Source organism: Catharus ustulatus, chromosome 13 (genome assembly GCF_009819885.2).
Source record: "Catharus ustulatus isolate bCatUst1 chromosome 13, bCatUst1.pri.v2, whole genome shotgun sequence".
Taxonomy (NCBI): domain Eukaryota; kingdom Metazoa; phylum Chordata; class Aves; order Passeriformes; family Turdidae; genus Catharus; species Catharus ustulatus.
This window is the reverse complement of record NC_046233.1, coordinates 19,228,216-19,506,133: the sequence shown is the minus strand read 5'-3', so window position 1 is coordinate 19,506,133 and position 277,918 is coordinate 19,228,216. Positions and strand designations below refer to the sequence as shown.

General features: G+C 42.0%; 3 protein-coding genes and 1 long non-coding RNA gene across 5 annotated transcripts; 2 read left to right on the top strand and 2 right to left on the bottom strand.

Annotated features, from left to right (window-relative positions):
• Positions 1 to 27,675: 27,675 nt before the first annotated feature.
• Positions 27,676 to 77,968, bottom strand: PPARG (peroxisome proliferator activated receptor gamma). Of its 2 annotated transcripts, none has more exons than XM_033072010.2 (7): positions 77,892 to 77,968; positions 46,237 to 46,464; positions 44,399 to 44,568; positions 42,888 to 43,026; positions 38,150 to 38,349; positions 34,670 to 35,120; positions 27,676 to 28,265 (listed from the first exon to the last, which is right to left on the bottom strand). In XM_033072010.2, exons 2-7 carry the CDS (start codon positions 46,454 to 46,456, stop codon positions 28,018 to 28,020), a joined length of 1,428 nt encoding a protein of 475 aa, XP_032927901.1. In that variant the 5' UTR covers positions 46,457 to 46,464; positions 77,892 to 77,968; the 3' UTR covers positions 27,676 to 28,017. The 2 variants fall into 2 exon arrangements, with proteins under 2 accessions (XP_032927901.1, XP_032927900.1); XM_033072009.2 differs by having other exon boundaries at positions 77,862 to 77,927.
• Positions 77,969 to 108,873: 30,905 nt separating this feature from the next.
• Positions 108,874 to 262,204, bottom strand: SYN2 (synapsin II). Its single transcript, XM_033071277.1, has 13 exons — positions 261,730 to 262,204; positions 207,399 to 207,456; positions 204,852 to 204,943; positions 200,899 to 201,055; positions 185,993 to 186,082; positions 149,738 to 149,800; positions 147,304 to 147,446; positions 141,958 to 142,032; positions 138,248 to 138,350; positions 131,100 to 131,249; positions 116,333 to 116,393; positions 112,322 to 112,583; positions 108,874 to 109,909 (listed from the first exon to the last, which is right to left on the bottom strand). Exons 1-13 carry the CDS (start codon positions 262,098 to 262,100, stop codon positions 109,774 to 109,776), a joined length of 1,761 nt encoding a protein of 586 aa, XP_032927168.1. The 5' UTR covers positions 262,101 to 262,204; the 3' UTR covers positions 108,874 to 109,773.
• Positions 116,400 to 120,378, top strand: LOC117002321. Its single transcript, XR_004419264.2, has 2 exons — positions 116,400 to 119,408; positions 119,449 to 120,378. It is a non-coding gene; the product is annotated as an uncharacterized LOC117002321 (long non-coding RNA).
• TIMP4 (TIMP metallopeptidase inhibitor 4) lies at positions 158,060 to 182,287 on the top strand. Its single transcript, XM_033071278.2, has 5 exons — positions 158,060 to 158,772; positions 175,601 to 175,698; positions 180,104 to 180,218; positions 180,870 to 180,994; positions 181,587 to 182,287. The coding sequence occupies exons 1-5, from the start codon at positions 158,619 to 158,621 to the stop codon at positions 181,782 to 181,784; spliced, it is 690 nt and encodes a 229-aa protein (XP_032927169.1). The 5' UTR covers positions 158,060 to 158,618; the 3' UTR covers positions 181,785 to 182,287.
• Positions 262,205 to 277,918: the final 15,714 nt, after the last annotated feature.

The following is a 277,918-nucleotide window of genomic DNA, read 5'->3' as shown; positions in this document are numbered from 1 at the left end:
TATGCACCTGGGCCTGCATCTAAAAAGGCACAAAACACTCAAAAACCACCTTTGATTTGCACATCTTAGACACTCAAACCAGTCCTATAAGGGCTGGCAGATTTTTCAGATATTGATTCTTGCCTCTCTTGCTTTTTCTAATGTTTTTCAAATTATTACTACATGCTTTGTATCAACTTGTAGGAACAAATAGAAAAAACCTTCCAGATTTTTAGTGGGTTTTTAAAATCTTTTTTGTTTGACTCCTAGTTTTTCTCTCCACTTTTTTTGCATTCGGGCGAACGCAGAGCCCTAAAGCAGAGGCTCAGATTTTTAGAAACACCTGCCTAATTGTTAAATAACTGCTTTGCTCATTACATCTCTCTTCAAATATTGATGCCTAATATTTACCTACTTTTCCTGGGTATCTAATGGATGCTGGAAGGCAGAGTTTTGTGCACTAAGTGAGCACATGGACTTTTTCATGCTCTTGATCCTAAACAAACTGAAGGTAGCAGCCTTTGGGGCTCAGTGCTCATTTACTGAAGATGTTTTGCACTGCTTGTTTTTGTGATTTGGAGCCCAGTTCATTAATAAAAGGTCAGAGAGCAGTGATTTCATTCAGATACGAGGGATTTCCAGAGAGCTGAAAAGAAAGCCTTATTTAAGATTACTAAATTCCATTCTAGGAATAACCCAGCAGATTTTTATTTTTTTTTTCTGTTTTTTTTCTGGTTTCCCAGGCATTTTCCGTTTGTTAAATGTAAGGGATAGAATATTTTAGAATTTTAGGGAATGCTATGTGCCAGACCATTTTAAGGCAGCTTCCAGGACCACAGGCACATGAGGCTCCAGTGATTTATAATTCCCATAGCTGTGAGTGTAACATCTAAAACAGAGTCTGACTCCAAAACTTTTACCTCATTTACAATGCTAAGGAAGCAGAATAGGTTATTTTATTATATAACAAAATGAAAATCTGGTGTCACTGTATCTAGTTAGGACTGTGCCTGATCCAAGAATGTGCTTGAAGATTTCTGCACAGGAACAATCCTATGAAACTCAGATTTTACCTGAAATGTGTCTCAGAGCTCATCCCAAATGCTCTCTAGGTTCATGTGTCATGGCTGACAGGAGGACAAAACAACAAACAAATCAAGAAAAACCCCTAAATCATCACATTCTAAGAACTGAAATAAATAAACCAGCTTGTTGCCAAATGTATATATGTTTTGAAATACAAAATACCACCCCTAAACAATCAGACCCAGAACATCCTCTTACGGAATATATCCCAATCTGGAATATTTACTTTCCGTTTGTTTAATAACAGGAAAAGGCTTGTTGCTCTTTTGTTGAGTTTCACATGTCAGCATCTTAATATTCCTCTGGTATTCTTGAAATTTTACCAGGAAGAAAACAGTGCCATGGCCTATACTAGGAAATGTTCTGTTTATTTGAAATGCCTTTATGAGCACACAAAGGCAAACAATTACTGTTATAAACCGAGGCAGCAGCTCCTGGTGGCTTGCTTGTCTCATTTTGTGCAGTTCCTTGGCTCATTGGTCCCTGCCCTTCCTGTGTTTTGTTCCTCACCTCTCTCTGTACCTTCTGAATTCCAGTGCAGGTTAAATCCCTTTTTCCATGTCCCCATTACCTGCTGGGCTCTGCTGTTTTTGCTTTTCCATTCATGGGAATGTTGGGTTGAAGGTTTGTCCCCATCTGCTGCTGGAGCCACGTTTCATGATCCCTGTGGGCCCTTCCCAGCTCCGAATATTCTGAAATATTCTGAACACTGTCACAAACCTGGAACTGAAGGGCTCATCTTTAATTCCATCATCCTGGGACTGGACTCTGGAAGAAATAATGACAAAGAGCTTTCAAAGATCTTTAAAGCTTCTTACAGAAGTGTTTTAATTTATTTTGGCCTTGACTGTTTTATTGTGGTAAATGCACCAACTATGGCAAATTTGGGGCTAATCGTGTCAAAAAAAGACAGTTTTATTTCTGTAGGGTAGACTTACAGACTGTATAAACCAGGCCAGGTCTCTTCACACAGCTCTGCTGTGCTGTGGGTTTGTTTAAACAATGACTAAGCCACAACCAGCCACAGACTGGATTCCCCAGAAGCAGAACTGTGGGCACAGGAGTGTCTCCAACCCAGGCTCCAGATTAAAAAAAAAAAAAAAAAGTAAATAACTCATAAAAGGAAGTGCAAACAGCAGGGAAATCTTGTGTCCATCTGTCAAGCTGTGTAAAGGACAGGCAGGCTGGAAGGAATGGGCAGTGTCATGGGGCTGTTTATGGGTTTGGGGAGCATCTCTCATCCCTGGATGTGAGCTGGGGAGGATGTGTGAAGGATGTGTGATCTCCACCTGCTGCTTCTGCGTCTTCCCTGAGCCACACAGCAAATCTCTGGGCACCAACATTTCAGGGGTGAACATCAGGCTCAGAGAGCCAGGGCTTTGTTCTTGCCTCCCCTTTTTGCGGGGCAGGGGCTATTTTCAAATCTTTCAAATCTTTCTAAGTCAAATCTTGCTGCTGCCCGAGTCCCAGTGCTGCTGCAATGCAAATATTGTGGCAGTGCGTGTCATTTTGTAAAGTTGCTCAGTGGAAAGTCTCACAGGGCCCAAATTAGCAGGAGTTTTGTAAAGTTCCTATTACCAATCTATGGAATTTATACCAAAGGTGTTGAAATCACTTATGCTGCTGCTGACTCACTTCCCCCAGGGAGAGCTGCTGACCTCAGAGCTGCCCTCACACACGTCCAGGGCACAGAGCTGCCATCTGTGCCATGCAGAACATCCTGAACTCTCAACTCTGCTTCATCCTACAATTCTTTCCTAACGTGTCCTGCTGCCCTGCAAGCCCCAGTCATTTTGAAAGGCCACTTTCTTTTATAATCTGCTCTGACTCAGACGCTGAGTTGGAGTGGTATTTACAAAATATCTGTATCGCCCTGGATTTATCTTGCCAAGAAAAGTTAAATAGTTACAGATTAAAAAGATTTTATAAGCACGATATGCCACAGTAAACATTAGTAAAAGTTGTTCTAAAGCTATTTCTGTCTTTTGTTGGGAAAAGAAATAATTAGTGAAGCTTGAAGGGGAAGACTGCTTAGTAAAAGGAAGGAGAATTAAGCTTAGTGAGGTTTTAAAGGAACTCTGGTTTGCTGATTAAGTGCTTTTTTCAGAAATGCAACTAATGTTTCCTTCTTTTTTAATTCTTAAATCAGGCCCAAGTGCCAGCAAATGCCTTTCTTTACTGTGTCTGGAGGTTTATTTTTAGTCCCAAGGAGGGTATAGACAGCAGGCTGGAAACCAAGACATGTGCAGGCCAAATAAACTTCCCCACACTTGAACTCTGGGTGTCAGCTCATCCATCTCCCCGTGGCTCAGCTCGTTTTCTGTCAGAAAAGCCTTTGCAGTCCCATCTGCCAAGGCTCTGGGCTCCTCACACCCAGTGTGTTCATGTCTTTGAGAGCATCTCCCAGCTCTGCAGCCGCAGAATTTTACTAGGGCTGAATTTCAGAGTGTGAGACTCAGGGTGAGCAGGAATTTCATTTTCTTGCTGGTAAACATCTGACAGCAGAACTGCCTGGCATGGGAGTTATTTATTCCCTGTGCAAGTTGGGGGTGCTGGGCATGGCCCCCACTCTGCCCTTTCAGAACTGAAATATCAGTGTGTGCGTGACACAGGAAATAACTCACCAGTCTGTCACCAAAAGTTCACCTCCACCAGATGACAACATGGGAACCAGGTGGAAAATACAGATTTTTTAGGTGCCTGCTGGGCTGTTGGTGCAGTTTTTCTGAGCAGGCTGTTGCCTTATTTTAAATGGAGAGATCCAAGAGATCCAGCTTTTGAATGGATGGTTTTCCTCTCCTGGGGAGGGTATTTGTGCCCACCAGTGCTATTTGCCAACCTCCAGCTGGTGCTGAGCCACTGCTTTTCCCTCCTGCTCCCATCCTGGTGAATCAACACTCTGATGGTGCAGGCAGGGCTGGGGTGGTCAGCCTGGAGGGTTTGTCACACCATTAAGGGGCAGGACACCCTCTCTGTGTCACCTGGCAGGGCTGGAACAGGGAGTGGGTTCATGTCAGACTCAGATCCACTCACCAGCTGTTTGCTTTGGATGAAGTGCAGACCCCCTCAGAAAATGAGACAGCTCTCAGTGCTGCTGCTCCAGGAGAGCTCTGCCCTCTGTTCATCTCCGCTCAGCAGCTAAAAAATGGATTTATTTTCATTTTTTTTTCATACTGCAGAGTTAACACAGCTCCAAGGGAGTGATCTGCTGGTTACAGCTCATGCCCTGACCCCACAGACAGAATTGTTTGCTGAGTTTCAGCCAACCCCACCTGCACAAAGTCATTGTGGAGGGTGGTCACTGAGGGTTTGCTGGCATGGGGCACGGCACAGAGGAATTTGAGGGCCTAATCTGACCTCTGGAACCTTTTAATTTTGGGTACATGCAAGGAGCATGGAAAACTCTGATCCTGTGCTCCAGAGCCCAAGCTAAACCTGCCAGGCCTTGGCAAACAAAAAGTTTCTGCAATGTCTGTAGGAAGTGTAATTTCTTATACACATAAATATGTGATTATTGTCCTCCAAAACCCATCAAAGTGATGTGTCCAGCACTATAGGAACCATACAAAGTAAGTATCTTTGGATTCAGGCAAAAATCTTTGGATGTGTGAGTGCTGGATCCCATCTCCATTACCAGCAGGGTCACCCAGTGACAGCCTGATGGCAGAAATGGGAATTTAGGGAAACTCTTGCAAACTCTGACCACAAATCATTGCAAGACTGGAGCAGGATTGCATCAATTCCTGCAATGGGTGTCCGAGCCCCCCGAGAGAGCAGAGTCTGATTAAAAAATGACTCGTGGTTGCATTCCAATACTTGGAATAAATAAACCAGCAACTGGCTCTTGTGCAAGGTCTATACACTTTCCTCACAGACTTTCACAGAAATGCCACATTTCTGACACCTTTCCAGCAAGCTTTTAGAGGCACCAGGCTCCAGGCAGATTAAAAATCTGAATTCTGTTGCCCATTCTGACAGGCACTGGACAAGGAACATCTCAGTTACTCACTCCTCTGTTTGCAAAAAGGAATGAAGTCACTCCCATACCACTAACTTTGATATTAACAGAGAATAGTAGTGTTATTTAAGACCTATTATTTCTTATAATTCCTTTTAAGGATTCTTTAAAAGCAACTCGTTGACAAAAATTCATTTCAAAGTGATTGTGTATTCACAGCAATAGCAACATCCATCTAGATGCAAATTTACTCCTTCACCCTATTAAGTATTTATAATGCACTTTTAAAAAGGAATATTCTGCTCTCACAGGCAAGCAGCAGGAATTAAAACAGGCTCTCTAATGCACTCTTAATCAAAGTCTTCTCAGATTTTTGTGGATGGCAAATTGAAGTATCCAAATGTGCCAAAAAAGGAGAAGTCGGGAATTGCTAAACTGTACCAGATCCCAGGGAGGTCTAACCTGCAGTGTGAGCTTTCTCTTGCTTCACAGGAAGATGTGAAAAATGACTGTCAGAAGTTGTATTTGTGCAGAATCTTCTGTCTGGGAACTGTGACTGCAGGAGAAATGAGTGAAATTTGGCAAACAGACCTGCACTGCCGGGGTTGGAGCTCGTTCTCACCAAGTGACAGCCAAATGACACCAAATTCCAGAGGGAAGAATCCCTGCCCTCGATGCCAGCTCTGAAGCTGTGGATGCAGCAGGAGAACTTCTCCCCTTCCAGCTGTGCCCTACAAAACAAATTTTGGAACTCTGCTCTGAGCTCCCTGCTGCTCACTCCCAGGGGTGATCTGTCCAGAGGCGTGCAGAATAACCCCACCCAGCACTGAGGGGCTGCCTGGCACTCAGGTTAGCTCTGCCTCTCGTTTTTGAGCTAAGGCATTCAGAATTTGGGAACACCTGGAGCCCCTCACTGGAATTCAGACTGCTGCAGCTTAATCTCACCACTGGTTCTTCCACATATCAGAAACTCAAGGCAAACTCCACTGTTTAGTCTCTGTCACGTTGCTGCAATGTTAAATCATGCCAATGCACAGAAATAACGTAAATAAATGGAATTTGCTACTTAAGATACAACAACAACATCCATTTGCACCACAGGATGTCCAAATCCAGGCTGCTGAATTAGAGTTGGGGGAGGGGGGGCGGGGCTGTGCACGACATTCCATGAGGCAAAATTTTTCACAATTAGGTTCAATCATCAGTGAAGAAAGCGAGCAGTAAATTCTAAATTACCCCACAAGAAAAACAGGAGTGTGCTGGACCTTATCCTTGCACAGCCAGAACAAAAAGTGCCCAGTGCTGACCTGTGCAGACCTGGGACACCCAGGGACACTAAAATGTCCTGGTGGCTTTATCAGCACCTGGAACTCTGTGTGGTTGTGATTTCCCACCTGTTCGCAGTTTCCCACCTGAATTTCCAGTAGCTCACACTGGGGTAAATCCAGTCCTCAGGGAAGGAGGGAACTGTTGCTGCATCAGCTGCTCTGAAAAATCAAAGCAGACGCAGCAAATGAATGCTTTAAAACACAGGAACAATGTTAATACCATTAATTCTAGGAGAGGTCTTTTCAGACAAGGGTCCAGAATGTTCATTTTATGGAACTAGAGCTGCAATGTTTACAAGCATAAAAGAGGTGAAAAGGCATAAAAAGGATTTTTAGCCCATACTGAGCAGTTTTCTGCAGTAAAATTACCGTAGGTCTTTAGGTCTGTACTGATCATTAATATCAATATGTCCTCAGATTTTCTGAATATGCTGAAGTGAATTCCTCCCTTCTGCTAAAACTGAGAAAATCACAGAGGACTATGAAAGAATACCTGATCTGAATCATCTCCTGCTCTGCCTTTATGAAATGTTTTTAAGCTACTTTCAAGGCTCAAAAATCTGCCACTGTGTATTTCTTCCATGTGAATTGCTGAGCATAAATAGAACAATAAATCCTAGAAGAGCTCTTTGCCATAAAGAAAAAATTCAGTGTTCCTCCAGCTTCTAGAACTTCCCAGCAGCAGTGTGACACAGGCAGTGCCAGCCACAGTTCCAGCCCTTGGTCCCTTTACCCTTCCTGGCTCAGAAACACTCATTTGCTCTTCACATGGCTGCCAGGAGGGAGGGAATATTCTGAGGGAAGAGAAATGACTGGATCAAAAAGGAGAGAAAAAGCAGGAATTCCATGCAATTCACTGCAGGAGCACAGGACAAACCCTTCACTCCTCTGTATGGTCTTTAGTTGTGAGAAACTCTTGTAGTAAGAGACAAAGAGGCACCTCAGGAAGATTAAAGAGCTTTAAAGTTTACCCTAAAAGCCAGGGTACATTTGCTTTTAAGATCCCAAGAAACAGAACTTCATGGAAATTATGTTCTCTGATTTATGCTCTTTCAGTCTTCCTTGATTTTTTGACCCAAGTTTTTTGTCTTAATTGTGTTCCATCATTTCCAGTTGCATTTGCGAATGCAGTCCCTCATGTTCTTCCCCATGGGAATGTTCTCTGACCTCTCAACATGGAAAATGTGGTCATTGAGCTTCGTTCACAGGCTGGGAGAGCTGGGGGTGCTCACCTGGAGAGGAGAAGGCTCCAGGGAGAGCTCAGAGCCCATTCTAGGGCCTAAAGGGGCTCCAGGAGAGCTGGAGAGGGGCTGGGGACAAGGGATGGAGGGACAGGACACAGGGAGTGGCTTTCCACTGCCAGAGGGCAGGGATGGATGGGATCTTGGGCACGAATTGTCCCCTGTGAGGGTGGGCAGCCCTGGCACAGGGTGCCCAGAGCAGCTGTGGCTGCCCCTGGATCCCTGGCAGTGCCCAAGGCCAGGTTGGACATTGGGGCTGGAGCAGCCTGGGACAGTGGGAGGTGTCCCTGCCATGGCAGGGGTGGCACTTGGTGGGCTTTGAGGTCCCTCCAACCCAAACCAGTCTGGGATTCTGTGGTGCCCATCACTCTGAAGACCTGGGAAGGCCACCAAGGGCAAGTGTACTACAGGCAGCTCTTCCCAGTTTGGAGTTGCCCCAAACCCCTGCTGTTAACAATATTAATGAGATTTTGTCTGGTCCTGAGGCGAAACTTTCACTGGCCCTTTCAAACAGCCCTATTGCAAGGCTCTGTTGCATCAACGTGAGGTTTCAAAATAGAGTAAAAACCAACTTGGCTTTAGGTTATTTATTTATTTATTTGGGGCTAATGTCTAAAAGAGCAGCAGCATTCCTGACAGCCAGAGGATTCCAAGCGTCTGTCCTTAGCTTTCCAGTGACCCTGGGGAAGCAACCCATAATCCACATATTTGAATTGCCACAGGGCTTTGTGGGCTCTGCAGGGGTGGGAATGTGGGCAAGAATAGTTCTGGGTCTATAATTAATCCTATTTGTTGTACAAGTGTGATTTATGGGGCAGCCTGGGTGCTGTGGGAATAAAGGAGCTGTTCCACAGAGGTGTGGAGGGCTGGGATTTGAGGGAAGGAGAATCCAGAGCAATTTCTCTGTTTAATAAAGCAGGAGTATTGGAAAGGCTCTCATAAAGCACAGTAGCATCCTGCCAAGAATTATCCCTGCAGCCTCAGGATTATTCCAAGAGTGTCCTCAGAGTTGTTTTTTTTGGCCACAGAGTTCAGGATTCACCAAGAATTTCAGTTCAAGACTGAAGCAGAAGTCTAAGGCTGCTAAACTGAGGCTCCCAGGTCTCACAGTGGGTGGAGCAGAAGCAGGTGATGCCCTGCTCGCCTCTGCTCCTTCCACGAGGAAGTATTTGTCCCCTTTTCCCAAAGAAGCACCAAAAGCAGGGAACAAACCACTCTGCCACACATTATTTTCCCCTTTGGCACAAGCAGATAAAGTATAACCTGGTTATTATTTCATGCAAAGCCTCTTTTGGAACTTGACAATCTTTTAAAACAGGATTGGATAATTCAATATTTTTCCTGTGTGAACCCTTCTGCTTCTTCCATAATGATTCTTCATTAGCAAGGACTCTGTATCCAATTCCAGAATCAACCAGGCCACCAAAATTAGCACCCTGGGAGCCTCCTTTTGTCATGAATGTCGTGTGACCAGCACAAGTGGTCACCTGACAGCCCTCTCACTGCTGCTCCATCACTTCCCTTTGCCACCCTGCCCCTGTGTTGAGTCACCCGAGTGCTGACCAGACCCTGCACACTCTTGGCCAACAGGTTTCACTTCCAGAAGTGCCTGTAAAAGATTAATTTTGCTGTCCAGGCTTGGTGCTTGGCGTGGGGCAGTTGCAAAAGGCAATTCCCCTCCTCTACTGAATCAGGGCACAGCAACTGCTGTGCCTGTGTTGGTTGGAAGAGTAAGGGAACTTGAATTATCTATATTTAAACTGATGGGGCAAATGGAAAGGGGAGAGATTTGTCACTTGTCCCCTCAGCCAGCATCCTGACATCCCCACTGATTGCATCAGAGTTCTGGCCCTATTCCACTCACTAATTTAGATGCAAAGCTGTCCTTAACTCAGTTACATACAAATAGCTGTCATTTGCCAAGACAAGAAATTACAGCAATTTCACGACTATAAGGCACGTCCTTTTGACTAAAATTTTGATCAAAACCTGGAAGTGCGCCTTATACCCCAGAGCACCTTATATATGGACAAAGTTCGGAAATTTGCCAACACCGAAATGCGAGCCGTGAGGGGGAGCGGCACCGCGGCAGCCGGGGGTGGGCGGGAGTGCTGGGGCCTGCAGCAAGGGGAGGGCGCTTGGGGCTGCGTTTAAAGGCTACACCAATCTGCAAATTGAGCACCTACCAGTAAACCCCGTGATCTTGCGATTCCGTTACTAATTCGTTACTTTGTTGTGCGCGGATCCTCGCTGCAAAAAAAAAAGTGCGCCTTACAGTCGCGAAATCACTGTATTCCATCCCTCCTCTTGTGAAAGCTTAACAATTGCTCTAGAAATTAGCAGGTCAGTCTATAATAATCTCTAATCAGCAGCAGCTCAGCTCTGGGGTTATCTGCAGCTTCTGGTGCACAAAACTTCAGAGTCCAAATTAAATTCCAATGTCTGTGGCTGCCATGGGAGCCTGAGCTGGGAAATGCAACAAGGGTTGTGCTCATTGCAAAAAGATTTCAGAAATGGTACTGGGTTAAACTATAATTCCGGAACTTGGAAATAGGCTGATGCTGGCCTTGCTTCAGGAGGCAGCTGTTATTTCTGCTTCATACAAATGCTACCAAAAAAATTAAAAAAAATAAAAAAGGAAAAATTGCATGAAAGAAATTTACAAAAATAAAAAAGGAAAATTTGCATGAAAAAAATCATACAAATGTTCCTTGAAAAAAAACCGACTGTCTTGGACAAGAACCAAGAGATCTTCCATAACAGCAAAACTATTGATTATTGCCCAGGGGATGAAATATGGGCTGTATGCGTGGCATAGCCAAATTTACATGAAGCAGCCTGCAGCTGCCTGTAGCCCTGTTCTTATAGCAAAGGACCAGAATTTAGTGAGCACTGTTGTCAGTAGGCTCAGCAGGACCAGGAGAGAATGGTTACAAATTCTGGATTGACCTGAGTCCTAGAAGTGGCTTCCCAGGCTGGTGCCTGCAGAGAGGGGCTGCTCAGCCAGCCTTGCTGCTGAATCCCACTGTTCTGCAGGTGACCAGGCTTCATTCTCCAGAGATTTGATCCATCTCACCTGTATAAAAAGAGGAGGAAACAAATGGGTTAGACATAACCTGAGTAGGACTCCAGAAATCCAGCCATTCTTCTCAAATCCTTGGAGGAATATGAAGAAGCAGCTGAAACAGACTGCTGACCCCAGTAATTGCATTTCTTAGAGCTACTCCTTGGGAAAAAATTATAAAAATTCTTCCTATCAAGCTCCTGGGTGGTTGTGAGGTAGAGCCAGGGTATTAAATCTGGAGGATTGGGTATCTAGAATGCCTCTGTCAAAGCTGTTACAGAAAACCCCAGGAGAGCTCTGTGTACCTGCTGGGGTCGCACGTGTGCAACCACATCCAGGAGCAGGTTGAAAACATTCCTCATAACTCCTCTGCCATGCTGGAAAACCTGCTGGTCACACCATGGTCCCAAGGACAAATCCTTTATTGTGAGGGTCCCTGTGCTCTCCTACAGCAGAGCGCTGATTGCAGGAAAATGCCTCAGGAGCCATGTGGATGGTACAAGAAGTTTAAAATGGTTTGTCATTTTGTTGAATTAGGAAAGATAGCAAACAGTTCATGGAGTAAATGCTCCTGTTCTCATCTTCACGAGCAGAGCAGTGGCATCCAGCCATAAATGTGGTGTGCTCACTCTCCAGTGTCTGGAAAGGCTTTTCCTGTCCAGAGGCAGCCATAAAACAAAGTGACACTGAGCGATCAGCCACCCGAAGTTCACAGGCTTCCTTCAGCACCAGGAAGCAGGAGGAGAAACCCAGGGATCAGAACAGCTTAGGCCACTTCAGATGTTTAGATGTCACCCAGCTGCCTGCTGGAACAGCCAAGGGAAAATGCACAGTCAGAAGTCAAGGGAGGGAGCTGCAGAGAGCTGGTGGAAACACGAGCCCCAGCTCTCCTCTGATCAGCGTTTCCCAAGCTGTTTATCCAAATAGTGCTGAGATTTCAGCAGGATGGCAGTAATTCTTCCCAGGGTGACTCTGTTTACAGAGCAGCACCTCGGGAGCAGTGATTTCCCTCTCCCTGTCCCTGACAGCTGGCATGTCACTTCTGCTGTCCCCTCCTCTGGTGCCAGGACAGCTTTTTCTCCACTGTGAGCAGCCAGGCAAGGCCCCTGCCCCATCCATCTTCCCTGGCTGATGTGTGGCGCAGGATGTGCAAAATCACCTCTCTGCACACAGAGGGAATTCTCTGGAGCTGCCCTGCACAGAGTTTTGTCCCACTCTGACTTTGTGCAGAGCAGCCTCTCTCAGAACATGACTCACAGCCACTTCTGCCATCATCTGAGGATGTTCAGGCAGAACAAATAGCATGTGACCCCAGGCCAATCACAGCTGGGAATTTGGATTAAAAATAAAAGAGGAATGAGAACATTTGTCACAGAATACTCTGTCCTTCAAGGAGGAGGAAATTTTCTAGTGGGGAATAAAAACAGCATTTATTTTTATTAAAAGTGCTTCTGTTTCACTCCATTTTTTCTGACCCTAAGAGCAGTTTTCCCTCGTGGGTTTGGCTTAGTGAAACAACACAATGTATGTTCTTTCTCAGACTGGGAAGAGGGAATGTTGTGCCTGTGAGAAGCTGCCTGCACCTTGCACTTGTGAGCAGAGTGAAAAAGGAATTGGACTGAGATCCTGCTGCCAAACAGGGCCAGAACAAGGAGGAAAGTTTACACATTTGCTGTCTGGAGTTGAAGTTTGGGGAGTGTCCAGGCTGGGTTTGGTGGAGGGGATTATTTCCCTGGGGATGATTGCCAGGCAGGCAGGGATGGAGCTCCTGGTGGATACAAGGTCCAGGCAGGGCTCTGCTCTGAGGGCTCACCTTGTTCTACACAGAAACTCTGATGAGTCAGGGGGTGTGCCCTGCACACACAGGAGTGTGACAACCTTCTGGAAACAACCACCAGACTGAAGGTTTTTAGGTGGGTGGTTTTTTTTTTTTTTTCTTTTTTTTTGAGTTTTGGGGGTTTTTTTGAGTTTTTTTAAATTTTCTTTTGTTTTTAATAGTGCCCATTATCTGCACTGCTTCTCTCAAAGCAGAACCATGAGCTGAGCAAACTCAGAGCTGCTCACGAGCACCCTGGAAGGAGCCTGCTGCTCCTCAGTTAATCATCATCCACGGCAGGGCTGGGCTCTGCTCCTGCTGTGGTTACACATTCACCCACCCTGGGCTCCCCAGGCTCAGCAGCACCAGCACAGCCTGCGAGACACAAAGTTCCTGGCTGATCATTCTGTCACTCCCTTATCAGCTGCCAGGGAAGCTCTGCTATCAGTCTGGCACTGGCACTCTGCTCACAGATTGGCACTCCACTATTTTGTCTATAGGCCTGATCCTACACAATCCAGCCAAGGAATTTTGCTCACTCAGCTCCAGCACTTCAGGCTTTGCTAAGCTCTGTAAACACAAGCTCCCAGAGCAGAAATCCAAGAACACGCCGTGGCAGGGAAAAATATGCTTTAAATACATTTAGTGAGAATGACTTAAACACTTCATCCATCAAGTGACAAACAAAAAGCGAGATCTTATTTATAATCCCTCTTTGCTTTGGGTATAGCAAGAGGTGCGTGGATGGCAGGAAACTAAAATCATATTTTATTTTTCTACCTGCTTGCCTCCATTACACTGTGTTAGGCTCAGTGTATTCCAGAACAGAGCCCAAGCAGTGTGGGAGCAATAATGAAACATCATAATATTTTCTGGGAGCAACTGCAAAACCTGAGGGGGAGGGTTGGGGGTTCCCTTCAGCCACAGGTTATTGCACACATTTTTCAGGTAGCTGATAACAGGGAAAAGAACTGTGCTGAAAAATAGATAAACATTGATTTCCTTGGTTTACTTCAGGAACAGATTTCCAGGGGCAGAGTCAGAAGAATGATTTCTTTCTTACAGTTCTATTTTCTTTCTGTTGAAATAAATTATTAAATCAAAGGAAATCTGTGGTGATTATTGGGCTGAAATCCTCAGCCTCCACTGAACTAGTCCAGTGTGTATTTTTATTTTCTGTTTCTTGAAGACAGAAATAATGTGGAAAATAAATAAAATCAGTAAAATGCAGGATTTGAAGCAAGGCTGAATTGAACATGGTGCCCACTTTTACTCCAGGTCAAATGAAGAATCAAGCTGTTTTCAGCTCTGAAGGACAGGAGTTCAAAGGAGAATACTTGGGATATCAGGGATAGGTTGAAGAAAAGCAGGGTGGGGGGCTGGTGAACGACCTGAATACCACACCTAGAACAGAGAATTAGCAGAAAAGTGTTAGAAGGGCATCAGAGATTGAATCCATTCTCCCATTCCAAAGCAGGAGCTGAGAGTCTTGAGCTATTCCTGGTAGACTGAAAGGGAAAAACAGAACTTGAGGTAGAGAATCTGAAAGAGTGGCTGCTGGAAAGAGCATTCTGAGGAGTTTCCTCTTTTGTTGGAGGTTTATTTGGGGGCAGAGGCACAAAGCTTTGTGTGCCATCCCTCTGGACAATGACAGGCGTAGCCTGTCCTGCTGCACCATCTCCTGCTTTTTATGAGCAGATCTGTGACCTGCTCCTTCCCACACAGTTAAACAGAAATTCAGTCTCTTTGTTGGCTCAAAGGTGGGGTTTTCTTGGCAGCTCCAGGGCTGCTGGTACCAGGGAGATGGAAGAAACCCAAGACATTTAAGCTAAATTAAGAGCACACCTGGATCAAACCTCCTTGGCTTGCAGCTCCTGCTCTGGAGGGGCAGTGGGGAGGACATTTATTCATTTATACTGTTTGTTTCAGTGCTTGAACCTTTGCTAACGAGACCAGGATGGACATAAATACATGGAACAAACATTTCTCTCTTTGAAAGTGATGAAACTGCAGCTCATTCACAGGGCCCAGCAGAGCAGCCCTGGCTGCAGGAGCAGCAACAGCTGAAGGTGTGACATTCCCAATTCCATCTGCTCATGGCTCTCTGTGTTGCCTGCTAAAGGAGAAATTTCCCACATTGGAATATCCTACCACACTGGAATGAAAATTCTGCCTTGTAGACCCTTCCCCTTCTGCTCTTGGATGCACCCAGTGAGGATTTCCAGCTCAGCCACCCATGATTTGCAAACACTGCTGTTCCTTCCAGCCCTGATTGCATGGTATCCCCATGGCAGAGGCAATTGCCTAAGAGAAACAAACATTAAGAAAGCATTTAATGTATTGTTGTTTGTCCTCTGATAATAAATGCAACAGCTGGAAGCAAAGAGGGGAACTGTCACCTGGAACAGGCAGTTCCAAGCACCCAACATTTTGGGAGAGGGCCCACTAACGTGCACAGTGCAATCTGAAATAGGCCCCGAGGGAAGGCTGGAACAGGCTTTTGGGAGGGCAGATCTGAGCTGCTTTTTGTGAATATTGTGATAAATATTACCATCAGATCACACCTGTATCACAAACTCACTCTGCTCCTCTTTTAAGGGATGGATTCATGCTGAGCTCTGAATTCACTTACAGATCTTGCAGTTATTTTGTTTTCTGAAAAATTCTGGAAGCCCTTTTGCCATCTTCTTGTGAACAAAGAGCAAGGGGATGGCAAAGATCCCCCTCCAAGGATCTCCTGCTGAGTGGGACTGAGCAAATCTCAGCACTTCCAGTAAGGCTTTGGCCAGGTCTTAGGAAAAGCCAGTGACAAATGGCTGCAGTGACACAAAATCTTTGCAGCATCAAGACTTGGAAACAGCCTTGGCAACCCCATTTCCAATAGGGGGAGAAGCAAATACAACCACATCAAGTGGAGTTTTTGTACAGTAGAGTAAAATATTAGATTTTTTTTCTGCCAGACCCAAAATTTCTTGTGCCTCAGGGTTTTTTTTGCCCAATACAAGGTTATTTTACAAGTTTCAGTATGTGAAGGTGAGAAGTAAAGAAAGAGAGAAGAATGAATTAATGACATGAGCTTTGCTGGGTTCCACACATAAATGATATTATTTATTATTTATTATTTCTTTAAAATGTCATTCATTAAATGAGAGAAGGAAGCTTCTGTACATGACTGGAAAGAAGATTTGGGGTTTGTCTCGTTTTTATTCAGTTATCTAAAATTCCCATCCAGAGCCTGCAGAAGGAGCAACACTTCCAGAGAACAAGGCAAACCCCAGCCTGAAACATCAATCCCTGCAGGAGATTAATGCCAGGCTGAGCTCCCCCATCCTAGAGTGAGTTTAATTGGATGCTTGGCTTTTGGACAGACAAATTAAGGATTAGGAAATCAAGCCATGACATAAATGCACGTTTTTGTCTTGTAAATAGTCAAAGAGTTAAAGGAGAGGATCTAGAAGGAGCCTGGAAATTCATTCAGAACCAGATGATGGCAGAAAAAAAATAAAACTGAGTCTCTTTGGTGTAACTTAAACATCATTTTTTCCTACATAAATGAAGCCCTACTAATTAGCCAGGACACCTTTCCAGTGTCTTGTGCCATGCTTTTTTCTGCAGTGTTTAGATCATGGATGCCCATTAACTCCTGAAATATCAGGGAGAATGTTAGGGGAAAAAAAATATTACTTCTCTAAAAGGAAAAGAATGTTATGAAAACAAACTGCGGCTTTTTAGGACTTTTTGCAATTTCCTGAGGCTTTTTCTTGAACTGGGGAACATCAAGTCCTCCCTCTGCAGCAATTCGTGGGAACAGGGGGCTGTGCAGAGAGACTGGCTCAGCCCATGACAGGGAGAGGCAGATTTGTACCAGCATGGGCTCCAAAATGCCTCTGGAAGGAGCTGCTGCCTCCAAAGCACAGCCTGGCTTTGGGACAGGTCCTGGCACCAGGGGTTGGAAATGCCACCAGGAAAGGCCAGCCTGGATGTGGTGGGTGCAGCATTGGCATCCCTCAGCCAAGGAAAGGAATCCATGAATTTCTCTGTGGGAAATAGAAATGAGGGGCTTGGCTGTGGGGATTCCCCAGCTCTCCTTCAGGCATCTGTGGGCTGCCAGTGCCATGAGATCCCAGCAGAAACCAGTGAGGGACAGTGGTGCTGAGAGCCAAGCAGACGTTGGGGCCAAGGCACCAAGGCACCACCCCTTCTTAGCCACAGCAGCAGTGGGGACCTGCACACCCTCCTGCCACACTGCCTCTGATCCATGGCTTGGGATGCCATGGGGGAGTTGTGCCTTGTAGGGGTAAAACTTCACATTTCTGCTTGCTGAGCCTTGCTGTGTGGATTCCAGACATTTGTCCCAACAGCTCCAGAGAAAAATTCAAACTTTTGGATTAAAAACTTGGCTCCAGAACACTCAAGTCTCTGATGGGATTTAGAATTTCTAGGTGCACTGTGTATTTTGTTGTCTCAGTCATTAAGCAAATGGCACCCAGAAAACCCCTCGTGCACCCCAGCTGGGATGATCTCTCAGTTTGGCAGCCAACTACTCCATAAAAATGATTCCAAAAATAATTTTAGACCCATTTTTGCACCTGCAATAGTTTCAGCTTTCAATGCTTCCCCAGCTTGTTTGTAGGAATGTTACATTGCACAGCACATGCACTGCTTCCCCCTCACTCACAAGGTCAATTATTCTGTCAAAAAAGGAAATTAAATTAAATTAATGTGGCATGATTTCAGTCTTGACAAAAAAAAAAACCAACCCTTGTTATGTTGCTATTGGCTGGATACCCTAAGATGGTCAGTTAAACAAATCAGGGATTAATTAGCTGTTTGAAGCTGGACTACCCTGTAATTGTCTTGGTCCTTTCTTAAGAAAGAAAATAATAGAAGAAATTTTTCCTTCCTGGGTCCTCTGAGGCCTCACTTCCCATGATCCATGAGCTCTTAAAGATAATCATTTAATGGTTCAGGTTGTTTTTGCTATTTCCTTAAATACTCCAGGGTAAATTTCCTTGCAGCTCGCTCACTTGAATGTGTCTAACCCAGCTGAACATATTTAACCTATTCTCTTCCTCCTCTCTATACTCCAGCTTATTGCTAATTTTAATTGTTCTAAACATCTGGTGGGAGTTAACCTCTTGCTGTGAAGACTTAAGCAAAGAAACTATTGAACCATTAATCTTTATTCTTCTGTTATTTCCTCTCTTCCCTTGGCAGTACTGAGATTTTTATCTTTTTGTTTGTTTTAAAGCACAGAATCTTTTCTCATCTCCTTTAGTACCTCTTGCAAGCTGTCATTTTCTGCTTTAATATTGGAGCACCACTGGATATTTCCCACCCTGGGCCTGCACAAACAGAAGGGAAATGTTGGATTTGAGAGCCAGGGTGTAAAAAGCTGCCCATAAAGCTGCAGTAATGTGTCCCAGCCCAGAAATTTGGGGGCATGACATCGTTTACAGGACATACCACCAGAGAGATTAATTTTAATTTACTGATTATTAACAGCTACACTGAGGTGAATTAGGGTACCTGGATTCAGGCACCCTGGATAACACTCAGGACCTGAGAAAGTAACACTCAAAACCACCAGGTGGGAAAAAAAAGAGAAGAAAAAAAAAAAAAAAGCTAAAACCCCAAAGAGCTGCTCTCCTCCAAGTGAGCACAGAGGTGGGGAAATAGAATTTTAAAGAAAAAATCCCAGTTTAGCTTTCTTGTTTTTAAAGTAAATTATTTCTGGTGGTGATTTATAATGAATTTTTTCTTGGAAAAAAGGAAATTTTGTGGTGTCCTGGAGAAGATCCTGTAAGAGGGGAATTGAGGACGAGGTTTGGTGGGCAACTTTTGGATGATCTGGGGCTGATCCCTTACGTGCAGCCCCCTGCTCCAGCCTCCTCCACAGTAAAAGAATCGATGCTGGCACTGGCTGTTGTGAAGCACTTGGAGGGATTTGCTGGGAGAGCAATCCTGGGCTCCCTTCTCCTGGGGCTGGGTCATTCTGGTGCTTCACTCCCAGCATGGCCAGGAAGAACAAGGAGTTTCCTTGGTGGAGGTGCAGCTGGCAGGCTGAGATGTTATCTTTGCAAACCACATTTGAAAGACGCATTCAAACGCCCAATAAAACACACTGGCTTCTTAATCCATTGAGCAATTCCTCCTTTCCAACGGTGGCAGTGGCATTAAAATGCAGCTGGGGCAGTTTCTGAGGGCACCAGGAGATAGAATGATATGACAACATCCTTGTGCCCTGCAGTCCTCACCTGCAGAACAAGCTCTGAGCTCCAGGAGCTTTGTGGGTCTGAGCAGAGTGGCACAGGCTTGATTTTGAACTGAAATTCTTCTCCCTTCACCTATCAAAGTGAAATTTTGCTTCTCTGGCTGTCAGGCAGGATGTACCCACTGCCTGTGATTTAAAACCCACCAGGCATGCCAAGAATATATTAGCTTGCTCTTGGCAGCAGGAATTGTATTTGTGTAACAACAAGCTTTAAAACTCTGTTAAGAAACATTGTCTGATCTGCAGCATGGGACTCGTTTGTTTTGTTGTTGTCATTTTACTGAAAAGGGGAAAAAAAAGTGCACAAGACATTTCTCCGAAAATCTGGAGGGCACTTTGGAATGTCTTTTAAAAAAAATTTAAAAAACAGAAACAAGCAACAAACACCATGACAATTGGGTAACAGCTCCATCTCCTCTTTCTCATTTATTTAGATTGTAAAGGAGAATGTTTGTTGTGTCTCCTGGACACGCTGCTGTCCCTCACTGCCTCGCTGTGTGAATTGCACAAGCGTTTCAGCACCAGGGCTCTGAAATCCGGATTTCAGTGTGCACAGCCCAGCTGCTTTTTGCCCAGCACTTCTGGAACCCAGACCTGGGAATGCCAAGCTCGGAGAGGCCAAGGAGTGAAAGCTGCAGAGTGAGGGACAGGGATTTCGAGTCCCTGCACTGCCCTCCAGATGAGCACGGGGCCTTTCTGTGTCTGTTCATTTGTGCAAAAGTGAGAGAGGTCCATCAGGAAAACAATGGCAGAGGATCCTGCTGCACTGCCCACCATATCTGCTGCAGTGAGGGAGATTAAATTCCAGTGTTGTGGCTCCAATAAGAGCCTGACTGAGCTTCACAAGCGCTTTTCTTGATGCAGCCATGGAAATTTTGGACTGACTCATTTTTGCCCCAGCGCAGACTAAAGCCTCATTTTGTGGATTGCATTGGGATGTGCTTTTGCTGGGGGGTTCTGCTGTTCCCACACTCAGCAGGGAAAGTGCCTGTGAGCTCTCAGCTCCCTCCCACCCAGAGCTGCCAGGAGAAGGTTTTGCTCCTCCTGGAGCTGCCAAGATGCTCCTTGGCCAGGTGACCTCAGGATGGCTGGAGAGGGCAGGAGCAGCTGGGGCTGCACAGCTCCCTGCCCTGGCACAATGGGCTGGGGGAAGGAAATGCGGCTCTGGTTTGTATCCTAAGCTCCTTGGCTGCAAACCAAAGTGCCAGAACTCTGAGCAGGACAGGCACTCACAGCCAGCCAGGGACAGCAGGATGCAGGGGACAGGAACTGGTGACAATGGGAAGAATCTGGGGTGCAGCAGGAGCCACAGTCTGGCCCCTGCCTTGCACTGGCACTGCTCCTGGTGCTTTGTGGGGTGGCTTGAGCCAGGCAAAGCAGGCAGACACCTTGGGACAACTTCTCCTCTCTCCCTCTTGTTTTAATAATGCCCACAACTGGATGATAATGTTCCTGCAAGTGGAAGTTTGAGGATTCTGGCTGTACAGAAAGAAATTTCTCAGGCACCAAACGCAGTGAGGCTTGAGCCCAGCCCAGGATGGCAGTGCTGGCAGTGCAGGATTCACACCGTACTCATGGCAATCCCTTTTCACTATTTTTAATGCCTGATTTATTCTTCAAATCAAATTGCCTTTATTGCTCTTCAGACATCTCTTCTGCATATCTGGGGCAGGTATCTCCAGTGTCCCATCCAGGTCCAAATCCTGTTTACTTTGGGCACCCAAACCCCTCCTCCCTGGGATCCATGAAACTCAGCTGTACATCATTCCATGGAGGCCAGTTCTACAAGTCCTGGCTCAAAGACTTCTCCTGGAAACCTTGTCTGGCTGAGGGTGAACAGAACCCAGATCATGAACTCGTGAGTGGTGGCACTTGTAACACAAAATAGGATTTTTCTCAAAGCATGAGCAGCTTACCCATTCTAGGCCTGATCCCAGATTTGAGGCTCTTCCCTGGCACTGGGCAGTTCCCAGTGAAACTCTGGGTTCCTTGCGTGCCAGGCGTGCTGCTGGTTAAGCTCAGCTTTATTGTGTACCAAAGGAAGTGCAGAGCAAACAGGGAGGAGAGGTTATATATAAAATTCCTAGCTGGTTGTTTTACAGCCCACTGGTTCCTCCCTCACAATATATCCCTGCCCATGGCAGGGGAATTGGAGTTAGATGTTCCCAAAGGTCGCTTCCAACCCAACCTGTACTGTGATAATATTTGGGTTAAGTTGTATCACTTCCACTGCTGACCATTTCTTGTGGTTTCACTCATGTTGGACCTGGCAGGTGAACACCTCACTATTTCCTACACAGAACAAATGAAAAGTGCTGCCTTTGGGGAACCAAAAATAGCTGACATCAGAAAATAGCCTCTTTGTGACACAGAATTTTTACTGCTGGGTGCCAAAGGTGCCCTCTTCAGCGCTCGGACTCTCCACGTAACTCCTCCAAGCCACCTTTGCAACTCTGTAGTGTTTTCAAAATCCATTTCTGAGCACGACTTCATCCCCTGTAACTTCATTTTGGTGTGATGCCGTTTCCTCCAAGGCCACTTTAGCATTTGAATTACACTTGCAAGCAGACTGTGCACCTTGGAATTGCAGTGGGAAATGCAGAGTCCTTACTGCAGAGTCCACCCAGAAAAGAAGGTGAAGAACTCCCAATTAAATTTCCAGCACCTTCATTTATTTTTATTTTTTGTCAATACCAGCTGCAGAATAAAAAAGGCTACTAATTTCCTAAGAATTTAATATGTTTTATTTTTAATATTTAGGGCAAACGTTTCTCTGATAGTCATTTTTCATTGTCTTTTTCCACAGAGCTGAAAGTGCAAGCCTAATAGGAGGACTCAGGGAATTTTATTTCATAAATTGATCTTGCAAAGGCAAAGCACTGTGGAAGTCCCATCTTCTTTGAATCTGGCTTTAAATTTTATTGTAAAAATGCAGAGACTAAAAATATCACATATTTTAATCAGGCTGTTCAGGCAGAGTCCAGATGCAGTGGAACCTGCACATCACTGTCCTTTTCCTATCAGTCTAGAATTAATCACATTAATCCACATGAAAACTTAAAAACTGAAGAGAAAAGTATAAAAGAAGAAATATTCAGCTGGGGAAATATTTAGCTAAAGAGCTGTTGGATCTTTTGATTGAAGTTCAGCTAAGAGACATCAAATTTAACATAATCTGGAATCCAACACACAATTCCTTTGGATTGTGCACATCTTAATTTACTTCTGACTGCATGACTCTGATCATTCCTTTTCTTTCATTTATTCTGGTTTGAGGCTGAACTGGGAAAGAATTTTGTGTCTGCATTATGTCCAAAAGGACTTCCCTGTGCAAAAGGACCCCAGTTGGAATCATGGACGTGAACAGCTTTGAATTTGTGTCTCTGCACAAATGTTCAGGGTGCTGCTTGTGGCTCAGGGCTCATGGTTTGGGTTCTGGGCCATGAGCAGGATGAGAAGGAAACCCAGCAACCAAAGTTCACCAAGAGGAATCTCATTGATCAGTCCCTGCTGTCATCCTGCAATCAGTGTAGACCCAAATTCATTTTTTAAGGTCTAGAACCCAAAGCTTGCCCTTGTTACAGGAGCCACCTCCTTCTCTCTGGTGAGATTTTTTATTTATTACAGTGGGAAGAAGACAGATCTCCCTTGCCAGCAAGCAGATGTTCACCAAGGAGGTTTTACTAACTGATCAATTGCAAAATCCCTCTCTGCAATCATTTAGAAAATCAGATGCCCTCTGTCCTTCCTCCCACTCCAGCTTAGCTGCCAAAACTTACATACAAAATTATTACTGTAATGTTTTATAGTCACTGGGAAAAAAATATCCATTTGGTCTTACAGGATGATGTGAAATGAATCTGTGGCCTCAAAAGAAAAAAAAAAAGGTCTATTAAAAGTAGCTCTTTTTCCTCCCCCCTCCCTCTCCCAGGCCCCTTTTACTCCCCTCCCCCAACAATAAAGGATGTTTTGGAACAGCCTTTTCAGGAAACATTTCCACAGCAAAATGCAGCATCATTTATAATATTTAAAGCTACATTTTTGTTGAGATGGCTTGGCAGGCTTTGCTTGCAAATCTGGCAGGATATGGCCAGCTGAGAGTTAGCACTAACAAACCGAGGATATGCTGACACAACAGAATGCTTTAATCATCCTTGCAGCAAGCAGGACAAGATCTGCTTCTGCACTGCCAACCCTTCCCAGTGTGAGAACCAATGGTGCTGCGTGCTCCTCCTTCCCTCCCCTGCCTCTGGAGACTTCACTTCTCCCTTGCTGTCTCCACTGAACTAAAAAAACCTCGTTGAGTAACAGCATATAACATAATGAGCAATGGATATTCCTCTTGGCCAACGCTCTTATGAAAATGCTCCCCATTTCCAGCACAATAAGGAAGCTTAATAATTAAAAAGAAAACCCTTAACCAGTTTGTGTCTCAATAGAAGGGCTATTTTCACTAGCAGCTAAAGCTCTTCTTTGGCTTTACCCTTTCCTAAAGCAGGCCTGAGAGCCACGTTCAGTTAGAAAATCCCAATTAGGAACTCGTCCCATCTGAGAGCTGGAACTGATCTCAGCCATTCGCAGAAATCTATCGAAGCGAATTCATTTCACATTTAAAAGAAGTCCTGAAACGTTTGACCCCAAAAATCTGAGAGTTGCTGCCTTGACTAATGCTTGCCCAGAGCAAAACTTGCCCAGAGAATTCCTGCTACATGATCTAGCCAAGCTACAGACTTGTAATACTTCAATATTCACCGCATTAAGCAATAAAGAGATGTAGTGAAAGAGACTGTGAATTGAACAATCCTTTCCTATTTTGGGAACATGGAAATTTATAGGTGCTGTTAACTGGCTTTGGTACACTAAAATTTCTTGCAAACATCAAGTCCATGGGGTTCTTAAAAAGAAACAAAGGTAAAATCCTGTGAGACCCTGCACACACACACATCTAACACTGTTAAATTGCATCCAAAGCTGTGGAATCATTTCCTGCTTTCTTCCTTTCTTGGGTCAGTCGTTGCCTCCTGAGTGTTTACTTCAAGCCAGTGAAGATGTGCTGCCTAATTTCCTCTCCATACCCTGCCTATCCAAATGAAAATCCAGAAGTTCAGGAATTGTTTTTCCTACACCCATGGTTTCCAGGTCTGGGTAGTGCTGAGAAGAATGGAAGTACATTTCTTGTATCTGTGGAATTGGATACACCCCTGTGCAGCTGATTTTTGATCACTGCTTTCAGACAAGGCTCTTGGAATGGGATTTATGATGAGACCCACAATTTTTTCCAGTCCTTGAATGAGAACCTGAACTGTTAGATAGGTGATGACTGAGCTGCTGATCCAGGAGGTGTTTGCTGGGGTTGTTCCCCCTCAGTTTTGTTTTCCTCCTCCTATAAACCTCTAGCTGCAGCTTTGAATTGCTTGTGTTTACAAAGTCAATGCCACATCCATTTAAGGGATATTACCTCTTACTTGAAAGGAAAAAAGTCCCATTAAAACTCAACCTCACTCTAGAGTTTACAGCTACAAATCAAATATAAAATCCTGATCTCTCAGGGCTTATCTGTACCCCCAGTGTCTGGAGCCTGGGGTGTGTTAGCTGAGGGAAGGGGCTCAGTCACACAAGGTGGGACAGCAGCTCTTGGGAAGCCCATCTCCCATCTCCCATTTCCCATTTCCCATTTCCCATTTCCCATTTCCCATTTCCCAGTGTTTTGGGGTGCTGAGGCTGGCTGTGTTGGAGAAGGTTCTGCTAGGGATTGCTGGAGGCTGGTGAATTACCTGCACCGGGGGGACAAAAGGGTTTTCCTCACTGCTATGACTAAAATGGTCTGGGCTGCCTTTGCCACGACAGTGGGGATGCTGGAAATGCTTTTCTCTCCTCTCAGTTTTCATCCCAGGCCCTCACAGCAACATTTGCTGGAGACATGGCTACCCATGTTGTCTGAAGAAGGTAATTTTTCCTGTTGAACCTTTGAGCTCCTACAAAGACTGTTCTGATGCCTGGCAGGATGACGGGACTGGGCTGGATGTGAGCAGGGACATCAAATGACTTTCTCTGGACTCAATTGATCTCCAGTTTTTCCTCAGAAAAAGCAGATGAGTGTGAAATACAAGACAGAATAATTGCCCAGAAGTTGCAAAGCCTGTGGGGAATCTCCAGGATCCCATAGCATCCCTGAGGATATGATGATGTAGTGCACAGATGAGTAAAGGAACAGCATACCACCAGCAAAATGAAGCTCTTCAAAAGCAGGCATGTACCAGCTGATTGCTTCAATTCTTGAGCTGTTAAATGTTTTTAGTAGCACTGAAGATCAAAACCCAAATTGTTCATTTATGGCGTAGCACATTCTACCCAAAACTCTAGAGAGTCTGAAAGTATTACAACCTACTGATGAACTCCCATTAGCAAGTTTTTGTTTTTAATAAATAAAGTCCCATAGAAACAGAAAGTATTTACAATTAGATCAAAATTCTGAATATAATTCACAAGAGAAAATGCTATTTTTTGAGAAAATGTTTTCATATCCTCATAACAGTCATTTGTTCTAAATTAGTACATAGCAGTTGTCCATTAAATGAACATTTTTCCCTTAAGACCTATTCTCGTAGAAAAGTATTTTAGGCAAAACTTCTTAACCATGATGTAACCGCTTAGAATCAGAACATGTCAGTGATTAGTAACTCACAATAAAATTAACACTTTGCATGGCTTGAGGAAAACATGGTGAATAATACCAATATGTAAGAGAAGACAGGGTGCAGGGAGAACAATAGATTTTATTAGAACAGCTGATACAACTGAAAGAAAAGTAGAGGCTGTTGGGCATTCAGTGCCTTCATCCTCAAAAATGATAACACCCATTCCTGCAAAACTCCTCTGACTGTGATTACATTGCCACTCTCAAAATATAGCGATTTTTGGACTGAGTGGCTCAGACACTGTCACTGCTGAATGGACAGTTTCAAAAACATTGCCCCTTGCAGGAGTGGGATGAAGCTCTTTGGTTAATGCGCTGCTGGGTTACACAGATTTTTTTCAGTACTTTAACGAAGTACTGAACTCAATTTCCCTGTCAGAGCATCTCAGCCACTTATTTTCAAACAATTTTGAATATTACTCCTGTAAGGACATGCCCAAGAATTCCTTTTTATTTGAAACTCCTTCTGGATTTCCATTTCAAGGGAAGCCAGTGGGAAATTGGATTGTTTAAGAAATGCAGGCTCAGACTGATGGCTCTTGCTGGATGTTGCTGTTCAGGAATTCAGTGTTGGAGCTGGGGTCCATCCCAGTGCCAGCTCATCTCTGATCCACCCTCCATGGGAGGGGTGAGCTCTGCACAATTCTCCCACTAAGGGATGCAAGGCAACACTTCAAATGAACAGTGGGACACAACTTAAACCAGAGAGAGAATATTTTCTTTTGCATTGTAACAGCCATAGAAGTGTGAATGTAATTCCTGCCAGTGCCACACTCAGCTGGAGGCACCTGAAACTTGCAGCAATCCTGCAGTGCTGAGCATGAGCTGAAATGTTGTGTTTGCTCCAGGGCCATCCTTCCTGAGCTACCTGAAATGACCTCACTGCAAGCCTGGCAGGATCAAAGCTGTTCTCTGCAGCCTCACAGTGACTTCATCTCAGTGCAATTCCACCTGTGGACTCTACACCTGCAGGCTGAATGATCCAATTCCCCAAACTTCCTGGTGGGAATAACACTCACTACCGACCTCAGGCCCAGAGGTTACCTGAAATAAGCAGTAGGAAACATTTCCAGGTGTGCAAGGCATGAGCTGAAGGATTAATTTTAATATTTACCTCTCTCAACTTCTTTATTGCATAATTCACATCGACTTAAGAGTTTCAAGGTCTACATTAGGAGCAAAGCCAACTTCTACTCCCTGAAGATCATACACCTACATCACCTCCTGGTCCACTTAGGAATCACCACTCCCCTTGTCTCAGTTTAAGGCACATTTTTTGCTACATAAATAAAATACAGACATGGGGAGGAAACCAAGGGTATTGGGGACCTCTCCTTATTTTGATATGTAAGTTACAAATAGTGGCTTTCCCCCCCAATATTCCCTCTTCAGGTCCACCACTGTGGGTCCCCCCTCTTGGTTTTGTCAGGGGTCACATTCACAAACTATCAGATGTGGGCAGGTGAAATGTGAATCTCTCACCTCAGTACCAAGAATACCCCAAAATGACGCTGTTAGGAAATTTATCTTCTGTTAAATTTGCTCACTCTGCTGTGCTCTGCTCCCTGTGGAACTCTTAGGTGACATTACAGGGCAACACATGCAAGAAAACCAACGACCTCAACAGCAGGAACATCTCCCAGCATCCTTGGATGAACGTCTAGAGCTCAAGTCAAATTCAGGGTGCAGGGTTTCCATCACAGCTTTAGCTTTACATAAGAATTAACCCAAACCTTGCTTTTGTTTAGGAGTTAATTTGTCACAACCTTGCAAATTTCCATGATCTTTTGACTGTTGTTCAATGGCAATTTATCAAATAACTGGGGAAGGTCTTAGGCCAAGAGGTTTGTACCAACCCAACCCATCCCAGCTCAGCTCTGGCTGCTGTGGGCTGGGAATTAGAGTAGCTGCTGCCTCAAACCTGCACGAGCAGAGGAATCAAAAGGACTCTGTGCATATTCTTTCCTTAATTAGCTCTTGAAATGGCATCTCATTTTTCAGTTTGCCCACAAATGACTGTCCTGATTTTTCCTTACACCAAGCCCCCTTTACAGAGCTCTGTCAGTGTCAAATCTTATTATGGAAGGCACGAATATTTTCAGACCTGACACTTCTCCCTTTGGCCTTTGAAACTCTCCTGGGAAGTTACACTAATTTGTGACTGAATTTTATTTTGCTGCTGCGTCGGCAGCACAAAATCGAATGTTTATACTTCAAACATTTCCCTGGAAGTGTTCAAGGAGAAAGGTTTTTATTTAGTTGAAAATTTAACTGCATGCTTGAGTGAAGCATCGATCATACTTGGACAAGTAATTTTAAGAAATAATGTAGTTAAAAAATTAATTCTGAAAATACTGCCAACAATTTCATGATATAGATACTTTTAATATTAAAAGTAAATTGTAAATGTGTCTTTATAAACAATATGCATAAAATAGATCTACTATACTAAGCTCTCTCTTTTTAAATGCTGTTTCACAGTAATTTCTTAGGTACACAAAGTTTTTCCCTCCAAGAAATAGTGCAATCTGAAGAACATACATTATGTCAGGGGATGAAGAACTGCTCTGCTCATTAATACAAGTCCTTGTAGATCTCTTGTAGCAGGGGATGGAGGCTCATGTCTGTCTCGGTTTTCTTGATGACCTGCAGAAGCTGCACGTGCTCCGTGACGATCTGCCTGAGGTCCGTCATTTTCTGCAGCAGCTTTGCAAACAGCTGCGAGGACTCGGGGTGGTTCAGCTTCAGCTGCAGCTCCAGAGCTTGCAAAAGGTTGTCCTGGATGTCTTCAATGGGCTTCACATTTAACAACCCCGGGCGGTCTGGGGAAAAAAGGGGTTGTGAGTTTATCAGCATCGTCACGTCGGGTTTGTACATTAAAACCTTACATGTTCCTCAGCAAATTACAGCTGGCATTTCCTGGGAGCTGTCTGACCATCAGGTGGTTTGTAAGACTTCTCTGGGGTTTGCCCAAAGGGGTTCTAGCACTAGTCTTGGAAACATTTCTCCCGGGGAAAAAAAGGGTTGGGAGTTTACGAGCATCACAGCATCAGTCCTGTGCATTCATTTCTCACACATTTCTGGGCAAATGAAGCCTTTACAGATGGCACTGCCTGAGAGCTGTTTGACCATCAGGGACTGTGTAAGGTTTCACTGGGGTTTGCTAGGAGGGGTTTTAGAACTAGTTTTATAGTCTAGAACTAGGTTTATACTTCACTACAATGTAAAGTGTGTGTAGGAAAAAAAGAGATAGTTGGGGGATAAACAGTGTCTATCAGGTAATTAATTTCTGGAAAATCAACATATACTCTGATGAATTTGCATGTAGCTGCTGCCACTAAAAATGTTTCCCGCTAAGCTGGATGTGAACCCATCAGAATTAAAAAAAAAAAAAAGAAGAGGCATAAACTCAACTTCTACAGTTTATTTGATTCTCCAGCACTGAAAGTTAATGAAATGTTGAACGTCTAACTTTGTTAAATCCTCACACATGAAAGTGACCACCATGGATTTGTTACTGCTAAAATACTTAATACGGGATAATACATCCCAAATAGCATAATGCATCATGAAAAGAGTCAATAATTTAAATAAAATTTGCTGTGTAGCTATGAAATTAATTTCATAGGTTGATCAATAAAAAGCACTGCCTACTGCAAGTCTTAAATCACCTCCCTAAGGCAATAATTCCATTTCAGCAAGGACAGGAGGTTGATCTCTATTAAAAACGTGAAAAATAAGCTGTTATTTCCTGTGATCTTTGTAACCTTTCTAAGCACAGAGTTCTCCTAACTCAGCTCCACTCGTGCTGCACACTGGCAAAAAGGCAGAGAGAAAACAAAGCTCTTTATAAATACATCATGGCTTTACTTCATGGGGAGAAAAAAACTGCAGTGTAAACTAAAAGGCAAAGCTGGCAGGAAAACAAGTAAGTACACAGCCAGGAAAACGAAGGGCACTGATCAGGAAAGGATACTCAGTTCTCCAAGAGGTGAGGTTTAGGCAGAGTTTTTCAAAGAGGGGAATAAAAGTAATTTTGAATATGAACCTGGATATTTGTTTGTCAATGTGCTTATCTTGCAGACACCATTTATTTAGCCCATTCAACTGATAACCCCATAAAATCTGGTTCAGAAAGTCTGGGAGTAAATATAAGAAAAGGTTCTTTTTCATGAATTTCCTTTGGCAGTATTTTTGAGCAGTTTTTAAAAGATACCTAAAGAATTTTTGATAAATGTTAGATATTTATTTTTCGATTACCTGAATGCATTGCATGGGCTGCAGAATTGAGCTGACATTTTTCTGAAACTTGCCAAATTTCAGCCCTTCAAAGTTGGTAATAATTTGGGGTTGTGATAGCTTTAAATTTTCCTTGTGTGCTGCAGCTGAACTCTGAGCTAGCTGGGCATGACTCAGTGTGCAGGGACAGAAAAAATCAGAGAGCACAAAGACATGGCCTTGATTTCCTCTGAGATTCATCTCTGCTTCCCCCTGCTCCTTTGGGGTGGGAATTTTTTGGGGTGTGAGTTTTTCAGGAGCAAATCCCAATGCAAACATTGTGCTTCAGAGACCAGAAGGAAACTCCACTGGGTCTGGAATTTATCAGGAGCCCCCTAAATTGAAGTTCAGCAAGACTGCAGTGGCTAAAATCCTGAAATCCCTTGAAAAACCCCAATCTGATGATTTTCTAATGACCCAGTGGAACCAGAGGCAGAAAAGATGACTCTGACAAAAGCCTAGGAGATCATCAGACGTTATTTTTAAATAAGCCAATTCAAGTGGAAGGAAAATTCCCATTGAAGGCAAAAGAGATTTTTCATGAATGAGAACTGCAGGATACAGGCAATGGTTTTTGGGTGTTGACAGTTTGCTATACTTTCTCAGTTAAAACCTCTTACAGAGGAAAATGCTGTTTCTGTTCCAAGAAACTTATCTAAATCAGGAAAAAAAGGAAGTAAGAGGCAAAAGCTTAAACATCCAGCTATTATGGTATATTTCAAGCTGTTAAAATGCTCTTAAATATATATGCTCCAGCCCAATTTGGTTTTGTACCAAAGGTGAGTTTTGTGCAGTAAGGAGCTGCAGAGGGATGTGCCTTGCAGGAAAAAGGAAAATGCCAGTAGAGCACCACAGCTCCCTGTTATTTATTGTGTTTCTTTATCCACATTTTTTTAATGTTTTCATTCATTGTCCTATGGCTGCTTCAACTGGTTTGAAAACTCTGCAAGAAACTGTTCTAAGTCAGAAAATTTTCACAGTGACTGGGAAAGGCAAACAACCCCAAAGTTCTGAGTGCCAGCAGCACCACTCTGTGTAAATTGGTATTCTGTCCTGTCTCAGGGGAAAACACTTTATTTGTTTATTTACTTACTTATCTGCATGCCTCTATCATGTCCCTACCAATAATTGCAACCTTTTTAACCTGTTCCTCACATATGAAATTGCCACTTGCATGTCTTTACATTTCATTATCTTTGAATGAATGCATTTAAATGCACATTCTAAAATCTCAGTATAAAAAGCCAGGCAAAGATCTGGCTGAGTGAACACATGTGCTCCTTCTTTCTTTTGCTGAGGCAGATGTGACTCAGCAGTTTGGAGTTGTCTTCTGAGACTGTCACATGGATTGCAGTCACCAGGACTTCGGTTCAATGCTTCCAGTGATGACCTGCACTTCTTGCTCTGATTACAAAGCATTTCTTTGTTCTGACAAAGTGCAGGATTCATGTGTCAGTGAAATCGGAATTTCTTGGTAATAGTCAGTGTTAAAACTTCAAATTTTACTTATCTGAGGATGCAGCAAAATAATTGAATACAGTGCTTACACCAGGAGCAGGGACTTGTGGCTTAAAATTTAGGGTAAAAACCACAAGAAAACAGGGAAAGTGACTTTAGAAACACCTCTGGATTTAAATGCCAGTTTGACTGCACATGGACTGACAGAGTGTGGGTCTTTACAGGGATACTCTGCCCCAAACACTGCTGTATCCAAACATTCCTGTATGCAGAAATTTCTCTATCCAAATATTCCTGTATCCAAACACTGTTGTATCCAACCACTGCAGAATATAATTCTCAAAAAATTCGAGTCCATCCGTGCTACAAAATTCCCTTTTGAACTTTTTCTTTGTTTGACAACAGCTTGCTTGAATGAGTTTGCTCAGTTTGTGAATGCCCCAATAAGGCTTGGAGTGTTATCTTTCCTGCCCAAACAGAGCCACTCAACTTGTTCTCCTGAAGCCTTCTTATGACAGATTTCATTTTCAGCTCAGGGGGATGTGATATTTTTAAAGATGCTTCAGTTCTTTTTCATGTATAGCAGAGCACTCACTACTTGAGGATGAGTCTCAGTGGCACAGAGGAAGACTATCTCCTAGAAAAAGCTTTCCAAATCTCCTTTAACCAGAGTGTGTTTTTTAAGGTCACTACAACTGGAAGGATGCTGCAATGAGAGTTTGGTACTGCTGTTGATGGCCAAAAGCATTTTTGTCATACAAACAAGGTAAAATCCTATGCTCACACACAGCCTCTCTGTCTGATCAGCATGAAAATCAGAATACCAGACTTTGTTTGCCATTTGCTTTGTTTTACAGCACCAACAGTAAGAGCAGCTATCCAGAAATGAGTTCAGAGAAACATTTGGAATAGCTGAGGCAGAGAGAGGCTGCACTGAGCAGCTCAGGAACAGGAAAACCAACTGTGGGAGTATTTTCCATCTGTTGCTATTACAGTTAATTTGTCAACTCCCTATTGCTGTGATTTGGGCTTTTTGCCTTTTTAGATAACATGCAAAAGCAGCTGTTTGGTTATCAAAAGGCTGAAGAGTTTTATAGGATTTGTGGCAAATTCCAAACACTTCCCAATGAAAAGCTTTCTCCGTGTGATGTTCCAGCTGTAATTATCTTTCCCTTCCCCTTCTCCTCTTCTGTTGGAACTGCACAAGAGCCAGTCCCCCTGGAGCCAGCAGAATTAGCATAATTTCAGTAGGTAATAACAGGTTCACTGACATTTAGAGCCCCTGGCTGGGATCTTTTTGGGTTTCACCAGTTGGTTTTCTGTTAGAGATGTTTGTACACAGGATTTCGTGAAGGGATTTATGCATTGCAGGATTCCTGCAGCAGGGCAAGTCCTCAAGGTGCTCTGCTTTTGAAATCCTGTTCTCAGTGAAATCATCCTGCTATATTCAAATAATTCTTACAGAAATACAATTTTGCAAGGATGTAGCTCTTACAGAAACACCTGAGACAGCTGAGAAATAAGATTCAGTTTTATACACAAGATATTTTAGTCCCACAGAATGCATCCAGTTCAATAGATATCCCATGATAAAAGCTTTCTTTAATTGGCAACAAAGCTTAATTGTTTTCAAAACATAAACTCCTTTTTCCAAGCAGCTATCACTCTTTTTGCAAAAAAAAAAAAAAAAAAAAAAAAAAAAAAAAAAAGAACATCTGGAAAAAGATAGGGAGGTCTTTGTTATCAAGAAATTAAAAGATCTTCCTAGAAAGGACTGATTTGGGTTTATACAGATTTTTACGTCTCTACAGATTTGTTTGACAGTTTTGCTACAGTTACTTGATTCACATTCATTAGTTCTTTACAGGTCTCTGTTTACAAATTATTCTGGAAAAAAAAAGGCATGCTGAGAAATCTGGTTCAAGTTAATTATTGTATGTGAATAATTGTCCTCCTGCAATCTAAAATGTGAGATTGGCTACATGATTCCTATTTCCTGTGGTGGAAACCAAGCCCTGCTGAGGACAGGGCTTTGCAGAATACAAGTTCCCTTTTTGCAGTTAGAAGTGAATTTTGAGAGGCCTTTTTCTCATCTGTCATATTTCATTATACTAAAAACCACAAAATATTGGCATGTTTGGAGTAGTGCCCTGATAGGCTTGTACCATTTCTCCTCTCCCATCAAAACCAACCGAAAATACACCAGCAAGGTGTTTTCCTTCCTGAATTAATGCAGAGTCCTCAGGAATCATAGTGCCTGAGGTTTGCACAAGGAAATTTCTGGGAGGAATTCCTGGAAGCGGAATTAGCAGGAGGAATTATATGGTGACCCCTTATTTTTCCTGAATGAAACATGGTGCCAGGAGGAACTGGAGGTGATTTTAAATGCAGTTATATCTAAGAGTGCCCTCCCAGCAGCAGGGCAGCTTTTAGGACAATAGTACGAGGTTGTGTTTGATTGCTGCAATGTAATTGAAGAACAAAATCCTCACTGTTGCTCTGCGGAGGAGCTGAATCCAGAGCACTCAGCACATTCCTGCCATGGATATGTGCAGCTCCATGTTGGGCCAAAGTACACACACATCAGTAGGGCAAGATTTTATCTGTGCAACATCACTGCCTTGGGAGTGCTGGCCAAAGGAACAGAGCTTGGATGTGCCTGGGATATCTCTGAATATAAGTGAAATAAACTCTGTAGGCATCAGGAATTCACAAAGCAGAGAGGTGACATCACCTCAGGAGCAGAGAGCACACGGACTGGCTGCAGAACAGCTGAAATTCAGTGGGTTTTCAGTGAAGTGTTGGATGTGGGCAGTCTGACACCTGGGATTTCAGGTTTATGCTTTGCTCAAAGTGTGATGTATGAAGATAAAGCAGAGCAGCTGAGGAAAGCTGAAGAAACACACAATGCCTATTTTGTTTGTTGTTGTTTTTTGTTTTGTTTTGTCTTGTTTTGTTTTGTTTTTAGGACACCATCATTTTCCTGAGAAGAGCATTTCCCTCTCCTTTAAAAGGCAAACAAAACCTTGCAGGAATGGAAGAGCAATGAAAAGCACCACAGCCCCATAAGCCAAACATCACCTATCCTTTGGAATTGTTCTGGAGTCAAAGCTATTTGTGGTCAATTAGCAAGCCACACTATCTAATTGCAGGTTTAAAAAAAAAATCTCCTGCAGAATTTTAGCTCCTGCCAGTGAAATTCCACCCTTCCTGTTTTCCAAAAGATAGCCCTAATTTGGTTTTCTGCCTAAATGAACTGATGACTCAGCAGGCATTTCCAGCTCCATCACTAATATTGGGGCATTTCCATTTTCAGTTTCTGTCTGAAACTGAATAAAGGGCAGACAACAGAAAGAAATTTGAGAATGATTAAAAATGCTCTGTGTAAATGCACTCACTCCCAGCCTGCAGTACTGAGCACTTTGCTCAGGTAGGAGTTAAAATGTCAATTCTATCCTCTAAAATCTCATATAAATAAGAGAGCACTTACCTCCACTTAGGATAATGACAGCTATAAATATTGCCAGGTCACTGTCATCTAATTCCAGTGCATTGAACTTCACAGCAAACTCAAACTTGGGTTCCATAAAGTCACAAAAAGGTTTCCTCAGGCTCTTCAGGAACTCCCGTGTCATGAACCCCTGTCCATCGGATATGAGAACCCCATCTTTATTCATCAGAGAGGCCAGCAGGGTGTAAATGATCTCATGGACCCCGTACTTCAGGAGAGTTACTTGGTCGTTGAGGTCGAGGTTGACGAAGCCCGGGATGTTCTTGGCGAACTCGGTGATCTCCTGCACAGCCTCCACGGAGCGGAACTGGCAGCGCTGGAAGATGCGGATGGCCACCTCCTTGTTCTCCTCCTGCAGGGGGGACACGTGCTTGCACTTGATCTGGTCCTCTCCCATCATTAAAGAGTTCATGTCATAAATAACGAAGGGCTGAAAACAAAAGAAAATTCCATTTACTCCCAATGTCCTTTCCAAGAGTGTCTGACTCCTGAGAAACCCACAGAGAATTCAGCAGCAACCCCTCAGACATCTCTGGGGAACTATCAAGGGTTCGTCAAATAGTTCAATTGTCCTGAGCAACCTTACAAGGGTTCCCAAATAAATTGTCCTAAACCTGTCAGGGTTCCCCAAATAGTTCAATTGTCCTGAGCAACCTTACAAGGGTTCCCAAATAAATTGTCCTAAACCTATCAAGGGTTCCCCAAATAGTTAAATTATCCTAAACCTTACAAGGGTTCCCCAAATAGTTAAATTGTCCTAAACTTATCAAAGGTTCCCTAAATAGTTAAATTGTCCTAAACCTATTAAAAAAGTATCCTCACAATGTTAAAATTATTTACAAAAAGGCCAAGTAAAGTGGAGGAAGGGACACTATTTTAAAGTATGCAGGAGTTTTGCCTTTTTCTTTGTTTGTTTGATTTTTGTTTTATAAAGTGTTCTGAGATTACAGAATTCAAAGTTTTCAATGTTTAAAGAAAGGTTAAAATGATACTACTTTTGCCACAATTATAATGTAACATCTTCTATAAAAGAGAATCTAATGAGTGCAAAGGAACCTTTTTTTTTTTTTTTTACATATGTAAACCCACTCAACTTGTCTTTGGGAAAGAAAAAACAAATACCATGCTACAAACCACAATTCAGAACACAAGAATGAAATAAACTCAACTGGAACAAATCAATTTTGAAAGCAGCTCAGAAAAAGTAGTGCCAGAATACTTGCATTAGGGTCTGGAAACAATCTGTTCCAGAATATGCAAAAGAAGCTCCTGGGTTTAAAGAAGTGGTTATGTGAGGATTTCTCAAATTCATTTGAAGAATCTTTCCCTCAGAGGATTAATGACTGAATAGTTCATTGCTGCATTGAACAAATCCCACTGATATTAACAGGTTTGTTAACATACTTGATTAATTAATTTAAGTACAAGGGTTTATACTCCAACAATTGGACTAAAGAAATAATTTTAAAAATTGAAGGTCATTTATGATTGAAGATTCTAATGCCTTGTAGGGATGCTCATTCTCATGGTTTTATATTTATAGCTCCAGACCATGACATTCCAGTGTGAGGGATCAAATTATTTTCCCACTTGCACTGAGGATTTCAGTGTGAAACTGAAACAACAAACACACTGCACTGAGAAAAGCCAGGAGGAGAAGGAATTTTTCAGGTAATGACATTTTTGGCAGCAGCAAAACCATTAAATATGTATCTGCACATATGGATATGCACACATGTGGAATAGTGGAGTACCAAAACTGCAGAAGATGCTTTTAAAATGCCTATTTTGGTTCTAGGAGGTAATTTCTTTCTGTTCTTCCTAGTGGGAACACCAAGTAGAAGAAAAAGTCATTATTAGTCCAGGTCCACATGCTTTAGAAAGCCTGCATTACACCACTGGCCTATTCATGATAGATGAAAATCAAAAAAGAGTTCAAAATAACCAAAGATTTTTTTTTAATATAAAGATTCAGATGGACTTGAGAGTGGAATCTTCTGTCAAATGAGCTCTGTATATCCCAGGAGATGATGAATTACTAATTCTAGTTTTGATGCACTCACTTGCATATCCAAATGTTTTAAACTAATTCACATCATACAACAACTAAAAAAGAACACGAATTTAAATTATGCCCATTGTAAACGTGTAGCATAGTAAATACAGTAAACATTGATGCTTCAGAGCACCAAATCCATTGACAAAAACATGAAACTTGTAGCCATTAAATAGTGAGTGTCACTCTTTGATTGGTATTTTCAAAAAAAACTTGCAAATTGGCAGCACTGAAAAGCTGGATGCTGTCTACTGGTTTATTGCTGTTTCTAATGTGCCAAAGTTTAAAAAACTTCCAAGAGAAAAGGAGTATTGATTGATGTAATTATACATTTACTGGGTGAGAATTGCAGTGGTGGAACTTCCAGACGTGAGCAGGTTGTGCATCAGTTTCTGCAGAAATAATAAACTTAGGTCAAACTTCATGTATTTCATGCTGAAAAGTTACTCACATTTTAAGTGCCCACCACATCTAAAGTTTTTATGTGAGGGGTACACCCAATTTCTGGGTAACATTAAAATTATTATTTTAACTGCCTTTAAGGAAAGGAAGAAACACCTTTTTTGGAGCCTTTGAGTTCTTTGCTGTCTTTGAAATCATTAGGGAAAATAAAATACAGTCTCTGTTGTAATCCTGACAATAGAGTTTCTGCCAATGATTCTAGAAAATACATCAAGCTAAGAGTTATAAGTTTTGGAAAACTATTTTGTTCCTTAGGTGTTAAAATAGGGTTACCAAAATGGTCAGATATTATTTATTCTCCTCTCACTAACAGAGAAGATTTTTATGCATTGTGAATGAAGTTTCCAAGACAACTCACAAACCCACTTAAAAGTTCATTACTTTTCCAAGGTTTTCCTGTCCATTCTCCTAAAATTCCAACTGCACCAGCACAGGCCACTGATGTGACCTGAGCTAACCCAGAGAAAAGCAGGAATTCATCAGAGCATCGCCAGGATGAGCATCACCACTGTTCAGCCTCACGGCTGGAATGATTTGCCACTTAGGAAAAAGAATATTCCTCAGGGAACTGCAATTCCTGACAGATCGAGAGCCACCTTAAACAGATAGTGTGGGAGATAACCTCTGGGCAAGGAGAAGGAAAACGGGAAGAGAGGATCAGGGAATACACAAAGGTTAAGGTGACCTTCAAATTCTTGTCCTGGTTTCAAGTATTTTATTAGGTGAACTTGGAGTTTTTTCAAATAATGTTTACTTATTCTATCTAAAAACATTTCCTGTGTTTCAGACACAGCTTGAAATGTGCAACTGCCAACAGCAAAGTGGGGTTTTTTTTCAGGTTGGGTGTTCTGTATTTTGCTTTTTTAAGAGCTGCGTCGTCAACTTGGTGAATCGTTTACTCAGAAAAAAAAAGGAAGAAGCAAAAAGAAGAGGGAACTGACTGATTTGTCTGTAGTCTTTCCTGTCAGGATGGCCCTGGCCTTGGCCTTGGTCAGAGGGAAGGATTTGATGTAGGAGTCGTACAGGTGCTTGGCCAGCGCCCGCAGGTCGGCGGACTCGGGGTTCAGTTGGTCGATGTCGCTGGAGATCTCTGCCAGCAGCTTCTCCTTCTCTGCCTGGGGCATCCTCCCGAACCTGATGGCTGAGGGACATTGCAAGAGTTACAAAAAACACATTTCAGTGGCTGTCCTGCCACCTTTATGCACCTCAAAAAGCACTTTTGAATTTTCAGTCACCTTTCAGTGCCTGAAGCTTGTGTTAAACAGGGTTAGGCAAGCAAAGAAAGAGGTTCTCTGCAGTCATTCAGGCAAAACTCCTGAAGAGCTTCACAGAAATGTAAACAAACAAATCTCACAGAGGAAACCATCTCTGTGCCCATTATTACACCTTGCTTAGAAATGCAAACCTGCTGGTGAAAGCCCCTGGTTCAACCTCCAATCTACATAAAATGCAAAGAATATTTAAGATATTTAAGATATTCTGTTGGCCCAGGGTAGGAGCCACCATTGAGTCTTGTATTGTTTTGGGAAAATCACCACATGGAACTGAGATTCTTCCTTTGTTTAGAAAAAAAACCCTCACATGCCTTGCAGGAACAATTCCTAAATAGCTCAGCAGAATTTAAATAGAAAGTGCTATAAAATGTTAACACAAGAATTAAGGAATGGGAAAAAAGGTTGTACAGGGAATAAAAAGCTGGGAAATGCAGAGTTGTCCGTGGTACCTCCATGTATGTGCAGTACTGAAAAGCCAGGAAATGGTTCTACCTCATCCTAGGAGCTCCAAATTGCTCAAATCCCCTCTGCATCTCCTACTTTTCCATCCACTCACTTCTTATCCAAGACTATTTATTCATATGGGGACTGACTGGAGAATGTTTCCAATGAGCCATCAAAATCAAGACTGATTTATCACATGATATTTCAGTAAACAGAATTTATTTTGTTTTATGAAAACAAAATAGAACAAAAGAGCATCCAAACAAGAAACGGAAGGAAGAAATCAAGGTTTTTGCATTTTGGCCCTAGGGGGAAATAGAAATATTACGAATATTTTTTCAGTGATTAGTGTGTTCCTGGGATAAAGGGAAAGTGCTGCTAAGATTACATAGAGATGACTTTACTGCAGATGTTTATTTTGGAAACAAGCAGCCACTTTTCTGTGAGTTTGCTGAAATGTGCTGATGGGCAAACAGGACATTTTTTCCCCAAGAATAAATAGTTATGCCAGAACACATCCCCCCTCTCCACTTTTCCTATATGATATTTATTGATCAGTTGTCTTATTTCATGGCTGTAGAAACAAAGTTGTTTATTTTTATGACTGAACTCCTCTTTCAGCAACCTCAGGCTGTGAGTGACACGTGCTGGATATTTCAGAATTATCTGGGTGTCCTTTATATTAAATTATATTGGACACCAGCAGGAAATGATTCTGTTGTGGGCCTGAGCTGAGGTTTGCAAAAGCAGGTTCATAATCTGGAATTCCACTGGCAGAAGACTCCATTCCATCAAAAGAAAAGGTGATCAGGACTCAAATGTATTTTAAATATAACATTTCATTATAATGTATGCTTTAAATATAACAATTCATTAACAACAAGGAGAGTTGTGAATCAAGCATTCCTAATTTACAATTTCATAGACATAGGATTTTATTTTTCACAGAATAAATTATGCTAAATATATTTAGAATATATTTTTGGTGAGATATCAGATGCAACAGATTCTGTTCAATGTTTATTAGCATTGCAGGCAAAATCAATTTTGTGGGACTAGCCCAGCAGTTTCCTTTTGTAAAAATCCTTGTCACTGTCATTTTCAGGGGGATGAGACAAAAATCAGAGAGAGGCCAGGCAGTGAGAGGTTTATGGGAGGAATTGGGAAAGGGGGATTTTGGATGAGAGGAGAAGGAGGAGGGGCAGATGGTGATACCACTTCCAAAGGTTAGGCTGGGAAAAGGAGAGCCTGGGAGGGATCAGCAGGGGTGGGAAGGGCAGGGAAAAGCCTGGGAGAGCTCTGGAAAGCTGAGGGGGGTTCAGTGGCCGCTGCTCTCCCTGTAATCCCAGACTCTGCAAGTTTGGCAGTAGCCACAGCTGGAACGTGGGGTTCTCTCTCTGCTTCAGCAGTTCCTCCTTTCCCTTGCATTTACAAGATGCTCCAAATGTCAGGAGCAGAGAGCCAAAGGTGAGCACAGTCAGCCCCTCATGCTGTGGTCTATCCTTTGGCTTTCTGTGGAAGAACTGCAATATTTACCCTGAGCCCAGGTTTTGCTGCTTGGAGAAGTTAAATGTGAAAAAGATGATTCTTTACAGACTGTTGTGTAGGACGCTGCTCTTCCGATTGTGTGGATTATTTCTGGGCATAAGGGAGACCCCAAATAGCCCCTAAATACAGTTTGTTACATTGCAAACCACAAAGTAAAGCCAGGCTGGATACCTGTCTGATTTTAGTGGAGATGTGCCCAGAATGAGTTCCCAGAACTGATGACAGAGACATTGCCATGTGCTCTTTTTTTCCCATTCCAGTAGCTGGGTTAATACCAGCAGTACTTTCAGTAGAAGAGAACAAAATAAACGGCATTTAAAAACCAAAACTTCTGCTCAGTGGCACTTCAGAACATAATCTGCACAACTGAGGGTTAAGCCCATACAGCACTGTGGCTAGAGAAGGAAAGGAAAACAATATTCCAAGCATGAGAACACCACTGTCTTCTTTAACCTTTAGCCAAGTGGTATGGAGCATTTCTACATGAAAAAATGTGGCTGTATCTGCTGAGTGTCTCCTTGCAGTCCCCCTTTCGTCCTGATCATTTTGCAATAATACATCCACACAAGGACAGGCACAGACTGGAACCCTCAGGCACAAATAACCCACATTCTGCTTCAAAGCATTTAAAATTCTGTTAATTACCCAACTCGAGTGGCTGAAGTGTAATCTGGAGATGTAACATCAAAATGTGTCCCAGTGCCATTGGTGAAACCCCCTGGTTCCACCTCCAATCTACATAAAATGCAAAGAATATTTCAAATATTCAAATTCTGTTGGCTTGGGGAAGGAACCTGGGCAAGAACACATGTAGTGTTGCTTTTCTTTAGGCTTCTGGGTCCTCAAAGATGAAATTCAGCTCTTTTTTATAAATTTGTTTATAAATTATGAAGGAATGGAGGTGTTTTGTGCAAGGCAATGTAACCACAGCGGACAAAATAGAAAAGGCAAGTGTAGAAGGAAAAGTTTGAATAGAAACACTGAGTCCTTGTTGGGAGAACTCCTGGTTGGAGCAAAGGAAAATGTTCCTTGGAGCCCTGGGGCAAATGGCTTTGCCCTTTTCCTGCCTCCCCTGACTCCTAGAACCTTGTTGGTGCCACAGCTTCTGCTTGGGCAGCAGCTAAAGAGAGAACACAGGTGAAATGTGAACTTTAATTCTAGAATTTTTAAAATTCTAATTCTTTTAATGCTAGAAATGTGAATTTTTATTCTAGATGTTGTAAGCCAGAGAGAATGGTGTGGGCCATCCCTTCCTGATGGAACTGCCTGTGGGTCCCATGGACACAACTGGGAGCTGTGCTGCCAGGCCAGAGGAGAATTTGGCATGCACCTTGAAAATAAGAATAAAAAACCCTCCTGAACTACTATAAAAAATCCCACAGTGGCATTTCAAAATTAGATTTATTTTTAAGTGTTACTGTTGCATCCCAGGAATTTGAAAACTGTATTTTCTATTAACAAAACATTTCCCAGACCAATTTACATTCAGTGCATGTATTAACTGCAAACCACAGTCCAGCTTTCCTCTTGGGGACAGCACACTCATTTTTTATATTGAAAATAATGAAAGTTCTAAAAAACCGCAGAGAAATTATTTTCCCAGTCATGTTTGCAATTCTTTACCCTTAGAATTACATAAGTCTCTATGTTATGACATTTAATTCCTGTTTTTATTCAGCTTTGCCAAAGCAAGGCAACAAAGAATCTTCATTATGTCCTTCTGCCCAAACATTAATAACTATTTCCACATGAATTTCTCTGTTAATTTTCAAGTTCAGAAGGATTTTCTAGAGGAGTATAGTGATATTCTACATGCCATTACTTATGGTAAAGAAGGCAACCACAGATGTGGGTGTCCTAGTAAGGAGGAGGACAGGGACTTTTAAAACTGTACAATTCATGAAAATGAATATTTTCATTTCAAATATGTTGTATTTCAGTATGAGAAGTACTAACTAAGTGATGCCAACAGCCCTTGGTAAGTGACCTTAAATTCAGGTTACTGTTATTCACAAAGCTTCAGATCCTCTAATTCAGCTTTCATAATTAAGTTTTAGGCTTCCAGGAAAGGCATCTTGAGTTCCAGCAGCTAAATGGGTCCAGTCAGAAAATAAGACAGTGAAATAAGACAGCAAGTACACACGGAATATATTCAGAAGGAACTACCAATGAGCAGGAATGATGGAGAGTAAAACCAACTCAAGTTCCATTATGTATGAAAGCAAAAAAATAAAATCTCCACCTATCTGATTTTGATGTTAAAGCAATCTCAAATCATAGGTTACTAAACTCTCTGACACGTATTTCTAAACTGAGGACGTGGGCATCCCAGCAGCACACTCAGCAGTTGTGTTGATGCTCCATGTTATTTTTCAGATGAAGCACTGCTGGTGGAAGCTCCATGTGCACTCACCATTGTGTGACATTCCAACAGCCAGGCATTTCTGAAACCTGCAGTACTGACATTTGTTCCTGCTTTTCTTATGGATCCGGCAGTTCAGATCACACCTGTCGTAAATTAGCTTTAACCTGATTGTTCTTCTAAAAAAGCCCTGCAGAAAGCAGAAAAAAAAACATGGAAAAGAATGCAGGAAACTGCCAGTGCCATGCTGGTCCTTGTGTACCCACCCTGAACACCTGACAGGTGAATTTCCAAGGGAAACAAAGCTCCTGTTGCCATCACCTCTGCTCCTGCCCTGCTCCCACCTTGTTGTTTCCCACTCAGTTTGATAGAGGGATAAAATTCTCAAAAATTTAAAGGGGCTTAAAGGACATCAGGGATGGAATTTAAGAGCACAACTCCAAAGGAAGCAAAGCTCCGTTTGTCCCACTGCTCGTGGGACAATTATTGCGAACCAAACGCGACATTTTCAAAATGGAAAGTTCACTGCCAATGCAGAAAATCTGTTGTAAACCACGACAAACCAAAAATTCTGCCAACAGCAGTTCAATTTTTAGTAAATGAAAATGGTTCTGCGTTATTTCTCTTCTTACAGTTTAAAGATGCTTTTATGGATCAGTCATAATTAATTAATAAAGTTTATCCAGAGTTATCACACTTTTTTCCTTGTAAAATTTTTTTTTTTCCTTACAGGGAATAATACTAAAAGCATAATGCCAACTTTTATTTATGTAATTAACTGTAATTTAACTGCACTTTGTACTTATTGCTTTATGTGTGTTCCTAATTCACTGCTAAGAATTTTATTTAAGTTCTGGATTGGTTCTTTCCTTTTAGTTATTTTCCTCAAGGTACTGAAAATGAAAAAGATTGGAATTTCACATTAAACTCTAATGGTTTTCTTTCAATTAATTATTAATAATTTAATTCTCTGACTTCTCTCATTCTTGAGGACTGAGATTTTTACACCATTCATTTGTCCTTTACATGTTATAAACACTAAATATCACTGACATAAAAAAAAAAATATCAGTGGGGTTTTAAAGCAGAAAGCACATTCCTCAATGGCATCAGACTTTCCTGTAGTCACCTAAAACGTGTAAAATGGGTAAAGAAACTCGAATTAATCAGAATAGCAGAACCTGAATTTTAATTGCTCAAAGTTTTGGAGTTGGGCACGAATTTGCTCTTGCTGTGTTCTAAGAATTCAGATTTTCTGCACATGACGTCCAAATGGAAAGAAATATGCTTGCATCCAGCAGGAGTGAGATATGCTGGCATGATTGAAAGAAGAGGGAAAAATGCACAAAAAAATTGAACAGATCAATACCATCAACAAGAAAATAGCAAGTCAGGTTTTTAAAAACTCCTGCTTATTAAACCATAAATTATGCATGGGAAAATTGACATAAACACTTAAAACTTTTTTTTTCTTTTAAAGTACAAAGGTGTGATTTCACCCAGTGATGATTTAGAGGAAAAGAACGTGAGATGTTGAGAGCAGTGCTTTTTTGGCAGCTCACCTTGCAGCCCTCGCAGGCGTGCACGCCGTAGTGGAAACCGGAGGCTTTGTCCCCGCACACGCGGCACTCGATGGCCATCAGTGAGTTGGACGCCTCCTCGTGAGGTTTGTTGTACAGCTGGACTTTTTCTGAGAAATAGGGGGGGGAAGGGGGCTCCATCTTGATGGCACCTGTGCACAGAGAGGAGTTAAGTGATAAACTTCAGCCAAACTCATGGAGGGAGCAGTGAGGAACAACCACATCATCCCAGGGATGCTGGGATGCTCCCCAGTAAAGCCAGCAGCAGACAAAGGCTGCAAAAGGAGCTGGAGCTGCATTTCAAGCTGGAAAAGCTGGAAGGGGCATATTCTGGTGGATAAAGTGTATTCCAGATCCAGCTTTCAGCTCTGCAGTGTGGAATGTTTAAAGATCGATATTAACAATTATTGCATGGAGAGCTCAGGCTTTACTCAGTCTCTACTAAGTTAATTACTTTAGGGTGTTGAGAACTCCTACAGGGAGATGGGCTGGAGCATCTAATCTAGTTTAAAAACTATTCAAGGGTCTAATAGAGCTATATATTGAATGATAAATTATATTATATTATAATATATTATATTATATTTATATTTCAAGAAATGTAGCTCTCTTCTGGGGAGAACTGTTGAACTTTGGGTGCAGTTTAGAGATAAATATTCTGTTCTGAAAGTTTCTAATTAAGAGAGTAATTTACAATATTGAATGATCTCAAACAAGTAAATATGATGTATTTAAATCAATCATCACTGGCCATAGAAGACAGTTGTGACATTTGTAAGTTACATTATATCAGGAGTGATGTGACAGAATATTAAAGAAGGTGAATATTTTTATTTTTTCCAGATGGGTTATACTATACAAACTAGAAAGATTTATTCCTATATAAACAGGGAAGAAATTATCTAAGTAAACATAAAGAGGATTTATACCATCTGAACTCTGCTGCACTTTTTAAAACTACTTGGCATGTGCTATGAATATTTCTAATTAAACAAAAGAAAAATAAATTACTAACTGGAAAAATGTCCATTCATTTATTATAGTAGTAGTGCAGAGATACACAGCACTTGCCTCACTGTACCACCAAAATTAAATACCACAATTTCCCCAGCAAGGATTCCCTGAAAGAGTTCTTGTACAGATTACTACAAATAAAAGTGAGGTCAGATGTAAGCAGAAGTGGATTCTCAAAGGACTTCCAGGCACAGCAACCTCACATTCCTACTCTGAGCAGGAATGCAGTAAGAATTTATTTAGGAATAGGTCACTTCCTTTCTTGAAAGGAGGATTTAGTGTAATTTTGTCAGTGTAAATTGTTCAAGAGCAGCATGTTTCATGGCAAATAAATAATCCAGGAGCTGTGATGGAGTTGTAACAATGCTGTGGCTCAGGTGCAGTCAATATTTCTACTCCATCCATTTCTGAGACTGTTTGGAATTTAAAAACTGCACATATTAATAATTCAAATGATCTTTATGCTGGGCATTCCACAAGACTCAGGGTGTTTATTCTGCATTGCATGCACTGAGTTTTGAAGGAAAAGCTGCACACAAGGTACAGGAATAGAAGAAAACAGAGGGGTTCATGTGTCTAATAACATGTAATTCTGGACACTTTATGATACCTTTCCTAAACTCCAGCTGCTGCTCTGGCAGGCTGAAGGTCTGCTATGAGTATTCTCTCTTTTCTATCTGCCCTGCAAAAACATCTCTGCTGACACAGGAGATCTGAATTCTAAATCCAGTTCCTGCTAGCACGTGTTCCAGGGAATGAAGGAAAGATGGGCATGAGGGAAACACTTCCAAAAAGGCAAAGCTTACTTTGGCAATCCTGGAGCTTGATATCATATTTATAATCCAGGCCTGACTGGTCAGCTCTGGGAAGAGGAAGATCTTCATAGTGTGGGGAGGAAATGCTCGAGAAGTCAACGGTGGTGAAGGGCTTGATGTCAAAGGAATGTGTGTGATCATCCATGGCTGACAGGTCCACGGGGTTGATTCCAAAATTCAGGGGCCAAAACGGCATTTCTGTGTCAACCATTGTAACCCCTGCAAATAGCAATGAGAAAAAGACATTTTAGAAGTTGATGATCTCCAGTACATTCAGCCCCAAGCTGGGGTCCAAGTGTCCCATGTCCACAGGCTTGAGATGAAAGCTTTAACTGCATCTCTCCATAGCCTGCATATCAATAAAATTAGAAGTTTTCCACAAATGATTCTCAGTTTTGCAAATTCTAAGCATCCTTCTTCCAAAGTGCCTGAAAATCTCAAGGATTTTTATATTAAGAAAAGATCCCAAAGTAGCTGGCATTAAACAGTGGTGTTTTTCCTCCAAATTACCAGAAATATTTGAAAACTGTGCTCATTCAAGTTTGCCAGAAGTTCAATCCCAGTCCCGAAGGATCCCAAGGATCAAGGAAACATAAGTTATGACTTTTCATATTCCATATACATTTATGCAAACCTTGAAAGCAGTAAACAAAAAAGAAACTTCTGCACAAATCTTCTGCAAATTGAGTGAATTTAGATTGACATATGAAATATTTTTCCAAGTCCTCTTTTGACAGACAGCTGAAACAAAATCCTTGATTTAGACAGATTTCAACTATGAAAATGTTTGTAAGTTACAGCAAGTGCAAAGGTTATTTTATAATCAGTGTCTGTGTTTAATTTTCCACAATTTATAAAAAGAACATTCTACCCTAAAAATAGAAGAGATGTTTCAGTACTAAAATAGCTTGGTCACTTTGGCTGTTTAATTTGGACTTTAGACCCAATCAAGTGAGTGGCCTTTAACCTCTAGATAGCAGAAACTTTGATTTGATCTGCTTGGAATCAAAACTACTCTGTCACACAGCCAAAAGTGCTGTTGCAAAATGGAGATATTGGAACAGAGGCGTTCCAGAATTTGCAGCTCAGCCCGTTTTTGACAGGTAAGTGAAGCTGTGACTGCCCTCCCCATCAGCTCTGCTGAAATACCAGTGCCTAGAAACGGCTGCACTTTTCTTTGCCTTTCCTCAGCAATGTCACCAGCATTCTTCCCACTTTTAGGACTCCCAGGACAACCTTGCAATTCTTCTGCCTTGATGTTGACAACAAATGCTGCAAGGGATCTCTTTAATTCCTCAATTTGAGAGGAGAGATTCTCACTGCAGTAGGAACAAAGAGGTGCTGCTGGATCCCACTGGATCGGTTACTAAGGATGTTATCCTTAATGGAAAAAAGGGAACAACTGGATTTCTAATTGCCACAAGTGGAAAATCCCTTGGGAAAATACATGACAGCTTGTCAGAGTACCTTGGTGTTGTGTGTCATCGCCCAAATGATCAAGTTTCAAGTCCAGGGTCAAATCATGAGCTCTGCTCAGGCTCCCCAGAGAATGGTGACATTCCCGAGGCTGCCAGAGCTCCAGGAGCATTTGGACACCACTGCCAGGGATGCCCAGGGTAGGATTTTGGGGTGTCTGTGCAGGGCCAGGAGTTGGACTGGATGATCCTTGGGGGCCCCTTCCAACTGAGGAGATTCTCAGATTCTGTGACATTTTCTGTGAGCACAAAGTACACATCCCTGGCCACCAACACTGGGAAATGTCCTCCCGAAACAGATTCCCCAATGAAATAATAAACCAGAACAGACCAGACCTATTTTTAAAAATACAGAAATCAAGAGACATTTTAAATTGGTTTACATTCCTTTAGGCAAGTGACATCAAGGGTTATTACTTTCTCTGCCTCAGGGTGAAGGATGGCTCCAGGCACATTCCCAGTTACAGGCCAGGCTCATCCCAGGGATTCCCCGGTTGCTCTGTGGACAGGTCACTCACTGAGGAGAGATGAACTCAGTCATTGATCCCACTGAAAATATTAACAGTTTTCCTGCACTCCCCATCAAACTCTGAAAAATATTCTCACAACCTTGTCTTTTCAAGTTAAAAAGCTTCAGTTTGTGAATCCCTGAGAGCTGAACAGTGAGTTAGAGCTGAGTTGGATTTCCTTTCACTCAGGCCACGGCTGGGATGTTCTGGAGAAGTCCATGATGTATGACATGAGTAATTCTGTGAAACTCCTGCATCATTACAAGCCAGTTCAGTACGACCATGAACTGCCCGTGTACAGATATCTTACAGCTTAGAAAAACTCAGATAAGCAGGTGAGTCCAGAGGTCTGGCTTGGCATGCACAAGCTCCAAAATCTAAGAGCTTGTACTAATTCCTTATCAGAAATCTCGTTTCCCAGTCAGCACAGCCAAATCATTTCAGCTAAGTCTACCAAAAAATGCCAGAGTGGTTTTGTGGTAAAAGCATTTCTAGCCCAGAACCATGATGGTTTAGATTTTTATTACGTTTTAGAAGAAACAAACTAAAATTAAATAATTAACAAGTAACCTGTTGTTTTAAGCATCACTGAATATAAGGGGTTTGGTTTCATGCATGCTGTTTTTTCCCTACTAACTGTTCTTTTCTCTAAGTCTGCCCAAACCATACACATGCTCTATACGCTGAGAACAGAGAAAATACAAAAGCCAAGATCACCCCAAAGAGAAAAGCAGGGCATTCTGGCTACACCCATCAGCTACTGAGTACAGTAATTCCACAATTATAAGCCGCACCACTTTGACTAAAATTTTGGTCCATACCCGAAGTGCGGCTTATAATCAGGTGCAGCTTATATACAAAGAACAAAAAGTTGCTGTTTTAGTTTGGAGGACAGGTGTCTGCTGAGAAAGGCAGGAACTTCTCTTTGAAATGGAGAATGTAAACCCTCTCCCTCCAAATTATTATAATTTTGAAATCAAGAGGCTTTCAGGAAAAGATATGGGAATTAGGAATAGCAGTTATTTACTAGGGAAATTAAAATAGAAATACAAAGAAAATACAAAGGAACAAACTCCAAACCCTGACAGAGTACAACCTGACACCCTGTCAGGCAGGGTGTTGGTAGCAGTTTCATTAAATGATGGTTGCAGTCATCCTGCAGTGACAGATGTGATTCAGTTGGAGCAGTGCTCCTGAGGTCCAGTGGTGATGTGGAGAAATCCGGTTTTCCTCTGGAGTCCAGTGGAGAAAGGGGCTCCCTTAGTGTCCCAAAACCTCTGTTTTTATCTTGGTAAGAAATGTTGGGCTCTTCCCCCTGGCTGGAGCATCTTCCAATGGGATGCAGTAATTTTATCAGTCCCATAGTGGGACTCAATGGCCATGAGCAGAAAATGACTTGCTGGAGGAAGGATGGGTTGTGAAAAGATAAAGAACAATGCCCTGCCTGGTTTCAATGGATGGCCCATTAGCAGAATATCTCCCGTGGAGATAAGGATCACTGCCCCCACCCTCAACAGATGGTGCTAGAACAGATACCTTTTATCACACTCTGTATTGTAATGTGCGGCTTATAATCAGGTGCGGTTTATGTATGGACAAAGAATGGAAAGTTGCTGACACCAGGAAGTGCTGCTTATACTCAGTGCGGCTTATAATCGTGAAATTACTGTAATTCTGCTTTATCCCACTCCTGTTTCTGCTGTAAGGTAATAAAATCTGGAGCCAGCAACCATTTACAAATCTTTAGTCAAAAGCCTATAAACTCCACCCCTTCCAGAGGTTAACATCCCATGACTCTCAAAATCCCGGAGTAATATTGTTCACAAGCACTTCTGAATGATGAGAATTTCCAGGTTTGCTCAGGTTTTGGGTCTAAAACACAAAGCATCTTGTTACAGTTTTAAACTTCCAATCTTCATGTATGATTAAAGCAAATTATGGGTATCTTGTTCAAGTTAACAAAATTTTCTGTTGTAATAGAAACAATGAATTTCAATTTTCAGATGAATTTATATTAGAGATACTAAAATGAAGGAAACATTTTCCATGCTAGTTTTATTCTCACATTGTTGAAAACCAAAATATGAAGACTGTTCCTATCTTCAATGGTTGTTTCACAAATACTTCTATTTTGCCTGTAGCTTCAATTAATTTTTGCTGTATACTTTGTTTTTTATTCTCCCCAGGAAAAAGGAATGACAATATTTCCCTCTGGGGGAAAAAAAATCAACTAATGGCTTTAAAGAACCAAAAACAACAGCCAAGATTTTAAAATGCAATGGACAAGTCAAATAAATAGACTAGAGGATGCTTTTGTGCTTGTGTGACATCCAGGTAACAGATCTGTAAGTATTTATCTGATTGAGAAGATTTTCATGTGCCAAAATCCTTCTCAGCCAGCAAGAGGCTATGCAGAGCAGCAGCAGAGATGTTACTCAGGAAGTCAGATGGAGGAGCTTGGACATTTAATCCTCCAAACGAGCAGGAGTAAAAGAGATCATGCTGCTGAGATAATATTTAATTCTGGCATATGGAGCTTTCCAAGTGCCTTCACTGTATTTCACCTCCTGTGGAACTGCTCAAGGTTATGTGCAAGAAACCAGAGGCACTGAACTCACCTGGCACAGCCACCCTTGGTTATTCTGCTGCTGATAGGCAGAAATCTCACCTCATCAATCACCTCATGCCCTAATTGGTCTGCTCTCCAATTCCTCAGACAGTTATTCCTTGCATTTCTCCTACTAGGAAAACATCAAATCTCACAGAGGAGATTGCCATGGTATGAAAAACATCCTGGATCACGAGCTGCTCTTTACCATAAACACTACCTGTGCTCAGGTAACCTGAAGGGCCTGTTGTGCTACATTCTAGACACGCTCTTTCCAGACAAAACTACCAAAATATGACCCTACAGGTATTTAATGAAGCAACCAGAACATCCCAACTGACAGGGGCTACAGAAAATAGGAAGACAAAAATAAATAGGTAAAGCCTCTCAGGTCTGAAACATTATTAAAATCAAGGAAGGTATAATGACATGACATAAGCAGGTATAAATATGGACAAACTGATAATGTGAGCTAAATAATGCTGTGGGTTTTTTCTTAATGAAGACAAATTTCAGGGAATAGATTGGATTTCCTCTCATGTATAAATGCATCAGAGTTTGTCAAGTAAACTCATATGCAGGTTCTGAAGAATTTAATTAACGGCCAATTAATTTAATTAAGGTAGCTCAGACCCTCTGTGAAATAATGCCCTACATAAATTGGTTAATATCACACAGTCATTCTCAGCTTTTAGGAGACATTTAGAGATGGTGAAGGGGCAGCTTGATACCCCACAGATTCAATTTATTTTTCTGTTTGGAAGAACAACAACGTATTTTATGTGTGCCTTGCAAAAACGTCTCCCCCTCGGTGATGGCACCACATCCACTGAGTTAAAGACCTACACTGATGCTTTTTTGAGAAGGCTGCAGAAGGGCTATGAAAAGGGAGCAGACAGTCTTGTGATACCCCAAGCATTCCCCTCCCAATAACTCAGCTCTCTCATTGCCTCTGACACACAAATTCTGTGTGGCAATGCTCGAGCAGCTCAAGGCAACATTTTATCAGTGCTGCTCTCAGGTCCCAGATGTGAAGGATTATTGAACTTCAGGTTATTGAGAGAAAATAATATCTTACTGCATTTGCTTTTTTCCTGGCAAAAAACCCCCTCAGACTTTTGTCTCAGTTCTCTTTCTTTCCAGTGAAAGAACATCACCTTCCCTCCCTACCCTCCATTTTCTGTGCTATCCATAAAACATCACTCCTCCTCAGCAGGTGTGGGATTACTCCACAGATGTTTAATATTCCTGGCTATGCCAGCGTACAGTGGCGCTCTAAGCTTTAAATCTTTAGGAGATACCTTCCTCAATAATTAAAAATTATATATTTTTCTCTAAGAGAAACTACTACTATAATGGACTTTATCTAATAGACATCATTTATATCAAACAGAGATAATTTTGTTTTAGATTAACCAAGCTCTGTGAATTATTTTCGTGTCTCAGACAATGACTCAAAGCTGTTGCCCATTGTTGTTTCACACATTCCTGGCCTGCCGATTCCCGATTTTCCCCCGTTTCCTGGCACAGGACCCGAACCTCTCTGTGTCCTGTTGCTGCAGAGTCAGCAGAGGGAGCACAACGTAACTAAAAAAAAAAACCTCTTTCCAAGAACTCTGCTGGCACAGCCAGTGATGCTCCTAAACAAACAAACAAGCAAAAAAAAAAAAAAAAAAAAAAGGACAGAAAAGAGACTCAGTGGCTGATGCCCCCAATTCTGTGTTTGACAAAATCAGTACTCTGCCAACTGCAGCAGGAAAAGTCACAAAAAGTCACAGAAAAAAACCCCAAGCAACCTATAAAGCCTTGCTTTAAAAATATATTACAGAATTTTTGTTGTTTAAAAGGAGAGATACAAAGTTTTTTGGTTTTTTTTTTCTTCTGATCCATGTACATACTCAAAACATTGTTAGAATTCAGGGCGGAAAATGTTTCAATGATGTGATGAGGAACAAAAACGCTGAACAGCAATATTGGTAGGATTAAAATACTTATCCAAAGCAGTCATTTCTCCAAAGAATTACACATTAGGAACCACCATGGATGTGGGAAAAGGGTCCAGGCTACTGAGAGAATAAGTATTAAATTTTTGATTGTAAATTCAAAGGGTTTTTGAAGCCACAGTGTTGCCCCCCTGTACCCAGCCCAGAGCCAGGCACACTCCTGGGGGTACCACAGCCTCACCAGACCTTGGAATTTCATTTTCAAGCATGAATTTATCAAAAACACTTACAGGAATGAAAAGTGACCTCACTACAGGACAGAAGAAGCAAATTTTTATAGGTTTGTTTCAATTAAAGAACTGTAAACCAAAGCTCCCCGTGCCTTAATATAGATGTGAAAACAAAGAAAATACCCAGTGTCTCTAGAAAATGCTGAGTGTCAAAAGGCTCCATAATAAAAAGTAACTTAGAGAAAAAATGAGCTCACAAATGACTGACAATGACATTTTTTAACATGGATGACTTTAAAAGCAGAGCAAGACAAGAGATGAACTTTGCTCCTCTGTCCTCAGGTCCAGCTCTGAAGCCTCTAAAAATGGCCCCAAAAAAGGAACACGTGCACCTGAAAATCCCAGAAAGATGCCACATAGAGAGCAGCCTTTGGATAGAACGGAATAAACACTCAGTGTTTATAATAAATAACACAAGAGGAGGGTTCTGGACCACACCTCGAGGGTTAATCACTGAGTAGGAGGGGCAGGAGCTGAGGAAAGGCTCCTCTCCCACCCACTGTCCCAACCTGCAGAACCAGCACAGGGCCCAAATTCTGAGAGCAAGAGGAAAAGCAGCGAGCTGGGGCTGAGTGGCATGTCAAAGGTGTGTCAAAATCCTGGAACACCTTCAGACCCTGCTGGGGGATGCTCATTTCTGTCCTGTCTCCCAGTCTGAACAGCACTGGGATCAGAAGTCCCAGTGGTGCAAGGGCTGCAGAGCTCAGTGACAGCCACAGCCTTCAAAAAGCCAAATAAAAGGTAAAAGGGGAGGCAACCCATTCATCCTCCCAGCAAGGCTGCCTGGTAAAACACCAGGAGAAATTGGATAAATCCAAACACTTGGAAAAGCCAAAAGAAAGCAACTCGTAAATCAGTAGGAAATGTATTTTATTCCTATAGCTGAATTATAACTACAAGCTGTGCTCACTAAAAGCACAGTCCATAAAATTTACCACAATGTTTAAGAGGCAGTTGTTAATAGAAACAAGGAAGAAAAGCCCATTCAGGGAATAATAGAGGTGCTTAGTGTTAAATATATTTTCTATTCCATGGAATTCACACAGAATGGCCTGGGTTTCTTGGAATAGCAGAATTTTATACCCTTGCAGCAACATAAACCCTTGTAAATATAAGTGCAAATGAGAAACAAGTCAAAAAATGCCACAGGCTGCTCAGCTATCTCCCAAATTCTCTCATCCTAATTTTATTTGTCAATGTAGGGTTTGTTACATTCTGACACTGGATAAAGATCTATGAAACTTCAGATTATTTCAAAGTGTGAAAGAAAGGCTGTGCTCAAGTAGCTTAAATAGAAATTGAAAATATTGGACAAGGGAAATTTCTCTGTAAGAAATACTGATTTATACATCTGAAAAACTCATGGGCAGGTAGGTCAGATTTAAAAGGAACATTACTTCAAAATCATGGAGAACTTAACTACAGATTTCTGGAAGTGACAGAGTTGGGCTCCTGGTGGTAAAATCTGACTACAGGAGAAATAAAAGTGCTCTCCTGCAGTCCCAGCACTGGCAGAACAGCGAGATGAGGAGATCATTTCTGTTAAATCAGATTCAAAGTTTATGGGAAAGGATCATCAAACTGTTCTTAGAAATCCCTGAGCAGAGAAACGGAACTTTCCTCATTCCAGCCATGCTTTGTGAGGCACCATGTGTTGAAACTAAAAGTAATCCTGATGAGAAGCTTCTCTTCCAATGCTTTTTGTTCGAAAACGTCTTAAAAATCTCTCCCACTCTTCAAAATAGAAATTATTGTTATTTTGTTTCTTTGAACAAAAAAAAAAGCCCACAAAAAACCAAAACCAAGACCAAACCAAACCAAAATGAAACAAAAAAAACCCCAAAAAACCCCCAAAAATAGACCACCTCCAGAAGCATAAAGCATAAAAATCTGAAAGATAAGGTATAATCTGGTTGATGATATAAAATCAGGATAAACCTCTGCAGGATTCTGTGGGGCAAAGAGCATAAATTGGCATTTACAGGGTGCCTTGGTAGAACTGAGATGTGGCTCCTGCTGCTTCTGAGGGATTTGAGGAGAGCAGAAAACAACCAGCATGTCCCTGACTTGTGCTGGCAGTATTGTAAAAGTAGCTCATTATATAAAATGTAGGCGTTGCTCTCTATGAATCATTGTGATTTAAAATAGGATCCTGATAGACAGGCAATGAATCACTTTGGATTTTGTAATCAACAAGGGCTGACTTCTTGGGAGAGCACTTTGCCCCCTTTGGCTGTAGCTGAGGGGAAGGTCTGCTCCAGCCCTGGAGGTGCCTCCCGAGGCTGAAGGAAGTCATTGATTGTAAAATATCCCCCAAAATGCTGTGTGGGACACCAGATAGCAGAGCTCTGTCAGCTGGAACAGCACCACACAATTCAATTGATAAGAGTGTGAACATAGCTTGGCTCCAAGGCTCGACATATTTTCATAATTGGCATTTATTTGTACTGGGCAGGCTTTGTATTGCTGGGTCTAGCAAACGTTTTATCAACTACAGGAAATTAATGTAATTCCAAAATGCTGTATTTGCCATTAAAAGTATTTTAAGAGCAAATGACCCATTCAGAAGTTTCGTCTGCATGACTTGTGACTGGTGACAAACTTGCTCTGAAGTGAACCAAAGTTTTCGAGCTTGGACAGAAATTCAGTGTTCGGGGCAAAATTAACCAAAACATTCATTTTAAATCTTGCATTTGTGCTAATGGTGTCGAAACACCTGCCTAAAGTTAAGTACATTAAAAACTCCTTTTTTTTGGCTAAGAAAGCTAAGATATATTATTGAATTCCATTTCATACACACAGATAAATCAATGTGTGTTGTAATGCACATCCATAAGAAATCAAAGTCTCATAAAACACCCCATTTCCTGTGTAAAACCACTCTCTCAGTGGCAAGGCTGTGTCCAGAGTTCATAAAATAAACTCCCAGTGGCACTGTCAGCCAGGAGCCTTCAGTGGGGAACAGCTCTGTCGAAAGTCTTCAAATGCAGCACAAAACCATTTATTGAGTTTATCCTGCACTCACACATGACAAAGCCATGTAGTGAGTTTTTCATGTGCTCACACATGCTGTGTTATATGAAAGTTTGCCAGTTCCTCTGTGGCTCCCTAAGCCTGTGTGAGATTCTCCAGGATTCCAGGTAGTGTGGCAAAGCACAACTGTGTGAGCACCACAGTTATTTACAGGACAATCTCCTGCTCCACTGCTTATCTGGTTTCATTAGCTCATTATCAGCATGTCTCTTAATGCAGTTTAATATATTAATAATAGACTCCATTCTTTGGAAATAGTGCTTAGCCAATAATTAACAGCTGAGGTATCAATTTAGTACAGAATTTTAAACAGTTGTACTGCATTATGGAATTCAGAACATGAAGTTTGTATTTGCTTTTGAGATAGTAAATTTTATGTGCATGATATCCAGGTAATCTTCTTTTTTTTTTTTTTTTTTAACATTGTAGGTGCAATAAATATGATACTAGACGTGAAGAATTTTTGTAATATTAATCCTGAAATTACCACATCAATGAAATAACCACATTTTCTCAATGCATGTTGTAGTAGGGAATTTAGGGATGCAGAATACTGTTGGGAAGCAGCCTGGGATTTTTTTCTCTCCTCAGACTCAGTCATGCCAGTGCTTTTAAATGTTCACAAGACAGTAAACTTCAGAATTGTTTCCAAGAGATGAGCTAATAAGGCACACAACTGGACTGGGGTGAAATACACTCATTAATATCCTAAATGCAGTTCCCTGCCATGGCAGAATACTGAATACTCCCACAGGAAGAGGAGGAGGAGGGAAAAAATGCCATATGAATTTAAACTCATTCCTTGAATTAAATCCCACTTTTAAAGTTTTTCCTGGCAGTCAAACACACTGCAAATAATCCATAAAAATGCTTCTCTCCTATCGGGATGAGTCGTTTCCATCACAATTCTCATCTTCCCAGCACTAAAAGTGCAAAATATATTTGAATACAGCAAGACTGGATGGAGGGCCCACATGATTTGGCTGAGTGCTGAGTTTTGGCAAAATATTTGAATCTGTTGGACAATCACCAAGTTGTAAAAGTGAAAAAGCACCATGTTGCAAAACTCATTCATGAACGTAAACATGCTGAGCACTATTTCTGCATTAAATACAGAGAGCTCCCTGGAACAGTAAATGCACTTTGCTATATAGAATTATATAGAATTTCTGATACGTGCCAGTATAAAATAATTCTCTGTGTGCCTCTACACTCTGATGTCAAGATAACTCAAACACACCAAAGCCTGAGAAAGCAGATAAATAGCACCAAAGAAGGCTGAACATTCACCACTCTCCTCTTTCAGCTGCCCCCCAAATTCATCATCTCACACACAAACCACAAATCCCACCCTGCTATTTTGCCCATAGACTCCGGGATATTTGATAATTTGATTGGTTTATTTTGAATTTGTTGGGGATCATCAGATTTGTAGGGAATGCAGTTATTTACACACAGATACTGGAGGGTATTTTCACTGGGGGCTGAAAATCTTCTAGCAGACCGTCCTAAGCTTGGAGGGAAACCAGAGGTGACATCCCAACATTGCTCTGGCAAGATAAACATCAGGAAAATAAAATGGACTCCCAAAATTTATTATATCCAACAGCAGGCTTTCTACTCTACACTGAGTACGCAAGTAAGAAATGTAATAACAAAGGCACATGAACTTTTGTACACCTATCATCTGTTGCACAAATGGATCTCTTTCATCTTTTAAATTAGCAAAAAAACCCCTGTACAAACTGCAAAGCATCCAACCTGCTCAGCCACTTTCCAGCACCAGAGCAATCCCTTGTCACCTGACTCCTGTACTTTTGACCCTCCAAAAAATTCCCAGCTGAAACATGTTGACATGTTTTCACATGTGATTCAATAATGATTGCTCTCAATAGTGCTGGATACTTATCACAGCTTTAGATCAATGTTCTTTGCCTCTCATATGCTCCATCTTTCGAAGTATTAATTTCTCCCAGGAGCTTTCAAGCTATCCTGAAGTCAAGGTGACTCCAGGCTGGGAGTGTGGGCTCAGGGCACAGGGAGGGTGAGCTGTTGTAACTGCAATTGCAACATTCTCAGGAGTATTTAATGAACACAAGGAAATTAATGGGGAGTTCTGCTCGAAATTTAAGTTACCTTGAACAGTTTCACTTGTGAGTCTTGTGTTGCACTACAAGGTTCAAGAGAATCTTCCCCACTCTTCTTTTTTTGGGGGTCGGTATAAAATACAGTATTAAGTAACATTGTGCTCAGTGTTTTATTCCAGAATAAAAACATGGGGTGGGAACTTTCTGCAGGAAATTAAGCTTTGAGAATTTTTATTATAAATATTAATTTTAAAGCCTGTGTTTGACTAAATAATGGCAAACTGGGAGAAAGAATACTAAAGCATCCCCTATAAAATGGGAATTAAGTTAGCACCAACATACCTCCTTTTGTGCTACTGTATTTCTAACTTTCAGCATAAAAGAGAGGAATTTCATAAGGATTTTTCTGTTTTACATACTTCAAAAAGCTTTGTGCAAACTGGTACCTAAAACTATAGTAACTACTGAGCAGAGAAAAAAGCCCCCAACAGCCTCAGGTCCAGCACCCAGGATATGAGGTACTGTGAAATAAAGAAAGCTGAACATAACTACCTTATCTTGAGTCCTAAACTAAATAAAATGGGCTAATATTGTAAATTTATGGGCTCCAAGTAGTCATGGATGTCACTTTTTACATTGGGCAAATCAAATAATTTTCAGTGATGTCATTTTCCTTCCTGCCATCTGAAAGTGATAAATCCAACTCCCTCAGAAAGAAAATACCACAGTCCATGACTCAGAGAGGGGATTATCAGCTCAACTTCAGGTGAGAATTACAGCAGGGAACTGCAATCCTCCTGCTACCCAACCCTCACAGTTTTCTCAGAAATCCCCCCCCAACACAGCACAGAATTGATGGAAATATTGAATTATCTTCCAGATGTACTTTTCATGGGAAAAAAACCCCAAGATACAATTCTTTTCAGAACACAGAAATAACTTACTGAAAACACAATGGGGAAGTGCTGTCTGAACCTGAACTACAAGATGAATATTCCCCCTGCAGCCCTTTTATAACAATAAAAAAGACAAAATATTTGTGGGGAAAGAACACGATTTCATCTTTTATTTAATTTCAAAATCATTAATGCACTTCAAAAAGAACTTAAATATAACCTGCATAATGATACATTAATGTGAAATTCTACAAAGTCCTGACTTTGTTACAATTTCAAAAACCTACTGGATTTTCTAATAAGGTATCTGACATGGTTTTTGGTTTTTATAATGTATCTGAAAACTAAAAGGAAGAAATGTCTTTGATCCTATTTTCTGTTGGGTTATTCTTTCTCTGTGTTTATAATAACCTAAGAATTGACATGATTTGTTCCTACTTCTGTCAACTTGTCTATTTTGAAGTCAAATTTTTCCAATACCCCATGAAAATTGCCTTGCTTTGCCCATGAAGGAACAAACTTTTTCACCCGCCAAGGTGTGAAGAATGATTCCACACTTGTGAGCTGCCTGTCACTCCTGTAAGTGTCCCTCATCCCCAAAGCAGGAACTGTTTGTGTTTATATTCATTTAAATATGATCTTAAATATGTGTTTAAATACCTGTGTCTGCCAATAAAAGAATTGCATGACTTTTGCTACTGTTCTTTGCCTCTGCAATAATCCAAACATTAAAAAAACTGTCTGTGATGTTATTCTTCTTAATATTGGTGAGCTTCAGCCCACAGTGTGAGCACGTGGCAAGTGACACTCCCAGGGCCATTGTCACTGTCCCAGTCATTCTGTTCAAGGAAGATGGGAACTGGCCTTGCTATTTTTGACAAGAAATGTTCAAGAGTTAAAATGACATCATTTGAGGACACAAACGGAAAGCGGAGGATCCACGGCTCAGAACAGTTCAGGAGAAAGCTATTTATGTCTAATTTCACAATTCTGCTATTTTTAACAACTAATCCTAACTAGTCATTTTTGGAGATTTGTTTGCAGCTGGAAAGAATCTACCAGTGCTTGACTGACTCACTAAAGCCCCTGCACTCTGTATTTTGCACAGAAATGTTGTGGAGAGAGTGGAGTGTCAGAAAATTTCAGTGTGCCCCAACCACCTTTACTCCCACGGATTTGGAATCCTCTGAAACTCTGAGAGGACAACTGTCCATAGAGATCCCAGTCCATGGAAACACATCTGCTTTCATTAAAAACCTGAACTGCCATCCTGCCTTTGACAGCATTTGCTGGTTTCACTTGAGGAGAAAAGTGTATAATCAAGTTCTAACAGTGTTTCAAAAAGATTAATAATTATAGGGTTATGCAACATTAACAATAGTGGTACCAGCAAAGTAGCTGTGTTAAATTTTAACAGCATTAAAAAGAGGGGAAGAAAGAGATTGAGAAAATTTCAGTTCCCTTCTTTGTCATGTGTTCTTGTCATCGTCTTGGTTTTTGCTATATTTAAATTGCTGTAGGAATTTCTTCTGCAAGGAACCTAATAAGGCAGCTAACAGCAAATCCTGCAGTTTCATGTTGTGATCAATACAAGGATACACCACAATTCAAAAATGTAGAGTTAAATGCTATGATTGGTAACATTGATAGCTAATTTCTTGCCTTTTTTTCTACTGAAAAATATATTAATTAACTTCCTGAGAAGGGCCGTTTTGAACAATTATGTGCTACTAATTTTCTTTAATCGAAATACATGTGCCAATCTCACACACAGACCACAAATCACACACTGCAGTTTTGCCCACAGACTCTGGGATATTTGATAACTGGACTGGTTTCTTTTGAAACCAGCAATTTATCTTCAGTTGGGCTAGAATATCAACAGTTACCTTTGCAATAAATTATTACTGTCATACCCCCATTTTTCTTTTAAGAAGATTCCTTTTCTAGGCAAGTTTGGTGTGAGGAACCAAAATTCATTACTGTGACTTTTTGTAACCTCTCCAGCAGGCATGTGAACAGCTAAACATGTGGCTCTGATGCAGACTGAGGGTAAGCTCCTGGCACTTTTTACTGTCCTCAGGTTTTTTTAGTTGCCAAACAAATCTCAATAGGTACAGATCTCTCTATGCTGATGGCTGATCTGTTTAAAGATCCAGCTGTGTTTAAAAAGAATTGTATCGAAATATTACTGAGAATATCAGTAAAAAGCAAATTGTGAAGGGACATGTGGATTCCATCCAGTGAGGTGGAGTGTAACAGAGCACTGAGTATCAGGGTAGGAACTCCTAGTGCAAAACTCCCCCTGGAACCTTTGGGATCACCTCCAATCCACGAGATCAGAAGGGGTCTCCAGCAGCTGAGTGCTTCCCACACATTTCCCTTTCTGTCCTTTGCTAACAAAGGTGACAACATCTGCTTTAAACCTTATCTCTACACTCTGTACAAACTGTGGAATTACTCTGCAGCAGCTTTGGTGGCTCTTCACCAGCAATGATGTGCTTGGTGTAGAGGGACCTGAGCAGGATGGAAACCAGCACAACACTAATCTGATTCCATTCCATCCACCCAAACTGGCAGAGATTGTGAGTTTAGAGCCTGGTGCTGATCTCTCACCTTCACTTTCTGCTATCAATACAGCATCACAATTAGGCTAAACCCCAGAATATTTGTAAAGCAGACTGGTTTTCACTGGGCTCCAAGCAGTCAGTGTGAACCTTAGGGCACACCTTCCCCACACAAGGGATGGGCTGCTGGAACCTCTGTGGTGTGGTGTGCAGAACCAATACAATCAGAAATTGGCCCAATTCTGATTCCTGCACTGTTTCTGATGTAATCTGGCACTGGAATTGGCTCAGTTCAGAGCTACGGATTATTTTTTTACAGCTTTATATATGGCCACTGAGTCAGATAAGATAATTTGGAGACAAATATTGGCTCCTTTGAACTTGGCTGTAAAATTTCGACCAGTTCACTTCATTTACCTTTTGCAGGACAGCAATGGCAGCATCTGTTCTGAACAGGAATGCTGGGCCTCCTGGTTAATATCTGATCACAACAATCCAAAATCTGCACCTACACAGATACTCAGAGCATGCAGGCACTGCACTGAACTTCTCCTTCCTCAGACAATTGCAGGGAATTGCTGCTCTGTACTCTGAGATTGGGGAAAAACCGAAAACTATTGATCCTGACATCACAATAATACACGGAGTGAACAGTAAAGAGCTTCCTGCCGACATTTCCATCTCAATGAAAGCAGAGACAGTTGCCAATTCCATTGTGTTTGTCAGCTCCCCTGGATTATCAATGGGCCATGTGCTGTGAATCACAGTGCTCAGCTGGATCTTGGATCTTGCCAGTTGTATCTTGCTTTTCCTATTTGTTCTGGGATGTTAAAACCACTATTGTAAGCAGTTCAAAGATACATACTGGAAAATTGTTAATGCCCTAGTCATACAATGTCATTTGGAAGCTCCCTGGGAATTTAGATTTGCACAGCTTATTAGGATATGACCTTTCCCTTGATTTTTTTTATTTTAAGATCAAGTTAAGATGAAATTTCCCCAGTGGGAGTTGCTGTGTTTCCTTCACAGATAAGGAACAGAGCAATGGCAGCTCTGTATAGACAAATTCATGCATTTCTGCAGCATGGACAGCCCTGTGGGCTTGACAGACATCCAGTGCATTCCTACAGGCTGAGAGGGAATTAACCAAGAAAATCCCAGAATTTTAACAAAGGTATTTCCCTGAGTCTTTCTTTCTATTCCTATTCCTTTGTGAAAGATCTACCTCTACAGCACTGCTTTTTCATCTTCACAATATAGATTTTGTCCCAGAAATTCACACACTTCCCTGGGATTTATTTCCTCAACCTTATCTAAGAGCAGGAGGTTGTAAAATTAATTATCAAAATTAGTGCTATGGGCTGATTACCAGCTACCAAGTGGTTAAATACTTACTATACATTATGTATAATAAACATTTTTGGTACATTAAGAGAGGGGTACTCCAACACTTCTTAGTCTTTTTGCCTCTATGGCAATGAAACCAACAAAGAGAATTAGTTAAATAACTAGAAGTTGAATGATGTTGCTCATATTTTAAAATTTTCAAATGCTTGAGATGGTAAAAAACCAACCGCTGTTAATAAGTTCTTATTTAGGAGAGAATAATTTTCCCACTAAAAGAAAAATCCGTTGGTCAATAAAGAGACAACCAAAAAGAATGACACATTTTGCTTTTTGGGCATTTGGGGAGGAAGTTTTATGCATTGAACTTTTGCTAGGCAATGTTCTTGATCACCTATATGGAAGCCAAAAGAAGAAAAGGAAGTGATGATGAAATAAATTGAATTACTTTTTGTATAACTGGCTGCCTTAATGGTTTGGGGTGGGCACTGTACATAAAACATTCCTACAGGGATGCCCCAGTAAAAAGGGAGGGTTTGGAGGTCATGGCAATGACAAAGCCAACAAAACCCTAACAAAGATTGAAAGGAACCTGAAATGGGCCCCGCTGCCTTTACAAGCTTCCGTGTCTGCAGTAGCCCAGGAGCAATGCCCAGCCCTGGAACACTGGGAACGAGCCCTTGGCATTTCCCTGTCCCAGCTGGCAGAGGGGGATCTCCCCACCAGCTCAGTTTGCATTTCCAGCTCAGCCCTTCCTCCTTCCATGGCTGATAAGAGACACCACAGCAGGCAGCAGCCAGACTTCCCATGCTGTCAGGCTGTCAGGCTCTAGGCAGGGCTTAATCTGCAATTGATCCCAGCCTAATCTGTCTCTTCTGGGCAAGTCCAAAGTCATTATCTGCATCAGCAGCCCAAGACCTCTCTGACACTGATGTGTCCAACAGGAGGGCAAACAAATCCCCACCGATAGCATTGGCTGCCTATCGCAGGGGAGCCCTCTGATGTCACACAGGCTCAGCCTGCCTGCCAATAAACCCACCAGGAAAATGAAAATACAGCAGGAAGAACGGCCAGCTGAACTCTCTGTGCCTACAGGAAGGAATTGAATGGATAACATCATTTCTAATCCAGCAGTGTTTGAAGAGTGATTCAACAGACATTGAGTATCTTTTTTACTGTGGTGACACAGGGCCAGTGCAGATGCATAGTGTGAGCACTAAAAGTTTATTTACAGAGGGCAGGACTGAACATTTCATGTGAACACATTCAGGCCATGATAAAGAGCTTTGTCTCCCATTAGTAATTTAAAGGATTGTGATTTGCTACTCCCAACACACCTATAATTGAATTCCTCAGTCATAAAATCACTGGTGCCAAACAAGTCCTGATATCTTTTATCAAGCCTCTTTTTTCTTGTCATTTGTTAACATATTTCTTATGGAACTTTTCTTCTTTTTATAGATACATTTGCTTTAGTTATAAATTAACCCTGGAATTTACTCTCCCAGAGGCCACAAACTGCTTTTTTATTCTCTTGGGAAAGTTTCAGGCTCTATGAATTGATGATTTGAAACAATTTTTCAATAACAGCTCGTGGTTCAGATACAGAGGAAGGAAATTTGAAAGACTGACAAAGTAGTTGAGACTAAAGTGGAAATGTTTAGATGCCTTTCTGTGGCTTCTGGTCTGGAAGCCATGATTGATTTACCAAAAGGGAAATGTTTCCCTGTGGGATTTCTGGTGCTTCCAGTTCCCTGTAGTAAAATACTCTGATCCAGCCTCATTCTGAAATGAGGAACTTCTTAGAAGATCCGTATTTCAGTGGCTCCAGAAGCTGGCCAGCACATCCCAAAGGTATGCAGATTTTGGAACACATTCTAAAATACAATATTTATTTAACAGATTGATTCATATAATGCCCATTAAAAAATAATTTTTCAATTGATAACGCCATTGTAACGAAAAAAGCTCATAATATTCACCGTTTCCTATCGTGGTTTTGTTGGGGTCTTTCTCTTCATCCCAAGGGCTTTGGAAACTCTTGGTTTTTTGACTAAAAATGTAGAGGAGTTTGAGCACAAAGCAATAATTTGAGCTCAACTTGTGAAAACAAATATAAATAAATCCAAATGAAGAATTCCAAAAAGACATATCTGTAAGATGCAAAGGGATTTGGTTCTACTGCTCAAAGAACTATTTGGATAAGGGCAGAACGACACTTTTTAACAGCCATAATAATTCCCACATTATTTCCTTTCATTCTCCTTCTGTGTTACTCTTAGTCTTATTATAAACCATTGAAATTGGAAAATTTTGATTTTGGTTTGATATTAACATACTGGGTATCCATTTTGATGATTTAATTCCCATTTCAGCTCAAGTAAATACAAAAATTTTGATTTTATATTAACACACCAGATATCCATTTTGATGCTTTAATTCCCATTTTAGCCAAGGTTTTCCAAGGCAAAGAAAATTTGAAAAATATACCTTAAAAGTTGAGAAAACAGGAAAAGATCTTCCAGAACCCTGCATTTCTGGATTACTCTTCCACTTTGGAATGGCTGTGGTTGTGCTGCTGCCCCAGCACACGCAATGAGGTGATGACTTCACAGCACCCAGAATGGTTTGGGTTGGAAGTGACCTCAAAAATCGCCCAGTCCCACCCCAGCCATGGGCAGGGACACCTCCTACTATCCCAGGTGGATCCAATTCCTGTCCAACCCGGCCTCGAACACCTCCAGGGATGGAGCAGCCACTGTCACCACTCTCTTAATTATGAATTTCCCTCTAATATCCAACTTCAATCCACCCTCTTTCAGTTGAACCAGTTTGAGGTGGGTTAAAAATGACAAGTTTTGTTTTTAGAAAATTCCTTTAAAAGTTACTCTTTGATTAAGAATAACAAAAGGGCTTGAGGAGTGCTGGGGTGTTTTTCCTATATAAATAAATGCTTTCCCCATCTCTGGTTTCCCATATTCAAGACAATGCCCTTACAAAGATAAACAGAACTTCCTCCTCTCTGTACTGTTTCTGAGGTTGCCAGTCAATGATTTGATGTTAAAATATTAACCTTTTCATCTGAAATTGTGCTTTGAGTCTCTGAATTGCCCAATTTTTATTATGAAGTCAATGTCTCATTCTTTTGAAACACCTTATAGATTATTCTCTATTTCTTCTTGAATGCTTCACTGCTTTATTTGCCTATAAAATGTTCTTGAAGCTTCTTTTTTAAGTCTCAACAAAACACGATAATTTCAGCTTCTTTAATTGAATCAATGATCACAGAGCTGAAAGGATTCAACACTTAAAATATTTACCAACTTCTATGGCAGAAATGAAATTTGAAATAGTGCCAACACTGTCAAATATTTTAGCTCCCAAATTTTCAGGTGTTAAAACACACCTTCATCTTTTAGATTTTACACTTCTGTGTAAAATGCTTTCCATTTAATTACCACACAATTAAAATTCCATTTTTTTTGGTCTAATTTGGGGTAAATCAGTCCGTGTGGCCCTGCTGTCCTTTGCAATGCCACTCAAAGCAGATGGTGAGCAGAGCTCAGGCTGCCCTGAAGGACCATGAATTAAACCCAGGTCTAACTCCCTTCTCTCACACCTTGTGCACACTTTTCAGAACTTTGTTTGTCCTCTGCGTTTTTACTGGAGCCAGAAGGAATTTCCAGAGCAAACAGTTTGTGATATATCCTTACAGGTGAGTTATAATGTTGTCTCTAGATCTGGGAACAGACAGCAGGACAATAAAAAACTCAAATTATTTTTCAGAGCATTGACTCTATCATATACAAGTATTGTACTAACATCTGCTCAGGACAGATGTATAAATAAAGAATTTTGCCATCAAAAGCTCCTGGAACTTCTTGCTTCACCAACAAGTGAGAAAAATTTTGGAGTAATTGAAAAGATTTTGGGCTTTATTTCTTTTATTTATTTACATGGCAGCCAAACGAACAGACAACACAGACTAAAATGACCTCCAGAGATTCTTTTCATGAAATTCCAGTGAAGCAGTGACCTCTGTTACCAAATATACAATTTCTGTCTCACATGCCACAAGCTTTTTTAGAAAGATCTCCACATTACAAATCACTGATCTTTTTGAGCTAAAAATCCATGAGTAGAATATCAAGCACAGATCATCTTGCTCTGAGGGCAGGAAGAAACTTCCAAAGAAATGATAACAAATCTGAAAGGCATTTCAGCTGATTTCAGTTCAGCTCTTCCCAAAAACTTAAGGGCACCAGAGCTCCCACTCTGGCCATGCTTGTCCCACTCCCATTGCCAAAGTGGGTGGCAATTTGTAAATGGCCTCTTGCAAAAGGTCCAAGGCCCCTGCTGGTTCCTAGATTATTTCAGGGAAGTGATTGAATGGCTCTTAATTAGTTGAGCTAAAACTGGAGCAGGGATAGTTCTAAGAATTTATCCATTGAACCTTCCATTTCCTGCAACTGTGCCCGAATTCCAGCACACTCTGATTTACTGGTAGAGTTCAAGTCTTCGTGTTCAATGGGAAGGGGGAATATCATTGCTTTGGGCTTTTGTTTTGGTTTTCCTCAAATCCACTCAGTTGTATAATTGTGAACCAGCTTTTCTTCCTACCTGTGGTGCCAGTTTCTGCTGGGAATACCTGTAGTGGGTTCTCACAGTTCTGGAGGTGTTCAGCACCAGTGAGAACGTGAACAAAGATCTCTTAAATCTCACCAAAGATGCTTTTCTCTTGTACACCCTTTTACTGAGCACTAATAAAGGCATTGACCCCTTTTTCCCAAATTTGAAGTTCAGTACCATATTCCCCAATCCATTTCAGTGAAATATCTGTGCAGAAACCCCTGTAGAGATGGGAAACTCTAAAATACAAGTTCCATTCTCGATAAGGATCAAATTCCTGTAGTTGCCATCCAGCATTTACGCATTCATCTTCATGTCTCATAAAAACACAGGAAATATTTTGCTGCTTCAAGACTTCACTACCTAAGAATGGCAATACTGCAGCAAACTGGAAAGCAGTTATAAGTATTCGTATTTATAATTATTCATATTTATAATTATTCATATTTATAATTATTCATACTAATCTCATCTCCTGCTCTGGGTATAGTGAACACCATACTGGCCCCTCAAAATTACCTCCAGCTTTTAGGATAATCCACATTCTCCATGGATATAGAGGAAAACTTCCTTTTCATAAGATTTGCTGCTCAGCACCAAAGGAAATAAAGGAACCTGTTCAGAAGAATGGCTTTTAGAAGATGCAGGGAGGAGAATCCTACGGGCTCTGACAGTAACTCTTCCCCACTGCCACACTCCTCTCAACAGCAAATTTCACAATTTTTTTCTCTGATTTAATTTCAGGAATTCTTACTCAGAGGATGTTTTCTTCCAGGAGCTGTACAACAGTTTAAATGACACCCTGGGAGAAGACAACAGTGCTATTTAGTGTGTAGCCTCCATTGCCTTTATTTCATTTATTTCATATTCATAGCTAAATGAGTTCTCTATCACTCCAGAGAATTCCTTTCTTCCACAGAGTAATGCCAGGTGTAATTACTACATTCATCAGCCTTTCCTGGAGTAATTGTCAGGAAAGTGGCAACCATGCTTGCACCAATTTCTTCTTCCTCCTTGCTTTTTTCTGCTTTCCTTCCAGGACAATTAAAGGTTCTCTCTCCTTTCTCTTCCTTTGTTCACCTCAACCCTTTTCTTTCCTTTATTCCTCCCTTCAAAATTTTGGGGAGGAAAGGGAGAGATGGTCCCTCTGTTTTCACATCTAGCAATTTGTTGTGATTCTGGGGTTTTTTTCATTCCAATCCACCCCCTCTGCCGTTCTGTGGAGATCCCCAGCCCAGCTCTTCCACCAGTGCCAACAAAAGAGCCGCCCTCAGGGTCAAGCTGGAGCAGAAATTCAAAATTGCCACATGCTTTCTAACATTGTGCTGTGCCTTCCTGTTTCTGGGGAGGGGAGGAGACAGGAATCTGCTGCCCAGCCTGCGTCAGAGGACGTGGGCATGCTCCAGGACAGCAAATGGGGAGTATGGAGCAGTTATTGTTATTGTGAACTCACCTCGGGCTGCGGCAGCGCTCGCTGCCTGCTCTGCTGTCCCCAGAGACAGCAAAGCTGTCACTTGTTGTTAGCATATCAGACAGCTCCTGCTCTCAGAGGAGTCATGAGTGAGGCTAGATTTGAAAAACAGAGCAAACTTGGGCAGAAAAAGAACAATGAGCAGGGATGCCAAAATACAGTGAAAGACCACGTTATGGCATTGTCAGCATATCTTAAACCAAGAAAAGCTGAAAATCTCATAAGAGACCAGAGAGAATTCAAAATCAAGAAGGTTCCAACAATAAACTTTAAGCTTTGAGAATGAAATTCAAACATCTGTATTTTTTTAAAGAATTCCCCTGGATTTTAATACTTCCATTGGCAAAAATAAAAAGGTCTAAGTAAATAAAGAAGTCCAGCAGGCATAGCTAATCTGCCCACTGCCGTCCTCTGAAATTTCCTTTAATTAATTAATTAATTAATTAATTTCCTTTCCTGATATTCACTGTGGACAGCTTCTTCCCATTTTCCCAACTCCCTGCTCTGATGGGCCTCCAAAGTCCCACACTGGCCTTCGATCCCTGCCCTAATCCACCACTGCAATTAATCTAATCACACTGCACTCCAGTAGCTTCTATTAAGATTAAAGATAATCTTGCTATTTCACAAGATTAAAAAAGCCAGACCCAATCCTAAAATTGCACATTACTCCACCTATTCTGCATAAATTCTGTTTTATGAATATTAGAAAAGAGGAGGGGACTGATAATATTGTTATCTTTTAAAAGGACAACTGAGAAAATACACAGCAGTTTTCTGGATTTTTGTCTAATCTCTCACCTACTCGAAATTGGCACCAAAAACAGAATGGAAAGAAGTGCACATGACTTCCACATCCTCAGTGTTACATCATGAAGGATGAAACAGCAGATTATGTACAGCTCACAGTGCTGCTGTGCTGTGTGCAACTCTTCCCTTGCATAAAAAAATGCCCTTCTCAACAAAACTGTGACTCATGAAAAAATTGACAGATACCAATGAAAACAGTGATAGACTCATTTCATAATGGTTCCTGTTACTGTGGACTCTGACATTCGCCTATGTGGTTTTTCTTAATACAAATTATACAAATTTAGCGTGTAGGTCGTTAATATTCTATTTTTGGATTACGATTTTCATTGCCAAAATTTTTTTCAACATGACATCTACAAGAAAATATCTTTGCTGTAGAAAAAGTGGGTTCTTGCTGCTGAAGGGTTTCCCAGTACTTCAAGCACTGTCAAGAATTCCTGCCCACGCCAGCTGTGCTGTAATCATTATTTCTTAACAAATCAGTAATCCTGATCTAAGAAAATAATTCCTCAAATGTCATTACCTGTGTCAGAATGCAGCTTGCACAACCTGGTGTGTTACCCTGTCTAAAATCCTGAAACAGTGCAAGGATTTCAGGCGTGGGTTTTATCCAAGGGGCTAGATTTCCTGCAAAAAGCCCGACACTGAAGCAGATTTTGGGAACATAACAAATATCCTGGTAAAGTTGGCCACACGAGGAACAAAATTTGGGCAGTGCCCATAGGAAGCCGTGCAAGGAAGCCTCTTGAGTTTCCTGTTCATCACGGCTTAATGTTCTGCCCCGTGTCACACAAACAATTCAGCAGTTTGAGACAACTGGTGAGCTCACATCACCAAATAATGCTCCAAAAGCTGGCAAAGCAGGGGTGGAATTAGCTTCCAATAGCATCTATTATTATTACTATTATTAATTATAATAATAACAACAATAATAACCCAAAGAAACAAGGTAAGAACTACTAATTAAGCTTCCATCAGATTTTAAAAATTATTTTGCATTGCCTTACTAACGAGAAATACATTGACACCATTGGTAAAAACCCTGAGCCCTTCACTGGAATTCTTGAATATTTGCTTTTTTCCTCTTTAAGTTCAAGACCTGAAACTTTTGTAGCACTAATTTGGAAAGTTGTTCTGTAGTCAAATGAACAACTCCTATTTAGATGAGATCTTTAGTAAAGAATCCATTCCAGGCCAGTTCAGCAATTCTGGCAATAGCTGTAATGTAAATGTAAAAACACCCAGACCAAATGCAGGAAAAGAAACCTTTTAAATGGTGCTTATTTCAATCAGAGAACTGATTTAATGTGAAATTCTTTTGTTTTAGATAAGGCTTTAAGTTTCATCATGTTTATTATCTCAAACCATCTTCAGCAACAGCTGGAAATTGTGAAAGTGAAAGCACATCTGCAGAACTTTTGTTTCCATATTCTCTAATCCTGTTCTAGGCAAAACTCAGAAAGTCTGTACCTCTATATGAGTACCTTCAAATATTCACCCATTTGTAGAACTCAATTTATGTTGCCAATACTAGGGGATACTTAAAAGAAATAAAATACTTGCCTGTTTTTCTTAGTATTTCTACTAATTTCAATCCCCAAATACGTTATCATGCCTTATGCACAAACAAGGCATCTCAGATATGCAGTTCAAGTGCAAACATTGGAATCTGGGAGTAACAAAAGGGAAGAAAAACAGTGAAACCCTTGCAGAATTTTTGTGACTCCATGAAATAAATCCATCTACTATCACTGGTTACCTTTAGGGGGATTGGAGCATAATTAAGTCAGTGCAAGAACTTTGTTTTAGACATAATACCTGTTAGAAAGCACATAAATATTACATTTTTTCCTCGTCCTGAAGGGAATGAGACCCTCTGCTGCGGCCTCTTCAAAATTTCTCCCTGAATATAGTCCTGAATAAGTTTAGACAATACAGATAAACTCTGAGCAAATAAAGCAACCTTTTGCCCTCATGTACTTCTGTACTTGCTTATCTATAGATTTCTCTGGGTGTAACTGAGAATAAAATTTGGGTTTCTTGTTTTTTTACTTTCATAGGTAGGATTAAAAATCAATTTAGCAATGTACCACATAATAACATGCTTCCATGAAGCTTAAAAACTGAGATTCAGCATAAAATATTGTAGCTGAAATACCACTGTAGGGAACAGCAACTCCAAGGAAAACACATTCGAGATGAAAGGATAAACTCTCAGTTTTATTTACTGTAGACATAAAAAGTCAGGACCCAAACCTATCATGAGGAAATATGTACATTATGAAAGGCAGTAAATAGAAGTGGCTGCATTTTTCCACAAGCCCCCATATTAGATAGCACCACAAAGCATCAGGTCCAGGTAGTAAAACCTGTTTTTCTGACCACCCCTACTAGAAGATCTTGGTGTGAGTGTTAAAGCCTGTAATTAACATTTTTCTTTCCATAGTTCCTTTTTTTGGTGGAACAATCTGAGTCTTTTGGTAGCCTGACATCTGTCTCACAGCACTATGGTTGAGCACTTAGTTCACAGCAATATTCAAATATTCCCTCAGCACAGGGAGTGAAAATGTTCATCAGTCTGTTGGTATACAGCTGGCAACCTGGCTCAAAGCCTCTCAAACTTCCAAATTGCTGCTACACAGCCACAAATACTAACAGCAGTTACACAACCTCTCTGTTCAATAAATCTAAACAAACACACAAGTACTATGGACTTCTCATGCAATATCATAACATAAAAATCCCAATTTATGCAATGCAGCGTAATCATGTATTGTGTAAAAAGTTTAAGACGAGATCATAATTCTGGGCAGGACTGCCTTGTGCAAATATGAAATTCTCTGCAAAGTAAATGCTGAAACTCGGTGGAAAAACACAAGATGCAATAAGAAATCTTCCAGTGCTCTGCCTTATCCTATAAATATTCCATACAGCTGAAGCTGTTTGGATGCAAATCACATATTTAGAATTTTATGCACACAGGTGAGTTAGAGGAATTGGAGTGGAGGTCTATAAAAAGTCAGAGGGTTCTGGCAAAAGGGAATCTAAAATATGTCACAATCTGATCTGTGATAAAGAGGGAAGACATCAATCCCCATGGAGCCTATGAAATTCCAACAGCCCGTAAAGCAGCACGAAGCAGACTATTTTATAATGGCATAATAACAGCTTGTAGAAGACCAAAAGGAGAATTCATGCCTAATTTGAAGTCTGGAATAAACTAATAGCAACTGCAACATCTGCACCAAAATGTTGGCGTTCATTTGGAGTTGAAATACGTTCAGAAATTGATCCCATAAAAGGCAGATAAATAACTCCTCATGCTACATGGGCATTTCTCATAATTTTTAAAGAAGAATATCTAGCACTTGAGCTGTAACACATACTCATGGGTATTTTGTTTCAGGCGTTTAGTCTCACAGAGCAAGCAGCAATTCCTTTAGAGCCAGACCCTCAATTTTGAGCATGCTAAACCCACAGCCACGCAGGAATTCAGCAGTAATTGCATGGAAGCAAACTGTACAGAGGACTAGACTTTTATCACTGCAAACCTGATCCTACTGAAAGAGCACATCCACCACTGACCTCAAGGAAGCTGAGATTTATTTTATTTTTTTTCTAAGACCCTATGCATCTTCCACTAAACCAAGAAGTTTCTTTGCTAGCGTGGAGTGTTCTGTATATTTTCTGTTGGGATATTATCTAATATTTGTAATCCTGTGTTATCAGAAATTACACAGAGCCTTTCAGCACTGCTGAGATTAGTAAGAAGCCATTCCTAACACAGGGTTAATCCCTTCCCTACACACACACATCCCCTATAAGCATGTCCAGAAGCACACACCTGTGTTCACCCCAGCAGCCATGCAGTGCTGGACATAAACCCCCAGAGCTGCGGCAGCTTTTTGTTTTGTAAATTGCTAATTATCAACCAGCAGAGTAGACTTTGGGATTCAGAGACTTGAATTCATAGACTTTGTCCTGAATGTGCAGCCTGCATGGCATGGAGGAGATCTGCTTAGTCATGAGGAGAGGGGGTGGCTGATGCAAGTCCACAGAGCATCTCCTGCCAGTCCATTCCAGAAATTCACAACCCGGCTTTGGAGGTGGCTCCTTCTCTCCCCTGTCTAAGGGGGATAGTTTTCCTATTTCCAGGGAAAGCTTGAGAAACTGCCAAGTAAAGAGAAGAGATGTCGAGGTGTTTTTTGCTGCAAATTTGGGGATTTATTACACAAATCCCTAACTTCTTCTGTCATCATGCTGATTAGAATCTATTATCATTGTCAGCATCATTTACTCTTGTAAGCACAAATGGACACACTGACATTTCTAATTTCATTTTTTGCCTCCATCTCCCTCCTACATTTCTCCATTGCAAGTGGGGAACTCTTTGCATTCTCATGTCCTAGATCACACAGTATTGAGAACAGGGGCAATTATTTCATTTGAGTAAGAAGATGGCCCCAATCTTGACTAGGCTGCTCGGTACTACTGCAACACAGGTAATTAAAAATATCTATATAGTTCATGTATCATGAATTTTAATTGGAGAATGATGTAATTGTTTAGTTCAATTCTATAGAGTGGTTTATGAGAGGGCAAACAGTCCAAATAATATAATGGAAGGTGTGGGTGGAGTGGGAGAAAAATGAGAACATCATCAAACTGACTTAAGTTCTGCGAAAGTTTCCAGAATAGGCCTTGCTTCATTTATCCCCCCAACCTCTAAATTTAAAGAGCAAACCTCTAGGACAGATTTATTATAATTTGCCCTGCAGCATGAGAAGAGCTGACAAGTTTGTAGCGGGAGGAAGAGGAAAGTCCATGTTGCAGCAGAAGAGCTGATGCTGAAGTAGAAACTTAATGTTTCCTATGGTTGCCACATTTATTTTCCCCTTTTATTTCCTTATACCTGCAAGACCTGGGAGTATCCCAAGCCCACTCACCACAGGGCTGAGTACCAGGGTGATAATTTGTTTAGCACCAGCATTTTCTACATTGTCCCTGGAACCTGAAAGCAGCAGCACCACTGGGGAAAGGTGGACTACCCTACATTTAAAACAAAGCACAACTGAAAAAAACACTTCCTGGGCTCTTCCCTTTGTGGAAAATAAAAAGTGGAGGGGGGAAGAGACAAAAGAAATATAAAAGGTTTATCATTTAATGCAGAAATCAATTTATGTTTCATATTCCTGAGAATCCAAAGACAAATCTTACGGCTCTTTCATTTTTCCTTCTGCCTTGGAAAAGCCTCTTCAGGGAAAAAGACGGGGGTAAGGAGGAGATTTTTTCCCCAAATACTCTGTAAATGAAGCCCTTAAAATTGACCTGTTAATGAGAACGCCCAAATTCTGTTTGCGGCATGAGGAGCAGGATCTGAGGACAACAATTTTCTCTTGCTTTGGATTATTTCTAACTCTTTCTCTTGTTAGTCCACAAAAAGTGAACTGACACACAAAGAACATTTGGCATAAAGTACCTGAAAACCAGATCCTGCTGTTAAAAAACTACACACCGTTATGGAAACACAGACTGAAAAAATTAGCACTTATAAACCTATTAGTGACTAAAAAATGAAACCAGAAGCAATAACTAGTGGAAAATGTTGTATCCAAGACTTCAAAAGAACTTAGCATGGAGAATTTGTAACTGTGGGATGATTCCTCTTGAGAAACTGCACTGGAAACACTTTTACTGTGAGACAAAGAAGGACATGGGAATAATCCTCGTGAAAAAGTTTGTAAAAGAAACTCAGATTCTGAATATCAAACACGCACAATTAGTGATTCACAATTAGGCTACTAAAAAGGGCTAGGAAATATATTCAACTCCACTCTAAACAGATTATATTTTTAAAAAATCCTGAAGAGGGCCTCACCAATCAAGGTGAAAAAAAGTATTAAGTTTACTTTTCATTATTTAGTCCAGACAGAGTTTTCACTCTACTTTGAAATTTTTCTTCTTTTTGCAATAAAATCGTTTGCAACATTTCAAAATTCATTTTATTAGCCATTAATGTAAGTAGGAAATTGCACTAAAAATAATTGAAACAGTGCCTTTAAATTTAAAATGCCCATAAATTTATTTTATTGACTTAGAAATGGACTTATAGTTATTTAAAAAAGTCAGATTCAGAAGCACTGTTGATAAGGGGTGTATTTATCAGTCCAATAAGGAAGGGTAAAAGGTATAGCTTCAATATCCTTCAATTAAATTCTAATATTGCACCGCCTTCATATCAGAATTCATTAATGAAACACAAATTTATATCAGGAAAAAATATTATTTGTATATTCCACATTAGAATGGAAGTTTCACTGAATGCGGGTGTTAAATATATTGTATATTGTAGGAATTTGGCACGTCTAAGGAACGCAGACCATCTTAAGGCTGTTTAGAAGTATGGAATCTCTGAACCACTACAGTTAGTGAGATATTTTACAAAACTGATGTCTAAAAACATTCCAATTCAAAAGTTGTCTGTGTAAAAATACCTTTATTTTATATTTCCGATTGGTTATCATTCAAACTATTTTTTTCAGCTCTCTCTGCCCTTGACAAGCCCATGCTTATATTGTGCCACATGCTTTAACACACTGCTAGGAGTGATTTCTTGTAATCTCATAATTAAATCTTTGAGCAATTTTTGCAGCATTTTTTTTTTTTTTTGGTGACAGCCAAAGTGAATAATGATGTCAAACACATCACTTGGTGCACCAAATTCTGATATTAATGAGAGTACATCACATGCAACTTTTTTCAAAGGAGAGCACTAAGGATCCTATGTCACAGTCGCTTGGTGTGCAATGGGAATTGTTAGTTAACTAGTAACAAATCACAGTAACCTTTTAAAAGGTAAATCACTTATTAAATGATCGACTAATTGCTACCAGAAAATAGATATTTTTAAATGGAACATTATAATCGTGTTCTACACCAAAAGTCTATTCAAAGATGTGGCAGCAAGTCACAAATACAAATCCAACCCAAACCCCCGGTTATTTCAAAGAGAACTATAACTGATCCACCTGATTTAAAGGAACCTAAACTCCACGGGACATCCAGAAATTGATAATTCCCTGAGCTTTTAATCACAATAAATGCCAGCCTTACATCACTGATATTAATAAATGCATCCCTGTTAAGTCAGCATAGTATTGTCGTGTGTACGCAAGGCCACAAAGTTACAACACCACAGGAACTTGCACTCTCTAGCTGCAGAATACCCCGGGGAGAAATGACACCAGGAAGATTACAAAACGCTCCTGCGAACCTGAGGCATGCCATCAAGACACAATATATTTCAACATAGCATCTCAGTTGTTACAAGCTGTGAGAGGCTCCCCGACTTTCTGCGATTGGGAAATTGAAAAAAAAAAGAAGCTGTTCATTCATTACGAGAGCAGCCAGGTGAGCCCAGCACTGCCCTGACGCTGCTTTCCTCAGGGGAGGCAGGGATGGACGGCGTGCAGAGGATCCATCCATCCGTGGACAGATCCCCATCACCTCTGCAGGGCGGCCCCTCCAGCCCGAGCATCCTCCGCTGCCCGGCTGCTGCCGGACCCGGTGCAGCACCATGGACACAGTGCCCGGGTTGCCGCGGCCGGAGCGCCGGGACCGCACCGGGACCACACCGGGACCGCGCCGGGACCGCACCGGGACCGCACCTGGAAAGGGGCCGGGGCGCTCCGGCACCGCATCCCGCCCCCAGCGCCCGCGGCTCCGCTGCCGCCGGGGCCGCGCCGAGCGCTCCGCTCTCCCCGCTCCGCTCTCCGCGGAGCCGCCGGCCCGTCCCTCCCGGCACGCCGAGCATCTCCGGCGGGGCTGCCGGGGCTCTGCGGAGCGCCCTGCCCGCCCCGAGCCCCGGAGCCCCGGCGGCCCTGCCCTCACACCCTCACACCCCGCACAGCCCGGGATCCCCCAGCCCCGCGCTCCCCCGCCGCTCCCTCACCTCGGGCCGGTCCCCGCAGCCCGCACTGACCTGGCGCTGTCAGTTCTCAGCGGGAGAAACTGTTCCCTTCAGCGGGATAAACTCCTCCGCTCGGCCCGGCCTCCCGGGCAGGGCCCGCCTCCCCCGGCGCCGCCTCCCGCCGGCCCACGGCGGGGCTGGAGCGAGCGGGGCCGGGCCGGGAGCGGACGGGACACGGGGTACGGGGATACGGATGGCGATGGGGACGGGGTACAGGATCGGGATGACGAAGAGCGGGACGGGAGAGGCGGTGGGGCAGGAGGAGGCTGAGGAGGAGCCGCGGCTCCTTCCCCGCTGTCCCCTCGGGCCGTCCCTGCAGCTTGGCCGGTCCCCTCCGGGCCCGTCTGTACCTGAGGGCAGAGCGAGGGCCCCGCAGCGCAGCTGGAATTTGATCTCTGCTCTCTGTAATCTCCCGTAACTGAAAATTCACTTTTTCCGCCTGCCGGCTGCTTTCTCTTTTGCCTTGCCATTCTCCAGCCAGCTCCGCTCTGCGCTGGGTGGTTTGGCTGGGTCACCTCACGTCAGGCTGTGTCCTGCTGTGACAGGAGTAAAGGCTTTTCTGAAAAGGTTCTTAGCACTAACAGAGGTAAAGCAAATGCTTTTTCATTTTTTTTTCTTTCTTTTTTTCCTCGTCTGAGATTATCTGTGGGCGCTCTCCCCCCGCTCGCAGGAATGCAGAGCCGAGCGGCACAGGCTGCGCTCGGTGCCTCTCCAGAGCAGCAAGCCCCAACAAGCCTGTCACCTCCTCTATCTCAGCCTCTGAGGCTTTGAAAAAGAAGTTAGATGTGAAAAAAAAAGGCGTAAGATCAACAGGCTTTAGAGAGTCATCCTGGAACTCGAGATGCCCCGGGATACAGCAGTTTATCTGGAAAAACTCCTGATCCCTTGGACATCGCTGGAAGGTTGAGAGGATCCCAAATTTGCCTCATTATGGTTCTTAGTCATCAAGCGTTTTGAAAGAGAGCCCACATTTGCTTTATTATTTGTATACTGAAGGCAATTTATAGATTAGGGTTGAACACGTCAAAATACCTGGACTACCTACAGATACTAACTTTGCCTCCAGCCTTTTGTTTATGAGAACAATCTCTCTGTCTGCGGAGGCTTGAAACCTTGTGTTAATTTTAATGAGAATTATCTGTCTATTTGTATAGGCTTGAGGTGTTACCTCTGCCTTGACAGATCAAGGAATTTTTTTTTTTCAATTCCTGCTTTTTCCCTTTCATCTGAATTTTTTTTAGCCCTGAAAATGTGGAAATATATATTTTTAAGTGGTTATTTTTTATTGTTTGGATTGGGTATTTTAAAAATTATTTTAACGTACTGCAGTAATAACCTATTCCAGTAATACTCTGACTCAGAATTAGAAGCCGGATCCTGAAAACAAGTAAAACAAACCCTAAGAATTACGATGGATGAACAAAGAGGCAAATGTGGGTGAAACAATCTTAACAATAAGAAGTTTTAAATACCCTAGTTGTTAATATTTCTACCCTTTTACAGCAATTGCTGAGGTAGAGTTTCAATAGAAAGTTAAAAGGAGAAGGATCTGAGCTGGACACTCACAGAGCTCTGGTTTAGTCCTGGTGAGAACAGAACTGCTGCTCTCTGTGTGAGAGAATTCTCTGTGCTGGAGAATTCCCCAGTTAGTTTAAGTGTCTGAAAACAGAAGATCCCTCGCCAAAATCAAGGTTTTAACGTGCAAACTTTTTCAAGCTCCGTGCAACTGGGAGTATTCCAAATATTGGCAGGTATTGATAACATCCAGTTGTGACCATGCAGTCCTGCTTTGAGCCCAGGCTTTTAATAAAGGCAGAAATACAAAGCACAGTTTGGATTTTAATTAAATTGCGCGGCTGAGACAGATATATCTAAGTCAGTCCAGAGAAATCAGCCAAACACAGCTTGCACAGAAATATTACAAGTCTATCAGTCTATTTCGGTCCTAAGCATTATTTTCTTTAGCAAGTTCACCCTTTGAACAGAACTCATTAAATATAAAGCAAAAGCAGAACCATAACTTATGTAAAAATTACTTAGTTTTTGTAAATAAGCATTTTAGGAGATTGAGGCAGGAAAGGAAAAGATTACTTAGTCTGATTTCCTGCTTAGCACAGATTTTTAGGTAGGATTTGATATCTTATTGAATGTTTCTTTTAGACAGCTAATCTTAATTTGAAGAATCAAGAGATGAAGAACCCATACATTTTCTCTGGTAATGAAGAATAGGCCTTATTTATAATTTGAATTATTCTGTTGTTTTTTTCTTAACAAAGAGTGAGTTTTTTTTCAGAGAAAGCCAATAATTTTTATATTCGTAAAGAAACAAAATAGGCTACAAATATATTATCTATTCTGTAACCAAGATGCTTTATACAGAAATGAAATGGTCATAATAAAGACATTTATCAGTATCTCGTAAGTTTTTGTTTGCATTGTTTGACTGTGCAGATTTTGATGATCCAGACTTTCTCCCCTGCTTATCTGAGTGAATTGCTAAGTTTGGCTGGGACCTCTGAGAGTTATGAAACAAGAATGAAATGTCAGGCTCAGGCCTTCCTGAACCATGGGCAATTCTTCCCTAAGTTCAAAGAGAAGCAGAAAAGACTCTCTCAGCATCAGTTCTGGTTTTAAAATTAGAAGATAATTTGTCTTCACACAAGATCAATTATATTCTGTTTTTCTTATTGGGTATGAAAGCATTAGTTAATTCTTCTCATGTGAAAGAATTGCATTTTATATTAACTTTAATCAGTCTGTTTTTCATGGTGAGTCTTTTTGAAGCATTTATTGCATTTGAAAAAAATTATTTCTGCTTGCTGTTATTACTGACTGACTGTACATTATGTGTTTCAATTATTCAGAAAATTTGGAGTAGATTAAATTGAATCATATGGCAAAAATAGTTCTCACTGGTATGAGAAACTGAAATGAGTACTTTGTGGAATCTCCAGATGGATAAGGGTGTTAGCAATGACAAAATAACCTCCCTCGAGCAGTTTCATTTCTCTTTTCCATCTTGATGAAGGAATTTCTGTGCAACAATTCCCAAGGAATTCCAGGTAGGTGTTTATGGTTAGAAAAATTAATTTGTTGGAGGTGATGCTGTGATTTTTACAAGTGGCTTGAAAAGAGTGGCAACCTTAAATAGATTTCTACCCCTTCCCATCTCTGCAAAGACACAAATTCCATCTTTTCCTGACTTTTTATATTTCCCTCGAGTTTGTGCTCTCAGTCTCTGGGTACATTACTCAAAAATCACCACTCATGCAGTGTGTCCCATCTGGGCATTGTGGGATGGAATGAAGAAGTAGCCAAACTTTTAACATCTAGAGGGCAATCTCCTACTCTGAGAGTGCAGCCAGATATCTGACAGCAGCAAGTTCTGATTGTGCAAATTGCATTGCTTTAAAGGAATGGAGTTTAAATAAGTTTAAAATGTCCTGTACTCCAGCCCTTTTTAAAAGTTACCCTGTGTTCTTTCTCTTGAGTAATGTAATATTTGAGTTCATATATCTGGTGTCCTTTTATTGATAAAACACATATCTTACTTGCCTCAGCATATCTCATTCTGTCTTTATTGGCAGTTTTTGGTCTGGGAAGGCATGTTTTTAAAAAGTAAGTCATAATACCACACCACAGTCCTATCTACAGCTTGCACACTCTTTACTTGAAGGGAATTCAGAGTTTCAACTGCTATCAGTAGCATTTTACACAGATATATGGCAAAAGCTAGGCTGTAAACTGCGTTCCTGTAAGTGCTGGTAGAGCTCTGTGCCTGGGTGAGTTTCTCCTTGGATCCAGCAGGAGGGATAGAACCAGGCACAATGCAGATCTTCCACAGATAACTGCAGAGCGGGTCAAAACAAGAACCCCTTAAAAATGAGCCTCCTCTGCCTGAACTTCGAGGCTTGGATAAAAAGAGAACAAAATCCAAAGTATGCCTGCTTTAAATTCACCAAAGCCAAGATCACACCAGCCTGCCTACCTCTAATTGTAATGTCTCTTTTTTCCTGACCTTTAGTCTCTCCCCATCTCTTAACTTCTCTGATTTCATCTTCAAGGGAATAACCTCCTCTCTAGGGCTGCCTGGCTCTGCTGCAGTTGGATGTGATACTCTTGTTCCAGTCCCACTCTGATTAAATGGGCCCAAACTGCACATCACAGACAGTCGGCAGGCTAAAGGAAATACAGGAATAAGGAGCTCAAGCATGTACTGATATCTGTCAGATGTGTTAATCCATCCTAAATTTATTTCTGAAGGAATCCCTTTAAAACAACCAAAAGGTTGTTTTGAGCCTTGTTTAAAACCAGTTTATCTGAATTTCTCTGGTGATTGAGCTCAGACAGATTTATGAACATAACTTCAGAAATCCAGATTTCTACAATTGTACATGCTTAGACATCTGAAAGGAGCAGCTGATGCAACCAAGGCTCAGGGTTGTGCTAATCTGAGATGGGAAGGAGGTGGCTGGGTTGTGGTTAAAGCATGGGACTGGGCTGCTGAGAGGTCTTGCTTCTATTCCTGGTCGTGTCACTGACTTCCTGTGGGTCACTGAAGTCACCCAGCTCTGTCTCATTTTACTCATCTATAAAATAGAAATATTATTGCATTGCTAAAGCACTGCAAGAAAAGTCATTGCTGTCTGTTCAATTGTTTTATGCTCATAAAAAAAATTGTATCAGCAGATCACAGACATATTCCTAAAGCAACTCCTTTGGGATAACCTGCTGCCTTACACAGCAAGTAAGTGATTCCGGTAAAGACTAAAACATCAAAAGTACAAATTTTAACGTAAAATGTCTCAAGAACTTTGCTTCTGTGTTCCAAGTAAACATTTGTTCACTAAGAGAATCCTGTTTTCCTTGTAAGAGTATGAGAAAGGTACTCGCTCCCTCATAATTTAAAAATAATAATTAATTCCCCTTCCCATTGTTTCTTTTAAAGGACTGCTCATTTTACTCCTATACCAAATAGAAATAATATTACATTGCTAAAGCATTGCAAGACAAGTCATTGCTGTCTATACAATTGTTTTATGCTCATAATTTGTGTATCATTGTATCAGCAGATCCTAACTATATTCCTAAAGTTATAGGAATACATAGTTATAGAGCTGTATTCCTAAAGTAACTCCTTTGGGATCATTTACTGTCTTACACAGCAAGTCAATGATTCCAGTAAAGACTAAAACCTCAAAAGTGCAAACTTTAACTCAAAATACCTAGAGAACTTTGCCTCCAGATTCCAATTAAACATTTGCTCATGAAGGGGATTGTGTTTTCCTTGTAAGAGTATGAGAAAGGTACACACTCCCTCATAATTGTGAAAAAATAATTAATCCCCCCCTCCCATTGTTTCTTTTGGAGGACTGCTTGAAGATCTCTTGGTACTTCCATTTCCTATAACCTTTGTCCCGCTTTATAGTTTTTATACATTGTTGTGATGGAGTTAATTTGAAGCACTATTTTTAAAACCCCTGCTTTTTACATATTTTCCCCAAATCTCCAGGGTGCTCTGATGGACGTAGGAAATGCTGCCGGTCCATTACATGCTGATGATGCTGTAGAACAGCAGTTCTCACTGCAGCTCCTAAATCCCAGGGAAAGTCATGGAGTGGGGAGCATCTCCTTGTCCTAAGGATCAGTTCTCAGCATCCCACCACCACAATTTTTATTTCTACTGCAAAGAGGTTTTAAACCAAGGAAATCAGGGTCTCTTTCAAATGTGCGGCCAATCAGGTTTGTTTATTTAAATGCTTCAACACATTTTAAACATCTTGGAATTATTCAGGCTGGATATAGGTAATAAAGACTGAAAGAGAATTATATGACATTCAGATTATCCTATAGATTTAATTATGTTTGCTGAAATGCCTTCATTAGCATTTACAGTGAATGGGTTGCATGGCTTTTGATAAAGGACCAAAGATTGAATAAAGCATTTTCTTGATGGTCTTTGTAACTAATATATATTATTATAACACTAAACATCCTAAAATGGTGTCGTTTTGGCCATGGTAGTTCTGAGGGAATCACTAGGAGTGGCACAACAATAAAATGGGAGCAGCCTTTTCTTACATCTCACAAGTTGTGCTGCAGAGGTTTCTTCATCCACAGATGCTGCGACCTAACAAAATCAACACCACACTCCGCCTTGTGCCTTTTACCCAGGCAGGAGTGTGAGAGCCAGACAGAACTTAGTGAAAAATTACTCCAATGTTTGTCCTATTAGGGCACCCAATTTCCTGGGGTTGTTTTGTGTAAATGCACACAGATGCTGGACCCAAAGGCCTCAGATGAGATTTTGTAAGTGTAATAAATATCCCCTTACTCTATGATTAAACCTGCATCATAAAAACGTGCAGGGAATTCTGCTGGGCAGAGAAACAGTAACTTTAATCCTTACATGAATTATGTCTTGCAGAAGTACAAGAAAACAAAATATGGCCAGGCAAAGCAGCTTGAAATAGGTGTTACATTAAAGGCATCACGTTCCAGCCATGCAAATTGTTCTCTTGGTTTGTCTGCTCCCCTTCTGAACTGACTCTTGCTAGTCTTTCAAATAAGTCATTATTTTCATTTAAGATCTGAAGACTTCTAAAAAATAAAGTTAATAACTGGTTGTTAGTCTGTGCGGAGCATTAGAGGATGCCAGGTAACTTGAGCAGTGAATCAGGGGCTATTTTTGGGAGAAAAATATTACAATAATTTTCAGGAAATAACCTTTTTGTTCCAAAACAGCTGTCATTGAACACTATTATATCTACAACAATTAAAATTATCTTTGGTAACTTTTAGTGTTTGGCACTGCTCCATTATTGTTCAGTTAAATATTTTTCAAGTGTTTTAGGACTTCTGCCCACTGTGTGCCTGAAACCCTCCATCATCACTGGAGAAGCTCCTGGCTTTGTCATCCTCTCTTAGGATATTTGACAATTTTTGTGGAGGTTTTTGCCATTCTATAGCAGCAGCCCTTCTGCTGACTCAACTTGACCTCTATAGAATTTGCCTGTTCACGTCAAGGGTTGAATGCCAAAAAAAATTTTAAAATTAAAAAAAAAGTACCAGCTAACATATAAAGTGAATTAGGAAGCATGTGCAAACATCCTGGTGAATTTAAATAGCTAGTTGGATCAGAAATGGAGGAAAAATAACACTGGGTCAGGAACAACACATAAAGCAGCCAGAAACCTGGTATTTCTAATTTAGGATATAAATACTCCCTGCTAAAAATTTCTTTGTTACAAGATGTAATTGATTAAATAAAGGCAGGTTTAGAGTAGGGGGTGGTGTTGGTTGATGGCTTTAATATATTTAAAACCTCAATTTTAAATATTTCCGCAATGCTGTGATTTTTTTTTTATTCCCTCAGATTGTAACTAACTGATAATGCAAATAACATTTTTGTGTTTCTCAGAATGAAGTCTGAGTTATTTTAGTTGTGATAGCACTTGTGATTGCTCTATGTGACTCTGAGTCCTTGGTATTAGCAGAGGAGAACAGAAAAAGCTCTTCAAAAAGTCTTTCATACACATGTAAGCTTTGGTAATTTTTATTAGTAGCTCATTTGCACACTATGGAATGTTTACTTTTATTTTCATAAGTTAATATAGAAGCATCCCTTCAGAGGACATGGAGCAGATGTCATCAAACTCATTTTTTTCTGCAGAAGTTTTTCCTCTGTGAACTTCATTAGCAGTGTTTTCTTACCTTGTTGTTGTGTGAGCAAAACAATGCAATTCTGGGAATTTACAGAGGCCATTGTGCTGATTTCTGGTATTTGAGTTTCATATAAAGCAATAAATAACAAAATGTAGCAGCTTAACCTAGCAACACACTGTTGTTTCGGTGAACTAAAGAAAATTTCATATAAACTCCCAACTTTTATTTGAAAATTGTGGCGATTTGGGCCTGGTCGTTGTTCTGTGCACAGTTCTTTGCTCCAGCAGCTGAACCTGGAGCCAAACTCGTGGAAGCAAAGTGCAAAAATAGGGGTAGAATGGTAGGACAGAAAATCAGATTCAACTGGGAAATTCTCATGATATATTGCTCAAATATGCTTAGTAATAGACTTTCCACTTATAGAAGCTTTCTTTGTGTTGTGTGGAGTTTGGCCCTTTGCTGAATTTTTTTCTTTAAATAGACTTGATAGGTAATTCAATGTTTATCATCAATCACTGAAAAGCAAGTTTTTACAGGATAAAATACAGATTATGAAGTGTATCAGAAATCAAGATTATTTTATAATAGCCCCTCTCCTCAGAGTGTGACAGTTCACATTTGGCCACAACTGAAGTCACTTTCTGGGTGACAGCTGGTTTTCCCTATTTGGTTGGTTTTTTTCAGTAATAATTTACACCTGCTTCCAGAGAGCAAAACATCTCTCAGAATATGAGTGGAAGAAAATGTACAGCTTTTTCTTCCAGACAGACCACAGAAGTTTCAGCTCTCTGAGGGGTAGTTCTTACTTCCACTCCTAGAAATAGAAGGGTTACTACTGACAGGAGAGGGAAGTAGCAATAGGAAAGATTTTGGGGGGAAAATGGCTTTTTGTAGACTGGCCCTTGGGCAGCTTTGCTCTTGAAGGACATTTATGCAGGCAGGATAAAACAAGAATTCACAGTGCTTTATAATAGAGTGAAATGATAACAATAAATACCCAAGGAGTGAAAAGCAGAATTTCAGATTTAATATTCCACACAGTAATGCAGAGCAGGAGTACTGAAGGATTTTAACTTCCATTAAGATTAGGAGAACAAAAAAGATAACAAAACTGCCTTTGTCTGTAGATACAGGTTGAGAAAATTACTAGGAATTGGGAAAAAAGTTATTGGTTTTAAGAATTCAGCCCGTCCCTTGGAACTGAGTTATTACACCTGCTGATCTTAGCTCAGGAGAAAGAAAACACTTGGGGTAACTGCTCTCACCCATGGCAGCAGCCTCCTTCCATTCTGTGTTTTGTGGTTCCATTTTTCTGTTGACTCATCACACAGCTCCAGGCTGGTTTTGTCTGGCGTTTTATTCATAAATGTATCTTTTAAAATTTAATTGATTTTTTTTTTTTGCTGTTGTTTTTGTTTGGAAGTCTCAGCTCCATTGATATTTTACCTCAGCTTTTTTTTTTATTTTATAACATTCCTATTTTTTAACTATTTAATTTACTAGCTTGGGTTTTTTAATGGTCTCAAACTTTACTTTAAAATAATGTTTGTATTTTTGAGAAACAGTTCTTGTAAAAATATCTGGGTTTTTAATTTTTTTTTTTTCAAAGAAACAGCAGTAAAACTTATTTCTCAGAAACATTTATTTGGTTCTCTAATACTCTGAAACCACTTACATTAAGAAAATAAATAATGATTTCTAGTAGCCAGGTGAGAGTAGGAATGTGCACAAGCTGCTCTGAGATCTAGTTGATATGGCAGCAAATCCATGTGTTAAATTCACCTCTTTCTGTCTGTATTATCTTTCAATTTTTAAAAACTGATTATCTAAATATTCCATATTTGTGTTTCTCCAACATCTGGTAAGTTATTTATAAGACTATATTTGATAATTCCCTCACATGTCTAAACCCCATTTTATAGATATTTCTTCTTGAGTGTTGTTGGCTTCCAGCTATGCTTTTCCTTCCCACTTTCCCACAGCTCTGCTTTTCCAGAAGCCAATTATCTGTTCCCCTTAAGCTTAAATAATAGCCATTGAGCTGGTGCTGAAGCAATTCTGAATGACTATTTAAATAAATTATAAAACTTGCCCAGCACTCGTTTCAAATTAAAATATGAATTCTCTCAAAGGTAGAGAGCTGCCCTGGACCTAAGCCAGTCTTAAAATCCCTTTTAGGTGTGACAGGACTATAATTGTTTTAGGATCTGTGATTTGCATCACCTTTTACCTGCTGGGTTTCAGCTGCAAGAACATCAGCAATCCCCAAGATTAAAAAAAATTCTCTTTTTACTCTTTGTTTCTCTGGAGGGGCCACACCAATAGCACGAGACCAACACCAGGTAGAAACAAACAGACACAGAACAGAAACAGAAACAGAAACAACAGACCAAAAACGAGGTAGAAGAAATACTTCCTTAATCTAGAAATTTATGCTTATTATGTAGGGCACAACAATAACAATGAAAATCCCAAACACCAAAAAAACTCTAAAGTAGCAGCCAGAAAAATAGTCAAAAAGTTGTTCCAAAGTCTTTGGAGTGATTTGCACAATAAGAACATTAGGGAAAAACAAAATTAATTGAAGAAGGGTTGACTTCAGACCTCTTAAATTTGAAATCACCATTAGTAAAACCTGGACTTTCTGAGCCCTAGGGACACCTGTGCATGTGCTGCAGCTTGCCTGAGCTGAGAGAAATGAATCTTTATTCCCTACCTGAATGGTTCATCCTGTGACATGTGCCCTGAAATTCCATCTCCCCTGCTAAGGAACTGGCCAATCTAACAGTGGCAAATGAAATTCTCCTGTTAGGGGAATAATTCCCCTGAAAAATGAGGATACCAGAAGATTTGGTAATCACCTTCAGACCAGCCATGTCTCAGAAAAGCCAGGCTGATGGTGAGGAAAGCTGTATTTTGGAGAGGACCTTTCCAAAACATATTCCTAGATTTATTTCTTATTAAACCTACTGCATCTGAGACTATTCACATCAGGCCTTTCACATAAGAGTTTTCTCAGTTATTTAATATCCAGTTTGGTTTTTAATTTAATTTTCGATTTTTTTTTGTTTTTGTTGTTTATCTTGTGGTACTAAAATTTCTAAGTCTTCTTTAAGCTTTCTAAAAAGAACTGCACTTCTGTCATGGGTGATGTTACCTCTCCTGTGATTAGCAAAGCTGGAATTAGTGAGAAATGCTGAAGAGGAACACAGCCCTGAATTACCCTTTACATGCTCCCTTAGGTGAATGGCTCTTGGTGGTGGTTTATGGGCAGAAATGTTAAACATTAAAAATCTGCTCAATTGTGTACAAGATCCTTGGAGTAGATAAATGACCCTGTAATAACTTCAACTCCTAAAGCAGATGTTAATTAGGCTGGGGGTGATTTTTAAAGCATTGCCATAGTGAAAGTTTCCAGAATGTTTTCTGCTCAAAGCAGAATTTGAGAAATTCCAAAATTATTGGTTTTTATTGTTTTTTTTTTAGCTCCTTAAACCAGTGAGGTGATTTGACCTTTCCAGGGATTTCCTTAACGGACAGAGCTGAAGGATAAAGCTGCACTTTGGATGCTACAAATGTTTTCTGTCAGCAAAGATCTTCTGTATTTTCTGTCGGTTTTTAAGATGTCTTTGTAGTGTCAGTGCGTGTCCCACAGTGCCACACATGCTGACACATGTCTGCTGTCACTGCCATGGAACAATTTATATTCATGTGGTGATTTGTGTGTCAAGGACTGCAGCAATCAAGGCTTCAACTCATTCCTGATAGAAGGATGAGCAGAATTTAGGCTCTATCTCCTTTTCTCATGACTGTGGGCAGGCATTGAGGGGGTTCTTTTCCCTGGCTCTCTGTTTTGGGGAGTGTTCTGCAGCCCACTACAGAAAACAGACATTCCTGAACTGAAAACAAACAAAAACGTTGTTTTCTGCAACTTTGGTTTCCCAAGTCTGAAAAGCCATTTCAGACTGCTATGCAACTAAAGGTGACTGAACAGAATCTGGTGTGCAGACAGAAATACCCATTCCTGCTAAAACCCAAACCACTGCTTTTGTACAGACAAAAATGCTTCAAGAATGGGGTCTGTAAACAGCTTTATCTTGGATTCCAAGCACATGATTCCTTCCTGAGGGCAAGGAAGGTGCTAGCAAGTGACAAACCGGGGAGGTGAGAGAAGCAGCTTCCATAAAGGTGTGAAGTTCTAAAAGATGCTCTGTACGCACTTGTTTGGCTCATTTCTGCCTGACCCTCAACTTCTCCTCCTTGTGGGCATCTTCTCCCTCACTCTTATCTGTTCTCCCTGATAACTGTGCCAAAGATTTCTGCTTGGCTCCTTTGCTGGTGGCTCCTGATGAAGTGTTAAAACTGAGAAAAGGCCCTGGCATCTTTCTGCCAAAACCTTTGCATGATCAGAAAGATTTTGATTGATGCACTGTGATTGATGCAGGGTTCTGTTTTGTGCCAGAATGGCCTTACAGACGTGGCAAGCAGCTTCTTTAGGTTTGGTTTCGACACCCCGAAAGAATCCAATTAACAGTGATATGAGAAGTGATGAAATGTTAGTAAAAATCAGGAGATGTTTTCTGAATTAATTAGCAATTTAAATGGGCTTCTACATTGCAAAGGCCACTGAAGGACTGCTGGTACAACCCAAGGGTAATTGACAGTGTGTGGGAGCTGGGCTGGAAGACAGTAAAAGCAATTTACAGCTTTGTTAAACCTGTGGACACCAGGGACTTGGACTGACCCCGAGAAGGTAAAGGTCAATTGATTGGGATCAAATCAGATCAAACCTTCTCTAACACCCCTGATATCTTTATGTGCCCGAATGTGGAAGATTGGGAGTACCAAGAAATTATTTGCCTTCATCTGGAGTTGCTTTCATCCATTCTTTCCTCTACGCTGAACAATTTCATGATCAGTAAAATCCATGTAATCTTTCCCTAAACATTGAATTTATCATCATGTTTCCTTAATTCCTTCCTGAATCTACAAGAACATCACTATCTTCATAGTAAACTTAACACAGAACACTTACTTCACAGCTGTTCACAGTATTTTATCTATTAGTTTTATAATATTTATTATTTTTAATTTATTTATTATAAAATATTTTCTTTTATTCAGCATGCAATACAACTTCTGCATTATAGCTCAACTCTGTATTTAATCTCAGCTTCCTAAACACTCAGATTCACCACTCTCTGCTCCTTATCTGGTTTTCTGTAAATGTGAACCATTTGGCCCGTCTGACATCACACACTCTGCCAAACAGCAGAGAAAGTAATTGGAATTCTCTGAGCATTTCAGCTCCAGCCCCTGGGCCAAATCCTCAGTTGTCATCAGCTCCGTTGCCGTAATCATGGGGCTCCACAACAGTTCATGGAAATCTGCTGACACAAATGGAGCCTGCAGCCCCTGTCTGGAATTGAGATCCATTCTTCCCTTGCCTGATGGGAAGGAAATTTTTTGTACATCCTGGTGCTGTTTTGCGCAGCCTGGCTTGTCAGTGATTGCCACCTTTGTCCCCCTGGTTACGGAATGTGCTAAATGCAGCAGCTGGGATGAACTGTTGTACCATCCCCACGGAATGGGGCAGCGGTCACATCCACTCTTGGCAAATGCTTCCAGCCTTGGATCCTGTTCCTTGCATCCTGATGCTGAAAGTTCTGTTTACTACAGTTTTCACAATAGCCTTGGAGAACGAGGACTCCCAGAACACAATAGTGAACCTCCCCAGGAGTTGCCAAGAGGGAAAAAAAATCCATTTCCTTCTCTGGCAGTGGTGGGATGTAGGTAAGGCTGCACAGCAGCCCTGGCCAGCAAGAGGGGCAGAACAACACTTTGGGCTGCCATGAAGCTTCTTTTGAGAAACGTCCTTCTTCTTAGACAATGGGAGTCTAGAATGAATTTTCTTGTTCAAGGAGATTATGGAAAGAGAGGAAAGAAGGATGGAATGTGAAAATTCAAAGAGAAAGGAATCTGAAATCTCAATTCTCAACCTGCTCTGCATGTAGCAAGAAATACCATTTAAAATAGAGGATGCTCTGAGTGCTATGGAAAACATGAAGACATGTGCTTATAGGAAGAGTATGTCTGGAAAACAGACATTCCTGAACTGAAAATAGTAAATAAAAATGTTGTTTTCTGCAACTTTGGTTCCCAAGTTATAATATTGCTTATTAAATATCAGTAACAGAAATTCTAACATGAGGAATAGAGTGGGAATAGCCATGAGAAGTCTCTGGAAGTGTAAAACAGCCAAGACCATTAACCAGAATATACAGGACTGCTACTCCAAGGTTTGCTGGTTCTTCTGGCTCCCAAAAATCCTTTTCTTGCATGGGAGGACACAGGGGTTGAGGTGAGAAGCAAGGATGATATCCATGGTATTTTTTCCTCTTTTTCCCTGGAGAGTGGGCAAAGAATGGCACAGATCCCACTGAGGCTGGGCCTAGGGAGCAGCAGCCCCTTTGAGAAGTAGCACAAAAGAGATTAAAGTGCTAAAGGACTTGGTTTGTTCTGCAAGGGAGAGCAGAGCAGGAAAGGACTGGAAGGACACAATCTAAACAAGAACACTTCACTGGGAAAGGGAAACAGAGGAGCCAAACATACCAGAAAGAAATAGAAGGAGGAAAGTGATGAGTAGAGGAACTCCATCTGGATTGTGTCCTTCAGGGTTCCCTGTATCTGGTACAGATTTTAGCAGCATGGGTGCTGATTTTGAGTCAGTTAGCAAAACGAGAGCTGTGCTCTCACAGCTTGGGCAGTAGCCTGAGTGTGGCTGTTCTGCAGGCATGAGGCCTTTTTTGGTTGTTTTTTTCAATTATAGTGTTAGTTTTGTTCATCTTCAGCAGCATTTACAGCAGAATTAGTCAGACTTGCACTCGGCTCAGAAGACATGTTTTTTAAATTAAGCTTCAGTCGAAGAACAGATGAATTTAAATAACAGGAAAATGTGTTTCGTGAGACTTTGAGAAGTTCGCTAAAGCCCCAAACTTCAAAATTCGAGAGGTCCAGTGACACCCCCTATATAACCTCATTTTTTCCCTCATCTCAGTCACCCTGTGCAGGACTGCTGGAGATTCCCAGTGCCTTTGGAACAGAAGAGGGCTTGTGCCTTGCACACCTTGGAATCCTTCTGTAACTTCACCTTCTTGATCCAGAACTGCCAGTTTGGAGTTCCGAGCAGCCCAGCGGGGCAGCTGAGCCCAGGTGAGGGGCACAGGGCCAGCCTGGGGCAGGTGTGCCCTGCTGGGGCTCAGGGGCACTGTTCCAGGCTGGAGTGGCCAGATGCAGGATTGCTCTGGGGAAGGGGAGGATGAGAGCACGAGCGTGGGTGGAACACGGGAACTCTCTCTGGTTGGCTGGGGCTGTGCTCGCAGTGGAAATATGCTGACTTTTGTATGTATGTGATAAATGTGTTTTAAGAATAGCAGTGATTTCTTAATCCAGTTTTGCAAGTACAAACAATTACGATGCCTTGTAAAAGAGTTGTTTGGATCCCGTAGTCCCAATGTAACAAAGATCAAACTGCCTTTCAGCTCCTGCTGGTCCTGTTGGAGGGAGGAGGGCAAGCAATGCCAGAGCTCAAAATCAAATATTTGTATCTTAATTTTTTATATGAGCTTTTGGGGGGAAATACTCCAAATTGATCCTACTTTTTTATTCTTTTATTCTTTTTGGGTTGAAACACAGTCGCTGGTTAGTGCTGCAAATTCCATGTGAGTTTACTGACACCCCGGTGTGTATTGAAGGCTGTGAATATGTATGAAGGCATTTTTGCTCTTCAGGACAGAGCAAACCAATTTTCCCTTAACACTTCCCACAGTAGTGATGGGATTGGCTGGGTTATGCTCTTTTTAAGGCACGAGGAAGACAAAAATACTTGGTTGCGATATGTACACAGCTGTAGTTTTGTTTCAGAAAGCAAAGGAAAACACATGGTGACATTTAAGCTCTACATGGCCAGAAGACCCAAAATGTGGCTCTTCAGTAAAGACGCAAAACGTGTACTGCAGAGGTACTCGCAGTTTAAGGCAGCCCCTGACGAGCAGTGCTGCAGTGGCATTGAAAACACACAGAAAATATATCAGGACAACAAGTCACTGCTGGCAGGAATATTTCTGCGTGAAATATTTCTGTGTGAGTACAGGATCATCCCAGGCCTGCTTCTGCCACATGTGCTCGGAGCTGCCTTGCATCCCAAGGGTGAGTTATTCCCTTAACACAAGGCTCACTGCTGAGGGTGTTTATACTCTTAAAACAGGGATTACAGAATCTACGGACAAAACTGCAGGGGGAAAAGTTATAAAAATGGGGTTTGTTTCTCTTAGCTGGGATGCTCCAGAGTTCTGAGTTTAACTGCAGTTGTAACTTTCCTATAGGTAGCGTGGCCAAGATCTGTTTCAGAGCCCATGGGTGGAAAAAACCCCAGTCCCTGTTTCTCTTTTTCTGTTCCCTCGTTTTCCTTCCATCTCCCTGTGGTGAGCAAGGGGAATTGGCACTGAGGTGCACCTGGGACTGGGCCGGAGGAACAGCCCCAAAAATCTCCTTCCTGCAGCTGCAATAAAGAAAGTGAAATGTGGTGTGTGCCTGTACTCAGCCAAAGAACTGGAATTTTTAATTGGATTGATTTTTTTTTTTTTTTATTTAGAGTTCTACCTAAGGTTTCCCCTTTACAGCAGGCTTTTAAAATAATGCAATCATTTTCAAAAGGAATTTGTTATCAAAGGTAAGACACGGTGCATGATTTGGCAATATTTTTGTAGGTCACTCAGTTATTTGCAGCCTTCTCTCTCTCTGTTACTTCATTATTTCCTCTTCTTGCAAACCCCTTTCATACGATTTCTTATTGTGTGCACATGGAAGTTTCCAAGCTAAGGCTGCCTAATCTGATTCTAACAAAAGAGGAAAAATGAGGAAATGATTAATTGTGTTTGAATTCGCTCATTCTTTCAGTTTTAATAGCGCTGGGGCTCTCAGCGTTAAGTGAGTTCAGAACAAGCACTAACACGAGTTGGTTGCTGTGTGACACTGGGATAAACGGAGATGTCCCCGTGGCTCTGGGCACTGGGATTGGAGGGATGTGGGGGCGGGATGTGGGGCCGGGTGGGGGCGGGATGGGGTGGGATGGGGAGCTGGGTGTGGGGCCGGATGGGGTGGGATGGGGTGGGATGGGGAGCTGGGTGTCGGGTGGGATGGGGAGCTGGGTGTCGGGTGGGATGGGGAGCTGGCTGTGGGGTGGCATGGGGTGGGATAAGGAGCTGAGTGTGGGGTGGGATGGGGAGCTGGGTACCGGGTGGCATGTGGGGCCGGGTAGGGGCGGGATGGGGTGGGATGGGGTGGGATGGGGAGCTGGGTGTCGGGTGGGATAAGGAGCTGAGTGTGGGGTGGGATGGGGAGCTGGGTACCGGGTGGCATGTGGGGCCAGGTAGGGGCGGGATGGGGTGGGATGAGGAGCTGGGTGTGGGGTGGGATGGGGTGGGATGGGGAGCTGGGTGCAGGGGCGGATGAGGTGCATGCAGCGCAGGATGCGGTGTGGGATGAGCAGCTGGATGTGGGGTGGGATGGGAGTGGGATAAGGGGTGGGATGAGAAGCTGGATGCAGGTGCGCGATGCAGGACGGGATGCAGGGCTGGACGGGGGATGGGACACAAGGCTGGTTGGGGGGCGGGATCCGGAGCTGGATACGGGGAGGTGCGGGATGCGGTGACTCCCTGGGCGCTTCCAGGACCGGCCCTGGCAGCAGTTCTGCGGGTCGGGATGCGGGTCGGGATGAGGGATGCGGGATGCGGGTCGGGATTAAATTCGGGATGCAAGACGTGGTTCGGGCTGCGTTTCGGGATGCCAGATGAAGTTTGGGATGCAAGATTAGGTTCGGCACGCAGGATGCAATTTGGGATGCAGGGTGAAGTTCGGTTCGAGATGAAGTTCAGGATGCAGGATGAAATTCGGTTCGAGATGAGGTTCGGTTCGGGACGCAGGATGCAATTTGGGATGCGGGTCGGGATGAGGTTGGGGTCGGGATGAGGTTCAGTTCAGGATGCAGGATGCAGTTAAGGATGAAATTCGGTTCGGGATAAGGTTCGGTATGAGGTTCGGTTCGGGATGAGGTTGGGTTCGGGATGAGGTTCGGTTCGGGATGAGGTTGGGTTCGGGTTGAGATTCGGGATGAGGTTCGGTTCGGGATGAGGTTGGGTTCGGGATGCGGTTCGGTTCGGGATGAGGTTGGGTTCGGGATGCGGTTCGGTTCGGGATGAGGTTCGGGATGAGGTTGGGTTCGGGATGCGGTTCGGTTCGGGATGAGGTTCGGGATGAGGTTGGGTTCGGGATGAGGTTCGGTTCGGTTCGGGATGAGGTTCGGTTCGGGATGGGATTGGGTTCGGTTCGGGATGGGATTGGGTTCGGTTCGGGATGAGGTTCGGTTCGGTTCGGGTTCGGTTGGGTTCGGCCCGCGGGGTCTCCCGGCGGCTCCAGGAGCGGTCCCGGAGCGCCGCGCGGGGCGGGCGCCAGCGCCGCCTGCTGGGCACGGCCGGGAGCGCAGCCGAGCCTGCCCGCGCCGCGCGTCCCTCGGAGCGCCCGGGATGGGGGGACAGAGCCCTGCTCCAAACCGGGGAGTGCCTGGGATGGGGGGACAGAGCCCTGCTCCAAACCGGGGAGTGCCTGGGATGGGGGGACAGAGCCCTGCTCCAAACCGGGGAGTGCCCGGGATGGGGGGACAGAGCCCTGCTCCAAACCGGGGAGTGCCTGGGATGGGGGGACAGAGCCTGCTCCCAAACCGGGGAGTGCCCGGGATTTGTCCCCAAATCCCTCCTCCAAACCGGGGAGCCGCCGCATTTTTCAGCACTGAAACCGAGCTTAGGAAATGAATTTAACAACAGCGACTGCCGCGGTGTTAACTCAGAGGAGACTTTGTTTTAAAACGAAAGGAGAACTGAAAGTTGCATTGTCGAGATTTGCTCCATATATCCACAGCTTTGACCTCCTACAAAGTACTTACTTCACTTTTTCTGTCATATTTTACGCTTTGGCATAATAATAAGCAGTCACTCCAACAGATAACACAAGTTCAAATCGAAACCCTAGGCGGAAAACTGTTGCAAATAATTGCATATGAATTAGTGAGCAGCCATGTCAAAATCAATAAAATTGATCTCCCTGCTGCTTGCATCACACAGATTGTAAGAGATGTTTGCCTGACGTTGGTGGGGCTGGGTGTGGTGGCAGCTGTCGGACTGGTGTGATGCCTGGGAGTTCGGTGATTAATGCAAGTGCAGGAACTCGGAACAGGCGAGGGATGCATTCCCACAACCCAGGCAGCTGCAACAGCTGGGGAGTGACAAATCATTAATTCTACACAAGCAACACCACTTCCAGGAGCTCTGGGCATTGCAGGAGGGATAGGGCAGCAGGCAAGTTAATTAATATATCCTACTAATTTCCCTTCTCTTTGTTTCGTTTTTTTAAAATAGTATCCTGATCCAGTGTTTTTACAGAAATTTTCACTGTGAGTTTTCCTTTCCAAATCCGTGGTAATTAAATGAATGCCAGGAAGCCAAAGAAGAATTACAGAGTATCTTCAGTGAGAAACAGCAATAGGCTTGGCAATTCCATCCTGACCAAATCTGCTCTGGGGAAGGGACACGGTGAGCTGTCCCTTTTCTGCAGAGGTGAGGTTTTCGCACACATTTGCTGTACCCTGTTACAAAAGCTGGTGTGCTGGAGTAAGAAACAGGTCACCAAGTGCAGTGACAGATGGATTCCAAATATTGTGTGCACTGGGAGGCAAGAGGCTGATGTGAGCTGTCCATTCTCTTGGTGATCTAAAAGTAGTCTTAGACCAAGATGCACAGATCAGGCTGAAAAAGACTTCATTTCACAGACATCACCTCATACTGATTTTTAGTTGTTTTTTAATCTATTTTAGGAAAATCCTCTTCCTCTCCAGGAGCAGGAGGGGCTTGCTTAGACCTGGGGCTCTGTGCTGCTCCCTTGGATGAGGATGGCACAAAAGGATCCAGTTTAGGTGTCCCCACCTCCCCTCGGGGCTCACCTGCTGCACTCCAGGGCTTTTCTTGGAAAGGCTTCTTGATCTCTGCTGACCAACATTTGGTCCCTGAGGTTTGTGTCTTCCACAACAGAACAAATCCCTGAGGGTCCTGGTGTGCCGCTCACGTCAGCACCACTTTCGCTTTTGGCAAAAGATTTAGAGAGGAGAGCTGATCTCAAAGGAGGCTTCTGTCTTTTGGGTCCTCTATAGTCCTGAAATTGTCACTGGATCTTGAAAATTACAGAGCACAGTGTCTGCATTTGGGAAATGGGTATTCCCTGCATTATGAGTGTACTTTGTGAAATATTAATGTACAGAACAGCCCACACTCCCACTGTTGAAATTGTGAATTATCCCTGTGCTGGGCAGCAATCCATTCAGCAACAGGATGGCCTTTTCTGGCTCGAATCCTCCTCACAGCACACACAGGATTTTTAGCCTTCATTGATATTCAAGTGCAATTGGCTTGTGAATGCAATGGAGTCCTTTTGGTTTGGTTTTTATGAATAGAAAATGTTTACCATAGCAGCAGATTGGGTACCAGTATTTCACAGGGTAAACCACTGTCCTCAAAGCCCACTCTGCTCCAAAAAAGTGACCAACTCCTCCAAAATCGACATAAATTAGTTTAATTACTGCAAAACACTTTCAAGGCTGTTGCAGTGAAATCAGCTAAACAAATAGAAAATCACTTGTGAGCGTGTCAGGAGCTCGGTGAGAACTGAGGTTTTGATCAATTGTGCTGTTAAATCACTTTGGATGCTGATTCAAAAGGGCATCATGCTGAAAACCACAGCTGGCCCGAAGATATTTTCTAGATTAGGTGATGGATTGTATTTTGGAGCTGCGTTGTGCAAACTGGGCACAAAAATTGCTCTTGACTGCATCATCATTTCATCGCCTTTCCCAGACTTACTGATCTCAATGCAAAGGAAATGGGCAGACTTCAAAATTGGCTTTAAAGTCCCTCCTAAACTTCATTAATAGAACCTAGAAAATGCAATACCTGTTTCAGGAGAAGGAGCAGACTTTCTGGAACAAAAAGTTCCAGGAACACATAATAATATATAATAAGTGACAAAGACTGATTGGTTTAAATGAATATTTTTTTCCTTGTCCATGTCAGTTTTATTCCCATATGTTTGTAATGACTCAGGATTTTTCAGAGTCCTGTTCTAAGAATGAGGCTGACTGGAAATACAACTTTGAGATTTTTCCCCTTCTTGGAGGCCACGGTTTAAACATCACATAGCCCAAAGGAAATGTCTGCTCTGTCACAGTCTGATGATGAAATTCAAGTCTTGTGACATCTAAGGTATGCACAGACTGTTACTGCTTCCTGTCAGGGCTCAAGGAAGAGACTGAAATATTGGAAAGCAGGCACAGCATGGAAAGTAAGTCTCAGTTTTAGTCTGTAGGTTTGAGAGCAGAGGTGCCAGTCTGAGCTGCACTCAGAGGTGAGGCAGAAGTGTGGGCAAAGTCCAGGTTCAGGTAGGAACTGCCTGAAGTTTGGTCTTGACGGGAACTGCCTGAAGTTTGGTCTTGACGCCTGAGCTCAATGGCAGGTCAGGAACAGGCAGAAATTTTCCTGCATCTACTATTCCTAACACAAACTGACCAATTCTGTGAAGACCAAACCCAAATACCCACAAATACTCCCTTTGTACAAGTCTTTCTAGTGAGGAAAGGGACAGAAGAGTTCATTTTCCACTACTCACACAGCTACAGTCCTGTTTCAGAAGAAATTTTGGCAACCCAGCCACAGTAACTTCAACTTGGGCTGGCTTAAAGTCATGGGTGCAAACTTATTGCTTAGAGGGAAGAAATGAAAACCCCCCAGAATTCTCCTGCTGCGTCCATCCGATGGTCAATATAATTCAATATTCTGTCTCTAATGGCAGTAGGAGAGGATAATAAAAATAAAGGTATTTTACTATTTTAATTAAATATTTGACATGGTTAATTTTGTTAATCATGGTGCTTTGGTGTAGTACCCAAAACACAGACCCCTGATCCTCTGATCAATGAGAGTTTTATGAGGTGTTCTGCTTTTCTCTTCAGACTTCTACAGAATGGACAAAATTCTGGGGTTTTGAGAAAGCCAAAATCAAAGGGGGGAGGAAAAAAAAAAAAAAGGACTAAGAATTACCAGGGATATTTTCTCTCCCGATTCCATCTTGGTTCCAAACCGGAGTTTCCTGTACTCTGACCTGTAGCAGTGAGTCCATAAATCCTCAGGACAGCTGCTGAGCCCTGCACACACTTGTATTGGGATTTGGGATGGCATCATCTGAATTGGGATGGCAGCACCTGGATTGGGATTGGGATTTGAGTTGGCACTGCCTGGACTGGGATTTGGAATGGCACCACGTGGATTGGGATGGCACACCTGGATTGGGATTTGGGATGGCACTGCCTGGATTGGGACTGGCATTTGGGATGGCAGCACCTGGATTGGGATGGTAGCACATGGATTGGGATGGCACTGCCTGGATTGGGATTTGGGATGGCACACCTGGATTGGGATTTGGGATGGCACACCTGGATTGGGATGGCACTGCCTGGGTTGGGATTTGGGATGGCACACATGGATTGGGATTTGGGATGGCACACCTGGATTGGGATGGCACTGCCTGGGTTGGGATTTGGGATGGCACACCTGGGTTGGGATGGCACCAGCGGCTCGGAGCGATCCAGGCTGGAGAGCTGGCACAGCCCTGGCTCGTGCTCCGGGGAATTGGAGGAGAGCGCACGGGTGAAGGGCTCGCATGTCCCGAGCGGAAAGCAGATGGAAATGAATTCCTCGGGACTGCTGAGTCACCGCGGGAGCAGCCAGGAGCTGATGCAAGCTCCGTTATCAGCGGAAGATCTGCGGTAATCGCAGCCACACCTCTTGTTCCAATCGCTCGGCACGGCGCTGCCTCCCGCACCTCCAGGCTCGGGAATAGAGGATGGAGCAGCCCAGGGCTGCAGACACAGCTGCTCTGCGCTCACAATCCGCGCCACAAGCGCTCCCGACCGATGCTGGGACGTGCGATCTCGGCACTGCTGCTGCAAACGGCACAGAATGATCTGGGTTCCAATTGCAGCAGAAATTATTTAGGATTTAACTGAGTGTAAAGCAACAAATTCTCCGTTTTCAGTCACTTCTCTGATTTTGCCCACAGCATCAGATTATCATCATCATTTTAATGAAGTCATTTCTGTGTGTGACTAAGTCAGTGATGTTTTGTTACCTGTGGAATGAGGACCAGAAATGCTGCTTCATTGACTTTGTGATCAGCTTGATTACGGAGAGGAGAAACTGTCCTAAGAATGTTAAGCTTGACCTGGTGAGAATTGTGATAAAAATTGTTGTGATTTCTGCATAAAACCCCCCAAAACACTAAACTGAAGACTCAGTGCTAGCAAAATGTTAAACTGGATTTTAAATTGGCTGTTGCATTAATGCAAATGAAAAATTACATTTTCAAGAGAGCTGAGGGAAATGGGAGATCGATGTATTGCTTGTTTTACTTTAGAACCTCTCCAGTTAAAAAAAAAAATAATTGATATCCCTTCTTCCACCCCCTCCTGCCATAATTATGTAAAGAATCTGGATTATGGTTCCGACTCAATTTAACTGTTTTATAATAAGTCACAAGCATATCTTGCCTACTTGATGATATTTCTTTAAGGTTGTGCCAGTCTTTCCATTATTAAATCATGTTTAGTGTTATGTACTAGTGGCTTAAAAAAAAATTCACTTCAAGCTTGAACTTGCCACGCATTCTCAGTTAGCCATTTGTGTGAGGGAGCACAAAACCCATCACTGTTAACAGCTCAACACTCTATTTTTCAGCTCAATGGAAATTTTGGCCTTTTTAAAATGTTCATTAATGAGGTCTCTAGTGTGTTAATTGGGAGAATAAGCTTGAAAATAAGGAAGAGCTGTATTTTGTGAATATAAACTGTGTGCTGCCCCCATCAGAAACCGGAGCCACTCATAGAAAATCTGACTTTTGGGTCAATCTGTAAGTATTAAACATGAATTTTCAGATACAAATACAGGTACAGGAGCCCTCTCCTAGTATGGGCATGTTGGCTTGTCTGAACCTCAGAATTAGATGAGAATTGAAGATTTGGGTGTCTTTTCGTAACATTTTTGGGACAGATTTTCCATGCACATCACCCTCATCCCACAGGAACACACAGGGACTTTGCACCTCAGCATCACTGACCAGCCTACAGGAATTTTTTGGGGAAAAAAAAGCTTTGTTGAAAAAACTTTGAAAAAACTTTTCAATAGTGGAATTCATGTTCCAGGAGAGTTAAAAATGAAATGTTTAAGTCCTTTATGTGCCACTAGGTTGAGTTGAGTGCCCTTGCTGCTGAGTTTTTCGCATGATGTGCTGAGGGTCTGAAAAAAAAAAAGGTTTGAAATATCTCCAGCTCAAGAGGATGCAGCAAAATACCTCTAAAAGAGGAGAGCAAAAATCCTTTTCCTGGCTTTGGCCTGAGGAACAAGTGTCCAAGGACTTTAACCATTCCCCAGGGTGCTGCTGTGGCTCTACCAACACCCATTTTTGTGTCTTCAGTCTGAAAATTGAGCTGCTCTGTGTCACTGGACACCATTATATTTCAGTCTCCAATTGTCAGAACTGAATTCAAGTTGAATTCAGCTTTTATTCAGTCAGCCTTTATTATCTGCTATTTGTAAAGAGAACTGAGGCCAATTAAGCCTCCAGTTTGTTGGGTTTTCTTTTCATTTTAGGTTTGTTTGTTTGTTTGTTTGCTTATTTGTCTGTTTTGGTTAAGGCTTATTTTTTTGGCTGGGGGGAAGCCTTTTTTGGGGAGTTCATTTTTTTGTTTTGGGGTTTTTTTTTTGTTTGTTTGTTTGTTTGGGGTTTTTAAAAAACCAATTCTAGGCTTTTGCTGTAGTCAGAGAGGTGTAGGCTGAGAAATGCATCCTAAAGCCTCCTTGGTGGGGACATTTAGTGTAGCTGAGTGTTGTGAGCACCCCTGCCAGGGCAGCCAAGCTCTCAGCCCAGCTGCATCCTGTGCTCCCTGTTAATGCTGTGTGGGGTTGCCAAGTGGTCTCTTCTCCAAAGACTTCCTAGGCTGGGCTCTGCTATCTCCCAGATCAGGGAGACGGATTCTGATGTGGCTGGAGACTCTAGACAGTTAAACTCACACAAATCCACTGAAGGCAGCTTGCTTTTCAGAAGTTGCTGAGGGCAAAATTTGGCTTTTTGCAGTTTGAGGGTGGGCTGTTTAACCTGAACAAGTTTCAGCTTGTTTAATTGTAATTTAACAATGTATTTTCCCCCTGCTTGCTGTGTTCCTCCCAAGAGATGCTTGCACCTCCTTGCTGCATGAAAGGATGCCTGTATTTAATGTACATATTAAATAAGTCTGTAAATTCTCACATAATTTTACATTTAAAAGTCCCACTTGAGGTGTGTGTGTGTGTTTGTGTATATAATTTTGTTAGGTGCAGGTATAGAAATAAACCAGTCTTTGCTCTTCCCTTTTGTACCTCCTCAAGACATGTAATCTACAAAGCAGGAGAATTGCATGATCAAATGTGCCAGAGTGGAATGCATAATTATTCCAGAGGAGGGTAAGTCAGTTCAGAACTTGTACTGACATTCTTAAGGGCAGCAGGAGTCTTCTTGCCATGAAATTACATCAGCTCCTGTGGCCCAGAGTCAACACAAATGCTTTCCCTTTCTAGTAAAAAAGGTGTGAAAAATGCTAATGTCTTCAGAAATGTACCCTAGAACAAAGGTGAGGAAAGGAATATTTATTGGAGTGTGTGCTCACCTGGAAGTGAACCTGGCTGCGAGGGGAGCAGGGACTGGGACACCATGCTTTTGAAAGAACCATTTCTGCTTTTTTGATAGATTCAGTCATGACTTGCAAACAGACAAAAACCATCTAAATAAGAAAAAGAATGCTTCCTTGATCCTAGTTCAGAGGCATTCCCACAGCAGGTGGGGCAGAGCCCTTTCAATCACAGTTCTGCACACCCAAATCTGTTGCAGCTCCATCAGGGCCGAGCAAAGCCCGCTCCAGCGGGTGCAGACAGCAGCTCCCACTTCAGGGGCTCCAGGATCAGTGTTTGGTGGGAGTGTGTGGTAACAAGAGCAGAGGTGGAATCCATTCCACGTGGGAACACCCCCCTGTTCCCCAGGACCTGGGAGGTGAAGCCTCCAGCCCTCAGTGCCAGGCAATTTATTGAAATTGTCACCAGGACAAACACCAGCTCCAAATTACCACCATGGCTAGGCAGCAATTAGCCCTGGTTCAGCTGGTGGGTAGGGAGTGACTAATTTCCATTTCCCCACGAGGAGAGGGGAGGAAAGGAACATTTCCTTTCTCTTCAGCTAAAAATCTGGCCCTGGGAGCTGTTTGGTGGATCTGTTGTGTGAGGCAAATCTCCTGTGGAGCTGATGTGTCACCCTAGGCTTGTTTGCACACTGAATTCCAGTGGCAGGGCTTTTGTGGCACATCCTGCTTCTTCCTGCATCAGGTTTCTGGAGTTTGGGACTGAAGGGAAGAAATGATTGTGTGTGGGAAAAGCCTGCCTCAGGATTCCCTGTTCTCATGGCACTCGGGTGCAAAGCAAGGGAAAAAAGCAGGAGCTGGGCTTGAAGCAGCCCGATGTCTGAAGTGTTCAGGGATGAAGGAGTCAGGAGAGAGATCTCCTGTTGAAAGAGCCAGATGGAGGATTTCCATCATCCCTGGCTGCAGAGATCTGTGCAGCAGCTCTCCTGGCTCCCAGCTCCTGCACTCAGATGCTTTGCCCCCTCTGCTCTCTCTGTGTGCTAAACCCACTCCTGATTCCAGGGCAGGAGGCATTTCTGGAGAGAGGCTGAGATGTTCATCTTATTACAGCAGGTGTGAATTAAATAAATGTCTCCTGCACACTTTGATTACCTGAGAAAGTTTTGCCCAATATCTCCAGTCCCCAATTTCAGTGCCAGAAATTGATGAGAAGGAAGCATCAGCATCTTGCCTTTCCTCAAAACAGAACTGCTAGGCCACATGAATTCTCTGGAGGATCACCTTGACTGCTCAGAGTGACAGGAAAATGAAACCCCCTCGTTAGGAGGGCACACTAGTGAAGCCCAGCTCTTGTTAATTTTAATTTCAGCACCATCCAGAGTTTCTTCAGCACTGCAGACATTCTGGGAGTGATGGAGCACTGGGTAATTTTACCAGCTGGGTAATTTTGAGTCCTTTCACTACATCACCTCTGAAAAGTGCCTGTCACTCAAGCACTTGTGACAGACTTCTGAGAGGTAGCTCCCAAAAGAAAAAATCGTTAAATACCAGCTCCTATGCTCCCTTCCCCTTCCCCTTCCCCTTCCCCTTCCCATTTTTCTCATCTGGAGAGACAACAGATAGGTAGCACCTACTGCCAGTGTAGGTGCTATATAAATCTGCACGATTTTTTTAACCAAAAATTCTTTTCTAGTGAAAAAAGCAAGAGAAGAACATGAGCAGCTTTAATTTTTTCACTCCTTATTGTAACTATCTTCATGGTGCTGGGAAGGACAGGCCAGTGCAAGGCAATAATAACAACTCAAAATCCTGTCTTCGGGTAAAAAAAAATTGTTATTCCTCAGAGGTTATAAAACCTTGAAGGAGAATTTGTCCTGGGAAATTCAAGTGTCAGATAATGTGATGTGGATCAGTCTTTAAAGTCCACATCACCCTTGGAAGTGCTGAGCAATGCCACTACCGAAATAAATTAAAACTTCGGGACCAGTAAAAAATACAAATTCTGTTCATTTTACTTTTTAAAAAATTGACCCCCTTTCTAATTTTTTGTGTTGTAAATTGTGGTTAAAAAACTCCCAAAACTTCTTAATGTGAAATGAGAGATGTTGTTTCTGTTGTTCTTGGCTTATTTTAAATCTAAAGAACTGACTCGATACTTAAAATACTATTTGAATTCTTTCTCCTTTTTAAAGAAAGTTTAATTTTATTATCTTTCTTAATCATGAGTTAATTTTTGAGCTGGAGTAATTTAGCTATGGAGGAGGAAATCACTGTTTCATGAAAGCTGATGTGAAGTGTCATCTCAAGGTGGAATGCTCTTCCTAGAAAAAGAGAAGGAATTAGAGAAACTGATGGAATTTTGCAAATTTGACTGATAATTTGAATAACTGAATATGCATTTGGAAAACTAATCACTAATTTTAGGTACTTATTTTTAAACTTTTGATAGGAGATTAAAAAAACATCTTAAAAATTTTTGCTTGTTTAGGGGTGCCCATCTAAGAAAAAGCATTTCCTTGTTGGAGACAAGTTTTGTCATTCAGAACCTAAATCCATTTGTGGTTACACGTGTGACAGTTCAGATGATCTCTCTTAAATTGCTCTGAGTCCCAAATCACTTCCAGTTACTTTTGGTATGGAAAAATCACCTCTGCTAAGGACCAAAATTTGCAAATGGCTCTTTGTTTGGAGTGCTGCCTTGCTGAACAGCTTTGCTTTGCCAGGGGAGCAGAAAGGCAGAGCACAATGAAATTGCTTCTGGGTCCATGCTGGAATAGTGACCAGGGACAGGATCCAGGGGATGGCTGGAGAGGTTTGGGTTGGATTTTAGGAAAGAATTCTTCCCCCAGAGGGTGCTGAGCACTGCCCAGGCTCCCCAGGGAATGGGCATGGCCCCAGGGCTGAAGAGCTCCAGGAGTTTGGACAGTGCTCCAGGGATGCTCAGAGTGGGATTGTTGGGGTGTCTGTGCAGGGACAAGGGTTGGACTGGGTGATCCTGTGGGTCCCTTCCAGCTCAGGATGTTCTGGGATTCTGTGCACAAAGGATGAGACAGCTGAATGTCCAGAGAAAAGGAATCTCAGTCCCAGGCATTGGCAAGCTGTGTCCTTTTGGATGCCCCTGTCCATGCAGCCCAGGATGCCCCAGATCCCAGCTCAGGATCCTGCCTACTGACACACCCAGCCCTCCTCATCCCTGCTGGAAGCTGCTGCCGGTGGACAGGAAATTTGTTTGTGGTATTCAGCCAAAGAGTGGCAGGAGCCCTGTCAGTGCCCAGACAACTGCAGGGCCTTTCCCAATTTCGTAAACAGGAGCTTCCCTGTTCGTGATCCGCTCCTTGAGCCAGCGCTGGCTCTGAGCAGGGGCTTTGTTTTTGTGAGGTAGGAAGTATGCAAAGTGCACACAGTGTTTACAGAGTACCTCAGGACTATTTTGACTAATTTTTACTGGAGAGTTAGTGGTTGTTTCAAAGCTGGATTAGTCACTTTGACCATAATTACAATCTCTTGAAATCTGCTTCAGCATTTTGAATTGGCTTCAGGCCTAATGGTCAGAAAACGGCTCCATCTCCGTCTCAAGACTAAACTTGATTAGTAGCTCTTATAGCTTTTATTGCAGCTTTATTTATCTTGTAGCTTTCTTGCAGCTTTTCCCTGATTTTTAAGTGTAAGAGGAATGAAAATGGAGTGCTGTGCAGAGAAACCTGTGGCACCATGAGCTGTCTGTGCATGGAAAGGTGCAAGTGAAGAACAGAGATGAGTCCCCAGGGACACCCAGATTCCCACTGGAATTCCCTCTGCAGCATCCCATGGGATAACTGGGTGCTCAGACCTCACACACCAACGCCTTTGAGACAAAACAGACGATCCAAGCTTGAACAGCCCTCCATAAAAACTCCTTTCTCCCCTGGTTCTGTTCCGGGGGCGTGTGGCAGGTTGAGCTGCCTTAGCCACGAGCAGGGCCCGGGGAGAGGAGCGTGCAGCAGCTTGTGTGTGACACCCTGGGCACGCTGGCACCGGGGCAGGCAGCGCGTTCTGCGCTCTGCGTGGGAGGAAACACCAGGCACCTTGGATTGCATCATCCCCTGCCTTTTTTTTTTTTTTCTTTTTTTTTTTTTCCCCCCATTCTTTCTTTTTTGTCTTCCAGATGGTAAAACAAAGGCTGTAGTGAAACCCGTTTTCTCCCAGGAAGAGGTGGGAGGGAATTTTTATATGAGCAAGAAACTTTGCCTGGAGTCGAAATCTGGGGCCTGGACTAATGAAGTACCTGTAATTCATATTGTACTAAATATTGCTGAAACCAGGCATGTACTAATCATGAACTGTGCCAAACTATGCATAATTACCATGCTTTCTCTGTAGCAGTAATTAATTTGCGTTAGCAACTTTGATTAATCTTTCTAATCTAAAAGTAAAGTGCTTCTCAGACATGAAAGGCTCTCCAAGTGCTCAGGGTTGTTGTTGCAGCCTCGTGGAGGGTGTTTCAATCCAGTGGGGGGCAGGAAGGGGACGAAGCTTAAGAAAATCAAAGTCTAGCTGATATTTATGAACTAATAACTAACCAAGAGAGTTACAGCATTCTGTTTGGCCGTGGAACTCATCAGCTAAGCTACAGGCTTCTGTCCACAGTGCACTCCTGCTGAAAGAAAAGAGAATTGCCAGTCAGAGAGTTTCTCCAAGGGCTGTTCCAGAGATGAGGGGCTGAGATTCCATCTCACAGAGGGCACTGACTCAACGTTGCAGTGCAAACTCGCCCAGAAACTGATTCTGGCCTTAACCTAAGGCAGGGATGTCCAGCTCTCTTCCCAGGCCAGTCGTGGTGGTTGGTGCCACCAGGGCCAGCTGTGCTTCCTGGGGGACCTGGAGCTGCCCACTTTCCAGGAAAATGTTTTCTGGGATCATTGCCTGAGCCACCAGGTGTGAGCTCCTGAGCTCAGCTCTGACACCTCTCACATTAAAGTTTCCACACCTCCCTGCCAACTCCTGGGCTCTGCACCCCGAGGAATCCAGGGCTGCTGAAAGGATTTGTGTCATCAGAGGTGCTTGTGCTTTACCCAGGCTCCAGAAGCTACCACAGCTCCAAGAGCTAAAGTTTCTGAGGCCAGCAGAAGTGTCTCTACAAACTCACTACAAGTCCAAGTGGGTTTTTAAGTGACCACGGTGTTGCTCTTTCTCTCCCTCAGCCATGTTAATATTAGTAAATATAAGTTATTTTTTTCTTGTTTCCTCTGTTAGCTCTGCTTCCTGGCAAGGCTTGCATGCAATTCACGATAAGAAGTTCAGAATGACGTGAAAATCGTTTGGAAATGGGTAGTCTAGAGATTACTAACAAGCTTCATTTTGATTCAGATAACTTTTGTTAAAATCTACTGCTACTGTGTCACAGTCTGGGATCAATTCTGTTTGCACAAGTCAAAGAAATATTTTTAAAACACACAACTCAGTAGAAAATGTAAATGTGATTCCTGCAATTTATAGGAAGGGTTTTTTTATAATGCTGATTCAACAAAGGAATTCATTGTGATAGTTTATTTTCTTACAGCTGTAGTTTGTGTCCAAATATTTTATAATCATAAAGCTAATCTCTTGATATCAGTCAAAATAGACAATATATATTGATGTTGAAACAAGCTTTGTAGAAGACATCTTTTTAAATCAGGCATGGGACTTTACATTTATTAGAAGGTGTTCACAAAAATAAGGGTAACATCATGCATATTCTTTGCAACTAAACCCAGTTATGGTTACAGTTTGTAAATAAATTCTTTAAATAGACATATGGAGATACAGTAGTACATATACACTCTATTTATGACATTTAGTGTACTGATAACTCCCAGCAATACATCAGAAGTCCACAACCAGCTGATGGAAGGATTGGATAAGGAGGAAGAAACTGCTTCAATTTCTCACATTATTTACGTGGCTTGACAAGAATGTCAGTGTGAATGGCCTCCTGAATCTGGGAGGCAAGAACAAGTCAAGACTATACTTCTGCAGTACAAAACATTTACACACAAAATGCACATGCATTGCAATGCACTGGAAATGGGCAAAGTGAGGAGACACCTATTCCTCAATGCTTTATTAACACAATTCTACAAAGGGCTCTCAAATAGGATTATATACTTCAGTCACAGTAAGGCCACAAAATTACAATGGATAAGGACCTCAGAACCAGACATTCTGTGGGAGCAATGGAACCCTTCCTTCTTTGCAGATGTTTTCGGTGTTCCTGGATGGGATCTCCCTCACTAAAGTCCTCCTGCTATTTATTTTTGTTGGTTTTTGTAGGTTTAACATATTGCTTGGTACAACAGTGAGCACAGTAGAGAAGGGTACTGGCACAGGGAGAACAAAACCTATCGGACATTCAGGGCGGTGTCAGACTCTAGCAGGTGGGCACGAAGCTGGCTAATCAGAAAAGAGACTGGCAAAGGATTTCCTCAGGTTCCGGATGGTCTCGGCCTTGGCTTCGTCTTCGTTCACGGACGACCTGAAGAAGGAGGACTCTGTGAAGCTGAAGGCGTTGGTCAAGGACTGCGACTTGCTGCAAGACACAAACACAACGAGTTCTGCATGGTCACACTGTCCCACCCTTGGGAGCACTTGGGTCAGTGCTGAGAAGAGGGGAGATTGTCCCTGAGACTGAACAAAAACCAGCAATAGCCATGTGCCGCCAATCACGTACCCCTGACTTGAGAGCAAGACTTGAGGAAAAGGTTTCTTTCAAGGAACACACCAGTGTTTTGTTTTATTTCCACAGGTCTGAATTGGATTATGTCAATTAGAACTTTGAGGAAAATGTGGGCCTGGCTAGTAAATCCAAATCACAACCCAACAAGGATGATTAATAATTGTGTTTTTGCAAGGCTGAGAGTACAACAGGTATTTTCCAAGAGTTTGAATCCTAAATTGTAATGTGCTCTCCCTTTGTCTAGATGTATGGAACATGAGATCTCTAATGAGGCTTAAAGACATTTTATATATTTGAAAAAATACCTCAGATCAGATATATTTTTTCTTTTCTATAGGCAGTGCCTGGCAATGCTACTCCATTCCTAGTGCTATCATGTCACTCCTTATGTTCCCATGAGCATGAAAAACATTACAAGGAAAGCAAGAAGGAAAACAGCTAAAGTTTAGAACTTTAACTCATGACTTGTCAGATAAAATAACATCTTAAAAAATAGGCCTGAATTGAAATAGAACACATTAATGAGTTACCAGCTTTTTACAAAGACATCCCTACATCAGTAAAATGAGTTACCTGATTTCATTTTTATCTCAGCACAATAGATTTCAGTTTTGGCTCTAGTAAAACTGAAGCACTTTCCTTATTCAGATTGTCTCAGACTCCTCATGGTTTGCAGCTCCTCTCCTTCTAAACTAATAATGTACAGCAAACAGTGCTGCAGGCGTTTTAGGTTTTTCATAAATTATAGTTGTGCTAATGAGAATAGACTGATAAATGTTTGTTTGTACTCACTGAAAGAGGGAGGGTGGGAAGCAGCACTTGACTTGATTAGTAACACAATAAGTAGCCTAATTAAATATTTATTCACAGATTAATAACATGTACATACAGGTTAGGCAACAGCATGTGGGTGAATACAAAGCATACACATGCAAATAGAGTTAATCTTACAGGCAGGAGATCTGAGCCTTGGTGTGCACCTAAAACTGCTTCTGAAAGTTAGAAAGCTGCTCTTATTATGGCTTGCATCTCAAAAACTTTCATTTCTCCTTTGTTATTTTATTTTAAAGAGAGACTCTTCCATTTGAAGAAGAGAAAAATGAATCTAGATGTGAACAAAAAGCTTAAAGGAGAAAGCTGGGAAGCAGCATGTGGCAGAGTTCTCCTCTAACTGTTCATAGCTGCTTTTCTTCAGCATCAGAAGTTGAGTTTCAAACCATAAACTGATTTCCATCTTGCTTTAAAAAATCCACCTCTCTATTCTCTATCATCTTAAATGATGGATGAATCAATTTGAGGTTTATGATTATAAAACGGAATACAGAAATGCATTGTCCCAGGGAGGCAAGGGAAATACTGTCCTCTTTGCACAGTATTGTCATCCAGCGTATCTTTGGCACCGAGCTGGGCTCAGGGGAGGACCCAGGGTTGTTTCCCACCGGTGCTAGCACAGGAGTGGGTGGAAGAAGGGGATCTGTGTTCCTTGGAGGAAACAAAGACTGCGTGCAGGTCTTTGTACATACCAGACTAAGGAGATGTGTCTGAGATTCTCCTGGCAATGGTTGTATCAGGGCTGCTGTGCTGGAAAACTGCAAACCTCTGCTGATCCTTCCCTGAGGTTTCTGTTGGCTGGGTTTGAACTCTGAGGGGGATTTTTCCATGTTCCTTACTGGGTGCAGGTAAGCCAGTAAGGAATCTTCCAGAAGTGGGACAACTGCTTTTTTTTTTTTTTTTTTTTAGTTTAGTTTAGTTTTGTGCAGCCTTCTTGGGGCAGGGCTTGAGCGCTCAGGCAGTGCCAGTGCACAACCAAAGGCAGCACAAAGAACCAATCTGGCAGCCACTGTCCAACATTATCCAGCCTGGATTGTGCCTTTGGAAACGGAATCTGTTGTCTCAGTGACTGCAAGGTTAAAAGTTGAACGAGATAAGACTTCCTCTTGGAGAGCAGGCTGACAGCACACCCAGCCCGTGAGTCAGTGGCACCAAAAGGAGGAAACAAAGAGAAGAAAGATGATGCTTTTTCAGACCTGGCTGGGGCAGAAATTGCGCAAGGGACAGATGAAGTTTTGTGCGGCGCTTAGGATAGAACTAATGCTAGCGGCTCACTTCACTACCAGGCACTGAGCTTTTTGAACTATTTAACCTCATTTTTAACTTGGGAACAACATGTTCATCTCCCCCCTGACTGCCAGACCACCCCCAAACCCCAGTCATGCAAAACCTGTGGTGTGAGGAGAGAAGAAGAAGGGATAAAGTGACTCTTACTTAAGCTGCGGATGCGACTGAGGCTTCTGCTGGGGCGCAGGCTGTGGCTCTGGCTGGGGCTGTGGCTGTGGCTCTGCTTCCTTTGATAACCTGGAGCTGGGAGGACCTTGGGCCTGGGGCCGTGGCTGCTGGGTGGTGGGTCCGGGCGGGCGCTGGGGCTGCGAGGCTGTGGGCTTTGCTGCCTGCCCCGCGGGGAACACGCGCTGGGGCTGCAATGGCTCCTGGCTTTGGGATTGCATTCCTTGGGGTTGCACTGGGCCCCCTAGGTTCAGCACAAGAAAAACTTCATCATGTTATCGTTGCAAAGAGGCCTTATTTAGACTGCATATCCAACACTTTAAAATCAACCTCTCCAATGTGATTAACTCTACTTTCGAGGCAAAAGTCTATGCGCATGTGCTCGCATGGAGGCAATAGCACTGGTCACACTCGTTAGGAGGTTGCTTGGAGCCCCCATGAATCAGCCTTAAAATTGCTAAATAGCACCCAATTTATCCCAGGCACCGACTTCAAACCAAATCAACGGAGTTACACCAGAACAGTTTTGGCCCAAGTCAATAGGAGAGGCTGTGAGGTAACTGAACACAGCAGTAATATCTAATTCAGCAAGACATTCACCATTTTCTGTGTAGTTATTGCAGTTTTCTTCCTCCAAAGTCTTAAAACCATTCCTGTAATATTCCTCTTAGATTCACTCTTACAACAGTAAAACAATCTCATGCTGAAATTTTCTGCCTAGTTGGAAGTATTTTCATAACTTACTGAACCCCTTAGTGAGATATGTCAAGAACATTACAAGAAACACAAAGTCACTGCTAACTCTTTACCAGGAAGGCACTTTACTGGCAAGCTACTGCATGAAGTAAGGAACTACAACGTGCAGGAGAGACTCAGGCTGTGAAATCCACGGCTGGAAGATGCTACAGCATCATCCAGTGGGGTTTTTTTCTGCTTTCTGACTGAAATAATGTTGTGTCAGACATCAGGGCTTGCTGCTTCTACCTCAGCTCCCAGGCCTGACTGGGCTCTTCTGGACTGATGGTTGTTACAGCTGAATTTTAACCCTTGCATACGAAAATGCACTCAGGACATCTGACTTTAGGGGAGAAAGGATGGGATGCCATTCTGAGTATTTGTTTGTATAATGCTTCACTCAGGATAAGAGCTGCTGTAGATATCACAGAACACAACTGAGCTAGACCTTCTGGATATCTCAGAATTTTTAGTCTTGCATAGATATTTAGTGCAAGTAAAACACTTAATCTGCTCAGGTGTCTAAAAGTAAACCTTCACATTTAGATGTACTATTGCAATAGGCTACTTTTTGGTTTTATCTGCTTTTATAGTTAACTTTCCCCTTGTTACATGAATTCCAGTGTGTGTGTGTGAGGACAGCACGTGCTAATGCCTTCAGTGAGTTTTAACACAGTTGTAGCAGTGTGTTGTGGTGCAGAAAGATAAATAGCACGTACTGAATGTTAAGGAATGTGCCTTCATTGTTTATTAATTTGAACCACTTTTGTAGGAAATATTTGAAGGTGATAACATGGTCTTGCAACATCTTAACAAGGAACCTTTTCTTATTAGTCTCCTTTCACTCAATATTGAAAACCAGAAAGGTTTCTTTCCCCCACTTGTACGTACAGGCTTGAATGCCAGAAACTTTACACTGAAGACAGATATAACTTTCTTTTATTGCACATTAAGCTGTACAAGAGATTTCACATAAAAGATATACTGCTGTCACATTTCCAGCGTTTGCTCACTTTCTTGCAGCTGGGTTGTACAAAAGGCAACAATCATGAAAGAAACTTTTACCAAAAATAACTCAACAAAACTGAACATTAAGCCTACACTGTAAAACATCTGTTCCCTGTTACCCACAATATTGCACCTAAGCATGCTGACATGCAGAGAGACATCTTGGCTTGTTTCTTGGCTGTGGGATGTAGGAATTGTGTGTGCCCCTGCGAATCCTTCCCAGGGAACAGGCTGGAATCCTGTCTGAGACACTCAGGTCTTCCGCACACACACAATGCACAAATGTCGTGTGAAAAGCACTTGTGAATACTGGCACTACTCCATGCAAAAAATACCAACTGCTTGAAAGAAAAATCAGTCATCAGATTCAGTTCTCCACCCCAGGGCAGTGTGGTTTGTTCTCTTTTAGGGTGTCTGGAGGAAAGGATTTGTGAACCTGATTTCTAGGTGGAATTTCCTTGATATAGAACAAAATAGCCAATGCCATCGTTGGAATGATCACTGACCCAGACAAATGCCGATCACTAAAGCAAAATATTCATGTCATTTACTGATAGGTAGTAAACAGTAGCACTTACCACAAACATTTAAATAGCTAATAATGCATACCTTAATTCTCATCTCACCAGCCAGCTCGTACAAATAAAAGAAACACTAAGAATGATGAGACTTACTGATAACTTTTTCCAGTGTTTGTAGGGAAAACAGACGTAGAACATCGGGCTATTTTCCCTTTAAACATAATTGTTTGCACTAAACTAATGGCCACTACTCATCTTTGTACATATTCAAGATGAAAATTATAGTTTTGTGGCTCACTTGCAACTCAGCTTTCTGGTATGCCAGCAGTGTGCAGCTTGTGATTCTAGGCTAGATTTCTCCCAACAGATTAACTGCCTGCCTGTGGAGCTCCCATAGCATTGCATTAGAAATCGCTTATGTAAAATCACAAAGAGTTTCCCTACAGAAAATCTAGCTGTTGTCAGGCACCTCAAGTCCTTTTGCATGTTTGATGTCAAGCAGTTCTTAGAAACCCTATTTATGTGGATAACGTCAGGACTGGATTTTCTTTACAGCTCTCTGGATACTTGTAGGTGTAAAATAGGAGACCTGAGTTGGTAAAGAAAACCACTGACATTTTTTGTCTTGCATTTTCTAACCCAGGATCCTCAGCTGGTTAAAGGTACCTTGGTCTGCTATCCCCTCACTTCTCAGTATTTGCAATGAAATGAGCTCTTACAGGAAGTTTAACAGTCCTTGAGGTACTTCTCACCAAATTACCTGGGATTTAAATCTTAGGTAAGCATAAGATTTTTTTAAAGTATTTGCATTAGTTTTCATTAAAAATCTCCATAGATTACTAATTCAGAATGACAACAAAAGGTACTACTTAATTGAAATAGGATACATTAAATAATACTCACATTTTCACTGAGATATTGCACATAGGTGGCCCATTTACATAGCTTTGTAGCTAATAATTTAATGCAGAATTACTAAAAATATGAATACCAGTATGTAAAATAGAAGATATTTTAAATATTCCTTGGGAAGAACTGTATTTTATGGAGTCACCAAAATAGCAGACTTCCACTCGTGTATAAGTAAAACTCAAAAGGTTAATAAACTTTATAAAATTATAAATAAAAAGCCTCACTAGCAAATTCTAATCTAGACTTTTAAAAATATATCTGGATCACCTACCTATTGGTCATGCACACGCACAGAAAAATAAAGGCTATGAGTATACAGTGTGCACACACTCACAGAGTAAGCAAAGGGACGGGGGCTTGCACCTCAGGGGGGGTGTACTGAACGATATCAAATACTCCAAAAATACTGTCTAACCATCCAGGATGTACAGTGGCACTGGGCTCTAGAGAGGCACATTCTTTGTACACTGTTGACAGCAGCCCTGCAATCACAAGTTTTACAGAGGAAGGTTGGAAAGCATTACACGCACAGACAGGAACAAGGAAACAACCAGACGGGAGAGTTGACACTGCATAGAAAAAACACAGTCCAGGTCAGCACTGAAACAATGGCAAATTCAACAAAACTGGGATGCTTGCATTAAGATTGTTTGTTTCTTTGCTTTCAATTTGGTTGTTTGTTTTTTTGTGTTTTTGTTTTTTTTTCACTTTTCATCTTTGCTTTAACCCTTGCTTTTGGTCTCAATTATCTAAGTAGCCTGGACTTGTTTTGGTCCTACTGCAACGCCATTACAGTCGAGAATGTACTGTAAACAACCTTGAGGTGGTGGTCGCTGAGGTGGGATTTTGTTTGGCTCTGGCTCCTTTAGTGATCCACTCTGGAAAATACATTTGAAAACAGAAGAGAAAAAAAAAATAAAATTAGAGTAGCTCGGTTCCAATTTTCCACTAATTTGTCTTTATTTTCATTAGAAAACTCTTTACTGGTGGGGCTGAACATATACTTTAAATTTATTCCAGATACCATTTTTTAATTTAGTTGCTGCCTGACATGATATATGAATCCTGGGCTAGTCCAAGGCTGAGCTCTTATAAAAACTGTTTTCCCTATGCAGCATGTGATCAGGATGCAGGGAGTGCCTTCCCAGCCTTACCTCCATTTGGGGAAGGACTTTATCCTCAGTTCCCAGCACCAGGAACCATTTCTTTGTACCTCAATGCTTCTGCTTCTCTCTCTCTCCTTGTTTTTTTGTTTTTTTTTTTTAGTTTTAGTTTTAGGACAGACTGAATAGGAAACGGATTTCAACAGATACCTTTGTGTAATTTAAGAAATAATTTATTTTAAACTATGTTCACTTGTATCCAGAAGCATTTGCACAGCAGGAGTTTTGCCAGTGATAGTTTCGCTTTGATTTGCTGGCTGTAAGTGGGAAGGGAGGTGGGCTGCTCCAGCTTCACTGTTTTGCTAAGCAAAATGAAAGAAGAAAGCAAAAACCACAGACAAATAATAAAAGTAATTGAAATGACTTCATGCTTCTCCATCTGACATGTTATTAGAAACACATGTAATACTTCACTTTTCAAAACAGGAGGTTTATTTGGCAGCATCCTTTTCACATGGATACTTGTGAAAGGAGAAAGATGGGCCTGAACCAAAACCTTGGAGCAGAGCACCCTCTGGGAACAGGAGTATTTGAATCCAAACTTTGTCTTAGGCCCATCTCTAATATTTTGAAATGTGAAAGATGTTAAATCATTGGACGCAATAAGTTAGGCTTTTTTTTTAAGGATCCAGAAATCAAATTGCCATCTGTCAAGAGGAAAAAAACACAGAATTTATTAAAGAGCAAATGCAAAATCAATTAAACATGTTCCTTGCGGAGTTTACTGGGTTTTTTTTCTGATAGATTTGTATTTGATCTCACTCCTAGTGCTTTATTTACAGAATAAATCTTGCTCCTAGTGCTCTGAATTCCTGCCCAGCAATGCAGCTGTTGAGTTCCAAATGGTACAACAACCCTGCAGTGCATGCAGCTGCTGCAAGCTGTGTCTGCTTTAGCTGCATAAATAAAAGGACACAGGGCTGCTCTAAAACTCTCGTTATTCAGCATTACCAACCTGCAGGAGACCAAATGAGGAGCAAAACTGATCCACACAAACTCTGCTCCTTGATTTACCTTACCCAGTTACACAGTTCCTGGTGAGCATCACTAAAGGGGTGAGGATATGTAGAAAAGAAGAAAAATTTGTAAGGAAAGACAAAGCCACCAGAAAATGTCACAGTGCCTTAGTGTGGGTTGGAGCCTCTATTTTTGTTTCCTTTCTTGTTCTGATTTTCAGAGCCTCATGCAGGAGCTGCTGGGCTCCCCTGGGCAGGTGCAGCACCCGGAGTGTTTGTGGTACCCTCTGTGGATATCCTGCTCTCTGCAACATCTGCATTTGCATCAGGAGCTCCCTGCAGACTAGGGCAATTAGCCCAGAGGGGAAAATTGGACAGCAGCCCTAGAGGAGCAGCTCCTGCCCTGTCCCAGAGCTGGGATGCTCCTGGGATGCTCCTGGGACAGTGGGATGTGCACAGGGCTCTGGGAGAGAAACCACCAAGACTGAGGCTTCCAGAAGTCCAAGAGCTTCTTTCTGGAGGCCCAAACAGACCACATGACTTTATTAGAAAGCACACACTGTATTTTAGAATTGTCATTATCATGATTAGCATGTACTGAGCTCTCTATCCTTCCCAAAGGCCACAGCCTGACCTGGGGCTCTCTGCAGTGGCACAGGGTGGCCAGGGAGGATATGAGTGTTATCCTTTTTCCACTGAAACAAAAGACTATGTAGGTAAAACTCATGTTTTATTTAGAAACACAGGCTAGCAGTTTAAATTCACATCCACTTTAATGTTAGAATAACATCTGCAGGGCCTCTGTGTGCCCTGTGCCCCGAAGCTGGAGCAAATCTGCCACTGGTTCTTGCACTGCAATGTCTCAGCTTTTATCACACAACTGCACTGACTTGACATGACAACACCAGCCCTTACACAATCTGCATATCTCTCATCTCACCAAAAAATGATTTTATCCTAAATGAAGCTTTCAATAAACATTGTAGGAGCTCCCTAATCCTTCCCTCAGCTCTCCTTGTGCATTTTCTCTTGAAGGTGTATTTCCCTCTCTCCAGTCACTGACTGCAGCTGTCCTGATTTACCACCCACACATCCTTTTTTTTAATTTTTTTTTTTTTTCACCAGATATCACCTGGTGCTTCCAGGAACCTCACCCACACTCCAGGCCAACCACATGGGTATATTACTTTGGCTAATTAGCCAACCCACCCAGGCTGACCCAAAAAGTCTAATTAGCATTACATTCCTAATTGAGAAATCTTACTCATGGTTTTTCAATAGTAATCCAGCCCTTTTCAAGAGTCTTTCTTTCAGACAGTCAGAAACCTTGATACTCGATATTAAAGGCAGGCTTTGAACCAGCCTTGTTTGCTGCCCTGAGCCAAGACCTTTAATAAAATCCAGGCTCCTTCTAAAACACCAGTTGTTGGCAAATGAGCTGCAGACTTCTCACCTCTGCAAGGTGCTGCCAGAGCAGTTTTGTGGGAGCTCCTCTCTGAGCAGAGGTGCTGGACCAGACCTGTCCTGCAGATGGATTCATCCCTCTTGCTGATTTTCTGTTCTCCTTTGCTGCCCAGCCTAGAAGTTCACCCTCCTACCACCTTTCTGTAGCACAAACATGTTTTCCTGTGCTGCAGCTCTGATCTGCAAACATGCTGGTTTCAAACTCTGCAGGGATCAAGGGTTAAATGCAGGGTTTCATCATGGAAAATGGCCCTGCACAGGTCCTAGTGTGGATGCTCTGGGCTAAAGAGCAGAATCAGTGCTACAGGAGGTGCCTGGGATGGTTTAGGGCAGAATCAGTGCTACAGGAGGTGCTTGGGATGATTTGGGATCACCTGAATGAGATGTGGTGGCTGATGGCAGGAGGAGCCCCTTTGGTTTTCATTTTGAGGAACACAATTTTCACATCCCACCCAAATTCCCAAGGAGAAGGGGTTGCTGGTGTGGACAGGAACGTTCTGTAGGGCTGCCTAAAGGAGCTGTCCTGTGCAAAGGGGTTTGCTGTTTATATAACTGCCCCCAAAAATACAGCTTCACCTGGGGAAGTCTCCAAGCCACATGAATGCTGCAAATCCACTCCAGGGATTTCTCAGCTCTGGGTAGAACAAGTGAGGATTTTTCTGCATAATGACCTTTAGGAATATTGGCTAATTACAGCCAGAGCACAAACCCCACCACTTATCTAGAATATGTCTCTAGATGAACCTCTGGCACTTCCTTCTTTTCCATGCTTACCTGAAACTGTCTCCTTAGAGTTTTAGGGGTAGAACTGGCAGGAAAAGCTGTTTTTTCTTCAAATAAGTTGCATTAGAATTTGATCACGGCATTACTTCTTTTTCTACCTTTATATAAATGCAGATTGGATTCATAGACACTTGAATTTTGAACAGTCTGAAGAATGTTGAAATGGGTGGGAGCAAAAGCAGCAACTTGGCAGGGAAATAGCCCTTGGGCAAAAGAGATGCTAAACAGAGTCCTAGCAAAAATTGATTTTGATTTGGCTGAGGTTGAAGACTTTGTGAACTGTAGTTGGAGCACGTAGAGTTGTTTTTGGGTCTCGTTTGGTTTTCTTTGTAATTCAAGGACAGGAGTTTTTCATAGGTATTTCAATATTTGAGGGGAAAGCCATGTTTTTCAGGTCAAGGAGGAGAGGGATCAATTGAGAGTTGCCAAAATATGAGCTGAGTTAGGGATCATAAAGGAACAGGAATAAATAGTAAAATGCTTAAGTAACAAGAGAACTAAGAAAAAGTGTGATTGCTGAGGAGAGGGGGGTCATTGAGAGAGTTTAAAGGAGAGTAAATAGTAAATGAATGTTTGAAGTGTTATAGATTATGATAAGCACAGGAGCAAGGGCAAGATGGCAGGTGGGATAAAAGCGAAAAATGAGAGAGATGCAGGGAAAAATGAAACATTCTTCATCTCAGAAATGAAAACCAGCTGACTCATGAAATACAGAATTCTGTACCAGGTCTTTCTAAAAATTGGGAAGGGCCAAGGAGAAGGTAAAGCACTAATACTACATTGAGGGTAAGGAGGTGGCTGCTGAGGAAAAAAATAGTTATTGAACAAAAAATACTGGGAAGGATATGAGCGAGATGCAGAACTCAAGTAGATTATAAATTAATTCAGTTGGCACAGAAAAGTAGGTGTGTGCTACTAAAACCTGTAGATGGGACAGAGCTGGAAACTGTGGGGCCACAATATCCTAAAGAAAGAATGAAATTGATAAGTGGAATTAAAAAATAATAAAATAAGAAATTTTGGGCTAATGACATAAATCTGTCATAAAGGCAGAGCTCACTCACTAACTGAAATCTAATAGGAAAGATTTGTGCAGTGAAAACCCAAGAATCTCATCACAACTCAGTGCAGCCTTTGGAAGAACCTATCTGCTTCGTTCAGGAAAATAAAGGGGTTTTATAAACAGACACTGGGGGCAGAAACCAAGCCAAAGGACAATGAGGAAATGTGTATAAACTGAATAAAACTGGGCTGCAAATAGGCACATGCTGTGTAACTTAGCAAAGCAATGGAATCCTGAAGTGGAGCATCCAAAACCACAGAACTTTTCAGTGACTTGCTGCTTCCTGCTCATCCCTTCAGCGGGCAGTGAGTGTGGCTGGGGTTTTTCCTGGTTTTTCTCACACCTTCCCCTGTTCAGGTGACCATAACTCAGGTGATGCATCTGCCCCATTGTGTGGCACTGAACGGGACTATGAAGATTTTGTGTTTTGCTCTTTTTGTTATATTTATATTATGTTATTTATATTATTATGGACTGAGAGAAACAGTGGCAGCTACAATGGAGAGGTGAGTTTAAAAAATCCACCTCCTGTTGTCTGTGCAAGGGGCAGCAAGAGAGAGCTCTCTCCTGCTTTTTACACATTTTGGTGTGCCACTGTCAAGCCTTGCCCTTCTGCACTGAAGGAATCTGTGTGGAAAACATTGAGCAAAAATGGAACCAGCCTGGGATTCATTCATGTTGAAGTTGTGATAAAGAATTCGAAAACTTAGAGAACTTTTGTTGTTGCCCAACCAACTTTCCAAAGAACCTCTGCAAGTAGAGTCTGAATGGGTAGGAAATGACTGCTCAGAGCAGAAAACAAGCTGAATAGTGAGATTTTTACTTGGAATAGTATTTTTAAAATGCACTAAAAAGGACTTTTCTTTTTTTTAAACATTAAAGATCATTCTAACTTTGATTTTTCAGACTGTTTTCCATTGCTAGACAGTGATTTACTTCCCTGACAATAGCTTCCTTCTTGAATATTTTCACACATAGAATTATAAAAAAAACATAGAATGCTTTGGGTTGGAAGGGACTTTAAAGATAATGTTTTTCCAACTCCACTTGGGCAGGTGCAGAGCAGAGCAGGTGGAAGGTGAGCACTCAGGGAAGATGAACACCCCAGCAGGAACTCAGTGCTGCTGTCATGGACACTCTAGTGTTTTCCCTGAGATACTGGACCAGCTGAATTCCCACTGTCCATTCCAGCTCTATTTTCTGTTATTTTGCTGAACAAAAAATAACCTCACCTCTCAATTTGATGAGGTTTCTAGAGAAGTAGGATGTCAACTTATCAGGAGCAATGAATTTCTGAAATACCATCAGTTATTGGAACTTTCTGCTTCCTTCCACAGCCGGGCAATAATTGCAATGGACAAGGATGCTTGTCTAATTTCTTCTTCAGCTCTTTTATTGCTTGAAGAAATAAGATTTCCACTTGTGCTGTTGGAGCAGGGAACATTCAAAGCATGCAGAGGCACAGCAGCTTTCAGGCAGCTCTTCCCAGGGAAAAGATTTTTTTCCCTATAGACAGGGAGGAGATGCAGAGTCTGGGATAGCAGCGAGCTCCCCCGTGTGCTGACACTGAGAGTGAGGGGAGCTGGGAGCAGGGGGAGCGCTCAAAGACATGGAAAAGCAGAGAAAAGGGTTCAGGAGATCCAGGAGAACATCCTGTGCCTGGCAAGGTGAATTTCCTCTCACCTTCCACTGGAGCCTCCACATTCACAGGAGATAAGGTGGGGCTGGACAGTGCCAAAATCCTGGGCTGAGGGTTGAAGTGGTGGGGAAGGTTTTGACCCCTGAGCCCAGGGATTTTGGGTGATGCTGTGCTGTGTCTGCTCCTCCTGTTTTAACAAAAAGAAGGTTATTTTTTTATGACTATTTGGAAATATGGGATGGCAAGTGATCCTTGTGTGAACAGGAGGAGCTTAAAGTTTGCAGAATTTCCATAGTTACTGATCCATTCAGAGCTGCAGTTCATCCTTGGAAGCCAGAGAGTCTGGAAGACAGATGGTGGAGCAGCCTCAAGTCCAGCCTGAGCACCCCCATTCTGTGTTTTTAGGGTCACAGAGCTGTGGGGAGGGAGGGGACACAGAAAAGAGGCACTGGGAGTGACACCTGAGCCCTCCCCAAATAAAAGTCGTTTCAGGGCTCTGGTAAGAACCAAACACAAGAACCATTCCCAACTTCTCTTTTTCCTCCTTGTGCTGCTGCTGCCTCCCAGCCACCCACAGGAGCTTTGGGGGCTGCTCTGAGCTCTGAAAAACTCTCTCTTAGAAGCTGAGAGATCCTGGAGGGGAATTTTGAAGCAGCTGAAGAAAAGTTTGCTCTGCTGGCAGCTCCAGAAGTCCATGCCCACATTCCAGAGTTGAAAGTGTCTGTGTGTGAGGTTATTTATTTTTTTTTCTTCTATGGACAAACCAAGAATAGTTGAAAAGAGCTGCTCTGGGTTTGGATTCTTCCATAATTTCTCTTGGTGCTTCTCCTTGTTTAAAGATTTTGACACACGTTTAGCACATGGTCCTCATTGAAAATAAACCATGGCAGGGATTTCTGGGGAGAGGGGAAGAATTCCTGCAAGTTGAGCATGGAGAAAAGCCAGCCCCCTCTGCTTAACAGGGTATGATTTAAAGGTCAGAGAAATCAAACAGAAAAGTCAAGTGGAGACAGGGTATAATAACAAAAAAAAGAAAAAAAAAAAGAAAGAAAAAAAAAAAAGTAGAGAGCAAACACCCACCACAGTGGGGAAAGGAAGGCAGACCAAGGAAAAGCCTCCAAAAAAAAAGATATTTCTGTTCGGTTCAGCTTAAATGAACAAGATCAGAGAGTAAAAATAGATGAAAAATAAAATAAAATAATCAAAGGATGTTATATATGATATGAGACAAAACAGAGAAGTTCAGCCTATCCTGTCCTGTTTGTGTCTTTGTCAGCTTTTCCCTGGTCTGTAACCACGGGATCACTGCTTTTGCTCTGATTCAGGAAAGGATGGGGTTTGCTCTAGAATGGAATGAGGAGAATTTCTGCAGTTTCCAAAAAAATGCCTGTGGAACCAAAAAGCTGCTTCTCACAGAAGCCTACCAAGAACAGCCAGGCCACTCCATCGTGGTGGGCTCAGGATTACTTTAAACCCCAAATAATTTCTTTCTTCTTGAGGGCAGGGACCTTGGAGTGTCAGAATTCCCAATACCACCTGCAGATTGTGAGATGATCCGGAGATCATCTGGCAGGAGGCAATAAAAAGTTAGGAAAAGCATCATTTTGTTTTGTGAATGAAGACAAAAAGAGAATAGTAATGCTAATATGTTTAAGAGAAATGTGGAGGAGTGTCCATTAAGTATAATACTTGGGGTCTTTTTCAGTTTTACCAGCACTTTGTGGCTTTCTGAATTAAAAGATCAGCACTGAGGCTGAAGCACTGGATCCTACAGACAACAGGGATAATCCAAATCCTCCTGGGCCTGAAATCTGGCCCTGTCAGGGGCTTTTTCCTTTGGACTTCTCTTTTAACAAGTACTTTGTGAGAAAATTTTTATTTTACCAAGCTTTTGGTGGCTTTTTCACAGAAATAATTTCTTTTTCCAGGTACACTGCTGGTGATACGCATTTGGTATAGTGTACTCGAAAATTAAAAAAAAAAAATTAAAATCAGGGTTCACCCAGAAAACTTTATTTCATTTGGACACATTTCTGTTGATGTTAGTAGAAATTTTGACCAAATAACCCTAAACCTTTAATATACGACTTTTAGTGTATTCTTCTATAATCTAAAGGCCATCAGGAGGGCACCCTTGGCTATTCTGTGGCACATTGAACAAGCTGAGCAGGATAATTATCAATAATTAGTGTTTTGATTAAATCACCCTCCTTTTATGGATACACTCACAGCTAAAAGCTCAAAGTGTTCATACAGATTTATCCCCAGTTATTTACCTGGGACCTCTGCTCAGGGGGGACAAAACCAGTCTGAGCAGCTCCTATGCCTCCCTTGGCTCTCACTCCATCTGCTGGTGCAGGAGCTTAGAAAGGATTTTAAACCAATTATTTTCACTTTCACCATCACTTTGTCAGTAACATTCCTGCTCAGTTATTTATATGTTGTCTCCTTATAGATATTAAAGGTTTCAGGTTTATTTCAGGTTTATTTTCCGGTGTGAACTTTGTGGTTTTGATATATTGCAATACCTGCATGTGAAGTTTAAATGTTTGAAATAAATCAAACTTTGTTGATGAAATGGGGACTGTTTTAAATACATGAACATCTCTCATCCAGCAGTTCCAGCCTCTGTTGTGGCCTCTGTCCCTCACATGCAGAACCTGCCCTGAACAGGGGTCGTGTTCAAAGGTGGACAAAACCACCTCAGTGTAGGAAAAAAACCTCAACCCAATCATTTTATATTTGTGATAAATAAATTTTACTGCATGAACTGTGCCCCAAATGTAGCCTTTTACAAGGATGTGGTGAGCTCAGGCTCCTACTTGTTTATTTTCTGCTGCTTTTCTTAATTCCCTATGTTTATATTGGGATCTGAAAGAGAAACAGCTGTTCTTATATTTTCATTATCATAAAAACTAAGGGTTTAAAAACCCCTTTTGAATAAATAAGTGCACACAGATAAACATTGCGTATATATATACATATATATATAGTTATATATATACAGTTATATATGTGCAAATTAAGGTAGCCCATTAAAGCAGATTCCATATTAAAATAGTAATAATAAAAATAAAGAAATGCATTACAATAATATGATGAAAAATGTTCGAGTATGCAGCATTTCTGATTTGTAAAATATATAGACAAATAGATTTCGAATGTGATACAGTTTATGGAATAGGACACCATCCCTTGTAATAATAAATAACAGTTAAATTCCCAAGTCACTTATTCCAGAAGAGAAACCACAAGGTGTCGCTGGGATGCAAATAACCAAAATACTGCAGTAAAGGGGCAGCACCTCCAGCAAAAATGACACTTTCAGAATGGCTCTTGACTTAAACAACCTTTGGATTGTGTTGCATTTCGGCTTGTGTGATTTCCATGCCCCAGCAAGATTTTTCCTTGCTCTTTGTGAATTTTGATGCCAATGGTTTAGATTCTCTACCAATATATTTAGGAAGGCATTCCCAAGAACCCTGAAAGTGTTTTAATAAAAAATGTAATTTATCTTACCAAGGACCATGATTTAAAAGGATGTTTATGGACAGTGCACTAATGCTGAATTCTCCATTTCCAAATAACTCCTTGAGGAGATCCTTCCCAATTAAATGTGTTCCCTTCAGCTAAGATCAAACCAAACAACTGCATTTTCTGGTCATCATAAAAAACTTCAGTGATTGGAAGCAAATTGCTGCTCATCATAAGTAGTTTCCTTTAAAAAAACCCCCACTAAATCCAAGAGATGAGAGAGAACAGAGCTGTGGCTAATCCCGTGGAAACCCAGGAACAGGGAGTTTGCTGATGGTTTCTCTCTCCAGAATTCACACTTTTTGTTATTTACCCTACGTCCACACATGGTTCAATTTTCTCTCTGGACATGGAACGATAAAACTGGATAAATGATGTAATGGGTCAGGGAATGGAGAATATACTGGTTTTATAATTAGTTTGTTAGCATGTGCCACTCCTTTCTTTGACACCAACCAGAAGCAGGATGTAGGAGGGGATGCTCTGCTCTTTGTGATGTCATCATGTCATAGACATTGGAGCACAAACTCCTTCCTTCTTTCCTTGCATTAAGGAAATAAATCCCTTATTCTTTCCTGGATAATGCAACAGGACTGAATGAACATTTTCCTAACAGGATTTCCCTCAGCTTCAGCTGCTCACACGCCCATCAATATTTGCATTTTCTGGTGATTGCCATGGACAATGCTATTTTCTCTGCATAATTTCCTCCAGCACAATCCACCTCAGGACCTGACAGACATCTCTGAGTGGGTGTGTAACCGTTTTTATTGCTTTATTAACAAACATAATGGTCAAGAAATGAGCCAGCTCCAGCAGAGCTCTGCAAACCCGGATTCACGGGGTAGTTTACGTTATTTTCTTGGTTTTTAGGAAAATTTGAAAAAAGCTTCTCTAAAGATCTGACAAAATTAGTCAAAGAGGTTAGAAAATACAGAAATTTAGATTTCCACAGTTTTATTGCCTGCAACTAGAGCAGGTTTGTTTATGGAAACCTCTAAAATCGTATTCCTGGATTAAGTTCTATTTTCAGCATGGTTTGGGGTAAAACAAACTATCATGATTTAAATAATAGAAACAACTTCATTTTTGAAGGATTTTTTTTTACCATAACAGGTAGAATTTCTGTGAGTCCAAGTCTCCTTCTTCCCAGCTTCTCTGCCCTCTGTGCACCAGCAGAACTTGCTACAGAGTCTGGGCAAGAGTTTGCAGATAAATAAACAGGTAACGTAGAAAACATATATTTCAAAAATCTCTCCATTCAGCTATCTCAGCATTAATGGGTTTAACAATCCCAGGACCTGCCCCCGTGAGGTTTCCCTTTGGAATTTGCTCCCTTTGGCACTGGGACAGGGAGAGCTTTGCCAGCCTCCAGAGCACTGCAGGGCCAACCATCCCCACCAGGACTTGGCTGCCCAGTACTAAACAAAGGCTGATTTTCCCAATCATTGATTTGTTTCCTGATGGACGCTTAATTGGAGTGGGGCTGACCACTGTGGGCATTTATAAATTGAGGAATGTTTTTATGTACAATCCAACCCAGTGCTACAGTCTGGACTAAAATAGAAATACAGTAATTTCATGAATACAAGCCGCAACATTTTTGACTAAAATTTTGCTCCCACACCGGAAATGCGGCTAATACTCAGGAGCGGCTAATATGTGAATAATTTTCTGACATTTCCACCCCCAGAAGTGGAAACCGAAGTGCTGAGTCGAGCAACCTACCAGTAAAAGTCGGCATTTCGTGATTGTTACAAATTGTTACTCTGTTGTGCCGCGGGTGGAGCCTGGCTCCCTGCAGGCAGCACGGGGGGCGGGGAGAGAGGAGGGAGAGCTCTCTCCTTCCCTCCTCTGCCGCAGCCTGGGGGAGAGACGGGGGGGGCCCGTGCTGCCATACCTGAAGCCCGTGGGGTAAGCGGGGGGCTCCTGCCCCCACCCGCTGTGGCAGGAGCAGGCAGGCTCCGTCCCCGCCCGCCACCACGGAAGCGGGGGGAACTCTGTCCCTGCCTGCCACCACAGGGCAGCGCCGGGCCAAGGTGACCAAGCCCAGTGGCAGCAGCGGCCGGCCCCGAGCGGTCCCGCTGAGTGGCCCCACCAAGCTGGGCCACCTGGCCCCATTGGCAGCCCCAAGTGGGCTGAGCCTGCACAGCCCGAGCCGAGTCAGTAAATCCCGCCATGCCACGGTTCTGTTACTATTTGGCAACTTTGTTGCACGCGGGTCCTCGCTGCGAACGACAGAGCGGCTTATACTCAGGTGCGGCTTATTTATGGACAAAGAACAAAATGTTTGCCAACACCCAGGGATGTGGCTTATAGTCCGTGCGGCTTGTATTCGTGAAATTACTGTACTTTTCAAATCTGGAGGTAATAAAGACATTCAGAGCATGGCACATCTGGAGCTGTATTATGGACCATAGGCTGCTCATTTAAAAGCAGAAGTAGCAAAACTCAGCAATTACTCTTGGATATATCCAGTACTTTGGTTTCTACACGTGTACAGAGTTGATTTGGGATAAATTATTTACTAGCTTTGCATTTTATGTCACCTGTAGAAATGGGCAGTGTCCCCCTGCCTTGCAGATGAACTGGGTGTTTCTCAAGAATAGGAAATAATTTCTCACATTAGAAAAGGACAAGACTCTTCAAAATGGAAAGGGCCAGTTTTGTTCTAACAGATTGATTTTACTCTTAGCAAAACCCAGCTAAAAATTAACTACACTTGAGGAGCTATCTGCTTTAAATTGTACAAATGTGTTTCATGATTTCCCCTTAAAGCTGGGAAGATTCATGGATATTTGCAAATGGAATCTGCAGCAAAAAATCAGGTTCCCTTTACCTGCCCTAAACAAGGCCAATTTTAAGAGTCTGATTAACTGAGAGGAAAATGAACAGATATTGCAAATATTCCCAAGGAATATCTCTGGTTTTCACAGTATTTTTTTGCTCAAATGCCATCCATAATGTAAGGATAGGCTAAGGAAAAAAAGATAAACGTGGAATAACATCTTGTTACCATCAGTAAGGGCTGAATCCTTCAGGAATAACCTAAACTAAACAGGAATCTACCAGAAGTCCCCCATCCCAGAATATTATCTCTGCATTCATCCAAAACTCTGGTAGAAGAGCAAAAACCCCTTTCCGTGGACATGCTGATCAACAGCAATGGCTGAGGAATTCAAGAAACTTCTGAAAATGCTGCTGGAATCCTGTTTTTATTCTGGACTCAGGTGGGCAGTTTTTCTTTGGGAATGATCGGAAACTTTATTTACATCCAACAAACAGCCAGTTCTTTGGATGGCAGCAGTAACAGTAAATGCTCCTCCTCCCCTGGCTGCTCTGAAATCCAGGACAGCCTGCCCAAAACCTTGCATTTTTTCCCTGAAATGTGAAATATCAGACATGAATCTATTCATGTGACAGTGATGTCTGCTTTAAATTTTGATTTATGTTGACTATGTGCTGGTTTGGCACTAAAGACAACCCAAGGAAGTGATTTTTTCTGAGAGTGTTGACTGGATAACTCTAAATTTGACTCTTTGCTTCATTTTAATATCTGGATAATCTGTTGCTCCTAAAAGGAACTATTTTGGCAAAAGGTGATTTTTTTCCCCCTTTTTCTTTCTCTCCCAGTGCTCTTTACAATGGACTCGAGTCATGTTGGATGGAAACTTCTCCATTGTATGTGGTTCTGTGGCTGAAACAATTTTGTGCTTAGTTTCAAGTGGCTGCAGCATAAATAGAAGCCACACCACTTATTTTTTTTCATGTGGGATGGGGTATTTTTATATCTTAAAGCATGATGAGATATTTGAAGAACAAATTAGTCACTCTGCCTCAAGAAATGGTCTGTCTGAGGTAGGCCACAAAATTGTTCTCAAATTGTTTACCTGGTGTGGAGCCTGCTGGGAGCAAAAATAGATCCTTGATTTAAGCTTGGTATTTTGCTATTTATGCTTGGTAATTCCTGGCTTACCATTTGGTAATTCTGGTGTTCAGCTGATGCCCGTGGAGTGCAGAGGTCCAGGGCAGCACCAAAACCCTTGCCAGGTCATGGGCAGGGTGGATTTGATTCTATTTCTCCCACAGTTTCTCTGCACAAACCGTTCTAGTTCCTACCAACCTCATTGTAAAGAATTGATGCCTAATGTAAATATCTTTCAGTTTGAAACCACCCCCTGCCACTGGTGAAAAAAGGGGTTTATAGCCTCCCAGGTCACCACTTTTACTGGCTTCTATTTAAACACCCACCCAAGTCCTTACCCATCAAATTCCACCCTGAAAATCCACACCTCTCCCAACTTTTCTGTTCTCAGAGCGTTTTACAAAAACGCCACCCTCCCCAAAGTTATTCATAGGATCAGTACAGCAAACCCCACAGTTTTTAAGCATGGAAATGGAAACACAAAGGTGATTCCTGGAAGCCAGCTGGTAGCAAGGCCGGGGGCAGAATTCTTCATCCCCAGACTTTAACTGTCAGGCTATGCAAGATCAAATAAGAGAAATTATCTATTTGCAATCTTTGGTCCACGTCTTCTACTACGCTGAACATATTTCAGGAGTTTCCTAGATTTCTAATATATTTTTGTGAACTGCTGCACATTAAAAAAAGATTATAACACAATTAATTTCTCACAAGAACAAGAATTAATCAGTATTGTTTTTAACATCCTCAGGACAAGGGTTTTCTATGACAGTGCTTCTTAGTATTTCCATGATTTTTCATCTATGCGACTGAAAGGAAACAGCACAAAGCCTGGTAATTCCCTGAACCCACGGGTAGAAACACAGCAACACTTGCACTTCTTGATTATATCTGAAGACAATCTCATTGAAATATAACAAACTGATAAAATGTGTTGGTAAGTTCTTGAATCCTTGAAGTTCCACAGATGTCCAAATTCCTGGAGGAAAACTTTGAGCTTAAAATGATAGACCAAGATGCTCTTTTAAAATTTAATTTAAATTTTGTTTTATCCTACCTGAGGCTGCTGAGTGGCAGTGGGTCTCTGAGGAGATGGAATAGGAGTTTTGGACAACATTTGGTTCATTTTGCTTACGACTAACTCGGTGATGTGCTGCCTGTCTTCAGCCTGGTGCTCCCCTATCAGGGGCATGGCACAGTCCATCACCTGCAAAATGCAACAGGAGATCAGTGCTGGGAAGGAAATTCCTCCTCATCCCTGCGGGAGGGCAGGGTGTATTTACAGGGTTGTTTTCAGCAGAAGTACACAAGAATTACAGGAATTACATGTGTTCCATCAGAAAATAAACAAGAGAGCAGCAACTTTGCAATGCCTTCCCCTCCCGATCTCCCACAAAATGGCAAGACAAAGAACCTTCCAAAAAATGTTCCCTTCACACCTGGGCACACACTATGGGAACAGCAAGAGGAAGCACAGGGTGATAAGAAAAGTGAGATTTCTCAGGCAATCCAGTGATCTGAAGGAATTGTTCTCTTGGCTCAGCTGAAGGTTTCCTCCCTTCCCTGCTTTTGTGGCTCACACTACAATGTGGAAATGCAGGGTAACACTTCTGCTTCCTGGCAATTTGGTTCTTTGCTAGGGAAATCTGGATCCTTTCACTGGTTGGTGAAAAACTTTAAATAACACCTTGTTATTATTGATAACCTTTTTTAAAAAGTACTGTGGCTGCAAGGAATAAGTAGGAATTTCTACAGAGGAAGCAGGATGGCAGAGAGGCAGATAAAAATGGGCACATTCTAAACATGATAGGTTGAGAGTGCTCAGTGGTTATTTATTGCAGCCATTCTGATGAATAAAGCTAATACTGAATTCTGCCACTTCAGTGGGTCACAAGAATTTGTTATTTCTCCAGAGCCTTTATTTCTCCAGAATATTTGTTATTTTTCCAATGTATCCACTTCTGCCCCATCTGCATTTGCTTCAGGGGAAATAAAAGAATAACATAAGCCCAACTATTATTCACTGGGCATTCCCACTTAGAAAAAGAATAGGATTTAATTCACTTTAGAGAAACTGCAATCCTTTTTCCATGTGCATCAGGCCATGTCCATGTCACCTGCAGTGCTGCACTCTGGTGTTTCCCACAGGTCTGGATGGAAGAACTTTGTTATCTGAGGGGTGTACAGGGACCAGTCTGAAGAGCATTAACACACCCACGTTGTGTGGATCCCTCCTGAAGGGGAAGGGATTTAGTTGCAGCAAAACTCACTCAATCCCCCAACAGCTACAGAATATCTCCTTCATTAACAAATAACAGAGTTTTGCCTTCCTTCTTTTAGATATTCAAGGGTTTCTAGGAATTGGACACAGAAGTTGGGTGTTTAAAGAGATATTTGGATTTAAAAGAACATTGCACTTTGCAGTACTTGGGAAGGAGATACATTATAAATAATATAAACCTTGAGCTTTTCAAACTATGGTGAGAGCTGTAGAAATTCTTCCTGAGTGACAAAAGCTACTTTGTTCCAATAATGGCATTAGTTTGAAGTCCCAAATCATTTCCATGATTCTCCTGTTTGTTCATTTACAAGATTCACTGGCGTTGCGTGTTGGCAACTGAAATGCTGGCAATGCTTGTGCTGAGATTTTCAGATCTAGGTCTCCTCTGAGCCTCCTCACAGGCAAAAGGCTTTAAAATAACGCCAGGGTAAACAATGCAAGAATAATTGAACTCCAGAACAAATGTTTCCTCAGACATGAATGCATGGTTTTCCACCCTAGGGCCACACCAACAGTAACGATGTTTAATAAGTACGCTGAAAGGTTCTTTAAAATTTACCATATTTTTAACAATCATAATTTTAAGTGGAGCATCCCAATGTTTTCCATTAATTGAGAGATGAGTTGATCAACCAATAAGAGTTCTTTCTGACGGAGTAAAATGTAACCTTGCAGGTTGTGCGGCTCTTTAATATTACAGTAGTTTCACGATTATAAGCCACACCATTTTGACTAAAATTTTGCTCCCAAACTGGAAGTGCGGCTTACATTCAGGAGTGGCTTATATATGAACAAATTTTGGAAATTTCCCAACCCGGAAGTCTGAGCCAGCAGCAGCCCTGAGCCGAGCCAGAGCCCGCCCGGCCCCAGGCGGCGGTGGGGCAGTTGCGGCGCAGCGGCAGCGCTGCCTGGCCCCGGGGGGCACGGCGGTGGCACTGGCCAGGGACGCCCCTCTCCCTTCTCCCGGTGGCACTGGGCGGGCATGCCCCTCTCCTGCTTCCCGGCGGCATCGGCCGGGCACGCCGCTCCACTCCCTCCCGGCGGCAGCGGCGAGCGGAGCTGGGACCGCTCCCTGGTGGCCGCCCTGAGCAGGGCCGAGCCAGTAAATCCCGTGATCCCACGATTCTGTTACTAATTGGCAACTTCGTGAAAGTTGCACGTATATCTTCGCTGCGAACGAAAGTGCGGCTTATAATCACGTGCGGCTTATTTATGCACAAAGAACGAAATGTTGCTGACACCCAGACCTGCGGCTTATAATCAGGCGCGGCTTGTAATCGTGAAATTACTGTAATTTCTGCTCACTTACTGCTATTTTAAAAATTGTAGAAACACTTTAAAGATCCACTTCCTTGTACCCTGAGCTGTTTCTTGTAAGAGGAATTTGCATTGTGACTGGAGGAATCCAAAGTGCCAGGACTATGAAGTGTTAATAATGACTGACCAGAGAATGTTTTGGTGTGAAGGGCATTGGATGTTTGGTTCTCCACTGCAAACCATCTGATTTTCAGAGTAGGAGTGATGACTGGGCTCTAAAAATCTGTTTTAATGAGAGCTGTTTTAAAAAACATGCACTATAGGGTGTGGATGAATCCCCCTCTTACCCAATATCAGTTAAAAGTTTCACAAGCATGCAAAACACCCTTCCCTTTGTTTACCATCCATTTACATTAAAACCATTACTTGGAATGACTTTGAAATAAATTGCCTCCAGTGAGGTCCTGCCAAAGGATTAGACAGGATTAAGATCTGGAGGATTGGGTTTGGGCTGAATTTCTGCTTTTAAATACTTCTACAACTGCAAGTTCACACATCAGCTTCCTCTGGGAGATCCTGCCATGGTGTCTAGCAGAACTTGTGGGAAAAGTGTAAAAAAGGAGCCTTGAGGTGTCAAATCTTCACGTCCACTCCAGCAGAGAAGTTGTTACACCCCTTGAATGAAGATTTTTCATGCATAGTCACAAATTGAGGCAGATTCAAACAGATTTAGCATTTAAACAAGAGCCATTTGCCCTTATCGGTCTCTTATCCCTTGGACAGGTTTTGACCTTGTTAAAATCCTTGGGTTTGTTGCCACAGGAGCAGAAATACTGCTGGCCCAACATGTGGCAACAGAGCAGCTGAGATCCAGGTGGGTTCTTTACATGGTAGTTTTTGGTATATTTTCTTTTCCTTTCAGAGAATACAGTTATTTCCATTCCTAGTACAAGAGTTAATGACAACTATTTTATATTATTATTTTATATAAATGTACCTTAAGAGTATTTTGGGCAACACCAACAGCTTTTAAATCCTGTGAGTGACTACAGGAATGTCAGGCTGGCATTTCCTCCCCTTCAGAAGATTTGACAAAGTTTAAACATATACAAAGCTCCCTGTTTATAAATAGTCTATTTACAGCCTGCTCTAGATTTAAAATCCCATTTAAACCCAGTCAGTTTTTAGTTGAGCATGTAGTTCAGCTATTTAAAATATTGGAGTTTCCCACTAAGAGGATTTCACAGAAAGAAAAATGACATCTGTAATTTATAAAATCAAATACATTCTTTGTGCAGATGCCAGTAAAAACATGGGTCACTATGAATTACAGTCACTTAATTCATATCACTGTGAACTTGCATTTATATATCAATGTATTTTCATTCCAGTAGCCAGTTCTTTGGGATGAATTTCTCTTATCAGCCAGGGACTGACTGTATATATTAGTGGGAAAGGTGAATAGCTAAAATTTGGGATACAAGACTGAGACTGGCAAGAAAAAGAAGAGAAATTCTGTAATTAGGAAGGGAAATGGGATGTGATTTATAAAGGAGCCAGAGCAATTACAAGATATCAGTAATTGCAAAGGGATCATCGTGTTTGAGGGAGGAATTCCCACTGCTACTGCCCACACCCAGCTCTGCTGCATCCTCAGCTCACCCCCAAGGATTGCGATGTCCTGGGCAGAGATTTGGGAAGGGCTGGGAAAGGCAGAGCTGGGGAACTGAAAGGAAGGGCAGAGGTAATGAATCCTGTGGTTAAGGTGGGAAAAGAGATGTTTCCCAGGATGCTGAAATACAAGAGAACATGGTGGAGCAGGCAGGGGGCTGTCAGTCAGTCAGCAGTGCCCGGGGGTCTGACAGGATGGATGGATCTCCTGAGGGAGAGCCCCAGGATTCCAGGAGCAAATAGGGCAAGTGGGAAGTACAGAGGAAGGGGGAATTAAATCAGGGTGATTTTGAAGGCCCATGCTTGGGAGAGTGAGAACTGGGCAAAAAACCATTCCCATTTATTCTGTGAATACAGCAATGTTCCAGAGCAGAAATCATGAGAGACATCTGAGTTTATCAGCAATTACAGCTGGATTTAGCACCCTCGCTGACCTGAGCAGAGGATATTCTGTCCTGGATGGGAAAACAGAAGGTGAGCTGAGCTCCTGAAGGATTCCAGGCCAAGAACAGAACTTTCCATACAATTGTACACAAACACTGTTTCTTCATTTTGTGTATTGGTTTCCAGTGGCTGAAAGTTTTCTACTTGAAATCCAGTTTGCATCTTTCTAAGTCAAAAACACCTGGGGGCTAATTTAATTTAGCTCAGGGCAAAATGAAGGAGGTGGGAGTAAGGCACCTGTAGCAGCCCATTTAATCTAAAACAAAATTTGGGAGACTTCTGGGAGGCCACTCTAAAGGATTCTCTTACATTTGTTTTATTTTACTGCTCTCATCACCACACTCTGAGCTTTTATTTCATTTTCCAGAGCTTTGGTTTTCCAAGAATGAAACAGGAAAGATAATATTCAGTGGGATCAGAAATACAAACAATGCTCTGCTCCTCCTAGTATTGAAACTTCAGAAGTGTTAATTTAAAAAGAGGGAAAATCCTTATATTTAGGAAGTTAAAAGTTTAATGGACCTTGATTTGATGTCTTATTAGGAAGAAGAGGGGAGGCAGTTAAATAGCTGCATGTTGCAGTGATGTGTTAATAAAAATCCTGTTTCTACAGCTTGTCTGATGCTTGGCAGCTGAGAATTCCCACTGAGGGGGAAGGAACAAACACTAAATGAAGAGCTGAGGCTGTTACACAGAATCATAACTTGGGCCTCATCCTGATCAACCTGACAGCCCCTCTGCTTAGCTGAGCCGTCCTTTAATGAGTTCATTCCTCCCTGGGAGGAGTTTGGAGTCAGTTCTTGGGGTAGGGCAGTGACAGGCAGCAAGAACCACTGTGTTCCTCTGGAGGAGAGAGTTTTCTTCAGGGAACCACACTGAGAAAACCTGTTCTGTCCCCCCCACCTAAAAATCTGCAAAGAGCCCAAACCTTCACAGAAAAACACAGGCGGTTTTGTGCTTGAATAATAATATCACTTCAGTATTTTGTCCTCTTCAGCAAAACTGGTCTGGATACCTGAAGAATACTTGTGTAGAATTGTCCCCTAATTCCAATTCCCTCTGAGAGAACACCTGTGTCCTCCTCTTGAGGGTTACACTGGCTGAATGTTCCCAGAGAAAATCAGGAAGAACAAATCTGCAAACGTTCTTTCACCCATTAGGAAATCTGTGTGTTCCTTGTCAGGTGATCTTTGCAGCTCTAAGGTATCACTGGTACCCAAACACTCGTTTTTTTCCTCAGGTGTGCCATCCCCATGGAAACACATCCCATAGAAGCTCCAGGATGGAGCTGCAGCCCAGGATTTCTGGACTGACCGCCCTGCTCAGCTCCCTCGAGTGCAGCATGCACGTGCCAGACTTAATAATATTTATTTTCCCATGCAGAAAGGACACAAAAGGAGAAAATTCTCCCTATCTTGGTGCAGACAGTTTTCCACTCCTCATTGTAGCCCAGAATTCTGTTAAAATTTCAGTGTAATAACTGTTGATATCATAATTTTTCCAGATGTTCTGGTGGATGTGAACTTTGCAAACAGCCCCACATTTCAATGACTCTTACAGATTCTAAATATCCTTGCTGATGAGCGTTCCCATCTCCCAGACAATCCAGCTGATTCCAGACAACAGTAGGAATAATCATGCTTCCATCCACTCCTTTTTTTAAATTACAACATCTATTCTGCACTCTGATTAAAATGCTCTGCAAACCCAGCTCCTGATGGACCCTGCAGTTCTTAGAATTCTGGGGTTTGGAAATTATGATTGTCTGTGGCATGGAAAATCAGGGCATTTGTTGAGAAGCAGGAAGTGAGGCATCTCTGTCCATTACAGAATTTGCTGTGGTTATTGCATTTTTAAAAAACTTTCCCCTTTGGCTTTATCAACTTCTTTTGGAGTGGGGATATTCTAGAGATCCTTGCCCACCTCCTGAATAAAATTCTAGGAATGTGGAAGATGCTGAAGAAATTGCGTGATAGGAAAGTGATGATAACTTGTTTTATGGCTACACAAAGTGATATTTCTCCATTTAAAAACTCAAAGGAAATGAAAAACTTCGGCTTCTCAAAATTGCCTACAGCAGAAACTTCTGATTCATGAGGATTCAGATCTTCAGGGCAATATTGAGGATAGAAAAAAAGTAAAGTTGTTTCCACTTCATCCTTAATCTCCCTTTCCACAGCAAGGTATAATTTTGTTGGGGTTCCCTTGGGATGGTGCTATCTATAAACCTTCCAGGAAAAGCTGCTAAGCCTGCTCAGGAAAGATATCATCAGGGTTGGCAAAATGTGCCATCCACATTTGGCTTTGTTTTGCAGTTTGTGTACATTTCCTCCAACACCAAAAGACATTCCCATCCATAGGGTTACATTTTCCAGCAAGTTTTGCCACTAATTTGGACCTGTGGCTTTGTATCATGATTTAAACAGTGCTCAAAAATACACAGCCTTGCCTGAAACACAAATAAGCCAATGCCCAACTATCAGAAAGGTTCTTTCCTTGGCTGTTTGTAATATGTAAAGGCAGATATTGAAAAAAAAATCAGGATTTCTTACCTCAAAAATATAATCTTTTCCATCCTTCCCATGTACAGCTTTAACAGCACAGATGTCCAAACCACCAAATATTTCAGAACAGGTGTCAACCCAAAGCTTGTACCTGTTTCACAAAAATAATTTGCTCTGTGAGTATCTCATGAGGCTCTTGATTTTCTAGAGGCTCACCTAATAATGTATTTAATATTACACTCACCCTAAATTCAGAATTTTCACTACACTGGATGGGTTTGTTTCCTGTATCAGGAAAATGAGTGGGAGGCTCCATCCTAAATGGTGGCCCAACTGTTTTCTAAAGGAGTCAGGCTGGTTTTATTCCTACAGCGCTGAGCAAAAGGAGAAATCCAGGCAGGAAAACCCTTCAGATGATGCAGAAGGACCAAAAATATGACATTATGTGTGTTGTGGAGCATGCAGACTAGGATTATGTTCTTCATTCTTATAGACAAGTACAGCAAAAGTCGAGTGAAATTTAAATGATTCCAAGGAATTCTACAACTCCTAGAAAGGTTATTTCATAGAGTTGAGCAGAAAAAATCTGTTTATTTTGTAACATCATGGTAGGAGACTGAGGATGGACTCTTTACCCATTCTACAAGCAGCAGTATGATTTATTTTGCTTTTTTTCTCTATAAATGGAGAGATTATCTGACCAACAAGGGGGTGAAGAGGGACTACTTAGAAGAAGAGTGAGACAGTTCCTGTGATTGCTGTAATACCAGCACAGAGCTCTGAGAGCCCAAAGGAAAGGACTGAATGCCAGGACACCAAGAACATTGGGAATGTTCAGTGACTCCCAGCAGGGCTGGGTAGGGAGGAAATGATCCTGGGATGATGCAGAGTGATGTCATCAACTGAAAGACACGATTTGCTAAAAACCCCCGTTTGTAAAGCATTCATTTATCATGAATTTTCCTCTTTCTTTGGCTCACACTTGAGTCTAAAGCAGAGTTATTTCCTCTTCCAGCCCCTCTCCTGCTCCAACCCTGGAGCCCTGATGATGGATTTGCCACCTCATAGTATTTTCCACTAAAATAAACCCCTGCTGTAATAAACAAAGCATTTGATTTCATTGTGGGATCAAAGCAAATTCCTTATTAGGCTGAGAGTCTGATTCATGTATAAATATCTTCAGTAACAGCATCCTTTCCAAGCAAACTTATTAAGTCACATTCTTTTTATTTTCTTATATCAAATCTGTTCCAGTGGAAAAGTTTTTCTTTTAAGGAGAATACAAAGAATTGATTTGAAAAGATCCTGATGGTAATATCTTAGCAATGAAAATAATTTTTTTTTCTGTGAGAAACATGGTTTTTGTCCAATATAAGAGGTTTTTTTGGATGCCTGACAATTTCAACATCTGTAGATGCACTGACTGACTGGACTTTTTGCATGCACTTGCTTATAAATAACTTCTTCTTTTTTTTCTGTAAAATATTGTGTATCTTAGAAAGCCATGAGGACAACAAAACTTGTCTCAAACAGTAAATATCTGGACTTGAAATGGAAGCAAAAATGAGGACATTTTCTCTAAAACACTGCAACATCAATCAGATTTATGAAAGTATATTTAATAGCCCATCTTCTGCCAACAAACACAGAGCTGGAAAAATCCATTTGGAATGATAGGTTTTGGATGGAGCAGCCTGGAGTGTTTGAAACCCAAAGCTTGCACAGTAGGTTTGACAAAAGGTCAGGGTTCCTCTTTTCCCAGAGTCAGTGTGAGCAGCAGCAATAAAGGATAAATGATAAAGGATAAATGATAAAGGATAAATTATAAAGGATGAAGGGTAAAGAATAAAGGAAAAAGGGTAATGGATAAAGGGTAAAGGATAAAGGATAAAGGATAAAGGATAAAGGATAAAGGATGAAGGATTGCTCCCAGGGGGCAATATCAGGTGTGCCAGGTGAGGTGGGCATAGCTGGCACAGCTCTCTGGGCAGCAGGAGTTCTGTAACGGGGGGAAATGAGGAATTGTGACCCTGAAATGTACTGCTCCTCTGCCTCTCACTGTCCCTTCCTGCCTTGCTCTTCTTTCTTCTCTGAATTTCTACGCTGGGATTTGTATTCAGCCAAAAATGCCCAGTGCTTTCAAGGCACTTCCTCCTCATTCATGGCTGTATTAAAACCAAAATGCAGCAGATCTGATCGATTTTGCCGTGTTGTGGAACTGCTGCAGCTCTTCAGAAAAGTCTCTTTTCCCCTTGTGCGTCCCCTTGTGTGCCCTGCTCTGCTGTGAGCAGTTCCTGGACAATCCCACAAAATCAGGGCTGTGTCATACACACCCTTTTCTCTTGGGGGGCCACACGCACCTTTCCATGGCCTCATCAGCATAAAGGAAGTTTTGTTTTGTTGGCGGGTGTGTTAGGGAAAATCCTTATTCTGCTCTAATTAACTTTCTGTGAAAAATAGGAGCGGGAATGAAGCTCAGAGAGCATTTACAGAAGGAGCAGGGCGAGGGGAGTATTTCCCACTCCTTGGGGCACAACTGGAGTTTCTGTGTTTCCACACAGCCCACGGGCTGTAATTACACACCCAGAGCTCACCCCTGCCTCTCCCTCCCAGGGAAGACATAACCTCACTTTCTAGAGGGAGGTGGGAGGGAATGAGAAAGAGAAAATAATGTGGCTCCAGTCCATCCCCAGAGGGGAGATCAGCGAGGACACAGTCTAGACAGGGGTTGGACAGCAGGGAGCTGGAATTCCCGTTTTTCTTGTTTTCACCTTTCCAGGGCAGGCAATGCTTCAGTTCCTGTGTCTCCCTCAGCTCGTAAGAGGCACCAAGTTGTAGGTTCCAGGCTTTGAAAAAAACCAAACCCCAAACCAACAACCCCCACAGCCAGGACTACTGTTGAACTTTAAAACACCTTTTAAATTACACTTTCACTGTACAGACTTTATTTCAGCTTCCACTGGTGGCAGCCTTTGGAGAAGCTGAACAACAGAAAATTCATAGCCTCTGAGATTTTGTTTTTCAGGGAAAAGAGGTTTATGTGTTGTGGAGCAAATGAGGAGGATTGAGAAAGGAGTTCTGAGCTTCAAAGTGGTGCTGCATGAATGTTTTCAACTGGACTGCACGAATTATCCAGAATAAGAATGGGAAATAAAAGGAAAAGCACAGTAAACCAAAGCACAGAACTGGAATGATGGCACAGGGGAAATAAAGCTTCAGGGTATCCCAGCAACAGGGAAAAGAGCCTCACAGTACAGTTCAGTGGAAATTTATAAAATGAAAAGTAAGGAATTTGGGATTGAAAGTAGAAAAGGGAAATGGGATTTAAACAGGCAAAGTGGAGACTGGATTGCTTGGTTATGTAGAAGGATGGTAGGAAAGTTTAAAGCAGTGTGCATGGTGTAAGGCGGGTGGGTAGGAGAGGGAAATGAACCATGAGAAATGACTGACAGGTTGAATCTGTGAAATTCCATTTTCTGAAGGGATTTCCTTCATCATTTCTAGGAGCAGACATGGATGTAGGAGCCCAAGGGCTCAGGTAACACCCAAGGCTGGTGAGTGTGGGTAGGGAACTCTGAAGCCACGTGGAACTCCTGGCTCTGCTCTTTCACCTAACTGAGAAATCCCTTTTCCTCCAAATGAGCACAATGCATGCCCTTCCTGTGAATTGTGTACCAACAATGGGATTCTTTAAAAATTCACTTAAAATAAAAAGCCATTGCTTTTTAAAATTACCTTTTACATGCGACTCCACTTACTTATCTGACATAGCAATTTGTTCCAGCATGGCAGAGCCCGTGTTTGTCTTCCAGTTCCCGGATATGGAAGTTCTCCTGAAAGGGGGAAAACATTACAAAGACAGCCAGTGGTTTCACATTCTCAGTATCAAATGGTTCTGCTTTTCACATGAGTGCAGCTGAGTATTGACACCTTTTTCCTAGCTGGCAGCTTGGAACAGAACATCTGAACCATGAGGGGTTGTAGGAGCATTGCCAGGAATACTTTGTACTGGAGGTACAAAGAATGGCTGTGAAATCTCAGTTCTCCATGTATTTAAGATTTTTTTTAAAACCCAGCCTGCTTTGATGAAGGGGCAGTGTTAGAAATTAGCAGGTGTCAGCTACAAAGGCACTGAATTATCTGTAACACCCTGGTACTGCAAAGGTAAATGTCAAGAAGCTTCAGCTTCTCCTTTCAAACCCACCCCACTGTGTCCCAACACTTGAAAAGCAACACATCTATATTTCTAACACCTCTGAAGTGATTTCTGACATTTTGGAGCTGGATTTCGGTTTCTCCTCCAGTGTTCACTCTTTGCTATTTACTGATATGACCTAAACACTCTGTGTCAGTTCACCTTCTTCAATTTAACCTCTAAGAAGGAAAAAAATCCATATAAAGTTTTTTTTCCTCCTCAGACCTTAGGACTGCTACCAGGGCTGAGAAGATTACTGCTTTGCGAAAGCTAAATGCTGTATTGGGAATAGGCTATGGATACAAGTTATGAAGTGTTTCCAGTTAGTAAAATCAAAGGAACATCTGCAATGTATTAAAAGCATATCAGGCAGCAGCCAGAGCTTTCTCTCCATTTTTCCATTAAGTTAATTATGAGAGTCAGTAGCAATTGTGGGGGAATGTTGACTTTTCTCTGGGACCCTCATAAAATTTTCTGGGCTTTAAAGCATAAAGTTACTCTGTGATGCCATGTCCTTTGTTGCTGTGGGAGAAAGTGGAGAGAGAAGAGAGAAGGGAAGGGAAGGGAAGGGAAGGGAAGGGAAGGGAAGGGAAGGGAAGGGAAGGGAAGGGAAGGGAAGGGAAGGGAAGGGAAGGGAAGGGAAGGGAAGGGAAGGGAAGGGAAGGGAAGGGAAGGGAAGGGAAGGGAAGGGAAGGGAAGGGAAGGGAAGGGAAGGGAAGGGAAGGGAAGGGAAGGGAAGGGAAGGGAAGGGAAGGGAAGGGAAGGGAAGGGAAGGGAAGGGAAGGGAAGGGAAGGGAAGGGTGCTTGTTGAGTGCTGTGTGTAAGGAAACCTTGCTCAGCAAAGAGGTTGTGTTGTGATTTCTGCTCATTTTTTTAAGGTGGTGTTTATATACATGTGCCTGCTTAAAAATGAATAATTTTGGGTGTTTATTTATTTACAGCTCTAAATAGACATTCTGCATCAGAGAGAAAATCCCACAAATCACAGTTCAATCGTCTTGCTGACTTCTCACATGAATTCACCAGAATGGACTCTTTTAGGTGTCTTTTAGGATGGAAGATGTGACCAAGTCGGGAGAAAAAGTTATCCTGAAGGCTTTTAGTAAGTATTTGGTTCAAAATGCTCAGCTGCAGTGATGGAATCCCAGCACCACTGACTAGAGAGGCAAAGTTGGTGTGATTTAAGCCTTATTTTCCCTCCACACTGGGGAAAGCTCCTGCAGAAATCCCCAAATGGATGCTTGGCTGGCTGTGAGGATGCTGCAGGGATCAGAGGAGGGCTGGGGAATGCTGTGGACACAGAATTAACTGGTGGAATCTCAGGAGATTGTGGGTTTGACACAGATGAACTCCAGAATGAGAGATCATGGTGAACTGATCCAAAGCTACCCAACGAGACACCCTAAGCCCTAGAGATGATCTCTGTCATTACATATATGAAATATTTGGATATCCCACCCTTCTTCGCTTCTGATAATTGCCAAGAGTCTTTCACATCGCTATTTCCTCCTGTTTAACCAAACACTGAACAATAAATAAAACAACTCCTACACCTTTAAGTGCTTTACACTTAGGCTTAATATGTTTGCACTCGATTTGCTCTTTGCAAGAAGGAAGAACTGTTTCAGAATTGCAAAACAATTCATAGTAACTTGAGCTTCCCCTTTTCCAACACCTTCCTGCTTTATTTAGTAGTATTTGCAGTATCCAATCCAAATTGCTGGGACAGGGACTTGTCATCAGAAAAATATGTAGAAATGTCTGCCTGCTATTCTTGGGTATAGCCTGCTCTGTGGTTTGATCCTCTAGCACTATTCCTTTGCTTGATGTGCTTCACTTTTGGTTTATTGACCTTTTGATCAAAGAACTTTAAGCCCTGGACTCACAGTCCCGCTTTTGGAGGGGAGATTTAGATACAGGGCTTTCGTATTTCTGTTTTTCTACGTTGTGTGTGACCCTTTTAAACTGGATTTCCTTGAAGTCAGCTGAATGCTCCGGGTGCCCAGGGCAGTTCAGTGTGTGTCACACAGCCTCCGGAGGGGCTGTGGTATTTACAGGGATCCAATCCTGCTTCTTTGGCCATAATCTCTACTGACAGACGATAAGCACCAGTGTTTGGTGACTCATGGATCCACTTAAACCACAATTTCCCACAGAATTATAAAACTGAGGCTCTTAATAACTCTCTTTAAACTACAAAAACAAATGTTCAGCTGGTATTTTTTGTGGTGGCTCTCTAAGTGCTCTGTTCCTGTGTCACAGAGCAAAATAAGAACCAGCTGTAGAACAATATTCTACTGACATCATGTATATGTATGTGCACATGAAGAATTCTTCAGACATTTGATAAATCTTCTCCTTTCCATGCTGCTTTGTAATAACGAATCAGTATTTCATTTTGGTGTGTGATTTAAGTGTATGAAAAATCTAGAGAAAAAATGATCACTAGGCTTTTAGCATTTGGATGAACCCAGAGTTTCTGAGTAGAAACTTAAAAACAAATAAAAGGTAGGAGGAACAGGCTGTCATTTTAACTTATTTTTGCTGTCCCTTAGGCCAACTGCTTCTTCTGCAAAGAAGAAACATTTATGTTTCAGAGTGATAAATTTACTGCGGCTGACTCTTCCAAAATTATTCCTGACACTGAACAGCACTTAAATATCAAGTCAAAGGGAAAAAAAAGTGGGGCTGTCTACTACAAAATGTTGTGATCCAATTTCTATCACAGGGGATGAGCCCAATATTGCATCTGGTACTGGCCATGCATTGGAGCCATCAAGAATTGGGCCTTATCCCTGAAACTCTGCCCTTGGGAGCTGTAAAAGTGGGGAAAATCAGCTCTGTAGATTAGAGGAGGGGAAAGATGGGCAGCACAACACAAGGAATCTGCCTGTCACAGCAGTGACGAGAGAAAAGAGAGAAGAAGAGAGAAAAGCCCCATGCAGCCCTGCAGAGCGCCATGGAAAGGTGTGTGGGGAGAAGGAGGCTGGGCCTGGGGCAGGGCAGAGCAAGCCTGGGGAATGGCACTGAGGAGAATCCAGGGGCTGGGGAACACCCTGGGCACTGGGAACAGCTCTGGCATGAGGGGCAAGGACTGAGGGACGGGAAGGTTGGGGCAGTTTGGGAATCCAGCAGGACTGGAGCAAGCCATGGCCCAGACAGGTGGAGAGAGGGGACATTGGGCTGGAGGGACATGGTGCTGCCAGAAGAAATAGGATGGGTGTCCTCAGAGACGGGGGAAAGCCAGGGAAAGTCAGCTCTGGAGCACCAGTGTGAGACAAAGAAGCGGATTTGGAATGAATTCTCCTGGAGAACTGGGGGATAAAAGCTGTATCACCTGCTTAAGGTCCTCGAGTCTGCGGGGAGAGAGGGGGAAGGCCCAACACAGCTGAATTCCACAGGGAGCCTAAATCACAGTCCTGTATCCCTGAAAACAGAACATTCCAGACACCTCTGAATCCTTGTGAGCTTTCTGAGTGTCCTGCCTTGGTCACTGTACAACTCCCATTTCCACCACGCTGTTTTTGCAGTTTTTAGCGAATTTTGGGTTCCAAACAGAGCAGAAGGACTGCGTGCCCAGCTGCAGGGTGTACCTGCCCATGGGAGCAGTGTTCCCACCAGCTCTGGGCTTCCTGAGCCCCTCAGTGCATGGGAGGGATTTCTGGGCTTCTTTGGGAAGGCCAAACCTTGGATGCTGTTCTCAAGCATCCCCTCAGTGCCAGCTCAGGGCAGAGCAGCAGGTCCTGGGGCAGCAATGTGATGAGAAGCCAGAGTGTGTGTGCTCCCAACACCAACCCAAGGACAGAGATTTCCCCCCTTCTCCCACCCTGGACCAAAGAGTCTATTTCCTCATGGCTGTTGTAAATTTTAACATCAACCCTGTCTTTTAAATGATAAAACATTTAATGGATTTCTTTAAGTCAACTCCAGCTTCAGCTTCTCTCAATATTTATTGTGTGCTTGCAGTTCTTTACTGATAAAGAACCTGACTGTACCTGACAAATAATTTACAAGGATTTGCTGATCCCTCCAATGTTCAGGAGCCTTGAGAAATACCCCCGTGTCTGGATGTGGGTGTGGATATGTAAATGTGTAGTTTTATCCATCTTCTGTTACATTTTCCCTGCCTCAGGATTCTAAGAGTGAGGGAACAAAGGCATAAGATGATCCAGCTTGTCACAAAATGAGACATGAAGTGAGTGTGTGTCAGATGACACTGCCTGATAATTGAAAGAGAGTAAAGATCTCTATAAACACAGGTACCAGAGCTCAACTGCTGCATCACAGCTTGGTGTGCTGCTCCAGCTCACTGCTGTTTGTGAGGCTGGAGCATCCTTTGAGCCTCTCCTTTAGTCATGGCCTTTAAACAAACACCTGGGCTCTACAATGAGAAGAGGTTTTCATGCATCTCTGTGAAAGTCACTGCAGGATTGGATTGTTTCTTTGATGTGTTATGTTGAAAGGAGAGGATTTTGTTCCATTAAAGTATGACAGTTCAAGTTTGTTTGTGTGAATGAATGCCATCCAACTTATCATCAGAGTGGAGAAGAAAAATTTGAAGAAAATTTGTCCTTAAACTGATGAAAAGATATGAAGAAATCTGAATTAACAAGTCCTCCATGAAACCAAACCCTCTTCCAATTGCTCCTTTCTTTAAATGAAAATAATTAACGTAAGTTAGCAGAAAAAAAAACCCCTATGGCAGGCTCACCTGGTGTCTCATTCTCCTGCTCCCAGCCACAATCAACTGATAAAAAGACTTTTGATAAATCCAGAAAGTTTAAAATAATCTTTCCACAGAGTGTGACAAGGGAGGCATCATCTCAGAGGCTCACCCAACACTCTTTAATCTCACTGGTACTTATCAATTTTGAAACAAAAGCAGGAAAGAACATAAGGATTGGCTCACATGTATGCCTTGTAGTTACTGCCTATCTTTTGGATCCTGATGTCATATTTGGAGTCTATGAAGGGCTCAGTGGTGGCGTAGGTCTGAGTGAGTGCTACCACGCTGGCTATGTCCTGAAAATCGTAGTGGTTGTCTACCTTGATCTGGAGCCATCACACCACAAGAACATGGCACAGACAAAAGAAAAAAAGAGCAATTAGGAACAAAATGCAGAATTCAGTTGCAAATGGCATTCATGAGAAGCACGGTTTTGACAACATTTTAAAAAATCTGTATTTTATCTGATTTCTATGTTCTATAACATTCCTGCTTTAAAGTATCTATTTTTCTCAGCAAAATAGTACCTGCTCATCTGGAGAAAGAAATTTGCAGACAATGGAGTTTAATTTTGCTTTCTTTTTTTTTTTATTTTTTTAAGTTATGTTAGTTCTAGATAATGCAGGCCTCAGAACTTTTTTAGGTGTGACATGCAATTCCAATTGATGTAGATTCTTGCTGTTTCTGTAAATGGCTCAGGTAACTGAATATATATGGAGCCCACAAGGAATTTTCACATCATCCCACTAACTTTTCCCATGAGGGAGGAGCTGAAGGATCCTGATATCCTGGTGAGGGCAGGTTCACAGGGAGCACAGAGGGCTGGCTCCAGGCAGCAGAACCATAATTCTCTTTTTTCCCTCTTCTCTGAAGGAGCTGGGCTTTCCAGGGCTGGGATTTCCCAGGTGTGGAATGCTCTGCTGAGGTGGTGAGTGGCACTGAACCATCAGCTTTTACATCTTGAAAGAAGAGGGGTATGGAAAAGTGGGGAATACTGATCTAGGGAAGAGGGAGGAGAAGATTTTAGAGGGCAGAGGAGGACAGAGACATCACCTCTGGACAGGGAGGGCACTCTCTGAGCTGGGGAAGCAAGGAGTGAAGGGGGCTCGGGAGAGAAGCCTTGGGGCAGGTGGAAACCAGGAAAGTGGCACTCCAGCACACTGATCCAGAGGGCACTGCAGAATGGGGAGGAAGCAGGCAGGATCAGGATTTCCCATGGGATCCAATATTAGGAGTTTGCAGCTCCTTGCAAGCCCAGCATCCTGTTTGCTTCTCCTTTTGCTGGCACTGAAAAGGGAACCTGAGGGTCAGGACTGGGAGATGGGACGTGGGGAAATAAGTGGAATTTGGAGATAAAAGCCTAAAGTCTAAGCATTTGCCCCCAGCTCTCAGATGGAGAAAGATACAGAGTAATTTGCCATTTGAGAGCCACAAACCAGACACAAGGCCTGGTTTCAGCTTGATCTTCTGAAAACTGGCTGGCCTATGTGGGTCTAACTGGGACCTCTGGAAATGCTGCTGCCAGCAGTGCCCTCAGGGAGGGCTGGGCTTCCAGGGAAACCTTCCTTTCTCTCTGATTGCATTTAATCTTGGAGGGTTTTCAATATTTCATTGCTGAAAAAAACCCTCATTTCTAGCCATTTGATATGAGGAACATTTCTGTGCATTATTTCCCCTTTTCCCTAAATGAGAGGTGAATATCCAAAGCACAAACATTCTAACACTTCACATATGCAATCCACAGAAAGGGCATATTAATTAGTGGTTCAGTCTGCCCTCAGTCAAATTGGCTGCCAGACTTCCAATGATTTACTAAATATGAAGCAAAGCAAAACAGTCATAGGCAAAAAATAACATACAGTGCAAGTTGTAATTAAATCAGTTTTCTATCTGAAAATAGTGGCAAATATTATGTTCATGGAACTTTGGAGATTATAAATGTAACTATTCTCTGATTAATTGTTTTAAAATCTTAACCGCTTCTAGCACTGAAATGTTTTCAGTGAGTGAAGTTCCTCTGCAAGGACTAGAAATTGTCACTGGTAGCAGTGAAAATGGGATTGAAATTCTCTCCCACTGGCCCTGCACTGTGAGATAAGTGACACCAAAACATCTGTACTCACCACTGAAATGCAATTACTTTGGAGAAAGAAAGCAGCAGTTATACAGAGGTATTAAACAGTCACAGACAGCATATAGGAAATCAAAGTTCATTATCAAGCTGAAACCAACACATAACCAAGGCAAAACCTTCCCACACTCCCAGCTCCAAAAAGTTTGATTGTGTATCAGACCTTGACTCTTGAAGAGTTTCAGTGCAGACAATAAATTAATGAACAAGGTTTTGCTTCGAGAAAGCATCTCAGCACAGTGCAAAGCACATCCCACATAGGGTGACTCTCCAACTGCAAAGGCCTCGTTGTAAAAATACTTTGGGCTTGCTTTTATTTTCCTGAAGAGAGATGCTTTCTTAGCATGGACAGGAAGAGATTTGCAAAAGGGGTGGATCCGAGACAGAGTCTGGGTAGATAAAAGGTGAAATATCAGGGAAGGAATGAGCATGCACAGGTAAGGGACAAACCCCAGGCTCCCAACATGCAACAAGTAGCATCTGCACCTTTCCCATTCCTGAGTGAGCATGTCCAATCTTCACAACAACAGGAAAGGTTGGCATTGTCAGCTGGGGGAAACAAAACAGGAACATTAGAGGAGAGAGCGAGCCCGAGCTCAGTGACAAACAGCATCATTTAGGGAAAATATTTAATGATCATAATGTGGCCAAAGCTGTTCTGGCCATGTGGTGCCCCAAACTGTTCATCCTCTGCATTCTGGGGACTTGCTGGGTGAATTTTCTGAGCACAGCGTTATTCCTAATACAGCCAATTGTTCTTAACTGTTCCTAATTTTAACATTTTTGTATGTCTTTTAACTTCACTTTTTAAATTGAACTTCTGCTGTTTTCTATTTTAAGTTTTGCTTCTGTGTTTTTCTGCCCCGCAAACTCACACTCTCCAAGGCTATAATCATAAATGATGCCAAATTAACCACCTTTTCCCCTTCATTTCCACTATTTAGCAGAGCTGTAAATACATTTTCTGACCACTTATGAAAGCAGTGATGTATAATTCACAAAAACCTGCTTTAAAGGCAGGTCCTAGCTTGTGACAGAACAGCCGAGCTTTCTAGGGAAGGCTCCAGCTGCTGCACAGAATTTGGAGTAATCCAATCACTGAGTAGGAAATCAAGTATACAGAAGCATATGAAAACACTTTATCCAATGAAATGGGAATGCTTCTGGTATCAAAAAGTGCTGGGAATGACCACTTTTACTTGGAAAAGTTTGAGATCTCCCAGTCATGGGCATGGTTGGCACTGCTTGTTTTCCAATTGAAACTTGCATATCTTGAACCTCTATCAATCAAGCACAACCTCATTTCACAGGTTTATAACTAGAAGTAAAAAGCTGAACACCTTCAATGTGTAATTAAACTGGGCAGCAGCAGGACAGTGTTACAGGCTCCAAATCCTTCCCTTCGTGCCACATTCCAGCACAATAAATCCAGAGGCAAAGCTGAAGCTCTAGAACATAAACTAAGAATTGCTAGAGGTTTTATGAGACATTGTTTAGTTTCAGAATTACCAAAAGCACTTGCATTGCACAGTAAAAGTCACCCCTACAGGAATTAAAGAATGAAGTTCTTGCTAAACTGCAGCAACCACAGTTCCTGCTTAGTCAACATCCAGTCACTGGTGTATCACTTTAGATTTTAAACCATTTTTTTTTTCAGCTTCTGGGGGTAGGAGGAGAACAAATCATTGCCAGACTCAAGATTCATCAGGGCAGCAGCACATCTGTGTGACTGAGCTGCAAACCACTGCAGTGGGGTTTGTAATGGAAATGCTGGCAGACCTCTGAGCACAGCAGTACAGATGGCACTCCTGTAATTATCAGGACCACGGATCTTCCTGTGATCCCAAAGCTGTGGAATCCTTTGTGGGCCACAGGAACCAACGCAACTCACATTTAAAAAAAAAAAGAAAAAAGAAAAATAAGTGTCTTCTCCCTCAGAAAAATGCAGTAACATCATTTTCTCTGGACCCTGATCCTGAGCTTCCACATGCTCCACCACATCCCAGCACAGACTGAGGGAAGAGGCTCTGGATGCTGTGGTTCAAACTTCAGAAAGGAAAAACCAGGCAGGAAAAATTCAATAATCCCAGCACTTCTTTTGTTTGTAGCTCTCCCTAGGACAGGTCCATGAAGTTCAGTAATTATTATTTTGGAGTTTGAGCAACTTTTCCTTTATTCCTGTTCTGATTTTAATTATCCCAGTATTCCCTCTGTCATCGTGCAGCACCTCTCTGTCACTCACGGCCAGGGGATTGTTCTGCCAACAAAACCTGAAATGTCCCATGGAAATGAAAGAAAACTTGGCTTGAATCCTCCCATCCCATTCCCCAATCTGCTCTTTTCTGGGCATTTTGGCAGAACAGGCACTTCCCAGACTACCCCTACATTTGGTGAACATTATATATGATACAAGTGTGATAGTGACAATGAAAATTTATCAGTTCCGTGGATTTCCCTTAACTTTGCATTATAATTACTGGTAATTATAATTTATATTATAATTACTGCTATAAAAGCTCTTTGCTTTGAAATGTATCACTGAGGGCAAAAGGCCATTTTACAAAAACATTGTGGATTTTTTGAAAGCTTTCTTAAATTCAGGAAAGTAAAAATTCTATTCTGACAATTTAAAACTTAGAAGAAAAACCAGAGAAAGAACCAAAGAGCAACCAGAGAAACTGAGAAATCTGCCAAGCTCATAAATGTGAGAGATTGAAGTGTCTGCGCTGCATGAGCCCTTCCACATACATATAATATACACAAAATACAGCAGAAAAAAAAAATAGGATTACCAGGACTTCTAACTTAAATAGCAACACAATAAACTACCATTATTAATTAGACAGAAACCAGGATATTTGGCAAATGTGGAACAAAATTTTCAAAATTTATAGTCACATATGAATCTGATTGGATTGGTAATAAATATTGGTAGCAACTGGAAAAACTCCTGGCCCGTTGTGGGAACACAGATGCAAACAGCTGAGGAACACACTGACATTTGCTAACCCAATGCCATTAATCAAAATAACAACAGTGAATATTCACATTTTATCCAGGGAGGATGAATTTCACTTCTAGATGAGCATGAAAATCTAAAAAGCCAGTTCACTTCATTATTCCCTTATTGATGTCACAATAGCAAGGATAATTATTATTAATTATGGTTTCTTAGCGTTTCATCTGCATCGACCTTTTAAAATTGAAGGGTTTTTTTGTACTATGAGCTTAAAAGGCAAATACTTTATTGTATCAATCTTCAGTATCTGGCCACCTAAAAATTTCTTAACTTGTTTTTATTTTATTTCATAGCTTGTTTTTATTGTAGAAAGGAATATTCTAGTTTGATAAAATTCCACAATACCTCCAATATCACCCTGAATAATCTGTGGTGCAGGAAATTCAGTGACCCAGTGTTGACTACAAAATGAACCAGCACAGTCCACATCTGGATTGCTGTTTGCATTTTTCCATATGGAATGGAAATCCCTATCCTTCCCTACTGAAGAAATTTTCTGGAGTTTCGAAGTCTGGTTAATAGAGTGTCATCCTGCAATTAAAAGTCTATTAATTTAAAATAAAACCTTCAGATTAAAGCTTCATACATTATGGTGCTCAATGGTTTACAAGTTCTACTGCAATTTAAATATTTTTTAACAATTTCAATACCAGCAGATTTTTTTCCCCAAGAGATATAATTTGAATTCTTCTAAATTTACTTCCAATTCTTTTAACTGAGACATAGTGTGAAATATAATCAAAGACTTCCATAAAAATAGAACCGCAGAAAGATCATCTCCCTAAAAAGAATCAAAAAAACCCCTCTGCTGGCAACAATACAGACAACAGTTTTCTGAAGTTGGTATTCACCCTGCTTTCATGTCCATGGGGTTGAGCTGACTAGAAAAGCCACAATAGGGAAAAAAGAGGGGGCGGAGAAGCAATGACAAAAACCCCCAGATGTTGTATAAACATGACTTACCTCAAGTTCAGTGTTTAAATATTTATCTTTCCAATAATCCCCAAGCAAAGTTCATTTAACCACTCTAGTTCCACGTAATTTATTTGTGGAATATGCATCAGCCTAAATCTAATTTTACTCTGCTTACTTTGGAGAAAGGAAATTAAAAGTGAAATAATGAAGGTGGCCTTTTATTCTTTTTTTTTATTCTTTTTTATTTTTTTTTCCTTTCCCAGAAACAGGCAGGAAGAGCCCTAAATCAATAAACAAGCAGCAGATGTACTTTCTCTGGTCTGTTTGGTTTGCAGAAAACACAATTTCCAGATAGAGTGGGGGCTCAGCCAGGCAGGAGCTCCGTCACCAGCAGGGCCAGCCCAGCCCTGGCCTCTCAGCAGAAACCCTCACACCCCACCAGCTGCTGGCCTCAACAAACACAGGCACAATTTTGGGGATGTGGAGCCACATTTTCCACTTGGCAGCTAAAAGTGAGTGTAAAACTCTCTCTGCTGGGAGGAACATTTAATACCCCAAAGCCAAAGGGGAAGCTGAGGTAATTTGTGTTATCTTTTACCTAGGGCAGTGAAGAAATTAAAAGTTCAAGGGGATCAAAAGAGTAGAGCTTGAATTTATTAATGGAAGACAAAAATGTACCTTATCTGTGAGTCCTTGTGCCAAAATTGAAGGTTAGAGTGGTTTGTGAATAAGTGCAATACAGGTGCCAGGGCCACCTCAGGTCCCAGGGCCACCAGTGGGAACTGGGGCAGAATTGAAGTTCTGAGTGCCCTTGAGACACCTTTGACTGCCACCACCCCCTGGAGAGGCTGGAGCTGCACAGAGCATCTCCATGGGCCCCCTGAAATCAGGCAAGGCTGGGGTATGGAGTGACTCCACCACATCACCAGGAGTTCCACCTAAAATGCCTTTATCCCCGCAACTGGTTTGTTTATTAAAAAAATCACAGCAATCTAAATCAACACAAAGTGATCTGATGGCAGAAATTCTGCTGTTTTCAAACCTACACAGCATGAAAACAGAAATTGTCATTAAGAAGAAAACATGAAGTGTAATTGCAGTGAATCAATGGAGCAGCTCCCACGGATCTCTGGAAGAAACTCTGAAGACAAAAACTCTGCAGAAATAAATTCTATTTTGATTCTGGCGTGTCAGTGTTTAATTCATCCTTCCACCAACTGTTTGGAAAACTGCTCAAAAGCCAAGTAACACTTTGCCACCTTATAAAACAATTACCCAAATTGCTGTGACTGTAAACTGTAAGGATTTTTACTGTAGTATTTCAGAGGTGACAGCTATAAATACCCTCCTGTCTGAGGCAGGCTGGAGTTCCTATGGAGGCACTGTAATTTAAAATCCATGAAAGCTCACCTCTTTTGTGAAATGCTATTCCAGCTCTGAATTTTCAACATGATTGTACAGGATTGGTACAGGATATGTAGTGTGACTTCATCAGGTAAAATGGAAGTAGATTTTAGAGGTAATTTCAGTGTCAAATGAGAGCCAGGGAGGAAAAAACTGAGTCAAACATCGAGTAAGTAACAGATAAATTTTCCGTATGGGAAATCCTGCCCGCTACCATTCTCAAATTCTCATTTCCCACAATGAAGAGAAAATCAGATTGATATGGATAAAAAAATGTACAGTAATTTCACAATTATAAGCCGCACCATTTTGACTAAAATTTTGGTCCAAACCCAAAGTGCAGCTTATAATCAGGTGCGGCTTATATATGGACAAAGAACAAAAAGTTGCTGTTTTAGTTTGGAGGACAGGTGTCTGCTGAGAAAGGCAGGAGCTTCTCTTTGAAATGGAGAATGTAAACCCCCTCCCTCCAAATTATTATAATTTTGAAATCAAGGGGTTTACAGGCAAAAATATGGGAATTAGGAATAACAGTTCTTTACTAGGGAAATTAAAATAGAAATACAGTACTACAAAGAAACAAACCCCAAACCCTGACAAAGTCAGAGTACAACCTGACACCCTGTCAGGCAGGGTGTTGTCAGCAGTCCCATTAAATAGTGGCTGCATCCTCCTGCAGTGACAGATGTGATTCAGTTGAAGCAGTGCTCCTGCAGAAGGTGCAGTTTCCCTCTGGAGTCCAGTGGAGAAAGGGGCTCCCTTAGTGTTCCAAAACCTCTGTTTTTATCTTGGTAAGAAATGTTGGGCTCTTCCCCCTGGCTGGAGCAACTTCCAATGAGATGCAGTAATTTTATCAGTCCCACAGTGGGACTCAATGGGCCATTAGCAGAAAATGACTCTCTGAAGGAAGGATGGATTGTGAAAAGATAAAGAACAATGCCCTGCCTGGTTTCAATGGATGGCCCATTAGCAGAATATCTCCCTTGGAGATAAGGATCACTGCCCCCACCCTCAACAGATGGTGATAGAACAGATACCTTTTATCACACTCTGTATTGTAATGTGCGGCTTATAATCAGGTGTGGCTTATGTATGGACAAAGAATGGAAAGTTGCTGACACCCGGAAGTGCGGCTTATACTCAGTGTGGCTTATAATCGTGAAATTACTGTCTCTGTGCACTGTCTGAAGATAAAGCACAGAGCAGGCAGCCCAAGCAGAAGACTCTGAGCAGACTCAAACTGCCTGACAGCTGGAAGGGACAACAAGGTGTCTGTGGCATGTCCCATGACAATGAAAAACCCTTGGAAAAAGCTGTATGGAGACAATCCCAGTGCAGCAGAGTTCAGTGATCCTTGACACACTCCCAGTGTGAGAGTGGACTCAAACCCACCAGAGAAATGCAGGTGAGCGGTGCCCAGGGATGCACAGGCACTGCTGTGCTGCCTCCTTGGAAAAATAGGCTGGGGAGGGCATGCAGCAGTAGCAGGAGAAAACCCCAGCACAGGCAGGCACAGGGGGCTATCCTGCAGCCCTGGGGTATCCTGGAATCTGGGTTATCTCCAGCCCTGGTTTATCCCCAGCTCTGGGTTATCTTCAGCCAGAGGCTGAGGGTGAGAGGAGAGAATGGCAGGGTGGGGAAGGGCAGGAGAGCCCAGGGAGCAGAGCTGCTCTGGCAGAGCTGTCCCTCCCCAGCCCAGCTCTCGGGGCCATGTCCCTCATTCCTCCATCACCTGTCACCTCCAGAGATCAAAATATCCCAAAGTCTGGCCTTCAGGTAAATCATCCAAGAGCAGGAGCCCTGTGGGTTTAGTGCAGGACTCTGGGGGCTGTCAGAAGACAATCAGGGATGGTAATTAATGCCCACACTGCTCTTGGTGGGTATTAATCATTGGGAAAAATAACAAGGCTCCTGACAAATATGAGATTTAGTATTAACATTTTTGAGTTCTACATGTTCAGTTGAAAGTATTTAATTATTTTCTATATCTAGAAGATAGTGTTCAACTAATTTGTAACTTGTCATAAAATAATTTTTAAATTTTCTTCTGAGAATAATATTATTTTATTGATTTTATAATTAATTTGATCGTTATGATAGAAAAGTCTTCAGGAAATCCAGAACATAAAAGGGCATGTTGTTCTGGAGAATCCTGGATAAAATGTGCAAAGAGTGTTTGCCCAACATATTTTGTTATTATTTGCATTTTGTGACTTGAATTTGATACTGAATTTTATCAAATTCGTCTCTTTAGGTCATCTATAACTGCAGCCCTGTGATATCATATGGAAACCAATCAATGGCTCCCAATTAATTCCTTCATAATTTCCCAGTGCCACTGCCCTAAGTGATGCTTGAGAACCAATAGTCCCAGAGGTGCTGCTCCCAGCCACACCTGCCTGGGGGTTTTATTCCTTCCCTGTGCAAGCTTCCAGCCTTTTTCATCTTTTCCCTCTCATGAAAGAAGCCTGTTTCTTCTAGGTAAGAACAGAGATGTTAACAGGTCTAAATTATTTTCAGGTGTTGGCCCCGGGCTTGGATCCAATGTTATGATTTGAAGCCAAAACTTTAGACTGGAAAAGTAAGAAATGCAAGTGTGGCTGTGTGAAATCAGGACATTTTGTACAGGATTCCTGGCTCAGTGTTCGGCGTGGATCTAAAGTTGAAAAACTAGACCCAATTCTAATAATTCTGAATATTTGTGGGTTTTTTTTCTGACAGAGTGTGTCTTGTGGGGGGTGGGAATTAAAAAGAAAAATAATCGAAGCACTAATATTTGTATAAATGTTCAGAAATGAAATAAATCTGCTGCTGTAAAACATGTACAATTCTCTCTAAAGGCAACAAGCTACTTTGGGCACACCTAAACCTCAGCCTCAACAAAATACATTTTCATGAGCCTGGATTGGAATGGTTCAGGTCATGTTAATGAATTTTCAGTTCCTAAGCTTGATTTGGGTTGTGACAAAACCCAGAATTGTTTAAGCAGCCCTGTGCTGCATGTGAATACAGAAATGTACTTTATTACTCTCTAATCAAACCTCGGGTTGCTTCCTCATGAAAAATTTTTCCTTGTAAAAAGAGGGTGCCCACAGGTTACACACATCCAGATTGCCACAGCAACCAAAGCTCTGAAGGTGAAAAGCATTTCTGAACCCTGCGTTTATGTCTGTATTCCACTTCCAACATCAGCCAGGAAACACAGGCTCAGATCCGTGCTGAGCAGGATTTGCATTAATAAGGAATGCAGGGAAAGAGCTGTGCCTCCAAAACACACCACTGGGATATTTCTCCTTGCTATTCTAAATTAAATCTGCGATGAAATAATTTTGTTTAAAATGCCTTTTATTGCGGCTTTTATTTGTAATTCGTTATTCCCTGTAACCAGCGATTGTTGGAGGCTCACAAGCAGAGCATTGAGAGGTTTCCTTTTCATGAATGAAGTTCTGTCCAGCCTGCGAACAGGGACGGCAGTTCAGGAAAATGCCCAGAAGTGTAGGGGAAGATCGGAGGCTGCGAATGCAAACCGAGCTTAAAACAGGACAGCTTTGTTTACTCGCCCAAAATAGGATCGCAGGGCTGGCTTTTAAATCCCAACTGGAAGCAAACTTACTCGAACGAGATAAAACGCTCAGAAAATCAGCTTCAGACCCGCGTAAAAGCTGTTTTTGTGGAAGCTTTTGGCGATTAACATTTCCACTCCCGCGCCGCCAGCCGAGCTTCTTTGGGACGATGTCACCAATAAATGAGCTTTGAACTGCGGGGAGGCGGAGCCGGGGCTTGGCGCCGGGGCCATAAATACGAGGGTCCCGTGGCAGTCAGGGCGGTTTGGAGGCAGAGAGCACCGGCAGCGCTCGGGGCGAGCCCAGCATCCATCCCCGAGCCCAGCATCCATCCCCGAGCCCAGCATCCATCCCCGAGCACCGCGGGGCGAGCGCCGCATCCATCCCCGAGCCGAGCATCCCCGAGCATCCCCGCGCGGCAGGAACATCGCTGCGGCTCCGGAGCAGCCTTTCCCCCGTGCGGAACATGCGGCGAGCGGGCAGCGGGACCCCCGGGAGCCCCGGGGGCCGAGGGGCAGCGCTGGTGCTGGCGCTGGCGCTGGCGGCGCTGCCCAACGCCGTGTCCGGCTGTAGCTGCGCGCCCGCGCACCCGCAGCAGCTGCTGTGCGATGCTGCGCTCGGTGAGTGCCGCGCTCCGGAGCCGGGATGGGGAACGGGCTGCTGCAAACTCTGCTGCGCTGGGAAATGCCTGCTGGGCTGGCTCTGCTTCCCGCCCGCTGCCAGCAGGCTTTGTGGCTATCCATTGCTGGCTGGGTTGGAGAGGGGGTTTTAATTTCTTTTTTGCCTCTTCTTAAATATTTAAAATATTTTATATACGACATATATTTCTATATTCCATACAGAACATATTTAATATATTTTTATCTAGGAAACATATCTTATATTTTATATTTTATATATTATATTTTGTACACTACATTTCTATATATTCTATAGTACACATTCTATATTTATATGTTTTATACTCTATATATTTTATGCTTTTCATATCATGTATTTTATACATGTATAGATTCCAGGTATTTTATAAAAATAATATCTAGTATTAAATAATGGCTATTATTTAATAATAGATTATTGTATATCATTATATATTGTTGTATACATTATATATCTTCTATATGTCATATATATAATAATATTGTAATATAAACATTGTTTGTATTTGTATATTAGGTCCTAACTTACAAGAATACTTGAGCTTTCAAATATCTACTGCTCTATATAGCAGAATCTGCCATATATAAAATACTCCATCTGTTATATATACAATACTCTATCTAAATATGCCTGCAATGTCTAAACTGCTCATATAGGTGTTTTCATAGCTCTTCAGGGAAAAAACAATACAAAAAAACCCCAAAGGATCACAAAAATGTAAGTCCCAAATGCTAACTTGCCAAAACTTTTGAGCTTTGTTCTGCTATTCTATACTTTCTTTAATTTATTCTTGGGGGTTTCTGTCATTTTCTGGAGCAGGAGTCTGATAGGCCCTTTCTTTTCTGCAGATAAAGTGGCTGCAGCAGCTCTGTGTGAACGTAACTCTCCAATGTTGGGACAATTGTGCCTCATGACAGGCAGGCAGAACCGTGGTTGTCAAACAACTCGTAGAAAGAGCTAAAGACCCCAAAATTAGGCTGCAGGGGTATGAGAAAATGTGACATTTTGAGAAAATGTGACACTTTGCAGCCTTTTGATTTCATTAGCTCAGGCTAAGGCTGGTTAGCTTCCATGGGGTGTGAAGAGTAAATGTAGAACATGAGTTTCCAAAGTGCCACAGAATTAGCATCTCTATGGGGCAGGCAATACCTTCTGCATACTGATTCATTGCTTTTATGCCCTGACAGAAAATCTTTGTGGCCATGACAAACTCTGAGCTCTGTTTGTGGCCATCAGTTAAATTGGTTTTTAATCTGCCCATGTTCAGCAATCTCTTTCATGGAGGCACCTCCACCAGGCATTACACGCTTGGGGGTGTTTAAGGAGTGAACGGAAATAAAAGTTGTGCCACAGCTAAAGAGATGTGCATTTAACTGTGCATGAGAAAGTGACAGTTTTTCAACAGACTTAATGTAAAAATCTTCCAAAAATAACAAATTTGCAGTATAGAGAAAACTCAAAATGTTCATTATGGGCCACCTTAATGAATATTTTCATTCACAAGGAAACCACTCTGATGATATAGATTAGTATTTACTCATTTCTTAGATGTGTTTTACAAATAGGAACTGTATCATGCTACTTTTTATTTAAATACTGAAGATAGTTTTATGTTACAGTGCTTGGACTTGATGCTCAAGCTCTCACTCCTATAAATATTCCTATCTAAGTAAACTTCCTCTTTTGCCTGAGGAATGTTTATGTCAAGGATCCTTTTGTTCACTATTTATACTTTGAAAATACCTTTAAAATGGGAGATGAAGGGAATCCTTCTTATCAATAAGTGCACACATTTTTGTGTGTACACTAGCATAGACACACACACAAAACCTGCTCTGAGCATTCCTGGCTGAAATTCTGGATGTGCTTTGGCCACAACATTTTGCATAAACAGAGTGAAACCCCTGGGAAGGAGCTGGAGTGGAGCTGTCCTGTGTGAGAGGAAGCTCCAGGGAGCAGCTTGGCAGAGCAGCTCCCCCAGCCTGGTGCCAGCAGCCTTTGTGCCCGGCAGGAAGGGGCACCCCAGGCTGGAGCCACTGCTCATCCCCTGGGAACTGGGGCTGTGCCTCCACAGCTGCCTTGGGGACACACCTGTGACCTCCAGGACCTCAGAGCCACCTGGCTCCCAGCCACATGCTGAGAATGTCCCAGCTAATTATTCAAATATTTAATTTGTTAAGTTCATCCTATGTAGCCACAAACACAGCCAAGGATTTTCTTGCAGGCTTTCCTAGCACATCTTATTATAATAAATATAACCTGACCCACAACCCCACAGTTAAAGCAAAGATAAAGTCTCAGACTTGCTCATGGAGCTACCAACCATCACATCCTTGAGGCACTCTGTAAAGGGAATATTTTTAATTTCCTGCAGCTTGACTTTGATGGAGATGGAGGGATTGAATTGATGTTACCTAAACCTCTAATTGAATGTGTGAAGCCACTCAGCAACAGCATTTTTGAGAGATCCAAGGGAAAACAAGCACAGGAATTAATGAAGTCTGGACAAGCTCTTTTGCTTTGCCTTTCATTAAGGTGGTTGGTGCTGTGACTCTTTGTCCTCCATTGCCAGGAAGTTTTTGTGGCTCTGAATCCCCTAGAACCTGCAGCACAGAACCTGAGTGAGCTGGGAGTGATCAGGGGATGTCTGACAGGGCTGGAGTCAGGGAGGGCTCCTGCTCCTGCCTAAAATCCAGGATGGGTGGAGGGGTCTGCAGGTGTTAAAGGTCGGGAAGAACTGTGGGATTTGCCAGGGTAAAGCAGGAGTGCTGTGCCAGTCCTGCCTTTTACCTGAGCCTGGGTTTGTTCATCTTCCCACAGAGCCTTCAGAGGATGTGATTTCATACAGGTTGGAGAAATTTTCGTGCACTTCTCAGCAGTTTTAAATTTGACTCCAGAGCAAGGGAACTCCTCATTTGTAGAAGTGCCTGACACCATGAGATACACAGCTCTTACACAAAACCAAAAATCCCTCTTGTGTTCTTCTAAATGGTGCTGAGGCCCTCCTGAAATGTGCTGAATTCCTTCAGCCCCCAAAAAACACCTCTGCTTCCCCAGAGGACTTTCCCTGGCAATGGAGAGGTTTAATGAAACACTATGGCCATGTTAATGATCAATGCTGACCACAATGCCCAGGTTTTCTCCTCACACAGATGTGGGGAGGAGGTGTTGGATAACAAATTCAGTAGTGAGGCCCTGGAGTGCCAAGCCAATACATGAAAACTCTTTGGATAATTGCTTTTTTTTGGAGAGAAACATGGATGCAATTGAGTTTACCGGATAGTGCCAAGGTAACAGATTTCCATTTTGCCACTGAATTTGTCATCCTGGCCTCAATTCTGGAGACAGAAATGGGGTATGGGCAGCACTGACTCCTTTCTGAAGTCTGGCACTTTAATATCTATGCTGATTTTTAACCCTTGGGCTAGTTTTTGGACAGTAGGAGAAATATGTAAATACTTCACGTTTCTTAGCTGTGTAACACCAGTTCCCTTCGAAGTTGGTTGTATTCTTTCTGATTTAAACAGTCTTATTATAGTTTTTTCTTAAAAATATATTGAAAATTACATTTTTACTGAACATCAATGACTAACAGGTCTTCAATACTTATATATATATAATACAGCTTCAGAAAACAGTTCTGCAGCTTTGGAGTAGCACATTTCAAAATAGGATGGAAACTTTACAGCTGGAGCTTGGCAGATTTTCAGCCTATTAAAATCTCCCAAAATCACCCAGATCAAGCATTGTAAAGATGTGCCAGATGATATATTAAATTTTAATCACATTTGAACATAACAGTACCAATTTTCTTTAAATACACCCGAATTAAGTTTTCAGAGTCAGCTCTTCTGGGAGATAATCACAACATGCTATTTCTTTATTACTGTGTTTCAAATGAAAACTTTCATGGCTCAGTGTCCCACAGTTTTGCCTCTCTGCCATGTGATTTCCAGCTTTGTGCTAGAATGGATGAATTTGTACATTATCAGGTGGGAAGTAATTTTGCCTGGAGGTTTGACACCAAATTTAGCAGTGATGCCATTGCCCTTTGTGCCTTTGGGGGACAGTGTCCATCCAAGCAGTGGCAAGCCCCCAAGGACAGTGGGGTGACAAACCTTGGCTTTTTGTCAAGGTTTTTGTGGATCCTATTAAGAATCTGGGCTCTTGATGCTGCTGCTTGGCTAAGACAGCTCCTGGCAGGATCCTGGGTCATGGGTGATGCTTTCACACACCCCTTGACCTGGGCTCATGGAATCCTGGAATTCCTACAGCTTTTTGGACTTCTCCGTAGCATGGAAAACTCATTCCTTCTGCTGCCCTGCCAAGCAGAGACAGATCCCAGTGCTTTGCACCACCTCCTTCCCCTGAGTGCAACCCAGTGCCAATAATGCACATTTCCAGAGCCACTGTCACTGACCAGCAAGGAACGTGCAGCTGCCATTGCTCAGGGCTCACACATGAGTGGAAGCTGAAATTCTGCTCCAGGAATTGGGAATTGGATGGCAGAAATGCTGTACTGAGCTTGTGCTGCTCCAGTTGTGCCCCAAAGAAGACAAAAAACCACCTGACTGTGGTTCTTGCAAGGATTTTTGTGGGAAGGCAGCATTGGTGCTACTGGAGGAGAGTGCTGCCAGTTACATGTCCATGAATCCTCTTAAAATAAGCTAAAATTATATTAATTGCAAAACTAATGTTGGTAGGCTTATGCAGAGGGGCTGAAAATGAGGGAAATCTCAGCCTCAGTGCTCAGGAAACCTGTGCTGGCAGGTAGCAATCATTCACAATCATTCTTCCCTAGATCCACATTTTGTTATATGACAAATCCTAGGTTCATCAACAAAAAATACTGAGAAATTACAGTAATTTCACGAATACAAGCCGCAGCAATTTGACAAAAATTTTGGTGGAAACCCGGAAGTGCGGCTAATAGTCGGGGGCGGCTAATATGTGAATAATTTTCTGACATTTACAACCCCAGACGTGCCAGCCAGGGCACCGAGCCAAGCACCTGCCAGTAAAAGCCGGCATTTCGCAATTGTTACAGTGTTACCGTGTTGCCCTGGCTCCCTGCAGGCAGCACGGGGGGCGGGGAGAGAGGCGGGAGAGCTCTCTTCTTCCCTCCTCTGCCACAGCCCGGGGGAGGACGGGGGGGGGGGGCGCGCCGCCATTGCCGCGGCCCGGGGAGCCGACGGGAGCCCCGCGCAGCCATTGCCGCGGCTCGGGGAGGAGGCGGGGTGCTTTGTCCGTGCCCGCCGCCAGCGCCACGGGCGCGGGAAAGCTCCGTCCCCGCCCGCCGCCGCTGCCGTAGGAGCGGGGGAAGCTCCGTCCCTGCCTGCCACCGCGGGGCAGCGCCGACCCGGGGTGACCGAGCCCAGGGGCAGCGGCGGCCAGCCCCGAGCGGCAGCACCGGGCTGGAGCACCTGGCCCCGTCAGCGGCCCCTAGCGGGCCGAGCCTGCACAGCCTTAGCTCAGCCAGTAAACCCCGCCCTCCCGCGGTTCTGTTACTAATTGCACGCGGGTCCTCGCTGCGAACGACAGAGCGGCTTATATTCGTGTGCGGCTTATCTATGGACAAAAACCGAAATATTTGCCAACACCCAGAGATGCGGCTTATACTCAGTGCGGCTTGTATTCGTGAATTTACTGTAACCAATCTTTCATCTATTTTGGCTGTACAGTGCCCTGTCAAACTCAGAGAAAAGAGGACTAGGTTTCTTTACTTCTCTAAGTACAAAACTAATACAAATTAATTTTCTTACTGCCTCTTATGCATACTTTTATACATATTCATAGCACTTTCAAATAATTTTTTGAAAAAACTGGACAACATGAATTCTAAGAAGTTAAGATTAGTTTAGATTAAAGGAGCTGCTCATGCATTTAGAGAGAAGAAAAAAATACTAGCACCCTGCAAAGACCCATCACTGGTAAGGGTACCCATGGATGGTACATCAGGAATAATTGCAGTACACATAAATTGCTTGGTATCACAGCCTGAAACTTCTCTATGCTTTAAAAAATGCAAAAATCCTGAAAAACCTGGCTGCTCTGGCTGCAGGAATGCTGTAGTGTCAATCCCTGGTTACAATTCTGTATATTTGCACCTGAATATCCAGTGAAAATCCTTAATATTCCCATTCAATTAATTCCTGGAATGTTGCTGTGGGAGTAGCACTGAGTCCTTCCTTTTGCAGCTAAATAGTGAAAATAAATTTCACTAAAATATTAGTGCAACAGCTTCCTAGGAACGAGCCTGAACTTCCTGTTTGGGAATAGGAAGAATAAGGCCTGGAAAAGACCTACAAGTAACCCTACATCTACTTGGGGGTTTAGGATAGGAGCAAACACTTTGAGAACTTAAAAAATCCATGGAAAGTTCATTTCCCAACTCACTTTTCAGTGCTGGATTCAAGACTTGAATCCCACTGCCAATCTCATGCAACTCTAAGAAATGATTCCCAGTATTCTGTGGATGAGTGCTCTTCAGAGCTCTGCCATTTCAGCAGGAAAATGGGGCTCACTCTGGGAGAGCCCAGACTCTCCTTCCCTCTGCTCACTGGGTTTTCATGGCACTGTTCCCAGCTCTTCAAAGCTGTGGCTGGAAAATGAGGTGGCATCACAAAATTGAACAACAGGATGGGATTCGAAGGAGCCAAACCCACTGAGCACAACATTCCTGTCAATTAGAATATAGCTGAAAACTGTATCATAATTTAGCTTTAATGGAAAAAAAAAACCCAAAAAACAAAAACAAAACAAAAAAACCCAAAACCAAAACAACGAAACCCAGAGCTGGCTATTGGATAGTAAACTGAAATTTCAGAAGGATTGTGCTGATTGCCTGACTTAGAAGTATCTCAGTCATAACAACTTGTTGCTGAGTGTGCTCTAAATTCAGGAGAAGAAAACCAAAAACTGAGTTACTTTTAAATAAAAATCATTTGCTGTAATTCTGGGAAACTAAACCCCGTCATTTCAAAAACAACTACACACTGAGGAGAGAAACAGAACTCAAGGTTAGAAACAAAGATTAAAGAGTATAAAACAGAGCCCGTGAAAGGCTGCCAAACTCTTAATCCTATTAATGTGCCAACTTTAATCCCAAACTTTCTCATTAAAAGCTATCTCAGCAATGTGGGGTTCCTTCCGCCCCGAGGCCCCGGCAGTGGAAATCCACAATAACATCATGGATGTTCTTCTGCAGGCTTGGGAGCATAAAGACTGTGTTATTCTCCAGCTGAAATTAGGCAGATGTTGATTACCAGTCAAATGATGTGGTATCTGAGGCTTGTGAAGCAGAGAGAAATGTTTCTGGTAACATGAGGAGCAGCTGTGAAAATAAAGCTGACCTTGAACAACATTAGGAAATCAGGGTAGTTTTGAGGTGATATTTAAGTTAAAAGAATCCCATATTTCTGTTAAAAATACACTCGTCTCTTCTATTTGAAAGTTTATAAAAATCAGATTCTAAAACCTCACTCTCCTAAGTTGAATGTATTCTTCTAATTAAAAAAAACCCAACAAAAACAAAAACAAACACCCCCACACCCCCCCCCCCCCCCATAATCTGGTTTAACAAGGAAGCCAAACCCAACCAACTCCTGCCTTCAACACAAGGAATTTTTGCATCCTGAGCCAAAAACACAGGGATGCACAAAATCCTGACCTACCTGAGAGTCCTAATGAGCTTAAATGTTGGTCTTGCACACCCTGAAAGCCTGAACTGGAAATGCAGTTTGGATGCAGACTAGAACAGGTCTGTGTTAGTAAAACCCTACAGAGTTACCAAATTCTGCAAAGCATTTACACTGAGAAACCATGCCGTGCAAATTAATGTCCTTATCACAAGGCAATTAAAAAAATCCTTGGTATCTGCTTTATCAACTTTGAAAGTATTTGTGGGGCTTTCAGTCTTCAAAAATTTCTGTGGAGTTTTAGTCCAAGGCACGAACTTCACTGTAAGGCATTGATTTCTCAGTTACAGACAGGATTGTTATCTCACCACCCTTACTTCTCATGCAACTGGAATCATCACCAAGTCTAAGAAATGCTCTTCCATACACTGCTTTCCATAGAATAAAGGGAAAATCCTGCTGCAGTTACAGGTAAATTCTTCAACAAGCTCTGTGCTTACAGATTCAAAACACTTTTGTTCAAATTGTCCAGAAAGCTCCACAACTTTTCCTTCTCATGATTTTAGGAACTGTGCTTCAACTGATTACTGTGCCAATGATTTAGTTATTTTACAGCTGGCTGTAAGCATTTATTGATGGAATGTCAGGAAACAAGAATACAAAGCAGGAAAGTAAAGCTGCCTTTACATCCCAACTAGCAGAAACATCTTTTGAACTAAAAATTCCTTGACTTTGGGCCTGGGAGTTGTGGAGCAAGAGTGGCAGTGTAGATTTACAGATAAGAAATCCATCCTGCAAACCCAGAGGAGAAGATTTGTTCACTCTCACTCAGTTTTGAGCCAGCTTTGCTCATTCTATTTGCATCTAGAACTGAACTCATCCCACAGCTCCAAACATCTGCGTTGAGTTACAGTTTGGAAATTAGGCTACTGTTTGCAGCTCTGTCCTGTTGAAAGATTAATCGATAAATGAGCCATTGCTAAAAAACATTGGTTTTTTTCCAGCTGTTTAAAGATCATTCAAAGAGCATTCAACACTGACTTGTTCTCAAAAGAGAAATAAAAATGTAGGGTTTCCACTCCTGAAAGAATCAGGATGAAGTAGCTCCTCAGCAGATCCTGAAGTAAACATCTCTCTCTCTCCTGAAGTCTGAAACCATTCAAAGCTGTGCAATAATTTCCAAATCAACACTGCAAAATAAGTGTTGCAGTCTCCTGCATGTTGAAAGCCCCAAGGACTGTGTGGGACACCTGCACTCCAAGGCTGTGACAGGAGCCATTGCAGAATTTTCCCAGATTTTTTCTCAGGGCTGATGTTGTATCCATCTCATCCCTAAGCTGGCAGTACCAGCAATAATTTGGTAGCACTCCTGTGGGAATTTAGAAGTCATTTTTGCTCTCCCACAAACACTGCCTGAACCATTCTGACACACATCAGTCTTCACTCACTGCCCAAACTCCACTTCCAGCCTACCCCTGCCCTACACTGGGAATCTTCTGTACAAGAATTTTAAAAATGGATATTTTGAACTATTTGCAGAAGTGGTGATGGTGACCAGCAAATTTTGCTTAAAGAAACCCCAGCAAAGCCAATTGGAGATAAAACACTTGGACACCTATGGCAGAGGTGGTCTGGAACTGACTGGAAGCATCCCAGTAAATTCATAACAACCAGATTCTGAAAGATCCAATTAAATAGGAATTGATTTGCAAAAGTGAGAGTTGCCTGAGTTCAGCTCAGGCTACTTACTGTAAATAAAGGTAAGGATTGACATGCCACCAAGTTGCAAAGCAAATACCTGAAGCAGTAAAAAGCAGGAGAGCTTTTGCAAACGCAGAGTAAAACCTTTTCATGCAATACAGACCACCTCAAAATATGAGACTGACTTACAGTACTAGCAGATCCTCTTTTTTTGGACTCAGACTAGATAAAAATGAAGGCAATTATAAGTGGGAAAAGGACAAAAAAATTATTGGCATTTTCATGAGAGTGTAATTGGCAAATCCTTCATCATGAGCAGATAAACCCAGAATATTTGCTGTGCAGGGACTTGCTTTGGGAAGGTCTTAAATGTTTAGGTTAAAGGCAGTTTATTGAGTTACAAAATCACCCAGGGGGCATGGCAGGGGTGGTTGCTCATGGCAGAAATGGTCCCTGTTCCCAGGGATGTGCAGAATACATCAGACATTCCCAGAGATTTCAGATTACTGACTCGGCACCACTGCCACTCCTGCTGGAAGCCAACATGTGCAAATCAAATCCTGAAACACTAAGAAAACAAACCCTTCATTGTCCCCAGAATTATCTCTAAAATACTCTGCTTTAAAAATACCAGTGGGTATGTGAAGGTACACATTGGGTATTAAATTAATTATTTTCAAACATTATTTTATGTCCATCAGTCAATAACTTTTGCCTCTTTTTGGTAGCATTAGTGACACCTTCAGAATTACAATCTGTGTTACCAATGCTTCTTTCTACCTCTCATGTGTATTCTGAGAAATATTTTCTGTATACATGAATATTTAAGCAAGTTAATTTGCTCTCTTCATTGGTGAGAATCAAAGCTTTACCATAAGCAAAGATGGCAAATAAATCTCTGACACCACTGAACAATCCAGTATGTTTAGTTAAAAAATGGCAGGGAAAGGGAGAATGGCAATGCTGGACAGATGGGACAGTTGCTGTAATTATGGAGGAAGATTCTACAATCTCTTGTACATTTTAGAGGTTTTATGAGCAGTATAAATCAGCAGCCAGTAGACCATGTTTAATTTAGAATTCTATCCAAGATATCTATTCTACCTTTTCCATCCTATGTAGTGTTGTTTTAAGGTGGTTCATTAATTTTGGTCTGTTGTGACAAATTCTGTACGGATTCCTTTTCTTTTTTGAGATTGATTACTCATTCTCCTTGCCTGCTGACTCTGCTCCCTCTCTGCAAGAAAATTTGAGTGTCTCAGATGTCTAGCTCCTTATCTAAAGAATATTTTTTGTCATATCTGTGTACTCCTGAAACCAAAATGTTCCCCACTGTTCTTGGGTTCCTTGGCAGCTCTGATAGAATTTCTTTCCATTATTCTCCTCCAAGATACCAAGAATGGACAATAATATATTGGGCTCAGGTCTGTGCCCTCCAGACACAAAGAAGGTCAATGAAATAATGTGGCCACACCCTCTCTCCAGAGATTTTCTGGGACTCCTTGCATTATTTGACCATAACTCAGTTTCAGGTGACTGCAGTAGATGCAGTTCTGCGCACAAACCTGAAGTTATTTTGCTTTCTGGTTGCTCACATTTAAACTCTGGGCCAGTTCCAGATGCCTGACTTCAAGTGGAGGCAAATATAAACTGCAGTGGTGTTTGCTGGACAGGCTGCACACAGACATTGCTCTCCCCATGAATTCCATCTCTTCTGGGATTTCCAGCTTCATCTCTGAACCCTCTGAAGTCATTCACCACCCAAACTGAAGATGGGCACTGCTGAAAATCTCATCAGCACACTTGTCCCCAGTCTTCTCTTCCAGAATACAAATTTTAGCACTTGTGGTGACAGGGTGTTAATAAAACCCCTTCTTTCCTAATCCCACAGCAAGCCCCTGAAGGAAATTGCCAGTCCTTTGGTTGAGAAAATTTGTTAATGGAAAACTCATGGCTAAGATTTGTTCTGAGTGGAACAAAACCTGTAGCACCACCAGCACTGCACTGGGGTATTTCTAAGCACTTTATCCCTATATTCAAATGAAAATAATCAGTATTACACCATTGATTAGTTACTGCAGCAGTTCTGGAAGCTTCTCTTACGAGACTGCGAAATAAATTAGGATATATAAAATAGGAAACTTAGAAAGTGATACAGTTACTTCAGTGAGTTCTTAAAAAGGTGCATCTTTATCAGGTGGTGTAAAATTGTAAGAATTGTCCCAGGTGAACTAAGAATGGATTTCTATTCTGCTGCAGCCAGCCAAGAATAAAGAGAACACAACACACCTGGAATTCAGCCCAGCCTGTCACCCCAGGGACAGGGACAGCCGTGGCCACCTGGCCTGCAGAGCCCAGAGCCACTCCAGCTCTTCCCTGCTTTATTGTAGTATCATTCCAATATTCAAAATTCTATTCTGTTTTCCTATTATTCTAAATTCTATTTTACTATTCTAAATCACTGGATCTGAAAACTTGACCTTTACATCTCCAAGCCCCTCATGCAGACTCTTCTGCACATTCTTTTGAAATTCTTTCAATGCACAAACCCAGGACACCTCAGAGCCAATGTCACGTTCCAACCATGTTTGAGTAGTCTGGAATCAGAATGACACTAGTGCAGGAAAGGGAAAATGGAACAGAGCTAGTGGGATTCCTTTGGATGTGTAAAACAGTGTTGGATCTCACAGAAGTGTTGCAATGAGGCAAAATCATCTCTCAATAACTTCTTTTGAGAAAAAAAAAAAGAGTCTACATAAGCATTTTGAGGAAATATAAGCCCTCTTCTCCCTCACCCCCCAGTAACCATCACTCTTGGACAAGAGTTTTTGAACAGAATTTGCATAAACTCAAGGTCTCTGTGGTTGGGGCTCCAGCAATTTTCCTTTTACCAAAATTCTGGGTGGGATCTTCTAGGAATTTGAGACATTTATGGAGCAAGTTTTAAGCTCCTGCACCCCGAAGAGCGGAAAAGTTCAGAGAGACAGATAGATAGATAGATAGATAGATAGATAGATAGATAGATGGATGATAGAAGTTTGAGTTAATCTTACAGCAGAAGAGTGAGCAGCAACAGCTGCATATTGTGTATGAAAGTACTTTCATTTTGGTGAAAGGACAGACTTTTATAGAGAGAAGTTAATTTGAATATAAGGGCCTTCAAAATAATGAACATCCATATTCTGTGTCCATAGCTCTGCTACGTTTCATACTGCACACTCTGACTGATGTGGTATTCCAGAAAAAAACACTTTTTGGAGGCTTTTTATCCATATTCAGGATGCCATCCTCAGTCCAACCATGGAACAGCCACACACTTTCATTTAGGTCACTGTCCTTGTGCCTTTTATTTCTCATCCCTCCAAGAGGAAGAACATCTAAGAACAGCTTGACTGAAAAGTCAGACATGAAAGAGACAGGTGAAAAGAAGTGCTCAAAAATTACTCTTTATATTTTAGGTAATTAAATGAAAGGGCTAAATTGAGGCTTTAAAATATAAGAGAAAAAAAAAGCTTCATGAGTCTTGAAGATAACTTTGTAGTAGCTTACATCTTTTGCTGTCAACATAGTTTTTGAAGTCTCATTTCAAGATTTTTGTAGCAAAGCTGATTGTGATTCTAAACTTGTGAGATAGGAACTAAAAGTTCCTGATTTCTTGAGAGGAAGACTCCTTAGAAGAGGTGGAGATCACATTTATATTCACAGAGCTAGGGTGTAGCCTGTAAAAAACCTGAAGGGAGCTGGAGGCACAACTGAAACACAGATTTTTCCTCAATATACCTATAGGTATTTATCTATTTATCTATTGAAAACAAGGATGTACATAAGAATTTATATATAATGTATAATTTCTTGTTCTTATGTCCAGAAATATCTTAAATATCGTCCTAGATAATGATTTTTCACTATGCTGTTGCTGGTACTTAACAGATAGTGGAGGAAAAGACCTCATTTGTCCATCACTTTTTAACCTTCTCCTTTACCTCCTGCTTCTTAGGATTATAAAGTTTATCTGGGGAGTAAACTCCAGCTTGCTTTCCTTTTAGAAGGAGTAGTAAAATTGATTATTTTAGCAGAGTAAATTTGCCTGTCTTCAAACACTTGGACTGTGAAAAGTAGCTTGAGGATCATCTCACCACTTAAGTATAGTAATAATATATAAAATATTAAATACTGTAATACAGAATTATTTAATAACATTTAATAATACCAACTTGTAACAATAAGAGTAATTTTTCACTCAACAGTTCTCTCTCAGTTATTGCCTTAGAAATAACTCAGAGTCTTAAAAGGACACTACTTTTAGGGAATATATGAATTTCAGTGGGCAAAGTGCAAGGATTTGGTTAATCCAGATTCCATCCATATCCATGTCTTGGGAGGGGCCCTGCAGTGACTGCTCAGTTCTTTTTTCTTCTCTCCCTTCATATTTCATTGTTTTTGTCACTGAAGTCAATCTCATGGCAGGGAATTTCCTCAGAGTGAGGAAATGTACCTGTAATAAAAATAGTTCCTCACAAAGATCTCTATCCCACAAGGTGGTGGTAGAGTTTATTTACAGGTGTTAATTGGCAGAGCTAATTCCAGAAGGAAATCACCCAGGTTTGGGAAGGATGCTGTTAATGCCTCACTTTTTGCCCTTACTGCATACAAAGACTTTTGTATTCTACAAACGCTGACACTTTTCTCCTGACTGTATCAACATAAATGTATCAAATGATAAACTGAGTATGTTCTGTGTTTTACCCAGTTAAGATGATCTTCTACTAATTTACAAATGGTTGGGAGAGGTTCATTATTATTCAGGAAAGAAGGAGTAAATATATTCTTAACACATTTCTAATCCTGAGCATTGTCCTCCTATACCTCAAATTCATTTCCTTTCAGTTCAGTCACCTGAGACAACCTCCAGCTGCAAAGAGAGGATAAAAAAATGACATTTTATCAAAGTTGAGTCCACAGAAAAGCTACATCCTCCTACTGCAATATTAAAGTCTGTATTCTTAGTGCAAAATGAACCCAAGGCATTTGGAATTACTGGCACTGAAATATGAAATCTGTGCCTACATATTCCATAGATGCAAATTCCTCATTAGGAAGCAATAACAGCTAAAATGACATTATTACTGAACAACCAGAGGCTGTTCTCACTCACACAGAGAGGCTGAGCCGTGGAATATTTGGCAGCATGTCCTGAGCAGAAGTGCAGAGTCGGAGCAATCCTGAGCCCCAACCACGAGTGAGGAGCGGGAGATGCCCAGGAATGCTCCAGCAGGAAGTGCTTGTGGTTAAAAACAGGAGCAACCACATGAATCAGAGGTTTGAGGAGACAGCTAGACGACACTGATTGCAAAAAAATATTAATGCACACAAAATAGAAAGAAAAAGAAACCCAAGAAGAATTAAAAGGCGCCAAAAGATCTCTGTGTGTTTGAATCTGGTTTCAGGAGAATGGAAGGGTAAAACCCAAATAGCTAAAAGTTTAGACAATTAAACTTTCTTACTGTTAAAAAAAAATCTGAAATTTGTCCTCCTTTGCCATCTGGAAGCTTTCTCTTAAATAAACAATTGAATGAAAGACACACAACACAAAAATTTTTCATTTGTCATTTTCATCTGCACACCCACTAAAAGTTCTCTTCACGACAAACCCCAGGATGTTACACTTTCAGTCTTGCACAGCTCCTTGGAGACCCCTGGAGCTATCAGGGATTATCTGTAACCTTCCTCTCATGTGCTAACAAGTAGAATTTCATACAAATATGAAAATGCATCATGTTTCAACATTAAACACATGGGGAAAGTAGTTTTAATTATCCCACACTGAGTAGGCAGGAAAAGATTCCCTGCATATAAACCATGTTATGGCACTGGGAAAATAATATTTTCTCAGTATTTTCCTTCAGAATTGAACAGACTCTTTAATGAGAAATCTCTTTTTTTTTTTTTTTTTTTTTTTTTTTCTCTGGTGGTGAGGGAGTAATGATGCAAAGGAGAGCATCTCAAAACAAAACAACACCATCCTAATTTGTCCCTGCCAGCAGGGTAGAGCACACACAATCCGCAACACTTTTCCCCTGGAAGGAGATCAGAGCACTGCAGACACTCAGTTAATTTGTGGGATCACTCACATCTGCAGATGATTAAAGAGATGCTGCCACTTTCCACGTGAAATGAGGAATTTGCTGCCAGTATATAAAAGAACTCTTTCCTCCCAAGAAGTCTAAAATGCTTCTCCAGAAGGGTTTAATGGCTCAGGAGGAGGGAGCATCCTGCTGGAGCTTGGAAACTGCAGGCATCTGCAACACCTTGATTATTCCATCCAGTTTGCTCAGCTAATTAGTGAGGAAATGGGAATTGCCCAGGCTTTGGTGGGACTGACTCTACCTGGCTGCATTTCAGGCTGGGTTTCCTATTCCCTTTCTTCAGCTGTGATGTTAAATATGATAGAAATGAGGTCAATCTAGCAAAAAAAAATGGAGTTTTTGGTGGGAGCATGTGATTTTGATGTCACAAAACCTTCCTGTGCTCTGGCTTTGCCAGTGTCTCTCTCCACAAGTATGGACTGTTCTAACCCAGGAGCTGCTGCAGTAGCCATCCAGAATGGAGCAAAAATGGGCCTCTCACTAATCTTGGGGGATAAAATCCCCAGGGGAATTTTGGCCATGCACCATATTCTTAGAACCACTGTGCCAAAGAGTCCTGGTATATTTTAAACCTCACACACAAGAGAGGTGCCTCAAACAGAGAAGGAAAAAGAATCCATTTCTTCTTTCATAAAATCTCCTACTCTCCTTGATTAAAGAACAGGAAATAAATTAAGTACATCCAAACAGGAGGTACAGTAATTTCACGATTATAAGCCGCACCATTTTGAATAAAATTTTGGTCCGAACTCGAAGTGCGGCTTATAATCAGGTGCGGCTTGTAATCGTGAAATTCCTGTAATTGATTTCTACAGGTTAATACAGCTAATGGTGTGCTCAGAAAAGTGAATATAAGATTATTCTCCTAATTTAATGCATGAAATCAATGCTTTCATCTTGCCTGGCACAGGCTTTCAGGGGCTTACTTCAAGTCTATTTATTTGATCAACAATTCTGTCCTCAACAGGAATGTCCCTTTCCTCTGCTCACTGATTATAATGATGTGTATTTTGTCCAATTTTATGGGATTCAAGTCTTCCAGAGATTTTGATGGACATTTTTTGTCAAAACTGAGTGGTAACATCAATCAAGTTTCTAGATTCTTGGGAATTCAGATTTACATCACAGACAACCCACTTACTTTTGTTTTCAGGAGCTCAGCCAGTGTTCTTAAAATCTACCTGTAGCTGAAGTGTCAAAACAATGCTAAAACCTATCAATATAATTTTCATTTTTTGCTTGTGAAGTTGGGCATCTGCTCATTTGCATTTAAATCCCTCTTTCTCTCTCTCTGTCTCTTCCAGTGATCCGAGCAAAAATATCCAGTGAAAAGGTGGTTCCTGCCAGTGATGATCCCCTTGATACCCACAAAATGATCCGGTATGAAATCAAACAAATAAAGGTACATGGAATCACTCAGCTTTTTTGAAGTTCAATGCTGATAACCTTTGCATATTTCAGCCCAAAATAATTTAGCCCAAAATCCTGGGAAAGCTGGAAAAGGCTCCAGCTGCCCCCACAGTTAGACCCAGATGACCTACAAAGAACAAATCACAGGAGGGATTAAAAAAAGGGAAATTTAAAAAAAAAAAAAAAACCACAGGAAGGAAAGAAAACTGTCCTGACATTCAGGAGGTTTTTGCTAAGTAATGATATTTTGATGAAAAATTTTGTTATTCATAATTTTGCAAAATGTGCTTCATTCTGTGAGTGGTGTCAGCACACCTGGTTTTGGAGGATTCCTCATCACCTGTGCTCTGATGGTGTGGCAGCTCTGCATGATCCAAACTCTCCAAAGAGAGGGGAGCACTTCCAGCTGGGAGAGCAAACCCTTTGTTCATTGTGAGCGGGGATATTTGCAGGGCCAGGAGTCCTTCCCTCATATTCACATCAACAAAAATGCATTTGTATGAATGTTGCTGGGGAAGCAAACACCCAAAGAAACAGATTCAGAATCTCACAGGGCTTCCCCACCCTTTGTTCAGCTTCAATAAGGAGATAAAATAATTAATATATAAATTTATATAAATTTAAGAAGACATGTCTTGAGCCCATTGAAGTCACCATCAAACTCTCACTGAGGTTAAATGATCATGATTTACCTTTTTCTGGAAGTTAGCTAATCTCTCTAAATTTAAATGTCTCAGTGTGCACAGGTGAGGTGGGTTCGTTGGTTTTCAAGGTAGTTTCAGCTCTCATTTTTCACTGGATATTATTTTATAATTTTTGCACTTTTGCATTTACTGGGAATAATTCAGAAGATTATGAAGCGTGGCTACATGCTTTCAAAAATAATTCAATCATTCAAATTGTATCCACTGATCCAAACCCCTCACAGGAGTTTGAGTAGGAAGAATCTTTGGTAAACAAGAATATCTCAAAGTATTCACAAGTATGGTTGTCACACATGGCTTCTGCTAAGGTTTTATAGCAATTTCAACAAGCCAGTCTCTACCTTGCTAAAACAAACCCCAAGCCATTTTGTGTCTTCTTAGATATTAAGGATATATTCAGATGTTTCTTCACAGAAATAAATACATCAATGCCAGAGAATTCCCTTCCCTCCCACTGGCACTTTAATGTTCTGCTGCTACTCTGCAGCACTTCAGGACCTTGATAGAAACACAAATCTTATGGCTCAGCACAAACAAGAAGAATGAGAAGTCTAATCTGAGTCTATCAGCCTAATCCCATAATCAGCCTATAATCCCATTCTTTTGCACACTGAAGCCTCTGGAATACATTTGTGTGCTGAAGCTGCTTTGGAGTTTCTCCCTGACTTTCCCAAGTGGAGGGCTGTTCAAACCTCAGGCAGCAGGAAGAGGTGTTTGTTTAATTCCACTCAGGTTCAGAGGGCAAGTCAGGCTGGCCTGGACAAAGCAGAGATGTAGTTTTTAATAAAAGATGCTCTACATCATCGCACACAGGCTTAGATTAACAACAGAAGGACTGTGCTAACCCCACCCCTCAAATCCTTCCTTCTGGCCAGAGAGTTCAGGACAAACCCTCCCTGCCGCAGGACCCAGGGATTTGGGAAGGGAAGGATTTAGGTTGGAAAACAGGAGCTCTGTGCCCTGCCCACCCTCTCTGGGGTTACCAAAATAAACCCAGCAAGGCAGGACTGCCAGAGAGGGGGTTCCTGGGACATCCAAAAATGTACCTGAGGTAAAAATTGAACATGCTGAACAATTGCTCAGCTTGCTGAGTAGCTGAGGACAGAGCAACAGCTCAATCACACCATGTCTCACCCCGGGTGACAGCATTTTAAAGAATTCAACTCCACAGTGGGTGTGAACAGTGAGAATGTTCTCTGCTCACCATTCCCATCTTCTCTCAGTGCTGCTGCTGCTTTCTGTTGGTGCCCTGCAGCCGCACGAGCTGCAGGTCCCTGGGCTGTCCTGTGCCCTGAGCACAGGGCTCTGGGTCATCCATGCCCAGGGTGGGCAACAGGACAAGAATTTGCTTTGTATGACACAGCCAGGCAGAACAGACTGTCCAGTCATCTCCTTTCAGCTATAAAATGCATCCAAAATTGTCACCAAAAACTCACCAAAATTATCACCTCAGTGGGAATTTTGGGGAAGGCTTTTAGACTACTCTGATATTCACATTTTCCTCATCAATTCTCTGCTCTTGGAAAGGGAACACAGAACCCTTGGAGGTTATATTTGGCTGTAACATTCATCACAATGCTGCTGTTTCTCTGCTCCATTGCTCTCAGGGTTGTTGAGCTGCTCCATTAATGTGATGGCTTAAATTCTGTTTCTCTCATTTTAAATCCAGTGCCTTAGGCTTAGCATTAAAACCTTGCTATTCTGACAGAAATATTAGATATCATTTTGATATTCATTTTCAGAAATAATTTAAAAAAAATGAACAATGGATCTATTAATTTCATAGGGATGGGTTGGCATGTCAAGAAGCCATAAATGTTTTCAATTGCTGTTGTATTCGTGCAATATTTGCAGCATTATATTAAAGAGAGAAGATGACACGTGATTTCTATGCAACTGAATATTCCTTCAGAATATTTTTGTAGCTGACTTGGTCATCATACTCATTCTAAAACCTTAAAGCAAAGCCATGTGCTGGTGCTGGTTCCACCCCTCAGGAGGACAGGGTCAGTGTCCATACAGACTTTAGTAGCAGGTTCACCTCTCTCTATCCCCCAAATCCTCCCCCAGTTTTCCTGTTTCAATAAAGTCCCACCAGGAGCTCAGGTGAAGATGGACTATGCATCAGTGCAGAACCAAATCCAACCACCTTATCCCTCTCTATGCTTTTAGGAGAGGGGAGAATATGATTGAGAAGATTAAATGTGATTTACTGAGTTCTACACAAGATTATAATCTTCAGAAATGACTGCAACAATTATATGGGTCAAAACCAGAGATAAGTCAGACAGTAATTTCAAAAAAACCCAACCAAGCAACCAAAAAAACAAGAAAACAAACGCTAAACTCATTTAAGTATTAACTGAATCTCCATCATGCATTGTTATGGATATTTAAGGGTTTTATAGCTAACTCAAGGTGTATTGCCTGCACAAAGCCTCCAAAGGTGAGATCAAAGGCTGAGATATCCATGGAAAAGCTGTTCACTGCAATGCCCTGAAGTTTTCTGAGCATGAGACTTGAGACTTGAGGCAAAGGACACTTGCAGAACTCACCTGGTGGCCCTGTACCAGACACGTTTTCTTCACTATTTTGGAGATTTTCTGTGATTCCCACTGCTGCTTTCAGGGTGCCAGTTTGTTTTGTGTTTTGCTCTGGCTGGGCCTGTTTGTTTTTCCCTCCAAAGTATTCCAAATCCCAGCTAACGTTTTTGGATCTGCTGCGCAGTGACAACAACGTTGGCTTTTCTCCCCTCTCCATAAATAAGGCTTCAGAAAAACCAACATATTACAGAGCATTTTCTAGTGGCCTGTGCTATTTAAATCTCCTGGGAGGGCTTGAGGAACACAAACACATTTTCCAGGGACAGCAGCTGCAGTGGGGAGAGCTGTGAGCCCCTGCCATTGTCCCCAGCTGTCAACACGTGGCATGATGTCACCGTGCTGGTGGTGGCACACGAGGTGATGACAGCACCCAGCAGCACCTTCTGCTCCCTCCTCGCTGTGCTTGGATACAGCTAAGCCTGTGCTCATCTTTTCATGGCTCATTTTAGATTTCTTTTTGGGGTTCAGTCTGCTGGTTAAGGGGCAGCCAGCCTGGAAAGTGCTTTGATCCCAAATCTCTCCATTTTGGGGCTGGCAGGGTGTAAGTCCTAAGGGCTGGATCACATTTTCCAGCAGTTATTTGAGAAGGTCCCACTGGTGAGAATTTTGGATATGGAAAACCACTCTGCTTCAGTGACCAAATATGAAAACAATGCTCAAGAAATGCTCCGTGCTTGGTGTCCCAGGAGATCCCAACAAGTACAGTGATAAGAGCAAGTTCCCCATAGGAACACACTGAGAAATATTTCCATTTTGGAGAGGTGACTGCTGTCTCTGCATTGCTCCTCAAATGGAAGATGCCAGTAGAATATAAATTGAAGAGAAAATTTTAACAATCCTTTAAATACACTGAAAAAGCACATTTTAAAAGCTATAATTTTAAAAATTAAGACCTACTTAATTTCCTCCTAAAACTTTTGGACATATTTTATTAAGTGTAGAGAAGAAGTTTCTGATGTTTTCTCACGTTAATTCAGACTTTTGAGCCTTCTTTAATGAGTCTCACCCTGTATCTCTTCCAGCTCTTGTTTGCAACTGTTTTTTCATGCTTGTTTTCCACTACTGACTCTCTGTTTCTGATCATTGTCAGATGTTTAAAGGATTTGAAAAGCTCAAGGATGTCCAGTATGTCTACACCCCTTTTGATTCATCGCTCTGTGGAGTGAAACTAGAAGCCAACAACAAAAAACAGTATCTTCTAACAGGTAAAATGGAGCAAAATTAATGTTCCTGGAAATTCAGAAGGGGCTGCTTAGAGTGAATTGGCTAAAATATGCTAAAAAGGAATGCACTTATGTACTAAATACAAACAGAATGGGATGTAAAAATTCTGTTCAGCTGTAGTTTCAGTATGACCTTACATGTTTTCCACCCTTCCTCCAGCACTCTTGGAGCAGTTCAAAGGAAGTGAAGGTCAATAATGATACAATCAGTAAACAGAAGGAGTTTTGATTCAGTATTTGCCAATATTATTTGATTAAAACCAGCAGTACCAATTTTTCCCAGGAAAGCAAAGGTGCATAATGAGAAAATACCTGCCTGTGTATCTGCAGGTCTGGGGTTCCAAGTAACTACAGATTCTTCTGGATAGTCTTAAAATCCAGTTTAGCTGCATTTGCATCCACCTTTTGCTGGCAGATTATCAACATCTTTAGAAAAAATTCTTCTTCAATCTTTTACATCCATACAGCATGCAATTAGGAGAATGATCTCCTTGTTATAATTAAATTAATTTAAAAAAATATTTAAGTGTGAGTAATTTGGTGCAATTAGTTAAAAACTCAATGTATTCTTACACTTCTAATATTTAAAAAACGCTTTTCTTCCTTTGACTTTTTGTGTTTTCCATGCTGCAGGCCAAATTTTAAATGATGGCAAAGTGCTGATCCACTTGTGCAACTACATTGAGCCATGGGATGATTTATCCTTGTCTCAGAAGAAGAGCCTGAACCAGAGGTACCAGATGGGCTGTGGCTGCAAGGTGAGTGCAGAGCAGAAAAATGTGAATAAACACCATTTACTTGTGTTTTTGAGAATAAACTCCAGTTCAGAGGGGGCTGCAAGGTGAGTGCAGAGCAGGTAAATTTAAATTAGCAGCATTTATTCACATTTTTGAGAATAAACCCCACTCAAAAGGAAGCTGCAAGCTGAGTGCAGAGGAGAAAAATGTAAATAAGCCCTACTTGTAATTTTGAGAATAAACCCCAGTCCAAAGGAAGCTGCAAGGTGAGTGCAGAGCAGGTAAATTTAAATTAGCAGCATTTATTCACATTTTTGAGAATAAACCCCACTCAAAAGGAAGCTGCAAGCTGAGTGCAGAGGAGAAAAATGTAAATAAGCCCTACTTGTAATTTTGAGAATAAACCCCAGTCCAAAGGAAGCTGCAAGGTGAGTGCAGAGCAGGTAAATTTAAATTAGCAGCATTTATTCACATTTTTGAGGATAAGCCCTGGTTCGGAGGAGGCTGCAAGGCGAGCGCAGAGCAGGGCAATGCTGATTTGCGCTGTTCCTTGGTGCCTTTGGGCCCGAGGTGGCCCAGAGGAGCCCGGGTGCTGAAGGAGCTCTCTCCCCAGATCACCACGTGCTACACGGTGCCCTGCTCCATCACGGCGCCCAACGAGTGCCTGTGGACGGACTGGCTGGTGGAGAGGCGGCTCTACGGGCACCAGGCCCGGCACTACGCCTGCATCCAGAGGAGCGACGGCACCTGCAGCTGGTACCGAGGCGGGCCGCCCCCCGAGAAGGAATTCATCGACATCAGCGAGCCCTGAGGTGCTCCCTGCTCCCAAAAACACAGCCCTGGCAGGCTCCTTCATCCCACCCTGCACGGATCTCTCGCTTACAAACCAGCAGCGGCTGTCCCCAGAGGGTCTGTGGGGCTGGCGCCGTGCAGGACGAGGGACAAACCTGCTCTGCTCTGCTATGCTTTGCACAGAGGGCTGGCAATGTCCTCCAGGGCGTAACAAGTTCCCTTTTTTGCCAATATGAATGTACAAGAGCAAAAGAATTGCCAGAATTTTGCCCCCTGTTTGATAACCTGCAGATTAAGAGCTCCCCGTGTTTTATTCCAAATCTTCCCGATGAACTACGGAATGTTTTATAGAACTATTTTTTTTTTTTTTTTCTGTATGAAAGTCTTGGATACAAAAGAATTATTGTACAGTGTATATGTAAAGTATTATAACAATGTGCTATTAAAAAAAAAATTCACAAATATTTCCTCATCTGTCGAAATGAGTTGAACACTTCTGTGATTAAAACAATCTGTGCTCCACGTTCTGTACGTTCCTTATGTCACAGCTTCCTTTAACCACAGAGCTGTAACTTCCATGGATAATTAAATGAAGACACACCCTTGATAATCAAAACCCCCTTCCCCAAGTCAGCATTCCTAGGGACTAACTACACCTTGCTGAAGGAAAAGAGAATTTTAATGCATCTTTTCATGCATTGATCCATGGATTTAAGCATTCCATGGAACAAATTCCAAGCCCAAATGAGGACAGGCAGCCCTAAACAGCTCCCCAAACACATGGCCAGCTATTTGTACCCCAGCACTGGTAAAACTTTAGGAACTCATGTGAAAATACATGCAGTAAATATTGCATAACTTACACTGCAATGAGTTCTGGAAGCTCTCAGATATTTGACTCCATTTAATGGGATTTAATTGTTTTTCATTCATGAACACCCACCAAACTCTGTCAGTGAATTTGGCTACTTGTGAACTCAAACTAGAGCAGGGTTACAACACATCTTGTCTGCAATGTTTTTAGTGTCTTGACTTTCCTGAATTGATGACTGGAGTTAGTAACTAATCTCTCACACACATATTTAAGTTTATAGAAGCAATTCAATTCATAGTGGTGAAACTTTGGGAAGTGTAAATGCCAAAGTTCAGCCTATTTGTGCCCCAGAAAAAAGGGGGAGAGCCCTCAGGCAGGATGGGAATCTCCAGAAGCTGCCTTTTCTGACAGGTTTTACTATCTAAAGGACAGGTCTGGATATGGTCTCCTGAGAAAAACAGATTTACTTTTCCTGTGACTCAGTTTATACATTTCCAGTGAAATGCAAATGGTGCAAGGCCAACAGGAAAACATGTCTTTATTCCTTTGAGGAGTATGTGTCCCATAATATATAAAAGCCAATGTTTCGCTTTTGATTCACTATAACTCAGTCTGGCCCTTTCAATTTACAACCCTAAATTAAAACCATATCTATGTGCTGCCAAATGTAAAGCCCAACTTATTTTCTGCTTTACTCAAGACAAACCAGAAATTTCCCAACACTAACAATTTGGACCATAGAATTAGATAAATGAAACAAAAAAAAATAAAAAGCTACCTTTCTTCCAAAAAAGAATTGATATTGCAGTGACAGTATTGGCAGAGCTACTTACTGATAGTGCTGTGCATTTATATTGCTGATTATCAGAAAGATTCAAAGTCAGGCTTTGTTTCCTCGTGTCAGATCAAACCAATTCCTGTAGAAGCCCACAGAGCTTAATAAGCACAAAGGTGGTTAATGTTCAGTGGTTAATATTAAATACCAGCCCTGTAGCATTTGTCTCCAAATCCATTTTGATGGGGTGGTGCCTTTTGGATAATACTCTACAGCAAACAGATGTTTTCTGCTTTTTGACTCACCAGAACTCTGTTCCTATTTCATTTTTAGAGTGATTACACTTCAAACTCAACTCACCCAGCCCAGACTGCCTTCTCTGTGCACCTTGCACAAAAAAATGCTTTCTCTGATATTTAGGGACAGACTGTAATACAAATTGCATGCCACAATTAGTTTTAAAAACATTTTCTATTTGTCCTGCTATAAAATATCCCACTTGAGGTGCTTCACAATTAAGGTCTATCTACTTTGATTTCTGGCTGAGCAGAAACCTGCCCAAACTTTCCACAATGGATGGTACAAAGATTTATTTTTTTCTCCCCCTCATATCAATAAATGTAGCAAGAAAAGCTTTACAAAAACAAAATGAGATTTTATTTTCCCTGAGGAAGATTCTCAAAAGGCTTGACTATAAATTTGTTATTTTAATATCAGGATTTTTACTGTAGTGGCATTGATATACCTTATCACCAGCAGATTCTTTTTACAACATTTTCTTTTTACTTCTTGAAACTGTGTTTGTGTTACATGAGAGGGTAGAGCAGAAATACAGCCTGGCACAACATTTGCCTTTAATTTGAATTAATCATGACTTTTGATAACAGTAGGGAAAAGAGGAGAGAAGGGAGACTGTATAGGCGAGCAGGGGGGAAAATCACCACCTGGAATATTGCTGGTGTTTCCTCAGCATTCCAGTTAAGTTTGAATTAAATTGTTCAGCAATTACAATGTTGTTTTTGCCAGGGCAGAGAACAGGAGAGGTGGGAATGCAGTGAAATAAAGGGAACTAATTACTGAGGGAAAGGCTGTTGATATGACTCAACCAGCAATGAGTTCAAAAGCCTCACAGCGTTTTTTGTAATCAGTCTGGGATGAATGTTTCTGTTTCAAAAAGTGTTTCATTAAAGCAGCTCCATTTTTACACAAAAGAACGGCATCTTTGTTTATTTACCTTGTGTTGCCTAAAGCCTGGGCACAAGTGATGCCAGAGGATGAAAGGAGCATCTCTGGCATGCCCAGCTGACCCTCAGTGCCCAGAGATTTGGGGATTTTTCCTTCTCCCCATGTCCCCCCCGAGCTGGTTTGCACTGGAGGGTGGGACAGCTCCAGGTTCCCGTTCACAGAACAAAAAGGGAAGGAAAAAAGCAAGAGGAACACAAAAAGAAAAATTTTAACTGTAATTATCAAATTCTGCATCAACAAATGCAGACAAGGCCACCTGTTGATAAAGTGCTGGAAACGCCAGACAAAATAACATGATGGGATTCCAGTGCAGCATCAGAAGACTCTGATTTCCAAATCATCTTACAACCCACTCCAGAAATTCAAACAAAATGTCGTCTTGTACCACATTGCCTGATTATTTCCCAAGCCACAAAGTTTCAGATGTTTTCTTTGAGAGGAATAAAACCAAACACATGAGTGTCATCACAGGCTGCTATTGCCGCAATTCTGAGTGGCAATGCAATACCCAAACGGGTTCATTTTCTCTAGATTAACATTCATTACCATAGAAATACGTAAAAAAATTACTTGGCTGTGGAGAACAACATTCAAAAGCTCAAACAAAGGAGAAATAACTTATAAGTTCTGACTTTAATGAGCAATGTAGGGGAATGAAGACAGGGAAAACCACTCACAGGGCTGCTACACTCAGAAAAATATGCCATATAAACTTCTGTGTCTGACACATTAGTTCTTACCCCAAAATGAAATGTTCTTTGTTTCTATGGACTGCAGTTTAGCAATGCACCCAAAAGTACTGCATTTTTCAATAAAATTATTGCCAATCTCAAGTTTGAGCGATCCCTTAAGGGCCATTGTGTCCCACTGCTGCCTAAAGCTAAACCACACCCTAAAGCCATCATCCAGGGGCTGCTTGGGCTCTGACAGCTCATCTGTGCTGTCCTGCCTGTAAAGCACTGGGAACCAGTGTTAGCTCAGCTACCTGGAGGTCACAAGTCACAACCACCCAGACTGTGGCTGAGTTCAAAGCTCTGCAGTGCCCAGTGCATCATCTCCAAAGGCAACAAACACTGAGGGCACCACAAAGGTCCGGAGGGAAAACAAACCATGGAAGTGCCTGCTGCACCTTCAGAGCTGTTCAGTGTCTTTGTGAGCATTTAATCCCTCTGAGCTCTGCAGCTGGGCAGCTGGACAATGACCACTGAGCAATGGCCATCTGAGTACCCTCCAGCTCAGCATCACAGTGATTTCAAGGGGTCACCCTGTCCCACTCCCTGAAAGCTGCCAAAATGGTTTTTGGAGCGTTGGGTGAATGGGCACAGGGAATTGTGTGTCCCAGCCCCTGTTTCCAGGCACAGAAGGCAGAGTGAGCACTGCTGTGTGCACCTACCATCTCCTTGTGGTTTGGGTAGAACGTCTGCTCGATGAGAGGGAACTTCTCTGGGCCCAAAGTTTTGTAGACAGACACCAGCTGGGCAAACTGCAAAACAAAGCAGAACAAAGCAGAAAGCTCAGGAGAGAAACCACACTGGGCCCAAATGAGCTCCTACTGACATTTTGCTTCTTGGCTTGGCTGTTTGATAAACTCAGCAGATCCAGGGGCACAGCCCACACAGCCTCTCTGCTCATCCTCACACACCTCTTTAATCCACCCCAGCTCTGACTTCAGGCACAGACCAACACAGAAAAACTCCTTGAAAAGCTAAGCCCTCGCAGGCACAGAAAATTAAATACATGGGAAAACTGGGTCAGATAGCTCATTGTATGTATGTTTGAAGATGATCCTGTGATAAAATCATTATAATTTCTCCTTCTCTGCCATCTCAAACCTGGAGCCCAGGCATATTTACCATTCATTTGGTGGCTGGCACCTCCCTGACTTGATTTGGCAGTGCTGGCAAAGACATCAAAGCAGCTGTGTCGTGCCAACAGGTCAGGTGAGGAGCAGACAGGAAAAGTTTCATCTCCCAAGCTGCAGCCATGAGCCATTCCCACATGGCCATCCTTGGATGGGGATGATATCACTGGTCCATGTTATCCCATTCCTATTCATGATTTTTATATATTTTTATATCAGAATATAACATGTGGCCACCCTTGCTCCACTACCAAAAAGATGGGGTGATTTAACAGCTTCATGTTATCCCATTCCTATTTATGATTTTTAGAGAATTAAATGTGATTAACACGTGGCCCCCCTTGCCTCACCACCAAAAAGATGGGGATGATCTAATTTGTTCCATGTTATCCCTTTCTATTCATGTTTTTTATGGAGTAATCTGATAAAATATTCTATTAATGCTCCCATGACACATCCTGCCTACCTGTACTCTGGGCTGCAGCAGCTTCACACAGAGCATTTACATGTAAAATGAGAATTTTTAATTAAACAGAGATGGATTTGGGGCTGTTCTTCCTCTTTGCTGAGCAGATAAAGTCTCCTCTGGTAACAGTTGGAAAACTAAATCACCCCTGAGGTTTCCAGGGAGCAGGAGGGCTCTGGCAGCCCAAGGCCGGAGCTGTTCCAGGACTCCAAAGCTCTGGCTCAGCCGTGCCTGTGATGTGTTCAGTTGTCACTGTGCCAACATGGGACATAAACAACTCAGCACAACACTTTGAATAGTGAGATTTGCTGGTTGCAACCAGCACAGAAAGCACAGAACAATAGAACTCTGTCCATAATGAGATAAAATACCTACTCTGAGGAGAGGCTCAGGGGGCAGGGAGAGCAAAAACTGTTTAAAGGGGAAAAAAACCCATGAAAGCTTGGCTTGCATTTCCAGCTGGCAGGGGGGACTTGTTTAATTTAGTGGTGTTTACTTAGGTTTGGTAAAATCCATCTTTAAATTTGGAAGGCCAGTGGAAAATGCCTTAATGATGAGCAGTCTTCACCAAAAGCCCAAGAAATTGTAGTTGGGTTGTGTGCTGTGCAAATCAGGCCTCAAGGAAAAGAAATATTATCACAGCTACCAAAATAAGTGGTTTGTGAATAGGATTCCTGACAACTTACTCAGTATTTCAGTTATGATCCAAGAGCCAAATTACAAATTCTACAAGAAAATACTTACTATTAAATACATTATTTTTGCCAAGCAATTGTTAGGTTAAAATAAATATATTTACCTATCTTTAAGTAAAAATCTATAAAGAAAAAATAAAATCATGTGTTTGTTTGTAAAATAATATGTTTGATTCTTCCCTTATTTTCTTTTCCATTTTCACTGGAAGGAAGCAAAAGACAGCAAGAAAATGGCATTTTTCGTAGGGGTTGTGGCACTCGTGCAAGAGGTAAGAAAGCTGTAATTGAGATTAATTGCTTGCAAATGCTTGTTCACTTAAACTAACACAGTATCAACCACAGATAACAGGCATGTATCACACAAAAATTTCCCCAAATCTAGTAATTCAGCTAAGAAGGAGAAGGTAGGAAAAGGAGATTTCTGCTTTTGAGGCAAAGGAGAGAAATCCCTCAAATTGCCACAGCTGGGGGAAGGATTTCTCCTTTACCCTGCTGAGATGCTGCTCCACCTCTTCACAAATCTGGGAATCTCTTGTCAATCATTTCTCCTGCAAAGAGCAACCTGATAAATTCAGCCTCAATGAATTTAAAATTCCAGCATTCCAATTGCGCATCCATAAACTGCCATAAATATTTTTTACTTTCCCTGATTGCTTCTGGGCTATGTATAAAGAAGAATTTCAGTTAAGTTTTAATGACATATCATTTTTTAAGTGGGATCTGGACTATATATTTTTATATTTTTCTTTTCAGCAGCTGAACACCAGTCCTGGGCAGGAGCATCATTGTTTTAGATGATAAATTACTGAATTATCTAATCCAAAGTCAAATGTTTACAAACATGGGATGTTCATGAAATGGAAAATATTAACTGAGCTACTGAAGTATTTTGTATGAATATCAAAACCCATAATCATCTTAAAAACCCTCCAACTCCTGGAGCTTAGTATTTCAGCAGAAGCCATTTTTACATCTTAAGAAAAGAACAAGAAAGTGGAAAAAAGTTCTCAGTTTTGCAAGCTGAATTTACTTCTCATTTTCCAATTTTGCATCTTATTTTCGGTCAAAAAGGGATATTCACAGGTACATGAGTTTACAGTTAGCAGATTGTTATTTTAAAAGGAAACTGGTCAGGGTTTGTTGCAATGTCAGCTCTTCTCTAGTCAGGATAAAATCCTTGCACAGCCAGGCCAGGATGGTTCCTGTAGAACAGAGCAGGAGACTGACAGCTGTGCTCTTCCTCCTCCCCAACAAGGTATGACACAGAGGAGAAATATTTAGTACAAAACCCCCACTTATTCCCTTTGATTTTGTAGCAAAACTTTCTGGGGTTTCACCACCCCAAGAACTGTGAATGTGACTGCACAGACTGTGCTGTAACCAAGCAGGAGTTACCAAAAATCCCTTTTCTGTCTTCATGGACTCAGATAATTACTTTGCTTATCACTCTTGAGGAGTTAAAATGTGTTTAATTACATGGATGCCATCTCTGAGAGGGTTTGTTCTTGGGCAAACCACAGCACCTTCTCCCTCAGAGAGAATCAGATGTGATATTTAAAGCTAATTACTGCAGATGGTGCTGCCTTTAATTCCAGAAAGCTGCTCATCCCTCTTGCCAGGCTGAAGGATTTGTAGCCCTGCCCATTCCAGTGGGGAATTTCCTGGGATGCTGACAAGGATTTTAACTCAAGGAATTGCATCTCCTCTGCCTGCTCCCTGCTCAGGCAGGACCCCTGGGTTTTACTAAACCCTTTCCATCAGAGATTTCCCTTTTTTGAGGGTTCATTACCTGTCCTCTTTACAGGCTCAGAACTCCAACTGGCCACAGAGTGCTTCATGGGATCTAAAACAAAATCCAGATTCTCTGCAGAGTCTGTTACACCCACCCACAGGAGCTGGCCTTCTCTAGGAGCAGGGAAATGCAAAACTTGGGTGGGTGAACACTTCTTCAATCTGTCTGTCATTAAAAAATCACTTTCAGCTGAGATTTAACTCATCTCTGGCTGCTCTAAGGTGTGGGCTCATCTTCAGAGTGAAGAAATTCCCCAAAATACCAGTTCACTTCTGCATGGCCAGCTATAAACTTGCCTCCTTCCAAATGCATTAATGAGGATCAGAATTTGTGACTGAGATTCCTGAAGTAAAATATTCCAATTTTCTGGTGAGATCTCAGTGTTCAGCATGGATGGAGGCCTCTGCAATGGGATTTTCCCTTTCAATGCACAAAGGGCAGATCCCTTTGGCCAGTGACCTGCCCAGGGCCCTGCAGGGTCTGCAGGTCTGCAAAGCTGAAAGGTGAGCTGGTTTGCATTATGGGCTGGTTATACTACAATTTTAGGGATTTAACAAATAAAATTACACATTGACTTCTTCATCCCTTCAGAGGGCTCCAGGAAAAATGACCTGAACTCCATTCTTAGGCTGAAATGTCCCTTCTTAGGCTGAAATATCCCTTTTCAGGCTGAAATATCCCTTCTCAGGCTGAAGTGTCCCTTTTCAGGCTGAAATACCCATTTTCAGGCTGAAATACACATTTTCAGGCTGAAATGTCCCTTTTCAGGCTGAAATACCCATTTTCAGGCTGAGGCTCAGAAATCTGGATGGTCATTCCATAAAGGCTGGATTATCTTGTGAGAGTGAGAGATGTTCAACAGCACAAAGCACAAACAGGGGTCCCTGGAGGCCAACAAACTGGGACAAAAACATTTGAGATCCTTCAGAAGGAGGAGGAATGAAGCAGCTGTGTGGAAAGGTCTGGAAGGACACATTTGACACATGTCCTCTGTGGGAGTCAGTCAACTTTGGCCAAGATTTTTCACCACATCTGCATTTTAAACATAATGTCTGTATGTATTTTAACATTATATTACTGTATTTTTTACATTATAATTACCTGGGAAACATCTATGTTACCTTTTTGTGCCCTCCATGTACTCCTTTGTTGAGATTGGTCAACATTTCTTCTCTCTCACTGTTAGCAAACAGTGAGTGCTTTTCCAGAGGCTGAGTTCACACACATTTGATTTTTTATTTGATACCTGATAGGAGAATGGAGGGGAGCAGACCTCTGGCTGCAGCTGACACCCTCCTCTGCCAGCAGGAGCTGACTGACAGCTCCATGCAAGCATTCAAACCCCCAGAACCAACCCAGACCTTGGCATGGCCACTGGAAGGTGAAACAGCATCTACAAACCACTTTGGGCACACCAGCAGAATGCAGAGAAAATGGGAACGGGCAAGAGAACTCAGTGCTCTTCCAGTGGTTTTCCAGCAGGTCCCAAAGCCAAAATCAACACAGCTGGACTGGGAATGCAGGGATTGCTTCCCTGGACCCTGCATGGGGAGTTTGATACCTCTGGGAATCCATGGATTGCTTCCATGGATCCTGCAAGGTGAGTTTGATACACTGGGAATGCAGGGATTGCTTCCCTGGACGCTGCATGCTGAGTTTGATAGCACAGGTGGGATGTTCCCTGAGGTTTTGCAGCCCAGCCTGGACAGGAGCAAGGTGATCTCTGCCTCTCCAAGACGAAATCTGTCCCTGGTGCTTTTTCCCCTCAAGCCCTGCCCTGGGATCAGCAGCATCTCCTAGTTTCTGACTGCAGCTGGTATTTCCTCACCTTCTTCACCTTCAGCTCCCTCCCCACCCTCTGGGGTTCTTGCAGCACCTCCTGAGATGGAGCTCTTAGCCCCTGTGGGGTGTGCTGGCCCTTCCCAGAGCGGTTTGGGCTGTCTGCTCCAGCTCTCCAGAATTTCCAAGGGCATTTTCTGGGCTCCTGCACCTCCTCTGCAGCATGAGAGCTGCAATCCGAGAGGCACAGCTCTCCCACTGCTAATCACTGCTCTAATTAACTGCTGGAATATTTTCACATTAGAATTACAGCTGATGAGATGAAAACCATTAAGAGCTTCTACAGGATGAAAAAAAAAAAAGAATCCATAAATAAAAACCTCATGCCCTTGGAAGAACTGCATGAACTGCTTACAAATTACCAGAGTGCATCCATGAGAGAAAAAAAAAAAGTTTTCTACAATAGTTAGAAAAATAGGATTAAAAAGATCCCAGAGAACCAGAAAAGGGTCACAGTGAGAGACATAAAAACATCTGCTGTCTTGCAGGGCTGGGCAAGAAGGCATCTGGCAAGGAGAGACACCTTGGCTGGTGGAAGAGGCACTGACTAAATGTGTAAACAGTGAGGAAAGCGAGATTTAGGGAAGACATGCGGATTAAAATGAAGAAAAACAGCCTATGAGCATAGAAGGGTAAAACACAGATCAAGACATGCCTGGTATAAAAAATTTAGCAAAAGGAATGCCATGAGGCCTGGATTGAGGGGCCTTCTGGAGCCCTTTACTTTGGAATGAAAATTTAGGAAAAAAAAAAGTTTATGGAAGTGGGAGGCTCTGGGGACTCCTTGGTGGGTGCTCTTCCAGCAGAGAGAAAATGCAATTTATTCCAGTGTTCTGGGAGCTGGGAGGTTGGTGTTCTGACCAGGGAAATATTTGTCCTGTTGTTTGTTTTGTTGGGAATTGGCCTTGTGCTTAAGAAGGGTTTGGGGCTCACTGCAACAGAAAGAGATTTTCTTGTTCATGGGGCTTTCTACAAACAGGAGATTTCAAAAAAAATACTGAGTTCAATGAAACTTGTACAGGAAGAAATCAGTGGTGGATTCCCAGGGTGGATTTCCAGTGTGGAGATTTCCAGGGTGGGTTTCCAGGATGAAGATTTCGAGGGTGAAGATCACGAGAGCGGAGATTTTCAGGGTGGTTTCCATGGTAGGTTCCCAGGGTGCATTTCCAGGGTGGATTTCCATGATGGATTTTCATGATGGATGTCCAGGGTGGTTTTTCCAGGGTGGATTTCTAGAGTGAATTCCATGATGGATTTCCAAGGTAGATTTCCAGAGTGGAGATTTCTAGGATGGAGATTTCCAGGGTGGGATTCCATGGTGGAGATTTCCTTGGTGTTTTTCCAGGGTGGAGATTTCCAGGGTGGATTTGCAGAATGCCATTCCTCAGACACCACCAGCAGAGCTCTGCTGGGCCCAGCAGGGAAGGACAGAGGACTCCTTGGGGTGGCTGACACCCAGACAGAGATTTCAGAGCATTTTAAACTGAACCACCCGCTAAAAACACCTCAGAGAGCAGGGGTGGTGCTCACACACCCCAAAAAGAAACCAGGACACTTTGCATCCATCTCAGAGGGAGCTGGAGCTAAGGATAGAAGTGGAATATCCAGGAATGTCAGAGGGGAGTGGCAGTGCTGGTGGGAGCTGTGAGATGTGGGAGAACTGCACTGGGGGAGAGGATGGAGTGGGGATTGCCCTGGTGGAGCAGCACAACAGGAGGGATTTTCCTGCATGGGTGACAAGTTCCTATGGCAGGAAGGGGACACTCAGCCCCATGGTCCTCCTCAGCTCTGAGTCACCACAGTCACACATCAAAGAAGCAGATATAACTTAGATTTTAACTGAAAAAATTATTTTCTAAGATAATTTAATAGGGAATATAACACACAGGTTTCCTTTGCAATTACATATTAAGATTGCAGAAGAAATCACAGTTAATTTCCATAATCTGGCCTTCAGGTGTGTCTACTTGCCTTAACCAAGCACAAAAAAGAGTTGCTGACTCTCTACTGTAGCAGGACCAGCAGATAATACATAGGACATGAACCCCAGCTTTGCAGCCCTGTTTTGAATATTAACTTTACAGCCTCTGTTTGAGTACAGTTTCTTTCACTAGAAGGAAAGAAACAGTTAAAAAGTCCATTTGAATTTTCTGCCCCTAGAAATGACAGTCTGTAATGGATGTCAAGAGCTTCCACTGCTGCTTTTTAGTACAGAGGAGAACATGTCAAAGTGGCAAAACCTACTACAAAATTCAGGAAAGCAGTCAAAATTTCTGAGTCTACTTTTGCATTACATTATCCTGATGGCAGTAAATGCTGGTCAAAGCAAAATACTCAGTTTATATATAAATATATATAAATAAATATACTCAGTTTATTTATGAAGCACTTGAGAGTGCAAGCAAGGATTGATAAATACAGAGCTGAGAGAATTACTGGCTGTTTGGAACAGAAAAATCATCACCACACTGAAATTTATTTATTTTTTAAGGATCTCTGCTTTTCTTTCAACAGGATTTTCAAGTGACCTTACTTATTTTGGGAAAGCAAAATCAGTAAGGAAGGCTGGAATATTCCCTTCCTATTCCAAGAGTGAAATATTCCCTTCTTATTCCAAGACTAGATTAAACTAAACCAGCTCTATTAAAGAGGTGTAAAGAGCAAACACACTACTAGGTTTAATGTGTTTCGATTTCTAATTATGCATTTAAAACTTATATTTATTAATTTTGCTCCAGTTCAATGCTCAAACCTGGTATTAAATTGTCTTTTGGCCAAAGAACTCACAATGTTTTCACCTTCCTTCTGACACAGTTTTGTGAATTTGCTTTCAGCTCTCGCACGACAAATCCATCAACATGTTTTGTTTTAAGTGGCAGACTGGGCAAAGAGGCCAAAGTCTTCACTGGCTGACAGAGAATTAAAACAGGTTTTATTCGGGGAGGGGGGTGGGGGGGGTGGTTATGCAGGTTTTTTTATTTTTAAGAAAGTTCTGCTTGGAGGAAAAGCACCTGTTTGTCTGTTTGTTCTCTGGCTGCCCTGGAAATGCATGTGCCTCTGACTTCACCTGAAATCTGTAAATCCAATACCTGTCTGTAAATCCAAAATTCCTATTAATAAAGGCCACAAAACTGGCCACTGATGGAAATATTTGCTGTTGGGCACATGGAATTTGGCATAGAGGCTCCCACATATCATCACACGGGGCTGTTCAAGCCCTTCCATGTCCTGGTGTCTCAGGAAGTAACTCTGCCCTGCCTGGGAGAGAAGGCAGCTCCTGCTCCAGTCCTGGGGCACTGAAAGGAAATTCAGCAGCTTCCTGCAGTGCAAGGGCAGGAAAAGCTCACTGCACCCCTCTGGCTGCCCTGCCCTCACCTGTCAGTGAGATCCATCTCGCCAGAGTGGCTGAAACAAGAAGGTTCAGTGCTGGCTCCAGGTTTGCGCTAATGCAATCCATAAAACTGATCAAAACACATCTCAGAGTTCCTAACATTTATCATGATGGCAGACATTAAATTTGAGCACCCCTAAATGTCTTTCCTAGCTGAGCTGCAGCCAGATTGCAGGTAAGCACTCTCCAGCCCTGACCTTTAGGAAGATCCCCACTGGCATGTAAGAGAGAGCAATAACCAGCCAAATTCTATCCCATTGCTCAGCATTATTGTACAAATCTGACTTTTGCTGATGAGCACAGGATTTTCTTATAGTGAAATAAACATTTAGAACTTCTTTCTTTAAACCCAACATGGAATAGCACCAAAAATCCCCCAGATTTACAGCAAATAGGTTTTCAAAATGCTTCTCTTCTTGCACACATTCATTTTCATGTTTGTTTTTTGCTCTCCAGAAGATGCTTTGACACAAAATTGAATCTCCTCTGCGTGGCTGTGTCTCCCATTAGCATAGCTTCAATAATTTGTGTCAACAGGAAGCTGGAAGGAACAGAGCTCATGTCTTTTTTCTGCTCCTCCCTGCAGAGTCCTGACAAATGTCCTGCCAATGCCCCAATCTGTTGCTCAAGAATTTTAAAGTATAACTGGGGGTGGAAAAAGCACAAGAGACCAACTTGGAGCAGCAACACAGAGAAGAAAGCAAGGTGGGGAAGAGCACTAGAAACCATCAAATAGCAAGAAAGGGCAGCTAAAACAGACCTTCTAAGAAAGCAAGGTAAAAGAGAAGTTAAATGTCCAGTTAGAGCAGCAAGATGAAGTCGGTTAAGTAGAAAAGCATCTGCAACAGAAATGCAAAGCAGAACATGACACATCAAGTCACAGAATTGTGTAAGCTTGGCAAGAGGAGCAAAACAAGGAAAATATCAACAAACTTGCCAAAAAGTGTTTGGCTGTTTGCTCCTAAACTGAAGGAAAAGAAACAAACAACAACTGTGAGATTTACAACACTACCAGGTTTGACACAAAAAGCCATACCCAGCCTTCCCCCAGGAGGGCTGTGGGTGAGCAAGGAGATAAATTTTGGCATAAGTAGGTGTTCTGTGGCTCTTCCCTAACATTTCAAAGCCCTGATAACAGTAAATCCTTACAATAGGGCTGAGTGGGACATCTGAAGATGTTCCAGCACAGGACAGTTCCCACCTGGAGCTCTGTGTGAAGAACACCAACACCTTCCAGCTCTCTGCAGGCATTCCCAGCTGTGTCTGCCTCCCTCTCTGTCAGCTGTGGCCCAGAAAACCCTTCCTGCCTGGTTCCTCTGTTCCCACATCCCTGGAGCGATGGAGCAGAGTGCCAGGAGTGCACTTTGATGGGGCCAAGCTGCTGAGCACCAGCTGCCATCCCTGCAGAGACAGCTGCCTCAGGCTGGGACAGCTCTGCCCCAGCTCAGCACACCTGGCCTTCCCAAACCCCTCTGGGATTCCCTCCATCCGTATTTCCTAAACACAGACCCATCCACACCCTGGCAAGAGCCAGTTAGGGTCGCAGTGCTCACAGATGGGGGTTTTGCCCCCTCCTTCAGCAGAGTGGGTGTGTGATTAAGGCATCAGCAGATCCTCCCCACCACCCCTGCAGCCTCCCAGGAGAACAGATGTGCAGAACAGATGTGCAGCCAGCTGCAGGGGCTGGGATGCTTTTCCTCTGCACTAAAGGAACCAGAACTTCACTCATGGAATGATTTTGTGAGGGTTTTCTTCCTCTCCAGTCGTGTACAGCTGCTCTCTACAAACGTAACAATTCTGGAGTCTCTGCAGTCACTGTCAGAAAGAGCCTGGAAGCAGCAGCCCAGCCCCTGCAATGCCTGTAATTATCACATCACAGTCAGGTTGAACTGAAATAAAACCCAACCCTTTAGTCTATCTACAGCAGCTTTGGACATTGAAGCTTGCAGCCCCTGACAATTAAATCAGAGTTTGTCTTTTTGGTGTCATTCAACTCCACCTCCCTGCCTGACTCCACTTATCAGCAAGCTGGACACAGTGGAGTGGACAGGGAATAAACTGGGGTGTGACACCCCTATCACCAATATTTGCAGCTGAAGCTAAAATCCAGCAGGGTTCAATGGAAGGAAACCCTTCAGCATGCAAGTTCACGTTAATCATTACAAGAATCCTGCAAATGGATGCATGCAGGAAGAATTTTTTTTTTTTTTTTTAATTCAACACAGGACACTGGAAAATAATGTTTTGTGGTTTTTTGATACGTGTTATTTTGTTGGGTTTTTAACACATTATTTCCCCAGTCCAAATAATGAGATTTTACCTAATGTTGCAAGCTCTGATATCAGCACCACATTTTCCAGTTCCTTCTGGCCTCCACAATTACTTCACACGCCTCCATAGAACCACAGAACCATTTAAGTTGGAACAGCCTCTAGGATCACCAGGATCAGGCACTAACCATGAACTTGTAAGTGCACCACTCACCCTTGGCCTTCAGTCCCACATCTACGTGGAACTTACATCCTGAATCCCTCCAGGGACAATGACACCATGTGCTATGGGAAGGTTTGCATACCAGCTCCTACACCTTGGTTAAGGAAAGCCTCCCTTGTTTCCTGAATGACATTTTCTAAAGGAAAACAGATCATTTAAATTATATCAAATATTGACTTTGGATAATTAATTATGCTCTTTTTTTCTCTTTACTTTTTCTTTTCATAAATGCTTAACAGCAAGACCTGCACACCATTAAACATGAGTAGAACTGTGAGGTGAATTGGGAACCGTACAAGGACAGTGGATGTTTTTGTCTCACCTTAACTCAGTGTAGCTGTAAACTGAACCAGGTTAAATTCCAGTCTTGTTTGATGGGGTTATTTCATGCTCAAGGCAATTCCTCTGCAACATGCCCCTGCACTGAAACACTCTAAAGTTTAAATAATAATTCTTCAATGAGGGCACGAACCTTGAAATGGTTCCTCCACAGCTCTGTGTGAGCTCAGCAATAAGGAACTTAGTCTTTATTGATAAAACCCATGCTTTCCCCCAGCTTTCCTACATCCTTACCAGCATTTAAGTGAAATCTGTCTCGAGCCAGGGCCATGAATTTTCCATGAGCTAAGTGCTAAGTCTTATCACAGAAGTGAAATAACCTGAGCCCTGTAACAGCCCCACACCATGAACATGTTTCAGAACACAAACATCTCACCACACACACACTCATTCCAACGCCTTCTTCCACCTGATTGCTCACAGCCCGGGTTCTCACAGGGCTGGACAGTGCTCTGAACTTCTGCTGAGCATTTGGAGGAGCTGTGCATGCCCTGACCCCAGGGAATACAAGCTTTAAGACCTGTTTTTAAATAGTCCCACCACATCCCACCTTTCAATAATACACCTCAGACCAAACACAAATTTGTTCACTGTCTGCTGGCAAATGCACAGAAAGCAAAAGTACAAAAAGTAATTTTCCTTTCCTGGAAAATTAAGGGCAGGTGCTGCAGTTTGTGGCACAGAGTGTGAATCTGCCCTCAGAGCTGAAAAGATGTACATCTGGAGCTGCATGTTCCAAAATCATCAAACACCTGACATGGTGAACAGCATTAATTTTAAACCCAAAGATCTTGTGCTAAATCTCATTTTATTTGAGAGCCCTTTTATAATCACTCTCACTTTCCTGACTTCCCCTCCTAGCACTTCTGTGCTATTCCTAATTTTGCTCTGATATAAAGAAGGTTCATTGCCCATGGCTAACTCAATAATTTCCCATCCTTTTAAGGCCCATTCTAGTGCACACCCCCTTTATTTCCCTCTGCTGTTATCAAAGTTGTAATTCCCTTCTGCCACTCCACATTTTGCCTGCAGGAAAGTCAATCTATTTCTCATGAATTAATAAAGATTGTTACTTATGGCTTTATGTAGCCTTCATTTTACATGGGGCTTTTTGTACTTGAAAGGTTTGTAGAGAGAACTTTACCACAAGTATCAGGGCACTGGTATTGCCAAAGGGATTGTGCAGGAAGAAATCCCTGCTGTGCTCTGAAGAGGGGGTAAACCCATGGCAAATCCATGGCCATGGCCATGTAGGAGCACAGTGGGTTTTACCCTGAATTTTAGCAGGCAGCAGCAGACTGAGGAGTGCATTCCCAGGCATCCACAACAATTTCCAGCAGGGATTTCACCCCAGCAGGGAGCACACACGAGACTGGTGAAACCAAACGGGGCAGAGGATGACATTAGCCAAACCAACAGCCTGGATTCTGCAGCAATATCTGAGCATCCATAAAGCTGGCTGAGTTAATGGGATTTTACCCCTCAGGGATCTGTTCTGGAATGGCTTTATAGAAGCAAAGAACATTCTGATTTGGAAGGAACACACAACGGGCATTGAAATCCAACTCCTGGTCTTGCACAAGACATCCCCAAAATCCGCCCACGAGCCATGAGTTCTTCCACTGTTTTCCCTTCGTAAATCTGATGAGGATTTCATGCTGCTCTGGGATATTCACAGTGGTCTCTACATCTCCCAGCACCACCAACAACACAAGGCAGGATATTCAAGTTAAAAAGCCAAACAGAGCCCCTGGTGTTTGTACAGAAAATACTCACACCAACAGCCCACACTCCTCACTAGGACCCACCCAAAGGACAGTGATAAAGTGATAGAGACACAGATATATATGGCAGACTGGAAGGAGAATTATTCCTTTTAATTGCATATAAATGCTACTGGCTTTACCTTCCCACCCAGCTTTATTAGACCCAGTGAATCCAAGCACTGGGAAATGCCACACAGCTGGAAAATGTGATGCACTGAAATAGTGAATTCAGCAATGAACAGTGTGTACTGAGAAGTTGTAAATGCCCTATCAATTATTTATTCCCTCCCTGCAGCAGTTTACTGCAGCATAAAAGGATAATAAAATGAGCTGCAAGAGGTATATCTTAAAAACTGCTGACAATTGTTTGGAGGGATTTTCATAGTAAGTATTAAAAAATTAACATCATCAAGGCAATAAAAAAGTATTGTAGTAAAACTTCCCCACAGTGTGAAAAATATTGACAACTGCTTTTTTCTTACCCAGATACCAGAGGAAAAAATTATGTTTTGGCTATTTATAAGTGGGATTTTTTAAAGTTGTGTTAGCTCTTGGACAATGGAATTACAAGAGTAGTGACTGCACCATGGATGGCACCTTTTACAGCACCACATTTTAACTTGCTCCTTTATGAACCAAAAGGATCACCAAATTCTGCCTCCATTTCTACAAAACTCATCAGGAAAAACAGCATTGGCTTCTCCACTAAAGTTGGCAAAGGCCAGTGGCTCTCCAGGGTCCCTCAGCGCTGCAGGGGTAACTGAAAGGAGCAGCCCCTACCGCAGAGGCACAGGAGTATGAAAAGGGCTTCAGATTCCCTTGCTAGAGCATAGCCCCAAAAATTTCACAGGAATGAGGAAAACACTGTCTAGAGCCTGTTCAAATTATGTTCAAAACCACAAATATGAGAAATATTCTCAGCTTGCTTTTCCCAGACAAATTGTGAATAAACACTTTTTCCTCACTTGAGGAAGCATGTTAGCAGTGGGGAGGCTTGCCGTTGGATGCCTCACTTATTTCTCTATTTGTACTACAAAGATTTTTCCTCTCTCTCTCCACACTGCCTCTTTGAAAAAAAAAATTATTTAAATATCTTAGTTTGGTTTTTAATCCTTCCACTATTTCACTGCTCAGCAAGGGAGGTTTGATAATCAATGTTCATGAAGGGGAATGAAGCACACAATTAAAGAAAGTCTTTGCAGCAGCTGAATTGCCAAGCCCAGGAAACTTCCAGGTGCAGTAATGCCTTAGGATTTAGCTTTTATATTTTTCAAATCCTGTGCTGCATCAGTGTGTAACTCTGAAACTCCATAGAGAGTGTCCACATTTCGGTCAGACAAAACAAGGCCTGGGAATCATGAACATCTCACTACCTCAGGCCCCAAAAAGTACAAACAAAAGTGAATTTGGGGGCAGCAAACTGGGAGTAAATTACTTCAATGACTTCATTCCCTGCAGCTGTAACTGGAGGATTAACCCCTGATATGTGAATGGACCAAACTGTAATTGTGTGTAAAGCTCGTGACCATTGTCCACCTTGGGTGCAGCCTCTGGGAGGCTCTGACCGCCCAAGCTGTGCCTGTTGAAGGCCTTCAGTCAATCCCCACGTTATTCCCTTATTCTGCTCTAGGGAGCTCTCCCAGGCAGCAGCACTCACCACCCAGGGCTTGTCACAGAAGTTGTAGATGGACTCGAGGGAGTTGACGCTGGGGACGCCGGCGTACTGCATCCCGATGATCAGGTTGCGGAAATCCTCGTTCTCCGCCATGCTGTAGGAGTGCTGCCGCACCAGCACGAAGTCAGGCCGGAATGTCCTGCCAAGGAACATTCACAGGGCTCGTCACCCACCAGCAAACTGCTTTTCCTACACAGCAACATGTGCAGAGGGGGAGAAATGGCTGCTGGGTCAGTAGGGAAGGGCTGGAAGAACACACAAAGCAAAGGGAAATGATAAAAGGTGGAAAGAACCATGGTGGCTTCATGAAAAGCACTGAAACCAAAGAGAAATTATAAAAGGTGGAAAGAACCATGGTGGCTTCATGAAAAGCACTCAAACCAAAGGGAAATGATAAAAGGTGAAAAGAGCCATGGTGGCTTCATGAAAAGCACTCAAACCAAAGAGAAATGATAAAAGATGGAAAGAGCCATGGTGGCTTCATGAAAATCTGCATCATCCTTAATCTGTTCAACATCCCCTCAATAATGAGGTTCCATTAAGAGGAGAGAGAAATTATCATGGATTTCAGGTTGTTTTCCTGCTGACAGATAAATCACATCTATAACCTCCAGGTATGTCCTTCGTGTTCTCCAGTTTCTGAGCAAAACTAAAGCAGGCAAAGGGCTCTGCCACAAACTTGGGCTTTTGGGGAACAGTTGTTTCTTCAGAATTATTGTCACAATTTTTTTTCACAATTATTGTCAGGCTGTTTTAAGGACAGCAAGGGATGAAGCAACCACATTGCTGGCAAAAGGGAATCAGAGAGAATAATGGAGAGAATCACAAGTGAACTTTTGATCAAGAGGCTTGTCAAAATGAATTTTTAGATTACAACTGCATTTCCCCTTTTTGTGTCCAGAATCTGATCAGCACTTCCCCTGCTGCTCCCCGTGGTTTCCTGCCTATCACCCTGCAGCTTTGCCAACCATCTGACACCATCTTCACCTTACTCCAACCCTGACATTTTGTTGCTGGAGGAGGTTATGAAAAATAAAAAACACAAACGAACAGCTCAGAGACTCCAGAGTGGGGGCAATTCACTCCTAAATTTGAATGTTGAAAGAGTCTTTTCTGCATTCCAATTTTATATGGGGGAAAAAACTCTGAGTAGCTTGAAGATTCCAACCTTCTGAAAGAGGTATAACTGCAGGGTAAATTAAATTAGCATAGTAAATTGGTGAAATTATTTACATGCCTCAAACAAATACAAGCTGTTCACTGGAGTGAGACACTGAAGATTACAAAATGATTCAGTAGTCTCAGTCTGGTAGAACAAAACCAAAACAATTACAATTCTTGTTAAAATTACTTTAGCTGTTTTGAGATCCCAGTCCGAGTAGATTAGCTGGATTCTTGAATTCCAAATCACAGGATCATAGAACTGGTTGGGTTGGGAGGGAGCTTTCTCTTTTTTTTTTTTTTTCTAGTGGATGCCAGGACACCTTCCACTATCCCAGGTTGCTCCAAACCCTGTCCAACCTGGCCTTGGACACAGACAGAGATGGGGCATCCACAGCTTCTCTGTGCTGGGCTGTGCCAGTGTTTTACCACTGCCACTGTAAACATAACAAAAACCAAACAACCCAAACCTGCAAGATTTGGCAAAAACAGCATTAAAGATTTGCTGTCAAGAGTTGTTGAAATGGCACTGGAGCTCAATGAGCAAAACCTGTAAAGAAATCCTCGTCTTTAAACAGGATTCCTAAAAACTGCAGCACAGCTGAGATGGTGTGATCTAGGTTTCATGGGGATGCCAAGAGTTTGGAGCATGGAAATCCAATTTACTGGCCCAGCATGAATATAATACTTAGAGGATTAATGATGCCTTCATCAAAATTGCAGATCCCTCAGTGAAAGAAAGAGGCAACTTTTATCTATTAAAATAAGGGATAACACATCCCAGACAGTGCTGTGGTTGCAAATAAAGGAATAGAAAGTGTCCTCTCAAAGACCAATTTAATGAAACAATTGGGGAATGGAGGGAATGTACTTTTTAAAAATTAAAAATAAAGAAATATGGTTTGCAGAAGCTCCTCAAAGGAATATGATACATTCCCATAATTGTTCTAGTTCTATAATTAATGCTGGATGGAGTGACTGTATACAGGAGTTCAGGAGAAAAATTTTAATGGTGGCTCAAGCATCAAGATCCACAAATCTCAGCATTACGTTACAGAAAATATAATTTTTCATGGTATGATTTTCATTCACAAAAACCAAACAAGTTGGTGCCTGTTAAACAGAAATAAATATCTCTCTATATAATATATATAAAAATATAATCATTTTGTTTTCTTCCTAAACTCAGCCAGCAGAATCTTGTCATTGAAATTTCTGTAATTTTGCTACCTAATAAATACTCATAAACCTGTGATACAAGGTCAGATTGGGCCTCAGATTGATATCAAATATCCCCAATTATCATAGAAACAGAGAATTGCTCTCCCATGATATCTGCACCTCCCTCTCCCACCACACCCCCAGGTATCTCACACCAGATTTGAGGGAAAATTATCAGCTTCAGGTGGTTCTATTTGGGTAAATAAATTACCCATCAAACTATAATATCATAAAATCCCTTGTAATCTCATCTCAGAGTTATCTCTGGCACAGAGCTCCTTTGTTTCCTAACAAAAGCAGCACTTTTACCAAGTTTTCTCATGACCTGCAAATCTTTGGAGATGTTATTTTCTGGAGGTTCCCAGCCCTCATTTTCTCCTGACATGTTTTGATGGTAACTTGGCCCCAATACTTTTTCAAATCCTTTTTGGAATACTACAGAAAAGCCACTGGGGAGCAGTGATCAAGATTTCTTGGCTCCAAAACTTCCATCATTGGGTAAAAAATTCCATCAACCCTAAGAAAAATCAAATCTCTCTCTCTCTTCTAAGGAAATAATCCTGTGGATTTGGCATGAGATCATTGTTTTTGTATTAAACTGCAATATTTTTAAAGCATGCCAGAGATTAAAGAGTAGGAATTTTGAAGCATAAACTTATTTTGAATGTTTTTTCTGGAGTTTTTTTGTTGGTGGTTTTTTTTGTTTTGTTTGGTTGGGATTTTTTTACAGGAATGAGTAGACATTTTCAAATCTTTTATTTGGAGACATGTTCTGCAAACCATGAAGATCCAGGACATGCTTTAAATTTAATTTTTCAGCCAAACAACTGCTACACTTCACTCACACATATCTGCACCAGCCAAAATAGGAGCAATTCTCACAATTTAAATAAAATATTGGATATAATTTTACTAATAATTTTGCCAGTATAATAATTTTGCTGATACAACTTTTCTAATACTTCCTTAAGTTTTTTTTTGTCCTGTTTTCTCCCCTCACGTTTATGAAGCTGTTGATGTTCTCACTGAAAAAACTGAAAGTTAAATTTACCCTTCCTTCATTGGCATCATCCTTTTTAGAGGAAACAGCTATTGGGAAATCTGAGGTGTTTAAACTGAGATGTTTCAAACAGGCTGAAATATTCCAGGAGCTGCCCTGATGGGGGTGTTATGACTTGATCTGTTTCAAAAGAAAATATTCCATGTTGGAAATAAATTCTGCTATTCTGGGAAAGTCTGGCAGGTACAAAAATCACCAAATCTGGGTCCTTCTGTAGCAAACATAAAATCCAAATTAATAATCTCAACTCACAACCATGTATCCTTTATTCTGGACTTCACTCCCTTAATAAATCCATTTTCCCCATGATTAAAATGTCAAGATGTGTCCTGCTGTCACAAAAAGGTTGTCACAAATCAGATATTTTATTTTCTACTTTCCCTGAGGGGCATCACTCAAAATCCACAAACACAACCAAACCACTCAGCACCTTTCCATCCACACATGATGGCATTTATTGCTTTTTGCTGTTATTCTATTTTGCTTTTCTTACCTGACAACTTTCGTGCCATTTCGAATTACTTGGATGTCAACTGCATAATTGCCATCAGCATGGGCTATCAAGTTGATTTCTGAAAATTCTGCCTACGAAAAAAAAGACTCCCATTAGTCAGTCTGGTTTATTTTACCTTTATTTTCCTAGCTCCCTTTTTTTCAGCATCAGGGCCAGAAATGCTGCCCGTGTACATTTGAAATAAAATGAGCACCAAGAGGGCATGGATCCAGCAGGATTTGTCAAGTATGACACATCACATTTCAAAAGGTTTTAATCCAAAGAGAGCAAAAGGTAAAAAAATGTTGTGAAAATGGATTGTGAGGCAGTAGCAAGTGGGTTTGCTCCTCCTTGTCAGCAAAGAAATGTAAGGATTATGTTTTTGCTTTGCACAATGTTATCAAAGGGATTAAAGAGACAGGCTCAACATTGACATAAAGTTTTGAAGAAAGCAGTACAAAAGCAGAATTAAAATAACATTTTCATATAGAAGTTAGTGCCTCCTCATGCTGCTCACTCCTTTCAGTTTTCTTTATGTGCATTTACTCTGCTTTTTAAAAGATCTGGTGCTAATGAGCAATTGTCTCACAAAATTCTCAATTAAAGCCCTTTCTCAGAAGTCTTCTCACACTGGAAATGTGGGGTTTGAACGGAGCCACTGCCATACTCTGAATCTGCAGTTATTTGAAAGGAAAGGACAGGATGTTTTTCATTTATCCCAGCCTTTCACCAGCTTAGACTCTCAAGGCACTTTACAATAACATTACCCAGCAGAAGAATTGAAATGCAGCCAACTGTCTTCTGGTGGATAAATAAAAGTGTCTTTGCTGTCCCGGACAGCAGCACAGAATGGAGAGTGTCACAATCCTCATTAGTCTGCTCCTGGAAAATGGAATCACTGCAAGTCTTCCTCAGGCAGATCTGGGAGGGTTTCACACCCTGGTGCTGAAAATTTCCTGATTTCCTCCCACTGCTGCAGCTCAGGCACTGGAGTGAGGACTTGGTTTGCAGCACAGAGCTCTCTTCATTAAACCCAGACATCCTCACACCTCCTGGCATCACTGGGACAGCACTTATTGCAAAAACAGTGCAAATGGGGAGAGAATGAAATTTTGTATAGGCACTGAAAATGTCAGACCCAATCAATTGACTCTGAGACTGAGAACAGGTATTTCCAATTAATAAATCATTTTAAAAGCTTAGTGGGTGATAAAAGACATTGTGTGTTGAGAAAGGCAGTGTCAAAATGAAACAATGACTATTGCAATAAATGGTATTAGCAGCAGGACACTGCAGTAGTTATTATTTGCACACTGATGTGTACCAAAGGGATTTGTGTGGCTCAGGAACTTCCAGTCTCTCTCTGATCAAAGTTCTGGTCCCACAGTGCAGCACAGGAAGGGAATTCCAGGTTCACCCTGGGTTTTTGCTCCTCCAAGAGATGGGGTGTCAGCTGCCTGCCCTGACCTAGGTGGGAGTGGACGGATCAGTTGTCTTGGTTTTCCTGCCTCTCCCCCAATGCTCCTGAAGATCCCTGGCAAAGCTCTGCACGGTCCCAAGCCAAGGGCATCACACATTCAGTGGTGTAAAGAGTGGATGCTGGACCATTACAGTGAATTTAGATCAGCTGCATCCACACAGTTAATGATAATTTTCCCTCCCTCCTTGAAAATCCAATGACAAAACAACTCAAGGACTGATGCTTTGTACAGCAGCATCTATTTGAGGAGCTCAAGATTCAAAAGCAGTGAAAAGACTTCTTTAAATCCCTAGTTTCAGCTAAATAAAATATCCATTATTCTAATGTGCCCTAAATTATATCTCCATGTTTATTCCTATTTATTATGGATTGTTTTTAAACCCCCACATGCTACCACTGCACCCAGAGCACATTTATATTCCTGAGTGGGGAATTAGTGATACAGAACTGCCACACGTAATTCATGGAGTGTCTGGGAACTTCACTGTCTCTAAGCAACAGCTTCTGAATTCAAGATGTTTTCCATGCTGTGAAAATTATGGTCAAAATCCCCTAAGAAGAGCCCACTTTGGGTGCCAAAAGAGGGCTGTTGTGGTTTAACCCCAGCTGGCAGCTCAGCCCCACATTTATTCCCGCCCAGAGAGACAGGGAGAGAACAGAGAGGTAAAAGTGGGAAAACTCTGGGTTGGGATAAACAGAATTGATGAGATAAAGCCAAAGCTGTGAGTGCAAAGAGAGGAAACCAAACCCCACAACAGCTACAGCGGGGGAAATTAACTCTGCCCAAACCATCCCATTTCCTTAATTATGAGGGGTTTGGGGTACAAAGATTGTGAGTTTATCTGTACATGTGTGCACAGAGAATCGTGGAATCATTTAGGTTGGAAAAGCCCTCTCAGAAAAATCTCCATTATCAATGATCCAAGGCCACCACCAAACCATGTCCCCAGCTGCCACATCCACACAGCTTTTAAATCCCTCCAGGGAGGTACTGCGTGCATGTATTAAATATATGTGTTTCTATAAATGCACAGATGTAAAAATAACATTCAGGTGAAGACAGTTACCTGTTCCACCTTTATGTCATACTCTCCATGGATCTTTTTGCCACGAAAAGCCTTGGCCCTGCAAGGAAAAAGAATAGAGAAAATTATGTATCTGTAATCAGTGTCTATAGAAAAGTTCTTGTATTGCTTTCAATGTCCTGAAAACACACAAATATATTAATTAAATCTACCTGCTGCACATACACAATTCCCCTTCTTTGCCATCCTTGTACTCTTCATCCTATCCCACAGTATTTTGTAATAAAAAGCACAATGTGATTTCCAGCACTGAGGTGAAAATGCACTGAAATGATGAAACATTCAGAAGTACATGTTTCACAGTTGTTAAATAATATAAAAGGAGTCCTATTAAACAGGTACAGGCTGCTCTCAAAGTCAACACTGCCAGTGGAAATTCATATCCATGTGAACAACTTCCTAACAACCACTCATGTTCATCTTTACCCACCTCATCACTTAGAAAAACTGCTTTGTTTGGAACACTGTGCTTTGAAACTTTACATTGTATTTTGAAATATCAGAGTGCTGGAGACTGCTGTGTCAGATATTTGAGTGTCTGCTTGGTTTCCTAATCAGTTTCTCTTTCTCCAGACTAACTTGATATGAAATAATTAATGTGGAGGGGAGTTTATGAGCAATTATTATGCAGCAGAATTGCTGTGATAAAACACAACTGAATTCACTGATCCAGGCCTTACAAACAGACATTCCTCTAGGAATGCATCCCTTGTCTCCCTCAGGCTGAATGTATCTGCTTTGGACTAAAAGAGGATTTCAACAAAAAAGAGAAATCTGTTGATAAAAAGGAATTATTCTGACACTCAAATGTTGTTGACGGACTATGAGATCAGCTTCTCTGCATTTTCTTTGCTCAAGCCAAAGCTTAGAGCATGTTCCCCGCTTTTTCCTTGCACAAGGATAAATTTGTTGCACAATTCAAAACCTGAACACCACAGAACATCACCTCAAGTGTTAAAGAAGAGCAGCTTTGCCCATTGCCAACACCAAACAAAATGCTATTACATGACATGAAATCTACCTCATCGATGAAATCAATACCAATACATGGATTAATAATTTATTTCCACTGTGGTCCAGAAGAATTTCACCACTGGCTTCAATAGTGGCTGAACAAAATTTCTTAATAATCAAATGGAAACATTTGCCTTGGGCAGCATTTCATAAGGAATAAGGATATTTCTTAAGGATATGGATAATGGATGGTAGAAGTGCTGATACTGAAATCACACACTAAAATATTGCCCAACCATTAATTCTGTATAAACATGCAACTGGGAAGAAGAAAACAAGGAAGAAAGCATTTGGGGATTTTTTGTTTGTTTGTTTGTTTGGGGTTTTTTTTGTTTTTCTTTTTTTACTGTTTTCTTGCAATAAATACACAGGAAAGATGAAATTTGAAGTCCTTTGTTCTGTTCTCCCATTGGGAGTTGCACACTCATCTTAGTGTTACCAAATATTTTTGCCAATACTAAAAGCGGAAGTTAAACATAAACCTAATTTACAGAAATAGCACTTGTTTATCTTTCCAAATTTGTTTTGGAATCCCATAAGAGGACTGTGAGTAGCACCCCTTGAAAGCTTTGGAGGTTCTGGACATGTTTTATGGGAAAACCCAGGAGATTTGTGCCAGAGCAGGGAGGGAGGTCTCAGTCAGGGATGTACCTCAGGAGGAATGCGCCCAGCTCACATCAACAGACAGCTTCAATGCCTCTCTGAAAAACTAAACATTCACCATGCAAACAAGACTGCAAACTCCAGTTCTGCTCCCCATGGATTTAACAGCATTGTTGTGGTTGAATTCTGTTGGGAGCAGGGTGAACTCCTGGGTTTTATTTCTGATGCAGTAACAGGCGAGGTAAATGCACTGTTGGACATTGCATCACACATTTAATTTAAATACAATTATCTTGGCTGCCTTATAGTAAAGCTCCTCTTGGACACTGGGAAATAGGTTTAAATACTCAGTTTCTTCAAATTTAAATGGTAACTTGGCCATGCAGACATTAAACCTCCCCCAAAAGCTGCCCTAACAAATATCAGCAGCTGACACTTCTTTGAGAGAAGAAATGGAGCTGGGAAACCACAGAGAGCCCAAGACAGACCCTTCCACTCTTTACTCCAAGTCCACTGCATAACCAAAATACTCATTAACTGCTAATTAGTGAGATTCTATTACTCTGAATTCAGTCTTCCTACTGGAACATGAGGCAATCCCCAAAGAGCTAAACTCTGGCATGATTCACATTTCAATAAATGACTTCAGCTTTGAAAATAAACAGGAGCAGTAAGGACTGAAGTTGAGCAATCTGAGGCTTGAAAACAAACCTGACATTCAATCATTTAAAGAGAATCAATTTTATAGCAGCTTTAGCCAACAACTTTTATAAAAATGTATAATATTCCACAATATTCTCCAAATGTTGAGCCACAAACTGCAAGAATTTATCTTGGCATCTCTAGAAAACAACTGAAAGTTTCATGACTTGAGCATTTCAGAGCAAAGTCTAAGAATTACTTAGCATGTGTTTGTTGTGAAGCAGAATCCAGTTTTCATTTTATTTACTCTACCTAGGAAATTCAGCCATGCCCTGCTTGAACTATTTCCCATTTTCCATAAAAGAATGAATCCTATCATAAATACATTCACTGCACACTTATGGTAATTTTTTTTTTTCCAGAGAGGGAAAATGGGGATTAAAATCATTTGGTGTTATTGATTTGCAGGACTCCACTCAACTGCAGTTTAAAGTTCCTGTTAAGCCTCATTACTCTTGGCACAGAGTGTGGGATGGCCGTGAGCAGCTCCCAGAGCTTTCCTGGATGGGCTCTGAGGAGTGTGAGGGGAGCATGAGTGAAATGAAAACACAAACATGCCCCACACCAGGTGACATTTGTCTGCTGTTGCTGATGATTTTTTGCATTGTAGGTAAAGAAGAAAAGGAAATAAGTCATCCACCTGAAACTCCAACATTGCTTTCCAAAGCCCACAGAGAGCAGAGAGCTGTGGAAGGGATGCTGCCCACTGGAGTCACTGCCATGGCCTCTTAGAGTCTGAAATATTGATGCATTTCTTGCTTCACAATTCATATTTAAAATTAAAGCACCAGAGAATACGCAGTTGCCATAGAGGCAGCCTGACACGAACTCACTCCACTCACTGAACTTTGGTGAGGACAAGGAATGAAGCAGAGTCGTTAAAGGTGTTTCAAATAAGTATAAAAATCTGATTTATTTCCCTAGTCAGCTACATAGCATCTCCCTACAGTTCCACAGTATCTGACTATGCCATGAGACCAACCTGGATTAACATATATATATATTTATATATATGTGTGTGTGTGTGTGTACACAGAGCATATTCCCAAATAACAGGTTCACTGGAATTATCAGTGAACTGCATTTAAAGATTCTGACACACAAATGACACAGACCCAGCCAGAATTCCATGGACTCAAAAAAAGTGTCCCAGTGACAGACCCAAGAAAGCTGAAGAGAAACCAAGTCTTGTTTTCAAGTTAAGGTTTCGAGTTGGGCCCAGTCTTCAAACAGGATTAGAAGTAATTTGTTCTTTAGTTCAATTATAAAAGACTTTTGTAGATACAGGAAGACCATAAGGTGCTGTTAACAAAAACAAGTGTGTGGTGAGATCTGCACAGAATTTTCATTTTATGTGAATTAAACCACAATCCACTGAAACCAGGGGGGATTTCCCTATCAACATCCATGTGCTCTGCAGCTGACAGCACCAATATTTGCTGTGCTGCCTTCCCAAACAACCAAGCTAGTGAAACTCATCATTTGGATAACTCATCTCTGATGAGGTTATCATGCTTAAATAGAAATTATCCAGCATACTGGAAACACAGTGATTTAAGACTTTCTTTTATTTACTTGTTCCACATTTCTGCAAAAATAGTCTGATATGAAAGAAAAAATATCCTACTTAAAACCTGACTCTGAAAGACCTTGATATTCCTAAATGTTCCTCAGATTCTGCATAGACCTGTCTGGATTTAAAATACATCCTTTTTGTTTCTGCACGGCGCAATTCCACCCTTGGCACCTGACCCAGCCAGTATTTCACTCTCACATAAAACTGTTTTCTCAAGGTATTACTTCATACAGAAACAGCCTCAGGAGGAGCAGCCCACCAGCACAAAGTGAGAGCACACCAGACTGTGACTTGAGTGACTTTTAGCTGTAGGGGTGCTCCCTGCTGAGCTGGGTTCCATTAGATTGATGCTCATCTCCATTAGCAGGAGCTGTAAATCTGCACAGCAGCACATTTCCCTGGCTCTGGGACAGCACAGGTTATTCCAGCAGCTTCCATGGCTCACACTGCCAGCACTTCTGTTCTGCTGCTCATTACTCAGCCGGGTGAAATGCCCTCTGCAATGGATGCACAGCCATGGCAAGGACACAGGGATTGCCCTTCATAGTCATCCACCCTGGGAGGTGACAGCTCCCAGGAACCCCAACTGAAATTTGATTTATTGCATACAAACATTTTTCCCCAGCATGCCAGGTAGGACACGAGTGATGCACCTTTTCACTCTCAGTCCAGAATTTTGAAGGGAAAAATAAACTGCCCATTTAAAAAAAAAAAAGTGCTTCTGCCAATATGTCTGAGGCTTCATGGTGTCTCTGTACCTGAAATCACTGCATCAAATATTGCTGTACCAGAGCTGCCAGTCGTGACAGATGCAAAGAGGATTTTACTTGGAACAAAGACAAGAATTCCTGTCCTGGTGCATCTCAGCACAGCTCTCCCAGCTGGTCTGACCCTGGCACTCTCACAGGTACTTCTGGCAGGATTTCTTCATCACCGAGCTGCCCATTTTATAGAGGACTGGAGGGCACAGCCACCCCACAGCTCAAACTGAGCAGGGCAGGAGAACACTGCAGGAATCACTGCTCCTCTTCTGCAAGGATTTCCTGCCCTCCCTTCTGCAGCCTGGAGCAAAGAACTTTGGTAAAAACTTCCTTAAAACCCAAACCTCCCTCATGCACCCTCATCCCCTTCCCCACTCCCTTCACCAGGAATGCCCAAAACAGTGAACACTTCCCCTTGCCCAAAGAGATTCAACTCCAAAAATGTAATTAAAAACAACCCATAGCCTAGCTAGAAATAAAGAACACAATTTGATTTGATTCTTCCCAGCCCAAGAGGCATCTTTGTTGCTTTAATCTGGAGGGTCTCAATCCCTCTGCTCTGTGCCTGAGCAGTGTTTGCACTGGGGATGTAGCACAGAGGGAAGTGCCTCCTACTCCTGAATGTCTTTGCTGAACTGAAATTTTCTGGGTCTTTTAAACAGCATGCTCAACTGAAAATGCCTCATTTTCTGCCCACTCAAGGTGAAACAAGTCCTCTTTCATGCCCAAACACCAGTCTGCCTTGCTGGTAATGTCTCAAAATCCCCCACCTCCCATTATGTAATATTTACCATTAGCCCATTACTTCTCTGCAAGATTTATGGTCACGATGGAACTTCATTGAGCTCCTTTTTTGCAAATTGGATGAGAAATTAGAGTATTTTTAAATGTTCATTCTCTCCTCAGCAGAAGACCCAATAGGTGATGCAACATATTCCCAAATCTGTTAGACTCATTAGGATGACTACTACACTTTCCTCGGGTTGGGGTCATAAAAATATTTTGTACTCATGAGATGAACAGAAAGTTCCAACTTTTCTACAGGAAAGCATGGCCAGCCAAATTACGAAATGCTGCTGCTCTGAATCCAGCTTTTCTTGGTGCTCGCTGCTCAAGCCTCAAACTGCATCTTCTGCACCAGCTGCCCTGAATTCCTTATCTCCTGTAGCAAATGGAACAGCAATCCAAGATAAAGTGACTAATTTTGGCATTTCCCTACCAACTAAATAGTCCATTCTTTCTGTTTCATCTGCTGATACCAAGATAAAGGAGTACAAACAGTTATTGAGCAATCCTGTCTAGAAAGGAAGGTACATCATCTTGAATAAGTGGGAGAAATGTCCCACAGTGCAGTCCCTGGTGACAGAAGTTTGTGACAGAAAAAAACCAATCCAGCTAGAAAGATAACCAAAAGGTATGTTAGTTTTGTTTTTTTTTAAATTGAGGTGACGAAAACAAAGTGAACCCAAGGACTTTACACTGCCAGGAGGTCATTTCTGGCAACATCTGAAAAGCCAGATAAACCAGCAAGGTGGGGAAAGAGCCTCTGAGACTGAATCCAATCCTTTTTTCATCAGAAATGCATCTGCCTTTTAATTTTTCTATTTACACTGAGTTCTGTAAGGTGTTTCAGACATCTCTAAGGAAGCTGTGTGACTCTGTGAGGTAAATTTGAATCATTTATGCCTGGAGACATTGCAGTGTTACTTCATATATAACATGTTGGATTATGACATTGTTTGAATTCTCACCTTTGAGGATCCTGAATTTAACACAGGAATTGTACTTTGAAAACCTCTTTGAGGGTCTGAACGAACCACTCAAAGGGAGGAAAGAGAAGATGCAAGTCATGCACTCCCACTAACATCACATTACAGGAACACTTGAAGCCCCATTTGAAGAAAAAGCCCAAATAATCGGTGTAAAACAGCATTTGATGTTTCAATGTCTTTTTTCATGCAGCTGAAATTTCTGGTTTTGTATTTATTTATACTCAAGACAACCACGTGGTGCCCTGTTCGGTTTTGTTTGGTTGGTTGGTTTTTTTTGGTTTGGTTAGGTTTGTTTTGAGTAGATCAATCAGAAAACCTCATCTTGGTTGCCACCTGCACAGCTGCAGGAAGAAAAGGAGTTCGTGGCTTTTGCTGCCCTCTCCTGTAGGAAGAAATGCAAATGAGATTGGCTGAAGTCTGGTTTCCAATCACTGATAAAAAGATCCATGATCAAACCCCTGGAGTTCCTGGCTTGAAGGGACCTGCCAGGGTGTCTCAGGGAGGAGGTGGATGGAAATATTGGGAATATTTCAGTGCCTGCCTGTGCTTAGGGATGGCTGATAGGCACCCAAGGCATGAACCCAACTTGCAAATTGCTTCAATCTACCAGAAAAAGCACATTACCAGAACAGCCAGAGCACTCTTGATGTGTTTCATGCAGCATTAGCAACAACTCACAAGGAAATTCATCAGTGACATGATGGATTAAATTACTGCTAATTACTGCTGATGCTTTCTGTGATCCTCTGCTATTTGCAAGTGAATTAATGAATATTTTCAAGGTGGGCTTTTTTCACACACACACAGTTTCCACTGGTTTAATTACAGTCTCCTCTGACTCTAAATGTGGATCTGAAAACTTCCAGTGCAGTTTCCCCTCTTCAAGGTAAGGAGAATTCATGCACTGTGCTAAGCAGAAAACAAAAGAATTTATCAGTTATTACAGAAGAATGAGCCTCAGAAACATGCATTTTCAGAGGAAGGTCCAGAATGCTGCCACAAAAACTCAATTACTCCAAGATACTCAAGTTCCAACAGCAATGGGAATTACATTGTACAGATAATTCTCTGTGCAAATGGATACCAAGAAAGTAGAAAATGCTTTTGCTGGTATTGCCTTTTTAAGTTTCCCAAGTGTGTTAGAAAACTAAACTCACCACCTTGTAGTTTAATATTACACCTTGAAATACAATCACATATTTGTCTGTACTTCAAATACCCATGCTTGGTTTATTGATTTCAATGCTCTCCAAAAAGCCAAATAACCAAGAGCCTGTGTTATGAGGTTTTTCAGCTTCTCACTACAGATCAGGGAACAACAGAATTTTCCAGTGCTGCTGGTTAGCGAACTGTGCTTTCCACAATAAACTGGCACCACAAGCAGTGCTCCAGACACGGACATTCCATCCCTTCCCCAGGTGAGCCTGACCTTGGGAATATGGCCTTTAGAAATTCCTGCACAGAAACAGCCCAGAGCTCAAAGGCAGGTAACTCTGCTGGGAGCTGTAACACAAAACAGAGCCCAAGCTGAGGATGCTGTGACAAAGGGGAAGGCACCAGAGATGAGAAAGGACTTTGCTGACAGGCAGCTGTGCAAACATTTTATTTGCTCATGGTGCATCTAATTAGGAGCTGAATTAAAACCAAAAATCTCTGTCAGAGAGAGGCACAGTCATTTTGGTGTAACTATGAATAAAATAATACAAAATCCCACCATGGCCCACACCCTTTTCATCATCTGTAGAACAGGAGAGCCAGGGTTTTAGTGCTTGATGAGCACTGGAACCAGCCAAGCTCAACATTGTCCCAAGTGTTTGGTGTGGAACTGCTCCAGCAAGGTCTGCACCGCTCAGGGCCCATCCAGCTCTGCAGTGGAGGGATGTGGAGCACCCCACGTTTGGGATTTGGGAATGCAGAGGTGTCCCCAGAGGTTGTGCTGCAAACCCCCAGCACCCCCAGCCCTCCCAGCTGTGAGGAGCAGAGGCTGTGCTGAACACAGGGTGGGATTCCAACAAATCTGCCCTTCCCCTGCCCTCTTTTTTTCCTTTTTTTGCACAGCTAAGTGCTGTCAGATCTGAGATTTACTGCTAAAACGTGGCAGTGTAACAGGCATGAAGCAACTAAGATGCAAACAAGCATTCTCTTCTGACACACAGCCCCATGTAGCAATAGCTGCAATATTTACATAATTGGAAGATTCAGATCCAAAGGATTAATTCCCCCCATGCCTATAGGGGTGAGAACAGGACATTTCTGTGTTCTTTTTTGCACACAACAGCAAAGCCTGTTCCAAAATCTCAGAGGTTTGAGTAGAGCTGATCTCTGCCTGCTCATTCCCTGGCTGAATTTCACACAGCCCTGAGCCCAGGGTGCCCAGGATGAGCTGGACCCAGCTCATGCTGTGGGATTCACCCAGAGTGCCCAGGATGAACTAGACCCACTCACCTCATGCTGTGGGATTCACCCAGGGTGCCCAGATGAGCTGGACCCAGCTCACACCATGGCCCCAGGAGGCTGCAGGAGGCTGGAGTCACCTCCCTGCTGATGGATCCTTGGTCACCCCCAGGGCTGCACCACCTGGCACTGCTTCATCTGGAGAAGGGGGTGGGAATGCTTTTCCCATGGAGGAGCTGCCATTTGGCAGAGTCCCCCAGAGCAGCCCTGGTTATGTAAGAGCCCAATGTGCAGTTTGGTTACTGGTAAATATTTTCACTTGTGAATTTACGGCTCCGGGCAAGGCCGATCCTCCCGGGGAGTAAACAATAACAGCACTCACAGGGAGAATGTGTTCGTGATTATTCCACAATAATCCAAATTCAGGATGTGTTGAAAAGCTCTTGGAGCTGGAGACCCTGGGTGTCCATCCTGCAAGTTTAGGAAAGGAAGGCTGCTCCACTCAGTCTGCTTTGCTACTGCATCCACACAAATCTGTAGTTCTATCAGAGATTGCTTCCAGGCAGCTCTCCTATCAAAATCCCACACAATGGCACTCTGCCAGTGTCTTCTCAAATCCTTCTCTTTTTCATTTGTGAGCAGGGAAGAAACTAGAGCACACAAAATGAGCAAGTAATGCCTAAGACCCTAACAGCACAATCAAAAGAAAATTCACCAGGATTTGCAGACACGGTCATTAATTTTTTTAAAAGCAAGTCCGTGAATCTTTCTGACTACTTTTGAAGTCAGGAGTTTCTATCTTTTCTCCTCTTTCACTTTAGAGGTTCTTTCTTACCCCCAGTAGTTTTTATGGTTTTCTGAACCAACCCCTGTTTTCCATAGCAACCAGAACACACCTGGTGAGCATTGTACTCATTAACTTCACTGCAAGTTCCTGCAGTCTGAGGTTCTCTGTTCTTATTAATCACTTATCCTGTTCCATTGTCCAGCAGCTAATTAAAGAAAAAAAATGGCACTGTTGAGTTACAAACAAAATCTGAAGTATTGTTATGTTTTGTTTTGAGGCTATTTTTAGGATTTCTTATTTGTGGATCTCATTTTTTGGATAATTCAGCCATAACATGCACTAACAGTGTGAAGCAAAAGGAGGCAGATTCCTTTATGAACATTTAAGGGCAACCAAGGCCAATCTTAGAGACTTTTAATGAAGGTTTTTGTGTTTATGGACATTTCTTCTAAATGCATTTCACATTCTGTCAGCTCAACCAGGATACTCAAGACAAAAATCCTGCATTTCTTGCCATGAGTTTGTGTCTCCAGCCACTGCAGACTCCAGCGGGTGCTGAGCCCACCTCTGCCCCAGGAGAGGGAAGCAAAGGAAGCCCGGATGCATTTCTGCCGTGTGTGTTTTAGGGAATAAGGAACCCGGGGTGGCTCTGAGCTCCTGCCCCGTTTGCAGGTCCTCACCTCCAGTCCAGCACTGCCATCTGCCGGGAGCTGCAGCTGGGAAAGCCCTGGCAAAAACACCCAGGTTTGGAGAGCTTCCACCAATTTGTCAACCTAATTACTAATTTAAAAGTAATGGTGGTTTAGTTTTAAACCGAAATATTAATCGCTATAAATAAAATCAGAGTAACCAAAGGTAATTTGAGCAGTAATTTCCGTCTATTCACCACTGAGCCCTAATTCTGCTTCTGCAGGATTTCAGAGAGAAAGGAAGGAGCTGAGGTATTTTCTCAGCTGGACCTTAGAGAAAATTAAGCAAATGAACTTATCACAATCCAGCCTACTGACCAAAATCCATCTCTGCCCATCCCTTTTGCTTTTACATTTTACCTCTGTTTGAGAGACTGAAAAAATTCAAAATATATGAAAAAAATCAATGAATAATTATTTAATAAAATAATATTAACTAGATTAAATTCCCCAAAGTTTTCTTCCTTCCATCAAAGTAAATCTCACTTTTTAAGTGAGGTGTGGAGAGCCTGGTCCCCCATTATTGAAGCGACACTGGGGCTGCTCTGGCTGGGACACAGCTCCTAGAAAAACTGCACACTGGACAGGGAGGGGTGGAGGGAAAGCAAAGAGGAGCCTTGTGCTCAGAAAGGAACACAAGACAGGTCTAGATGCCAAAAACTGAGACAAAGAAAATGGGGAAATTCTCAGTACAAGTTTCTGACGATTTTTTTGCATCCTTCATCCACACAGGCAAGAAAATAAAGAATTACCCAGTTTCCATCATTTGTAAGAGACTGAATGTTACTTTAGTCCTCAGTGACAGCCAGGACAGTGGGGGATGTCACAGTGACACATTGATGGCTGCAGCCTTGCTCCTCTCCATCTTCCCTTCCTAACTTACCCCAAATTATCCCCTGAACCATTCCTTGTGTCAGGGTAATGTACATGAGGCAATTCAGAGCCCCCATTTCCAGCCCCCGTTTCTGTGCTCAGGAAGGAGCAGATGCAGGTGAGCAGCTCTGTCCTTGGGGGGCCTGGCAGAGAGCAGAGGAGCATCACTGCTCATCCAGACACAATTCCCTGCTGGAAAAGCACCTCAGGAACACTTCCACAGCCACAAATTGGGCTGGTGTCTGCACTTTGCTGCTGGAGAAGAAGATAATTGGGAGGGTTTGGTATTGACTTCTCTCAAAGATGTCTTTAATGACACCTGGCTCGAGCCCCAGCACAGCCAGGAGTGCGGAGCAGAAGGAATGGGAATTACTGTGTTCAAATAAGCAGCACACCAAGCCCATCCCAGGCAGCCCAGCAGGGCTGGGAACTCCCCAGCCTCTGCATCCCAAGGGCTGAGCTGGGACTCAGAGACAGGCACAGCTTCACAGCCAAGGAAGGGAAGGGTTTATGAATCTTTCTGAATTACAGCTCTTTAAATCAATCTCCAAAGGCAGCGGGTCATGGCTTCAGAATTTCATCCTTTCCACACTTGTGTGAATCCCCATATTTTGAGCCTCTTTCCCGAGCCCTTTTCAAGAGCTCAATTCCAACCCACAATGTTGTGATACTTTGACTAATCTGCAGTTCCAATATGAGACATCCTGAGTTTTGGTACTAACCCCCAATAAAAGGGGTCACAACTTTCTGTCTCATCCCTGGATTCACAGTTTCTGACTCCTTCTCCCCTCTTCCCTCTCACGTATTTGAGAGTTGAGAGCTTGAACCCTTCTCCATCCCAATGTTTATCCAAGGTTTCTATTCCATTATCACACATATCTTTTTTTTTTGTTTTTTCTCATTCTGTAGGCAAGTACAGCTCTCATTTTCCTGCAAGACAATCTCAAATTATTTATCCTATTTGCCTTGGATGGAGTAGTCCTGGCAACCAAGTTTAAGTAGACTCCAAGGACTAGTGGTGTCTTGAGATGAAATTCCTCCCTCAAATCCTGCAATATGCTCCTTTCTGAGCACAGGCAGAAAACCCATTAACCTGAACAGATGGGAGGTAGTCTGTGGGCAGGCAAAATCTGTTAGAGCAAAAACTTGGACTACAAAAAAAATAATTAAAAAATCTGACTCACAGGCCTGATAAGAATCACAAGATTGGCATCAGAGATCCCTAAATTTTAAGAGGAGATCTGTATTTTAAAGAAAACAGACATGTGATTCTTGATTTTTGTTGTGAGCTTTTGACTCCCCTCAAAGGAAGGGTACCCTGATTTCTTTGAAAGAGAACTGGGGTCATTATTTGTTTAAAAAAGCTTCAGCCCTAATTAAAAAAACAACAAAAAGAGAGGTAAATGGGCACAGTGGAACCTCCCTCAACAAACACTCCATGGTCTGCTGCTCAACATCCCAGCAAAGGCACAGAAAAAAATATCCAGAAAAAATATCCACAATGATGAGGATTTCTTTTTTTCAAACCTGCTGCTCCAAGGATTTATATTTTCTGCACCAAACTTAATTGGACTTCTCCTTCCCAGAGAAATTAATCTCAGAATGCACAGGGCTCATGGAAAATGTGTGGAATTATCCATGTGGATAGTGCCAGGATGAAGGGAAGGATGCAGGAGGAGGAAGGATTTGGGAAGGAAAGGACCAGTAGAACAAATCAGAGTGAAAAGTGATTTTTCTTGCTGCCCAAGAACATTTGTGCTGTCAGTGGAGCAGCAGGAAGGCAGGGACAGGTGAGGACAGCCTCAAACTTTAAATGGCAGCAGTGGCAGGTGACCTTACAGAAGCACAGAAATGGATCCACAAAATCCACTTTAGTGCAGTTTGTAATTCCCCATAAATAACACAGTTCTACATCCTGTTAGTAATTATTTTTAAAATAGATACATATATCTAAATAATCTTTATATATTTTTGTATCTTTAGATCAGTGTAAAATATATTTATCTACTGTATCTACTTAAACCCCTTTTATATTTACAAATCTCAGTTCAATAAAAACCAATTTCCATAACTTAGTTCACCATGATATAAATTTACCTTATTCTGGAAAATACCAGACTGCAAAAGGAATATGCTAATGTTTCCTTATCTAATTTTTAGCATTTTATCTACTTCTAAATTTGTACATTTAAACTAGATAAGGCAGGAAAATCATTGCAAAAACACAGGTCATTTAACAGAACACAAAAAACCCCTAAAATTGCAGTTTTAGAGGCACAGGGGAACAAGAAGGTGCCTGTAGGTAAAATAATTTATTTCCCTCTACACAAATGCCTCTCTCAATTAAGAAAGAATGGCGTTACTTTGAAAAAAAAAAAAGATATCTCAGCTGGAAAAAAAAAAATCAATACAAGGTTTTGATTAGGGAATACACAAACCCAAAATGATTAAAGGATTCTGTTCCTCTATCAACACACAGCAGAAGTTACCATGGGCCTGAAAATAAAGTTTTCCCAGTACAAAGAGCACTCTTTAAAATATTCCATGAAATTCCCAATCATTTACACAATGGACCTGTATGCCACAATAAAAATCTTCCTGATTGTTCAAGGTCACTTGGGTAGAATGATGAATGAAAATCTGAATGTGGGTAGTTAATATATGGACCCATAAATGCTCTTACCAGACTTCCATGTTGCTGACCTGGGTATTGTAAATAGTAAATCTCAGAGGTATATTTATTATTTACACCATAATTTGATGAGAATTCGATTTACAGCAGATGAGAATGGGGAATAGTGAAAGGAATCCAGACAATAGCATTGGGGAAAACACAAGTTTTGAAATAAAATAAGGAAACAGAACAGCATTTGGCTTCATGCGCCTTCATTCTCATAACTTGTCTATTTTGAAGCCTCAGTGTCCCAATAAAGTAGCAGTTTTTCATTTTTTATTATTTCTGGATGCTGAGGGTTGGCAGAACTGTCAGCATTCTGGTACAAATGATCTAGACAAAAAGGATCACCTCCATTTTCCATGGCTCCCAGGGCTCTGGGGAGGATGGTTTTATTTTCCCTGGGATGAACAAAGAGGAATTGCCAGAGCAGAGCCCATTTCTCACCCTGTGCTCTCCCAAACACAATTCCTGTCACAGCTTCAGCACCAGGCTCCAGACTTGAGATTCCACAGCTGAAAAAATTGTCTGTCCCTCCCTGCACAGTCACTAAAAATGGGCTGGTTCCCTCCTGCCCTGCCCACAATTCCCAGCCTCTTCCAGTGGGATGGATCCCTGTCCCAAGGAGCTCACAGCCCCAAAACAGAGCAGGCAGGAGCTGGTTATTCCCATTTATTCCTGCTCCAGCCCCTGGAGCTAGAGGTGCTCTTCTCAGCTCTCCCTCCCAGAGCTGATATCTATAAATTTTATATTGTGGAGTTTATATTGTTCATCTTGTGTGGGACCAGGCAGGTTCTGTGCTCAGAGCCCCGCTCTCTACAAAGCAAAATGCCACCAAAATTTATTCCCTGCAAATCCCAAGCATCCTTCAGATCCCAGTGGCTTCAAAACCAGAATATTAGATGACTATTTAGCTGTGATTTATCAGTCTTTTGTAATGCCAGCAACATCTTCCAAAATGTCATCACCCTTTGCCTCAACCTGGAATCTAAATGCATGATTATTTCATAAGCAAATGTCTTTATTGTGCTAGAAAATAGAAAGAAACCCCTTAAACCTGCTTGACACAAAAATTATCAGCCCAAACCCTCCTCTGGCAACAGAATTCACACAGCAAGGCTTTCCTAAGGATGTAAAGCCTTGCCTAAGCTAAGCTGGGAGGGTCTCCTTGCTTTTGGAGAAGTCCTTTTTGCATGTGATTTCACAATTATGGCCAGAGCTAGATCTGCTTTAATCAGAAAAACATCAGCACAGGTGGCACTGTAGAAAAGCCTGCAGAGGGAAAAAAAAAAAAAGTTGAAAGGAAATAAAAAATACAGAGCAAAGTGTGGCTTGCCAAAGCTCATTGTGCTGAGAGGGCTAAAAGGGACAAAAGGAGCTGCAGCCCTGCCAGCCCATTTGAAGGTGAGCTGGGGCACGGCAGGGATTGAGGAGAAGCTGGTGACTGACTCAGCCCTTCTCCCTCTCCCCTGGCCTCAGAGGGGCTGGAATTCTCCATCTCTGCACCCCTCTGGCTCTGGCCATGGATGTGGCACCTGATGAAATCCAGGCTCTGGAAGCTCTGCCTCGATCCCCAGGCACAGCAGCAGGGCTGCTCACACCTGCCTGGAGCACTGGAGATCTGTGCATTTGCTCCATCTCAAGAGACAATAACTGCTTTTCTTCCCCTGAGGACGTGAATGGATCCAAGGGACTTTCACACCAATCTCCTTTCTTTTGCAGCCACACAGTCTTATTAAAGCTGAAACATCACAATGGAATTACCGGGTAAAAAAACCAACAACCCTTCCCTTTAGAAAACGAAATTCATGCCAAATAATCGTTCAAACATTCTAAACCCTTCTAAGAGAATCAACTTTATAATCTGAATAATTCTGCTCCATGATACAGAAAGGTTCTAAAGGGATTTAAGACCAACATTTACCAAATGATGGCCTTCCAGATTTGGAAGAGGATGTGGATTTGTACGATCTGGCAGCTGCCATATTTTAATTTATTCATTACAGAGGAGCTGTGTCACAGAGAACGGCCAAGGCACAGGGCTGACACTGCCTGGCACACAGGGCAGGGCATTTCCTGCCAAGCCAAGGTGCTGCAGAGCTCTGGGGATGCTCTGACAGGTTTTACAAGGGAGAATTGAAAAGTTAAATTAAAATTTAGAAGGGGGAATTAATTAAATGAAAAGAATATGGAGAAGTTAACAAAAATGGGTTGAAATTCAAATCCTGAAATCCTTGCAATTATTAATCATGCTAAAATTCTCTCCAAGCCCATTCTACCACCTGTGTCTACAGTGGAGAGCAGCTGAAAGAATTAAAGTTTTATTTCCAGGCATCCCATGACATGGGAATTTCCTCAAAATTTAATAAAAAGCCCCACACAGGTCCAGAATCCAGTACTACCAGTACCTCTGTAACAGGAGGATCCATGTTAGAAACAGGGACACAAAATTTAAACTGTTAAGAACTGAGGTAATACACAAATATCTGCTGGTATATGGGCTCACAATAATATTTTATCTTGAATTTATCAACAGCTGAAATAATTGGTGATAACACTGGTGGATTATTCCATGGATATTATTACATCACTGAATTACAAAAGGGAATTTTGTGTGCATATTCTGTATCCTTCCTCTTCCCTTCCTTCCCCAGCACCTCTCCAGTGGGACTTTGCTTGAGGATTTTGAAAATAACAATATTTAATTTCCAGGGTGACACTTTCCAAAATACTGGTTTGTTGCTTTTTGCATTCCTGGCTTAATTATTTTGCAAAAACACAGAGTTGTTTTTTGTGCAGCCAGCTTTGTAAATCTGTAATTACACCGAGTACTTACAAATATTACAATTGCAGATACATTGCAATTTAGAAACCTCCCATTTAAAGAAAGAATTGCAATTTCTTCAAGAGCATTGTTCCATCAATGTTAAATAATTGCTTTTTTAAAAAGCAGCACAAATAAAAACAGGGGGAAATCTGATGCGTGCTGCTCAGAAGAAGAAGTCACACTTTTTTTTATATCACCAAATCCAGCAAATGGGGATTTAAAAACAAAAAAACCACGATTCAAACTCATCCTTCCACACTGACTTCACAGAGAGGACTGGCTATTTCCTGTTATCTTTATTATCTGCTGCTTTGCATGTGTTAAAATCACCCATCTGATGAATAAATTCAAGCCGCTTTCTTGTACTTTAAGAAGTGATTTATTTCATTGCTCGGTCTAATTGCACAGGAAGGTTCTAGAAATAGATGGCCTTTGCAAGAAGAGATGAACTCACTCTAACACTGAGTCAACTGGAAGGGATTGAGCCTCAGTTATGCAAGTCACAAACCCATCTGAAATCCTAATTTCACATCCCTGCTTACACAGCCTGCTTACACACACCCCCTGTATATATAGAGATGCAAATCACTTTATTCCACCTCTCCAAAAGCTCCTGTGTGGTAAAGACAGGGAGATCTTCTGTCAGTGAGCTGTGCACAGACTGACTCCTGAGTGAGGAGGAAATTAAATCCTCCCTGAAGGAACAGTCATTACTGTGCATTATTACATGGAAAAGAAGGGCCACACGTGAAAAATAAAATAAAAAATGCATTCAGACATGAATCACGGACTCATATTCAAAATATCCCCCTGGAATTGTCATCACAAGGCACTCTGAGCTGAATTCAATGCACAATGTGGGTTTATTTTCTCCCCTTGCTCGCACAGAGGAATTTTCTGACAGATGGAAGGTGAGTAAGTGGCCGTGGGCTCTCCCTGCAGCAGCAGCAGCTCCCAGAGCAGCCCTGCCCAGTGTCCAGCTGACTCAGTCTCTGCCACCTGAGCAGAACTCATTTTGCCCAAATGCCACACAGAAAACTAAACAATGACAGCAGCTTTGCAGCAGAGCACTTCTGTCTGAGACAGAATGGGGAGAATCCATCAGCTATGCTCAAACTCAGGGCTGAGCAGAACAGCATCCTCTGCTCCTCACCCTGGCACATCCCTGTGCTCCTCACCCTGGCTGCTCCCCAATGTGTGTTGCAGGGTCCTCAGGCAGGGGCAGGCAGGGGGAGCAGAGCTGGGACAGCCCAGCACTGTCCCTGCCACTGCACAGGGATAGCACTGGCACTGCCAGACACAGCCCAAATGCCTCCAGCCCTCCATGGTGCCCATCTCCATGCCACACATGGAAATTGTTGCCTTAGGATTCGGCTTTTACGGTTTTCAGATCCTGTACTGCTCTAGTGTATAATCTAGAACTCCATAGCCTGTCAGCTGCTGCTCTTCCATTTTATTCAGACACAACAATTCCTCTCCAGGTTGGGAATCAAGGACACCTCACTGCCTCAGGCCCCAAAAAGTACAAATGAAAGTGAATTTGGGGGGAACAAAGTGGGGTAAATGACTTCATTACCTGCAGCTGTAATTGCAGGATTAACCCCTGATATGTGAATGGACCAAACTTGTAATTGTGTGAAAAGCTCGTGACCATTGTCCACCTTGGTGCAGCCTCTGGGAGGCTCTGACTGCCCAAGTTGTGCCTGTTGAAGGCCTTCAGTCAATCCCCACTTTATTCCCTTAACCTTGCCTGCCCTCTGTTCCAGGGAGCCTCTCCTAGGCATCAAAATCTGCAGCCTGGAATGGTGCAGGAGGCTAAGCAGTGCAGGCTGGGGGAGGCTGCAGTGGTGGTGGCAGGAGCCGAGTGTCCTGTGGTGTGTAAACCTCACCCTAAACCAGCTCTGAGAGACACATTTACATCAACAGAGTTCAGTCCCAGCTGAAGGGAGAGGATTTAGAAAGGGTTGGAAAGGATTGAGGAATTGCATCACCACTTGCGTTCCTAATTGGTGATTTTTGTCAATTATGCTAATTTGCTAAATTCATAAATCTGTATTCACCCCACTGGGGGGTGATTTTTGTTGATATTTTCTATATCTGCCCCTGGAGGCCTCCAGTAAAGATCAACCTTTACATTACTTCCTATGCTAATATCTCAAAAGTTTAGCAAATTAGCATAATTGACAAAAATGACCAAGAGCTGTTTTTCAGCCAGTTCCCAGAAAGAACCAAGGACAGAGGCTTTGGAATGCATTTTGCCTTTCTGCCTAGGGAAGAGATAGGGAAAATTACTGGGAAAACCAGCCACAAATACAACAATAGGCTACAGAGCCACCAATCTATGTGTGAAGAACACAGAGAATATATGAAAGAAAAAAAGGCCAAAATCAATCTGGCATCACTTATTTACATTCCCTTCCTCCTGTGTAACATATATTTAGCAAAGAGCTGTGGTGTTTTTGTTCTCTCTCCTGAGCTGTGCTTCAGTCCTGCAGCACGACTTCCCCTGCAGTCGTGCCTCAATTTGCACCATTTAGGCACACAAGTGCCCAAAAATAAAACAAGTGCTTCCATTAGCAGCAGCACCAGGCAGCTGGGGAAAATCAAGCTTCACATTTAACTTTTGCTTAGCAGAGCAGAGTCAGATCTTTCTACCTGCTGAGCACCAACTTCACTCACCTCACCTGTGTCTCCCTCACACCAGCAAGGAGAGGGAATGTTCTGGGTACAATTATGTGATGGAGAATTTAATTATTGTAAAAGCTGAAGCAGCTGATGAAAGCAAACTCAACATACATACAGAAGAAGAGGAATAATAAAATTATTAACAATTATTCCAGTAGGGAGAAGATAAGCTTGTGGATTGTAACTGGTTGGATTCTGCTCCTACAGTTCTCACTGTGTTGGATAGAATATCCAGAGTTAATCTTGATGCTTTTGGGCATGTTTTGGGATCTGTTCACACAACAGATTTCCACATCCAAAGTCATCCCCATCTGATGGGCTGTGTTCAGAACACCTGCACATAAATAGTCAAAAAATATTTTTTTTATAGACTCACACTGAGAAAAGTGTGGCTATATTTTTTAAAGTAAGGCTAAGGCCTTACTCGTGCAGTTCAAGAAATAAAATTCTTGCATTCCAGGTCTGAGTCAGGTAACAAAACCCATTGTATGTCATGTCCTGCCACTGGATCCTCAGAGTAAAAATAATTAAAGTTCCTAAGGTGATAATTTCCCAGTATTATTAATTGCATCTGGCACCTAAAATGCAACAGCTACACTATACTTGATATCCTGACAAATACCTCCAAAAGTCAATTATCAGTCATATGCTTTTCTCACTGCTATAAGAAGGAAAATCACATAGAATGTGTATGTAGGCTGATGAATTTCATGCATATACACACAGTGTTTTTACTGAAAAAGTTAGTTCAGTTTCCCATAAAAGCCAGGCTTTTGTGATCATCCTGTAGCCCTGGCAACCTTCTGTGCACTTCCAGCTAAATTTGAGGGAGAGATGAAACCTTACAAACCATTTAACTCTGTGAAAATAATACAGGGAAGTATAAAACACTTACACCAGCATCTTTTCACAGACAATAGCTGGACAACATATTGAGGATTGCATCCAGACAAGCCAAGCACCTCTATGTGATTTTGGATACTGCTCTAAATCCTTCCTTTCTCCTCTACCTTAAAATCATTCCCTACAACACACTAAGGATTGTATCCAGACAAGCCAAACACCTCTGCGTGATTTTGGATACTGCTCTAAATCCTTTCTCCTGTATTTCTCTTGCAATCATTCCCTACAGAATGGGAGGAGACCTCTCCACAAAGAAGCAGCTTGTGCTGTGACAGGGACATTCCCAGCTGGCTCCTTCCTTCTCCCTGAGCCATGACTGGGAGTGAGAGAGGCAGCCAGGGAGAGCACTTGGTGGGGGTTTGGGTCAGGCAGAGCCCTTGTGTAGGGTTTGGGTCAGAGCCCTTGGTGGGCTTTGGGTCAGAGCTCTTGGTGGGTTTGGATCAGAGCTTTTGGTGGGCTTTGGGTCAGGCAGAGCCCTTGGTGGGGTTTGGGTCAGAGCCCTTGGTGGGATTTTGGGGATCATTTGCTCTGTGCAGCCTCCTGAGTGTCTGTGCACTCTCTGGTGCCTCAGCCCTGCTGACAGCTCCATGCTGAGCTATTCCCAGCTCCATCCAAGGCTCAGCACCTGCTGCTGGCACTGGGACACGGCCCCAGCACAGCTCAGGGCACCACACACACATCTACATTTCCCAGCTGGGCAGCCAGGGCCAGAGGAACACGCAGAAATGAAGGTGTGAATAAAGGCTGATGTGGTGAATCCCTTTAGGAAGGCTGCTCTCCTCTCCCTTGGAATTATTTCTGAATTTTCCATCTCTTTAGGAATTCACCCATGTGGACAGCAATGCAACTTTAATGAATTTGGCTTTCTAGCCACCTTCCACAGATCCTTTGGAATAATCCCTGGGCTAGGAAGCCAGAGGCAGCATCTGGACAAGGGCATCTCTGCCCTAAGCCTTAAACATTGGTTCTCTTTGTAATACTCAAATTGCTTTGCTCTCATGCACCACATTCCAGCTGGTATCTCATAGAATCTGCTGGACAGGACTCAGGTCTGGCAAACAAGACCTAGGAATCACAGAGCATCCCAAGTGGGAGAGGACCTGCAAGGATCATTAGAGTGCAGACAACCCCAAAATCCCATCCTGTGCATCCCTGGGATGTTGTCCAAATGCTCCTGAGCTCTGGCAGTCAGGACAGATTCCCAGGCTTTTCCCAGATTCCAGCTGCTTATTCCTTGGAGAAAGGACAGAGCACTGCAGCAAAAGAGGTGGGAGAAGGAGGTGGAAGATGGGGATTCTATGGATATTTAGCAACAAAAAAGATGTTTATGAGCATTCAAGTCTTTGATTTATATCTGCTGTCCTGGAAATACTTAATGGAGGAAGGAGAGCATCACTGCTTACAAGGTTACCTGAAATCAGGATATAAAATAATGACTGACAAATTACAGACTGATCAAGAATCTTTCATCTTCCAAGTTTCCCTCTTTGGTGCTACTCTGACTGAAATCACTGGGCTAAGTGGTGTGATCTAGTATGGAAAGTTCGAAAATAACCTTTCCCCACAATAATGGCAGCATTGTGCCCCAAACAAGAACAAACAGGTGCCAAGCAATTGGGAGCCCGGTGTTGACTTGCTGAATTCCTATAACAGCTCATAAAACTTCTACACAGCCACCTTGTGCAAATCCAAAACAGCTCCACATCCCAGGGAAAGCAACTGTTCAACAGATAATGGAACACAGAGCAGAAATTTAAAACAACCTCACCCACCAGCCATGGGTGTTCCCCAGGTTTAACTGCTCCACTCAGCAGATTTCACAGCTCCCTGTCCAGATTTTTGTTTCCAGGTAAAAATAAGTCAGTACAGAAAATAACTTCTCCTTCCCTCCAATAAGTTATTTTATTTTATTAGTTATTAAATTATGAGTGAATTAGAAATGCTGTCTGCACTTGTCTGCTTCCCCAGAAATTACATTGACGCTTTTATTTTGGTTTTCTCTCACCAGCTGGGGAATGTGCCCTTCACAGATCACCAGAAGTCTGGGACAAGCTGAGGGCAGAAGGGGAAGATGGAAAAGCACAACAGAGGAGGGACCAACACAGTCAGAAAGTATGCATTAGGTAAAAACCACAGAAATGAGATTTAATATCCTTTTCATCCCACTCTGACCCTGATGTGACAGAGGCATTCTGAGAATTTGAACCCACAAATTCAAAAATTAAACAAAGAGGGTAGAAATCATCTTTTCTCTTTGTAAACATCCTGGATATAATGAAGACACAGCTGAAGACATAAAGGAAAATGTCTTCTGGGCAATGTTATCTGTATAGTTCTTTAATATTCATAGTTAATTTGGCAGGGAGTGTCTTCATTTGCATCAAAACACAGGGGAAAATTTCAGCTTGAACAAACTGCACCTGACTTTACAGAAAAAATAAATCCATATAGAGTTTCTGTGCCCTCCCTGGGTTTAGCTTCTGGCCATTAAAAAAAGATGTGTAAATAAATAAGGCCTTTAATAGCACCACTTAGAAATGATTGTTGAAATACCAAGGATTGTATTTCATAAATCCTGACTGCAAGAGAAATTAGAGTGAATTTGTGACACAGAAAAGAGAAGGAACTTCTCAAAAAAATTCTAAAAAGAAATGTTATTAATGTTTGAAGGTCTGTGATTACAGCAGCAAGATTTTTTCAAGAAAAATATAATTATTGGGTTGTGCTAAAGGTTCTGATCTACAGATAATTTAAAAACATCTTTTTTTTTTTTACTTCTAATTTTCTAATGATGAAACAATATTTTTGAGGAATATTTATCTTCTTAGGTAACGAAATAAAATTCTTCCTCTTGCATCCTCCTCTTGAGCTCCCCACATTGAGTATTGTGCAGTGCACCAGGGGCCTTCTTGCCAATCAACAGCTTTTTCTATTTTTGTACTGTTACTTTGTCTTTTGAAGGTTAATATTCTAAATGCTGAACCAGGCCCAAATTTTTAAACCAAAACAATCCCTTTAAAAAATCTTGAAGCAATTTCTTAGATGTAGGTTAAGAAATTATTTATTCTTCTCAACCAACCATTCCACCCAACCCAGACCTTACTTATTTTCTGCAGAGCTGTCACCCAATACTGAGAACATTTTTGGAAGAAGAGCATCCTGAGGGCCACTGAAAATTTGAAACACCACTGCAAGTCCACAGCACCAAGTTTTTCAAGTATTTCTTGCAAATCAAACCTCAATTAGGACACTACTCCATCTTTTGGACTCTAAACGATGCTTTGCAGTAATCACCATGGGCACAAATACCCTCATTTAAAAGCAATTAGCAAGTTGCATCATTTGTAACAGAACATTCTGAATAGATCTGAAATCTGGCTGTGCCCTGCAGTTTGGTTTTTAATGCTCCAACTCCATTTTTGTAAAGCACTAGCAGAAAGAAATCATTAGCCAAACCTGTAAAAACCTGCTGTTCTACTATTCCCAAAATCCAACATTTTTTTTATCAGTGAAAGCATATTGTTGTTGGAAAAACACTTTTTAATAAAACTGGACAAGTATTCTGTAAAAAAATTACTTAAGGAAAAAAATAAATGTCTGTATTGTGGCAAAATCTAAATCTGTCTGATTCTAGCAGATAAAAGTTATAAAATTTGAAAGAAAAACAGGACCATTATTAACTATCAGGGAATAAATCCAAATTAAATAATACAAAATACTACCTGAAAACAACTGACCACCTTCAGCTCCAAAACCTGGGTCAAAAAAACCTTTTACACAGCCATGGCCTCTTAAAAGCAGATTTTACTGTCTGCCAGGTCTGACAACTGTAAATTCCATTTTATAGAAAGCAGAAAACCATATAATATATGTATTATACATATATGTGTGCATATAATATATATATTACAATATATGCATAATGTATGCATAATATGCAAATAATACAAAACCATATTTTAGCAGAAAGTCCAGCTTTCAGAGGAGTTGATGGCAGGAGACCCAGGCAGTAACACCAACAGCACTTTGGAACTGTTTTCACTGAGCAATGTTATTTAATGTCAGAATTCCAAGATATCTGCAAAGTGCTGGACACCAATGGCCAGCAGAGCTTTTACTCTGGCACAGAGGATGCACAATTCCTCCAGATCCTCAGCTCTGGCTTTGACAAATGGGAGTTTTTCAGTGCACAGACAGGACAGATGGGATCCCATGGAGGACATGGATCATCTGACACCGTGCCCTGCGGGGAGGGCTCCAAAGGGTTTGCAACCTTTGCTCTTCCCCTCAAGATCTGCAAGGTTCCATTAAAAAAAGGAAAAAAAAACCAACAAAAACCACAAAAATCAATCAATCAAACAAAACAAACAAACAAAAAACCCAAAAACCCCCATCCCCCAACCCCAAAAAAACCACAAAACCTACAAAAAACCCCACAAACAAAAAACCCCAACCAGCAACAAAAAACCCAAAACCACCAACATTTTAAAAACGAGGATGACAACAAACTTTCAGCAGGCACCTCTGGAATTATCAGATGGAAATAAATAAACAGCTCAAGAGGCTCAAGTTCTGGAGGAGCCACCCCAAAATATCAATATTATCAATAAAGAACCCACCACAAGCAGAGTGCAGACACTCTGTAGGTATTCTACAGAACAAGGGCCTGAAAAAACAGGACAAGGAGAAAAAGAAAGGTATGGAATTATTCTCATTTTTCACAGTTCTAACTCCTCTGAACAAACATTTCCAGCAGACAGCTGTGATATCAAATTATGACATTTTGGCCTGACCTCCACATCTCTCAAAAGCCATCAATTCTAAGCACTGTCTTTCATCCTTTCAGCTCTGGAGCTGTGCAAACCAAATTCCATTTCTCATTTCACAGCTTATCTTTGAGGCTGGATGCACAAATTAACATCAGTAATGCTTGAACAGTTTAAAAAAGAGAAAAAAAGGGGAAATCAGCAATCTGCAGAAAGCAGTGACTAATGTCCTGGAGCTTGTCTGGGCCTTTATCACACAGGAACAGATGATCTACAACAAAATTTGAGCCACCTCTGCTGCCAAAATTTCACTTGAAGTGCAGTACATTTGCAACAGTTCTGCAAAGGAACTTGCTTTTTTTTTTGCCTTTTTCTTTTTTTTTTTAAATTAAGTAAAAATTAATCCTAAAGGACCAGAATCCTAAAGAAGATGAGCATCAGATACCTGAAGTTCTTTCAGGCCCATTTTGCTAGAAATGCTATTCTGACTATCCTCAGATGTCAAAATGTCATTTGATAATAAATGTTTTATGTAATTTAGGTGTGACTTGCTGCTGCCAAGCAGAATAATCCCCAAGTTTTGTCACTTACCCTACACAACATTTTGCTTTAGTGTGTTCCATGCACAGCTCTGGCCCTAAAAGAATTCTCTATTTCCTTGAGAACTTGCGGAATTAAAATGGTAATTTAGAGATTTCTCTTTAATTCCCATGGTTATGTCATGTTGTGGAAAACATCATCAATAGAAAATACAGATATTAGCCAGGTTCCTCCCCATTTCCACAAGAACCTCCAAAAGTTGCCTGAGTTCCAGCTTGGACTAAAATAAAACTGGACTGGCAAATAATACGGAGGAAATAAAAAAATTAATAAAATCTAACTGGCAAAAATCAGGGAAGGAATAAAACTCCAGAACACATAAATCCATGAGGAACACCATGATGGAAATTGGGAGCAGAAATTCAAACCACAGCACAAAGCCACAGCAAAATGGAGGAATCCATGAGGTGTTTGTGTATTTACTGCTCCCATCCCACACAAATATAAATTGAGTTCATTGCCATGGAATATCTCATTTTCTGTTCCTGTCTGCACTGGTGCTGCCTGTTCACTTAATTGGTTTCTGCAAACTGGACAGGAGTTGCTGGTGCTGGATCAGCCTAAGAGGATTCCAGCAATTCCTCACCCAGGGAAGCTGGAAATCTGCATTACCTGGTGTTTGCTCCAAGCTGGCTTACTCAGAGCAGCTCTTTTCCCAAATACCCTGAGCTTCAGCACTGCTTTGCCTTGATAAAAAGCACATTCCAGAAGCTGGGGAGTTGACTCATCCACTCGACTTTAATCTGAATATTCCTCCTTTGAAGTTGGTGGCTGAATGCTGACTCAGACCTTTTAAAATCCATAGACTGCCATGCAAATTAATAAAAGATTTGATTAACATGACTGTGAAATTTTATTTTTGCAGGCTACCCCACTTCAGGGAATACAACAGAAGAATTAGAATTTTTTTTTTTTATGTTCTTGAGGTGGCCATCAAATGAAGGATGGCACATCAAAAACTCGAGTTTGCAAATAAAGGCACTGTTAAAAATACAAAATTCTGTTGGTTTAAACAAATGTCCAACCTCTGCATCTTTGTAGTTGAGACACAATGCATTTTCCTTCCATTTTTAATCCTCCTTTTACTTGGCTTCTGACTGGAGGAAAAATGTTCCAAGGCAAATGACTCAACTCTTCAAAACTGAAAAGGGCAAAATGTTGATTACTGAAAGGCGCAGCATGAAACAAATGAAACTTGCACCAAACTGATCAGCACATCAATCTATATTTGACCTATACTCAGAAACAAGCAACAGAAGTTCCTAACACTGGGCTGTTGCAATCTGAATAATTGCCATATGGTGTGTGTGGAAAATATATGCAAATATTCTGTGTGCAGCATAAGTAGATCGTGCCATAAACTTGTCTGGCTTTGGGGTTTCTCTTTCTCCTTTTCCTGGCAATGAAAATCTTCACTGGACTGCAGAGCTGTCTGTCCATGCCCCCAGGTTTAGGTAGCACTCACCGGTGATTTTATTTATGTTTGATTCATGTTTTTCTGTTTATTCAGGTTTTCTGTGCTTGAGGACCTCAACAAAGCTCCATGTTTCTGGACAGGGGAACTTGTTAACCCCTTCCCACTAAATATTGATGCCAAGGCCTCCACCCCAGTGGTTTCAGCACTTGGGGAGTGCAGAACCTGAGCTTCCACACAGTGGGTGGAAAAAAGTCTGACAAGTTCCCTTGGGAAATCACAGCTGGCTAATTACACGTTCTCAGCTCAGAAATAAATAAATAGAGTTTTATTGGGTTAGTTAGTGGGAGCAAAACCCTGCTCCAAGGAAAACTGTGAGCTGCAGGAGAACAAATGTTGAATTATCCTGCTGGAAGGTGTCTGAGGCACTCAATTGCTCGTCACTGAATTCAGTGTTCCAGCTCAAGGAATTAGCGCTACAGTCCAGGGAGCACGGGCATTAAAAGACATTTAGAAGCCCTGTGGAATGTAAACAAAACAATTACCTGCCTACATGCCTCTCAGGCATCAGCATCTAGATAATACCAGCAGATTTTGTTAAACTTGTCCTTAATGAAATTTAAAAAAAAAAAAAAAAAAGCGAGAGAGTAGACAAAAGAACTCCAGACCTGAAGCCTGATTTTTAACCTTTCTGGCCTGAGTTACAGTCTAATCATCCTCCATAAAAGCAAAGGGAATGGTACCAGGAAGAGTTTATTCACTATTACCAGCACAATCCCCATGTATTACTTTAGAAAAGTATAATAAACCTGATATTTCTGAGCAGTCCCTCCCCTCTCTATCAGAACTTGTCCAGACTTAATTTGTAAAACAATTCCCTTGTTTTATTGCAGAGGATCCTGACTGAGGGATGATTTAACCCTCAGGACTTTCTGAGCTTTGTGAACATTCCCATCCTCTTCTGCTGAAGGAAATTCTGGGACCACCAAGACAACAAGTTGGGTAAAAACAAAAACCCCTCAGGATAATTCCCAGTCTATTCCAGGGCTCTGTAACCAGAATTTATCTATAACTGCAGAGATGCTGTTTTCCACCAGCTGGAATGATTCTCTGGCTATTAATTAGTTAAAAATATCCTTTAGATGACAACAAATTCTGAAATGCAGTGAAGGGGGGCAGGGCTGTGCTTGCTCTGTGCTTTGGCAGCATCCTGCACACGCTGGGGGTTCTGGTTCCAAACTCTGTGACACAAACCAGGGAGGGCATCATGTTGTTATGAGAAGGATGAGTGTGAGCAGAGCTCCTTCCACAGCCTCAGCCAGCCCAAATTTCCCCTCATTATCAGATAATTCTGACACAGGCTCGGTGTTTTAATAATTGCTCATTAATTGGGCCGAGTACCTCATGCAGAGCTGAAATGCTGAACTCTGTTGCAGTAGGAGTCAATTCTGTCAATGATTTATGGAAATCCAGGTATGAAATGAAGATTTTCTTCTTTTAAAAGAGTGCTTTCAAGACCACATCTTCAAATTTCTTCCTTTCAATATAGTTATTCCAAGAAATAAGCTGCTGAGAGCACAGCTCACATTCTTCTTGCCATGAACCCATTTTTCAGCTAGGGGAAGTGGAAATATACTGAGCATCCACTCAGCACAACTCGAAATAAAATCTCCTGGATGGCAGAGAAAACTGTCCCCATTTTATTCAAACAGCTGCCACTGAGTAAGCAACTTTCATATGGGGGAAATAAATTTTTAAAAAATCATTTAAGTGGGTGGACATTTAGTGTTACAGAGGATTTGTTTCCCTCCCTGACCTCTGCTCTGACCAGCAGAACTGTAAACAGAAAATAGAGAAGATATCTTTCATTTGTCCACGGATGCTTTGGGAACCATAACCTGTCCTTTTATAAGAATAAGTAAATAATTTCCACTTCCCTCATGCGTCCCTGTTCTAGATTTTAACAATAACATTTTGTCACTGCAGTGGCTCAGCCTTGCTGAGCTGGACTGATGTTCCTTTTAGATTTTCCAGTTGCAGAGGTGACCTTCAGTGTTTTGAATTCTGCTTAAACAAGGCTTAGGCACCTTGAAATGCTTATCCAAAACCAGTTTCCTACATTTCTGCTTATTCCCACAAACAGCTCATGCTGAAACCATCCAAGTTTACTTACAGGTCTGCTCTTCTCTCATTTGATTTTCTTCCAGAACTGGAGAATGGCATGTACTAAAACCAGCAATTTATTTTGATTTGTTCACCACAACTAGAATGGATTTTGAGAAATTTATGAATGTATAGGATTGGTGGGAAAAAAACTAGCAAAGTAAGTTGAATTTGGATTGAGGGGTTTTTCCTAATAACCAAAATAAAAACCAAATAAACCATTCCTTACTTCATGGCCACAGCAGCTCCTGTTCCTAGCTGTGTTTTCTGCAGCCTTAAAGATTCATCCCTCCTTTCCTTCCCCTCCACTGGCACCAGATTTTACAAACTGGTTTTCTCCCCTCCTTCTTGCCCCTTTCTGCAAAGAAACAGTGGCTGTGCTGCAGAGAGATGCACACAACAGTACAAGAGGAAAAGAAAAAAACAACCAAAAAACAGAAAACAAAACAACTCCAAAACAAACAAAAAATCCTCTGAAAAATATAAAAACAAACAAACAAACAGAAAAAAAGACAAAAGGCAGAAACAAAAAACACCTTACACATTTTCCTTTCATAACACATTATACAGTTCTTTAAACTCCAGTAGCCAAATCCTAGTTTCTAAATACATTTTTATCTACAAACATAGGATATTTGATCTGCAGAGTTGTGGTTTTGACTTCTAATTTTGCAAACTGAGCAGGTCTGAGGCTGCTCTGCCAGAACCCAGCCTGCAGCTGAGGGATGCTGAATGCCAAGGTTTCACCCTTGATGCTTCCAGGAATTTCAGGAGCTGAGTGAGTGGAGCCTAAAATCGATATCAGCCCATTCTGAGAGCAAGGTTTGGATTTCATGTGGCTTCGATGCTTCTTGGAAGCTGTGAGACCCAGAGCAGAGCATCCCAGGGCACAAATAATGTGTAATGTCAGGTGTTCAAGGCCATGCTTACACACAGAGAACATTTATGCAATTTTCAGGTTGTCTCACAGGCCGTCTGTGAAGTCATTAACATGTAAATATATTTAAATCTTGTATAAAAATACTGTATTTTAAAAGTTGAAAATACTCTTAGAAAAGCGTTTAGTATACGAGGACTTGACATTTCACCTTTAAAATAATATAAATATTTTACATGAGAAAATAACTCGAAGTGCTAGATCTGTAACATCCTTAGCTGTGGATAAACACCGAGCAGCAACCTGTGCCAGCTCAAAACTCACATTTTCTGCCTTTTTTTCCTTATGTACCTAAGACAGCGGGTCTGTTATAACATGCAGAAAAAACCTGCAGTGATTATTGTGTGTTCAGCCCCAAAAGAGAAAGGCAGCCTGTGGATTTAGCCAGTATCACCGCGGCAGGTGATTTCCCTCCCCAAAACACAAAGCCTTGATTGCTTGGAGCCATCTCCTGAATGAAACTTCAAAGAGCCCGTGCACATCTCCTCCCCAGCTCTGCTGCCTGATTTCAATATTGTCCCTGCTAAATGGGTATTTAGCAACCATTTAAGGCTCAATGCTCTTCCCCTCGTGTATTTACTGCAGTGTATTTGAAGTAGGCTATTTTTAAGTCCTGTTATGCTGCTCCCTGATCTGAGTCATAGGGAATGCAGCAGGGCAGGAGGGGATGGCACCGGGATTTTGGGACAGCATCACTCCCCTCTGCAAGAAATCCAGAAGGAATCCTCTCACAGACTCAGGACAACCCAACACACAGCTCAGAGGTGAATAACTCCCATTATCCTGCAATAAAGCATTGGTCTAAAAATACCTGTATGGTTGGTAATTTCCTAAATTCCATTTTTAACCCACAGAACTGATCTCATTTGTAAATACTGCCCAATTTACAAATCAAGTGAGCATCATAACCACACTACAGAAGATGGAGAACAGCTTTATTCACACCAGAGTAAATCCAAAGGGATAAATCCAAATAATAATCCAGAAACTGCAGAGGGGTGGCTGTACTGTAATAAAGCAAAGCATGGCCTTGGCAGGAAAGAAACAGGACTTGTCAACACTGACACAATTATCATAGCTGGAGATTCATTTTTGGTGTGTCCTACCCTGTTATCAACTGCAATCAATGCCAAGGCACCTAAATTCCACCTATTGCACACATTATTACAATTACTCTGTCAATGCCACAGCCATTAATTAAATAGCAGGGGAAAGGAGCTGAGCAGAAGCCAGGCTTTTCTTCTGAGGCCCCTCCTTCCCTTTCGCGGAGATGTGTAAAATCTCACACATTTTAAATCGCGTTTCTGAGTGGTGAGGAGTCAGGCAGGGTGTTTGCCTTCCCCTAGCTCGGGATGGATGGAGATCCTGGCAGCACAAGGGGAAGGACAGAGGTGACAGCAAGGACAGCTGTGCCACTGGGGGAGTGAGGGGACAAGGACAGCACATCATGGGAATCCTTTTTCATCCTAAACCTGATGTTTTAGGGGTTTCGCTTTTATGTTTTTAATATGTTTGCAATCCTGCAGTTCCTCAGTGCAGAACTCCAAACTCCACACCCAGTGTCAGCTGCTGCTCTCCCATTCTGGGCACACACAACAATTCCTCTGCAGCCTGGGAATCAAGGACACCTCACTGCCTCAGGGCCCAGAGATGGAAACAAAAGTGAATTGGGGGGAGCAAACTTGGGCTAAATGACTTCATTACCTGCAGCTGTAATTGGGAGATTGACCCCAATGTGCAAAGGGACCAAACTGATCAAAGTGTGAAAACCCCTGACCCAGGGCCCATTTTGGGTGTAGCCCCTGGGGGGCTTTGTCTGCCCTAAATGTACCTGAAGGCCTTCAATAAACAGAACTGCTTTTATTGCCTTAATCCTGTCTGGCCTCTGTTTTTAGGTAGCCCCAAAGAGGCATCAAATCTAAAGAAAACGTGGGATTGTTCTGTCAGGCACTATAAGAAGCATAATTCAAGGTTAGCACAGGACAGGAGTTTCCACTTGCTTAGAGAAGCTGAGAGTTAAAACAAACAAACAGCCTGGACATTAATAAAAGCATTATCAATCAAATGCTGGCATTAATTAGCAGAAGAAGCAGTAAAGAAACACAGGAACAGGCTTTTGGCACTGTGAGTAAATTCTGCTGTCAAAATTGGTCTTGTGAAGAAATAATTAATGTAATTGTATCTTGTCTAGTGCATACGCAAGGTAGGAGCAATAGAACCTGAGAAATAAAATATCACAAATACCTGTTAAATCTGTCTAAATATCACAAATTGCTGGGCTTACTTTCTTGCGTGCACTCATTTCAGGAAGTATCAGCTCATGAGGGCTCCAGCGCTGCTGGGGGTGTTTGGAGATGCGATACCTGTGACAGGTTTGTCACCAGAACCTCTGAATGAACAAACAGCTCAGGAAGTGATCCCAGCCCTTTGAGCCACACAGAGCAGGAGCTCTGGGAGATAACAATGCACAGTCACAGCTTCAGGATGATTTCTGTACCCACACAGTCTCTCCTCCACTGGAATGGCTCATGGTATCAATAAAGTAAATCAAGATGTTGGGTTTTTTCTTGCCCAGTCATTTTCCCATGCATTTAGAGCTTTTGTGACACTCTTCAGGAGCATTTGAAGCATGCACTTACATTGTTTACAGAAGGAAAAACACTGTATTAAAGGAAATATTTCCACAGAGGAAACTCCATCCTATATTGTGTCAAAAGTAGATTTTGCCCCTTTGCTTTCTTTGCAAACCTATTCTTGAAGAACATCACAACTTTCCCCTATCAGGGGAAGCTGCTGCCTGATTTTTGGATATAAAACCAAAGTTATTTGTTGATGTTTGTTCTTCTACCACGGTCCTTTATATAATCACCTCCTCCACCTTCACACATTCTAACGGTGTAGGAAGGAAATTAAAATTAAGGATGCCAGTAAAAGCAAACATCCTGAGATTTGATCCAGGCTGTAACTCTCCAACAAACTGCCTGCAGGGCTGGTGAGAGTCGTGCATGTGTTATATAGGTCAGTGCATGGAACTTGCTTATTTTAGAGAACATTTTATTCCCCAAAGGGAATGTGAGCTACTGAGACATAACCAGACCTAATCAGAGCGGGAGAGCTGCATACAGAGTGAAGAGAAATGTTTTTGGAGTATCAAACAACACTTTTCCACTTTCCTCAGCTTCCAAACAGTGGAGGAAAAGAGGTTTTATTAATCCAAAATAAAGGTATTTCAGTCTCTCTCAACAATGCTTAGCATTTCCCTCACCTGACTTTGGACAAATACTCAGTTGTCAGGAATGCTGCTGGAAAATGGCCTGAGGAAATGTCAGTATGCACAGAAAATCCAGTGAACACAAGGGTTACTGGCAGCTTTTATTCCCAAGGTAAAGCTGGGCAGGTACTTTGCAAACCATTTTGTGAAGCTAAAGGGCCGTCAGCAGTGGGAAGGAGCTGAAATGGGAATTCAGAATTCAGTTTTTAGCCTGTAGCCATGTAGTAGTAGCTTGCTAGGAGAGGCTGGAAATAACTCGTTTCAGATTTATTTTAAAGCACTGAAAAAACACCACATTTTCCTCTGACCCAGCAGCTCCTCAAGACAGAGGAGCTCTGAACTCCCTCAGAAAACTCAGTTTCAGTCTCCTCCTGACACAGCCTCCACAGATCAGCTGTGATTTCCCAAACACACACAAGCAAACAGTCTTGCCTTGGTCGAGCTACTATTCCTTAAAGGACAAAACTGAAAACGCCAAAATTAGAATGTACCTCCTGAAAAAAAAATCCATTCATTTTGGCTTTTTATTACTGCTATTCTTTAACAAAATGGAATTATTGGAAAACTTGCATGGACTACAACCAGGATATAAGAGTCATCTGCTGTTTGAAGCTATGCCTTTGACAGAAATCCCACTAAAAATGCAGGTTTGATACTTCAGATGGAAAAACAGAGTTGTTATCCTTACCTGTAGATGTTAAAATTCTGAATTATGCATCCCAACTCAGTGAGGGCCAGGCTGGTGCAGTCACAAGTGACCACTGAGTCCTTGTTAACACAGATTTCCCAGATGAGCTAAACCACACCACAGAACTCACAGCTGAAAATATTTTCAATCTCCTCCACTTCCACATTTCTACCCTCTGCTAAATAATTTGCAAAATCGTTTTGTGCACTCCCCAGTAGCACAGTTGGTCAAGCACAACCTCGTGGTGTTGGCTTTGGCAGTCCCTGCTGGCTCCCTGGCTTCTGCAGGTGTGGGTTGGAATAATTCAGCAGCTCTGCAGGCAGCACAGCCCCAACTGGGGAGGCACTGGGGGAACTGGAAGTGAAGGCTGGGAGCTCCAGACTGGGGGAGACCGAGCCCTGCCCATGTCCATCCCCATCTCATCGTGCACATATGGCCCAGGAGTAAATTATGTTATGTTATGTTTTATGTTATGTTTTATGTTATGTTATGTTATGTGTTATGTCATCTATTCTATTCTATTCTATTCTATTCTATTCTATTCTATTCTATTCTATTCTATTCTATTCTATTCTATTCTATTCTATTCTATTCTATTCTATTCTATTCCAGCATTCAGCTATATATAAATGTCTTTTTCAATGGCAGAAACCCAGTGAACCCCTCCCTTGCTCACTGCTACCCCTTTGCATCCCTTGCAGCTGCAGTGCCAAGGGTGTCACACCTGGGGCAGCTCCTTGGGGTGACTCAGCTCTGGCTGAACCCTCTGCTGTGGTTCAGCTCTCCTGAGGTTCCTGGGATCAGGTTTCTCCTCCAACAAAGCAAATCTGGGGTGTTGAAGGGAATGGCTCAGCTGAGGTGGAAGGGATTCTTCATAGGAACACAGATAAATTAATCAGAGCAGAACATTCAGCAAGTTATCTTCATCACTCACAGGGGTTTAAGTGATTTCCAGCCCTAAATTAGATTTGTCTAATTTCTTGATGAGTAGTTCACTCCAGACATTTTGAGGATGCTTCTGAGGTCACTATCTGGCACTATCAATACAGCCTAGAATTAGCTGAAGGCCTTAACTCACAAAATTTTATTACGAAAAAAACAAAATAGCAAGGTATTAACTTTCCACAGTCCACCTGCAGAAATTTCCAAATATTTTGCAAGATTTATGAGCAAAAAGAAACTAAAGCTTAAAAATTTCCTACTTTCGTTACTAAATAATTGTCCTCCTGGTAAATCAATTTACATAAAGAAGTTACCTTATAAAAACCACTCTGACTCAGATATAAGGAGCCTGTTATTCTGCCTTGGGGTACAGATTCTTTATTCTGCAGACAGTAAACACTTATATGTATCTAAAATACTCTTTTCAAACTGATTTCCATTAATGACATTACTTCAATTATGCAAGAATAATACTATTATAATAATTATAATATAATAATAATTATTATTAATATTAATTTTTTTCTTATCATAAACATTATAAGAATAATGCACCTGTGAGCAGGTGCAGTGCAGTGGATGACACATCAAGCAAAACTTCTCTCACTGCAGAGTTTGGAAAGAGTAAAACCAAATCCTGAAATTATAAATATGAAAACTTAAAATGTCTATGAAAAATTAAGAAGACAACTTGGTTTACTCAGCAAGAGAGTCTTGCCAAAGTGTAAACCATGATTCCACTTGGAAAAATGAGAAAAAATGCATAAAATTACCAAATCTAAAGACAACACAAAGAAAATACAATTGAAAGAATAGAAGTTCTTAAGATTTTCTATCAGTAAACAGCAGGGAATTTCTTAATTCCTGCCTTTCTGATCTGAAACGAAACAAATCTGCGATTATTCAGTCGAAAACAACTTTCTGCAACTTGTGTTTTGATGTTGTCACTGTTACTGACAAGAACTAAATCTGAAATACTGATCTCCCTGGCTGCAATAAAACATCCACTCAAACCAGCTCTCTCTGCCCCTTGTTTACCCACAATGGACCCCCAAATCGAAAGCTTCACCTCACCAGCCAGCAGAACCTGTCCAAATCATTTCCCACTGAAAACTGATCCGGAATCCAAGTTGCTCAGAAATATTCTGGCCAATTCTTTCCTCTTAAGCATCACGCTGCACCAGATTGCTCCTGAAAGCCATTGATGGGGGAAAGGGTTCCACAATCAGCCCAGGAGCAACTGATGAATTGTTTACATTAGAAAAGGGTGGGAAGCATGGGGAATGTTCTGTTGGTTTGCCAGAGGAGCTTAGAGGAAAAAATGCGAGAATAATTGGTTAGATAACATTTGAACACTTGTACGGAAAATAAACTCAGGCTGTTATCCCCTAAACCTTGCAGAGTTGCCTTCTAAACTTCCCAAAATTACTTCCCAACTGGCACTCTTTAAAATAACTATAAAGCCTGTCAGATTGACTTCATCTTGAAACCTCAGATCTTTGCTGCATGCTTAATCTCTACAGAAAATGGTTTCAAATGCCACCACCACCAAGATATGTTCAAACCACCTCATCATTTAGAAGCATTCAGTGAAGAAAAGCATTTTAAGATTGAAAAAAAGCTCTCCGTGAGTGAAGAGAGAAGGAGAATTTTATTAAAGTAACAATTCACCAGTTTTTAGCCAACATGTAAATTGAAAAATCTCAGTTTGTCACCTGAGCCTGGGTGCAACTTCAAACAGGAGCAGCAAGAAAAGCTGCTCAAAGCAACCCGACACATTGCATGGGTGTAATGCAGAGAACTGGGACTTGGGCTGGGCTCTGAGTTGGTTTTGAACCTGAATACATTTGGTCAGTGACCTTTGACTCCAGCACCTGATATCCACATGGCCAAGTGCACCTGATGAGATACTGGCACTGGTTAGAAGAGCAGGATTTGCAAGGCTGGATGGCTGAGGTGAGGTTGTAACACAGGTGCCACAGGAACAGATCCCCTGGAGACTCCAGATGGAGGAGAATGAGCACGTGCACACAAATCCTTAAGGATTTCCTAACACTGTGGCAAGCCAGGAAAGAATTTCAATTGTTGTCATTCTACCCAGGCAGGGACTCAGGTATAACTTAACTCAGGTATAGCTCTAAACCTGAGAACACGAGAACAGAGAGGCAGGAATCAATGGAACAAGAACTAACAGCTGCCACACTATGGAAAATAGGAAAGAGATGTTTTTCCTCTTCCTTTCATTCCCAGGGACACAGCAATGCAGAGCCTGGACAACTTTTGGGAGGACAGTGGAACCTTTGCTGTGTCCTCCCAAAAACACAAACAACACTGACCTCCCTCCACATTCTCCTGTGGATTCTGACAGCTTTGGGCATCTTTTAATTCCATCATCATTGGGCATTTTTTAATGAAAACCAGGTCAAATAAAGCCTCTGACAGATTTTACAGTAATGTAAGCTATCTTAGCATAAAGAAGTACAGTAATTTCACGATCATAAGGCGCACTGCACTATAAGGCGCACCTCCGGGTTTGAACCAAAATTTTAGTCAAAAGTGTGCGCCTTATAGATGTGAAATTACTGTAACTCTTTATTAAACTGGTTTCTTCTGAATGAAAAAAAAATAATAATAACCCCTGCCAAAAAACATAGCCACACCTCACACTGGAAATGTGCTAAACTCCAGGTGTTTGCAGAGGATGGAGGAGTCCCAGAGGATGGAGATGTCCCAGTGCTCATCATATGCTGTTCCATACGTTTTTCCATCTTCCTGCCTGTCTGCTTTAATCCAGCAGCGTGCTGACTGTGGGACTGTTGCGAAGGATGAATCAGGAAAACTTTATGAATATGATTGCCCGGCAAAAGATTTTGAGAGTATGGAGACTATAAGCAAGATTGAAATGAAAGCCATCTTTAAGACACCAAGCCTTAGTTACTAAATAACCAGAAAACAATAGAACGGCCAGCTGAAAGTAATCCCCTCTTGAGTGAGCAATTCCCTCTGCTTGCAGACAGTCCAAGGGTCAGAGAAGACCCTGCTAGCTTGGCAGAAGGGGACCAAAGAGAAGTTTTTAGGGTTTAAAGTGTAATACAGTATGGTAATGTAATGACTCTTACAGGCTGTATGTAAATGCTATAGGATTTGTATCTTGTGTTAGATTGGTTAGTGGAAATTAGAACATTCAACACGGAAGATTTATTGTAATGGGAACCTCACTCTCTTACGCTTCTAGAACTCTTAACTCTTAGAACTCTTAACTCTTAGCTTTTCCTCTCTGAGCTCTCTCTCACCACCCTCTCACCTCTTTCTCTGGCTCCTTGCTCTCTCCCTGCCCTGCTCCGAGCTGTGGCTGCAGCTCCAGCAGGGCTCTTCCACCCACGCCCTTTGCAATAAAGCTCAAGTTCCAAGACCTGGCTTTAGACATCTCTCCGTCTGTCCCACCGTCCTGCCCACCCTCGCTCCTACAGTCTCCTAATGGGACAATAATTTTGTACAGCCGGTGAAGCCTCTGCTGTGTATGAGAGCCCCGGGGAGCTGCGGGACCGCGGGCGGTGCGGGGCCGGGGCATGCTCAGCATCAGCAGCATCATTAGCAGCAGCAGAGGCAGAGGCAGAAACAGAAAGAGAACCAGAAGCAGAATCAGCAGCAGCAGAAACAAAAAGAGAACCAGAAGCAGAATCAGCAGCAGCAGAAACAAAAAGAGAATCAGAACCAGAGTCAGAGCAGAGACAAAAAGGGGATCAGGACCAGAATCAGCAGCAGCAGCCGCAGCCCCGTGGGGAAGGAGCCGCAGCTCAGTCCCAGCTCTTCCTTTCCCCCCCGCCAAGAATTTTCTCTCCAGACATCGCTGTGACGAGGGATTCTTCCTTTCAGGGCTGAACCTCCAGCCTTTTGACGTCTAAATGAGGAATTTGTGCAAGTGCATCCTTGTCCCTGTTCCGTGGTTACTGCCACCACCCCCCCAGTATCTCTGCTCAGGATTCCACTGGAATCCAAGGATGAAATAAAATCCTTCATCATAAAAATTAGTGCAAATTTCCATGTCCATTAACTTATCCAAACAGTTGTATTTATTTAAACTGCAAACTATTTGGCTCAGACTCAAGTTGTTTCTTAATACAATCAAAATATGCACAATTTTATATTTATCACAAAATCCTTACCAGCCCTGGAAATGCAGTAGACAGATCCAAACTCTGAACTTACAATTCCTTTGGATAAAGCCCTCTGCTTCAGAAATGTGGCAAAACTGTTCCAATGGTTTGCTACAATGGACAAGGTTTAGTCTTTGCTGTCCCTCACATGTCAGGAGGTTGAAAACTCCTTTCCTGAAATGCTTCCCAAATGATCAGCCAAGTGAAAGAAAAAAATTCCAAAGGCAAGGCTCAGAACTGCAGGAATTATACCATAATCATTAAAAAAAAAATTGGAAAAGTCAAGTGAACAAAAGATGCTCTTTGGCACCCAAACCCTTTGGTATTCCAAGCTGGTTAATATATGGAACCATGAGACTGAAGCCAGTTTTCTAATTACTTCACTGAAAGTTCTCTGTTAGTATTTATGTGTTTAATTCTACATTTGCTAGATGCCCGTGGGGATAAATATGTTTTGCTACTCATTCTGGATGTGTCTGAAAAGCAGCAAAGAAGTAGAGATAAGTAATAATTCAATGCAGAAAAACTGTTCTTTTTGTTTATTTTAAATCCCACTGCTTTGTACAACGTCACTGTGTCCCATAAATACTTAAACTACCAACAATAGGCTACAAAAGGTGACCTTGGTGAATCCTGGAGGTGTCCAAGGAAGGACTGGAAGTGTCAGAGCTCTGGGCTGGTGACAAGGTGGGGTAGGGCACAGCTTGGACCAGCTTGGATTTAAATCCATTTGCTTCATTTGATGGAGTTTCTCACTCATTATGATAATTCTTTACTGCTAATTTTTTTTTTCTAATGTAAAATTTAGAAAGTTCCCTACACTTCATCTCCAAGAGCACACCTGACTTGTAAGAAAACTAAAAACCAAAAAGGCAAATATGGACTTGGCTGCAATTCCTGTACTGATTACAAATAAGTTGTGGTGTTTTTAGGTAATTTTCTGGATCAATACCTGACCAAGAGCCAAATTCTCTTCTGTCCCAACCCTGCCCATCCTTGCAGAACTGGAGCCTTAACTCAAAGCTGTCCAACTCTCAATTTCATCCTCCTCTTGATTTATTTTGCAATTTGTAACTCTGTGCCCCATGATTCAAGCAAACAAATCACAGGTTCAGGAAAGCCCTGCCAATCTTGACAAGGTGAATGAGATTTTCTCTGCACTCCCCAGTCTGCCATGAGGATTTGCTTCTCCAGTAATTCTTGGCCTCAACAGTAAAATATAAGAAGTTGCTTGGGAGTGTTGTTACTTCTTCCATATGATTCTGTCTTTCATCACAGTCTGGAGTCAGATGAAAAATTTGAGATTATTAGTAGATGTTCCTTCTTTGGGAGCATCCTGCAATACACATGAAAAATTTAGGACTTGCTCAATCTGTCTTCTCAAAAGCTGAAATGCTGCAATGCTAAAAATGTGTACGAGAAAAGGGCATGAAGAATTGGAAGAAGTTGATGCACATTTCAAACACTTCCCTATGAAAATGTGGTTTCAATATTCCTCCAGTGCACTTGTAACACACCAAAAAGAAATATTGGAATTTTGAAATACATGATATTCCAGTAATTCATTTCTGAATTGTGCTATCCAATTATGGGGACCAAATTGCTACCAAAGTGTGCTTTGCCACGGAAACTACAAGATGCACATGAATCAATACTGAAATTTAAGGACTCTACACATCTTGCCCCAGTTTAACTCTTTTCAAACACCAAGATAATCACAGCGAGTCTGGAAGGTCAATTGGGCTTTAAGCAAGGAGTAGATATTGGGATAAAGAGCAACATTAATGTGTGGTGATAATAAATTCTTAAAAATAAATGTTCTAATTAATTAGGAGCACTGGTATTTTATATTTGATAAATTCTGTTAAGGAGGAAGAGCAAGAGGAAAAGTTAATTTCATGCAGACAGCAAGAGCACAAGGAAAGAACTTTGAATTATGATAACCTAAATGCATTCGATCCTGTAATTTATATGTAAGGCAAAACAATAATCTGTTCAGATACTGAATGTAATTCAATGTATCAGTGATGAACTGAGTGTATCAATAACCAGTCATGAGAATTTTCAAATCCATTATTACAGCTTGAGCAAGGACAATTTCTTCCAGCCCATGTGCCCTTTACAGGCTGAGTACTTTTAATCAGTGAGAGCTGAATGACCAAAGGAATAAACAAGAGTGGGAGAGGGGAAGGGATGTGGAGGGGAAAGAAAAACCAAAACTTCTGGAAAGGGGGATTAGGGAAAACTTGGCTCTGCTATGAACTCATCCATCCCACAGGAGTGAGGGACCGAGGGGAGCAGAGCAAACAGCCAATTCCCAGCATCCAATTCCCAGAACCCAATTCCCAGTACCCAATTCCCAGTGCCTTCTGCCTTTTTGGTGGAACCATCATTTGCATATAATCATGCTATTCATAAAAGGCTCTTGGAAGGCTACAGAAATAGGAGAATGTAATCCCATTATTCAAACACAAAGAAATAGGAAAATATAATCTCCTTTATTCCAACACAAAGAAATTCCAGCAAGGTGATCTCTCAATGGCTGTGCCACAAGACAATCATCTGATTTATTTTTTTTTCCTCCAAAGAGCTGTCACAAATGACAAATTGGAAAATTGGAAAATTTCTCCAAGTGAAAAAGGCATAAACTAAACACGTATTTATCCCACCAAAATACTGGAGAGGGGATTTTTAAACAATGCCTGCATTAGCTACAAGGATACTTTATGCAGAAATCAAGCAGGTACCTTTGAGAAAATGTGATTGAATAATGGTAAGTATTTTATTTTTTGGCAACCTCCTGAGCTGCACAGTAAGAATTATGTCACTTTTCATTCTGTGATGAATTCTTGATGTAAAATCTAAATTTTCCATTATCTTCCAAATTTTTCTTTAAGAGGACTCCAGAAAAACAGAAGGAGAATTTCCCAGGTGACAATTCCTGGTGGACTGTGGCTCTCCCACCCTCTGAGGATGGTTTTGAAGGGTGGTTGTTAATGGGAATGGGAGCTGGAAAATGTCACAGTGATCATGGAATGCAGCTCTCCTGCACTCCACTGAATTCTTTTATTTGCTTGGAAATGCCTCAGAATTTCTCTTTTTGTGCAGGTATTTACACCATGTTACAGCTTAAGCTAGAAATTTATCAGCAGAGTATCACCATTCTTCTCATATTAATTTAATGTCAGAACTTTTGCCTATTTGAAATGAAGGGTGACAGATTAAAGTCAGGAATCAATTCCTCAGAAAAATCAACCAGCAGCTTGAAACAGCTCTTGTAAAAAGGAGCAGCGAGTAAAAATGTCATGACTAACCATCGCACATTTTTCCCCACAAAATCACTGCTGTCACATACAGATACTTCACTGCTCATGTGGAAACAATACAAGAGTAAATAAACACAGGAATTGTGAACAGAACATGCCTAATCACTATTTAATTCCTTTCACTGCCACTTCCAAGCCTCCACAGTAATTTCACCCTAAATGTTCTATTTTGGTTTCAACACAAAGGGCCAGATTAAAAGTTTTCAATTTAAAAAAAGACAACATGAAAACTTCATATACTTGGATTTTTCTTCTTCATCCTTTCCAAAAGGTTTCAGTAATGGTTAATTCAAGCAAAAGCAAGTTCTGAAATATTCTTTTTAAGTAAAAGTTTCAGCTTTTAAATGGTTCTTGAAGTCTGCTCTAGTTTGTTTTAACATGGTTAAGTGACTGCACACTGCCCTCAGAACGTGCAGCAGTATTACTGGGGACAGCTGACAAGGAGAATTGTAAAAGGCAGTAACTGTACATCAGTTTAATTTGAGTTTGGACAGAAAAAAAACTTATTCCATCTGAATGCAATAAGAGAATCTACACAGGCAGGTCCTGTGCACTGGAATTTAAACAGCAATATATTTTGAGAGGGTATTAAAGATGATTGAATATTTATAATTTTAACTATCTGATCAGAGCTGTTTCTAATAAATTTATTTTCCTTTTTCAGACATACAGAACTTGTGCTGCTCCTACAGTCATGGGTTTTTACCCTGAGTTTTCAGGCAATGTTTCAGACAAAACTGAGGAATTTGTCCTCATTATACAGAATAATTTTATGCCTTGCACAGCTCTTTCAGGAAAATGCTCCTGGATTACTGCAGATAGAGATGTGCACACACTTTTACACATGTGCAGATTAAGCTGCCTCTTGCCCCAAATGAAATTAGCTGTGTGTGTTAATGAGATCAGCAGCACACCACTGCAGCCCTGGTGCAGCAGAGATGGGGACTTTGATATTTTACAACAAGCTGCTTTTGCTGATTAACATCATTAACTCTGGTTTATGTATTACACATAATCCTGTTTTCCAACATGAAATGTATTTGATGAAGTCCTCGAAGTGAAAATACTCTGTTCTCATCTTGAGGAGCCCAGTGTCTAGATCTAAAGAATTTCAGTTATCTATTAAAAAAAAAAAAACAACTCCAAACAAAAACAACAACAACAAAAAAACCTATTCTAAAACACAGACAACTTAAATAAATACAAAAGCGACTTTTAGAACTATCGTTCATCCCTCAAAAATAAATGTTTTCTTGATACCAATTAGGTTTGCTTCCTTTCAAACACTCACCTGAAAATTCCCAAACTGAAACAAGCCTTGAAATGAAGTAATGTGCTTTAAACTTGACATTAGTGTTTGTTAAAGAGCTGCATGCACAAAGTCTTCATTCCCTCTTGACAGACGGACAGACAGACAGACAGACAGAGCAGCTTGCCAGGAGTTTTTCAAAAGGCTGAAACCACTTCTGGAATTCTGTTCTACAGAAAGCATCACAAATTCTCTGTTCTAGACCACCCAGCTAAGAAGTGACTCAAACATTCATGGAAAGTCTCCATCAGCCCAGGGACAAGCCCAGCAAATCAGAAAATCGAGATTTAATTCTATTGCTGCCACATAAAGTCACACAAGCCTGGATTTCAGGATAACAGCACCTGGTGTGTTTATTCTACATTGAAATCCTTCCAGAGAGCTGTTCCTGAAATACAGGGACATAATCACCCAGGGATTTGGGCAATACCAATCACACTCTGCCATCTCCTTTTACTGTGCAGTTGTATTTCACTCTAAAGGCCACTTAGGAGCTGATTTGCCATCAGTGCACAGCCAAGGCTCTGGGAGCTGAAAGGGATACTTATAATGGGTCACAATATTCAGAGAAAAAAAAAAAGAACACAAAAAAGAAGCCCACCAAGCAATCACCCCAAAGCTTCATTAGCTGCCTGATTTTTGGAGAGGCCTTCTAGCAAATGAAAGGATAAAACAACTGCAAGACTAAACAGAAAAGCACTGCTATAAGACCCTCAGCAGCCCAGTGGAAGTGATTTGAATAGAAATAATGTAAACCTTCATGCACATTAATTATATTTTATATTAGTGTCTCTCTTGACTCCTCCCAGGCACTCCTATTGCCAAGGAAGGTAATCTTACCCTCCTGTACATTGAATTGCTGCTGCCTCACATCAGCCATTTCTTCCTTAGCAAGAAAATTAATCAGCACAAAAAAACCCTAGGACATGGGTCCAACTAAAAGAATTTAGGCAGAGAACAGCCTGACACAAATACTGAACCTCTAAATCCCAGAACTTCTACATTGTAAGCCACACAATAGATGCTCATGAGAATTGTCTTCAAAAGAGCTGAGTGACTTTTCACTGGCACCATGGAAGAGCCTCTTTTCATTCCAGTGCAGGAGAACTACAGCCATGAACTACTTTCTATCTGGACAACACCCACCAGTGAAAATTCCTACAAATTCTTCCCAAAAAACCCCTTCTACATACAGATATACATGACTACATGCACACAAGCCATTTTAAAGGGTCTTTCACCAACACTCTGGTCATTTATTGATATATATTGTATGAAACAGCCACACAAGGCTCAGGAAAATTACTTTTGGTTTTCTGCTCAAAGACAAAGGCTTCATAAATAATTTTGCCTCATTAAAAGTATCCCTAGGATTTTTATTTACCTTAAACAGTAGATGGCTGAAACAACAACTTGAGTAGAACAAATTCTGCACTCCCAGCACACTATGAAATCATATTGCCACTCACTGGAATTGGATGCATTAATCGTGTTTTATGATTAAACCTTTCTACTACACTTTCAGAATCACAAATTTGATATGATGACTTTTCTAATATTGATTTAGAAACCTTTAACATCTTTTAAGACTTTCTCAGTGCTGAAGTGTGTGCATACTGTCACTGGAAATGAGCTTCAGTGCAAAACAAGCCACTGAAACAAACCAAGAGGAAGTGAAATAATGCTGATCTTCCTCCCTGGAACCATCCTGAACAAATGTGAGACTTAAGAGACTGTGACTGATCTATTGGAGTTTAATCCATTAAATCTGGGCTGTTTCAGTGGAATTATAATCTGGTTTATTAGTAAGAAATCAGAAGGAATAAAGAAGAAATGAGGTCAAACAGAGCAAGTGTGAGGTCAGGCACAGAGCTGAACATAGACCTGGAGTGTCCCATGGATTAAATGATTCCCACCCCCATCTGAATTGCAGGAGTGAGCAGCTGTGCCCTGGCAGCAGGGGATGAGCACCAGGATCCCAGTAGGATCCCTCAGCATTCTCTTTTAAGTACATATTATATTATTGGCTTTTCACAAATATTAAAATGAATGCTATATGCATTGATCAGGGAGTAGGCGACAGGATGGAGCAACAAAAAAGTTGATTTACAGGTGGGGGGTGATTCTGAATAGTGCATGAATGGCCATGAATATGCAACAGGTTGGTGCATTTAACAAAGGGTTCTCAGTTAGGGTGTGCTCTTGGCTGAATGTCCAGCACCCGGCCATAAGAAACTTTTGCTTAATTGTTTGTCCCTTACTGTCTTTTATTAAACCTTTTTAAATCTTCCAGGAAAGCGAAGCTTGCTTTTCACAATTCCCTGGCACAGCTGCAGCTGAGCTTGGTGCTTCCGGAGCCCTGCACTGCCTGAAACATCTGGGCTCTGCAGGACAACCAGGATTTTACATTCAGTGTCCTCTGAATTAAATACTTCTATCACTTTAGCTTTTTTATTTTTCATGTTGTTGGGGGTTGGGGGAGTTTTAGAAATTTTTCCCATTGTTATGTTAAGCTAGCCAGGGCGGCTCCCCTTTAGCTGTTAAGTGCTCAAGACTCTTGCCTTTTTTTCTTTTTCTAGCAATACTGTCCCTTAAACCAGGACACATGTATTTGCACTCCTGCAGTTCTTCAGTGCAGAACTCCAAACTCCACACCCAGTGTCAGCTGCTGCTCTCCCATTCTGGGCACACACAACAATTCCTCTGCAGCCTGGGAATCAAGGACACCTCACTGCCTCAGGGCCCAGAGATGGAAACAAAAGTGAATTGGGGGGAGCAAACTTGGGCTAAATGACTTCATTACCTGCAGCTGTAATTGGGAGATTGACCCCAATGTGCAAAGGGACCAAACTGATCAAAGTGTGAAAACCCCTGACCCAGGGTCCATTTTGGGTGTAGCCCCTGGGGGGCTTTGTCTGCCCTAAATGTACCTGAAGGCCTTCAATAAACAGAACTGCTTTTATTGCCTTAATCCTGTCTGGCCCCTGTTTTAGGTAGCCCCAAAAGGCATCACCTCCAGCTGTTTGTTAGGAATCTGTTCATTCGTATTCGTGTGTCAGCCAGGGAGGGACAACCTGTGGGGACAGTGAGGGTGGAAAAAGAACAAAATGTTTGCACTTTCTGCCCAAAGCTGAAGCAGCCTGCAGCTGTCCTTGCCAGCCTGGGGCACTGAGCTCTCTCTGAGCCTGGCTGGGCACAGATAAAGCTGTTTAATTAGCAGAAGCAGCAGTGCAACCAAGCAAGGAGTTTTCATTCCAGACCCGGGGCAGAGGCTGCCCTCCCACCCGTGGTGTCTGTGAGGTTTTATCACCTCACTGCACATTTTGTCACTGCACAAGGTCAGCTGACTCCTCTCTGGAAGCAATGTCATTACTGCAGGTAACATTTTACTTCATCATTTACGGCTTCGCTTCTTGTCATCGACAGCATTGCTTTCTCTGACAATTTACTCTTTTCCATTCTTGACAATTTTTCCACCTGCCTGTAATTACCCTTTGCTGCTGTGTTCAGCCAAGCAGGTCCAAATTCCTTCTGTGGAGGTTCTGTACCCAAACCTGGCTGCCTGCATTTGTTATTCCCTTCCCCAAACACAAGTTTATACTCAAACACAGATTTTCACTCAAGTCCTATCACATCTTTAAATGCAGATTGCAGTGTACCTTATTTATAAATGTATAAATGCCCCAAACACCGATTATTTCAGCGGTATTAAAGCAGATTTCTGTAGTTTAAAGCATTATTGATGGGATATAATTATGTGACATTGGACATGGTACTTCTGTGGGTCACTCACATGGTGCAATAAAGAACTGGGTACTAAAACTGCATTAAACAAAGTCACTACTTTTAGAAAATCCTGTGAGAATATTTAGCACCAATCTTCTGGGGAAACATGCTTCCAGCAAAAATGGCTCCTCCAGTGTCCTGCAGTTTTTACACAATGGCAAACCCCATCCATTATAAAACAGGAAATCCTCTACACACGCTTTTGCAGGATGAAGAATAAAACATCTAATATTATAGTTTTTAATACCCTTTTGTTCCATGCCTTTCCTATTTCAACAGGTTACAATTTGCTATTGGCAAGCCATTATCAAATTCTGAATAGATTGCAAGTAGAATTTCTTATTTCACGTGGTTCCATAGTCTACCAAGAAATTTGTTATTCCTTTCATTTCTCACTTCAGCCTCCCTGAAGGTACATTTGAAATGTACCTCCCTGAAATACATTATTTCCTTGCCAATTTTTCCATTTCCTTTCTCTGAAGGCAAACTTTAGAAGAAAACGTTGGCAAACTTCTTTCTCTAATATTACCCCTTCAACTAAATGTATTGCTATAGCTTTCATTAGGCTTCAGAGGCATTTCTATTGCCTCTTAAAGGTAGGGGAAAAAGAAAAAAGCCACTTGGATCCTGAGCACAGGGGACTGGGATGGACTGGGATGGACTGAGATGGACTGGGATGGGATGGGATGAGAGTGACTCCAGAATCTGTCCAAATTTGTGGCCAGCATCTCAATTACACTCAGCTGCCTAAAATAACATTAGAGCCTTCAAGAGCTTGTTTAGATAGAGCAACACACAGAGCATGGAGGAGAAAGTGTTATCCACTGAGAGATCTGGTTCTCATTTTCTATCTTGTCAAAAAGGTGATCTCTCTCACATACTGCTCTTGCCTATTTATACCAACATAGCACAATATTACACAGGACAGAACTGTAGAGAAACAGAAAAAAAATCAGCAATTTTACTTCTTAGATCATCTTAAAATATCAGCAACAGACGTTGTCTGGTGCAGCACTAGCTGGCTGTTGGGAGGGCAGACACAGAACACAACCTGGGTGAGGCTGCTGAACAGAGATTCAGATTGAACACCTACCATACTTTGAAATGAAACACACAGAACACAACTTGGCTGAGGCTGCTGTACCCACAAATTCAGATTTAACACCTTCCAAACATCAGTGAGCCCAGCTGCACGCCCTGCCCCTCCAGCCCTTGCCCAGTGTGGAATTAATATTTTAAAAATGCACAAAGCAGCAGTGTCAAGGCCCCAGGGGCTGTACTGTACCCCCTGAAACACCTCAGCAGTGGCTGAGGAGGCAGAGCTCAGGAGGAAGCTGCAGAAACCCTCCCAGCCTGCAGAGATGTGCTGTCTGTGCCTGCATCCCTGCTTTAATTGTGGGGATTTTTGGATTGCAGAGGCAGAGAGCCCTTAATGCAGAGCTGGGAGCTGCTGGGAACAGGGCTGATCTAATTTCCAATTACCTGCCTGGAAGAAGCATACCCTGGCCTCATGCAAAAGCTGCCTGCCAGCTCCTTTTTGAAGGGCTGGGAGCCCACTCCAAAGGCCACAGCTCGAGTGAGTGAGACTGAAAGCTCTCACAAAGATAATTTTAAAATGCAAAGTTTTCATACGAAGTGAAAATTAGAGAGAAACCGAAGTAAAACCTTTGTCATCCTTGCTCAGTTTCAGAGGTTTTAAGGAACCTGTTGCCTCCTTGAAATATGACAGTGTTATACCAAAGGCCAGGTTATTTTCATTTAATACCAAGGGTTTGTTGTTGCAAAGGCCATTTTAAATTAATAAATGTGATTTAGCATACGCTTTTTCTTCCCATATAAAATATACACATTGATAAGATGATCTTTTCCTTATACCCCACATTTGGGGATTTGCTTAAAGGCTTTAAAAACTTCCTCCCTTCTCTAGAGCACTGCTGGATTTGTCTCCAAACACATCCCACCCTCAGTCCCAGTGCCAGGAAATCCCTTCCATCCCCTTCCATCCCCTCCACCAGCTCCGCCTTTGTCCCAAACTGGGGTTCCCTCCCCATTTCCCACCTGGCTCTGAATTTCCACTGGCAGCAGTGAGCTGTGCCACGCCAGGAGGCTGCAGGGACATTGTCCTCCTCCAGAGCCATCCCCAAGGACTGCAGAGTGCTCTGGCAGAGCAGTTGCCCTCGTTTATGCATTATTAAAACCAAGCGACGCCTTCTAAATTTGGAAAACTCCCTCACTGAAGGCTCACACTGAATGAAATGAAAGCTGAAGCTACTAAATCAACATGTTACAATTAAATACATGAGAATTCTAGGCCAGTTGGAGTTAGGAACTGCTCATTAGTTATGCACAATTGAGCCATCCCTAATGAACAAGTGAAATTGTCATTGTAGTTTGTCCATGCATGTTTGCTACAAAAAACAACAGCACACACAGTTTTAATTGAAACTCATTTCCACTTTCTAGTGAATGAAATAAAGCCCCAAACCAAAAATTAAACCCTGAGAAGCTCATGCTGCTTACTTCCACAAAATTTTGTCATCAAGCAGTGCTTTTCTGCACTACAACAACAGTGTTCATATTGAAAATATTTCTGATGAGCGGTGTTGGCCCATAAGTGACTGGATAATTTTAAACCAGAAAGTTTGCTCTTCATTTAGCACTTGTCCCAGCCTTTTGGGGTTATCTTTGGAGCCTGTCACAAGCTGAGTAACTATTCAGGCAGTAAACATGAAGGGAAATGTCTGTGGGAAAAAAAAAGTACTGATACGTACAACCAGATTTGTGCTTAAAAAAATACAAGAACAAAATTTCCCAGCCTCGTTCTTTTTATAATTTCACTGCTGCTGCCAGCAAGGCTTATATTCAAGCTTTAAAGGACAAGACACACTAAGTGATGATTCGTTTTCAATGTTGAAGCAGCTTTCTGAACCTTATACATAAGTTTTTAATAAAGATAATAATCTATACACAGCACCTTGGCCCCATGCCACTGATGGATGGGCTCTCACCAACTGCTTGTTCAGCACTGAATACTCAGGACTTTTTGTGTACAGAACAAAATGGTTATTTCCCAAGGAAATTAAACACATTTTAAAATAAACCTATCTAGCTGGAAATTTTGGGCAATTTATGTAGAATTAAAAGAGAAGTTGAAGCAAGCTGTCTAGGTTTAACTTAGCTCTGCCAGCAGTCACTCGGATGACCTTGAAGGAATTAGTTCACTCCTTAGTTTCTTCCTTTTGTAAAATATCAACAAAGATCCCCACAGCTGTAAAACAACCCCGGAAATCTGTCACATCCAATCACCATTAAACCACACAAGTGGTTCTTGAAGCTCTGCCCTCCCCAGCAGATCTGTGGAGCATCTGTGTATCAGACACTCCCAGTGCATCTCAAACCCATCCACCAGATGTGGGAACTCACCAGAGGGGTTGGAGACTTTGGAAATATCTCCAATATCTGTATAATAGATAAAAAGATGTAAAAAGATATAGGAAATGTCTGCTCAATATGCAGCTGCAGGTGGAAAGAACATCACATCCAAATGCATAAAGAACAGGCCTGGAAGTAAAACCAGCTTTTCCAAGACCTTTATGTAAATTCATATAAATAAACAGCACTGTTCCACTGCAAGGGTTTGTACTCCAGGCCACCTCCTCCTCATGGTGCTGGCCTGGAATGACAGGAAATTTCTGAGATAATTGGGGGGAAAGGTTTCTGGCTATTTGCTTGCACCTGTGGGCCAGTGAGTAATTTATGGTACAAAGCGACCAGGAGAAAGTCTTCCATGAGAACCAGAACCAGCCAAGACCACTTGCCATGGGTTTGTTGACTACAACCTTCAGCCTATTCTCAATTTGTCCCTTCACTTGCCACCAAGGCTGGTGGAAAATCTTTGATTCAGCTTGTTTTGCAGCCCTACCTTCAGCAGAAACACAACCATTAAATGTGGCTGGAACTGTAGGAAAGGAATTATCCTTTACAGCTCTAACACACCCTGGACTGAGAAAGGAGGGTGCTTTGACACAACTGCATTTACTCTTCCTTTAAGAAGTCAGGAAAATGGTAAAAAATACACAAATTAGTATAGATAAGCCAATTCTTCTATTTTTTCCCATGCAATAAAAGTAATGCATTTGAAATGGAGGATTTCAAAACTTGCAATAGGACAAAACTCTTAGGGCAAGAAACTGAGGAAAGATCTCACTGAGATCAAGATTACAAAATGCAAGCAACACCTAGGACTTGGTTCTAGGTAGAATATTCCAAGTGATTCCATGAGCAGCAAGAACAATGTTGGGTTACTAAATCTTAGAGTTGAAGTAGGAGTCAACCCTTCACAGAAATAAAATATATTGGAAACAAAACATCCCTTTTCGCCAGGGGCAAGAGGGAATATCTTTTGCTGGCAGAAAAAGGTCTGTGCTTCCTCTGGCCCTCGCTGAAGAGAGGAACCAGTAAGATTTCAGTGTGAACCAGACCAAAATCCTTTGATTGCTGTTGAAACTGCAATCCACAAGCAATATACACTTCTCAATTTAGGGCAAGCAAACCCAGCACAGCTCAGCACACCACAGGAACAAAGGCCAAGCACCTGAGCACTCTGAGGACCAGAGCCCAGCAGCTGGGAGGGTTTCTGGAGGCTCTGAGGGATGCTTGGTGCTGCTGTTGCTGTTATTGACAGGCTGTGCTGAGCATCACATGACAGAGCTCTGCCAAGCTCCCCCTGCAGCACAGCCCAGCGAGCTGGGGGTGCCCAGCAGCCTCTGCACTCACCTGCTGCCCCTCCCAACCTTTCCTTTCCTTGCCCAACTTCTAATCCACATTCCACTCTATCCCACAGAGCCAAATCCTCTAGCAGACCAGTGCACGCCCACATGGAAATCCCAAGGTATGGAACAAACTCTTCTGCATGAATTATCAGAATTCACATATCTGGAGTTGGAAGGGACTCACAAGAGTCAGATACATCATTTTTCAGAATATATTTTAAAATCTTCTGCTACAAAATGACTGATTTCTGGGAAAGAAGCAGTGCAACAACAAACTGTTGTGGGGTTTTTGTGCTTTTTTTTTTTTTTTTTTTTTTTTTTTTTTCCTAGAGCTACTACGTATCCATGTCACATACTATGAGGAGGAGAAAAAAAAGGCAAAAACAAGCAGGCATGAGTAACCTTGTGTGGATTTGTGAGGCTCCTACCTGGAGTGCTCTGGGGGAACTCCCCATGCTGGGCTTCCAAAGCTCTGCCCCCATCCACAGATTGTGTTAATTTGGGGTGCATTTATCAAGTATGTAAACCACATATGTAAAACCACGTTCAAAATACTCACACTGGCTTCAGTAAACACTGAAAAATCTCCCAGAAAGAAACCTCATGAACAAATGCAGTTATTGGATGTACCAGACAGAGAACTGTGCACTACAGAATATTAAATAAATAGATGTTTCTGCAAGGCAGGGAGCAGTGTCCATGGATGCATCTCCATGACGTAGCTACAGAGGCTGCCTCAGTCTGGCTGCTACAACCACCTTGTTTTTTTAAAAAGAAAAAAAAAAAAAAAAGAAGGGAAAAAAAAAGCCACCCCCACACACAACCAACCAAAACCAGACAGAAGAAAAAGCCTGGAAAATGTAACAGGTAATGTTACCTTAACATAAATAACGTATCTGCTACAGTTAAAGGCTTAAATTTTCGGTTCAAGCATTTTATTAAAGTCCCATTTTAAAGCAAATTGGATCAGATCACAGCACTGCACGAGCCCATCCAGACAGCAAGGCTATAAATTCGAGATGCTGAGAATAAAACCCCAAACCCGCAGTCCATTACCAGATGATCTCAGCGCTACAAAAACAGACTTGTTTCACTCTGCATTATTTTAAGGCGCTGCTAAGACCTTCTGCACTGCAATTAGCAACAGCGAACGAGACGCTCGTCAGCTCGGTGTGCAAACACACAAGTTAGAGGGATCGCTGGGAACAAGGGAATACGGGAATAAGGGAATACGGGAATATGTCCTTCCTCTAGAGCACAGCATCCAGCAGTGACACGCCGGTCTGGAACAGCCATAGCCTCTCCTGCTGCTGCCAGCCAGGCACGCCGATGGCCAAGTGCCGCGCTCGGAAAACCCCACATTTTCCATGCTATCAGTGGGAGCCAAACACGCAGCCCAAATAAAACCGGCCGAGCTAATGAACAGCACGGCAGGAACTGCCGGAGCCAGGGCAGAAGCGAGGGCTGGTGCCCGGCATCCCGACCTTCAGCAGAACGCCACAAAGCGGCTTGTAAACACGAACTGACACACGCAGCGCCACAGCCGACACGGCTCCGCACACAAATCGTGCCCAGGACACCTAAACGCAACCTGCCCTGCACACCAGCTCGTTATTGCGCCAGAGAACACAGGATATGCTCGCTCAGGGCGCTGTACATGTTTTATTTAGTGTTGTGATGGGAAACAGATTTCACGGCGCTCCAGGGCTCGCTGGGTTGGTTTTTTTTGCTCCATCTTCCAGTCCGTGAGCGGGGCCGGTGCGGGGGCTGTGCCCCAGGTGAGCCCGCACCTGCCGGGGAGCGAGCGCGGGGAGCACGGGGCAAGGACGGGGGGCAAGGAGGACCACGACGGTGATGATGATGATGATGGCGATGATGGTGACGATGGTGATGATGGTGAGGGACATGCGGGGGGCACCTACCAGTCCGTGTGCGGCTCGTCGATGACCAGGAGCAGCTTGAACTTTCTGCCGACAGCCGCGGAGACGGCGGCGGACGCGTCCACCAGCCCCGCCGAGGCCGCCGTCTGCTTCACGGCGTTGGAGAGCGAGCTGAAGAAGCTGCTGCCCGTGGACTGCTGCGGCGGCGGCTGCTGCTGCTGGGGGGGAGCGGGCTGCGGCGGCTGCCGGCGCTCCGCGGCCGGCGAGCCCGAGGCGGGGGCCGAGGAACCCGCGGAAGGCGGCGGCGGCGGAGGCTGCTGCGGCTCCGGCCGTTGCAGGTCGGTCATGTAGCCATTGGGCAAGTTGGCGATGAAGCTGCTGTCCGAGAGCCTGCGCCGCAGAAAGTTCATCATCTGGCCGGGCGGGGGGCTGCGGCGGGGCCGGGAGCGGGCTGTGCGATGCGCGCTCCGCGCTCCCTGCGCCGCTCCGCGCTCCGCTCCGCGCTCTGCCCGCCCGCCGCTCTGCGCCGCAATGCCACCGCCCGCCGGCAGGGGGCGGCCGAGGGGCGGGCGGGGACGGGGAGGGGACGGGGAGGGGACACGGACGGGAATGTGGGAATGGGACGGGATGGGATGGGATACAGGGATGGGATGGGATGGGATGGGATACAGGGATGGGATGGGATGGGATGGGATACAGGGATGGGATACAGGGATGGGATACAGGGATGGGATACAGGGATGGGATACAGGGATGGGATGGGATACAGGGATGGGATACAGGGATGGGGACAGGAATGGGGATAGCGATGGGGATGGGAATATGGAAATGAGGATGAGATGGGGATGGGACAGCAGTGGGGTCAGGGAGGGAACAGCAATGGGGACAGGAATGGGGACAGGCCACAGGCAGCGTAGGGATGGAGCTGTGTGTCCAGCCGGCACAATTAGAGCCGCGATTCACGCGCGACAGCAGCCGCGCAATGCTCAGCGCTGCGGCGGGGGGCGAGGATGGAGAGGGAAGAGGTGCTGAGGACAGCTCCGAGCTGGCTCAGGGCACTGCGCCTGCAGCGCATCCAGGCACGGCTCCAGCCTGAGCATCCCAGAACAGCTCCAGCATCAGCCTGAGCATCCCAGGACAGCTCCAGCCCGAGCATCCCGGGACAGCTCCAGGCTGAGCATCCCGGGACAGCTCCAGGCTGAGCATCCCGGGACAGCTCCAGGCTGAGCATCCCGGGACAGCTCCAGCCCGAGCATCCCCTCGAGCACTGCAGCGGGTGAGGGAGTGACAGTAGCACCGTCCCGAAGTGGTGGCTGCGAGCAGTAACAGGCACTGCCACACCTGCATTCCCCAAAATATCAAGAAAATCTGTTATTACAGACCCCCCGCACTGTTTTGTGTCAGAAATCATGTTTGAGGAAGGGGGGTGCTGTGTATCTTCAAGCAATTTTGCATTCTCACGAGAATTATGGGTGCTTTTCCCACCAGGTTTTCTTTAAGAGTAAATTGCATCCTCTCTCCCCTGAGTTCTGGGATAATCACAGTGTGTAACATAAAACACATAACTCATCCCTTATCCTTTTATCCAAGACACACAATCTCAGCTCGTTTTGCTGCTGGTCTTTACAGACCGTACTGAGTGTAACAGGTGCTCTAATAATAAACACAGTAAATCCATACAACAACAAGTTTTAAAATTAGAGTTTTAATAAAATTCTGGGTGCTAACACTTCCACAGTTTGAAGTCTACACATTGGAAGGTAGAACTCCACAGGATTCTTTAATGAAGGGCTGGATTTAGAAATATTTATGCACTATAGAATGACAAAATCAAATAAAACATCAGGGCTCATAGGAAACGGTAATTTAATGTAATTTAAACACCATGGACACACCAGGGGATAAATTATATATACAAATGAATTATGTTTTAGTATTTGTTAAATTCTTGTTCTAGATTAAGGGGTGATTATATAAGAACACCCCTTCTTTGGACACGCTGCTTCCTGCACAGACTCAGACCTGCTTATTGTCCTGACAGCATTCCTGGCTGCTTTGGCTCACTGAGCCAAATTCCCCACGGCAGGATGAGCTGTGTTCCACTTTCCTAGGCACAGTAACATATTTGCCAGGCTCCTTCTGCAGGGCTGAAACCACCTCCAGGGTCAGCTGTGCTCCTTGTGTGAGTGATGGGAACAGTCTGAGTGTCAGGTCCCATTGCTACAAAACAAAATCCAGAAGAGGATTAAACAGAGTGGTTCTCCTGCTTAGATGTCAGAGATACAAGACCTGGCCCTGTTTACACATTTCTGTGGAAAACTTGTGTTCTTATTGATGAAATCTGAAATCCAAGGTATTTCCTTGTACAGTCTCCACATTTACTTGCAGGTTTTAAGGACTGAATCTGGTTGTAACCATGGCTATCAGACCCTCCAGAACAGTTGCCCACTATGGTTTCTCTCACTCTCAGATGTTTGGGTGAGTAGCAGGAGCCTTGTTCACCCACCCTGAAGATGTCATGGCAATATAAAATAAATAGTATTTCCCACTTCACCCACTTTGAATCTACTGGCCCTTCCCTATGAGCAGCTTCTCAGGTTTGTTTGTTTTTTGGGTTTTGAGTTTGGTTTTTTTTTTCTGTGGAGTTGGAGTGTTGGTTGATTTTTAATTTCCCTCTTTATGTTGTCACTACTATGCTGACAAAAATCTTTTAAAATATCCATCATTCTCAAATGCCAGACTCAGAGGGTTTTTAAAAGATCTTGTGGAATACTGTAGCAACCTTAAATCCAAACCTGCACCAGAGCAACTGGCAACTGACCTTGGTGGAAGTGTCAAAAACTTGGGTTTTAAAGCAGAACAACCCAAAATGAGGAGTTCTCTGTGCAGCACTGTTGTTACAGTGAGGGAAAACTTTGTTGAAAGAATATCAGTAGATATAACAGGGAGCTTGATGAATTTAATAGCACATAAGCCTGTGCCTGAACAAGAACAAATGTGGTTTTTTTTGGTCCAAACTACTGTTTGTGATGCTTGAACCCCTCACAGCACATTTGTGAGTTAATTCAACACAATTGTGTCTAATAGGAATTGCTGGCATGTTAAATGACAGGAAAGCTCAATATCAAAGGAGAGAACACAGCAGCAATCTGAAATCCAGTTTTGTTTCCTACCACTGAAATCAAAATGCCAAAAGAGATCAAATTATTTGTGATTAGTTGTGTTGACAAACTGAGAGGAGAAGAAGAAAAGGAAAGGATGAAGCATCCTAATGTGCACCCTTCCAGGGAGTCTCATGAGACACTTCAGTGAATTCTCCTGTTGTTGCAGTGGCCTTGAAGCAAAACCATGTCAGCCTTCTATTTCTGATCTGCCTGGCCCTTGCCTGGCCAAGGTGGCAGAAGTGCAGCTGAACAACCTGAAGGAGTGACAGAAATAGGCACAGAGTGAGGCACTGCCTCCCTCATTGCTCCAAAAGGACACAGAGCCAGCTCCACCCTCCCTCCCCAAGCCAAACTCTCACTCTCTGACTGAAGAACATCATCAGGGAGCAATCAACAATGAGCAATTAACTGGAGTTTTTTTAGGTGGTCACTTCCTGAATGATGGTCGTGTTCCTGAAGGAGCAGCACCAAAACTTGTGCTGCATCAGACATCCCCTGTGCATCCCCAGGGCTTTAACTCTTGTCTGGAAAGCCCTGACAATCTATTCCAGAAATCATCATTCATTAGTGACTAGACTTTTACCCCTGCAAGCTTTGAACAGGGATGAATCCCTGCTGCAGAAGAGGGTTTTGTACTCTCATGAATAATTCCTGCTGAGATGGGAGTTCAAAACAAATTCTGTGTGTGATGTGAGAACAGCCTGCAACAGAAACAGGCAGGTGACAACCACATGAGTGACAGGTCAGATAAATAATCACAGGTGATGAAATTCTCTCTCTTCCAAAACCCAAGGTTATGGTAGCAGTAACAGCTATCTTCCCATTTCCTACTAAGAAATAATCTGATTTTTTTGGTACAGTATTTTCTGTACTTTAATCATGGTTAACATTTTTTAATTTATTTTTTAAATTTATTTTTTAAATACCTTGGTACAAATACAAAGACACTTCAGGTAATTTTTAGCATGTATTTAAAGCTCAAATGCTGCTGCCCTTACTCAAACTAATCTGTAAAGGCTGAAGGCAATCTTGCAGGTATTTCAGAACTCAAGCCACAGAAGTCTAAAGAATTTTAAATTTAATTTAAATTTAATTTAAAATTTAATAATTTAAAATACAATTTCTTTTTAAAAATTACAACCATTACACACATGGGCTGACAAACTGGACAGATAAAGAAGTGGTGTGTGTCACACAAATTTGTGTGACAATAAACATGTATTAAAATATATCTAAGCAGTGTTTACTGGCATGGTGCATCTGGAAGAATGCAGCAATAAATCTGCTCTGCTCATATCTCCTGCTGTTCTTTTTGTTTTTGCACTCCTTTGGGTTTGAGACCACAGCCTTTATTTTACTCTTAGAAACAGCTGATTTATTTCTTTTCCTCTCACTGAGCTGCTCTTCCTCCATGCTCTGCATTACAGAAAAATCAGCAAATGAGCTGGTGCAGAAAGCCCAGGCAGTGAGACACACTGAGCATTTTGCAGAGCAGTAAACACACATCTTTTGCAACATCCTGTTTGCAAACTGCAGGTACCACGTAGGGAGAATCCCATCAACAAAACTTGGCCATTTCTCAGCCTGGGGGGGAGGCACCATCATGAAAAGCAACAAAGAGCAGATGTTCTGAGCCACAAAAATAAACAGTACCTGGATGCAACACTGGAATGTGATGAAGACAGTAAACAGATTTCTAAAAAACAGGAAAATATTGATTCCTCATAGGTTCTAGTTAATGGATTGCTGCTTGTTGTATCATTTACGGCTTCACTTGGATAGCTAAAGAATAAAAATAACAAGGAGCACTCTGGAAAGTTTAGAGAAAAGGGATGGGAGATAACAGAGGTCAGAGCTCGAGTTACACCAGCTGCACTTCTGTGCTTACACAGCCTGGGATTCTGGGAGTCAGAACTGAAGGTTTTCCTAATCTGAGAAAACCCCACAACAAAATAACATTTTCATCCTCCAAGCAGGAGGTTAAACAGTCTATAAGCATCCCCTGACAATGAAGAATTCTGCCAGGTAAATCACAGATAATCGATTTAATCAGCACAAAAGTGGTTTGGTCTGGCTTTTTAATGTTTTTCTTTTGCAAATGTTTTATTTACGTTATGAAATTCAGAGTGAAAGTGTCCAACCATTCTGAATCATATTCTAATTGAGTGGATGGATAAATGTGATATCAACTGCAGCAGAGTTCTGTACTGCAAAACAAATCCAACACTGGCTGCAAAATAAATGAGAATAAAGCACTGTAACCACATTTTGAGCTGAAATGCAGCAAACAAATAAGACATTTAAATTCAGTTTGGTCATTAAAATAAAACTGTAATTTTCTTTTTACATTACTCATCAAATGATTAAGATGAATCCACATTTACCTATTTAATTGCCTGCTTTAGTTACCACAGGTTACTTTTCCATACCATAGATGTGAAAATCTGATAAGTGTAACATGCAAAATGAGCAGAGGATTGAAGGGATGAAAGCACTGAGCTGAACAATAAAATTAAAAACATTTACCATTGTGTAATTCACATGATTTTAATGGGCAAGAAGGCAAAATGGGAAAGGGTTTGCCTTGCTGCCCAATAAAATCCTGCGAATTGGACAAGCTGCTTTTCGATGAGTAGCCAAAAAAAGTGCTCTTCCCTTTCTAGAAATGCATAGCACTCACACAGACTCTCTTTTACAGAGCCTTAAAGCTTGGGTGTCCTCACACATAGCCAGAGTAAAGCCATGAGAGAAGGGCCCTCCCTTGCCTTGGAGCTGATAACTTTGGGCTAAATCCTTGATTTAATCCATGCAAGGGAGTGTAAGCTTTCCTTTTGTCCCTGGTAGTTGTTTTACCAGGAGCTGAGAGTGCTGATATCCATCAGCCATCTCTCAGGAGCTCACATCAGCCAGCAGAGAAAGACCAAAGGCCTTGCTTGATGAGTTCCACAAGAACCTTTATTTCATGAGAAGGGGGTCAGGCAGGATTCTCTCAGAGACAAAGGGCAGACAGTCATATTTATAGGTTCAGGGGGGATTGAAACTACAGCCAATAAAAAGTTTATACAAAGAACAGCATCCAATCTAAGTGAGAAGTTCTAAAGGTGAACTGACCAATTACACAAACGAATTTCTAAGCAATTATCTTGCAAGGTGTTAGAGAGTGACCAAATGCTTAAGGAGTTTGGCTCAGCCTTGATACCTAGGAGACCTTATCTATTATAGCAAGTTCCAGGGGAAGATGGCTTTGGAGGAATTGTATCATCCACAAGGGAGTGCACAATAAATGGCAATTTATTTGCTGTTGGCAGGTGATTTCCATGTTGTGTTCAACCACAAAAACTCCAGTAGGAGCTGAGGAGATTTAACAGAGCACAAACTCCTCTGTGGTAAATTCTGGGTGCAGTGAAGCCCTGTCACCTCTCTGCCCTGAGCACTCCTGTGGCTGACTGAAGCAGTGCAGCTGCCCCTGATCAGAGAACAGACGATTCCAGAGTGCTCTGGTTTCACCAGACAGTGGAGAGAGGCCTCTGTTCCTGCCCAGCCTTGCAGGACTAATCCCAGCCTAAGCAATCCTGCAGCACAACCTCAAGCACATGTTCCGTTCTACTCCTGGGTGTAGAACCCAGCCAGGAATCACATCAAACCCGTGCCTGAGTGCTCCCTAAAAGCTGATCTTCACCGTGTTCCCAGCTAAAAATATCCAGAACCAGCCATACAAAATATGGGTACCAGTTTCCCCAGGGGGTTTGGGTACTGGTACAAGACTGGTGCATCACTGACGTGTTTATGTGAGGTTGGGAGCTGAAATCATAAAGCAGTTGTTGCTAATGGGCTCTAATTACTCTTAAACCTGTCACAGCAGTTTTTAAATGTTAATCTGTCTCATTAAGGGCAACATTCAGAGACCATGAATGAAGGGAAATGGAAAGAAATCTCCCTTCCAGTGTGCTCTTGGAGATCAACAGGACTAAAAGATGCAGGGCCAGCACAGAGGAGCAGGTTTGGGTCCTTATGAGCATTTGGATGCCTCAGAAAATCAGGAAGATTTCCAAGTTTGGATGTGTTATAGTTGTGTTGTCCTGTGTTCAAATTACTCTAAGGGTGATTGTGCTTTAAGCACTTGATTCCTCTGAGCTATTTTAGAGTCTGGAGTTTAATCCTGGCTCTTTTACAGATCTGAAAGAGAACAAGAGGAAATGTCAGGCATCTGTCACTCAGAAATGCTGCAAGACTTTTAAATACTCGTGCAATGAGCACCTCTCTCATCCTTTACAAAAGTGCTATTCCCACTATTTCCAGCATGAAATCAAATAAAACTATTGTATAAAGTACATAAACTAAATTACATTGTTCCTGCTTGCAGGGATTAATAGTAAAACTTTTTAAAATAATAAAATAGGTTATGGATCTCTACAAACCTTATCTGTGTGGGATTTCCACCATCAGTCACTGACCTTTGCCTGGCTCTAGCTCCTTCTCAGCTGTTCCCTTTCACACCTTTAGATCTGAGCACAAAGCAATTTGCAATGATCTGGGATGAAAAACCCTAAATTTTTACCTTCCCCTTCACAGAGTAATAGTCACAGCTTGTGAGTGAAAGTCAAACCAGAGCATGGAGGAAAAACGTGAAAGGTCACAGGATGGAGAATTAGAGCTGAGATAAGAATGCTTGAAGATTTTCTCTTAAAACAAAGTCTTAGCACTCATGCAAAATGCATTAATTTGATTTCACTGGTGTGTTCTCTGTCCTGGGAACACGGGCACAGCTCCAAGGGTGAGCTTCCCTCTCTGCCATCTGCCAGGATGAGATGCCCGAGCTGTGCTCATTTCCCTGCCCCAGCACAGAGGTAAATAAATAAATTTGGCAGCTGGCAGGAGCTCTTCGAGGAGAACACTGGGGTAAGAGGGGTGCCTCCTCCAAAAGCACCAAACAGGCACTGGATGTCTGAACATAGAGGGTTCTTCCACAGCAGGAATCCTAAATGATAATTAGCTGAGAGAGAACATCAGTTTTACCAGCTAGGAAAGCTTTCAAGGAGATTTTTTTTTTATTTCAATGCCTAAAATGTTTATTTCTAGAATAAAACCATTGGTCCAATATGCACAGCAATTTTATTGAGGGCTCGGGGTGTTTTCCATAAGATGTTTCTTCCCATCCCCAAATCCGTGGATAAATACTAACACTAAATATAAGGAAAAGTCAGGAGCTCACACTCTGCAAGAAATCTTGATTTATCACAGAATTTGGCAAAGTGCTTGGAAGTGATTAGCTAACTTTATGTGTCATTAATATGGATTTCCATATGAGTCTGTATATTTTTACAGAATATCCTGTGTTTTGGTTCCATATACAGGCAAAATATTCAAATTGAGGCAGGAAAGTCAATAACTCAGCTTAGCTGAGTCACTCTGTTGGAGCAACAGCCCCACCTCAATGGGAAAGAAAGGGATCAGTGAGCTAAGAGCATCACCAGCAAGGAACAGGACGAAAAACAGCCTCCAAAAACCTTGCATTGTGAGCACCAAGGTCATTCATGAATATCTTGATAAACATTCATAAGATAAAATAGAGCTGATGAGCAGATGCAGAGCAGGCAAGGTCAAGCTGTAAAAATAGAGCAGTTTGCTGTACACTGCCAGAGTTTCAGTCAGTGCTGGGTCTGTGCAGTGAATTAACCCTTAAATCTGATTAACCCTCTGTCTCCAGGAGCCCTTTACTGGATGTTCTCTCAGCCCTCAGTTCATTAATGAGGCAGCAGAGCTTTGTGTTTTCTCCAGTAATTACTCTGAAGGCTCGTTACAAATAGCTCTGATTATAGCCCTTGGGGATAAAAGAAAAAAAAAAAAAAGAAAAATAGGATGATGAATTTGGTTATCTGGGTAAACTGGCTTGAGTGGCAGCACCCTGCTGGAAGCTTCCCAGATTTGATAGATTACTATAACTGTGTGATTATAGTGTTGGGAACTCATTCACCAGGAGTAGTAACCAAAATCTGCGGTTTTACCAGCTGCTCTTCCATGGTTCCTTCCCATGTTGTGAGAGCTCTGGGCCTCTGGCAGTGGTTGTTGTTTATATTTCAGGTTGTTGCCTCACTGCATCGTTTGGAGCACTGAAATGAGCTCATGTGGCTGCTGTGACACATCGGGAGCACTTTGAATGTTTTAAACACACAAAAGCTGCAATTCAAACCAGAGGGGTGGCAAATTCACCAAACAGAGCTCAGAGCTGTGTGATGTGGAACAATTCAGCAATCCTGGTAAAAGCAAATAGCTGCAGGAACAGATCTTTGTGCTTCTGCTTTGCTCTCCCAGCCCACCAAAAGCTGCATTTTGCTGAATTCCCCAATCATTTCTGGGGCTACACATCAAACACTGACAGAAACAACTCAAACCTCAAACCAGTTCTCAAGGTGAACAGGATCAAGCTGTGTAGGGATTTTGGGAAGGAAGTTACCAGGCAGAAGTGTGTGTGCAAATTCCCTGCTCTTGTTCTTTTCATTGCTGTGTGCTCTGCTGGCAGACAGACAGACAGACAGACACAGAGTGCATCCCCAGGCTGGGGCAGCACCACCCTGCCTGCTGCTGCACCTGCAGTTTCTAATTGGACTTGAATCACAGCTTTGCAGACGGTTTTTTGGGGTTTTTTGTTTGTTTGTTTGTTTTGTGGTTTTTGTTTTGTTTTGTTTGTTTGTTTGTTTGTTTTTTGTAATATGAGAGGAGAGCAATATTAATATCAATCTTACTTGCAAAGGAAATGCAGTGGAGCAGAGTGAGCCCTGCCCACAGTCACTGCTCCCCTGTGCACCATTTGATTTTATATCCACCCACTTCAAATGTGGATTTTACTGTTTACTGTTTCTTGCAGCACAATCCAGTACCCTTGGAGGGGAAAAAAAAAAGCAAATAAAGACTGAAAAAATTGCACTACCTTTCTGTAAAGTCACATTTTGTCATTTGACAAATCTTTATGGAGTCAAATAGGAAATTTTTATCAATATTTTTGAATTCTACAAGAATGAAAGTTTTGTTGGGAGTGGGAAGACAAGGTTTCCCAGGTGATAGGATGGATCTAACACTCTGAGAGACACCTGCACTACAGTGCAGCCTAAATGAGAAGTCCTGATGTCCTGCAGCTACAGAAGCAACAGTGTGAGGTATGAACAGATTAAATTGCAGATTAAACAGATTCATTAACAGATTAATTATTAAACACTATTAATTAACATATTTATTATTAAAAAGATTTATTAACAGATTAATTGCAAATTAAATCTGCAAGTTGGGCATTCAATCAATAATTACAACATCAAATACTAAAACTTTTCCTTAAACAACACAGAGTAAACAGCATTCCTTTTGTCAGAGGAGTGATTTTCACATTTGGGACAAATTACAGTTGGGGGCATCCATTTTATGCCAAAAGTCTGGTGAGAGCAGCTTGGGCAGATTTGTGTTGTTTAAGGCAGAAGCCTTACCTGGGAGACAGAACAGAGCTCAGGTGCACCTTCCCTTATCCCAGAGCCCAGGATTTTGCTGCATTCCAAGGAAATCCTGCCAGCTGGGGAGGCCTCTGCAGGGCAGCACACAACCAAAAAATGCCAATGCATGGGCTGGAGTGCTTTGGGTTTGGTTGGTTTTTGTTTTGTTTTTTGTTTGGTTGGGTTTTGTTGGCTTTTTTTTGGTTTTTTGTTTGTTTGGTTTGTTGTTGTTTTGTTTTTGCTTGTTTGTTTTTTTTCCCCAGAAAATCCAACTCAACTGACTCTAAAGAGAAATATTCTCTCGTTTCAATAGATGTTGCTCAGACCAACCATGATACATTTCCTGGTAATGATTTTTTGGGATCCTGAGGGTGAGATCCATGTCATGAGGGTAAGATATAGATGGACACAGCTTTTCCAGGTTGATGCAGTTAATTGGGCTGAGCTTTCCACAGCTATTAAATGCTGCCTTCAATGTAACAGCATTAATGCCTGGATTTTCAGGCATCTGTTTTGTAAAAACCTTGAGATTGCAGCTCTGTTTTACTGGGCAGCTAATGTGTCATAGACAAAACAGACAAAATTTCCAGCAGATCCACAAAAACACGAGTAGCCCATCATTTGTAATGTGACATTAATTGTGTTATGTTGTAAACCGTTTAAAGCCTAGGTCAGAAATTGAAATTCTCCCCGAGCAGATGGCTCAGTCCTTGTTCTGCTGCCTGCAGAAAGGATGGGTTTGTTCACACCACTGGTATGAAAATGGCTTTTTTTTTTGGTTTTGTTTTCCCAAACATGGAAGCAGGAGGATCATACTGAATTTTTGGTTCACATACTCATATTTCAGGAACAGAAAAACAAACGTCAGTCCTTTCCTTACAATTCACAGATGAGGGAAGGAATTAATTAGTAGTCAATTCATGCCTAGCTCCAATTGTGGGTTATTCCTCATGGATTTGTTTTCCAGACTGCCTTCACCAGGTGCCACTCACTTAGAACCATCCTTATTTGTCTGATCACAGCTTTTGTATTCCTGGCACAGAGGGAAGGAGAAAGGCCCAGAAAGCCAAAACAATGTCCAAAAAAATGATTCTTGGCTGAGGTGTGAAGAAAAACTGGGAGTGAAGCTAAAAGTTGTCATCAAGTTGATGATCCAAAGTCCCTATTTAAAAAAGAAAGGATATTTAAGAGAACACATTCACAAGTACATCAAGGTAATTAAAAACAATTCTTGCAACCGATTTTACAATTCTACAGTGCCTCCAAGGGGCCCTCAGTAATTGGTTTCCCCTGTTCACACAAGGGGCTGAGGGAAAAACAAATCCACAAACAAATAAAAAGCTTTTCATGCTGAAGCTTGCTGGCTGTTAATGGAAAACTGATTTACTCAAAACTACCTTTACTTTCATTGAATTTACAATAAAAACTGCATCCACAAATGCACATTGAAAGATAAAAATAATCCTCCAAATGAGAGAATTAATGACAGATTGGATAAAACCCAGCAGAGTCTGTACTTTAACTCTTGATTCTACTATTCCAGTTTCTAGCTTATTATTATTCTAGTTTATTTTCTACAGACACAACAGTATGAGCATAGGAGTGGAGATTTATATTATAAAGTATGAAACGATAAAATTTTAAAAATCATGAAACTGATTTTTTAAATTACAGCAGCTAAGCCAGGTGAAATAGGAGAAAAACTAAAAGAGAATGACTCTAAGAAACCCTGCCTCAGTTTCACTCAACTTTCACTGTTTTTCACTGTTTTTCACAGTTTTTCTATTTCATGCCTAAAATAGAAGAAAAATTGTTAGGATTTTATGGAAACTTCCATTTAAATCATCATTTTTCATTGGTTAAAGATAATTTATTAAATTAAATGGTTGTGGGGAGGCAATACATAGAAAAAAACCCTGCAGCTTTTGAGTACATCTCTTTCTGCCCTTCATTCACAGGCCAGGGCCTTTTTAAAAAGTAATAATTTTTTAAAAGCAGAATATTTTGTTAGAAGTTTTGTCTCATTTTTTCCTGGTTATTTAATTGCCACTGATATGCTAAACAAGCTGATTAATTGGACTTGAACTGGATCTTCATAGGTTGCTCCAGACACAGAGCATAACTTAGGGAAGAAACACACCAAAACCTGCTCCAATTTCCTTTATTAATAAGAAAGCAGGAGCAGGTGCTGTGGCAATGGTTCCAAAAGAGAATTTCAGAGATTAAGAAATAAAACCCCCTCAGAAGAAACATGCAAATTCAGAGAACATTTCTGGGCCACTCACTGGGGTTTAGTGGCAGGTAAAAAGCTCAAAAAGCCTCAGTGCTGCAGCAGAACCTTCCTGAAGTGAGGCTGCACCTCCTGAAAGGCAATTTAATCGATTTATTGATGAGCACATCTCAAAGCTGAACATCTCTGAGTGCTGCAGAAATATTTTGGACAAACGGGGTTGTGTGAGTACATCACAGAGCTGCTGCCCTCTGCTCTGCAGCTTTTGGGGCTTCCCTGTGCTGGCTCTGCTCTCCCGGTGTTAGCACTAAGGAAGCAAAATATTGGAGGAGTGATTTGTTCTGAGACCCCTTTATTTATTCTTTTGTTTGTTTGTTTATTTAATTTTAATTAATTATAAATAGCCAGTATTAATTTATATTATCTTTAATTATAGCCTGCAGACACCAGCATAACAAATTCATTGAACAGACTGTGTAAAACCTTATCAAAAACGAGGATAAATCACTTTGAAAATATAAATTTTATAAGAAAATCAATTTTCATACACTCGATGGCCAGGAAAAATAGAAGCAAAGGGAGCTCAATTTAAATTTAAGAAATCATTTTTTGTGTAGAAATTAAGAGGGGGAGAAAGGGCACTTTTTGTTTTCCATGGGAAACTCACTGCTACACTTGGTCCAAATACCCCAAAGTCTGCTCTTAACCTTCCAGCCCTGAAAACCTTTTTCTACTTCTGGCAATAAATTCCATTAGCAAATCTGGGTCTGAAGGCAGGCTGGAAAGTTCTACAGGGTTCCAGTGCTCTTTATCTCCATCTCTGATATTGCAGACATGCTCCTCCAGACAAGGTTTGGGTTTGCAAACACACCCCCTGCCAGCTGTTACAAAAGCAGCAGAACAAAAAATATTATCTATTATTAGAAATAACATTAATAAGAGAGCCAGGGGGATTTCATGGATGTATTAAGCTGATTTAAACTGAAGAGATTTGGTTGGAAGGAAAATCCTGATATTTCAAACACCAAGTCTGAAGGACTTGGTGGGGTATTTTAAGACAACAATTGCTTTGCCCTAAATAATGAGCTGATGCAAATGGGATGCCTCTGGTTGCACTGCAGGATGAGTCACTGGCTGAGATAAAGGAGATGAAAGCTGTGACACACTCAGGCTGTGCTGCAGGGACAGGGATCCTCTCCTCCCTGCCTCAGTGCTCTGCCTCTGAGCTCCAGGGTGTATATATATGCTATGGAATATATATGTTATGATATATTCCACGGCTTTGTCTTTCATTTTCAGGCAGCTTTGTGGAATTTCATGTTGGGAATCCTTTAGGAAACAGTGTTTTTGCACAGATATCTGTAAATAAAGCACAGGCATAATTAGAGGACCATGAGAGCGGTGAGAGGCTTCAAGTGCAGTGCACAGCAGTGAAGAGGCACCCTATGGAAACAAGTTCCCTTGGAAATACAGCAACCAGACTGCTTGAAACCCCATTAATTGGATTAAAAGCTGTGGATATTTGATACAAAAAGCCATTTTTTGCAATAGCTGTTGCAGACATCTCAGGCAAACACAGCCTCGAGGTGGATGAGAAGGGGAAACCTCTCCCCACCAACCTCCCCACAGGTCAGGAGCTGCAACCTGAAAGGAAAATCTTCTTTAAAGATTCTGCTCAGTGAATAATTCCCCTCGCTGTCCTCCACAACAGATTCAAAATAACAAAATGCTGTTGTTGTTTCTGTTGGGTGGGCCTCATGCCAAACAAAAGTCCCCAAAAATGAGGCACTGTGAGGCCAGTCAGATCTTGCAAAGCAGAATTAACTTTTGGGATGCAGTCCTCGTGGGGAAAAGTTCACAGACATGGTTTTCAAATAAAAGGAGATTTTAATATCATTAAATACTTTGCAGTTCTATTTTGCATTATCATTAGATCTTTCACAAAGCATTGTTAATTAAGTCCCTGAGTTCTTTCATGCCAAGTTGATTCTAGCATTTCATTTTTATTGCAATTTTTCTTTTCATATGAAGCAAGTAAACAAGTGTTGGAACATTAAAAAACACCTTTGCAACCACCACCCTGTTAACTTCTACCCATCTCTATTTTCCATATTTTATGGCTGTAGAAATGATCCTCCCCAATCAAAAGGATGGTGCTGGAAATTTTAATTGCATTTAAGCACTCCAGGCTCAAGGCTGAAATGCAGTTCTACCCTGCAGGTATTTTGCTTCATTCACTTACCCGAGGATGATGTAAACCAAATTATTTTAAGCTTTAGGAATGTAAATTGGAAGTTTTGCAATCACAGCTGAGTAGACCTGCACAGTCTCTGCAGTCACATCTTTTCACTGCTGTCAAAACAAGTGAGACAAGGTCACACATCTTTAATAATTTCAGCATTATTTTTCAACTCTGCTGCTGGAACAGGCGAGTGTGGGGAATGCAGACTGGATTTAGCAAAGCAGGCAACACCTGAATTTTAGACACAAGAAACCATCCAGGCTGACACTGAGTTCTTACGTTCTCACAGCTTTTTTGTCTTATATTTGAGCTTTGATTCAAAGTGAGCTTCAGTGCTGATGCTTATCTGAGAGCATCCTTCAGCTCAGGATAGTCAGAAATGGGTACAATAAATAAATAAATCATCACCCATCAAAGATCTCTGGTCCCTAATATAACACATCTCACTTCTGCCTCCTTTTTGATACACCTGGTTTATTTATCATCATTCTGTCCATCAAAACATTAAACATGGTGACCTCTGCAGTCATTCTGCCCTCCATCCACCAGTTTACCCCCAAAGGGATTAATTCTCTCTTTCCACAGCTTCTCAGATCTCCCCTGGAAGAAATTCTAGTCCAAATTGCAATATTATTTCACTCTCTTTTTGTGGCTCCCCTATTAGAGCTCTAGTGTGGCTGCTTCATTAAATAAATTCATTTTAACATAGAGCAAGCATAAACTATTTATCTGGGCCTAAGTGACTGAAGAAGGCTTTGCTCCATTGAAAATTTGTGAAATTAAGTTTAGACTTAAAACAGTTTGAAAGTTTTGTCAATGATTATTGGAGGGGAGAAAAACCCAGGGGATTTACTGACACTCAGACTGTTCAAAATTGTGAATACATAAAATTAGGACCCAGTAACATGGGAAGGAAAGGGCCCAGTATTTAAAAGGGAAAAAAGATATTTGAACATGTTTAAGCATTAAAAAAAAAAAAAAAAAGTCCTGTAAGTTTTCATACTCCCCCTGAAACCCCACAAAATGAAAAAACAAAACCTCAAACCACCCAACCCAAAAATCATCCAGGTGTTTCCCTTCTCAGACCCTGCAGATCAAACACAGAGTGTTGCAGGAA

Bases quoted from the DNA above. Each gene is read 5' to 3' on its own strand.
- SYN2 (XM_033071277.1), bottom strand. From the start codon at position 262,100: ATGATGAACTTTCTGCGGCGCAGGCTCTCGGACAGCAGCTTCATCGCC. The intron at 149,801-185,992 runs GTAGGTGCACAC...TGTTTCCCCCAG, and splicing joins ACCCAAACCACAAGGAGATG to CTGACAATGCCAACCTTTCC. The intron at 109,910-112,321 runs GTAAGAGTCACT...TGTGTCTTGCAG, and splicing joins CAGTCGCATCCGCAGCTTAA to CAAGTCGCAGTCCTTGACCA.
- TIMP4 (XM_033071278.2), top strand. From the start codon at position 158,619: ATGCGGCGAGCGGGCAGCGGGACCCCCGGGAGCCCCGGGGGCCGAGGG. The intron at 158,773-175,600 runs GTGAGTGCCGCG...TGTCTCTTCCAG, and splicing joins GCTGTGCGATGCTGCGCTCG to TGATCCGAGCAAAAATATCC. The intron at 180,219-180,869 runs GTAAAATGGAGC...TCCATGCTGCAG, and splicing joins AAAACAGTATCTTCTAACAG to GCCAAATTTTAAATGATGGC.
- PPARG (XM_033072010.2), bottom strand. From the start codon at position 46,456: ATGGTTGACACAGAAATGCCGTTTTGGCCCCTGAATTTTGGAATCAAC. The intron at 35,121-38,149 runs GTCAGTTCCCTC...TTTTGTTTTCAG, and splicing joins GAAAGACTACAGACAAATCA to CCCTTCGTTATTTATGACAT. The intron at 28,266-34,669 runs GTAAGTGCTCTC...TTTTTTCCCCAG, and splicing joins TGTCATTATCCTAAGTGGAG to ACCGCCCGGGGTTGTTAAAT.